The 288,358-nt window shown below is 36.4% G+C and overlaps 1 protein-coding gene and 2 long non-coding RNA genes across 7 annotated transcripts in view; 1 reads left to right on the top strand and 2 right to left on the bottom strand.

Annotated features, from left to right (window-relative positions):
- Positions 1 to 134,716: 134,716 nt before the first annotated feature.
- On the bottom strand, positions 134,717 to 156,480 carry LOC139705786 (uncharacterized). Its single transcript, XR_011707613.1, has 3 exons — positions 156,395 to 156,480; positions 152,367 to 152,499; positions 134,717 to 136,293 (listed from the first exon to the last, which is right to left on the bottom strand). It is a non-coding gene; the product is annotated as an uncharacterized lncRNA (long non-coding RNA).
- A 5,636-nt stretch (positions 156,481 to 162,116) lies between these two features.
- Positions 162,117 to 282,651, bottom strand: LOC139705785 (uncharacterized). 5 transcript variants are annotated; one of them, XR_011707611.1, is made up of 9 exons: positions 282,313 to 282,651; positions 271,076 to 271,189; positions 265,445 to 265,516; positions 259,642 to 259,704; positions 255,669 to 255,768; positions 245,801 to 245,858; positions 215,211 to 215,347; positions 209,523 to 209,626; positions 162,117 to 164,795 (listed from the first exon to the last, which is right to left on the bottom strand). It is a non-coding gene; the product is annotated as an uncharacterized lncRNA (long non-coding RNA). The 5 variants fall into 5 exon arrangements; XR_011707608.1 differs by lacking the exon at positions 259,642 to 259,704; XR_011707612.1 differs by lacking the exon at positions 271,076 to 271,189.
- A 2,880-nt stretch (positions 282,652 to 285,531) lies between these two features.
- The window catches only part of Nr2f1 (nuclear receptor subfamily 2 group F member 1), a 9,866-nt gene continuing 7,039 nt past the window's right edge, over positions 285,532 to 288,358 (top strand). Inside the window, exon 1 of the mRNA XM_027927850.2 lies at positions 285,532 to 286,294. Coding sequence (XP_027783651.1) covers positions 285,829 to 286,294 — 466 coding nt within the window. The 5' untranslated portion in view covers positions 285,532 to 285,828. The remainder of the gene's footprint in view (positions 286,295 to 288,358) is intronic.

Genomic DNA, 288,358 nt, shown 5'->3' with positions numbered 1-288,358 from the left:
CAGGAAGCCCTGAATAAATGGTACTGTACTGGATGGATTGGATATTCATTTTAGTTGAGTTAAATTAAAGTTTTAAAATTCTTTTTCATGTTCTACATGCTTTAAAACAGCTGATAGAGGCATATTTTAAGAATATCAAGACCTTGTTGACACGGTATTGCTAAAAGTATCTCATAATTGTTCTGATAATATCAGACAGCCAAACCCAGAAATATTTAGAAACTATTAATCTATGAATGACAAGCCTGACTAAAACACTTAGAAGCAAGCTTTTTGATATACTATTTTAAAAATTCTCCTAGGGAAAACATTGTGAGGTTAAAACAGAACAAGGAATAGATTGTGACATATTCTTATGGACCTATAAATAATACTTATAAAAGTAGGTTTAATCTCCAAATATTTTCAGAACATTGTGAACTGTTCTTCACTGTGAACTTTTTTCTTGCACTCAAAGTTTATAGTATATCTTCTATTAATAACTTGATTCTTAAATTTTGTATTAAATATACTCATTAAATTCATTTTTAAGAATACTAAAAATAGCTAGAAAAAACTGTCAAATGTGTCTATACTCTGAACACTGAATTTCCTTAAAATATTGTCCAGTCAAGTTTGAGTGAACTAGTACCAGCATGGGCATCTGGGCCATTTCTTTGCTACATTTTCAGGGCTATCTTGGTGGAGACGAGGCCAGTTTCCTAAATGGGGCAGAGGTAGAGAGCTGTGAGAATGCCACACTATCATCCCGGGCTGCTTAAACACAATTATTCCTCAATCCTGTTTATTATTCTTGTTTGCTTCCCAAGGAGATAGAGGAAATAGGGTATGACAGAAAAAAAAGAACCTCTTTAGAAAACATTTTAATATTTAAATTTTAATTATGGAAAAAATAATATAGATGTTTCAGTTTTCTAAAGATAAACTTATAGAATTTCTTTATTGTCTCACTGGGGTAAACCAGTTAATGAGACACACAGGATGTTTTTCTATACCTGTTAGATTATAGTCATGTGGGCTTGCAAATAATTCTAATTTTATTCAAACTGGCACCCCATATTTGGCAATGAGACTGATCAGATTATGAGATCTTCTGATGGGAACTAAGGAATTTGGGGGGTAATAAGTAACAGTGCATGTTTGAGAATTACTGGGGACAAACCTTTCTCCTGAAATTAAAAGTTTACCCTCCAACATGGATCAGCAAGCCTTTGTTATATTACAAATATTTAACGAAATTGATATTTTTAAAAAATGGCCCTTTCTCTGTGCTATCATTTCACTTTTATTTTGTAGGTAGGGAAAGCTATTTATTGAATCTTTAGAATTCAAACTCATTTTGGAGGAAAAAAAGAAAGTATTCTTTACCATATTAGTGAATTATTCTTAGCTGAAGGCGGCCTTTGTTCTCAGCCACCAGTTAGACTGCACTTTCATAGCCCTGTGCTCCTACCAGAGCCTCTTGATATATTCACATAAATGATGGAGGATGCATGAGACGTGAAGGTGACATGTGCAGTCTCCAGGAGGAAGCTGATGCCCTGGTTGCTCGCTAAGGAGCCATCCTGGCGTTAGCTGCATATGCAGCCATCCGGCTGCCCTCCCAGCTGGAAGGAAGGTGTTAAGCAGCAGCTGTCAGCAGAAAGCAACAGGAAAGGGGGTGATGTCTCTGCAATTCACAGAAATAAAAATTGTTAATGAAAATCCCCAGTAACCTATGCCAATAGCTGCATTCTTTCCGAGACTTCTGACTTAACTACTTGAAACTTCTTTCGCCTCCTGGCTTATCAGTTTCGGGGCAATGTATTACTCAGCCACCGCCTGTGAAGTGAACCAGAACAATTTGAGGTTAATTCACCTCTCCCAGCAATCATAAAAGTTTGTTCGTTCATAGATTCAACAATGAAATTTTTACTGATTAGTCCAAGTCAAGAATCTGCACTTTCGTCATTTCAAAACGATTTAATTACCTTTTTCTAATGCAGTATATATGCCCCATTTGCCAAGACAAAAGAGCTATTATTCAAAGGAAAAAAATATTGCTGTAGCAAGCACAGTAACTTTTAATGTTTTCACTGCTGATCTGTCAAAATGTGAACATTCCCACCCCCTGGAAAAAAAAAAGAAAGTATGGAACTATAGTATAACCTTCACTTTTATAGTAAGAGGTTTCTAGAATATGACAAAGAAAACATAGCAATTTCAGCCAGGTCATAATTTAGTATAAAATAAAACAAGACATTTAAACCCGAGGAAGAAAAAAATTCTGAGAGTGGTAGAACTATCAAACTATGTGTGCAATTTCCTTGTGCTCAAATTGCATTTTCTCCCTTCAGTGTTATACGGAGCAGGGTCTTGCCCTCTAGATTAGAGACTTTTGCATTAGAGGAAACTAGGTTATGTCTTCCACTGTCAGAGACAGAAATTATGAGCTGGAGTGCATTTTAGCCAGTCACTCTGAAAAATGTTAGCCCAAGGGGGTAATAATTAGAACTGTTTTTGTCAGGTGACTGCATTTTAAGCAGTGATGCGTCTGAGAATCTAGCTGAGGGGTTTAATATAAATATAAGTATTTTTTTCAGTCAGCATTGTGGCTTGATTTTTTTTTTGGCTTTGCTTTTTATTTCAAAAGTAAGCACTTTTCAGGAATTATCAGCTAAAATGTTCTATAGTTTAGCATGATGGTGACCTGATAATATAATAGCCAGCAGAAAATGATACTCAAGCAGTCTGAGAAGTTAATGCATAAAACTATAAACTAGCTCATTATGAGATCATTGTGCATTTATGGATACAAATAACTAATCTGTTTAGATTGCTTATAGGATTCTAAGCACAAACACAAAATAATTTTACTTCCAAATTATTATTTTGCTTATTTAAGTAGTTATTTAATGTAATTTAATATCATTGTTCACATAAACATAAGTAAAATAGTTAATAATGTAATATATGGGCTTTTGGGTTGCTTCAAGGTAGTTTAGCATCTCTGGGGTTCAGATTCCTACAGTCAGATAGGTAACCTAAGAGTCCTGTTATTATTTATTAAGTTGTCCAAATCTGAAAATATCCTTTTTGACAAAAATGGATCATTTTAATATTTGTACCCATTACAATAGCAATATGGAAAGATGGGGATGAATAGAAATAATCTCATTTCCTTTGGCTTATAAAATTTAATAAAAACTATTCTTTTGTTCCTACAATAATCCTATCTTTACAAATAAATGAATCACTTTGGATTATGAGCTCTTGGAACAAAAGACCATGTTTTCTGTAGGTTCTTAAGAATAACACAAGAACTTCCCATCAGAGTGTAAATAATGAATAACTACAAAATTAAAACTTTTCCTGAAAATTACCTGTGTTATTTTATATCACATGAAGCAATAAATATAGATGACCCAAAAGTAACTAATTTGGTGAGACTATTCTATTTTATATAACATGGATAGTTAGAATTTTAAACACTATTCTAAAAAGAGATCAATTATAGATCATTATTGGGATTCATTATAACCAATTATAAGCATTACATCTTATCAGAAACATGATAGTCCAAAGAATAAGCTTATGTAGTATGAATGCATTTCTCTACTGTGGAATCTTGCTCTGCATATCCATACTGTTATCTCCCAGTTGAAACTTCAAATTGCTAAAACTGTCTACTTTAAACTCTCTATCAAGGCTTATTCTCCCTTCTCAATGGATCTTGCCATCCTCTCCACTTTCCCAAGAAGTCGTGTGGGTATAAGAGGATGAGGTTAGGTCATCATGGTAACAGGAGAAAGGTCTCTGGCTTGTGTACAGAGGTTCTTCTATTCTGGAGCCTTGTTCTAATCCCAGGTTTCTGGCATTCTACTGATTCTTTTAATTGTAGGAAACTCAAGAATTTATAGAATCCTTAAATATGGGCCATAGGCATCCAGAGGCATTATTTAGCCTGTCTAGGAAACTAGACATTTCTTTTAATTATTTTTAATTTATCAATCTGTGTTTCCATATTAGTGTTATACCTACCATGAAAAACACAAGACTTCTTCAAGGAATTAGAAATTTTCCTATAACAAGGAGCAACTTTAACCTAATCCTCTCTCCAGGAACCCCATACTTTTAATTGGATTTTCTACTACCCTTCACTTAACTCCAACCCAAAGGATTTGAATCTCTGAAGTACAAACATAAGGACAGTATCACTTGACCTCTTGCCATTCACATCTTTTCTGTCTTCCCCTTTCTCAGACTCAACTAATTTCCTTTCCCTTCAGTCATTAGCTATCACCATGTTATGTCTTCCTCCTCCTCTTCACTGGATTAACTGTGGTGCGGTTCAAGAAGGGGCTGAGGTTGTGGCTCAGTGGTAGAGCGCTTGCCTAGAAGTTTGATCCTCAGCACCACATAAAAATAAATAAATAAAATAAAGGTATAAAAAAATTATTTTAAAAAAAGAGTTTCAAGGAAGTCAACCAGATTATCAAGGAGAGAAAGGCAATGGGATGTGCATTGGCTCTCAGCTTCTCCTGGCTAAGTTATCTACTCTTTTTTGTACCTCAGGGGCAGGAAGCCAGCAAAGCTATATTTCCCAGACTCACTTGATTTTCTGCTAAATTTCTCCACTGGAAGGCACTAGCAAGAAACTGAAGAAACAAAGATTCCATTCCCCACCCAACCTGCTAATAGTAGTTGCAGTAGCAACAATAGTGACTCTAAAGTCTACTATTTACTCGAGTTCAGCCTCAGCAGTCTCAGTTGCACATGAACTCTAGACAACACCGTTTTTTCCTTTGACCTCCAGGTCTAGAGCTTATAGTTGTTTAATATAGGTACTGCTTTCTGGATAATCCTACCTAATTAGTGTCCCCAGCCCTTTCAATACTTTGAATTAACTCTTTGTATTAACTCTTCAAGTGGGTTCTGTTTGATTAAAATACTGATTGATATAGGAAATATATCAATCATTTGATCTCTATTATACTTAAACAGAGTGTACCTATTAAAATATTCTTTGTTTTTGCTTCTTTTTGAACTCTGCTTGAAAAGAATTTGAGGTAGGCTTCTAAGGTAATATTTATTAACTGCCTAAAGAGAAGTTTATAGCTGTGCACAGTGGTGCATGCCTGTAATCTCAGTAACTTGGGAGACTAAGGCAGAAGGATCCCAAATTCAAAGCCAGTTTCAGCAATTAGCAAGGTCCTAAGCTGCTTAGTGAGACCTTGTCTCAAAATAGTAAATAAAAAAAGTCTAGGAATGTGTCTCAGTGGCAAAGTGCTCCTGGGTTCAATCCCCTTTATGAAAATAAACAAATAGAAATGTTACTTTTTTGAGGTATTCCACCAGGGCCTAAATAGTGTCTAGAGCACAAAACAAGAAAGAGTAATCATAATGCATTTTTTGCCATATATTTCTGCAAATCATGACTGCCTACACTCTTTATAAATTGTCTTTGGGTTTAGACAGGACTGTCAAGTACATTCCTAGAGTCTGGTTGCTTTCTCACCTCTCTCTGGTACCTCACCATTCTGCATCATATATAGAAATGAGAATTAAAAGTTTTATCTTTCTTTTCCTACTTTATCTAATATCACATGTGCTGCAATTCTCTTCTAGATTCCTAAAAATTTGACAACTAAACAAGTGTGGTCCACAGTGCCAGGATTCCATTAGTCACCTACAGTAGTAGAGGAACGCTGTCATCCAAGGACTCCAATGACACAAATGCATGTGTGCACACACACAAGTGCACACGTTCAATTACTCATTTGTTTTCCTTTTGAACCCGTGGCCTTTTAGTGGAGGAAACAGGTTACTTTTTTAAAATCTTTATATCTGTAGGCTTGTTTTATCCCAACATCAGAGGGTATGTGAATAACCTTTGGTATTTTCATACACTTGAAACCATAGAATTGTAGAGATTTTTAAAAGCATTAGAAATAATATTATTCTACCTCCTCATTTACAGATCATTATCTCTTCCATAGGACATCATTCCTATCATGTTTTTTCTTATCTTCCCAAATGGTCTATAAACTCATTGAAGGAAGTGTCTGTGATTTTTTTTTTCTTTCTGAACATCCTCAGTGCCTAGCACAGTGCCTAAAAACACAGGAATCATTCAACAAATGCTGATGAAAGAAGTAGCTGGGTTAGTGAATGAGTTAACAGGTTAGTAAATTAATGAATCATTAAGAAACTAAATATCTTATTCAAGAATACACAGCTATAAAAGTAGGCTAACAAAGTGGAGGGAGGACATAAAATCTTACATATTCTGATTCCAAGTTCATTTTTCTTTTACTTACTGTGTTCTGAGTGAATATTTTTAATGCTTCCCCATGAAACATATAGGTTTAGTTTTTTCACCTTTAGAGCAATGTAGAGGTGTGGATGAAAGAAGGAGAGATGCCATTCTCTTCTGTCAGAGGAAAAAGAAAAAAGAAAAGACTCAGTACCTAGATTCAGGGCTCAGCTTCTAGATTCAGAAGCAACTGTAAAGCCCTCCAAACCAACTGCAGAATAGAAAACCTAGACACACACAGTAGGGAAGCACCCCTGAGCACTGCACTTCACAAGCTCAATTTCCACTGTGGCCACTCTGTGCCCATTTTTGGAAAGGATAGCACTTATAAATAACCGAATGCTCTGAATTTTTCCAAGGTAAAAATAAATTTAGTGTGTGTCTACACTATCATTGTCTTTCTCCAGGAACAGTTCATCTCACTTATACAAATTGTGAATAAGAACAAAACACCATAAGATGTGAAACTGCTCTTTCAGACCTAAATGCTATAGAAACATTACTGATTTTGATGTATAATATTTCAGAACAATATATCAAAGAGTTTCTCAACTTGTATCATTTTTAAGCCTAAAGATGAAAAATGTAAAATTATGAGAGCAAACAAATGCCTTTAAAAGATATATACAACTGAAATTCTGTTACCAAAAACAACACCTTGGTTTTTATTTTAAATCCAATCACAAATAACAAACCACCTTGTCTAAAACCCAAAGCAAAACTGTATACACGTATTTAACACAGAAATTTTGGTAGAAAATTAGCACATCATAATGCTTACGGGAAGAGCCTGATATGCCACCATTTGGTTACATATTTCAGTTTCTCCAGATATGTGATGAAGTAGAAATGTGACATTTGATATTATCACTGACGGTTAATTCTGTGAACATTTTAATATTTTTTAGACATCCCAAGATTTATATTTTTCCCTCTTCAAGTGAAAGTGAGAATTTAAATACCAAGTCTTTCCTTTCTTTTGAAAAAAATAAATGCTATAATACACCTCCCAAGGTTAATCTGTGTCCTTGCACCTCCATGGCAAGAATGTTTTTTATTGCTTGCCATATCTAAAATTGCTTAGTCCCTACTCTCTTGGGCACATCATTTTTCAAACAAACTCCCAAGTTTCATCAGAAGAGAACTCATTTCCCTAGAAGCAAAGTGAATGACTACTAACTTATGATCCAGGAATATGATACATGTCATTCTTCACCAGACAAGTAGATCTTATGTTTTAGGTTGAAGAGATAATCTTGCAGCAAGCAAGCATTGTTGATATACTATAACTTTGGATGATTCTTTGACAAACTTAAAATAGTCTGTTCTGGAAGTTGTATCATTCATGAAGTCTCAGCCCTTACCACTTGAGTTGCAATGGATTGACTTCCAAATAGTCTACATTCACAGCCTCAGTTTTCTTGGCAGCTGTTAATTCTCAGCCTATTGATGTCTATTCTAGAGGAGAGCAAAACCTTGTTCTGTAACCCCTCTTCACTCAGGACAGGTTTTCCCTGGAATTCCATCCCTGACACTCTCCTCCCTGGAAATCTCAGCTATCCCAAGTTTCACAGGCATCTTATGGCTAAACATTTGCAAACCTCCATATTTAGCCCTAGCCTCCTTTTTCTGACCCAAGGATGTATTTTTCACTGCTTAGTCAGTATCTCCAAATGTTTATTCTGAAAAGACCACAATCAAACTTACCCTCAAACCTGCTATTCCTCCTGAGTAAATGTTATCTTATCACCTAATAGCATCCCTATCCACCCAGTCAAACAAGCTACAAGTGTAAATTGTATCTAAGTCTTCCTTGCCTTCAGACACAATATCAAATAGCTGTCATCAAATCTACCTGTGAAAAATCTCTTGCATCCCTTTCACCCTTTCTGTCCTGTGTGAGTCAAACCTTCATCACTGCTTGATCCAACTGCTCCAAGGGTTTCATTACTTCCAACCTTTCCTACACGCTTTTTACCAAAATTATTTTTCAACATGTTATCTATCATATCTTTTTCTATTCAAAATCTTGTCTTTCCACTACATTTAAAAAAAAAAAAAGATGAAACCTGATATAAAGCCTTTCAGAATCTGATTTAATTGTGACCTTTCTACCACATCTCCTACCACATAGCACCTATAGCCAACTCTAGCCTGGACATGTAAGGAAATACACATACACCACTTCCAGGCAGGAGCATTTATTCAACAAAATGAATTCACCAGTGCTCTCTTCTTAGCACAACAATCACAGAGGAGACTCCTAGTCAATACAGTAGAGGAGGTCTCTGAGACACTACACAACAAACACTTGCTAAAGAGCATACTTGTAGCCAACTTTGGGTAAGTAAAAAATTAAATTATATGAGACATGAGGATCGTGAGTTCAAACCCAGCCTCACCAATGGCAAGGCACTAAGCAACTCAGTGAGAACCTGTCTCTAAATTAAAGTTACATAATAGGGCTGGAGATGTGGCTCAGTGGTGGAGTGCCCCTGAGTTCAATCTCTGGTACCCAAGATAAATAAATAAGAAATAGATAAACTATAATTATGTTGAGCAGCTGACATGGGGGAATTGTTTTGCTGGTACATAACACTTACCTTACACTAAGTGTCACTTATCCATCAATGAGACTTATGCTGTTAGGCTTTGCATGATTTCCATGTGAAGTTGGGTTGGTTGCCATTTGAAACTGTGTTTTTTGTGTTATTTTCAGCTCAGTGAAATAGTGTACACCCGAGAAGTTTTAATTTTTAACAATCAAAGAACATGGTGCCTACCATTATGTTCAGTTCAATTGCTTCTTCTCCTTGAAAGGCATTGTAAATGCTGCCTGTTCCTAAATTCTCACTTTTTCCTGACTCCTCATAGCAGTTTCTTTTCATTTTTGCTGCCCCTCCTCTCCTATAACTATTTGTTCATTTCCTTTTGCATTAGCCACATATTCGAACTAAATTGTAAGCTTCTTCAGGTCAGGATACATACCTGACTCACTTTTCAAATCCTCCTCAGCACCTTACACAAAATACAAGACCCTTGTCTATGTTCAATAAATGTGAATTGAATGAACTCAGTCATAGAAAATAATAAATGGATTTTTAAAAATGCACCATCTCTCTGGAAATACACAGTGCTCACATTTTGCGTTATGGGCTCATTTTAGAGTGATTGGATGCCTTTTATTGGCTAATGTCTGCCATGTGGTAATGTCTTCATTTGCTGAGTTGATGTTCCAAATCTTACAATTCTTAGTCATAATTATTAGTTTTTCCCCTGAATTTTGTGCTTCATTGAGGTTTTAAAGGATAAAATTAACCTCCCAGCTTTTCCTCCATAAATTTATAATTTCATTGTGATTTCATTGCTATATTGGCTTTCATTTCAGAGGTTTGTCCAAAGTTGAGGTGATTATTGTGTCTGTTGTTTTTCCCTTCTCACAAATGCAGTTATTTCCTTACACTCCAACTTGGTCAACTGAATAGCAATATAGTGAGAACACAATGAGGAATTATGAATATTATTTACTTAGAAAAGATAAGTTTTAAGGGACATGGAACACTTTTTTACCTATGTTAAAATTATGTCAGAATTTATAAAAAATAAAGACTCATTCCCATAATATTCTTCCCTGCTTTGGCATCTGTTTACCTGGACATAAGTCAATGTTTTCTGCAGAACACAACACTGTAAAATGTGCTTTAACAAGTTCTTAAGGGATATCTTAAGCATAAAATTTGTTTAGCTATTCAACAATATGGAAATTTGATTATTTAAACATGGATTAGAAACACATCGTTCAAATTTCACTGAAATTATACATGATTACATAGATTAAAAATACATTTGGGAATTTATCACTTCTCCATATTTGGTAAAGCTATCACAAACATTAAATTCACAAACTATTCCACATAATTACTTATAAATAGGCACTTGTAAGTACTTTATAGGTGGAGAAAACCACTCACCTAGAGAGTCAGAATACAATGTCTGACTACAAAAGTAAACTTGAATGAGTCACAAAACATCTTGAGATCCTTCAGGGGAAAAAATAGAATTTTAATTTTTTACCTCACCTCAGTTTATTCTTTGTAAACTTACTTCATAAAAGCTTTCTTTTCTATTTGCCTTTGAATTTTTCCAATTCTAATACCGGAACCATTCAACATGTATCCCTTCTTAAAATTGTGAAATCAGTCAGGCTTACGTGAGAAGTAAAAGGCCCTGAGCCAGTACCCCAGTAGTTCAGTGTCAAGCAGGCTTTCGTCAGGTATGGTGATAACTGGATTTGCCCCTCTGCCTTTAATAAAGTCCATGCCTCATATTTGGCTTTAGTAATACCACCCCATTGTTCTCAAGTCTCTGCTGTCCATTCGGCTACCTGGGTGATTAGTTTTCTTTTCTTTCCTTTTCTTTACTTAGTACTTTAAAATATTTATTGGTACAATTTTTCATTGGTTCTTTTTAGTTATACATAGCATTAGAATTCATTTTGACAGGGGCTGTGGCTGTAGCTCAATGGTAGAGAACTTGCCTAGTAGCATGGGTGAGGCACTGGGTTTGATCCTCAGCACCACATAAAAAAATAAATAAGTAAAATAAAGTTACAAATTTTTTAAAAGAATTCATTTTGACATTATTATAAAAACATGGAATATAATTTGCTCTAATTCAGTTCTGTTTCCCTCTCCTTTTCCCTCCCCCATGCCCTTCTCTCTAGACTACTGATTTTTCTGTTATTTACTTATAGCTATGTTTTTTAATTAGTGTCTTGTGGATATACATAATGGTGAGAGTCACTGCAGCATATTCATATATGTACATAGGAAAGTTAGGTCAGATTAATTCCACTGTTCTTCCCTTATACCGTACTTCCTCCCTACTCTTAATCCCCTTCCTCTGCTTCACTGATCTTTCTTCTGGTTTGATGGAATCTCCCCCCATTTTTTTTTTTTTTTGATTCCTTCTCCCTATTTTCAACTGGCTTCCAAAAATCAGAGAAAACATTTCAATTTTAACTTTCTGGGTCTGGCTTATTTCTCCTAGAATGATAGTCTCCAGTTCTATCCTTTTACTGGCAAATGCCACAATTTTATTCTTCTTTATGGCCAAATAAGATTCCATTCATCTGTTGAAAGGCTCCTAGGTTGCTTCCATAGCTGGGCTATTATGAATTATGCTACTAGAAACATTGATGTGGTTACATACTTACAGTATACTGATCTTTGGATACATACCAAGGAGCAGCGGTCAAATGGTTGTACCATTCCTAGTTTGGGGGTTTTTTGTTTGTTTGGTTGGTTGGGTGTTTTTTGTTTTGTTTTGTTTTGTTTTTAGAGAGAGAGAGAGAGAGAATTTTAATATTTATTTATTTATTTATTATTAGCTTTCGGCAGACACAACATCTTTATTTGTATGTGGTGCTGAGGATCGAACCCCGGGCCGCACGCATGCCAGGCGAGTGAGCTACCGCTTGAGCCACATCCCCAGCCCCCCATTCCTAGTTTTTTGAGGAATCTCCATTCTTTTTTCTAGGGTGGTTGTATGACTTTGCAGTAACAATGTATGATTATCTTTTCCCCCCACACCCTTTCCAACATATATTATTATTTTTATTTTTTATTATTGCCATTCTGATTGGAGTCAGATAAAATCTTGATGTAGTTTTGTATTTCCTTAATTGCTAGAAATATTAAAGATTTTTTAAATGTTATTATATTTTTATACCTTTATTTATTCATTTATATGCAGTGCTGAGGATCAAACCCAGTACCTCACACATGCTAGACAAGACAACTGAGCTACAACCCCAGCCCTGAACAATTTTTCATATATTTTTTGGCCATTTGTTTAAGAAGTATCTGTTTAGTTCTATCCCCCATCTATTGATTGTGGGTTTTTTAAGTTTTTTTTTGAGTTCTTTACATATTCTGGATAATAATGCCCTATCTGAGTAGCAGGTAGCAAAGATTTTCTCCCATTCTGCCGGATCTCTCTTCATAGTCTTAATTGTTTTTGTTATTGTTCAGAAGCTGGGCAAGTGGTTTTCAAAGTGTGTTCCACAAACCAGAAGGAACAGCATCTCCTGGGAACTTATAAGAGATGCAAATTCCTGTGTTTCACCACAGACCTACTAAATCTGAAGCTCTAGAGGTGCAGTTCATCACTCAGGGATCACAGTGTACAGGTGTTTTTGATGTGTGGTAAAATTTTAGGACTATGGGTTAGTTCTTAGCTGTAGTTCCTTCTATTTCTTAGGTATTCCCTGCTCTCTGCTACCCTATCACCAAGATTTTTTTCTAATTGTCACTTGGGAAGTAGAGAGGTTATAGGAAAGTTTTTTTTTCTTTCCTTTTAATAAATTTTATTGTGTATATTTGAGGTTTTCAACATGATATTATGGGACATATAAAGAGAGTAAAACGTTTACTAGAGTGAAGCAAATTAACATATCCATCATCTCACAGTTATTGTGTGTGTGTGACAAGAGTAGCTAAAATCTACTTATTTAACAAAATAAGTATTTCCTAATACAATGCAATTCTATAGTCTTCACGTTGTGCTAGTCTCAGAAGTGCATGACATTCAGGAGAATGAAAAAGGTTGAAAAGGTAATTGTAGTCTGCTTTGCAATGCAATATGCTGTGGTAGTTTTTAGTAAATGCAGCTGTAAGTGAAAAAAAAGGGGAGAGATTTGTCAAAAGAAAAATTTAAGAAATTTTGCTTAAAGTGATGACTGTACTTGCCCTACTCCAGACATTTTTAGAGGGACACCAATTAAAACAAACAAAAAAATAGATAACTTTTTTGGTAGCTAAACTGTTCCATTGAATTTGACACCACAGAGGCTAGGTCAAACCGAGATGAAATATTCACATTTTACAAGGAAATACCCTGCCTGGTTCAGTGTGTCTTAGGACAGGAACATGATGGGACAGACAGAGAAGAATCACCTCCATCCCCTCTGCCTCTCCAAGCTATTGTTCTCTCAGTAACTCCCACTCAGTTCACCTTTTACCCTCCCCTCACCCCTGGTTCCTTCTCCTTGATATGTAAACCTATGACCATCATCATGCAGCTACCCAATATGTACTACATCTTAAATGGACTCTTCCATTCACATACAAGGTTTTATGGAAGGGAATCTATTTTAAAAATCTCAACTTCTCCCCTTTGCTTATTCCTCAGTGCAGGTTCACACCCTTTCCCTTCATGGAAAGGAAGTTCTTTCACCATCTGCATCAATTAACCACTTGAAAAATCCAATAGACAGTTTTTAGTCTTCACCTTACTTGATCTTTCTGGAGTGTAGAATTAGTACCCAATCCTTCTTTGAAACCCTTTCCTCTGGCAATTTCCATGACATGGAAATCTCTGTTTCTCCCTTCCCTCTCTCTATAGCTATTTCTTCCCAACGTCCTTTCTCCACCATTCTTTTTAAGTTCTGAAACTTCCCAAAGTCTATCCTTCTCTCTTTTGTTTTCACCCTGGGTACATTCCTCAAATGAAGTTACCATCTTCTACCATCGGTCCTCTGTCTCCCCAACCTAAATTGCCTGTAGTGCCATTGTGATCTTCAGACTCTAAAGTCTAATTTCCCAGTAAATTATATTCATCTGAAAATGCCAAAGGATGCAGACTTATCAGCTTTCCTCTAAAACTATATTGAGTCTACAACATCCATCTCCTATTCACTGTGAAACATGGCCTTTATTTATGTTTATCCTTTTTATCCTTCTCCTTTAACCCAACACCAAATTGGTTAATAAAGAATTTTATTCTCTCCATCCCTACTGTTTCTGCCAATCCTGGTGTGCATGACCTCTGGCCTGAATTATTATAATAGCCTCATAACTTGTTTCTGCCCCTTCACATGCTGGAACTGATACAACGTATAGAAGAGAGCAAATCAAACTACGTAAAATTTCTCAATAGTTTCCCATCAAAGACAAGATAGATTCTACTGTCTCTTAAGTGCATTTAGATTTCTCATAATTTGGTATTTGCATACCCGACTAAGCTGATTTTTATCTACATTTGCTCCTTCTTGAAGTTTTCAATCATCTTTCTAATTCTCTGAACATACAATGTTTTTTCAACATCTTATGTTGGTTATCATGAACCACTGTGCATAAGTCCATCACTTCATTCAAAATCTTATAATTATCTGTTTGTGTCTTTCTCCTCAAGCAACTCCTTGATATCTCGGGGCTATCTCTTCATTTTTGTATCTCCAGCATCTACCACATTGTCCAGCAGGTAGAGGTGGTCAGTAAATGATTCTTCAACAGGTGAGGGACTGAACCAATGCCACTCATTCTGTTTAAAATGACTGTTCACTGTGAATATAAAAAAACACCTGCTCATTCTCAACTCTCAACTTAAAGTTTGCCTCAAGAGAAATTTCTCTGGTTTCCTCAGGCCAAATAAGGATCCCTTCCCTGTGACTCCATATACACCTCAATTGTAGAAGTTAACACATTTTATTGAAATGTGGTTTGGTTTTTTATTGTTTTTGTTTTGCTTTTTGCACATTTGATTCTTTAAGCAATTCTAATTAATATAGCTAGGCAAAGAAACTTCAAATACTGTAAGAAAAATTTTATCTAAACTATCTTACTAAAGAGTTTCTTGATTCTTGGTGGAGAACAATTAAAAGTTATCCTCAAAATTTCAGTATATGTACACAAGCATGTGGACGCACATACACAACACACACACATATACATATACATATATATACATACATACACATATATATGTATTCTTGTATGGGATCTTTATTCAACTAAGCATTTCAACTTTTTTTATAAGTGTGAAACTTAATAGCCATTCAATTGTTGTTATAAATAGGTATCTGAGTTACTGGACACAAATGACTATTAAACTAGCAAGAGAAAAAAAATTAAAAATGAACCATAAAGAATTGACTAGTCAGAATGGTCATTTCTTAATCCTTACTACATATGTTATATGTTTCACAAGCATAGTTGCTTTTCTGTATTTGTTTCCAATGAATGGGTGTAAAGGGAAATAAAACTGTAACAACCTACCTCTCCAACCTGTTCCTACTTCCATCTTCTTATGAAAATGGGCAGAAATAGCATCACAGAAAATTACATTATTATCTATTTTTAGAGAAAAATTGTGTAAGTTTATTTAACATGAGGCTGAACATATTTCCTTTTGCCTAGTAAATGATAAAAACATCTATAAATTGAATAAATTAAATCATTTTACAATGCCAACTGCATATTACCATTGTTTGATAAAAAGCTTTTTTTCCCATTACCTCATTACTCTGGCTACTAGCATTCTGAAAATATGACCATACAATTTGCCCTTGATTGGAATTTAACCATTAGCCTATGCATGTAGCTAACTGTAAAGTTCTGTAAGAACATGTGGAAGGCATCTTACCGAACTAGGAAAGAAAACAGGATATACAATAAATCACATACAGATTGTTGTGCTGGTGGATGCTAATATGTCATCCATTCATGGCAATGCCCGTCCACCCTAAAGGAGCTTACAATTTAGAGTGGGAGCAACTCTTTTGGGCTGTTATACAAGACAGGTGGATAAAGCAGTCAAGTCACCTAAGTAGCTCAACCAGAGGACCAGGGAAGACTTCACAGCATTACAGCCAGACCATGTAAACAAAAGTGACTTCCTCATGTAGGGAAGCTGGTGGGATGTGAATAAGTCAAGCACAAGGGCATTTCAGGCTGAGTCAATCACTTAAACAAATGCAAAGAGGCTGGAATTCCCTGATTCTGGCTTAAGGAAAGTCAAGGTTCCTTTCTGACCCTTTGTTCACTGACCACAATATTACTTCTGCATAGGTGCCAGATGATTAGCAGTTGGGCATGTGGGGAGGAGAGGAGGAAAGAAATCTGAGTGAATATCAGTGAAAGTTAGGACTAGAAGCCAAGGCCTTGGGACTTTGTTTCAACTCTGACACTCACCAAGCATGTGTAACCAGGTCATTTAGCACCTCCAAGCCCCAGGTTTCTTAAACTCTTGCAGTGAGGGAACTAGACCAGAGGAGCCTCAAAGGTCCCTTCCAGCTCTAAACATACACAACAGACTAATTACCTGGGTTCTCTGCCTTTCCATGTCTATTATTCATTAGCATCTCCACAGGAGCAATAAAAGGAAGTGAAATTTAAACCAGCTAATTTTGTAGCTTATCAGCTCTGGGAAAAGATTTGATGGACCGGGAAACTGAGGGCTATCTGTTGACTTCAATTACTAACATATTACCACCACACATAGTCATGACTTTTTGTGTTGAAATTTCTTTTGTAGCATCTATGAAGTTTGTTTTTATAATCCCCTTTTTATAAATCCAGAGACTCAGAGGTCAACCCACCATATTTGAATATTGAATGCTAAGTACTTCAAGATTTATTAGAATTTATTAGAATTATCTTGGTTTAAAATTTATGTTCTGTTCACATTAGATCAACTGTTGTTTCCCATCAAAGCTATTAAAATTTGGCTGTTAAAATGGATGGAAAATAGTATTTGAAACATCAGAGTCACAGATAATAACCACCATCTTTTCAAGATCAATAATCATACCAACAACCAATATTCATATCTCACATAGCATGACACTATGCTAAGTGCTTTTATGCTTGGTTCTTTTTATGTTGCTGTAACAGAATATCTGAGACTCTGTAACTTGTAAAGGACAGAAAGGTATTTCTCTCAGTTCTGGAATCTGGGAAGTCTAAGATCAAGGCACCGTTATCTGATGAGGACTATCTTGCTGTCAAAAAGAGAATGGACAAGAGGGTGCCAAACTGCCCATTAATAACAGCATCAATCACCCCCATGTGGGTAGAGCTTCCACAGTCTAAGTATCTCTCAAAGTTCCCTTCTCTTAATACTATTTCAATACCAATTAAATTTCAAAATGCATTTTGTAGAGGGCGAAAATTCAAACCATAGGAAATATTAAGAATTATATCTTATTGCCCCCTGTACACTAGAAAGAAGTTCGATGAAGACAGGGATTTCTACCCATTTTTTTTTCATTGACAATCCTACCCTACTCCCAGATTCTAAGAGCAGTGTTTGCATTGTTTGACAGTCAAATTCCAGTGCCCACACTATTTGCCATCATACTTTGATTCATGACTAATAGCTTGTGTTGCACCCTCTGTGGGAAGGTATGTAAGGGAGGCTCTAGAATCTGCCCACAAAATTTATCACCTGACATTTATCACTTGTCAGGTGGTAAATGACAAGTTACCCAACCATTGGGAGCTTCTATTTCCTTCTCTATAAAATGGCCATAATACTAGCACTACGGCATAAAGTGGTGGGAATTCATATTTTTTTGCAATATAACAAACCACAAAAAACAATAATTTGAATAACAGCCATTTGTTTTTGCTCACGAATCTGAAATTTGAAGAGGACTTGGCAGAATAGGCTCATTTCTGCTCCACCCAGCATTAGGAGGGACGGGCCAAGAAAGGGCAGGATAACCCACATACAAGACAGCCCATTCTTGTGGCAGCGATTTGGTGCCAGTTGTTGGCTGGGAGTGGCCTAAGTTCTTCCCTACATATCCTTGACTTCCTCACAGCATTCAGGCTGGGTTCTAACAGAGAGCATCGTGGAAGGAAAACCAGGCTGAAACTGTCTCTCTCCTTTTGACTTAGCTTTAGTCAAAAGTGTAACTTTAGTCTCAGTGTAACTTTGCCAGTCTCCATTAGTCAAAACAATTATAAAAACCCACTCGGCTTCAAGCGGAAGAGAGACTCACCCTCTTGTTCAGGGAGTCACAAAGTTGTATAAGAGCATATCAAAAGGGAATATCCTTGTGATCATTTCTGAACCACACAAGCTGCTACAACTTCAGCCCCTGAATCTGGTTTTCCTCAAAGGAAATTTGTATCTAACTAAAGAATGATTGGAATGTCCAGCTATTCTGTGATTAGGTTAAACTGCCCTCTCTAGTGATGTGGGATAGAAGGATATTGTTCTCCCTTTGGTCACATAATGTGTGAAGGTTGATATTGGGATTTCCTGTGCCCCTTGATAGATACATAGGGAATTCCGAGGCACCGGGCCATGGAAACTGGAAGGAAACCAATCCACATATCAAATTGGAAGGGGGGGAACATAACCAGAAAATGAACATTGATCAGCAAAGGAAAATGAAGAATTTATTGAGGGCCTGTTGCAATAGGTTCTTTGCTAGAGTTATAAAATCTTCCTATAACCTGTCTTCCTCAGTTGCCTATTCACTGAACAAAAACCCAAATGTTAACCCATTTAAAGTTTGGAAATTTCACAAAGTACCATCCCCTTATTTAATCCTCCCAGAAAGGCTATCAGTATCATTCTTCAAATAGTATCCTATAATCTGTTTTAAAACTGGCTTCCCTTGGGGTGATAGGATGACTTCGGCTACAAATGAGATAAAAATGTTCTCAGAGAAAGTGTTTCTGGTCTAGTATTCAAAATAGTCTGGTTGGGCTGGCTCAGATCACAAACTCCCCACACACCAATGATTGTGTGCAAGGAATATGACATTGATCCAAAAACATGGCAGCATACACTTTGGATATTTGTATCATTTATACTTCTCTAGTTTGTAGTGAAGTTAAACACAATAAGCTCTATGTCACCTCTCATTTACTCTTTTTTGCTCCAGGAAATAGTTATTTGTTTCTAATATTTTTTCTTCTCCAAATCAATTCCTTATCTGTAACAAAGTATCTTTCCTCATTCACCTCTGTGAAATTCTGAAGCATCAGAAAGAAGGATGTTTTTACAAAATGGTTCCATTTACAAGTAATTCTATAGCAAAGCCCCCGAGGATCATGATGCAATGAAGTTTTAGTATAATATTCTCATGGACACAATAATTCAGGCATTGTAGCCCCTATCATGGGATCCTTGGTTTAATGAGAGTTTTGCTGCAAGGCATCCAATATCCATTCAGTGCACTTAAGAAAATCAGGTAAAACAGGTGTTTCCTCAATTAACAATTTAGATTTGTGCTATACAAAAAATAAGTGAACCAAAATAGAAGATAATATTTCTAGCAAAACATACCACTACTCTACATTTCCTGTTTTCCCAAAGACCTTGAATGTATCATTCCATGTACACATTTTTAAGTAATTAATTTAATGCATGCTTTGCAAAGAAAAATACAAAAAAAAATAAAATCTTTATTCATAGCAATCTCACATTAACCAGCATGTATTTAATCATAAAAATCTGTCAAGCAATAAAGTACAATTTTTAGCTTCTAATTTAACATAAGTAATATAATTAACTGAAGTTTCCGGAAAATCTTGCTTAAATATTTTAAAGTAAGTAGTGTCCATGTTTACAAATATTTTTAATTATTTTAGTTCTTAAGTTAGCTCACTGGAAGCTTTCTTTAACTTTAGATGTGTACATAAATGGAATCTACTGGTCCTTATCCTACTTATAATTCATTGTGTGTTGCTCTCAGAAGACTAGCATCTATTCTAATGCACTATCCAAGATATTGTCATTGTGAAGTAAAATTTAATTCCATTCCCAACTGCCTCATTTAAACAAATTATGGGAAAAACAGTTCCTTGGGGTTCTTTTTTCCCTACATATCACAACTTTAAAAGAAAATCTGAATTGTATCTGTAGTTCATAATAGTTTATCTAACAACATTTCAAAACATCTTCCTAGAAGTTCTAGGGAAAAAAGACAAAAAAAATCACAGTAGCTGGAGGAGACATAGAGCTGGCACATTATCACCTGGGCATGATTTGCTCTGGTTTCCATGCACTATACCAGCTCTCTCCATGACTTTAGTAAACCAAATCTGGGACCTCAATCAAAATGTACCAGCTTTCCTTACTTATATAAATCTATGAAACTTCAAAGGTAGATTTGTTTATGATTTAGGAGACTTAATTTATCTCCCAAACCAGGCTACTTTTGATAATAAAATGGAATATTTTTGAAAATTAAGCCTGTGGAACAGATACAAAGCTGGAACATTCCTGAGTCAACTGGGACCTAGGGTCACCCTATTTATACACAACAATGTCTTCTTCTAAGAGAATTTAAGATCAGAATGGCAGTTGTTCACTGAAAACTTCACAAAATTATACATTAACTTGATTTTTTTCCTTTTATTAAAAAATTCTGCAATCTTATTGGCATAAGGTCCCAGTCTTTGCACTTGACTTATTTAGCTTCCTCACAAAGCTATGGTAGATTCTCCCCAATTTCTGATATACTTACCAGAGCACTGGTAAAATAGTTGACAAATATAATCAGATAAACTCAAACTCTGGAGAGACAATAATCACAACCAAACCCTTTCTGAGTGCATTGTAATATAATGTAGTAATATAATGTCCTAAGCATGTGGGAATCTCAATGAATCTGTCTATGATGGGGTGCTTGGCATATAAATGGCATTTCCCTGAGCTAAATTCTCTCCCCCAGTTCTGCTCAGAGTTACCTACTTCCACCTGAGCCCCAGTGGGCTCAGAGTTCCCTCATCTACCAGGCTTATAGTTGGTTATATACTTACACTGGAGTTCTCTGATGACTGGGTTGTTGTTGTTAAATTACATGAACCACTCCAAAGGAAATCAGATCTTGGGATAGCTCCAAAGGCAGGTTATTTTCCTTTCATTCCCAATTGAGTCAGAAAAATTTATTCATTTACTACTCAGAAAATAAACTTGATGCATGTTCCTCAGGAGATCCATGTGCTGTACCTTTTTATGGCAAAATGCCACATGTACATCAGAAAGGAATACTGTGTCACGTGGCCACGCCACAGCTGCTTGAGCCACAATTCACTCAGAGCTTGTAAGGAAGGCAAGGCTGAGTCCAGAAACCACCACAGAAAACAGGCCCAGAGGGAAATGCTTCCATGTTCCAGGTTGTGCCTCTCCTTCTGGTTTCACTGACACGCTGGGGGCCTTGGGCTGCAGAAACTGACATTCCGTAGCAAGAGTTGGAGGGGGCTGGAGACATAGACACAGTGTTCATGGCATTCTGCCTGCCTTTAAGCTCCCAGACCACAATCCTAGGTCCTCTGCCACTTCCAGTACCAGCTCATCTCCATTTTCTCCCCATTCTTCCTGATGGTTTTTAACTGTAGGCAATATAGTCTCCATCCTGACTAAAACTGGGTGAGAAGCCGCTATTCCTTGTTCAACCATAATCATTTCCACTGAAGAAATGATTGGATTGCTTGATGACCAGCCTTCTGTGGTCCAAAACACAAATAACTGCTTTAGCAGATGGGAAATTCCCCTCCGAGTAAATGGTTATCAAAATCAAGCCTGGTCCTAATATATATCTTTTAGTTTCAAACTATCTGAATATCTGATGTCTCCAATAACATATATGCTTTGAATCATTGACGGTTCAGGAATTAGTTAAATGACACTAAAGGAAAATGTTGGCAATTAAAGTATGAGGGGAATTAAGATTTCATTCCTCTTACTGGAAAAAAATCACCATTATTCGAAGCTTACCAAAAAAAAAAAGACTTTTATGGGCATATTTTAGCCTACCATGCTGTAATCAAGCATTTTTATGGATCCCATTTATATTAATAAGGCAGTAAAGGAAGAAGCTTCAGATAAAAAGCCTAAGTCTCAGAAGCCTGAGAACCAATGACAAGACGAAAGAGGAGCCAGTGACTCCTGATTTTGCCACCTAGATTGTATTTATCCTGCTGCCATATTCTGTTTGCTGTTGTCTTGGGTCAATGTGGGGACACTGACCAGTCTCAAAAAATAGGAGTCCATGGCCCACTATTCGAAAGCTATTAACATATCCACACTTGGCTCTGAAATGTGCTTTCAAAAATTTAGATCTGCCAAACCCCATCTAAGTTATTCTTTAGAAAAGTGCTCTTTTATTAACACCTTCCTCCCTATTGTGGCTAAAAATGTTCACATATTCTCCAGGGTCTCTGTAGATGGAGATATTGAGTTTCTGGCCAAGAACAGAAATGGGGAAGTCTGAAATGTTTGGAACTTCTGATTCAACCTTCAGTGGTGTATTTCTTTTAGACAAAGCCTTTGTCATAAGTAGCTTGTCTGGTTAAGTATGATGTATGTGGCTGGACTGAAATTGGATGAATAAGGTATGCCATTTGTTGCTCTGGAAAGTTTCTTTTCTTAATAAATAAATAAATAATGTCATGTAAGAGAAGGTGGAAATCATGGCAAGTATCAGTCGAATGAAGAGGGGGAAAGTTATTTTTCCATGTTGGAAGCTAATAAAGTGTATCTAAGAGGAATGGTTTTCACATAGAAGGGCAGGACTCAAATAGGTGAATATTGTCAGCATTTTCAATGAAACCAATTGGCTAAGAGAAGCTGTCAAATAGGTGTGAAATGAGCTAAAATTACGAGTGATACACTTTCTTTTAAGGTACTTTGCTTTGTTCCTTACAGTGCCTTGCAGCAAAAAAATTTAATTTAAATACTGAAAATGGAATGCAGCTATATTGATTTAAATTCACTAAGCAAGTCTTAGAATCTATTTCCTGTTTCCTGCATAAGCATAGAAGTGTGTGCGAGTGTATGTATGTGCTCGCGTGAGTGCCGTCAGCTTTTCTACTATTTATGAGTGAGTCACAGTTTATTAGAACCCACCACAATGTATATTAGCATAAAACACATAACTTGAATTGTCAGTTTATAAAATTTTCAGAATGTATGATTATAGTTCTGTTCTTACTGTAAATTTTTACATAGCTCTGATGATTTATCCTACCTGGTGAAACACTGGGCTCCTATTAGACCTTGGCTGTTTTTTATTGGGGTTTTTCTTGTGTATGTGTGTGGTTTGTATGGTTAGGTTGTAATTTTTTTTTCTTTTCTGGTTACCATTTTATCACATAAATTTTATTCCTGAAACCTATGCCAAAGGCAGGGCTATAGACAAAAGAATGGATGGAAGAGTGTGCAAAAATGCACGTGGTTCAATTCAGCGGATACCAATACATAGATAATTCACCATAATCTATGACTAAAAATATTTGAAATGTTTACGGGCTACATAATATATATGTTTGACATATTAAAGGAGACTTCTATCAGCTGCTCAGTAACCATTCCAGAAAAATGCCTTAAAAGAACTCAAGCAAAATCACAGCCCCTCATCTGCAGTGCTGTTTCTAATTTGAAGGCAAATTCATCTCTGACATACAGCAGATTCTGTGCAGGTGGAAGCAAGCCCCTCTCTGCTCCTCTCTCTGCCAGTCAAATTATGTCATCAGTGAAGGATCACTGGTTTTTAATGATACGGTGGCCTCCATACTGAGAAGCAGTCCTAGCAGAGCAGTATGCATAGCCAATAAAATGGCTGTCACCAAATTACAATTGACACTTAACATCACTAAATCTGCAGTGTAATTCCTTGTGACAGTTGTGTAGGTATATTAGAAGAAAATAATTTACTTCAAACCCAGCATGTTAGACACATTTTCCTGAGCGTAATTCATGTCACATTTACAGTAGCCAAAGCAAGCAGTCTCGAGGCAACCTTAATCGGGGAAGAGATCATAGATACTAACATGTTCATTGAAGTATGATTATTTATGCATGCAATAAACAAAGCTAGAGCAGTTGTTCATTGTAGGTTTTAATTGTTATTGGGGGTTTTAATTGTTATTGGGTTTTAAATGAATATTAGCCTCTTTTGCTGTAGGGAATTTTAAAAAACTATTTTTTAAAAGCCACATTTTATACAGAAAACAGGCATCAGCTAAACTCTTTTTTTATTTATTTATTTATTTTTTTTTTTAGGATTAAATGGACATTTGTGTAGCCTCACCCCTACTCCAGCTCCGTGTTATGTTTGGACTTAAAATTCTATGTCAGTCTATTGCCACATGACAAATGCAGGGACATCCAACTTCCAAAATGCAAGTAAACTAAAAAGCCAGCCCTAGTATTTCTGTTCTCTCTGAGTAATAACATTGGGGAACAAAGGTTTGAAAGGCAGACTGTTTCTTCTGGAATACTATTTGGATACATTCACCCACAGCAGATCTGCAGAAAGATCCTTCCCTGGCCTTATAAGCATATATAAATATGTGACAGAGTTAAAGGTCTCTGCTCTTCAGAATGAAGTGGTTTGAATGTCTGGTGAAATGGGACTGCAAAAAATTCATTCCAACTTTTTCTCTAGGCAATTCACCTTTGGCCCAGTGATGATATGAGTCTTTCTGCTGATGGGGGAGATATAATAAGTCAGCTCAGGCAGACTTGAGAAGGCAGGGGCCTATTTGTTAGCAGAATGAGGCAGGTGTACTCTTCTATGGGAGATTAGCTCATCCCAGCATGATAATTACCTCACAGGAAGCCCTCAAGGTTACACATCAAGTGCAGGAGCTGCAGATCCAGTCCTGGAAATGGGCATGCCTGTATCGTTAAGTAGTCTTAATTTAGAAACTCCAAATTTAAAAACACAAATCAGTGAGTGATAATTTCCCTGTCCTTTCATTAAGACATTAAAACGTCTCCAGCAAGTGCAAGCTCACTAAAGAACACAGGCTCGATTACAGCTCAGCTGCCAGGCCAGGGAATTAACCTTTGTCTACGTTTCCTAGTTGATTTTCTTATCAAAGCGGGAAACTGCAAACAAAAAGTAAGAGAACCCACATTTGTCTGACTGAGGTCCTTTAGGCTGTATGTGCCATTTGCTTGATCTGATAGCTCGTAGAATAATTTTGGAGTGAATTGCAGGTTTTCCAAACCTGAATCACAGCATTTGAGCTATGTCAACAAAGAGCAAAAGGGGGAAATGGCCATTGGGAATTATTCAGGTCATTTCTATAAAGTTTAGGAACACAGATGGCTCTTCCTACACCATCATGACATTGAGGTGGCCACATCTCGAGCTACTATGTGCTTTTGCCCAGCTTAACAGAGCTGTGACACCGCTGCAAGCTGTGGGCAAAAGCTAGAACCTCTTTGGTTTTCTAGGTCAGTGAGGATGACCTGTGGAATTCTTCAGTGTCACTGGTCCCCAGAGCACACTCCTGACAGCACAAGCAGGAGAGGCAGCAGCTGTCTGACTGCCTGGCCAGGGTTGCCGGCCAGGGTTTATCATTTAGGCACCAGGTTGTGGGGATGCACCCAGACTAAACAAAAATAGAAGCAAGAGAGAGGCAGGGGTAATACAATTAGGAGTCAAGTAGTTTCAGCAATTCCTCAATTAGAAGTATATCGAGCAAAGCTGTTTCTAAGAATTTCTTAAGCAAGAGCACAAATATATCAGAGCTTTACTGGAAATAAACATTGAATTCTTAAGATACATAAATAAAAAGTATTTCACACACAAATACTAGAGCTTTCTGGAAATATGAATATTAGTATAATAATCCTGAAAAAGACAAATATGAAAAGATTTAATTTTTCTTATTAATAAATTATTTTAGTTTTGAATGTAGTATCTTTCCATAGGAAATACCAGTTGCATACTCTGAAATGACATTAAATTGATTGTGCATTGAGGCCAAAACAAATCCTATTGCTTCTTATATGATAATGACAAGAACAAGCAGTGTGGCAACCTCTAGAACAAAGTCTCATGGACTGAATTTGGACTCCCTAAATGGTGGATCCTTGTAAAAACAAAATATCCTTTTTCCTAGGACCTATCCTATTTAAGGACACTCTGCCAGGACAGTTAGGATTTTTCAATTGGGAGGTTCCTACCTCCTTGTCAAGACCCTGTACCAACCCCCTATTCTCTACCTCACCACACCAGCACGCCTCACAACAGCCAGTACAAGAAATTACTTTTAAAAAATAAATGCAAAAACTCCTTCTGCAGCAGAAGCCATCTACAGAAATTCCCCCAAAACTATTCACTAACTGCTGATGTCAGGAAGCAGCATGAAATCCTGAACACACTTATCAGAAAGTAATTTAATCTCTATTTTCAAAATATGCAGTTGTATTATTCTTACATGGACTTAACATAGAAAAATACCTCTACCCAGAGGGGTAGGTTAAGTGAGGGCAGGAGGCATTGAATCTCTTAGTGTTCAGATAGTTCCAAACCAGGTCAAATAATTCCCATTGCCAAAACAAGTCTGATTTGTCACAGAACATATGGCTTGTTGCCTCTTTATTAGGAACAGCTGATTAGAAGAAATTATTTTCCAAATTACCAAATTTAGAATAATTCTGTTAGAAGAGACTTGTAAGATTTCTCTTAGAAATAATCTCTGCTTTTTTAAAGAATGTTTTTTATCTGCTATAGGGAAGAGACTTTAATGTACACACATATACTACAATCACACATTCACACACAAAAACACCCTGGTTTATTTTAGTATTTACTCTACCTACCCTCACCCAATCTTCGCCCTTAGAAAATGTGGTTCCATTCCCAGGCCTTGTTAAGACTCCTCTATCACAGTAACATTCAGTCTCAATTTTTAAAATGAACACGTCTTTCTGAAATTACATGTTGAATATCAAACAAAGGCCATTTTAATGTTTTCAAGGCCAGAGCAATATCATGGATAAGTCTGAAAAGGATGAAAGTCAAATCATGAACTGTGTATGGCTTTGATAACCAAATAATTTCAGTGATTAAGACAGAGAAGTGTGCTCTGGAATCACATTTGCACGATAAGAAGCACCACTTATTTGGGGGGGGGGAGTTCTTTTCCATTGACATAAGACATCAGAAAAAGAAAAAAGAAAACGCTCATTATAAAAACAGCCCTTCTTGATGCTTAAGAATAATTTTTCAAATGAAGAATACGGGAAATTCCAATTCCACATGAAAAAGCTATCCTATATTTTATAAAGGCACAATTATATTATAAACTAAATTTTAATTTACAACCACTGATGGAAACATATGACATCAATTGATCTTTAATACATTATTTTTCTGTTCCAAGAGGAAGATCTGGGGAGAATTACTTTCACTACATGTCTGGATATTTTAACTTTATGAAATGATCATACAAAATGAACAACTTATCCCCTTGAGTTCAAAGTATTATCAGTAAAAGAGGCAACAATGTTTTTATTATCTATATTCTCCTTTTTAGTCCTATGTCATATATTATATAATCTATATTCAACCAAATTATGGGATTCAAGCATCTATATTTGTAGTATTTTTGCATTCAATTTTACAGAAAATGCAACATAATACTATAATATTTAAAATATTTAGTTTATTTTCTGAAAGAGATTAAAGAATGCTTTTTAAAGTAAATAATTATACTTGATGTAAACAAAGAAATGCATTTTATTGAATAGCTTAAAATACTTAAACAGAATATTTAATTTACCAGTCACTCAAGCTATAAAGTTATAAATTTTTCCATAAATTAACTTCACCTACTTATAAATAAGCAATTTCAAGGCAGTTGACCTCCTTCTTATAAGAGCCCTTAAGATTAAGGTTCCAATTGTCTGTTGCTATAAAACAAACTAGTACCAAAACCTTGTAACTCAAGATTTTATCATTTTTCATGATTTTGTGGATCAGAATTAGAACAGGACTCATGTTGGTCTTCTGCTTCAGGTGTCAACTGGAGTCACTTGGTGATATTCGGCTTGAAATTGAGCTGGTCTGATTCCTCTTCCACAGACACAGAGCCTGGGAAGGGATGGCCAATGTAGATGAGGATTGCCCAACACTGGCCTCTCTCCTTATTGTCTCTCCACAAGGCTAGCTTGGGCCCCCTCGCTGCAGGGCAGTGTTGAGGTAGTCAGATTTCTCACATAGTAGAGCAGAGCTCCAAGAGTGAGTATTTCAAGAGGCAGGAAGTACACTCTTCAAATCTTTAAGGCCTAGACCCAGAAACTGGCACCTCACTTTCATTGTGTTTTTCTGGTCAAAGCAATCACAGAGCTCACCCAAATTAAAGATGAGGAGACACAGACCTACCACTTAATAGAAAGAATGTCAAAGATGTTATGACCATCTTCAATGGACTATAAAATATTTTATTTTGAAATTGTCTGTTTATAAAATTTCCCAAAGAGTATAGTCTTCACCCATATTCTTATTGGAAATTAACAATTCTCAGGACCAGTTTTAGCATATTCAATAGAGAATAACAAATGAAGTCTGACAAAAGTCTTAAAATAGAAAAAAATCATGTGTCACATGGATATATAGTCTACAATGACCAAATTTAAGGTAAGCCAAATAGAAAACAAGTGAAACTGAATTCAGAAATTCAAAAATTCAAGAGAAACTACTTCTACTCCAAGGATGAGAAAAAAAGCTCACCAGAAAGCTGAAGTGGAAAGGTCACCTATTTATTAACTGACTTACATACCACCACAAAACCCTTAGGGATAAAAACAGGACCCTTTGGTAGGACATGAGAAAAAGAAATAGCAACCATCAAAGTGGGTAAGAAGAAACCAGCTGAAATTATGAAAACAATTTTAAAGGTCTACTGTGAGCTGACATGAAAGTCTAGAATGTCTGGGAGCCCAAGATAGAAGGGGAGTCTACACATGTGAGGAAGCTCTTTTTCATACCAAATGCACATAAAAATGACTGGAGCAAGGCAGGAGACCATTCTTGGTGAAGTCGAGGCACAAAACCCATCACCTTCTCCAATAGAAAGTAAAAGTAACAAGCATTTAAAAGAGAGGCAAAAAAACTCTTCCCTCTCTCTGGGCCCCAGCAAAAATCAGCTGTCTACCTTTAGAAGAGGTGTCCAAAATTCCCAGATCTCAGATAAAAGTCAAACATGCCACTATTGGAGATGTGTAAGCAAATGCTGTCTGCCCCTAAGGACTATACAGGAACCCTACCACCACCACCAGATGCCATCATCACAAGTCTTTAACCAAGTTAACAAAACCCTTAGGGAAGGGCACTTCCTTGCCTATGGCTTCAAACAGAAGTACACTAGTGCTGAAGTAGAAGCAAAAGCTATGTGACCTTGACAGGGAAGCACAAATTATTCTCAGGTTCAGATTCCATAATTATACAAAGGCGAAATCTGCTATCACCAGAAGAAGGGTAGAAAACTCTTTCCCAAGGTGGGTGATATGACTCCCTGCCCACACAAGGCACAGCACACCAGGCCATGCTTGAGAATGAGCATTGATCAGAAGAACAAGAACTCCCTGCCCCTGCCACAGCCTCATTAAATAACAAATTAATCTGGGCAAGGTCCTGCACATCTGTAATCCCTGCTATTCAAGAGCCTGAGGCAGGAGGGTCACAAGCTTAACCCCAGTCTCAGCAACTTAGCAAGGCCCAAAGCAACTTAGCAAGACTCTGTTAAAAAATAAAAAGGGCTGGGAATGTAGCTCAATGGTAAAACACCCCTGGCTTCAATTCCCAGTTCCAGTAAAGAAATAAATAACAAACAATTGCAGTTTACCTTCAGGGATCAGGGAAGAAAGTAAGAAAAGATGTTCACTATATGTGTGCAGGGCCTGTTGAAAGGTGAGGATGATATAGTATAATTAAAACTCTTTAAACTCTGGGCCTCACAACACAACAAGAGGCGGAAGGAATTCAATGCCAGTTTGCTCTGAAGATGACTACAGCAGCAACAAAAACCTAATGTAACCTCACTGCTGGTTAATTAAACTTCCCATAGTAATGTTCTGATTGAAGAAGAGACATGTCCACCTGTTAAGTATAAAATACTGTTTACCTCGCTATATGCTTTGTTACACACAATATTCAGCATTCAATTTTTTTTAAAGACACACACAAAAAATAAAAAAGACAAAAGCAAAGAAAACTCACTGTCAAACGGTAAAGTTGTCAACTGAACCAGACCTAGAGATGACCTAAATGTTGGAACTACTGGAAAAGAACTTTAAAACAACATTATTATTATTATGTTAAAGAATCTAATGGAAAAGATGGGCAGTATCTATGAATAAATGGCAAATTTCAGCAGAGATAAAATTATCTTTATAAAAAGCCAATTAGAAAAAGGTGTCAAAAACATTTATTGAAGAAAAGACAGCCTTTTTCAGAAATGATGCTGAGAAAACTGTATAGCCATATGTAGAAGAATGGAACTAGGTCCCTATCTCCCACCCTGCATAAAAGTTAAACTAAAATGTACCAAAGACCTAGAAATTAGAGCAGAAATATTGCAACTGCTAGCAGAAAACAGGATCAACACTCCAACATATAGGTTCAGGTACCAACTTCCTCAACAAGACCCCTAAAGCTCAAGGGAAAAAAAAAATAGGAATTGATATTTTTTTCCTAAAAATTTTTTTTTAAAAAAACTAGGAATGTATATTTAGAATATACCACTCAAAAATAAAACCAAGGATCAATAAATGGGATGCCGTCAAATTAAAAGCTTCTGCAAAGAAAAGGAAAAAATTAAGAGTGTGAAAAGAGAATCTGAATAGTGGGAGAAAATCTTTGCCAGTTTATCCTTTCACAGGAGATTAATATCCAGAATATATAAAAACTAAAAAACTTAACCCAATCAATAAATTTGCAAAAGAACTAAACAGACTTTTCTCAAAAGAAGAAACACCAATGGCCAACAAATATATGAATAAAAGAAAAAGTTCAACATCTCTAGCAATCAGGGAAGTGCAAATCAAAACTACACTAAGATTTCATCTTACTCCAGTTATAATGGCAATTATCAAGAACACAAATAATAATGAATGCAGGCCAGGATGTGAGGAAAAGGTACACTGATACACTTTTGGTGAGACTGCAAATTAGTACAACTACTCTGGAAACCAGTGTGGAGATTCCTAAAAAAAACTAGGAATGGAACCAACATATGACCCAGATATTCCACTCTTTGGTATTTATCCAAAAGAACTAAAATCAGCATACTATAGTGATACAGCCACATCAATATTTATAGAAGCACAATTCACAATAGCCAAATTATGGAATCAGTCCAGATGCCCATCAATAGATGAATGGATCAAGAAAATGTGGTTTGTGAATATAATAGAGTTTTACTCAACCATAAAGAAGAATAAAAAATGGAATTTGATGGTAAATGAATGAAAATGGAGAACATCATGCTAAGTGAAATAATCCATACTCAGAAAATCAGGGGTCAAATGTTTTCCTTCATATGTAGAAGTTAGAGCAAAATGAGGGAAAGAAGGTGGTGGGGGAGTATTGAGTCATAATTCCAAAATTAATCATAACTATGTAGGGAGGATCAGTGGAGCAGAAGGTAGAGAACAATAGGGAGGTAGGGAGGACCGGAAAGAGGAGGAAATATGGAATGAATTTGGATCTTGTTGTTATATTCATATATAAATGTACCAATGGGAATTTCACCTTTATGTGTATTTAGAAAATACCACTCAAAATGAAGCAGTATAAGGGGGCTGGCTGGGGCTGTAGTTCAGTGGTCGAGCACTTGCCTCACATGTGTGAGGCACTGCGTTCGATCCTCAGCACCACATAAAAAAAAATAAATAAGTAAAACAAAAATATTTGTCCATCTACAACTAAAAATTTAAAAAATAAAATAAAGCAGTAAAAGGAAAATCAGTAGACTAGAGGAAGGGGAATTGGGAAAGGAAGGAGGGAAGAGAAGGGAGAATGGGGACTGAATTCAAATTCTTTACATGTATGATTCTGTGAAAATGAAACCAGCCACTATGTATAACTAAGTGCTCTGATTTTAAAAATGAGGGCAGGGATAAATTTAAAAGCCTTCAGGGGAAAAATATGGAAACAGAGAATATGCTTGATAGATGTATCTGCAAACTAGACACAGGAAAAAAATCAGTGAACCTGAAGGCAGATCAGTATGAATGACCCAAACTCAAACACAATGAGAAAAAGGAGAGTGAAAAGTGTAACAGAACATCCAAGATCTGTGAGAAAATATCAGAGTATAATATCCATGTCATTGGAGTTGCATAAGGAAAAGGAAGATAACAGGACAGGAAGTGCTTGAGGAGGTAACAGGTAAGAATTTTCCAAAATTAATGAATTACAACAAATTTCAGATCCAAGAATATTAGAGACCACCTAGCAGGATGAAAAAGAAAAAAGAAAAAGAAAGGAAGAAATAAAAAAGATAGAAAGAGAAAAGAAGGTGGTAGAGGAGAGACCTGGAGAAAAATCATAGGTCAAACTGTTGAAAATCAAAGATAAATTCTTAAAGATATTCAGAGGAAGAAAAGAAATTATATACTAGGTAACAATATTAATACACTTTTCTTTTACCAGGGGGAAATGAAAATAGTTTGCATTACCCAAGTATTTAAAAAGAAATTTTAAAGTCAGTCCAGAATTCTATAGCTAGGGAAAATATCTTTCAAAAGTGAAAGCAATAGGCCCTGACTTCCTTAACAAGACTCCTAAAATACAAGAAATAAAATCAAGAATCAATAAGTGGGATGGAATCAAACTAAAAAGCTTCTTCACAGCAAAGGAAACGATCAACAAGGTGAAGAGAAAGTCTACAGAATGGGAGAAAATCTTTACCACATGTACCTCAGATAGAACATTAATCTCCAGAATATATAAAGAACTCAAAATACTTAACACCCCCCCAAAAAAAAACCCAATCAATAAATGAGCTAAGGGACTGAACAAACACTTCCAGAAGAAGAAATATAATCAATCAACAAATATATGAAAAAATGTTCAACATCACTAGCAATTAGAGAATTGCAAATCTAAAGATTTGCTGAGATTTTATCTCACTCCAGTCAAAATGGCAATTATCAAGAATACAAGCAACAATAAATGTTGGAGAGGATGTGGGGGGAAAGGCACACTCATATTGCTGGTGGAACTGCAAATTGGTACAACCACTATGGAAAGCAGTATGAAGATTCCTCAGAAAACCTGGAATGGAACCACCATTTGACCCAGCTATCCCAACTCCTCCGTCTCTACCCAAAGAACTTAAAATCAGCATATACAGTGACACAGCTACATTAGTGTTTATAGGAGCTCAACTCACAATAGCTAAATTGTGGAACTAACCTAGATGCCCTTCAACAGATGAATGGACAAAAGAAACTGTGATATGTATACACAATACAATATTACTTAAAGAAGTATGAAATTATGGTATTTTCCATAAATGGATGGAACTGGAGAATATCATGCTAAGTGAAATAAGCCAGACCCAAAGAACCAAAGGCCAAATGTCTTCTCTGATATGTGGATGCTAATCCACAATAAGGAGATGGTGCTAGGGAAGAATAAAGGTACTTTGGATTAGACGGAGGGGAGTAAAGGGGGCGGGGTCTGGGAGGTAGGGATGATATTAGGATGAATTGGACATTATTCCCCTATGTGCATAATATGATTACATTACCAGGGTAACTCTACATCATATACAACCAGAAAAATGAGAAGTTATACTCCATTTGTGTAAGATGTGTCAAAATGCATTCTACTGTCATGTATAACTAATTAAAATAAATTTTTTAAATGCAGAATAATATTAAAAAGAAAAAGCAAAAAAAGTGAAAACAAAACTGTACTTCAATAAATGTTAAAGGAAGTTCTGCAAATAAAATTTCTAAGCTATGAATTTAAATAAGGATTTATACATAGGAATGAAGAGTGCTAAAAAAATATTAAATATGTGGGTAAAGATACAATACTTTTTAAAAACTTTTTAAATCACTTTAAATAACTTACTATTTAAAGAAGAAACAGTAACATTATTGTGGATTTCACAATATGTGTAGAAGTAAAACATATGATAATGATTGTGGGAAGAAAGGAGGAGAAGAAGACTAAGTTCTTTCACTATTATGAAATGGTACAACATTATTTTAAATAACTTGTTACAAATTAATGATCCTACTACTTTGGGTAAACTATTCATTCATAAGATGCTGTTAACACTCTGCATCAGTCTAATTTATCCTATTTCTATTTATGGATATTTATGCCTTAACCCTAAGAATTTTTCCAAACCTAAGATTTCTTTAATTTCACTCTCACTATAATATGTTGGGGAAATTTTTTTTAAATTTGGATAGACTTCTCATTCTCTGAACTTAGTTCAAATTTAAATGAGAAGATGGACTGAAAAACAAATATACCAAAGAAAAACGATCAGAGAGACTCTGGCAAGCAAGAACAGGAGAAAATGTAGACAGGTGGGAAGTCCCAACCACCTCCTCCTGAGTGCAACGAGTGTGCATCCTAGCAGATCACTGAATTTTATCAAGGGCAGTGCATTAGTTTGCAAGGGATGTCATAACTAAGTTCCAAGACTCAATGGCTTCAATAACAGAAATTAAACAAATATGATCTCTTTCTGAGTTATTGGGATTAGAATATCAGTGTATAAATTCTAAATAACAGTTTGGTCCATAACAAGCAGTATATAAAAATTTACTAGTGTAGGAATTATCTCACAGCAGGGACCCAGCCATGAGAGGGCTCAGTGTGGCTTCTGAGGCTGAACTGCAGGCATAGGACTCAGGACCTGGCAAAGATCCTGGCACAAAAGCAAAGCACCAAAACCTCTTAACCAGGGGTGAATATCTAGACTGGGAGAATGGGTGACTTAAATGGGTGACTACCATATAAAGGTAGTGAACTCAGTGGCCAACAATGCACAGGGAGTACACAGTGCTTCTGCAAAAGGCCTTGCGCACAACTCTGGAGAGAAAGGAGAGCCCTAATCTGGAACTGAACTCCTATATCAAGCCCTTAAGAAGGCATAGGAATAGACTGTGGTTGACTCAAAAAAAATAAGATATGTGATGTTTCTTCTCCATCTAGGGTTGTGGCCAGATAAGCATAACTTCTGCTATGTTTATCAACAGCCACTACATCAGAATTACACAGATTTTATGAAGTTAAGGAGAGCAAAGAGATTTCCATGTGTGGAAGAATGGGAGGTTGTCAGCCTTTCCCTCCATCTTCAGGAAGGATGGTGAAGTGTGCTGAGCCTCAAAGGCTACCATTGGCTCATACAGTAAGATTCATCAACATAATGCATTGAATAGTAAAGCTCCAGTTGAGTCTACGTTTGTAGATTTTGGTGCTTTGAAATCCTCCTTACAATTGGAATTATTTCTATTTTCTTATAAAAATTCTTCACATACAAAAAAAAGGCTCATTGAGCAAGATTCTGTCACAAATATATGATGTGACTTCAAAGATCAATAAGAATTATTCCGCAATCAGCAAAAGTGATGTAAACAAGGAGAAAAGTATGAAAACATAAGAGACTCAAAAGAAGCACTGCAGGTTGTTGCTGAGAGGATAGGATTGTGGGCACCACCTGCCTGCCCCTGTCTTCCTAACTATATAACTCTGGACATGTTGCTCAGCTCTCAATGTATTAGTTTTCTAATCAATAAAAATTCATAACATACTATCTACCTCATGGTTCTGGTTATCATTTTCATTACTGTGACCAAAATATTCAACAAGAACAACTTAGAAAAGGAAAAGTTTATCTGGGGCTCTAAATATATAGCCAGTTGACTCCATTGCTATGGGCCCAAGTTGAGACAGAACATCATGTCAGAAGCACCAAGCAAAGGAAAGCTGTTCACCACATGGTGGGGTCAGAGCAGGGAACACCTGGTTGCGGGTGGGGAACACCTGGGAAAAACAACCCTTCCAGGGTATGCCCCAGTAACCTCCTCTAGCCACACACCACCTGCCTATAGTCACCACCCAGTCAGTCCATCAAACTAGGATGAACTGATTAGATTACAGCTCTCATAATTTGATCATTTCAATGCTGAATAGTCCTGCATTAACAGGAGCCTTGGGGGGGACAGCTGGTATCCAAATCGTAACATTCTCAGAGTATTGAGAGAATAAAATGAGTTAATACTTGTAAAGTGCTAGAATAATACCTGTACTTAATATACAGTTCATGTATGTATACATATAAATGTATACATACATATACATGTATACCTACATATATATCAATATGACTGATAACTAAATAAAAAGAAATAACAATGTGAAGGAATAGCCAATATTTACTAGAAACTACTGGGTAGAGTTGAGGTAGGATATTTTCAAATTTTTATTTTTTTATAACCAATATATTTAGTCTATAAGAAAATTGGGATGAAGTATCCAGTAAATGACATATTTATGCCAGGGTCTAAGAGTACACATGAAGTTGCGACATTGTATCCAAAGAATTTAGTGTGAATGGGATTTTTCCATACAATACTTAACTCTTAGATGGTTTTTGTTCATTTATTTCTACTCCTGGTATTTTCCAAGTCTGAGATCGAACTAGCTTTAACATGTATTGTTGGAAAACTTTAGGTCAAGTTTCCACAATGGCAGTTTCATTCCAGATTTGTTTATTGGCCACAGATTTTTATATAACAATATCCAAGGCTTTTGGAGGGTGAGAAAAATGTAACTCAGTACTTGCTCTCCAGAAGCCAAATTCAGAAGAAAAACAGAGATACAATTTGAAAGAATACAATTCAACTAAAACTTAGGATATTCTTACATACCATTCCTATAACAGTTTCTATTCCTTTAACCAAGGCTCAGAGAAGTAAGATGACTTGCTCCAGCTCAAGCATTGATAGATCATTGAAATCTGTTTTGGAACCAAGTTTATTTGACTCCAATCCAGGGCTCTTCCCATTCTTCTAAAGCTGCCACAATGATCATGAAACCTAAAGACAAGATTTAACTTAACTGAGAAGTTCAAAGAAAAAGGGATAAAAGTGGATGAAAACAAGTAGAAATATCTCATGGAGAAGTGGCTGAAAAGTGGTTAGGTTTTGGGGAGGTAAACAGGAAGAAAAAGGGCCACTTTTGAAAGTTGAGAATGAAGACAACTAGAAAGATTGCAAAGACAGGCCTGCAGCAGTAACACTCAAGAGTGATGGTAAAGATGATTCCATAATTGAGATGCAGTGAGAAACTCAGGCACCAAAATTTAGGCATGATGTTGGGACGTTTGGAGCCATTACAGACTTTGAGCAGGGAGGTGGTATATTGCAATTGTTTCATGGTAGAATTTCAGAGAGGGGAGAGACAACTGCTGCAAAGCTCCTGCCCTAATTCAGGAAAGATGTGCCAAGTATCTGGTGTTGACTGATGGCTGTGGAACAGAAAGGAAATAGCATCACAACATTCACTCTGAAGGTAAAATTCTAGAACTGATGATTATGGAGCATGAAAGGTAAGTTAGAAATGCCTTTAGGACTTTGAATCTGAGATCTTGGGCAGCAATAGAAGACTGTTGATAATAACAGGAATGCTGAGCCACAAAGAGATACATCCAGATCTGGGAAAGATGTGGACAAAGCCTTTGAGCAATAAGGAAATAAACAGCACAAACAGGAGGCAGTTGAGAAACCAAATGAGTTTAATTCTAAGTCCATTCAGCTCTGTACGACAAGGGAACTCAAAAATACCAATGGGTTGTATAAAGTTGTGTGATAGAACCAAAACTTCAGTAGGCAGTCAGGAATGAAAACCCAAATGTGAGAGTCACCAACATAAAGAAAAGTGTGGAAAGTGAATTATTTGGTTAAATAGCCTACATGACCTGAGAAATTCTTCTCTGTTCATTAGTCAACAAAGAGGAGGTTCATTTTGTTCATCTCTTGTTCTGTTTCTTAGTTAATATGACAAAATCAGTTCATAAAACTGATTTTGAAATCAGTTTAGCATCTGTGTTCTGAGGAGCAGTCAGGATGTGAGGAGCATTCTCATAACCTATGTACTTGCTTTCCACTTTTGGAAAGGAGTCACCACTATTTCCTTATTGAAACCCCTGAAAAAGAAACATGAGAGAATTAAAATGTGCTAAGTAATTTGAAATGCTAAAAATGGCATGCTAGCACTGGCGGTATAAGGATTTCAATATTTCTGCCAACTCAGATACAGGCAAAGTTATATGTAGTTTCTAAAATAAATGTAATTAAAAAAAAATTTTTTTTGCACACCTAAAGTCAGAAAATAAAGTGCTCTCTTAAGTATAATAAAAAGTCTTGATCTAAACTGAACAAATCACAATATCACTAATATTATGCCTTGGAGGGAGCATCGAAATATCTAGTCCAATCTCTCAGTGGTAGAATCTTATGGACTTACCTAGGATGTTCCCCAGGCCACTAGCTGGGCTGTATAATCACTTACACATAAATCTTATCAATAGTCCACAAATATCATCCAAATACATTATTCAATCTGGAAAGTGGCCAGATTCTGTGTCTTAGATTGTCATAGACTCACTATGTCCAATTCTAACATCAACCTATAACTTATGATGAAAACAGAACTCTTGTCACTGAGAAAGTTTGCTATAGAAAATATCAAAGTGTTCTCCCAAGCCCACAGAAGAATCATCAGGGATAGTCAGAGCAACTGTTTGCAAGGAGTTAGGTTCCTCTTTCCTTAACATCTGGTATAGATTTATGATGATGCAAAAAAAAAAAAAAAAAAGGCAGAAAAGCATCATTTAAATTAGGCATGTGAATTTGTGCCCTGACCTTGTTAAGTGAAAAGTAGGTGTTACTCCTATGAATTTCTATGAAAATGGTAGTAAATGTGTAAAAGTCAGGGCCCCCTACAGCATACTAAGAAGCCATGTGTTTGAAAAGGTAGAAGCACCAAGTGTTAGTATATTCCCTACAGAAAATAAAGATACAACTTAGATGATTTATTTCAGCTCTGATTTTAGGGCCTTGGTATTTTCTTCTTTTTAATATAACAAAAACATAAGAAACATATTTAAAAAAAAAAACTAAGTGAGAATAACATTAAGGGAGACCTTAATTGTCAAATATTATATTCAATGACCAGATCCACTAGCTATAGATTTCTAAGACTAGCCCTTATGAAATATGAATGTAGCATAAAGGAGATGAGATGTTAAGAATAAATGCTTTTCTTAAGAAGAATTTGCCATAAAATTTAAGAAATTCTATGATTACTTTTTTTATCCCAGAAAAGATTACTTTATTTCACTCGAGCTTTAAAAATTTAAATTAAACCGCTAGGCTTTTAAAATCGAGTTTATTGTTATCCTCTTTAGCTCTATAATTTAATATTTTCCCCCTTCCCACTTCTGGTCAATCCAGCCCTTCATTTCCATGTTGGATCAAGACTCTGTGATATAGAGAGTGCCAGCAATGTTTGCTCTTTGACCTCCACTTCCAGATAGTTTTATGCAGAAAAGCCACATGCTTATTGTCTTTGCTTTCTGCAGCCTCCTGTTTCACCTTGAAGTGTAAAGGTTCACAGCCAGGGTCTGGCTCTTATTACAGGTTTTAAGATGAAGTCTACACAATAAAAGGAACTCTGTTTTTATTTCTTTGGAATTATTGGCTTTCAAGCCTTTGAATTCCCTGCAGATAATTACTGTTTTGGCTCATGATTTCTCTGATATTTGATGCCTCTGAGTAGAATAAATTACCTATCTAACAAGGAGGGTTAATTGGTAGTTGTGAACCGATGTATGTGCTCCTTATATTATTTTTAAGTACACTGTAAATTTTGACCATCTGAAACATCTTCTTGTTTTCAACCATAGCCTTCAAAACAGCTTGTGGTTTGGGTTCTTAACCATTGAAAATTAAATAGGGAAGAATTCTGGTAGCTTTATGTGCTGTTGATGTTGGGGTTTCTTGTGTTTTGGGGACATTTGTACCACCTCCAGGTGACCACATTTCTTTCTAATATCTTGAATAAGAATTCTGCAAACCTAAGACACAGACCAGATCCAATCTATAAAACTGGAATTCAAACTCAGAGTTGAAGTTTCATGAAGTCAACTCAGCATTCAGCTTCCCTTAGCTGTTTCAGAAATTCATCTTCAGAAACTATGCTTTTTTTGTGTTAATATTTGTCTTATTAAGTCCATGAAACTAAAAATGCCTCAGCGAAGGCAAACATTAGCACCAGCTTTCACAGTAAATTGTTTTGTGTGAATGAAAGCTTTTTAAGAGTGTAACTCTCGGCAAAATTACCCAAAAGTAGTTTAGTAAATGCCATGAAACATAACATCTGTGTATCAAAAATGCATTCTGTATGCTGCAGGAAAATTGTAGTACTGAAGCAATTTTCTAATATTTACATATTTATAACAAGTGCCTGTCATGGGAAGGCTAAGCTCACCTACAATACTTTCATGTTACATAAAATGAAGAATGTCTCATGCTTGGGTGTTCTAATAACCATGATATTATTTTAACAATTACACTATTTAATTCCTTGGATTAGTTCCTCTGATAGTGCTATTAGCTGTCACTATACTCTATAATAGGTGACTTCATCTTTGTTATGACATGATCTTTCCTACTGTTTGTTGACCTTTCAATACAAGGGGGAGGGGACGCTCCCAGCCCCCCAAACCTTTAAGCAGCTACTGTAAAGCTGCGGTTTAATTCTCAGCTGGAATGTTTAGAAACCCTTGGTGCTAAATACCTCAGTGGACTGCTTAAACACCAACAACAGCCTTATGGGGCCTTACCCGACCTTAAACACATCTTTTTTTGTTGAGAATATTGCATTCTGCCACAATTCTGTGGGCTAACCCTGGGCTCACATTAAATATACCAGCCTCATTGAAGCTTACTGAATTGAGTTGAGTTGTTCTTTGTTTTATTCTCTCACTGCTTCACCCCCAACTGGGACTGGGCAGCCTTTCTTCCAGTGGAGCGTGTTTTAAAGTAACCCAGAGAAGAGAAGGAGGGGTAGGAGGGGAGAAAAACCAAAAGGTGCAGCTAAGGCCCATAATTAGTCTTGATCCTCCAAGTCTAAAATATTTTAACGCCAGGTTTCTGATTGCAGTCCGGGCAAAGTGGATTTGGGAATGCAGAAAAGTAATTAGGTCTGTGCATTGAAGTGTGGAGAGCATTTAAAAGTGAATGGGTGGTTACTACATTCTTGGCAGGCTGTTTTTTATCTTTTCATGCTCTGCTGTTGTTAGAGGTGATGGGTTTATTGCAGTTTTTGCACTCTGGAGGTAGCTGTGTTTTTCTTAACCTAGCCTTTTGCTCTCCATCTCAAAAATGAATCCTCATGGTGTGAGGAAGAATGAGGGAAATTTAAAAAATAAAAATAAAAACAGGTCACTTTGGCCAGATATTATGCAGTGAAGCAGAATAAGTTGGGAATAAACCTCAATGCCGCAACAGGTCACTTATAAAGATTCTGGGTTTAATTAATGACTCACTGAGCACAGGACTAACTGGAGACAATGGTCACCCCAAGGAGAAGGAAAACAAAACATGTTATTCTCTAACCATGTTCACAGAGCCATCCAAACTCTCCGGGGCCAGAGGAAGGGGAGCTGGCATCATTATGCCTCTTCTGTGTCCTGGCATAGAAGGTACAAACCAGAAATGTCTGAGCTATCAAAAATGCATGTTGTTGATTACTTCATCCTATAGAATTGCTACATCACATGTCCCTTTAGCCTAAGCATTCTTGGCTGTTATTATCAATGCTGGCTGAAAAGTCATAAAAATATATATTTTTTTAAATAACTGGGTGTGATGGCACAGGTTTGTAATTAAAGCAACTCGGGAGACTGAGATAGAAAGATCACAAGTTCAAGGCCAGCCTTGGAAACTTAGACCTTGTCTCAAAATAAAAACGTTTTTTTTTAAAGTGGGGAGGAGTAGGGAGGTGCTGGAAATGTAGCTCAGGGGTAGAGCACCTCCAGATTCAATCCCCAGTATCGCAAATTATATACATATATATATATATATATATATATATATATATATATATATATATATATATATATGAACAAGGGTGTAAGGTAAGACTTGGTAGAATTTAAATGGGCTCTTTTTAATGTTCACAAAATATTTTTAGCTTAAAGTGAATGATACAAAAAGATTAGTCTGTTTTTAGCAATAAAGACCTACACAAGAAAAAATTACATGAGGCAAATTGGTTTTCTGAAAAACATTTAGTGAGATCCACAAAACTTGAAAATGTAGAATCAAATGAAATAAAAGAATGAGATGTGGGGGCTCATTGTTATTATTTGGGGGATTGTAGTTTTTCTGTTTGTTTTTATTTTAAGCATGAATGTTGGAAAGGACACTTCAAGGACAACTAGACTGATATATTTATGTTCCTGAACAGGGAAATCTTAAAGTTCACAAATGAGTTTCCTGCTTTTTAACACATTTTTGTGTTGTATTCAGTATTTTAATTGTTATTCTACCATTATATGGTCTACATGAGAAATGTATTTCCCAAGCCACATGCATCTCTCCATGCACTAAGTTCACCTCCATTCCTACTGAATGAGAATGAGCACTTCACTGCTTGACGTTCTGCACTTTAGCCCTGGCTGTTCTCACAGCAGTGCTCTTGCCTCCAGTTTTCCCACTAAAAGATTAATGCAGCAGTCATGTTGCTTAGTAATCTTATGTTCTTGGTCTTTCAAAAGATACAAATAAAATATACGATTTGATGCCTTTGTAAATAAGAGTGACATCTTCATCATAGCCTTATAACAGAGAAAAGTAAAAGCAATCTAAATATCTAACAATGAGAGATTAGTTAAATAAAGGATGATGCATCCTCAGGAAGGACATTGAGGAAGACTAGTGACCAAAGAATATCTTCAAAGAGCAGGTTATAAGGCAATATGTATAGTATGATACATGGTATGATTCTTTCTCTGTGTGTGTACATAAAATAAGTAGTAAAGTATATATTTAAATACACAATCACTGGATTTTTAACTTATTTTATTTATTTATTTTTATATGGTGCTGAGGATCAAACCCAGTGCTTCACACATGCTAGGCAAACGCTCTACTACTCAGCTACAACCCCAGCCCCATAATCACTGTTATTTAAAAGACCCATTCTTAAAAATGAGAAAGATACACCGAATGTTAATAAAGGGTCACCCTGAATAGTAGAATGCAGCATGATTTCATTTTCTTGTCTTTGCTTATCTATATTTTCTAAAATTCATCTCATAAACTTATAATAACCCTGTGTTATCTTATTTTTAAAAAACTCTTTTAATAAAAGTAGTTTAAAAGGAAACAGCTTACCAAATTATGATATTTAATTATTCACAGATACTTTTTGAAATAGTCTTTAAGATCCATCCTCCTGAATACAAAAGGAGAAAAGGGGGGGATTCTCTCTTTACCCAGATCCCATATTTAGGGTTGCACCTAAAATGAGCTTCTTTACCCACAATGTTTCTTAAATATCCCTCTCCCGTTGCCTACATTCCACAGTTAAATTTTATTTTACAGTTGGAAAGATCCAAGCAGAGCAAATGTCTCCCCTGTCTTTCTTCTACAAGTGTCAAGCTCCCTGGCTCCGCTCCACTCTTACAGGGCTATACCCAGAATGCTCACTTCCAATCCTGTGCCATGGATAGGGTCAGTCTGCTCTCTGATCTTTCCTGACCATACAAGGCCAAGTCCACATTAGGACTTAGCCCTTTGTGTTAAGGAAATTGTTCTTGGATGCCTGCTGTATTCTTCATTATGTAAATGGAAAATAAGCGCTAGCGTATCCAGGTCAGATGCATAATGTGTATAAATAATTGCTGGGGGAAATATGTGGCTCAGTGAACTAATCTAAAGCCAAAAGCTTAAGAAGTATGTGTCCAGCACAGACACTGGCTTGCTGGGAGCCTATGGGCAAGTCACTTAAACTCTCTGTGTTTCATCTTAAAATAGAGACGATAGGAATGTTGACCCAGGCCCCAGGGAATAGCAAGAGATTGTGAAGTACTTCAAAAATTCTTGTATCAAAGTAATAGGCACTATTTAGGGAAAAGGTCAAAAAATAATCAAAAACCTCTTGAAACCTCAAAAATAACACTGATTTCACAAACTGTGACTTAAAATACATAGCTAAACTCACAGAAGTCCAAATTTGCAGCCATATCTAAGGCATTTGCCATAGTTAGTATCAGGACTTTATTATGATATTTCTTGCAAAAGACTCATTATTCTTCTTAAGCAGAACAAACCAGTGAGATATTTGGAAGAATTTTCTAGTCTTGTGCTGTTTAAACAAGAATCCTGCCCAAAGATGAGTTGCTGAGAAAGTTCTTGAAAGCATCACTTACTGCAAAGCAAATTGTATTCAGCAGGTAGAAATTAGCACGTGGTCTTGATATAGCCTAGGATCACAAAAATACACATGGAAGCCACAAGAGTGCTGCCCTATAATTATGTGGTTTTTCTGCAATAGTCTCTATAAGCTTCTGTGGCTTGCATTAGGAATACCACGAAGAGAACTGGCAGTGGATATATTTCAAGTCGTATTCCCATTTCCCTACCCATTCCTGCTGGATGCAACACCCTCCTGATAATTTCTGATCTGAAGCCAGACAATGCCCCAGATGTAGTTTGCTGTGGTCTTTTCTAGCTGGTTTCCCAAATTTTCTACATGGTCAGAGAAATAGGGATGGTGGTGACTTAATATGACCCATGGTTTAAGTCACAGACTTCAATCATCATCTTTTGGTCTGATCTGAACCCACATAAGAGAAACAAGAAAAACTTTGGAAAAAGCCAAAGCAGAAACTAATGCTCTCTCTATGCCTCCTGGAACTTCTAGCCTTAAAACAGTACAAAACAGAACGAAGAACAAAAGAATAATCCTTTCTTATATTTTTGGTACTGTATGTGATATCATTCAATACTTATGTCTAGTGATTTAAAAAATAGACTTCGGAGTGTAACAAAACCCATCTCTGCTTCTTAGCTAAATGGTCTAGAAAAAAAAATTTATTATTTTATTACCTCAGTCTCCTCATTCATAAAATAGGGATAATAATGCTACTGCCTAGTATTATAAAAGGTTTGAGATGAGGCACGTAAGTTCTTAGCTGAACACCCAGCATATAGTCATTGTTAATGGAAGCTATTGTTCTAATTATTGCTATAACAGTTGCTGGCTTCCTCATTTGGTAACAGAGAATACTGACACTCGGGGAGATTAAATGGCTGGAAAACCAGGATTTGAAGCCTGCAATTCTGACTCTAGAACATACATTGCTTGCAATCCTACTTACTGTTTCCCTCTTTAGGAAATAAATCAATTCAGAAGAATAATCTCAAATATCTACAGAGAGTCTAACCATCCATATACAAAGATCTTAGAACATGAATCCAGGCATATATAAATATGTTCTTTTATCCTAAGCAACATTATTATAGCTCTTTTGCTAAAGACCTTGTCTGTCTCAATCCCACAGTAATAAAGCTTGCCAGGGTACTTGCAAATGAATTTCTCAGCACCAAGGGCGGAAGAGAGAGCAAAAGTGATCATTCTTTTTATTTCCCCTTTTTCTTTCTCCCAGTGGAAAATCCATGACCTCTGTGACCCTCAACCCAAAACTATAGCCCAAGGCTTGGTGTATTTAGGGGTTGAGGGGGTGTGGGGAGAGCTGATAATGTTAGAGAAAGACAACTAGGAGCAGAAACAAAGGCCAGTAAACAGAGTGAAAGAAGCTTAGTAAGGGGGAAATGGGGTGGGGGTGTAGAGGCGTGGGGGCCCTGGAAACAGAGAACAAGGCACAGAAAAAGGACTTGGAGAAAGACTGAATAAATTGTTTGCTTGTGCTGTTTAGCAAAATCAGCTAAACTTGGCTTTCAAAAAGTTTCACACAAAATCATTTTCACTGATTATTTTTTGGCACGAGAAATTTTGTAAAATTTGGAAATTCACAAAGTGACACAATTTGCTAAAAACGCCATTCAACACAATTTGATGTAAACTACAGAAATGTTATTATAATTCATTAGAAAAACTTAAAAATGTGATAGTGTCCTGAAAACTTGAATCAGTGCCACAAGAATCACTGGCAGCTAAAAACTAGCATAAGAACCAAAATGCTCAGTCTATCTATTCACAGGCAAATGTCATGCGTCTTTTATGTGGTTAGCTTCACTTTAATATCCTAAAGAGAATTTGGAGCCATTTTTATTTTAGTCTTTCATTTTATATTTTTCCCAGGCACCAAATTCTACAGCCATACATATATGCAATTCTATATAAAAATTTGTGTGATCTATTACCAGCAAGGAAGTCATGTTTACTGGTACAAGTTTTGAAGGTCCGAGTCTACATTCTACCACATCATGGTTAAAAAAAAACCTGCGCTTTGGGGTTTTGTGTGATAAATAGGGCTACAAGTGGCTAGATTCCTAACAGAGTCCAGCACTTTTAACATAATTCTGGGAGGCATATGTTATGCAATGAAAAAAAAAATTCTGAAAGAACATCAGATAAACCAGAAGTCTACAGCCTCTTTGAAATTTTGGCTTGACCATCTAAACAAGAACCTAGTAGACAAAATATGCTCAGTAAGTTTCAAGAAAGAAGGAAGGAGAGAGAAAGAGAGAATGAAACGAAGAAAAGAAGATTCAGGTCAAGGTCTAACACACAGTAGAGTGAACCTGAATAAATTGCTAATTCTTCTAACCCTGTTTCCTTGTTTATAAATGAGAATAATAACCCTTACTGCCAGTATTATTTATAGTCAGGGCTTTATGGTTTATCAGAGGTTTTTATATACATAGTGCATAGTAGGCAATTCAATTTGAACTTCTTTTGTATAATACACATACATTCCTTCTTTGCCTATAGGAAGACTTGACCTTGCAAATAGATACATAAGTTATTTGCATGATGTTATATATACTCAAGGGGAAAAAGAGGCCTTAAAAAGAATCTATATACATGCACATACACTCTGTGCGTCCATCCCTTTTTATCTACTCATTTATCCCTATTATCTTTCTATCCTCATCCACATCTGTGTGTTTAAGCAAAATAACATGAAACACCCTTTCAATTATCCTTATTATTCAATATTTAAAACAATTATTTTATGTAAAGAGACAAATAACAAACTGGTTTAAGAAATTTGCAATTTACAGTAAAAGCAAAGAATCAACTCCCTAATATATAAAGAGACAATAGAATTCAAAGAGACAAAAAAAACTTTATTAGGAAATGAGTAATAGTTCACAGAAAAGAAATACAAATGACTCATAAATATATGAAAAAATGTTCAAATCACTTCTACATGAAAAAATGCAAATTAAAATTACATCAAGATACCATATTTCACTATCAGATTGGTAACAATCCAAAAATTTGACAACCCTTAGGGTTGGCAAGATATAGAGAAACGGGAACAGTGATTCATTGCTGGTGGGAGCGTAAATAGGTATAATCATTCTGGAAGGCAATTTGGCAATATTTATTGAAATTAAAAATGCATATACTCTTTGACTCAGCAGTTCTAGTTCTAGGAGTTTATTCTACAGATATATTCACACATGGGCAAAATTATGAATGTGCAAGGTATCTACTACTACAATTCTTGTAATAGCAAAAGATTGGAACAATCTAAAAGTTCACCAGTAAAGAATTGTTTAATAAATCATGACACATTTAAATAATAGGATATCATTTAATCACAATAAAAATAAAATTCAGAGAATAGGGCAGTTCCATGCTATTGATATAAAGATATATTGTTAAGAAGGAAAAAAAATCTGTAGAATATGCTATATTTGTCTTAAAATTGGGGAGAAGAATATGTATAGCATTTGCTGATACAAACATTTTTTTTTAAATCTCTGGAAATCTGCACCAGAAACTAATAACATACGTTATCTATTTTGGTGTAGGTGCGGAAACTAGCAGATGGGAGACTGATGAAAGAGAAACTTTTTCTGTGTTCATTTTTGACCTTGTTAACTCTTTTGAAACTTGTGAATCTACTATTCATTTAGAAAATTAAATAAACATTAGATTAACTGCTATTAAGTAAAGGAAGAGTATTTTCATCTTATTCGTCTGCATTACTCACTTCCTAGCATCTGAACACACAGTTCTTTGCCCTCACAAGAATTTTTTTTCTTGGCTTGGAAACAGAGTGCCAAGTTTTACAAGTAAAGTGATGGCTTATCGAGCACTATTGGTTATTATTATTTATTAAAAAGATATCAATGGTAGGCTTAGAATGGTGCAGGGGATTGTGGGAATGCCAAAAATCTCTACCTACTTAGAATACTCTTATATTAATTTTTATTTATTTGATTTAACAATCTGCCTTTCCACAATACAATTACAAGATGCATTTCATACAATGTGTAACTTGATACTCAGCTTTCACTGTTTAATCTGATAATCTGTTAAGGAATAGTCTATATTTGCTGAAGGGTGAATGTTTCTGACTAGAAGACAGAGAAGAGGAGGAGACATATCCAAATTTGTACAAAGGGGAAGATTTCAGGGAAATAGCAATGGACTTGCTGCCCAGCAGCCATAGGACAGGAGTCAGGAGGGGCTCAGAGAGAGGGGTGAAGAAGGGGAAAGAATGATTAAGAAGCCTGTTTCATGTCCTTTCTGGCAACTGTCAGGTGGCCACCACAGAAGATCTCTGCTCCTGCTGTCTTGGATACAGAGATTCTGGTTTGCAAATGCCCAATATTATTAAGTACTCTTAGTTTTGTTGATTCTACACAGAGTTAGCTCTTATTTATCTTCACATATTTCCAATGTATACTGTTCTGTATTTCATAATAAGATCAAATTCTTAGAAACTATTTTGTGTTTTGTTTTAACAACAGTAAAATGGACAGCAATTTAAAGAGTAGTGAATTAAGTGAGATCCTACATTGTGAAAAAAGTATGTATTTTGGATTAGGTTTGTTATCATAGAATGCATGTGTATATAAATACCATTACTGAACCAGCTGGTTTACTTGAAAGCCCAGTTCCAAACTGTTCAATATTCCCATTAATAGAAATTGCCTACATTGTGACATCTGCTAAATAAAACCATGATAGTAAATAAAATGAGTAAAATCAAATGTACTACTATCGTGTTATGAATATTCTGCCTTTCTACAGTATTCTGTAAAATTCATTGTGCCTGCATTATCCAAGCCATAGTCATGAAGAATTAAACCATTTCTTTAAATTCTTGAAGATTGAATTGTCAGCTGTGGTGAATAGCACAGGTTCTTTCATATTACTCTAGCAGGTGGGTCTTCAGCCTGAGTGATAAAGAAAAAATGATACTGGCAGAGTTGAGGCTCCACTTTCAGTGGTCGCCAAAGTTCTTCATGTATGTTTTAGCACATATTTTATCATAACTTTGAAGTGTTTAATATTATAGGAACTGCAGTGTATGTGCTATGCATATAGAAATATTTTTTCTACTTGTTAAGCGGATATGATACAGTCATGTGGAAATCTATTTATATTCTTCACGCCAGGTTCTCGTAATATTGTTGTTACACAAATATTTGTGGTCTCTACTACAGGGTGGCTGATTACTGCCTGACTGAGAAACAGGAGAGGTACATAACCAAAGGCCCTGATACACATGTTGGAGATGGAGGGAACCTGGAGATCATTGGGGTCAACACCAATTTTTGGCCAATGAGAAATTAAGTCAATAGTTATATTTACAGATGTTATTATATTTCAAATTCCAACTTTAATTAAATTACCCTACTAGGCACAGATAACAAAACAAAACAAACAAACAAAAAAAACTATGGTTGTAGTGTAGGAATGGGAAGAAAGAAAAATAAAAAATGTGTATGCCATGAGAAGGGTAAAGAGGGTTTAAACAATAGGGAGGCACCCTCCATTCTGTAGATTTAGCAGTGAGCATACTTCAACTGTTTTTACACACAGAAACAATGGTGAAAAACCACTGCACTCTTTCATGAAGACAGGCAATGAACTTGCCAAGCTTCCCATGGCTGAAGTCACTCTTTCCCACTTGGGCCAGAATTTTCATTCAGGGATATTGACACGGAACCTCTCTGTGGGTCCACCAATAACATTTGCTTCCACAGTCTTCAGTCTTCAACCAGGTGTCTTGTCCCTACTACATTCCAGAAAGGACAGTCACAACAAATGTTTACTTCCCCTGTTGATATTTGAATGGATGTGTGTGAATGTATTATCAGTCAAGGTCTTCAAAACAAAAAACTTCCTTTCTTGCAAGATGTTTCAAAAGCTTATTGTTTTAAAATATACTATCACCCAAAAATATAATGTAAATAAAGTCATATCAATGAGAGGTTTAACTAGACCTGAATATATTTTTGGCAATCCAGACCTGGATGTTGATATGATGGTCTTCCACTTAAGTATTCAGAAGGAATTTATTTTTTATTAACCATATCATAACCATATAGCTATGTTATAACATATGTTTTCTCTTTTTAGACTCATATATGTTAAAGAAAAAAATCAGTCTATATCATGTGTTGTGAAAAAGAGGGACACTATTTTGTAGGCTGAACTCTACATCTAACTTGTGACATGATAGTAAGTAAATAACTTCACCTTTCTGAACCTTAAATTTCAAAACTATAAAATGAGGAGTTAAAGTTAAATCATTTCTAATGCTGCATGTAGTTTAAAGACTCTGATAAAATTTGAAGTAAGTTCTATAAACATCCCATAAAATTATCACTGTGATTACTATTTTCATTATTTCAGGTTGAAATCTGAAACCTAGCTGTAAGGATCTCACTCAAACATTTCAATTTGGCAGTGTTCAGCCAGCCTTTAGCGGTTTATCTGGATAGGCACACATAATGGTTAAGATGTCTGAAGAAGTACACAGAGTATTCTGTGGTTGACTTCGATAAGACAAAATGCTATCTGCAGGGTGTGATTCGGATGAGCACACCAGGACACTCAGCCAAACTCATCTGAACTATCCAAACCCCTTGATTCTGCAAACTGGGTTGCAGATCTTTAGAGAACAGGCTTTCTCACAAGATTGCTGGCACTTTCTCTTCCAATCCCAGCCAGAAAAACAGTAAGAACAGCCTTTCTCATATCATTTTGGCATTTCTGGTCTTGGTCCAGGCTGGAAAATTAAAGTGCAAAAGCACTTAACTGAACATTTCACAAGGTAAAGAAATGTTCAGTTCAAGTTTAGCTCTCAAATGGACAAGGGGTTCTTCTTTTGTTCACCTCATCAAAACCGTGGATGGCAAAGAAACACCATGCTTTTACGCTCTGCTTTCAAAATCATCTACTCAAAGTTTCATGGTAGAAGTAAATTAAGCCTCTGTTAAGGACTTCAGCAGGATGTGGCTGAAGTGCTGCAATGTTGGTTGCTACCATTTGATTCAGGTGTCTCAACTTCCAGCCTTTAGTGAAGAAATCACTGAAGAATTTTAATTAAGGAAACAAAAATGACAAATATTTTAGCTTATAGTTAACTTGAGCATAAATATACAATTGTGAAACTTATAAATAATATATGCTTGTTTTTATCTATCCCTGTTACTCCCATTTGTCAGATTTGTGTCGTATCTACCTTGATTATAGTTTTGGTTAGCTTCTATTCCCATTTTGGTTTTGGACATGTACATGAGCAACCCTTACAAGTTCAGCCCCAGCAATGCCCTATATTGTTCAAGAGTAGAATCAGAATTTTATTTTGTAGAGGTGATAAGCTAATTTTGGAAATTGTTTTGTTTTTCCAATATTGAAATCACTATCTTCAATATATAATGACTAGCCATGAGTCTAGATCTAGCTATTACCTTTGCTACAGTATTTAACTAACTTTCTATTTTAAATGACCCCACTCCAGAGTAAATACCTACTATAAAATGCCTGCTACATAGTTCCTGAGATAGAAGAACAACTTTCATGACTTTGGAAAAGGCAATGATTTTTCTAATGGATTCAAAAATGAAAATCAATAGCTTTAAAATAAAAATTAGTAAGTTAGACTTTGCCAAAATTAAAACTCTTCAAAAGATCATCTAGAAAATGAAGGCAAGCCTTTCTGACTTGGCAATCATATTCACAAAACATGTCTGACAAAAGCACATATATACAGTGTATATAAATAATTCTTACAATTCAATTATAATACCAACAACTCAGTAAAAACTGGACAAAAAAATTTGGACAGACACTCTACAAAGTGAGAAATACAAATAGCCAATAAGTGTGTGAAAATGTGCCCAACATCACTGGTCATCAGAGAGATGCAAATCAAAACCACCATAAGAAACCACTATATCCCATACTAGAATGGCTAAAATTCAAAAGGTCACCAACACCAAGTGCTGGTGAGAATGTGGAGCATCTAGAACTTTTATATGTTGCTGATGGAAATGCAAAATAGTACCTCTTTGGGAAATAGTTTAACAGTTTCTTATAACAGTAAACATGCATATACAACTCAGAAATCCCACTCCTAGGTAATTCCCCAAGAGAAAGAAAAGCATATATTTATACCAACAATTATACATGAATGTTCATTAACATCTGCTTTAGTCATAATAGCCAAAAACTGGGCAAGAAAACAAATATCCTTTAATGATTGCTTGAATAAACCACTTGGTATCCCCAGGGAATAGAATACCTCTTACCAATAAAAACATAAAAAGAAATGAAATACTGATACATACACAACATGAAGGAATCTCCAAAACTACTGACTAAAAGAATCAATAACAAACCCTCCCCTTAAAAATAAATAAATAAAAACCTGCATGTTGTATAGTTTTATTTTTATAAAATCAAAGGAAGCAAATTCTTATCTACCGTAATAAAAAGCAAATTAATACTTTCCTGGAATAGAGATATTGGGGGTAGGGAATTGGAGGTGGAAGCTGACTAATGATGAGAGATATAGGGAAATTTGGAGGCTGGGATGGTTCATTTTAATTTTACTGGGCCACAGGGTAGCCAGACACTTAACCAAATATTCTGAGTGTGTCTATGAGAGTGTTTCTGGATGAGATTCACATTTGAACCAGTAGACCCAGTGCAGCAAGTTGTTCTCCCTAATGTGGTTGCATGTATCCCAATCAAGTGAGCACATGAACTGAACAAAAGGCTGATTGAGAGGAAATTCTGCCTTCCCAACTCTTTGAGCTGGAACATAGACTTTCTCTTGCAAACCTTTAGACTGGAACTTATACCATCAGCTTTTCTTTATATGCAGCTTGCTGGCTGTAGATCTTCAGCCTTCTCAGTCTCCATAATTGTGTGAACCAATTCCTTATCATAAAATATGTATTCTATTGGTTTTATTTTTCTAGAGAACACTAATACAAGATTGATGAAAAAGTTCTGCATTTTGATCCTAGTAGTGGTTTACCATATCATTTATACATCAAAAAGTTGATTTTAAAAATTTCTGTGAACAACCAGAAAACTTACTACAAGTAATTCTGTAATGCTTTAATGGATCTCCCCAGTTCCCACTTTTAATAGGAATGGAAAGACCTCCCATGTGTGTGGTATAGAAAATAGTTTCTTCCTGCTAATTAACAGCCTGTCTGTCCATTTCCTGGTGCATAACTGAATATCTGAGACTGGGTAGTTTATAAAGATGAGAGGTTTATTTGACTGATGACTGGAGACTGGGAAGTCTAAGAACATGGCAGTGGCATCTGTTCAGCACCTAGTGAGGCCTAACTGATTCACTGTACCATGGCAGAAGGGCATAAATAACATGACAGGGCAAGTGTGCTAGCTCAGGTCTCTCTCTTCACTAACGCCATCATGGGGGCTCCTCTCTCAGGACCTCATCTAATCCTAATTACCTCCAAAAGCCCTCACCTCCAAATACATTAACCTATGACTTTGGAGATTAAGTTTCCAACACATGATGTTTTGAGGAACATATTCAACCCCACATGATTGTTTCATTTTAGACATATCTCGGCTCCTGCAGAAACTGGACTAAAACTATGTATGTTTTTTCCCTGCTTGAAGTGCAGTTACCTGTGAATTACATGTGACTAGGCACTTAGTAACTTAACAACTTTAAGGCTTAATGTACTCATCTATACAATGTGAATAGTAATATTTAGTTTATAAGATAAATATCCATCCTTTTAACACTATACTAAGGACAGAGGAGTTCACTAAAACATTTAATAACTACCATGATTATTTGATACTTGTACTATTATTATGTTTCAAGAACCCACATTGCCCCCTCAAGAGCTTCCTTTTAGTGGCGTGTGGTGGCATACACATGTAATGCCAGCAACTCAGGAAGCTGAGGCAAAAGGATCATGAGTTCAAAGCCAGCCTCAATAATTTAGTGAGACCCTAAGCACCTTAGTGAGACCCTTTCCTAAAATAAACATGTAAAGGACTGAGGGTGTGACTCCGTGTTTAAGTGACCCTCGGTCAATCCCTAGTACGAAAAACAAAAACAAAAAACACTTCCTTCTAAGCAATAATCACATTAAATAAGGTAAACAGGGCCTACAAATATTTATTTTATTATCTATTGATCTCAATCAAATTCAGAAACCTATACAACAGGTCTGTTGTACTCAAGATATTATTTGAACACACGGTCTCAATTAAAACCATTTACAGAATACAATTTCTTTCTTCACTATCCAATCAATTGTTACTTCACAATCATCTCCCAAGATTTTCTTCCAATATAAAACAAGACCATTTCTTTCCACTTATTATTTAATTATGGATATATATATATATATATATATATATATATATATATATATATACACATATATGTGTGTGTATATATATATATATATATATATATATATATATATGTACATTTTCAGTAACAACTTCGTAAACAGTCCCTTTATTACACTGTCTTCAAATTCCCCTGTTTCAGTGTGTCATCTTTCTTGCCAGGACCCTGACTGGTCTTATGCTTATAATTCTCTTTATAATGATCATCTTTGAAGCTGCCTGATCAGTGCTAGAGGTGCATTATATTATCCCCTCTGCCTTTCTTTATGTTTGAAATTTTGCAAAATGAAATAATAAAAAGAGAAAGAGAATAATAACTCACTCCCAAGTAATTGGGAGTGCTGCCGGCACAGTTAATGCTTCACCCAGACCTCAACCCTTCACTTGACTCCATTCTAACCTATGTCACAAGATTACAGAAATTTTGCAGTGTTTTATTCTTTTGTGTATTTCCCTATTATATCTCATCTGCCTTTTTTATTTTTTCTAAATTTAATACCAATTTATATAAGTTCAATTAGTTCATTTTGATAAAATTCCCTCCTTCATGAAATGTGTGCTCCTTAGGATCCACTCAACAGAAATCACTAAAGATGAGTAACAAAAGGAAGGAGAATTTTATCTTCAAAATGCCCCCTCCTTTTACTCCTCTGCCAACCATAAAAAAAAAAATATCTTGGAATGGTATCATTGATTATAAATAAAAACATTTGCTCAATTTTATACAAAATAAGTTTTACATGTTCCTAGATGTGTACTTTCTATTACATTCTGAATTGGAACAAAAAAAAATTAATAAAAGATTTTAAAATGTTATTTTCAGAAATGCTATTTTACATGTTTAGAGTAGATCCACAGTAGAAACAATCTTGCAGCAATCATCTCCCAACCAAAACAACTTTTAAAATTCTCTAAGAGAACGGACATCTGTAGGAGAGTAGCAGTGGCAGGCACTGGAAGACAAATGGAAACAGAAATAAAGATTGATAGAATGACAGCGTGCAGAGATTGGTCTTGAAAAGAGAAAGAGAAGCAAGGAGAATCTGATTTATATTGGTAAGGCTTTTGCTGGTTCCTTATTCTTGCCAAATTTTAAGCCTATGGTGTTTGTGCTTCTCTCTCATTTTAGGAAATGGGTTCCTTTTTTTCCCTTTTAACATCTCGTAGGGTCAGCAACACTGGAAAGTATCGGTCATACAGCATTTTCTTCAAGCTGACTTTGGTTATACTATGAATCTAATCTAATCTAATTATCTCCATATTGTTATCTTCTTGTTGTTGTTCTAAGGAGAGAAGCCTAACTAACTGTGTGTCTTGTAGGTTCACCCTGTGAAATAAAAATACTTCCTTAAAATGCATTGTCATGACACAACACGTAAAGACAGAGTTATCTCTCATCTTTTCCCTGAGCTCTTAAAGATCTTGAAAAAGCAAAGATTTTCGATGTTGAAATTGAGTGGCCTATGGTAATTAACTACAAATGATCTGAATTTTCTTAGGAAGTATTTATTGAGCACTTACTATGAGCCAGACACAGATGTTAGAGGAGCAAAAATGTGGAGCAAAACAAAATCCCAACCTCAAGAAGTCTATAAGTGATCGGGGAAGAGCGAGTCAGTTACCATATAGTAGGATCATAGGTACACATGGAGGGTGCTATGGAAAAACACAAAACAGAATCGAATGCAAGAGCTCAGAAAAGAAGTTTCAGGAAAATAATGTATAATTAGATAAGAAATAATCATCATAGTGTCTCATATTTATTGAATGCTTACTAGCTCCCACTCATTAAATCCTTATAGTAACCCTGAAAGGCAGGAGCTTGTCTGAGATTCTCATCATAATTATCATCTCCACCATCACATCATCATCCTCACCACCAAGGGCCCAGGAGGGATAAGGACTAATAAACGGTGAGCATAGACTCTAATGCAGGCTGTCCATAATCATCATTACAATCCAAAACAGCCTCTCCATATGTGAGAAAAGGGATCCATGTAAGCAAAGATCCTCAGAGAGGAAATATGTTCCATTTGAAGACTTGAATTTGGAAAGTTCATGAGACTTAACAAAGAACACAAATATAATACAAAGGAGAAAGAAATCCAGGGAAACAGTCAGGGGTGAAATCCCAAAGGACCATGTAAACCTCGTTGAGACGACTAGATTTAATCTGAAAGCACAGGGGCATTACAGAGTCTCAACAGGAAAACAGTAAAAAGTTTTACATTCTCGACTGTTATTCCAAGGGTGCTCTGAAAAATGGATTGAAGAGAAGCAAGACTGAGGGCCATAAGATTCATTAGGACATTTTTGCACTAACCTATGAGAGAAATGACCATAGCCTAAAAGAAGGGTGGTGGTGAAGGAAGCATGGGATAGAGAAATGTTTAAGAGGGAGAAATTATGTGTTTAATTGGCTTGAGCACTGACAGAGAAGGCCAAGTTGAGACAACTCTGCTGTATCTTTGTGACCACAGGATGAATAAAAAAAGCACTATTCACAGAGAGGATAGGGCAAGGGGAAGGGAGAGGACCTCACAAGCTTTGTTGGTGGCACACTGACTCTGAGTGTCCATAAGAAAGCCAAGAAGAATGGTCCAATAGATCTTCAGATCTGAATGTCAGGACTGAGCGTGCTCTAGTGGACTGGAGAATATTCATTTAAGAATTACTCTTCTTCATAGCCAAGTTTGTGAGTGAACAGGCCAAAGAAAATGGGCAAAGCAAGATAAGAAGACCTAAAGCAGTACTCAGGTAGCACTATTTTTTAGAGTCTATAGAGAGTTGTGAGAGTACAAAATGAACTTGAGAAGCCACCATCAGAAAGGCTGCAGGAATGATCACAGAACATGTGGTCACAGAAGCCCAGGATGTGTCTTTCCTTGTGGGAACTATTGCAACAGGCTGTAATTTCCTTCCATTCCAGTAAAGAAATCTCCCCATGATCAGAACTCACAAGATCTGTAGGTGTAAACTATTTCAGTTAAATTCCACTTATTAATCTTCCATCAGATGTTTTACTGATTACATTTGTGGAGCCACTGAGGAGAATATTTGACTTTAGGGCAATGCTTTTGGAACCTTGGTTTGTGATACCTACAGCTTTTATTAATAATAGCTTTAACCCTCCTACATTGCCATTGATATTCAGTAAAACTAAAAGATCACAAATCAGTGTTCTAGTCTTTCATGGTCCCATTTAATTTCAAAAACATAAGAGAAATGATCCATTGCATATTTCAAATGAACTGATTATAATGTTATACATATAAGACTGAAGAAAAACATTAATAATGTTTTATACAGGTTTAGAGTTTTTTGTTGTTATCAATATTACCTGTTTTAGTCCCAAAGGATAACTGAATAGGTTCAGTAATGTAAATCAAATCTTTGATACTCTCAAATTTTTTTAAAAATAGAGTAACTGTGGAAACTAGATGTGGAAGGATCTGGTTGACAATTGTGCCATTAAGTTACTGAATATGAAGACATTCTGTTGAGGTGTACTCTACACAAAAATAGAAATATCAAAAGCCATCAATTATACACACCCATTTTCAACTGCTACTGAATAACCCTGATGACTATTCTATGGGGAAAAAGAGATGATAATTTTTTCTTTAACTACTAAGAAAAAAATTGTCATTATTTGAAAAAATTATTTTGTAAATTTACAGAGCATAAAAACCATCTCATTTAGATAAAGTACATTGAAAGAGTTCAGTATAAACATTAATTTTTCAAAAAATGTTGAAGACTTGGAACGAATTGTTAGAGAAACATGTTCAATAGTTTATGATGGTTTACTGGGCATTCAGAGCATTCTCACTGAAATCAGAAAGAGATGTTGGGAAAGCCGAAAGCTAGAAGATATGACTGACCTCATCTCTTCTTTTTCTTCTTTTATTTACTCCTTAGCTTACTTTTTTTTCCTACTAAAGCATATATTTTGACTGATATAACTACCATCTTTTTAAATCATGTACCATCTATGGAGATGAACAGAAAACTTATCCCCAACAGAAAAGTGGAAAAGAGTTAACATAGATCAGAAACTGGTCAACTCAGGAAAACCACAAGGATGAGAAACAGGCAGTTTGTGTGAGATAAAGGGAAAATTCTATAGGAAGGTAGAATGTTTTTGGTCTTATTATAATGAACAATCATGTTTGCTATAAATTTAAACCATTTTTAGTTGTGTATCTTTGAATTCGTGAACCTCTCTATAATAAAGCAACATATTTTTGTGCTCTATTCCCTGATCTTTCTTCATTCTGCTTTTCTCTTTCAAACTCATGCCTTCTTTTAGCCCTAATCTTCCTGTGACAGCAGCTTGTAAATTTCAAGCTCTCTCCATTCACATTTGCCACCCACCCTGCCATCAACACCTCACTCACAGATCCTTGGGTTTCCAGATCTGACCTGGCATAACCTTGAAGCAGCCTTCCGTGATTGACAGCAGTTGCATTTATAGTATTATTTCTCAGAGAGAGGAAAAGACTAGAAGATTTGCAGTGGCAACTGCCAAGGAATTTTATGTAAAGAATTATGGGTTATAGGAGCTTTTCTTACTTGTACAAGAACCAAAATTCAGGTCATTCCTAATACAGATAAGCCACACAGTGGTCTGTGACCTTTCTGGGTTTTGTGTTTTGGTATCTGGTGGTTTTTTGTTTTGTTTCTCCTTCTGCCTCTCCCAGTCTAACTGGTACTTTCTGATGTTGTTGGTGGTAAGTGGTAAGAAGGATGTTGGACAGGTATGGATAGTTCTTAAGTCTTATTCCTCCCTCTAAGGGGGTGTGGAGAGAATAGACACATATTAACACTTTGTTTCCTCTCCTCTTCTGTTTTCCTCATTTTTTTTTTTTTTTGACACAGTTTTATTTATCACCTCTCAACCCTTCCCAAACAATGAAGGGCAGAGGATGTGGTCAAAGAAGGAGGGGTGATTAGATTTGGTGAGAAAACTGTTCTATTTCCTACATAAACACACACACACACACACACACACACACACTCCTTAACTTGTAAAGTTTAAATCATAATATCATACAGGAAAAAAAATTTACCTCTTTCTGACATTTCAAGCAAAACAAAAGTCATTGAAATTCAACCTTTTTCAAATTCAACTTACCATCAGCATTACCAACAATATCAGTTCAGCTTTAAATATGGCTAAACACTGCAGCCAATCCCATGTGGGTTTGGGGTTTGAGGTTTGGTTTTTATACTGGGGACTAAATCTAGTGGCACTTTAACACTGAACTACACCCTCAATCCTTTTTATTTTTAATTTCAAGAGAGGGTCTCAGCAATTTATTACTGAGGTTAGCCTCAAACTTGCAATCCTCCTGCCTCAACCTCCCCAGTCATTGGAATTACAGGTATGTACCACCATACCCAGCTCTGGCTCCATGTGTTTTCAAAATATACTGTTGACAGAAGACTGCTGGCATTTTGGTAACACAAAAAGCAGAGACTATATCTAAGTAACTACAAATATTTTAGGTCATTCTGTTTTTAGATAAAACATTCACCAGACAGTTCTAATTCAATTGCATCAATGCCCTAAACTCTACCCTAAAGCTGCCACTTTTTAAAACTGCTATTCCACTTGAATCGTGGACTCCCATAGTGCTTGTTTGCTTTCATTTTTGTTTTGTTTTATTTGGATCGAGTTATCTTTTAGGGCCTACAAAAGATCTTTCTCTGCGTAAAATCGGGAATACCAACTATTTCATTCTTAAACTACAAGAATGGCTCCTGCTCTGTGATTAATGGGACTCTGAATTTTAAACTAGGTTCTCTGAGGGGTGCTATTTTGTAATAGTGAGGCAAAATGCCAAAGTGAGAAGTAAAACTCTTATTTCCTGAGCACCAAAATACATGACAATCAAGAAAAGGGAAATCATTTTTATTTTTCTGTTTAAGTTTTTTCATTTCAATTTCTAAGTGCTCTCTTTCACTTATATTCACTGCATTTTCTCCTTCACTGCACTTGTTTTTTTACTTACTAAGTAACCAATAAGGAGAGAGAGAGAGAATACATGGATGTGGATGTGAGAGAAAGGGAGTGTGGAGAAAATAGACACATATCAAGATAGAAAGTGTGTGTCCTGAAAGGCTCTTACAAAATGAAAACCAATTCTTAGAGTAATTTACATGTTGCTTTTATGGGTTAAGTTGTTCTTACCATCCCTGGACAATGGTTCCTTTAGAACAAGGATATTTGGAGTTCCTATGCTGGATATACTGTTTACTCTAAACCTTTTATATTTGCATTTAAGTTTTCTGTTTCTGGAATAGTAAGCAATGTAATGTTGTAATGCAGTGATTTCACCGTGCTTCAGTCACTTGCGTTTTAATGAGTGTTTGAAGAGGAGTGTGAAAACAGTTCACCTGACTTCAAAAATTTCTCCCGTTTTCTTTGTTCTTCTCATCCTCACACTAGGACGTTCAATTTTATCTATCTCACTGGCAAATCACAAGTGTGACTGGAAATGAGGGGAATGAGGTTGCCACAGTGACCCAAAGCACCAGTCATAGGCACACCTGGTTCTGCAAATGGAAGTTCTCAGTGGGACCTGCTAGCAGGAAAGATTTGCAAACTTGCTGAGGGCAAATCTGGTACAAAGTTTCTAGTAAGTGTTCATAATTAACTACTTCCTGTTATTCCTGCAGTACTTAAAAAGAATTTTCAATTTTTTTTTATCTTGCTAAGTGATCTTTCTCCTCTGAATAAGAAAAAAAATACACTCAATAGTTATAGGAAGAATAATGCTCTTTGCTTTGAGGGGCATTCTTAACAGATATCATTAATATATGCAGGATACTATGCAAATGCTTAACTGCAAGAGGGTTTAAAATTGCACATTTTAATTATTGAAGGATCAGGAAACAGCAACAAGTTAGCCTGAGGCTCAAAGAGTTGCCACTTCTCATCAGTCAGTCCAAGACTGGCTTGAGATATCTTCTATTAATATATTTTGACTGTTTCAACAACTTATGCATGGCTCCATAGAAACCATACTTTTAAGGTTCCATGGGGTCAATCTCTGTATGGCAATACTAGAGCAAAAGAAGTGAGATTACCACTACACAGTGGGCAATCTGGGGCCCACGCTGCCTTTGAAAAAAAAACATTTTGCTTCATACTTTTTCCAGATTTTATGCAGACTTGTTCTGATGCTGTACTTCACTAAATCAGAAGTGAGAAAACCAAAAAGTGTTTACTAGTGAGTATATACTGGATGAATTTCACTTTGACAAATAGTATTTCAACTTAAACTGAATGGAACTTTTGGTTTTACACAGATTAGAGTTATTTCAGAGATCCTTGGGAAAGTAGTTCTTCCATTAAAGGAAAATTTGAAACAGTCTAATCAATTTAATTGTTGCATGTTTTTAAACTCAAAGGAAGTTATAACATGTCAAGAGTTTCAAAAACTACTACACTCAATTGTTGTCTAATGTGGTAAGCATTTTACATTAAAGACAGATTATCAAGCATGGTTTGCCAAGTACTGTGAAGTATAATAACTTGCTTATTACATATATATTCACAGTGTCTACTTGGTAACTTCATGCACTATCACAACCATAAAAAAACATGAAGACAACTTACAATGTTTGGGGGGAAAATTACTATATGAAACTCCCCAATTCTAATATTTGAACAAAAAAATAATTGATTTAATGCCTATAGCTACTTCAAGAAGTCCAATGTTCCTGGTATTATATCAAGAATTTTCTTATTGACATTCAACACAACTGTCACATTGTGTTTGAAAAAAGCTAAAACACTAAAAATAGCATTAAAAGTAGAATGAAAATCATTTGGCAGATGTTTCTAGTTTTGGTTTGGACAGTTGGCATTAAAGATAAACATTCATAATCTATCTCATCTTGTTTGAAAAATATCAGGATATTTTGCTTTAAACACCAAACTCTGTTATTTAGGAATTTTGAAAAATACAACTAGATCTTTTAGTTCACATCATACTAGAAACACATTTGTTTATTCTGTTAACTTCATAGAAAAAATAATTACAGATATCAGATTTACTACCAGGTTTATCCCTATTAAAAATCAGTTCTGCAATTGTCTTCTCCACAATCCACCTTCCCATGGATTGTACTATCTCTCTACACCTGTGTATCACATTAGTAGAAACCACTGAAGCTTCGCATCCTGATAACCCCCATATTTAATGTGGCAACATCTCCCCAAGATATTCAGATCCAGAAAATACCCACATTAAATTTGGATAAATTACTTACAATGTAAGCGCCTATCAAATTAAGACTCTAGGATCACTCCAGATTTCAATATTATACATGTTTTAATATCTGTGTTTCAATGTACTGAAATTATCTTCCATTGGTGCTGTATTTACTTGGTTATGTTTCTCTTCTAAGTTGGTCACATTTTAGTCTTCCTTCTAAGTACGACTGATGCCTGCTGGACTGTAAGCCTTCAGTAGCCTATTTTCAATGCCACTAAATGCTACTAAAGCTTTCTTTATTCTTCAGAACTACACAGAACAAAGCAGTGTCAAAATACCTGCATTGATTTGATATGGGTGATATGGATAGCTTACCAGATTTGCTTAAACTGCAAGGTGATATTTATATCAAGCATCTCATTTTTCCAATCATACTGCTAGGCTTTAAGTATTTTTACTATCAAGATAATTATATCTCATGGGGTTTTCTATAAGAAAGCACTAAAAATGAAAGATCTACTCTTGGAAAACATAAAAATGGAATGTATATATTTATCAACATAGAACATAAAATTATTTTGCACCGATTTCAATTATATAGCCTCTAAAATTAATTGTTCAAAATAATTGTTGGTGTTTCTCTAAGAATAATGGCCAATTTTCTTTATCTACTACTCAGATCTATTGATTTATAATTATTGAAGTTTTAAAAATTGTTCCCTGACTCACCCACAGACATGGCTATTCTTACAACATCTCCAGTACCTCCTAAACAACTAAATTCTTATTCTTTTTCTTATTAGAGACAAAACTTGTTTGGAGAGTCAGTTTCACTCACTTTACATCCTTCATTTACAAGTGGACCTATTTTTTTCCACTGTACCTCTTTTAAATTGATATATTATAGATCCATCTTTTCCCCTGAGCCCTTTATCTAAAAGCCATTCCTATTTTTCTATGTTTTTATCTATATGTCTTAGACACATATACATTTAAATTTTTATCCTTTACATTTCTAGTATACTTTTCCCTTGGATGAAGTTATATAAGCTTTCTTTTATGAGAACATATTGAATGTTTTATTTTTATAGTATAAAAAAAGAGGTCCATAGATGGGCTTCAAGAGGTCCAGAAACCCTCTAAAAGTTTATGCAAAAAAAAACTGTCTATGTGCATATGTGGAGAAAATCCATTGGTTTCAAAAATTCTCAGAGGGATTTGGAAGACAAAAGAATCTAAACTTCGTGGACAGTCCTCAGCACCCCACGTCCACATGCATATATACACTCCCACACAGCTCTACCAGCTCTGGCTCGTCTGCTCCCTCCAGGTGGCAGCTACATTTCCTCAATAAGAACAGGGAAGAGATTGACCCAGAAAGATACCTTCTGTCATACAAATGTTGAGGTTTAACAAGTTACTAGTTCCCAAGTGGATCTAATCTTCCAACTTTTCATGGGTTGTTCATGAATCAGAACCAGCCCCACTTTTGAAGCCAGGGCAAGGGGGGATGGTTTCTGGAACTTCAAACTACAACATAAATGAGGTTTCTCATTCTAAAAATTACTGAAAGCTATATAGAGCCTTTTTCTTTCTTTTTTTTTTTTTTTAAGCTGTGCTTCATTGCATTGGGTCTAAGAGGTTTTTTCACCTGACCTGAGAATCTACCCTTGGTTATTTTTAAGGCAAATGTATGCAGATTGCAACCTGATTTTCACTTGGACCTTGTCTATACAGATCATTTTAAGAGAACATTTTATTTTATTGCTTTTTAACTTTTCCTTTAAAAAAAATCGTCATTTAGTTACTCCAGCTCTGTAACTCCAGGCCAAACCTCTTTTCTTGTTTGAAGCTTATTTCAACTTCAAATATCTAACTCTGCTGCCTTTCTCTTTCTCAATCTGGACATTCACAGGCATCCCTTCTTCTCCTCCTATCTCTATCTAACCCCACTCTACCAGGTTAAAAACCCTTTCATTCTTTTTGTTTGTTTCCCTGGATAACATTGTGCCTGTTCTTTAAATGTTTGCTGAGCACATGGATAAATGTAACAAATTTTAAAACCATTTTTTAAAATTTAGCCATTATTTAGAATCATTGTTACATATGTAGCCCAAATTGTTAATGACATACAAATGTTGTCTTAGGACACTCCGTTGTATTTCTCATTGCATTAGCTAATTTTAATACTTTTGTAACACAATTTTTACTAAATTCATACACAATGAGCAGAAAATGTGAATATGGCTATCAATTTCTTAATTGGGCCTACCTTATATACCAGAGTGTTAAAAATACATCATTTCTAACTTAACTTCTGGTATAGAGTGTAAAAGATAGAGAACATTGATGGAAGACTTTGCACAGCTAAGTGTGGTGCTACTTACACCTGATATGCAAAGAGGTAGTCAAAGACATTTTTGTGACCCTTAGCCCAAGGCCCATTGAGGGCTTTAAAAGTTTGAGATTGAAGAGGCCATTAGAGACAACAGAAAGGTGTTGAAATGCTAAGGCATTGGGGAGGGGGAGAGCTGCTTTCTCCTTGCCCCAAGTCATGTGAGAGGAGCAAGGTTCATTGCCCCTGAGGTTAGGGACCCAGTGAGCTAGCTATTGAATCACACAGAGGGGGGAAAAAAATCCACGGGAAAGAATATGAAGTTGATGGTAGTTGAAAAGGAAAGCATTATTGAAGTAAATTGTGGATGCAAACATGAGAGTAGAAGCAAGGAGATGTGTTTCTCATGACCAGATGTTACCCACACAGGAGAGAACCAGCCGGGAACTATTTTTAATTTTTCCCAAGAGAACTGCATGAAAGGGGATGGACTACTGCATGTTCTGATGCTGAAAGAAAAATTAAAATATCCAGTTGGGAAACACATAATACATTGCCTATGTCAAAGGAAATTTGACTTAAGTAGACACAATAGGATGTTTCAGAGACCACAAAAGTGCCCCCTCAAGAAAGCCAGCTTTCACCCCCAAAACCAGAGAACCCCAATGCTAGACCATAGTATTTTCTCCCTTTACCTGTTTTTCCTTCTCCTCTCAACATTGGAAGCACCAGAAGCAGTCAAAGGGGATAGGCAGAGAAGAAATGAATTATAAGAACATAGTCATTCTCTATACCTTCCTACCTCTGAAGGCTATTATGTGGGATTTGAAAGAGAAATTTGTTTTATTAGTAAAGGACTAAAAAGTCTTTGATTTTCTGAGAATAACTGAAAGAGCCATGGAATTTGCCAAATATTTCATTCAAAAGGCAGAGAAGATCTACCCCTGATCACATATATAGAGATATGCAGGCAGACAGATGGATGCACACAAACACACACACACACACACCAGAAGCAGGTTTGAATGAGGAGCAGAGGGGCAGGGGAGTGCACCTTCCAGTTTCATCATGCATTCTATGGACTCCTGTTATTTCAACAAATGATTATTATAATCCAAAAATATTGTTAAGAATTCAAATTTGATAATTGAACCTTGAAAGGTTTTCTCTGAGAAATGGTTTACTCACATTATCCAAGTCTTCAGTTTCAAACTACATATTCAGTTAGAAGGCAAAACCACTGATAATGATATTTCCATGTTCATCAACAAAACTTTTTTCTTGCTTTTAAAAACTATCTTCACAATACAAATGAATTGCACCCAAAATTTTTTCACTGAAACATTTTAATGTGGGATTAGAAAAGGTCTCATTTTTTTTAAACTTAATGGGCTGCATTAAATTTACTGTGAGCCCAAAAACGAAACTGTATTCCAAATTATCTTCCATAAACTGATCTATAACTCAGTGGGGTAAAATAGATTCTCAACATATTGTAAATTAACAATTAATAAGCATTTTAGATTATAACGATGGTTTGTCTATAAATCATTACATAGTACGTGCTGAAAATATAAAGAGTTCCTGAAGAGTTAATTCAAAAATGGCACATAGGAAGAAAGACTATTTGCTCTACAGGACTAAATTTAGTATCACCATCCACCTGGTTAGTCTTATCCTCTAAAGCAGAAAAGCAACAGCCAGATGTAAAATCTGGGAAATTTTCCAAATTCATACTAAAAAAAAATATATACAAATATAAGGGATCTGTCCATGTGCAATAGTGTCTCCAAGTAACATTACTGGAATCAAATATGTCTCATGACATAAACCAAGTAGACAAAAAAGAAGGAAATATTGATTTGATCAACTAGTAGATGGCCTTTCTAGTCAAACTACACTGATTGTTATTCTCAATTTTCCTATACCATGGCACCTTGAAGTATCAATCCTGATGGAGATTTCATAATTGCTGATTAATGGAGACAATAGAAGCTATGTCATCTCTTTAAATATTTAAGAAGATTTAAATTTTTAAAGATTAAGTGAATAAGGGTAGATTCCATGTTGAAGAAATAACTATCAGAAATGAATAGAAAATGGACTAGGTAGGGATGTACCCACACTGCTGTTCACTAAGACCTTGAGATATGTGAACTATCCCAGCACTTGTTCTAATTCTCCATTGACTTCATTTTCTCAAGTTACTTCACATGTCACTCTCCCAATTACCTTCACTCAAAGAACTGATCTTGGTGCTACAACCATCTGTCAGCTCTACTCCTCAGTTTATGTCAATACAGTTAGAAACTCTGGCCTTACACTTAAATTTCCTTCACTCCCATTGATATGATTTGGATTTCTCATAGGTTCTATAACAATCTCTTTAACAGTGACAACTTGCTCCCAACTTTTATATTTGCTCACAATCCCAGCCTATAGGCTCCTGATAAAGAATCATATTCACATATATCATGTAATTCATCATTTACAGAAACACGCATACACATTCATACATACTCTTTTTCCAGGTGTACTAGTACCAGAACCAATTTAAGTACTATTCTAAATCTGGCCTCCTTTCAGGTACCATCATTCAGCCCTGGCCTCTGCTACAACTCTTACTTTCCGCCAACAGCTGTCCTAGCAAAAGCACAGGCTGTTTCTGTGGGATGAAGCCAAGGGAACCCCATGCACATCACCAATTGACAAGGAGAGACCCCAGCATTCTATCAGCTCTCCAGAAGGTACAGATAATGCAATCCGAAAAAGTTCCCAGGAAGCAATTCCTTGGCATAGGCAAAAAAAAAAAAAAAAAAAAAACGGAAAGAACTAGAAGATAAGTAAGATAAGTACTAAAATCTCTGCAGCAAATGCAATGCTCCATCCACAGAGTCTCTCTGGAGACATTCTACCTGACCTAACAATCAGATCTCTTCTGATTATTGTAGGTCCCATCACAGTGCACCATGTTGGATTTGCTGTTTGCCTTCTCTGGCTTCTGTCCAATTTTCCCTCACTCTTACTTCTCTGAGAGTGCACCTTTTAATGAACCATTAGCAGTTATCTTTTGTTTTCTAAGAAATCTATAGACAATGGAAAATAAACCATATCATATTTTAAATTCAGGGAAATTTTGGCTTTCAAAATTCATCTGATATAACAAATCCAGTTCTTGTATGTGTTTCCTTTGTCACAGGTCATTCATTTAGACTTGGCTGAATATATCACAAAGCCTTCTTCACTCACATTTATGTTTTTTTTAAAAAAATCCCCTAGAGAAATAAAGAGTTAGTGAGCACTTTTATGCTTAATTTTGTGCTTTGGTGGGTATACTGAAAAACTAGAGTTTTTAGCCTGACTCAACATTTTTTTTTAACTGTGAGAGATTATGTGAGTGCATTGAGTCAGGTAATTCCTCTCCCTGTTGAGCCACATGTATATGCAAAGGTGAATCATGAAGTATTGCATCCTATCTTAGCCAAAAGTCCAGAAAGTAATCATGACACATTTATATAACTTAATGAAAATTACTGGCTTACCCCATTTTGCCCACATATATACAGTTCTGCTCCTTCTCATTGGTTGAGACTATGGGGGAGAAAATGGGAAAGAAATCTATGCTATGATCAAATTGTTTTTGCTATTCCAGACAGTCTTTTTCCTAACATTTAATGTCTCCATTTTAACCACTAATGAAGGGCAATTTTAACTTTTCATGTGGTTCACGTCATTTATAAATATGTGTCCTGAAGGTCTCAAGATCTCAACATCATGTTTCATCTACATAGTATATATATTTAATCATCAATAATTATTTTGCACGTCCAGTTAATATCCTTTAACCTGACTAAATTAAGAGATTGGTAGGAGGGGTCAAGAGAAGGTTCTTTTGCCATAATCAGAATCAAATTAAGATTGACTTTGCTGGAGCAAATTTACTTCACACTGTTGGATTTATATGCATAAGAATGAACTTGACTTTTCTCCTTTTTATGTTGTATTGAGTTGTTCTTTAAATTACAGAATTAAATGCTCAAAGATGAAAACTTTTGAGTTGCAATGTCCCTGAATCAAATGCTGTAAAGATGAAGTAGCTTTGCTGTTATGTCTGTCAAAGCCTTCTAGCTATACTTCACATTTGGCGCTTTTATATTTGTTCTTCTATTTCTATTTTGTTAAATAAAATGTTGGGACATATACCAAGAAACACAGATTGTCCATAGCAGCATGAGACTTGGGCTGTGGTTGGAAATAATTTAAATTAAACATTACATGAACACTGAAGAAGTTTCCAACTTCCCAATTTAACTTGTGTATAAATTATACCCCCCTTTAAAAAAACAGAAAATGTAATACAGGAATATTATACCAAGGCATCTAGGAATCTAAATATATGATTGATTGATAGATAAATCTATATTTGAGTATAAATTATACTTAAAATGAATAAAAATTAAATATATCCTCATTTTTAACAAGAAAGTCACTAAATCTCACCAGAATAAAGTACCAAACATAGAAAAGTCCCTAGAACACAAATCATGCTTGAAAAAAAATTTTACCTAAAATATAAATTATGCTTTCAAAAATAATTATCAACTGAAGCATACAACCTATGATCAGGTAAAAAGCATTCAATGATAAGGATGTCAATAATTCCGTAAATTCTTTCCTAATTGGGTGACTAGAAGTATTCCTTTCATTCCACAGTTCTGCAAAATGCTGTGTTGCTTATCAAGTTTTAAAATAACTGCTTCCGTGTCCACATTTTGGCAGCTATAAACTATGGCGTGACTAGAACTTTGCTCATGTTACTTTGGATTCACAGGCTGTGTCTAAATGCAGCCTCTGAATTGGATGGCTGCACACAGAATCTAGCCAAATTGGTTGCAGAGATCTTCATCAAATGTTAAGACATCAAAAACATCCAATTATTAAAGCCTTTTTAAATCTATAGACCCAGACATAGTCTAGGCCAAGGTCCAACATGTGCCGCAGAATGACAGAAGATATTTGGAGGCTGATGTAACTCTTGGAATTAGTGACATAATACACTGGTTGGAGGGTGGCAGGGAGTAAATGTTTTAAAAACCAGTCTTGACCTAATCATATATGGGGTTACCAGAGAAGTTTCCTAAAAAGAATTATCTTCAGCCTGGATATGATCTTCTCTACAGGGACAACATACCAGAAAAGAAAATGGTACATACACCAATATGGAAACAAAATAAATATTTTTATGCTCATTAATTTGAAGACTTTAGATGAAGTGAACAATTTTTTTTTGTTTTTTTGGTTTATTTTTTGGTTTTTGATACCAGGGATTAAACCCAGAGGTACTTAACCAGTGAGTCACATTCCCAGTCCTTTTTATATTTTATTTTGAGACAGTCTCGCTACGTTGCTTAGGGCCCTGCTAAATTGCTGAGGCTGGCTTTCAAATGCAATCCTCCCGACTCATGTCTCCTGAGTTACTGAGATTACAGGCATGGACCACCATGCTTAGCATAAACAAATTTCTTGAAGACAATAACTTACCAAAACACACTCAAAAAGATTTCAACAAGTCATTTAATACCCATAATGGACATTGAAGTAGAGTTTAAAATCTTCCCACTAACAATGTATCTAGACAATTACAGACAATTTCTACAAAGCATTCAGAAAACAAATAATTCCAATCTTAAATTATTCCAGGGTATAAAAAGAGGAAGGAAAGGAGAACAGCTAATTTTATGTGTTCATATTAAGCCTTGATACCAAAACCAAACAAGGACACTATAAGAAAGGAAAATTACTGGTCAATCTAATTCATATACATGAGTTCAAAAATCTCAATCAAAACATTAATAAACTTAACCTAGTTTGGTGTTGTGACATAAACCAGCACTATGATACATGCCCATAATCTCAGCTACTTGGGAGGGTGTGGTAGGATAATTACAAGTTCAAGGTCAGCTTCAGCAACTTAGCAAGACCCTGCCTTCAAAAAATTAAAAGAGCTGAGATGTAGCTCAATAGTAGAGTGTCCCTAAGTTCAATCCCCAGTACCACAAAAACAAACAAACAAAAAGAGTTTTGTTTGCAAAATACACTATCATGGAGTCAGTTCCTATCAACAATGCAAAGCTAAGACTCCTGGTTTCCGTCCAACACATAAAAACCTATGAAGTTGTTACTCCTTACAACAGAAAAAAAGCTGGATGAACTGAAAATCAAAGCATTTCTTGCATTTATCATATGCCTAAGGTTACAAAACAAATTACAAACACAAAACCAAGAGAAAGGCACATCTATAAAGACAAAGAAGTACCACAAAGTGCTTTTCTAGAGTAGAAATCGTTGGAGCCATAACCTACAGGGACAATTAAATGTTAATTTTGACAATTGCCCAAGACTACATGTGGATTAACATGAGAGTGAGAAACTCCTAGGCTCCCCACATTATTTTGGCTTTCCCTCCAGAGACCAACAACAGGTTCTAATGTTAGAGATCTGCAGTTTCCCTTGTGCCTCTAGCAAGGCGAAGGCAAGAGTGATACATGTAAAATATGTCCAGAGACATCTCAGATGAAGGGAAATTTAAAAAAAAAAAAAAAAAAAAAAGACTACACTCCATGGCAAAATATTTTGCCTAAACACAATTCTGAAACCTTATCACAGTTGGAGAAAGAAATTTCTCTCCATTCTTTCAGTTTCACCCAAGGGAGAAAAAGCAAAAACTAGTGAACAGGGAATGAGGCTTCAAAAAAATAGATGTGAAATATTGCAATAGGAAAAGGAGTAGATGCAGAGAAAATAAAAGCAAACCACTGGAGGACAGAAACACAGATAATCTAAGTAGTATAGAATATGCAAGCTCAATTCTCAGTTAAGGCTTGCAATTTTATTATGGAGAAAATGATAAAACTTGATTGAAAGACATCAAGGAATATATAGAAGTGTTAAGAGACATTCCATGTTCATGAATAGAATGACTTAATGTTATAAAGATGTTAGTTATTCCCAAATTGATCTATGGACTAAGTGCAGTTATTATTAAATCTTAAAGAAAAAAAAACTGATTCTAAACTTTATGTAGAAGATCAAGGATTAAGAATAGTCAAGTCTCTCTTGAAAAAAAAAAGTGAATGAATTGCCCTACTGATAACAGGAAATATTATAAACCTATATTAATTAATACAGTACAAACTAGTGCATAAAAGGAAAATAAAGGAATATATTATAGAATCTAGAGGCACAAGGAATAGATTATAGAGTCTAGAAGTCAGCCCCACATCTTCATGTTAACTTGTGTTATGAAGCAACAGCACCACAGATAAGTGAAGAAACATTTTAGTCAATGTTATCAGACAATTGCTTATCCATATGGGAACAAAGTGAAGTTGAACCCCTACAGCATGCAATACACAGAAGTGAATTGCAATTGGCTTAAGGACTTGTAGGAGAAAGACAAAATGATAAAGCTCTTAAAAGATAATCACCTCTTAGAGAATACAGGTATGAAAATAAATATTTTGGATATAATTTAATAAGTCCACTGGTGACATAAAGGGGGAAATGTCCTTGGAGATAAAAGGGAGGATATTTATTACAAACAAAAGAAATAATGACTGCCCAAGAGGGCATATTGTTTTCAAGGAATTATAAAAGTACCATGAGGATGGCTTCCACAGGTGTGGCATCACGGGTAGCAGAAATTAAGCTGGAAAAATGGAAGGAAGAAAAAATCGTAAAGATCCATGTTTACTCTGTAAAGGAATTTGGATACAGTCATATAGGCAATAGAATCTCACAGAGAAATTTTAAATTGAAGAAATGTGATTCCATTTGTATATTAGAAAGATCTGTCTGGTATCAAGGAAGATAAGAGAATTAATGAGGATTAGACTGAAACTAGATAAATAAGAAATCGAAAGAGCTGGGATCCACAGGCCTTAGGGACTGTGACTGCATGGAAGGAGGCAGGGGAGGAGGAGAATTCTTGGTGTTCCAGTATGAGTAACTGAATGGATGACGACACAAGTTAATGTAAAGAAAGAGGAACCAGTTTGGAGGTAAGGATGGAGAGCAAGATACTGATTTCAGTTTTAAAAGCTGAGTTTGTATAATAAAGTCATACATAGGGGGAGAGGCTCTACAGATATAGGGCATCAGGGATAGTAAAGGAACAAAAATAGTAGTTTCCACAGTGAAAGAACAAATGCAAAATACATTTTGATATTGTTGGGAAAAGTTTTGTGTCAATTATTATGATGGTCATAGGCATTGCCTAGAAAATGTGCTGCCTGAACAAAAAAACAAAGTCTGAAAAATAAATTACTGCTAAATTTTATACTTCATTAAAACTCAAGTTGCACTTGCTAGCATCACACTAGTGAGGTCCAAATGAGCTTAGCAAACCCGAAATTGGAAAGATGTTCTTTTAAATTTTAAATTATTGCGACTATCCTTTATGACTCCAATGATGTTCTCTACATTTGCTATTTACACATAGAATGCAGATTGTGGGTAATCCAGGGTCTCTCAGTATATAAGTTCTATCTTGGAAACTAGAATGACAGAAACAGTAGCAGCAGCAGTCCTGGGTATCAGGGAACAAGTCAGTCTAACAACCTGAAACTGATGAAAATAACCCTGTGGTGGTGGCAAGGGCACCCCAGAGCCCTCTGTAAACCCCGATGAACCATAGCAACCAAGATCAAAGAAACACTGGAAGCAATTCATGCTTTCTGCACTTCAGGGTATCATATAGGAAATCACTACATCAGTAACCTGAGAAGTTGATCTATTCCTAGAGATGTACAAAAAGATCTAGTTCAATAAATATTACAGAGAACATGAGAGAGCTACCAGAAGTTCAGAAAAAAAAATGGGTTTTTACATAAAAAAAAAAAATCATAGAATTGAGATAGTAGGATTTGGGGTTTTCTTGCTTTGGCTTTTTCTCTGCCTCTAAAAAACAAGGTGTTTTTTAATGGCATAGGTAATTTCCTTATGCCTTTAGACATTAGCCATCATTTTTTTCTAATTCCCTAAAATCTGTATTTTTTTTCAAAATTCACACCTGTCACTTATTTCTCTCATGTTTTCTCTGAGAAGTGTACAGAGGTAGAAAGACTTCAAATCCAGGAAAATATAGATGTGCCTGTATTGTTAAACACAGGGCAATGCATCCCATTTCCTTTAGTTACAGAGTATTCTACGAAAAAAATTCTCCAAACAATTATGCTTCATTTTGTTAAAAAAAAAAAAATATATATATATATATATATATATATATATATATATATATATATATATATATATATATTAGTTTTCTGTTTTAAGCTTCTTCACTATTTGGAAAGAAGGTGTTGGGTTTTACTAGTATTGTTCTTGAACACACATCTCTGACTAAAACTCTGAACTTCACTACCAAGATATCAAAAACCACTTCTTTCATTTTTCTCATTTGCTTCCCTAAACAATAGAACAAACTCAGTTAATTTCTAATTGATGGAAGGTTTGGAATTTAGGAAACCAAGTATGGCTATTTTATTTTGTATGCTTCTCTGAAAGTCTGGGGTTTAAAGACATAATAATAACCCTGGTTAATGGAAGTTGTCCTTTGACTTAAACTAACAGACATCATATTTATATACTTAGAATGTAGACTCCTAAATCAGGAATAAACTATACCCCATGATATGGGCATTCAAATTAGATATTCAAATTAGTAGTTTTATGGTTTTTCATACTTTCCCATGTATAATTTTAAATGACATAAATATGCTTAAATGATTGTGTTTGGAGGTTAAGCAACCACATAAAAATCTTGTTATTTTCCAAATTCTTATAGTAATTGAATGATTCTAATTTTATTCAGTGTATTAACCTTTGCTGGAATAATTCTACATCATGCCAATTTTTTCCTTTTCATAGTATTCTAGTAATTCTCACCCCCACAATGCTTTTTTAAATGGGTATGCATAAAGGTCACACCATTCAATGAAAGGCTGTGATTCTCTTTTAAAATAGGGAAAACTAGACAGAAAGGATAAAGAGGAAATAGCAGGGGTCAGGTGAACAATTTGTTTGCAACAATGTGGTCACATTTGCAACACTATTCCTTGAGGTCTCTACCTATCTCTACCTGTTCATTCCTACCTATCTCTACCTGTTCATCTTTTTCCAGAACTTGTTACTAGGGATTTATCTATCCCTGAGAAGACTGGACAAGAGAACTAAGACTCCAAAAGTTAATAATTACCTCTGTTAATTATTAGAACAGTGTGTTTGTTTTCCATGACTACTATAATAAATTACCACAAATGCAGCAGCTTAACACAACACAAATTTATTATCTTATGGTTCTGGAAGTCAGAAGTCCAAATGAGACTCACTGGGTTAAAATCAGTGTGCCAGTAAGGCTATGTTCAGACTGTAGAGGAAACTCTGTTTTCTTACTTTTTTCAGATCCTAGAAACCACCCCTCTTCTCCATATTCAAAGCCAAGAATACCAAGCCAACTTCTTCACATGCTGCCATCTCTCTGGTTTTCTCTTCCAATTTCCTTTTCCACTTTTAAGAATTCATGTAATTACAATGGCCCCACCTGGTAATTTCTTCATCTTAAAGTCAACTGGTTAAAGCTATTAATTCCATCTGCAATCCTAATCCCCTTTGTCAATGTCTTAGTCTGTTCGGGCTGCTATAACAAAATACCTTAGGCTAGGTCACTTATAAACAATTTTTTGCTTTATTGCTCACAGTTCCAGAGTCTGGGATGTTCAAAATCAAGGGCCAATAGCCCACATGACCTAATCAACTCCCAAACACCCCACCTTTTTTTTATATTTATTTTCTATTGTAGTTGGACACAATACCTTTATTTTATTTATTTATTTTTATGTGGTGCTGAGGATTGAACCCAGGGCCCTGCGTGTACTAGGCGAGGGCTCTACATTGAGCCTCAACCCCAGCCACACCTCTTTTTTTTATATGGGTCTTTTAAAAATAATTTTTATTAGTTCTAATTAGTTATACATGACAGTAGAATGCACTTTGATACATAATACATAAATAAAGTATAATTTCTCATTCTTCTGGTTGTACATGATAAAGAATCCTACTGGTCATGTAATCATATATGCACAAAGGGTAATAATGTCAGATTCATTCTACTATCTTTCTTACCCTCATACCCCCTCCCCTCCCTTCACTCTCTTCTACCTAAACTGAAGTAATTCTATTCTTCCCTAACTCCTCCCATTTATTGTGAATTAGCATATTAGAGAAAACATTAGTCCTCACCTCATCTTTTAATACCATCATCTTGGAGGTTAGGTCTCAATAGAAGAATTTGGAGGAGTTGGCATTGACATTGAGACCTTAGCAGTTATGTTACCTAACATATTCACAGGTTCACAGGTTCTTGACAGGACATGGTCATCTTTAGAGAGCCATTATTCTGCCTACCACAGGCAGTAAACTTCTACCTAGTGCTGTGATGCTCCTAGGAAGCAAAGTAAGTCCCAGGCGACACCCGACTCTGACACACCTCGTAAGTATTAACCATCAGCACAGGGATGTGCATCCCTTCATGGAAGGGGCCCTCTAGCTGTCATGGCAACACTTTAGCCAGGAAGCTACCTTCATGGATGCCTCAGGACCATCATCTAACACTAACTCACCTGAGAAAGTGGAGGGGTTTGTGACAGCTTGAAGGCCAGCTCAGAGGATCCTAAGGAAAAGACAAAGTACAGCACCTGGGTCTCCCAAAGGCCTATGTCCCAAATTTTTGGTTCTGGACACACACAAGGTCTGTTTTCAGCAGCCACCTATAAACTGCACAGCAACCCAAAAGAAAATGACTAAAATGCCCCCTCTATGAATCAGGGTGATAACCCCGTCTATGAATCAGGGTGATAACGAAGCCAATGTTACATCTTCTTTTAAGCAATAAGGTTTAAGTCCCTCTGACATAACAGTCTTCCTGGTCTCAGCCGGGGCAGCTCTGGTCACAGTATTACTCCTCTGCCCTGACCTCTTCCACCCTGATGTTGCTGTATCATCATCCTCATCTGCATGGTCAGAACAGGGTATGATTAATTAATTATTCCTATGTAATTAATTATTATTATTATTAATTAATTATATCCAAATCTGTCTCAATCCCATAGGAAAATAAACAACAGGGAAGTTTTCAGTGAACAATTTCTTTTTCAGCAAATGAGGCAGTGGTTGCACAAATCACTTCTCTTCACATTCAGGACTTATATGGACTTACTCGGCTGCAAGAAGAGCTGGGAAATGTATCTCTAGCTAGGCGCCCATGTGAACTGAAAGAAGGAAAGACAGGGTTTGAGGTGACAACTGGCCATTGGCCATGCCTCCTTCTTAATGTTTAGCAATATTTTCTCAAATCTGTTCTGAATTTCTTATCACTGTCAGTACTGAGTTGCCCAGAGTTTGCTGATGTTTTTATTATAGTCTATCCTACCATTCCTACAGCTATCCAAATCTCTAGCTGCTTTATTATCTTTGATTATCTACCTTTGCTCTACTCTCTACTTTCTTGATTCCACTCCCATTTGCCAAATAAATTTTATCTAAGTCTACTCATCTGTCTTTGTAGCACTCCTTGATTAATTATCTTCCTGACTCTGGGGTTGCTCCAACCTATCTGGGCTCTTCCTCCTATCTAATATAAGTGGATACTCTTCAATGTTCTCTGCCTACCTTTCTGACTCTGAGGTTTTATCCATTCTCTTCACTTCTTTCATCACCTACACAAAGGTGAGGTCAAGTGAGAATCTAATCTTCACAACAGCTCAACTGATAGGCAATATTCTCATTTTTCAAGTGAGTCCACTGAGGCTCAGAGGCAAGATTGGGTAATAATGTCACACGACTCATCAGTAAGCATCTGTAAAATAGAATGATATAGATAAAATGTGCCTCTCTACCTTCAGTCTTTTAGAGAAGATGAAGTACCCCAGAGAAAAACATACCTTAGAAAATAGGTCAAAGGAAAAGGATTCTGAGAAAAGAAGAATCAATGCCAAGTGATTACCAAGAAGTAAAAATATGGGGGAAGGGTCAAGTAGGAAAAAAAGAAAAGAAATTTGCAAGAATGATGATTTCCTCTAAATGATGACTCCAGGCCTTCTGAAAGAAAAGATAATGGTGTGTGACAGTGTGACACCGTCTTGTTGGAAGTGGGCGAGAAGCTACCTGTGCTCTCATCCCCCACCTAAGTGTGTTAAATCATGAAGGAGCAAATGATGTAGTCAAGGGAAACTGAGATTATAGGCATGCCTGATGACACTGGCATCCTTAAGAGACACCTGAAGAGACTTGGAGAAAATGGTAGATCTGTTGCTCATTTATAATCAAAACTCATGCTATTGAAGGAAAGGAATCTAGCAGAAGTGCAGAGTGGGCTTGGTAGACTCACTCAACCATGCTGGCTGTTATAGTTTGAATGTGTCCCCCAATGTTCATGTATTGGAACCTTTATCCCCAAAGTCATATGTTAATGGCCCTGGAGATGGGGCCTTTGGTAAATAATTGGGTTGAGATGAGGTCATGAGGGTGGGGCCCCCATGATGGCATTAGAAGAGACCTGAGCTGGCACACTTGTTCTGTCTTGCCAAGTGATGCCCTCTGCCATGGTATGATACAGCAGAAACCCCTCACCAGATGTCAGCATAATAATTTTGGACTTCCCAGCCTCCAGAACCTTGAGCCAAATAAACCTCTATTGCCTATTAATTACTCAGTCTCATGTATTTTGTTATAGTAATAGAAAATAATAGACACTGGCCTTATTCCCTAACTATGAAGTGAAGTCTGCATGTATACAAACTTTAAAGTTCATTCCTGTTCTAACAGTCTATAGTCTTTAGGCCAATGAAGAGTAGGACTTTTTTTCGGGCCCTTGTTTATGATGCCTCAGAGATACCTGAAAAGGGACAAAAATGAAACTCTAAAAGACTAACCTTATCAAAAAACAAGTACTGACTGTTTTTTTCCAGGACTGGGGTTTGAACCCAGACCCTAGCACGTTCTTGCTCTACCATTGAGCTATACCCCCAGCCTCAAGTACGGATTTTGAAGTGGAGAGAGGCCATCAAAGGAAGTAAAGGAATATCTAAATCTCACCACAGACCACGAAATAAGTGTGGTCTTAAATATCAGAGGAAACATGTAGAAAATACATAAAAAAGAGGAGTAAATTGAGGTGCAAAGCAGAAGAACATTATTTGACAAGAATGATGTCAAGATAGTTGAACCCAATGCTCTTTCAGTTTTAGCTACAGAAAGCACAGGGAGGCTCACCCACCTGACAAGAGTCAGCATTGGATGAAGTCTTATTACTGCCATGGACCACCTTTCCCAGTGCTGGAGGACTTAGGGTATCAACAGTAGCCTCATAGCTCTGAACAGTGGGCATTTTCCTGCTATTCATCCTTTACTGGAAACCATATCCAGAACTGAGATACTTCTGCCAACTTGGATCTCACCTTTCCTGGCTTCCTCTCCTTCTCCATCCTTTTCATGCCTACTTCACTTGATGTTAACAAGGAGGAAGTTACCTATGGCAAAAGTTATTCCAAAAAATGAAAATTGCTTCCTTTTCAGATAGTCAGCTCCTGTATAATTGGGGATGTGTAAGGACAACGGGCTCCAGGTGACCAAATAGTAGATGTTACCTCCTAAGGAGGGTCTTCTCATGCATCATCCTATACTCATCAATAACGTCAACATAGAGTTAGTGTTAGTGTTACCATCTTCACTTTACAAATGTAGTGAAAGCTAAAAATGGCAGACTAGCTTTACCAAGCTAGGAGAACAATTCAACCAGATAACATGCTCACATCAGCTCCTTGGGCCCTCACACAACCACACTCAGAGGCTTTGGGCACCCAGGAGAGGCCCTCCCCAGGTTGACAAAATTCCACTGGTCAGGAATGAGTACACAGGCCTACTTGGCCAATAAGATTATTTAAATAGAGTTGTTACCACAAGAAAGCAATCCATTCTCTGAGGATTTGTATTTTCACCCTTAACATTCCTATGGACACTGGAACTAAGCAAATGAGACTACTTTTAACATTTATTTAGGATTTGCTTTGTGCCAAAGTTTTTAATGTACATTTTTCTCATTGCTTGTACATAACCAGAGGCAGAAACTGAGGTTGAAAGTACTCAGTCACTTGCTAAAAATGACCCAGAACACCCTGGAGCTAAACACAGGTCTCTGTCCTCAGAATACATCATCTCTCCAGGTCACTGTGCGGCCCTGGAGCTACACAAACAGCCTTCTTTCACAGAACTTGGTTTTCAGGATTTTGAAAAGTGTGGGAGTTGAATCTGCCTCTTTCCTGAGATCTTCATTTCTGTATCCAAAAATTCTCTCTACAGTCTCCTTCCTTTCACAGGCCAAAACATTGTTGTAAAATTTATTCTATCATTTTTCATATATACTCAGTAAAGTGCTATGTACATTTCTAAAGTGAAGCCTTAATTATAAAAGCAGACAATAGAGCATTTCATTGTTCTATTATTTTCAAAGGCCTGAATTCAAATTCTTCTTACTTTTGTTATCCTTCAAAGAGGTTTGATTGTTTTTCCCACAACTGCCCCACTCCGCAACAAGGCATTACTCTGACAGCAGCAAGCATAGAGACAGAAGAGATGGAGGGATAATGATGAGACCCACATCCTTGTGCAAAGAAACAAAATCGAGACAAGATTATCCAGAGAGACTAAAAAAAATAACCTAAGAGGTGTCCAAAAACCTTATTTAAAAAACAACAAACAAATTTAAAAAAAAGCAAAAGGAGTTTGCTGCAGAACATCAGCCTCTTTAAAGGTCAGGGGGAAAAGACAGAAAGTGTCCTGTCCACCCCCTTCTTTGTTGAAGTATTAATTTGCCCTTTCTCTGCTATCTTATGAGCATTTATATCAACTTTCACAAGCTTTCAGCTCCAATTTAGATAATAGTTCCTCAAAGGGAGAGGAAGGATCTTCAATTTCTTCTTCACCCCACCACAGCACTCTGGTCATAGGTTGATGTTCAATACATGTTTCTGGAACTCAAATATCAGAGCTGTGACTAAAGGCTTGAATGAGATATTCACTTTCTTTTTCCTAGAGCCCAAACCTAAAAAGATCATTTGTTGGTACAAATATGAGAATAAACTCAGCGGAGGACAAGGATATGTGCTCTCTGACCACCTGGGTCCTGCAGCATGAGAGGCACACTTGTCAGGGCTTCCTTCTCAGGTGCTGAAAATCACAGCTCCTGCCACCAACCCCACCAAGACGCCAACAACAGTGCATGTCCTCCTAAGCCTAAAGTGCTTTCTCTCAAAGCTGCATATCTTGTCAAAATTGTTTGCCCACATCACTGCAATCTGTGTGCAGGGAAGCCTGAAACAAGTCCGTGTTTGGAAAGTACAAGAGGTTCTGAAATTCATAAGCCTGGGAAAGCAATGATTCAGAGAGAAGCTGCTCTTCTCGGTTCTTCCAAATTGAAAAGCACTCAAGGCAATAGAGCAGCTGCTGCTTCCCCAGGCTGGTTCATATTGACCTTACTTGACCTTTTACCTGATGTTTGAATTGGGCCTCCAGCTAGGCCTGGAAACCACAGCACCCACCCCCACCCATGGTCAAGTTTGACCTGTACATCTCTCCTCTTCCCCGAAGAAATTCACCAGAGGAGCAATGCCACAGAGAGATTGCCCAGAAGCTAGGTCGAAGGAGTTGCTTTATTAAAGGGTTAACATTAACATGAAAGCAGTTCCCACAGCCCTGCTTCCTTTCCCATTCCACTAATCTGCTCACTTCTCATCTTTTACATTTTATAGTCTTCAGTTCCAATTACAGGTGATTAATAATTAAGTGATAGTTAATTCTTTTCTGTCTCCTGGAAGTCATGATAATCTGAACAATGATGATATAATCATAGCCTGAGAGGGAAGGGGACAGACAGAACATAAGACACAGTATTTTTTCCCTATGTAAAAAACAATAACACCTGCAAAGAAAACCAGGTCGTGGTCTTAAATCCATAAACATTTTATGCTATTTTGAATTAAGTTTTTCCTTTCTTGTTTCCCAGGTAATCTCCATTCTCAAGACACAGGAAGGAGGTCAAAGGCACCATTGCTGTGAGGGTGAGGAAGCTTCTTTGACTGCAACTGTTCAACTTAAAGTATTTACTTGGCAGCTGATTCAAACCAAATAAACCTGCAGTTACTGGATACCATAAAGTATGCCCCATAACTCAAAGCACTCACGATGTGTGGAAAGTTTTCAAGAGCAACTGACCTCATTTATGTTTCCACTTTGACTCAGAGTGAGTTGAGTCACTCATTACTGGATGGCATGTGGTAAATCCAACCCAAAAGATTTGAGTCAAGGAACATGCTTCTTTCACAATTGTTCTTGCCTTCTCAGAGTTTATCAAACCAAACCCTTCCTGCAGAACAGTAAGTCTGTATCATGCTTATGTATGTACAGCAAGGCAATGAACGCCAAGCATATTTCTATTTTAAAACAACTCAAAGATGTGACAACTAGAGAACCCTACACTACTTCCACCCTGCACTCATTATTTTCTTTGTATTTCTTCAAAGTGATTTTGAACTATATTATCCTCCTCATCCAGGGGTCTCCATTTTCCTTAGCACAGATTGAATATCTGCAGCTAGATTCTAATGACTGAAGTGCAAAAGCTTATTTACAATAGATAATAAATATTTGGGAATGAGCAAATGGATGAATGAATAAATGTGTATACTTAGGACAAAGTTTTCCTCACTAATGTGTCTTACTACCTCCCAATCTCCTTTTCTCCTACTCCCAGTGTTCTTTGGAAACTCAAGCAAGGAAAAGATAAAGGTTTGTGCAGAAATTCAAGTATACTCCATAGTAAGAATCTATGCAAGGATCAAGCAAATCTGCAAGACACTTCCCTTTAAGAATATTGGTTATTGGACTGTAACAAGTGAATGCCTAGCATGTACCCACACCACAAATGCTCTTAGCACTTGTGAGAAGTTTGTAGCACTTTGGATCTGACATATGGGTGATGGTGTTTGTCTGCAAATAGACATTATTCTGTTGTTAATCATTCAACTTGGAAATAAACGCTTTCTATTAGTTCTCTCAAGTTCCTGAATCAGTTTCATTGCAAGGCAAACTACTTCTGTGTAAACCAATATTTTCTTGATACAGTATGAGGCGAGCAAAATAGAAGACAAAAATAAATTGGATTTTGAGTCTGCTGTATGGCTATGACTGTCATTCAGTGTCTTGGATTTCAAATTTTTGGTTTATTACACACAACTTTATCATTATCATTACCTTCTGGGAAAAATAAGAAAACCATTAACTAAAAATATTTTTATTTGTATATTCATTTTCTTTAGAATTTCATTTTTTAAATTTTCATTAAAAAGTTTAAAAGCTAGAGAATAAAGCATTAATAGTGAAAGCAATTAGAGGTCTCAGTAACTCACAGTGGTTTTTAAGCAATCTATACTTCATTCTAACTCATTCAACAAATACTCCCCAGCACCTGAACAACACCTGGTGCTATTCCAAGTATTGGGAAAATAACTGTGAATAAGAAAATTGAATTCCTACCTGTGTTCTATAAAACTGGCATAGATTAGATAGTATTTGCTTCTTACCTTCTTAAAATAACTGTGGTAAGGATGTTTTGTTCTATATCCCAAGCATGTTATTGAATACATGGAAAGTAAACTTTTTTAAAACTAAAATATTCCAGAAATTAATTTCTTTATTCATAAAAAGACCACATGAATTACAAATGTTACTAAAGCAGATGAAAGCATATCTTTCTGAGGTCAACACCCCCAGTTCCTTCCACTGTTTTTCACAAAACACAGCTTCCACATGCCTCACAGATCTGATTTTCACCTTCCTGGTGGTTTCTAGGTTGGTAATGCCCATGTAGATGTCTGACAATGTTGGGGAAAATAACCTTCAATACTGGCTTAAGCACTTATTGATGGAGCCACAGGCCACTACATCTCAATCTAAATAAATCTAGAATAAAGATGATTCTCCTCATCCTGTCCATTGTTACTGGCGAGATCAGCTATCTGATGACCAAATTCTTAAATTTGATGCTTTCCTACAGGCTAAGAGAGAGAGCCCTCATTAGTGCTGTATTATGGAGAAAGAAAAAAAAAAGTGGCTTTTTCAAATTCTTTCCTGAAGTGCAGAATTCACACCATCAAGTGAATTCAATCATCCAGCAAATACAAAGATAGTACCTGTTAGATATAAAACCAAACCTAGATCCTGTTCTCTAAAAACTTAACAGCACAGTTAAACAGCCTGCTGAGATGTCAGGCATGATCCTATGCAATAAATACCAGAAGAGAAGGCCAAAGGCCAGTCCAAATGCCATGGGATAGTGAGACAGAGCAGTGGTCCCCAGCAAAAACTCTAGACCAGAAATTCCAGGTTCATAGCCCCGTACCTGGGGCAAGTTCTTTAACCTTTCAGAGCTTCTGACACCAGATGTTAGAAATTCAGATGACAAAACAATACCTTCTTCCCAGGGCTTTTGTGAGAATTAAGTGAGTGAGAACATGGAAAGTTAGCCCTGGGCCTGGCACAAATCCCATGCTAAATGGTGACTGAGCCCTGGGTTATGTCAGACAACTGACTGGGCACTCCAGCTTGGAATGTTGGCCCACCACTCTTTCCTTATTTCTGTCCACATGATTTTCCCTAAACAAACATTGAGAAGCACATCAAACAGTGGGGAGGGACAGAAAAACATTTACAAATGGTACCAAACACTAGATTCATACTGAAATTTTGACATCTTATTTTTTTTTTTTTCCTCTGTCAGCAGTAGTAGTCTATCAATCAAGAGGAGAAACTCATTCAGATTATTGGACTATCTCAGGGCACTTTGTGGCCTTTGTCTGCTTTACAAATTTCCCAAAATTCTTTTTGAAAATGGATGAGACTATAATTCATTTTTAATGTGCAGTGGAATTGTAAGAAATGCAAAAGTCTCTTCGGTAATATAAAAATTGAAAATGCTCCATAAAAAGGACCCACTTAAATGTCTGACTTGTAAAAGTAAATGTCGTTTTAAAATTTTTCATTTGTCACACTCCATGAGGTATCTCCTGCTTGCCATGCCTCTGCAAGTCCCTCCTCATGATTCTTGCAGTGTGGAGAGAACATGGCTAACAGTGCTTTGACTTGTGTACTGTTGGATATGGAAACTCTGCCTCACCCCAGACCCTGTTCCTTATTTCCCAAACTGACCACTCTAAGAATCTTTTGTCCATCTGCTGCATTTTACAGCTACATGAGGAAGGAGGTAGACAGTCACATGGCCAGGTAGAAACAGAGCTAGAATCAGACTCCTGTGTCATGAGGACTCCTAATCCAATGCACACGCCATTCAGGAAGGCTTGCATACAGGGAACCAGAGACAAGGCCCCAGTTCTGATTTTTAGCCATAAAATCTTAGATCAAAATGCTGAGAAACCTCTGGGAGTTGAACATCACTTTGGTCCCAGTGCCTAGGGAACCTCTGTGAGAATATCATCCACTAACTCACAGCTCTTAGTCCATAACTCCTGAAATAATGCTAGCCCACTGGACCAGAATATCTCTGAGAGCTAGTCCTGCCCTTGTGATGCAGGACAGCATCTTGCTCAGCCAGGCAAACCAGTTCTCTTGGAATTGCAGTAACTGCCACAAGCAGGCTGCTGGCACCACACACTATTGCTGCTCTGAAGTTCATGTCACACGCTGAGCTGTGTTCACTTAAGTGCTGCCAAAGTTCTTCAAAGTATTTGAATGAAACTCTTCATAAAACAAACATGAAAATCCATTACCAGCAGTCACCAAATGCTGGCGCCTTGACGAATGGCCAACCTGCCGGCATCCGGGAAATGCACTGTGCTGACAAGTGACTTGCAAAGAAGCCCTTTACTTAAATGAGGTGCGCACCCACCATGGCACAATTCATGGGGAAGTGCAAGGATCAATGAGGCTGCTAATTAAAGCAGAACATCAATCCCTCGTGTTTAGAATGCTTTTGGAAATCCTACGCGGCAGCCCACTCAAGCTCTCTGAATCCATTATTGTGAAAGTATTTCAAGTCATGCTTTGGGTGTCAGCTGACTGGGCCCCTGAGCTACTGCTGGGAGCTATAAAGGGGACAAACCTTGACCCTGGAGGTCCTCATGGCACTACAGTTTGTCCAGCCAAGACAGTCACAGTGAATGTTCTCCTAAAATTCAAGAGGGGAACAATTTATAAAAACTAACTCTCCTGCCAAAAAATGCAGGAGATTTTAAAGTTATCACCTAAATGGATTAGAATGAGAAGCCTCCTCATAATAAAAATCTTGGGCAATATGTGCTGAAATTCTGCAAAAAAAATTCAAGAGGACTTTTATTTTTAAAAGATTTTTAATCATCATTTCTTATGAAAGCCACATCCCCCCATCCACCCCTCCACATGGCACTCAAATTAATGCCATTAGCGAGTTTTAAAATCCCTTTGTATTTCTCCTTTTCTTTACATCTTTAGTTTTCATATTTTTACTGAAGCAAAGAAGAGTCAGAGAAAACTTTTGTTTCCAGGTTACTTTATAAACAAACCTGTGCACCATTGGATTGTAAATATAAAATGGATTATCCATCTATAGATAAATGTGTATAAAATATATTTGCATATGAATTTTGTATATTTCTGTGTGTTTTCGAGTGTTTTTGTGGTACTAGCACACTTCTGTGTTTTCTATTACCTGTAAGAAAATGTCAGGAAGCCTAGAGGAATGAGATCGAGTCCCTTGTCTTTAAGTAGAAGATGGGTTTGGGTAGTTAACAGTTTGAAGACTATAAACCCACAATCCCTTCCTGGTCCTTTAGGCAAAAATGCTCTTAGCTCATGGGCGGAGGCCTTCCTCTAAGGAGAAGAAATAATTTAAACCCTGTTGATGACTAATATTTCAAACACACTTTGCAGACTCATTTTCCCAGCATTTTGTTGTTTCAGCTGGACTATTCATGCCACAATATTTTTATAGGCTGTGAGGTTGAAAAATGTTTCCCATCCAGACAGGATAAATGAACCTCTTAGTTTTCTGATGCAAAAGTAACAATCAGATTATCCTCTTGCAAAGGAATACCACGCTCCTTATGGTGGCAGGTGAATGGGAGAGTAGAGATTTGAACAAGGATATGAAATATAGGTAGTACTTCCACAGTGCCTTATGTTGCAGCATATGTGCAACAGCTGTTTTCCTGCTCTGCTAAGATTTAATCAGAGTTTCCCACCTGGACTTAGGGCAAGGGAAGGCTTCTAAGAGAATCAAAGGTAACTGATGAGGAGGCCATACCCCCATGAGATGGCCTCTGTCTTATAAGGATACATTGCATAGAAAATGCGGTGGATATGAAGAGCTGGATGTCTAGAATCAGAGACCTGGGCTTGAATCCAGCTCTGTTACTCCTGCCTGTGCAGCCAAAGGCAAGTACTTAAGCTCAAGTAGCCGTAGCGTTTTAAATTTATAGAATGGGGATAATGGTAGTTTTGAGCCCTGGCTCCACCACTTCCCAGTTGTTTAACCTTGGACAAATTTCTTATCCTTTCTTTGTCTCAATACCTTGTCAGACCAAATAGGAGTATTCACAGTTCTTATCTTATAGGTAAGGATAAATTAGATAATTAAGAGAGACAAAGCTTTTGAGATTACTGTCAAACATTAAAAAAAAAAAAAAAAAAAAAAAAAAAAAGCTCTTCCAAATGATTCAGAAAATTCAAGCTTGAGAAAGTCTTCCAGGAAAAGACAAAGAGAAAAGAAAGAAAAAAACAAAGATTTGTGACAATTAAGGGAAACCATGAACAAGCACAATTATCCTATCCTATGAAAAGGCTTGGCCATACTTTATTTCTGTGGAAACCAATCTCCAGAGCAACTGGGTTCTTAGGAGTTGACCACTGCTCTGGTTACACAGGGTTTCTTCAATTGCTTCAGCCCCTCGCTACTTGAGAGCCAAACCAAAGAACTCGTCTGTAGATGTGGATATGGAAAGGAGAGAAGACTGTCTGAGACTGAATGCTTACCAAAAAGTAGTGATAAAATTAATCAGAGGGAACAGAAATAATATTCTTATTTTCATTAGCTGTCAGAAAGTTCTCCATTCAGACAAATACATGAAATAATCATATATAAATGCCATGTTAGTATGTGACTGTCGGAGTTACTTAGGCTTAGAGTCTGAGATCTGAGACCTTCTCTCTTTTTTGTTATTGGTGCCTTATGAAAAAACGTAGTGGGATTCATTGTGACCTATTTACACATGCCAATAACAAAATTTGATCAATTTCATACCCTAGTGCTTCCCTTTCTCTCCTCTCATCCCTCCCCCTGAATCCCTTTACTCTACTGTCTCCCTTCTATTTTCATGAGGTCCTGTTTTTACCTTTTCCCTGTAGCTTCCATATATGAGAGAAAACACAGGGCCCTTAAATTTCTGGGTCTGCTTATTTCATCTAACATGATGCTTTCTGGTTCCATCCATTTTTCTTTTTTTGCAAATGGTATAATTATGTTCACCTTTATGACTAAATAAACTCCATTATGTGTGTATGTATGTATTGTTTGTGTACCCCACAGTTTCTGTATCCATTCATCTAATGTATACCTAAGTTCATTCCATAACTTGCCTATTGTGAATTGTGCTGCTATAAACAGATATGCACATATCACTATGGTGTGCTGAGTTCAATTATTTTGGATCAATTTTGAGGAGTAGTATAGCTAGGTCATATGGTGGCTCCATTCCTAATCTTTGAGACATCTTAAATGTCTGAAATTCTCTACCTTGTTAAGACTTGAAGATAAGGGAGAACCAGGGAAAACCCAGAGAACAAGCCACCCCCTCTTGTTGATGCTATCTGATCTCATCTGTGAAATAGAGGTATGCCATTTACATCTCAGTCTGATAAAGGGATGTACTATTTGGGTGATGGCAAAAAAATTCAGTCTAAAAGGGACACCAAACCTCCCTGACACCTGCAATTCTCTATAAACAGAACTACATAGAGAAAAATAGAACGTATCTCCTCCCATGAGTAGTATCTCCTTTATTTGAAATACATTTGAAAAACCTAAGACAGAGAAGAGTTGATATCTAATATCCATTTCCCTCTTTCCGTGTGGCCAGGCTGTAAATGCTATAGTTTCTTAATGTAGTCATCTGACTAGGTTTTGGCCAATGGAATGTGAACAGAAGAGATATTGGCAGCTTCTGAATAGTGTTCATGAGATTCCCCCCTTTCTCTTTCCTCCTTCCCACAAAAGGAAGCCATCTTGGACTGCATTAGGGATGGCATACCAACCTGCTCTACAGGAAACCTGGGATTCAGCTAGATAGAGGAGACAGCATCTCTAATACCATGAAGATACCACACCAGTCCTAGACTGCTTACAAACAGGACGAATACACTTCCACATTACTATTTAGGGTCTCTGTAGCATTAGACTCATCCATAGCCTACCTGACACTATTCAATTTGAGCTGGGGAGGTGAGGCAAGATCACAGGAGAAGTTGAGTGATAACTGGCCACAACCTGCCCTTTTAGTAGGAAGGATTAGATAATGCAAAGTTATGCTTTGCAGTTTGCACAAATTGTACCAACAATTAACAAGAAGCTGAGCCTGTGAAACATCTTCCTTCCCAGTTCTTCCCACAGGCAGTGCCCAGTTTATTCTTTATATAAGCATTAATTGAATATTTAGAGAATATTGACTCAATGGCAAAAGCCCTGAGTGCACATGTCAGTCTTATTTTGCCTTCTAGGCAAAGCTGTTTTGAGATGTGAGATGTTTGTGAAAGCACTTATAGGTAGGAGATAGTGTTGGCTTCCAAAGTCGGTCTCAAACTCACAGTTAGAAGATGACTAGACATTTCCTGGATGGTACTATTCAACCTGCTCTACAGGAAACCTGGGATTCAGCTAGGTTAGTTTGTTGTTATTTTTACTATGAATAAAAGTCAGCTTAAAAAGAATTTTAAAACATGAGGCTGATGCCTGCTAAAGGGTAGAGATATGAGTGCCTGCCACCCCATCTGCCCTTATCTGCTCTAGATCATGTTACATCAGTTGCTTTCTTCTGGTGTCACCATCCCTTCAGTCTGCTCTTGCCCCTGTGCTCAGCCTGAAAACTGGTTTACCTCTCCCCCCATCTTTGATTTCCTATTCCTGTGACACAACTCCCCCATCATGGTATTGCTGGGTCCCTTTCCTTCTGGCATCCCCAGTCTTGCTTTCTTGATTCTGAGTCTTCTAATCAGTTTCTCTGTCCCCAGCCCTCTTCATCGCCAGGCTGCCCTAATGCAGACTATAATTAGTTACTGTCACAATGCCTTTTTCACTTCACAAAGTCCTTCCAACTCTTCCAAACCCAGCTGTTGTCCTCTTCCCTGTCAAAGTGGCATTAACTGCCCCTCATTTGTGCCTCTACTTTATTCAGTTCCTGTTCTGGTCCAGTAGATTGAAACTCTTTCAAGGCAAAGACTTTCAAGACTCAGACAGAGTGTCCTAGGGTCTGGGCCCCTGGAAAGTGCTATGGAATGAATGTTGGATGAATCAAGGTTGTCCTGACAAGAAGATTGATGGATGAATTAATTTATTCATCACCTTAGAATTCAACACACACACACACACACACACTTTATTCTGGTGTAGTAGGTAAAACACAGAATCTGAGTTTCAATCCAAGTTTTATCAATTATGCCTTATATGATGTTATGGTTTGGATGTGAGTTATCCCCAGGAGCTCATATGTGAGACAATGCAAAAAAAAAAAAAAAAAAAATCAGAGACTAATGATTGGGTTGTAAAAGACTTAACCCAATCAGTGATTTAATTCCCGATAGGAATTAACTGAGTGGTAACTGAAGTGGTAGGGTGTGGCTGGAGGAGGTGGGAACTGGGGTGTGGCTTTGAGTATGTATTTATATCTGGTGAGTGGAGACTCTCTGCTTCCTGATGAGCTGCTTCCCTCTGCCACCCTCTCCCACCATGATGTTCAGCCTCACCTGGAGCCATGAGAAATGGAGCCTGCCTTCTATGGACTAAGACCTCTGAAACCATGATCCTTCAAATAGATTCTTCCTCCTCTATAGTTGTTCTGGTCAGATCCTTTAGTCACAGCAGCAAAAAGCTGACTAAAACATGTAACTATGGGCAAACTACGTAATCTCACAATGCCTCAATTTCCACACCTGTAGAACAGAGATGCTTCCATGCACCCAAAGCTGGATTTTCTTAGTGATGTTTATTTTAAGGTAATCTACTGATAACTATAAAAAAAAAAAAACACCTTTGCTTTCTAAATTCTTGCAGAATAAGCAACAATGTTTTTTTTTTTTTAATTTCCTCCATGTTTCAGTCAGCTTTTTCATTGCTGCTACCAAAAGACCTGACAAAAACAACTGTAGGATAAAAAGTTTATTTGGGGGCTCATGGTCTCAGAGCTCTCAGTCCATAGACAGACAGACAGCTGGGCTCCTCAGGGCTCTGTGTGGGAACATCCTGGCGGAAGAGTGTGATGGAAGAAAGTGGCTCAAGACATGATGGTCAGAAGGCAGAGAAAGAGCTCTGCTTAATAAAGACAAATATAAGCCCTAAAATCAAGTTCCCGGGGAACTACCTCCTCTAGCCACACCCTTCCAGCCTACAGCTACCATTCAGTTAATCCCTATCAGGGGATTAATTCACTAATTGTCTTAAGGCTCTCACAACCCAATCATTTAATCTCTAAACCTTTTTATCTCACCCATGAGTTTTGGAGGGATACCTAGTATCCAAACCATAACACTCCATTAAAATAATTGTTTTTAATATTGTAAATTTTCACAAAAGTGAAAAATAGTGAGAGGTTTCTACATACCCTGCCATTCTGAGAAAAGGCTGAAAGAGTGTTATGTGGGCTGAACAGGAGTCACAAATATATTCATATTCTAATCTCTGGAATCTACAAATGTTACCTCAAGAGACGAAAAAGGGACTTTGCAGATGTTATTAAATTAAGAACCTCAAGATGAGGAGATTATCCTGGATTGTGCAGGTGTGCCCAAAGTGTGATCACAGGTATCCCAGTATAAGGGGAAGGCAAAGGGAGATTCAGGTCACAGAATAAAAGAAGGTCAGGTGACCAAGCAGAGAAGAGTAGAGAAAAGCAGAATAGAGAAAAGAAATGCTATAAATCTGGTTTTAAAGATGAAGGAAGGGACCATGACCCAAAGAATGCAGCTCCAGAGGCTGTAAAAGATAAGGAAATAAATAAATAATAAGGACTCAGCAGCTTGGAAGGCTGAGGCAGGAGGATCGAGAGTTCAAAGCTAGCCTCAGCAAAGGCAAGGCACTAAACGATTCAGTGAGCCCCTGTTTCTAAATAAAATACAAAATAGAGGTAGGGATATGACTCAGTGGTCAAGTGCCCCGAGTTCAATCCCCAGTACTGGAATAAAAACTATAAAAGATAAGGAAACTGATTTGCCCCCAGAGCATCCCAAGTGAGCCTGATCTTCCTAACAACCTGACTTTAGTCCAATGAAACTGATTTCAGACTTGTGACCTCCAGAATCATAAGAGAATAAATCTGTGTTGTTTTTAGTCAATCTATTTGTGATAATTAGTTACAGCAACAATGGGAAACTAACACAATAGTTTTTCTTCTGTCTAATATTTGGAAGGTAAGTTACCAAGCTTCCTCCTGGAATAGAGGAGAAAGAAATCGGCTCTTGTTTCTCTTTAATTTATGGACCACCAAAAAATGGTCTTCTGAAAGGACTTGCCAATGATTTACTCCAACACAGGGCAGCCTCTCTTATTCTGAATTAGAAAATAGTCCATCTTTCTCCGAATGAGATTCAAAGAAGAAATTCACATCTTCTAGGAAGGACAGTTTTACATAGTTTTAATGAAATGCTGTTCAAATAATCACTTCAAATTTTACATAGGATAAAAAGTTAAGCATACTACATTAAGACTCCACTTTTTTATTTACCAAAGAAGCAGGGAAATTCAAGCTTAGTTTTAAGTACTAATAAAATCTGCAGTGTAAGGAAGTGGGTTCTGAACACAAACCATAAAATAAGGATGTATTTAAAATGCTGTTATTAGATAATTGCTGTTCCCACAAACTTCCCCTCATGTATCCTGGCAGCCCATCACACTCTGTAGCCAAAGGAAGAAATGGTTTTATGAATACTTTTTTTCTTGTGACATTTTGGTGAACAGTAAACTCATGACACCAAAAAAAAAAAGAAAAAAAAAATCTGTTCCCAGAAAGCGGTGGGGGTGAATTTTAACTTTATGAGACAGTCAGTCCCTAGGGAACAGAGGGAAAAAATGTACTTCTGGGAGAATTTCTGGATGGCTTAAAGATGAGTCTAGAACACAGCAGTCTGGCTATCTGTGTTTTTTACAGTCTACCTTTACTCCTGGCAGTAAGCCAATGGTATTTTCTGAGTTGTCATAAAGTATGGTTCATGTCCCCAGATAAATGCCTCCCTATTTGTCCCTGATCTTACTTGGAAGAAAGATACAATTCCAATGTAATGTATCCTCTCTCCAGTATCCCAGAGACTTTTAGAGGAAGACTTCATATTAAGCACAATTTTATAATAATTCTCTATAATCAAATATTTAAAAGGAGTAGGGAGATTTAACTCATAAGAAATGACTAAATCCTATTTTCAACTTGATGTATCAAATAAATATTGAGCTTTTACTTTGTGCAAGAAAATATGTTAGATGCTAAAATTTGAGGTTGAAGTACAAATATGAATGAGTCAGGACCCCTGCCTTAAGTGAGCTTGAAAGCAACCTTTTCTCAAGGAAGGGAGTGTGTAGTTAAGAATGTTCAATTCAAAGTTCAACTTCCCATGGGTGTATTATGGGGTTTGCTGTCCAACTGTTGCTTTACCTTGCTTTAGTTTCCATTTCCCCTTCTAGCAAAAGTTATGGTGATGGTTTGGGAGATTCAGTTTTTCAGGATCGTTCTAGATCAGAGGCTTCAGATATTTTTGTATTTTAATTGTTTCAGACTCAATCTGTTCTAGTACTACAAATGATTGACAACTGGGTTATATTTTTTTTCGTTTTTGAGGGGGAGGGGATTATATTTTTGAAGTGTGTTGAAAAGTTTTAAATTATTTGAAGCATTATATATAAAGAGAAATATAAATGAAGGGCATAAATATTCTCTTCAAATAAATAACCCCTAACCTATGTTCTTCATTAAAAAAAAGAAATTATAAACATCTCTTTCCAGTGGATACCAATATAAGGCAAGTCTATTCAAGTATTATCAGTCCAGACTAATGGTTGAGAATTGCATTCTCAGTTCCAAAAACCAACAACAATTCCACTAAAAGTCTTTATTTTTCTTTTACTTTATTTTTTATTATTTTTAGTTGTAGTAAAATGGAAAAATACCATTATTTTATTTACTTTCATGTGGTATTGAGAATTGAACCCAGTGCTTCACACCTGCTAGGGAAACACTCTACCACTGAGCTGCAACCCCAGTCCCCCATTGAAAGTCTGTCATGGGACTTTTCAACTCTAGTTTAAAAGTTAAGTTTCATCTAGACTATGTGCTCTGGACACTTCAACAGACAAATGCAGCTGTCTTTTCTCTGCTTGTTTTAAACTGGAGTTCAGGTTTTCTTCAGTATCCTTTTTTTCTGTTGGTTCCAAATAGCCTGTTCCTCAACTTCAAGTCTCCTCAGGGATCTTGCTCTCCTTTTTTTAATCTTATGCTCATGTCCCCAGTCTCCCTTGAAGGCAGCCTTTCATTTTCTCCCTTCTCACTTGGCTCACTCTTGTCACACAGGTAGGGTGTGACTCCAGGGCTCCAGGGCACCTGCTTCCCTAAGAGCCAAATAGACCCCTTGCCTTAAAAAGCCATTGTCCATTCAAATGTAATTTTTCTTGGTTCTTTACATTTTGAGAACACATAGATAATAATGATAAATCCTCAGGCTTCTATAGTGGAGAAAGAGCCAAGGTTAAAGTTTCTCTTTTATTTTATTTGTCACCAGTTGCTCTAGCAAAAGAGAAATATGTCAAGCTTTTATGATTTTATAAACTGCCATGACTAATGAAAATGACTAATGAAAATATTTTTAAAAGGCAAAATGAAATTAGACTTATCAAAAAGAGAAAATAAAGCAATCAAGGGTTTGGTTAGTCACATACCCTTTCTAAGACTTTATATATTGATGCACTTTTTTGGAGTGATATATACGTACAATTAAAAATCTAGATATACACAAAACAACCTTCAATAGGGTTTTATTAAGGAAAAACATTAAAGAAAAATTAGATTGGTAAATTTCATTACATAGGAAAATACATTTTCTGACTTTCTTTTATAATAAATAAAGTTATATATAAACATAATTTGGTGATAATTTAGAGAAGAGACCCCAACATTGCTTTCATTTACTAATTTAGAAGATTAAGTAAAAGACATGTACTAAAAAGTAGACGTTATTTTTATTTGTCTATGGTATTTATAACTCCCTTTTCCCTGGGGAAGATTCCAGTCTTATGAGCAATTTTATTCTAGGAAGAAGGTGTAGAATTCTGAAGAAATAAAAGAGAGCGCATCAGAGTTTGACATGAACTGCTTAGAGAACAGAATGGGGTGCTGCTGTGTGTGGTTGCTGTAATACTTAGCAATAAGCTTGGTCATCTTTTAACTTTGTTTCTCTAACACTCCATCAGTATGAAAAGAGCTCAAGGAAACCTTATATATAAAAGAGGTACATTACTTGGTTTTATAGCTTGCTAAATTACTGACATTAGTGCTGCAAAATAACACAATTCAGGAAATAAAGTGTCCTGGTGTCGTGGCCTTCTGACAAATATACAAAGCATACCAGACCCAGAGAGATAAACAATTGGGGTTATAATTCTAACCCCACCCTGTACATCCACTATACCTGAGTCAACAGAAAACTGACTGATCACTCAGATACCACAGGGTGGAATATGGGTGTGCAGAGCTGCAGAATGCCTTTCTTCCTTTTCCTGTTTATGTTGTCCATGATGAAATGCTGAGTTGGAATGTTCTTATATTTAAGACCTGTTCAGCATTTTCTCTTTTTCCTCACATTTATGTTAGCCTTTTCCTTTAATTATGTTGATGTTGTTTTTCTTGGCAAGGCTGCCCTTTCCATTATGGTGTGTTTACCTTCCAAACAGTCCCACTTCCTCCTTATCTTTGGGAGCCTATTCACATTTCTAACTCCAACTGCTCACTTCCCCTCCTTGGCATATCCTCACCTTCACAGCTCAGTTCTTTTTCTCTCTTTTCAACCCTTCTTTCAACTCTCACCCCCAACTCTCTCACCCCTTTGGAATAACAAGTTATTTCCTCTTTCATTTCCTCTTACAGAAGATGTTTTTGGACCCATTCCAGAAAGTCTTTGGCATGAAAGCGTACCCATGCGGTTCTGAGTTTCCTTTGGGCACATTTCCAGAGGTGTTTCATCGGCCTGGAGCCCTCCGCCTTCACACCAAGTTAAGCCTGGCTCTGTCAATCATGTTCGTCATCCCTCCAGCATTCCTGGTAAGCCGAGACTGTGGTAACAGCACTGGTGAAATGGGCTCCCTCCAGCCACAGGCTCTTGTTTTCAAATCTATTTCAAGAAGCCTGTTTAAGGTATAAAAACCTGATTTTTTTTTTTTTTTTAGTTGTTAGTGTAAAAGATTTTTTAAAGAGGGAGGGGGATTCTGAGTCATTGATATTTACCCAACTGCTTTTGCTTCTTAATTTATGGAATTGGTGCATTAGCCAACTATTTTTCATTCTTTCTAGGTCATCCAGAAGGAAGTTAGACAGTTGCATCTAAACTGGAAGGAAATTCGTGTCAAAATTTCTGACTAAAATTAAGTGTTTTCTACTTTTAGAATTAGGAAAGTTATGGGGCTAATCATATTAATTTGTCCTTTCATGTGTATTAGAGAGTTATTATCCTCTATGACTAATAAAACAGACTAAAAACTTTACCATTCGTTACTTTATAGTACATCGAAGTGCATAGCTTTCTAGTGTATGTTGATGATTCTTTTTAAGAAAAAAAAATTTTTAAGAAAAAAATTTTCATATCCCTAAAGTCTGGGAACCCCAAGATTAAGCTGCATACAAATTTTTTGTTTGGTGAGGACTGTTCTTCATAAGATGAGCCATCCAGGTGTCCTCATCCACAGGAAAAATGAAAAAGCAAAAAAGGGATTTGATATGGTGTTCTTAATATAAATGTCTCAGTAATAAAATATATTTAAGAGCAAATAGGACACTGTTTTGAGAGGAACATTTGGCTGGTGTACTGAGACACAAATACAAGACATCAAAACAGTGGCCCAAGTCATGGAACCCTAAGCAGTCCACTCCACGTTTGATATCTACAGCTCTAGCCACCAAGAACAAAAATATGCATAAAAGTACACATTCAAACTCAGTGGCACCCCCTCAGGGCTGGGGCTGTAGCTCAGTGGTAGAGTACCCGCCTCACATGTATGAGGCACTGGGTTCGATCCTCAGCACCACATAAAAATAAATAAAGGTATTGTGTGCAACTACAACTAAAAAAATTTTTTTAAAAATCTAGTACCCATAAACATATTCACCCAAAATAAAGTAAATAAACAAGTTACTTCCTTAGATTCAAAATACTAACGTGATCATTTTGTAGAGTTGGTTTGGTTTCATTTGGTTCAAAGAGAAAAGGGCAGAGACAGAGACAGAGAAAGGCTATGAATTTAAATCTAACTTCTAAATTTTCATATGTAAAATTAGATTTTAAATTATTCAGTAAACAAGTGTGTCGACTGGATCAAGTTATGAACCTTTCTAAATAACTCTAGCACATTGTTGTTCATGCAATTAAAAATGCAGAATCAAATTTCCAATTTAAAATGTATTTGCCTTGCAGCTCCAATCAAGCTTTCCCCCTTGATTCTGATGAAAATTCTGATGAGGGGCCAGGAAAGGGCAAACTCTACATCACATTGCATGTAAGGTGTCAGTTCAGTACACTAACAAACCGCAGGAAGAGGAGAGGACATTTGTAGAGCTGAGGCACACTAGTGAGTGTTTGTCAGAAACGAAGGGTGCCTCAGAGTCCATCAATCCAATCCACTGAATAGCTCCATATCTAGAGGGATCAGATGCCACACACATGTGTTGGAAATAGCCAAGAATAACCCACTGCATCTCTCTACTAACACTGTCCAGTCTGCAGGTCATGCTCCTTGTTTAAGGCTGAACAAAATTAAATGAAAAAATACTGCAGAACTAGGGGAAGGAAGAAGCTTAAGGAAGACCCAGGAAAGAACAAGATGGGTTTGTAGTTATCACTTGCTTCTTACTTGAATTTAGACACGGTGCCTATATTATCCAGTCTTATGTCTTAATGAGAATTAAATAATGCGTCCAAACTTTAAAAAACAAAATGTGTACCTAAGATATAGCACAATAAATGTTTATTGGTATAATTATTATGATTATCAACATTAAGATACCTACTTACGCTCTCATTTATTCATCTAGTAAATATTACCAAATGCCTATTCGACTCCTACATTTACAAAGAAGTATGTGTTGGCTGAGGATATAGCTCAGTGGTAGAACACTTGCCTAGCATGGGATCAATTGCCAGCATGTGTTAAGAAAAAAAAAATCATGTTCCCTTCCTATTATTATGCAGCTTATGTTTTAGTCTAATGATTAACAATTAAAATAATGGTGCTGCCGAAATGACAAACTCAATAGAAAATAGTACGGTAATATTATCAATTGAGTTCTGAGAGAAAGGGTCAAAAAAAACTCAAAACTGGACTCAGAACTCCTTAAACTATGTTATAAACTAGCTTTGGCATAAAGTTATATAACTTGATTTTTATACCCATTATTTAACAGCATAATTACTATTGTGTCCAAAAATATAAAAATAGGATGAAGTGTAACCATCTCTGAAAATAGACAACATATAAATTACTTAATGTAGAATACAGAAAATCAAAGAATTTGCTATAAAAAGGTAGAGCATCAGTACAATAATATTAATTCTGAATTAATGGCAATCCTGATGTGCTAGTAGTCAGATTATAATGGAATGACTTTATCTATCTTCTCCTTCATATAACTCTAATTTTACTCATAAAGGTCTTCACCATTTCATTTAGTAGAATCAAATTTGTCCTTTTACAAGAGTTCTGTATACACACATGCAGTTCTTCTTGGGACAAATCATAATAAGTACACAATTTTGAAACTGACTTTTGGCATGTGGTTTATGTTGATTGATCTTTTCATGCCCATGTCAGAGCTGAAGAAGTAAGTTACCCTACTAAGCTGACATACATTTGTCGCAAAGTGAATTGATTTTTGAGGTTGCTTAAAATATCACATCCTTCCATCCCTATCCTGACTAATTTAACAGACTAGCTTATTTTTCTTAAAAATCTTTAAATATGCTTATTTTGTCCTGTTTATACTGATTTTTTCAAACAGATAGCCATCCTGATAAAATATATTCGCATCTTAAAATCAAAGTGTATTCTTGGAAAAAAATTCTATTAAAATAAATTCAGGTTTTCACCTAGATTAGCTCATTAAACAGGGAAAACAGAAGATAGTCCCTAGAGTTGTGAACATTGAAACTTACCTGATTTTACATATCACCCGAAAAGTTCTGACTAAATAGACATCCACTGAAACATCAGAATATATAACAATTTCCAAGGCTTACATTGAGTCTGATGCTGAAACAGAAACTTCCTTTGTCTTCTAAGATGATTTGTCTATCCTTATTTAGAGGAGCCAAAAAAGAAAAATAAGTTCTTGCCCCACACTAAGTACCTTTAAAGTCATGAAACACAAGGCCCCCTTGGACCATCTCCTATCTTTCTCACTCTCTCACTGCCAGTAAAGGCTTTTAAAAAATGGAAAGGAATATCTTTATGTTCTTCCTAACTGTTCCCCACTGCCTCCTTCTTTTTGATGGGTAGGTTGGTGCAACCGTCAGCAGTCCAATTCTCTATCAGCACATTTTAAACTACACTGCAAAAAAGAAAAAGGAGAGAGTAGGTATGTCAGAATCTCGAAAGCTGACCACACTGGCTTCAAATTTGCTAATTGAAACACGACTCCCTGGAGCCATTGGTCTACAACTTTTAGTTCTGTAATCATGTCTGAAGAGTTTAGAGCAAGAAAAATAGCAGGAGAAGAAATACCAAATACACAGACACATGCAGTTGACCACAAAATGTTTCCAGAATGATACCAACCAGCATCTTTCTGACATATACAGTTATAGGCAAAAATAGTCTTTGGAAGCAAACAGTCCTGGGTTGAAATCATGGCTCTGTCCCAGGACAATTTGTTTAGCTTCTTTGAGCCTGTTTCTTCAGGCATAAAATTTAGACATTTTTGTTGCAATATAGTTTAAATTAACCACTTAGAAAGATGATTGGCCCATAATGAATGTGTTGGTCAGCTTTCTGCTCCTATGACAAATACCTGAGATAATGAATTTATAAAGAGAAAAATTTTATTTTGGCTCACAGTTTTGGAGGGTCAGTCCACCATCAGATAGGCCCCTTGCTATTGAGCACATCATGGCAGAAGTGTATGGCAGAGCAAGCCAGTCATCTCAAGGCTGGGACATAGAAGAGCAAAGAAGAGGAAGAGGCTGGATCCCTGCTACCCACTCCAAGGACACACCCTCAGTGAGTGACCAGAAGACATCCTACTAGGGCTCACCTTTCAAAGGTTCCACAAACTTTCCAGCAGTGCCATGCTGGGGACCAAGACTTTAACATATGGGCCTTTGGGAGATATTTAGGATCCAAACTATAGCAGTAACTTTCAATAAGTACTAGCTGTTAATAATATTATCTTCTTCATCATCACTTTTACTCATCTCTTTTTAAGCATTTCTCATTATTCTCTATTATTTCAGTCATTTAATAAACATATTTTCCCATATCTTCAAGCACTGTAGGAAGAATTTTTTATGGAATGAATTAAATGTGGGAAATCTGATCACAGGGGCTCACAATATAGACGATGGGCAGGTTAATAAATACATTAGCACTCTACCTACTGGTGAGCACATGCCACCCTTTTGCCCTTGTTTCTATGTCTGTCTGCATCTGATACAAGACTACACACCCCTGAAAGTCACAGTCAATGTCTTAAGTCTTCTCTATCCCTATGGCCTCCTCTGGCCCATGGTTCAATAAACATTCAATAAATGTTTGCAGAAAAACAACAAAATAAATGAGTGCTTTGCATTCTGTACAAAGACAGCTTATTTCACCTGTGAGAATGGGGTGACCTCACCAAGAAGGTCTGCTTTGAGCTGGTTCTTAGAGAATAAATTGAAGTTCAAAAGGTCAAGTGCAAAAGGATTTGCTGGGAAAGGGGAACTGCATACAAATTCAACCATAAATTTTTAAGGGTTAGGATTATAGTTTTAAGTTCCCTCTGACAGCACACAGGATCTTCAACAGTATCTGAAAAAGAAAAGTTATCCATAGATTGCTGAATACCAACAATAACTAATATTTATTGATCACTTGACCATACCAGCCATTATTCTAAATGCTTTTGGTGTTAACTCATTTAATCATTGCAGCATATGAAGCAGACACTCATTTTATTTGGCATGGAGAGGGTAGTGATTTTCTCAAGGTCATACAGCCAGGAACCAGCAGTGCTAGTTCAAACCCAGGCAATCTGGATTCAGGGCTTATAGTCTTAGTTACATCTCATTTCTGAATTTATTTTCTCCATCATTAAATAAATATTGATATCTTTTTTTGTACTACACACTATTTTAGGCACTGTAGTAGTATTTACCCTTGTGACACTTAAACTCTAGTGTGAGAAGAAAAATAATGCACAAAGTATGTAAGCAAAATAATACACAAAGTATGTAAGCAAAGAGTATAGAATATAAGAGGGTGGTAATGCTACGGAAAAAAATTTGCTAAGGAGAGGAAAAGGAATATGCAATTTTAGTGGGAGATGTTCAGTTTTAACTATAAAATCAGAGAAGGCCCTTTTAAAAGACGGCATTTAAGCAAAGACTTGAAAGAGATGAGCTCTGTGTTATCTAGAGGAGGAGAACTTGAGGCAAAGTGCATACCCAGTGCAAAGACCCTGAGGTCAGAGCAGGCCTGTTTTGTTGAAGAATCACAGTGAGGCCACTATGGCTGAAGCAGAGTGAGCAAAAGAAAGGTAAGGGATGGCCAGGTGGTGTACCATCTTCTAAGTGACAGGCTACTTGGTAGGGATAACATCTGGTGATTGATTGATTTATCTCACTCCCCACCCAGCCTTTTCCCCCAGCCTGGGCCAAGCAATGTAACAGATTTTACAATTTCTCAACATTCTCTCCTTCAACCCCAAAGCAGTGAGTCCATGCTGTGGATTCACAACAGAACTACTACTACCTTCTTTAGATTCCTTTTGGCTTATTATAACCAAGAGTCTAATTACTTACCTAGAAAACTCCCTAGATCCTTGGATAAGATTAATGGGGCAAACAAACCAAAAGTGTAGGGGTGTGCTAGGCAATACTATCAACAGTTACACATTACAGAGCCTGTAATGGTTTTTGGATGACAACTACCATGACTTTACTTCATTCCCCATACAATGCTTATGACCAGTAAAGTTCCTTGAGTTAAAATGGTTTTAATATAGTTTGCAAATGTTCCAAACAAATGCCCACTTTTTTAGCTCCAGAATTTATATCATTTTGTCTTATCTCAATTTTCAATTCACAGTTTGATATCAGAGCCTCATTTTAGGTGAAAATACTCTCCCAGGAAGAACCCCACTCACCTCAGACAAAACAACAAAGACCAAATTTGACAGGGAAATGTCAAAATAAGACAAAGGCAGATAGTAATAACTGAGAAATCAACAGTCTTTAAAGTCGATTATATTAACAACTAACTGTTGTTTACAAAAAAAAAAAAAAAAACCTGAAATCTTTGAATCAGTGAAATTATTTGTTTTATATGAATAAAATTTACATACAGTGAAATCCACAAACTTTAAGTGTGGAATTTAATAAGTACATGCAAACACTCACATAACCAACAGCAAGATAAAGACAGAAAATTTCCATCTCCCCATGAAATTTCCCATACACACTCCTGGTCAATCCCTCTCAGCTGATTACCAAGAAAACCATTGTTTTGATTTCGAAATCTTACCACAGATTAGTTTTGTCATTGCTTGAATTTCCTAACATTGGAATTATACTGTATACTCATTTGGGTCTGGCTTCTTTTGTTCAACATGTTTTTGAGTTTGTCCATACTGTTCAGTCTATCATTAGTTCACTCCTATTTATTGCCTGATAGTATTTCATTGCATGAATGTCCCATGGTTTGTTTATTCATTCTCCTGTTGATGGATCTTGGCTCATTTCCAATTCAAGGTTAGAGGAAAGCAGTTATGAACATACTTGTATGAGTCTTTTGCCAATATGTGTTTAAATTTTTCATGGGCAAAAAACAGAGAAGTGGAACTGGGCATTTATAGTGGTTATTTATGTTTTAACTTTAAAAGAAAGTACCAGTTTGCCGAGCTGACATTTTGCTCTCCTACCAATAATGGATGGAAGAGTCATTTTTACATATCTGTACAAATATTTGAAAATGTGAAGCTTTTCGTAACAAGAGCCATTCTGGTTCTTTCGAAAGCCTATCCATTGTGGTTTTACTTTGAATTTCCCTGATGACAAGTGATTTTGAACTCATTGGCCATTTGCTTGTCTTCTTTTCAAAGGACTTGAGCTAGTATTTTGCCTATTTTTATAGAGTTGTTTCTTTTTGTTATTGATATGTAGGAATTCTTTACATCTTCTTGATAAAATGGTTTGGCAGCAGACCCACTACCCATACTCTGTCAACCATGGTGAACATTCTGCCTATAGATTTGTCTATCCCTAAAAAACAAATGCCAAATGTCTTCTTTGATATAAGGAGAGTAACTAAGAACAGAGTAGGGACGAAGAGCATGAGAAGAAGATTAACATTAAACAGAGATGAGAGGTGGGAGGGAAAGGGAGAGAAAAGGGAAATTGCATGGAAATGGAAGGAGACCCTCAGGGTTATACAAAAGAACATACAAGAGGAAATGAGGGGAAAGGGAAAAATAATACAAGGGGGAGAAATGAAGGTCAGTAGAGGGGGTAGAGAGAGAAGAGGGGAGGGGAGGGGAGGGGAGGGGGGATAGTAGAGGATAGGAAAGGTAGCAGAACACGACAGTCACAGTATGGCAATATGTAAATCAATGGATGTGTAATTGATGTGATTCTGCAATCTGTATATGGGCTAAAAATGGGAGTTCATAACCCACTTGAAGCAAAGTGTGAAAGATGATATATCAAGAACTATGTAATGTTTTGAACAACCAACAATAAAAATAAATAAATAAATAATAATTAAACTGCTGTGTCAATCTTGTGTCAATTAGCTTAATGTTTTCAAGATTAATTTTGTTGTGGTATGTAAGAGATTCATTCTTATTTGTGTCATTTAAAAATACTCCGTGGTATACATATACCATACTTTATTTACACATCTAAAAAAATAAAAATAAAATGGTTTGGCAGGTACTTCTTCAAATACTTTATTCTAACCTGTTGCTTTCCTTTTCTTAATGGTGTTTTTGATTAGCAGAGGTTTTTAATTTTGATAAACTTAACATTTTTTTTTGAAAAATTGTGGTTTATGCTTTTTTTGCATTTTAAGAAACCATTGCCTATCCCAAGTTCATTGTGATATTCTGTGTCCTTCTAGAAGTTTTACATTTTTATCTTGAAATTTGTACTCCATCTCAAATTAATTTGTATATATTGTAAAAAAGAAGCCAAGATTTGCTTTTTCTTCATACATTTATCCATTTGTTCCATCATCATTTATTGAAATATTCTCCATTACCCCCATTGAATTGCAATGATCTTCATTGAAAATAAATTGACTGTATTTGGATGTATTTTTGGACTCTATTCAGTACCACTGATAAATTTTTCTATTCTACTGCTAGTAATGTATTGTCTTGATTGCTGTAGTTTTACAGTAAGTGTTGAAATCAAGTAGTTTAATTCTTTCACTTTGCTCTTTCTCAAAATTGCTTTGGTTATTCTAGGTTCTTTTCACTTCTACACAAACTCAGAATCAGCCATTTTTTCCAAAGGAGGAGTAGCTATTATAATTTTGATTAGAATTGTGTTAACTCTATTTCTTTATAGATTGATTTGGGTAGAAGTGACATCTCAACATTATTGAGCCTTCCATCTATAAATGTTCCTTTATTTTGGTTTAATTTTAGTTAAATAGTGTCAGCATAATTTTAAAGTTTTTACTATGAAGGTCTTAAACATGTTTTGCAAAATTTATTCCTATTTATTTTATGGATTTTTATGCTAAATATTACTGTTCCCACAAACTTTATTTACCAAGTTTTTGCTATAATATATAAATACAAATAATTTTATTTGTTGACTTTGTATTCTGTGATTATACTAAATCACTTATTATTGGTTTTAGTAGTTTATCATTTTCTGAAGATTTTTTACATGCACACTGCAACATCTTCAAATAAAGATGATTTTGCTTTTTTCTCTTTAATATTTAGTCTTTCATTTGATTGATGGATTGAAAAGTTGATTAATTTTAATCTTACTTCACTAGCTAGGACCTCTAATCCAATGATGAACTGAACTTGTGGAAATGGGCATCTGTAAGAATGGGTAGCCTTGCCCTATTTCTCAACTTAGGGTAAACATCACCATTTAAAATAGTTTGGGGGGGCTGGGTTTGTGGTTCAGTGGTAGAGCACTTGCCTAGCATGTGTGAGACACTGGGTTCAATCCTCAGCACCACATAAAAATAAATAAATAAAATAAAGATTTTGTGTCCATATACAACTAAAAATATTTTTTTAAAACAATGATGTTGGGGGGCGGTGGGGATATAGTTCAGTTGGTAGAGTGATTGTCTCCCATGCACAAGGCCCTGGGTTCAATCCCCAGCACCACCACCAAAAAAAAAAAAAAAAAGTGATGTTAGCTGTAAGGGTTTTAGTAAAATAGTTTATCACACAAGTGCTTCTTCCAGTCTATTTGCATTTATTGTAGAATGGGTCTGTTAATAATGAAGTCTCTCAAATTTTATTTATCTAAAATTGTCTCATTCCACTCATATTTTTTATTAGTGCCTTATAGCTACACATAATACTGAAGTTGCTTTTGACATGATCATACATACATGGAATATAATTTGCTTCATTTAAGTCCTCAGGACCTTCTCCCTCACTCTTCTCTCTACCTCCCCAGCCCATTCCCACTCCTCTACTCCACTGGCCTTTCCCCCATCTATTTATTGTTTTTATAAATTGGTATTTTATAGGTATACATGGTGGAATTTACCTTATATATTCACACATGCACTCAGCACAATTTGGTGGACCTCATATAGCAATTCATCACCTTTCCCATCCCTTCACCCCCCACTCCCCCACCAGTCCCCTCCTCACATCAGTGATATCCCTTCCATTTTCATGGTACACCCCCCTTTACCCCTGATTTTGGTCTAGCTTCTGTACATAAGAGAAAATAATCAACCCTTGACTTTCTGAGTCTGGCTTATTTCACTCAGCATGATGTTCTCCATTTCCATCCATTTACCAGTAAATGCTATGATTTCATTCTTCTTTACAGCTGAGTAAAATTCCATTGGGTATATATACCACATTTTCTTAATCCATTCATCTATTGATGGTTCCATTACCTGGCTCTTGTGATTGTGCTGCTATAAACACTAATGTGGCTGTATCATTATAGTATGCTGATTATAGTCCTTTGGGGGAAAAAATAGTAAGGAATGGGACAGATGGGTCATATGGTGGTTCCATTCCTAGTTTTTGGAGGAACTTCCACACTGCTTTCCAAAGTGGTTGTACTAATTTGCTCTCCCACCAACAATGTATGAGTATGCCTTTTCCACCATATCCTCACCAGAATTTATTACTATTTGTATTCTTGATTGCCATTCTAACTGGAGTGAGATGAAACCTCAATGTGATTTTGATTTTCATTTTCCTAATTTTTAGGGAAGTTGAAAATTTTTTCCATATATTTTTTACCATTTGTCTCATCTTTTGAGAAGTATCTGTTAAATTCTTTTGCACATTTATTGACTGGGTTATTGGGGGAAGAGGTTGGTGTTAAGGGTTTTTATGCTTTAAGTATTCTGAATATTAATCCCTTTAAAGGTCACTCACATTTTTTAAGGATATTTTGACTACCTATTGAATTCAAGGTTAATAATTTACTTTTTAATTCAGAACTTTAAAATATCATATCATTGTCTCCTGACCACCACGTTTTCCGCTGAGAAGTTAACATTTTTATTATTATTCCCCCATCATGTTGTAACTTTCTTCCTTCTTTACTTCCTTCTCTTTCTGGCTGCCTTTAAGATTTTCTCTTCGTCTTTGGTTTCCAGTGGGTTAATTATTATGTACCTAGATGTCATTTTCTATGTATTTATTCTGCTTGAATTAGATCTGTAGATGAATTTTTCCACCTACTATAGAACATTTGGGACCATTATTTTCCAATAATTTTTTCCTGCCCTATCCCCTTTCTTCTTTCTTTCTAGAATTCAAATCCACGTATCTTAGACCAGCTGATACTTTCCCTCAGATCACTAAGACTCTATTCTTGCCTTTCTACATTTCTTTTGTTCCTCTGTTTGAGTAATTTCTACTGAGTTTTCTTGAATTCACTGACTCTTCCACTGTTCAATATAATGTTAAGTCCCCTCAGTGAAGTCCTATTTTTTTCTTCAGATATTATATTTTGCAGTGCTAGAATCTTCATTTGGTTCTTTTTCATATTGTCTATTCATACTGAGATTTCCTCTCTGCTCATTTATTTTGACCACCAATTTTTTAAGTCTTTGAATATACTTATAATAGATGCTATAAAATCCTTTTCTGTTAATTATCTTGGTCATTTCAGGGTGCTTTTTAAATTTTTTGGTTGACTGCTTTTTCTTCTGTTTATGAGTCTTAATTTAAGTCTATTTCACGTTTTACAACACATAAATTTTCTTAATACTTATTTTAAGACATGTAATATTTTTCTGTTAGGTATTAAGAGTAATATATTGTAGAGAGTTTTATTACATGTCTTCCTTTAAGGGATATTAGGTATAGGTGTGGCAGTTATATAATTTACTGGTGTATCATCTTAATCCAATCAGACTCTTATTTCTTAAGTGTGGTCTTTTAGAGGTTTCAGCTGAATTGTTAGTTGTTCGGTGTTTCCACTTTGGGCTAGAACTTCCAACATCACATGACCTATAGAAGCATCATTCAGCTTTCTGACCCAAGTAGCCTATTTTTGATAGGCATTGAAGAATTATAGTCTACACAACCATAGTCAAACTCTTGGCCAACAAGACTTCTTGGCCTCAACCCCATTGGTGTTCTATCTAGAACTTTAACCATATTGAACTTTAACCATAAGATGGCTGCATATTCCAGCCATCTTAGCAGACCTGAACTCTTCTGAGCAAGACTGGTCCTTCTCCACTTGAGTCTTGTCTCCCTGAACAATAGTCTATACAGTACCACCAATTAAAAATCTGGGGAAAACATAAAGTTTGCCTTAAGTTTTCCTTCTAAGGATCACAGCTTGTTCTGCCTATTTCCAAGACCTGAAAACTATATCCTCATATAGTTTGTTAGTTTCAAGATTGTTTACAAAAGGAAACTAATACCAGTTATTCTATAAGACTGGAATAGGAGTCCAATCAATGGATAACTCAACAGCTTATAATCTCATGCCAGAATTCACACTGTTTCTTCATTTTATAAAATTATGAATTGTCTGTAAGGAAGATACCTCCTCTAAGAAGCTGAGATTCAAAGATCCCAAGGGATTACTGAGCTTCTACCTCTTAGAGGAAGCAGAAGTTAGAGAGTACCTCATGTCACATTTATAAATGAGTTTATTTAGTGCCAGTATTTGCATTGCCACCTTGACCTCTGCCAGTCAGTACAGGCATGGTATGATTTTATAAAAGCAAAAACTAAATGAGTACATCAGTTTGTACTCCTTAAAGACATCATATTTGGCAACATTCTTATAAATCTACTATATTATCATGCTAGAATAGAAATAAAAATCATTGCAATTTTTCCCATTTTAAATGAAAAGTTGGCACAAATTTAACAGAGAATTGTAAGGGATAATAACTAGAACGTTGGGAATGTGCCTGGAGTGTTTTAATGAGAAGATCCACAAATTTTAAAAAGATTTTTTCCATAGTCAAATATTATAATTTTAGGTGGGATAGGATAAAGAAAAAAGAAATGACAAAAAAAAATGGGAAAAAGTTTGGCATCATCTGGCATACATCTAAATCAATCTCTCTCTCTCTCTCTCTCTTTCTCTCTCTCTCTCTCTCTCTCTCTCTCTCTCTCTCACACACACACACACACACACACATACACACACACACACACACACAAATACCTAGTATAGGTCTTTGATGAAAGAAATGATAAAATATATTTAGCAGTCTTGCAAACTAGTAGGATTGATAAACTACCCAACAAATACCCGTTTCTCCAATTTCCTTTATTTCCTTTCTGTACAGGCACAGGTGTTTACACATAAAAGTATGCTTAAAGTGGCTTTTAAGCAAACATTCTTTGCTCCTATAAAACTCCCTATTTAAAAACTTTCACCTTTCTTTTGTCTAAGAGACTTGAAGGTTGTCTTGATAAACATTGTGTGAGGAAAGCACAACTTTTCCTTGCATTAAGCATTTTTGGTGAAATATTTTTAAACTTCATGTAGTCATTTCCGATGATCTAAAAGAACCCCAGAGACAATAAAAGAAGAGCACATCTGTTATCCTCTCTGTTAATATAAGTGTCTGATTGTTTCATGTCCCTCAAGGCACATTCCCACGTAAAACATGACAGGGAGAATGAGTAGTAATGACTGGAGTGCAATGTCTGGGTGTGTGAACATCACACACAATGACCATTGGTCCACTTATGAGATGATGTGCTAACAATACCACAAATGAGCACTGACAACCACCCAGGACTATTAAACAACAGAGAGAGGCATTAGGACACTGAAGGCTTAGGAGAGAAGGTATTTCCTAACTCTGCGCCTGATGCTCCCAGGGCCTCGGGGCATAGTTCATAGTACTTTCCTCTTTCTCTCTCTGTAGGATGAGAAACCAATTTCAGAGAAACTCTTGACCTTCAGAGAAGTATGTGAATTTCCAGGTGTGCAGATTTTTGAGATGGAAGTGTTTGGGAGTTTATTTTAAATATGCAATAAGAAAATTTCTGTATATAGCTAGTCCTCAGGTTGCAGTATGGTGGGACCAAAAACAACCCTGTATGCTGAAATCATACGAGTGCTCTTAATATTCAATGAAAAATCGTAATTGTTTTGTGACCTTTAAAATTTTTGGCAAAACAGTAAGTCATCTCTTAATGCTAATTATAAATATATTGAGAAATGAAGACAGCAGAAAATTAAGATTTATTTTTGTACTCTGTGGTTGAAAACATTGGAAATTGAAGTACTTAGTTTTAGAAAACCTTATCAAAAGTAGTTTAAGCTATGCTTGCCTTTTTCTCATTGTGTAACAGGATATGGAGCGAATACCTCTTTTATGACTTACTGAATCGTTAACTCTTTTCCAAGTTTGTGTCCTCTTCCAACATTTTATTCTTGGTGATTTAAACGTCATGTAATATTTCTAAAAACTCCCTTTAATGTGGAAAGGGTCTTGTTTCATTCTTTTTAGCTTTTCTTTCTTTCTTTCTTTTTTTTTTTTTTTTAAGGGGGCTTTTGGACACTGTCACTTTCTACGTGAGGTTTTCGTGTGTGTTGCCAGGACACTTTCAACTTTCACTTCCAGAATCCACATCATCCTTTTTTTTCTCTTTGCTCCACCTTCATTTTTGTCAGCCAATTCCCTGCTTCCGTTATCGATTGTTGTAAGATGTCACATGAGTTTATCACTGGGAGACAGAGATGACACGACCAAGCCCTTTGCTGTCTAGTCATGAACTGAAGAATAGGTGTGCAGTGTGCAGTGACCAGTCACTGACACACTGAGTGAAGTGACTAAACCGGCCACCAATGGTGGTGTGCATCTGTTTTCACAGAATGATGTGTGGCCTGAGCTAGAAGGAAGTGTACTTTACACAATTAATTGTGGTTAATATGTCTTGATAACTGAAATTTGAATCCCGTGTTGGGGAAACTGGCATTATTTAACTACATCATACTAATCGAAATGCTTGCACACTGGAACCATGCAAAGGAGGGCTGCCTGTGTTTAGAGAATTGGTTAGCCCATTGACTTGATTTGGCCTGAATTTAGACACTAGATTTTTTTTTTCCTGCTTTCTAGGATTTTATAGGACTTCTGAGCGAAGAGCTTGATGAGCCCTTTTGAATGTAGAGGATGCAGATCTCAGGCAAAATTTGGATGCATAGGAGAATAAACTCTTCTACTTTTTATTAAGCTTAATTTGTACTTCAAACTTCTATTTTACAAAGTAGAAAATCTGGTATTGGTTAATTCAGGATTTCCCTTGATATATACCTGCAAGGAGCTTGTGTCTGAATGTGAGAGACTTATAATGCCAGGGTGTGTATGAAGTAGTAGGGGTTAGGAAGGTTACCCCATCATCCATCAACTTCTCTCCAAGCACCACCATATGATGAGCCATGGCACCCTGCCTAGATTTTGTTCACCATGGAAATCATGTCTTCCCTTCTCATCTTACTTGCATAACTCTTCAGACACCTTGATTTTTTGGGACGATCTAGAAGCTTTCTGTGGCCTAGGGAAGCATTCTGTGGATCTCCATACCAGGTTGGAATGTTTAGTCTTCCTGCAGGAGTCTTAGATTCAGGCACCCCATTCAAAAGGTCCTCTGCTTTCTCCCTACCATAGCGATAATTTCCCATTGAAAATTAGAAAAGTAGTACGTTGAGACTTTTCTTAACTCTTAATGGAAAGGAGGCGCAGGCTTCTTCTTGGATGTGAGATGTCCCCAGAAAGCTCTCACATGTGAGACAATGCAAGAGGATTTGGAGGGGAAATGATTATGTTATAGCTTTAGCCTAATCAGTGGTAGGGTGTGGCTGGAGGAGGTGGGAATTGGGGTGTGGCTTTGGTGTATATATTTGTATCTGGGAAGTAAAGTGTCTCTGTTTCTTGATTACCATGTTTTCCTCCGCCACCCTCCATGCCATAATGTTCAGCCTCACCTTGAGCCCCCAGGAATGGAGCCAGCTTTCTATGGACAAAGACCTCTGAAACCATGAGCCTTCAATAAACTTTTCCTCCTTTCAGTTGTTCTGGTCAGATCTTTTAGTCAATAGCAGCAAAAATCTGACTAAAACACTCCCTAAATTTTTCTGAGAAGTCGTAGGTGTCCCCATCCCCTGTGCTAAGATGAAATCTGAAAAGCCTCTTCTCAGGAACCTAGCATCCCTCCAGCTTCAACCTGATCCCACTTCTCTATACATTGTCCCACCCTCAACAACAAACATTACAAAAATGGAGGGTGGGGGAGGGGAGTGCCAGTTCTGATAATTAAGTATCCTTGGTATCTTTCCAAATCATCTTACTCATCTGAAACTCAAAAGCCAAGAACTTTACTTCTGTCCCAGAACTACAATGACCTCCCTCTTTCCAAACAGCAGATGCTTCAAGATCCTAGCTTAAATAGGAAATGGCCCATAGGATTTAAACAACAACAACAAAAAACGGAATCCTCTTGGCTGAGGATGTAGCTCAGTGATAGAGCACTTGCCTCACATGCATGAGACCCTGGGTTCAATACTTCATACTGGAAAAATAAAAAATAAAAAAGAATTGAAGAAAACACATAAGCTAACCTGTCTCCCAAATCTTATCCTAAGAAAAAGAAACATAGGGTGGTTATGGTTATGAGTTTATGTGCTTCCTGAATTTAAATCTAAGTTCCACCCCTAATAGCTACACGGCATTGAAAATATTACTTCATCTTTTGAAGCTTAAGTATTATCATCCATAAGACTTAGACCTAGTAGGACAATGGCAATTAAATGAATTTTTCCATGAAAAGAGGCATTTAGCATAATGCCTGGCAGATAGCAACTGCTCAATAAATGTTAATTTTTGTAACTAAGGAAACAACTACCAGTAGATGGTGGAAACTCAATTGTGTGTGTGTGTGTGTGTGTGTGTGTGTGTGGTACTAGGGATTGAACCCAGGGCCTCATGAATCCCAGGGAAGTACTCTGTCACTGAGCTATGTCCCCAGCCCTTTTAAAATATTATTTTCAGACAGGGTCTTGCTAAGTTGCCCAGGTTGACCTCAAACTTCTAACCCTCCTGCCTCAGCCTCCTGAGTAGCTGGGATTATGGGTATGTACCACAAGATCTAGTTTGGAAACACAAGTTTTTGAGGTTACATGTCCCCAAATTACCTTAGAATTATACCATTTATTCTCAGCTGGATTGTGACTGCCACAAGGTTTGCAAAAGACAATTATCCTAAAATTTCATTTTTAGCTAAAAAAAAAAAAACAACAACATAAACCTTGCTTAGAATCTTCTTTACACAAAATGAAAATAAGAGGATTTACTGCTTCTTAAAAAGGATTCTATGTGATTACTCATTGCATGAATCCTGTGGTATTGGATAGGGGTATTAAAATGAACAAATAAAAAATGTAAAAAGCATTTTCCCCTTATCATTAACAACAGGGTCAAACACTTAAAGGTCTAACTGCAGGAGCCAATTGTGCTCAATCCATAAGAACTAATGGATTGAGAGTGAAGGGTCAAGAATCACAAGTCTGATTTTTTCCCTTCTACCTTTTGATGGTTAATATGCCCATGGCACCTAGCAAGCCATCATACCTGTCATTGCTTTCCAACATTTCTACCACATGTCTGGGACCACATTCTATAAGTGGTGTGTATGTGTGTGTGTGTGTGTGTGTGTGTGTGTACATGCAGATGTGTATTCACAGGAAGGAGCAAGGAGAAAAAATGGTTTCAAGATGACATAATAAAATATTATTTATAGAAGCATTAAAAGGTAGTGATAGCCTTTCTTAGTTTTCATTGCAAGAAAAAGCAAATGTCTTAGATACAAAATAAAGTCAAATAAACAAATTATCAGCATCTCCTTGACAATTTTACTCACTGTTTAAACTATTTCTGCCTCCCTCCTCCAACATTTACATTATTAATTCTCAGCCTCCAATGCGATGGAATCAGAAGGTGGAGTCTGGGGGAACGTGATTAAGTCATGAGAGTGGTGCCCTCATAAATGGAATTAGTACTTTTATAAGAAGAAATAGAACAGATTGCTTTGTTACTCTGCTCTTGCCCATGTGAGTATGGAATAAGAAGATAGCTTCTAAATACTGAATATATAAGCTTGGTAAAAACCTTGTATAAAAATCTTGGTTCCCATTATTGGAATTATGGAGAGGAGGAACCTAATGGGAGGTTTTTAAGTTACAGGGGGTGTGCTCTTGAAGGTGATTGTGAGACCTCTAGTTACTTAGTTTCTGTCTGCTTCTTGGCTAATGATGTGACCACTTGCTCAGACATGTACTCTTGCCATTGTCATCTGCCATTCTCAACAGAGGCCAAATCAATGGACCACTCAATCTTGGATTTGCACCGTCAAACCATGAGATGAATAACCCTTTTTTCTTTTTAAGTTAATTATCTCTGGTACTTTTCTTGTAGCAATGTAAAGCTGACTAATACAACAGCCACCTATAAATGAGACAAAGGACCCTTACCAGTCACCTGATCTTTTAGCACCTTAACATTGACCCTCTCAGCCTATAACTATGAAGAATATGTCTGTACTGAACATGTATGCTTTTTTCCCTGTCATTATGACTTAAACAATACAATATAACAACTATTATACAGACTATAAGTAATAATTTAAAATACATAGGATGATGTGCATAGGTAGAGGTACATACTATGTCATTTTGTGTGAAGGATCTGAGCATCTGCAGATTTTGGCACCAATTCCCCAGAGATATCAAGGGACAACTATATACATAAGTGAAAATATAGCATACTAATATTTGTTTAATAAATTTAAGTCATGACAAAATTTAAAATCAATCCTTAAAGATTGAGTTTGTCACTTTCTGGTCTTTCAGTATTACCAAACAGTAGCTGAGTGAAGTGGCACTTGCCTATAACCTCAGTAATTCAGGAGACTGAGGCAGGAGGACCATGTGAGGCCAGCCTTGGCAACTTAATGAGACCCTGTCTCAAAATAAAAAGTAAGAGGGGCTGGGGATATAGCTCATCGATAGAGTATCCGTGGGGGTTCAATCCTCATCACTGAAAAAAAAAAAAAAAAAAAAAACCCAAACAGCTTTTAATCTACCTTCATGCTGTCTTAGGAAAATCATGGGATTCTCTCCACATTTAAACAAACAAACAAAAAAGAAAAGCCACAAGGACATCACCACTCATTTGGAAATTCACAGTTTGTGGTCAACCAAGGCCAATGGCCTGGGACTAAGGAGCTGCCATTACAGTTTTATTTCAGACTGACTCATAGGAAAGAAAGGAAGCCTGAGGTACCATGAAGATTGTCTTGCATCCTAGACAGAAGTCCCTCTGTGCCTCTTTTTACACAGACACACTCCTTTCTTTCTTTCACAGGCTACCAGTAGCTCCCTTTCAACTGGCTCAAGAGCACTGTGAGACTCCCCTTCCTCGACCCCTGCAAGCAGCCCAGTGTGCTGTGACATACCAGAGCAGCCTCTTTCAAACAGCAAGAAGATTCCTGGACAGTTCGTTTTTAATCATTCATTCCAGGCTCCTTTGAAGCTGTGAAGTTTTACTACTATTTCCATAATAGTAAAGATTACTAATTAACTTTTCTAGAAACTTCTTTTAAACCATTTAAAGAGGCTATACCTTTTTTGCCCCCCTGAATTTTAAACAAAATTGAACCAAACAAAAGTTGTTGTTGAAGAGCATTATACAGTGTTTTTCTCTGGTTTTCCAAGGTTACTGCCATTGGTAACTAATTCAGAAATTTAATTACTCAGCTTGGTTTCTCTCTTCAACATCAAAGGCAGCATGAGCCAGTATTTAACTTACTTTTTAAACAACAAAACCCAAACTGTGCTGGTCAGGAAGAAGTGGGGAACCATGACAACCTACTTCATTCCCGACAGCAAAACATTATCCCTCTTAATGCACAGATTTCAGACTCTCATTCAAACTTGTAACCTGTTGCAAAGGATCATTCCTATGAATGTGAAATCCAATAAATTCTGTATAAAACACCTCTTCTATGCTTGACACTGTTTAGAACACTCTGGCACATATAAAAATAGTACAACATAATTTTTACTTGTAAGCATTGTATGGATTCCACCAAATTTCAGGGCTTATATCTATTTTTTCCTGTACAGATCACATATTTCTCTCCCTGAACTTAGAAGCTCCTTAGATCTCTAGGTTTTGCAAGACTCCATTGTCTTCCCATAGCTTATAAAAGCAACAAAAACATAGAAACATAAGGACAAAATAATAGTGAATAATGATCCATGAGAGAAAGGAACCACAGTACAGAAGAGTCAACTTGAACCCACTTATCATCTGGAAAGTCCATGCATCATAGTGTCCCAAACGCTTATTCTGAGTTCACGTGTACTTGTAAGGTCACATATTTATCGCTCCTTTTCACTGATTTTAGTTCCTCTCCACTTTTTGGATACAGAAAACCCTGTCATTTCTGAGATAGGTGGATATCACACGCAAGAAAGGAAGTATACACTGTCTTGCTCCTTAAGATGTGACCCAGAACCAGCAGTAACAGCACCACTTCAGACCAGTTAGAAATGCAGAATCCAGGCCCCACCCCACAGAGCAGAATCTGCATTCTAATAGGATACACTGAGTGATTTCTCCACACATTAAAGCTTGAAATGCTCTGGTCTAAGGAATTTGATAATTTGAAAGAGCTTTCAAAATTACTTGGAGTCCTGGTTGTAATTTCTAGAATGTGAAAGAGAATTTATAATGCATGTACATGTCTTCCCTACAGTACAGCATGAAGCTCTTCTGATTTGTGACTGAAATAAGAAGACGTCTTATAAGATCTGTCTCTACAGATATGAATTGTCCAACAGTGAAATTTTTCATGCCATATATGTATCCACGGAAAGAAAAGAATTTATGTGCTTATAAACTTTAAAATAGTTACACTTATTTTAATAACGCTTAAATGAACATGAATTATGCAACCACATTAAGAAAAGAACAAGGTAAAAAATCCAGCTCCTATAAAATAACTTTGTCCCCCAACTGTGCCCAAAACAAAATCTTGAGCCAATTTTTTCTAAGATAGTCCATTAAAGAGATTAAATTTTTTCAGGCAAACTTTCCTTGCCAAAGAATGGCTTCGTGACATGTTTGAATCCATATGGCTTATTTTGTTATAAAATAAATGGAAATGGGGGGAAAGAACAAGCAGATTTAGTCTAAATAACTTGTGGCAACAAAAAAGATTTAAATGAGACTGTTGTGTAAGGGTTAAACTTGTATCCCACCTCTTCTGAAAATCTAATAAAATTAGGGCCTTCTGGGAAGGATAGAGAACATTTTATAGAAAATAAAGACTAAGGAGATGATCTCCATGGGTAATTCAAGAGGAATGAGAACCTGTACCCTTAAGGTTTAGGTTAAAAATCAGGAAAAGTTTCCTGGCGGTTAAGATTATTAAATGCATAAATTAGCATCATAGGTAAGTTAACAGGATACAGTGTCAATAGAGCTCACTTCCTTGAAGTCATGGAGTTGATGTATACTTACTGGGGCCTTTGTTTTAACAACAATACTGATAACTGTCATTGCTATTATTATTATTGTTATAGTAAGAAAGGCAATTGATCAATAACAAGGTATCAGGCACCTTTTGGGCTTTATATACATTATAGGTATTATTATAAGTATTTTACAACTGGAAAGAACTGTATCTCTGAGAGGTTAAATGAATAACTCAAGGATGCAAAGGCAAGCTCGAGTAGGGTCAAAATTCATACCCAGGCAGCTTCCCTCCAGAATTAGCACACTGAACTTATTATACTACCTCCAAACACCTGGATATCAAGTCATACTAGGACCCCCAAATCTGGGTTAGCTTGATTTACTATAGCAAATAGACTTAAAAAGAGATTGTAATAAGGAGTATTAAGATAACAACATCCAATTACCAGGTGGCTGACACATCAAATTTACCAGGCATAGTCCTCCAACCTGACAGCTATGTTAGGGTACTTTGGAGCTCTCATATGCCATCTCCCTGAACCCCACCTTGTCAACACCCAGAAACAAGCAGTTCCAGAGACCTCTGACCCTTACTTTACAATGCACTAGCCAGCTATGAGCTGTTAACATGTAGCCTGACCAGAACAACGAAAACATCCTCTTTCTCCCAATTATGCACAAACCAGGTCACAAACATTTTCATAAGATTCCATCAGAATAGGCTGAAACAGAACTGATTCTTCTCATTACCATACTTTAACTGCGATGAATTTAATGTTTTCAGTATCTACCTAGATCATATAGTTTGGAAAGACCAGCCAGTGTACATCTCAGGAACTAAGCAAATGCTGGTTTTGGCTCAGCCATCTCCTGAATCATGTGGCTTTCACATATTTTTTTTTACTTTTGAATGGGTGAGTGGAAAGGCATGGTCCCTTTAGAAAGCGAGGTTATACCCCATTGTGACAGAAACAGACTGGAGTTAGAAACGACAGAGGAGCAAAGGAGATACTTACAAGATGTCTCCACTTTATAAAAGGCAACTCAATTCCACAAGAGAAAAGGTAGGTGAATACACATCAAGGCTTAACACAAGATTGCAGAAAAGATCTGAGGGCTAACGCAGAAATTTGATACCTGACTATTATAAAACTGTCTTGTGATGGAGGAAGCTATGAATCATTTAAAGATACTGAATGCCTGGGCTTTACTAGACCATAACCAGTAGGTTGTTATAACCAGAAAATATCAAGCTGACCAAAAGTCATGAAAATGACCCAGAAGTGTCAGTAGGAAGGTCAAAATAAACCAATAATTAAAGTGATTTGGGATGACATTTTCCCTTAGAAGATACATTACTTGTACCTAGAGGTTTAAAAATGAATTCCTTGATTACAAGAGAAATGTCTAACTTATGCATTTTTAAATTATTTTCTCTTATAAAAAGTGTTACTTTAATAAGTGAGATATCTAGTTTTCTCCATGAACCATACAAGAAACAAGTCTCACATCTGTGCCTATGTGCTCTTGTGAGTGATAAAAGGCAGAGACAGTCTAAAAGGAATGAGTAGTTCTCTCTAGCAAGGTGTTCTTCAAATTTTTAAACACATGTCTGTCTTTGATATGTATCATGATCTCATGCATTCTTTTAACATTCTATAAACTTCAGAACAAACTGAATATTGTTATTAACATAGAATCAAAGCATGCAACAAACTGATGCCTGTTTTCAAACTATACAGTCCCTGACTCCATTATGATCCTGGAGGGGACAGGAAGGGGGGCAGTATACCCCTGCACACTTCTGCTTGAAGAATCACAGCATCTGTACTTATTCTAAAGGACTGCTGGATTTTACTTGAAAGATATATTCTCATTGATCAAGCTTCAGAGTTCCAATCCGATTTAGTCTTATGGCATGCCCATGACCTTAAAAAGAAGCTGGATTAAGAGAAGAAATGTGTAACTATTTTAGGTTAAAACAAATTAAATCTTAGAAATTGCATCCACAGCTTTTGCTAGGTATCTATCAGGCCTTCTTACTCCTGTGAAGGTTTCCTAATGTCACTCATATTACAAGTTGTTGGAACATTTTGTAGGTTGTCATTTTCTGTCATCATGGGGACTTAGACTTTTTCCCCCTGGAACACACTCAATATATTAATGCCTCTTATGAGATATCATCATTTGTTTGCATGGAATGAGAAAGCAACATGAATCATGGAAGATTCCCAAGGCTTTGACAGTCAGATAGACCCATGTTCAAAACCTCAATCTGCTGTTGACTATCTGGGTGATCTTGAGTACATTCCTGTCCTCTCTGAACCTCAATTTCTACATCTGTAATAATGAATGCATTATAATTTCCTTCTTTTGGTGCTATTATGAGGGTGTAAATGATACATTTAATGTCGCTTGCATAGCACCGGGTACACAATAAGTTCTTAGTGTAATTATTGAGTATCTATCAAGCTCATGGAAAATATTCTGTTATAAATACTTTAATTATCAGTACACACAATATTGGGTATTCCTTTAAGAAAAAGAAAAGAGTTTGAGTTTTTAAAATGAAAAGAACTATGTGCCTAGATTTAATGGAATTTGATCTTTTAGTATCATAATAGTGATCATTTTGAATGAAATTGAAATATTGTTACCTAGGCAATACCCAAAAGCTAATTCCCCAAGACAGAGTGAAAGGAGATGCAAAAATTACTTTGATAATTACCAATTTGTTTCCAAATGCTAGTTTTCTTGTCACATTATATAAATTAACCATACTGTGCCTGCCACTAGTGTATCAAATCTTTGTATTTTCCAATATATCAACTAAAGTTAATTTAGAACAGTTATCTAATATTAGCAAGATACCACCAGCTTCAGGAACTCTGATTCATTTTCATTTTAGCTCCTCCATTCACACAGTTTGGTCTCTCATTGGTTGTGCGGGAGCCTAATTCTTTTAGCATGAACTCTTACCATCTCCCGCAGTCAGTCACACTCTGCTCTAGAGGAAGGCAGGGAAACACCTGCTGAAAGCACAGGATTCTGTCATTCCTCCTCACCTCTCCATAGAGCACACACAAAACATTCCAGAAGTAGAACCTAATACTTACACCCAATGAGAAAATTTTACATGATAAAAATTTTCCCATCAGCCCAAATAAACTGTCATTAGGTCCATGTTAACAAATTGCCAAAATGTCTAGAAGGAAAATGACAACTTCAATCATCTTGGTATTTTATATAATCAATTAACGATTGTATGACAAAATGCAAAAAATAAAATTATTCTAATCCATGCTGAGATAAAATCAAACAGAGTATGAAAAAAATATGCTAACAAAAAAGACAAATCGTGTATGATTCCATTAGATGAGGAAGTGAGAGTAGTCAGAATCACAGAAACAGAAAGTAAGTGATTGCCAGGACCTGAAGAAGGAGTTTATTGTTTAAAGGATATAGATTTCAGTTTTATAAGATAAATAAGAGTTCAGGAGTTGGATGGTGAAGATGGTCACCCAACAATATTAATGTACTTACATCACTGAATTGTGTACACTTAAAGACAGTTAAGATCATAAATTTTGCTATGTGCATTTTACCACAACAGAAACAAATACATGGAAAAATAAGTAATGAGAAAATTTCCATTGGAATTCAGAATTCAATGGGAATAAATGTTCCAAGCATAGTACCTAATCAATGTAATTACTTAACAGAGAATATTTGAATACCAACCTAAATTTATCTTCAAACTGCTTTCCTATGTTCAGTGTATTAATTTATTTAATATTCTACTAAGTACCTATCCATATTCTTTTAGTCTGAAAGAAAAGAATACTCAGAGCAGCAACACACTGAACTTTTTGCATTTCAGCATGAACCAGTAACAGATATAAATTTCTTATGAATATTCATGGAACTAGAAATATACCAGGTGCCTTGTGACTTTCTGTAGGAAGAGTATTCCAAGCTGAGTGAAAAGTTGGGACAGGGGTACTACTTGAAGAAATCAGTGTCGGGGAGTACCCTAAGAGGTAAGGAGAAACAGGAAAGTAAGATCAAAAGAAAAAGCATGGGATTTAAGTGTGGCCCTTAAGATTGTCAGAATGATATAGTGGGGCAGGTGACTGAAGCTACTATTGGCCACAAGTGATGGTAGAAGACAGACAGACAATAATGGCTGAGAGATCCAGTCAGGCAAGGAATAAACGAAGGTTGACAAGAGTTGCCAGGCTGACAGGGAGGCATTCCTGAGTCTCAAAACAAGCAGAGTGGGGCAGTCCAGGGCAGCAAGAGTGCAGGCAGCAGAGGACAGAACAAAGAGGAACAGGGAAGGAGAAAGAGCAAAAGCACAGAATTGTGGGACTGCTCATCAAGGCGAAGCCTTGGCTGTGGGGAAAGGAAGAATTCATTGTTCAGAGGTGGGCTTTCAGGAAGAGAAGTCAGGCAGCCTGGTGGGATATCATAGTAAGTTAGCCAAACACTAGATCTGGGATCAGTTATGCTAGCTGGGGCAGGGCCCAGGCTAGAGCAAAGTCAAGGGAGGCCAAGAATTGCAGGATCATTGCAAAACCTCCCCTTCTGTTTCTGAGTTCAAGGGTAGAATTTCCTAGCATCTTTCTGTTCTGTATAACAAAGCAGTCATATAACAGTCATAGAGTCCTAAGAGGACCAGAAAATGTACTCTGCATCTAATAAAAAATAACATTTGATACCATGAGAAGGAAACCATTGTAGTAGTGAATAGAGCAGGAAGGCTAGGTCCTTGAAAAGAGTATGCTGGTCCACAGCAATAGATGAAAACTGAAGAAAGAAAAAGATTTGCCAGCCCAGAGGAATAATGATGCTCCCCTGGTAGTTGTTAATAATAAGAAGAAAGTTACCATTACAATGATCGTTATTATTAACCTCCATTTATTGAATTATCATTATTTGTCAGACACAGTATTAGATACCTTACATGATTTTCAAAACCCATGGCCATGAAGGTATTAGAAAGGCAGATATATAGTGTTGTTTACTGATTATTTACTGGCATCCTTAGTGTGGACCCAATTAAGAAATAAGGCTCAGCCAGGTGCAATGGTGCACGCCTATAATCCCAGCAGCTCTAGAGGCTGAGGCAGGAGGATTGCAAGTTCAAAGCCAGCCTCAGCAAAAGTGAGGCACTAAGCAACTCAATGAGATCCTGTCTCTAAATAAAATACAAAAATAGGGCTGGGGATGTGGTTCAGTGATTGAGTGACCCTGAGTTCGATCTCCAGTACCAAAAAAAAAAGTTTGATTAAAAAAAAAAAAAAGAAAGAAAGAAGGCTCAAGGATATCCCAGTGCAGATTAAAATGTCAGTTTTAATCCTGAAAAACAGAATGAGAAAATGTGACTTGAATTTGCTGTCAAATGGGTTTTCTAGCATCTCTTCAAAGGAAAGGTTTCCCCTGACAAGAAAATGTCCTACTCTTAGAAGCTTAGTTCATAGCAGGAACACAATATAAAAAAATGCCTGCATTCTGCATAAGAAAGAGAGAGAGAGAGAGAAAGAGCAAGAAATCAAACTTCCCAATCTATAAATGACTCTTTGTCCCAATGTAAAAGTGAAAAATGGAGAAGATAGAAAATTTCCTTCTTTACTTTTTTTCCTACAGAGTAGAAGGCCAATCCCTCCTTTGTATGGAAGAGTCTCTGGAAGATGGCAGAAAAATAACCATTTGGGTGTTGTGATCTGTTTTCATAGAAAAGCCAACTGGCGTAGTTCCAAAGTGCAAGCAGTTATACCAAGTCATGGGCTGTGACATAAAAGAGAATTCAGGATATGAATGCAGGTCAGTCTGACTCAGGAGTCCCTAACTCCCTAACTCTTTCTACTATGTCATTTAAGAAATTAACATAAATTCTGACAAAAATAATAAATAATTGGAGAAGAAAATGTAAATAAAAGAGAGAAGAAAATCAAGAAGACCTATAGTCATTCATACCCTCTGCATTTATCCTGGCACATAGCCTTTCTGCCTTGTAACAGACATAGGCTGTAAGAAAAGGCTCCAGCCAGGTAATGACTGGGGTATTTCTGAGGTGGCTTCAGGGCATGGACTGTTAGGGAGGCAGACCTGGGAGAATAAACCTAATAGTAGTTACTGCAGAGTCCTGAGGCATCCAGTCCCCCACATCTGCCTGCCAGAAGCCAGCTCTCACATCAGCAAAGCCAGCATCCAATTCCCTCACCTGTTCCTCCTCCTGGGTGTCTGATTGAGGTCCCTCACTTCCTCTGGCACCTGAAGCAGGAAAGCTGCCTCATCCATCATAGCCCTTTTTTGTTTCCAAGCCCTCATACCTGTGCTTTTGCATGTGTGGTCATTCCTCTCCAGCTACCCAGGCATCTGGTTGCTGGCAATTGCCTGGTTTTGGACTACTTCCTCATTTGGGCATCTGGAATTTTAGACACTTTCTTACTTAAATGTCTAGCTGCCTAATATTTTGGTTTTTTTGTTTTGTTTTCTTGCACAAATCATTCTAATACCCAGATTTCAGAACTAGGCCATTTCCACTTAGCATGGCTACCTGCTCAAAACCAGATTGTCCCCAGACTGTGGCACATCCCCATTTCCACACCTAATATCTACCCAGACTCTTGTCTAGGCCTGGATTTTAATGTCCCAATGTCCACTAAACATCCACAACCAGTAACTATCTGGACTCACAAGATGACACTAGTTTTTCCCACTTCCCCCATTAATGTATTTAAGCAACAAAGCTCTAAGACATTTCCAAATGCATTCATCTTACACAGCAATCTGTTCTACTTTACCTGTTACTCCACTTAGAAATAGTATTATCTGTATCATGTCTAAAAGTGTATTAACATCCCTCTTGTACTAGCAATAGAAATCTACCTTAGTGCATAGAGTATATCTATAAGGTATGAATTTTGAGAATTTTTAAAATTTGTTTTCAACACCAACTCTCTATGATGTAGCTAACTTGCCTGAAAATTATCTGATGCCATACCTTTTCCCACTTCTAAAGAGAAACCATTGGCTTAGAATGAGACCATAACCCAAGTGCCTTAGATTGTCACTGACAAATTGTAAACACTAAGTAGAATAAATCTTACTGGACAAACTAGAATGGTTGAATCAAATCAACCAATTAAGTAAAATTTATAGATTAAAATGGAAAATTACCTATGAAAAATGTTCACATCAGTGCCTATGCTTAGAACTTGACTAAAATGACTGAAAATTTCTGCCACCGTGATAGAGAACTCCTGTTGGGCATTTCCAGGTGAAGACCAGTGCACATCAACTGCCCTCCCTTTTCTGAGACAGCCTCACTCTACTGGCAATGGAGGATGAACCACAAGGACTGAGTCAAGGTAGAGGAAGGGAAATGGGTCTTGAGTATCCAACTGTTTGGATTCAAGAGGCTTCAGAGTATATACCAAAGATCTAGAGGTACCTGGATAAAATCATGAAACCACTAGATAGCACTCTATTCTAAACAACTTTGAAATCACTTCTAGGACTGAGGAGTACCTTCAAACCTACTGTATACAAACACCTATATTTGGGTAAGTATGATTTGTTCAGACCATAGCAGAATAGATTGATAACATGATTTTTATTGAGTTAACACATGGATTGTTAAAGCCTTAGTACCTAAAACATCAACAGCAAAGTCACTATCTCCAGGGTCTAGTGTTATCAAAGAGCTTAAAAACACCTGTTTCTGAAAAGGGTGAAGGGTCAAAGATCTTTAAAAACCAGCAGGAAGTTAATTTGCCCTTGAGAACTATTGAATAAGCTGAAGAAGGACCCAAGCAGACATGTTTATCACTACTACAGTGTTCTTTTAACAGAGTCCCCCAATCCAAGAAACAACAGAATGAAGCTCCAGAGAACTGGATGGTCTTCCTGGTCAGGAAAATGGCCCTTGTTCTATCGTCCTCACCAACAGCAGCACACTCGCTCTCGTTGTAGTGACCAAACATGAAAGAGGCTTTTCTTTGTCATTAAAAAAAAAAATCCACTTTTCTTGTTCCCTGTTCAAATGTGTAGGATTTTATAGCACAGTGCTAGACCAGCTCAATACCTGATTGAAATAACCCAAGAGGAGGATACAGAGCGAAGGCTGAATTCAGAATGCTCTGTGAAAGTACATCTGTTTTATATGAGACACACAATCTGTCTCATTCCAACCTGCATTTCTGGGTCACTTGAGACATTTAAACTGCACTTATAATTAACAGCTATTTTTAAACAGTGAAAAAATAGAGCACTGGTAAGGTACAAAAGCATTAAAATTGCCCCAGTTTCGCTTTTCAATAGGACACACCACCGCAATATGCTTCAAGATCAAAGAGAGCTCAGAAAAGAGAGAGAGAGGGAGAGAGAGAGAAAGAGAGAGACAGGCCGATCAGTGGGGATAAATTGTTCCCATTATGATGGTGTAAGAATAGGGTTCTTTCAATTGAAACAATTTAATAACCACATTCATTACATTGGTGTCCACTTGGTTTTATCTGAGCAGTTTTTGCATAACTGGGGAGCAAGTTCAATTGAGCTTATTCTCTAGAAATTAAGATGTGCAGGGTTTGACATTCAGAAATTAGGCACTAATAGTCGACAAAGCAGTTGTCTTGAGATTCCCTCTGGATGTAGTGAGATCTGCCTACCACTAATTATGTCAAATGCAAATGTACTCTCTAAAAGGCCTGCCCAAAAGTTTCATTAGCTCATTTCAAGGCAGTTAAGGTTACATTAGGGTGATGATGGGATATCAGAGTCTCTTCTTTGGAATATGTTTATAGAATCACTTTGCAAAGCATCTCTTATATAGTATCAGTATAGCAATGCCATCTGTAAACTCAATTTTCCCTCAGCTATCAACAGAGAAAATGTTTCAGAGCACTCTTCTAATATTGTGTGAGATTGAGACAACCAAGGAGGATCACGACAAACCCTGGAAGTGAGGATTTGACAAAGAACAAGGGGATCATTGATTCAGAAGGAAAGAAAAAATCACTGATTTTCCAGGGTTGACTTCAGCTGTGGATATCTACATACTTGAAAAAGTGTTGGAATTTCTGCCAACCAGCTTTCCTGAGAATGGTTACATTTGCTGGTTCTCAACTGCACTATGGAGCATAATGTGTCATTTGAAGTGTAGTTTATCCTTAAGTGCTATTTTAAAAAGATATTAGGAATGGAGCTGTAGAAATGCATACAGAAGAAGAAAACCCACAGTTTACGCATGATATATTAGATCTGCACAATCCTTTCCCGTTTGCTTCCTTCACTAGGAGCTAAATCTTGTACAGGAAGATTTAAAAGACATTTCCCAGTGTACGCTGAATCCCTCTTTGTTTTCTTATTGTTGCCAAACAAGAGTAAAAGAATTGTTGGAGCATACATTGGGTGGCAACTTCATAATAGCTGCACTTCTTCTTTCCTTCTTTTTTCCAGAAGACAAAGTGTAAAAACTGAGAAGTTACCCCGCCTCTACAAAAGCTTTTAAATAATGTTTTTTCCAGGAGCGACTGACTGCACTTCTCTCACTAGACCATTTCCCCAGATGGGATTTGCAATATAAAACCACCATAGATTGGCTTATTGAGGAAAGGAGATAGACTTGTACAAATCACTGGAAAGATAAATAAGCTATAGAGATCAATAAATAAAAGCCAGGCAGAAAAAAAAATCAAACTCCAGCATTCCAGACCAATTAAGATGTTATTTACTGCCCGCATGATTGTAACTTCCATGCTTTCCTTCCTTATTCTAACACCATAGGCATTTGTTTTGCTGAGAGAAAGATATATAACTGATGTGTAAATAGAAAATGATATAGATAGATTTTATGTCCCATAAAACTGTTAATCTGTGCTCCACATTAAATATAAAGTACATTTTTTATTTAGACACTGCACTGGTATAATTAAAATAAAGTATGCTCACTTTATTTTTTCAGTAAGTCATTTCCAACCATAGAGATCAAATAACAGTGCAACAGCAGCATGAAATGTGGTTATAATAGCCTGAGACCACATTTCCCGAAACTAAAACATGGGAGATAATAGTGTGAAGGTACAAATTAAATGCAAATAAAACAGATTCCCTATTGTTGCTAATCCCTGGATTGGGTTTCAGTGAGGAAATTTAGCTGTGATGCTTAACTTCTTTATACAGTAATCATTGACATGTTATCAGTTCCATTTTGAGGTCATTGATGGAAACCATCAGCGAAGGATTTAAAAACACTACCTGTCCACCTTTCAGGAAGAGAATGGAAGTGGCCTGGGGCAAATCGAATAAAAATATACTGCCCAGACTGCCTCCGGGACACTCATGGCAGTTGGCAAACACTCAGTGACTTGTTTTGTAATTGATGTACATTTTTGTGGCAACCTACTTTTATTCACCCAGTAGAAACTCTTTTTGATTTCAGAGGTATGTCAGCATGTCTTAGCAAGCACCCATTTTGAGGGTGACTGTTCTGAAAACATCTCAAATTTTAACATGAGGAGTCTGTAAAGTTGGCTTGTGTTACAATTTCTGGTTTTCCTATGCTGTAATAAACCCACGTGCCAGGGAGATGAAGTGTGGCTGATATACTATAGATGTTTTTTTAACTTGAAATTTGTGATTTAAAGTGAAATTAGCAGAATCACCTTTTCTCTCAGCTTAGTTTTCCTTGGACCTTGCTCCTATAGTTTAAAATGGTCACTGAGCTATTTGTTTCTTGGGATTTTCAAGTGCACTGATATGAATGGTAATTCTGATCGGAGGTGGCCTTATTCAAGATAAGCAATTAACATTTGAGGGGCTTTCTGATTAAAAAAAAAAAACTCTTCCTAGTCTTTCATAAAATGGCATTTGTCGTTTAATTCTATAATTTGCAGAAACATTTTGGCCATGTTACACTCTATATCTACAAATGCCTCTAAGAGTATATATAAAGAAAAATAAATAACTTTCTTCCTCACTTCTAAAAGCTCTCAGGATCTATTAGAAAGTTTCTGCAGTCCCTTCCTCACCTTGAAGCCTTATAGATCTTAAAAAAGAATAAAGAACCATATTTAAACAAGTTAATCCAAACTCCATCCTTTCTCCTTCCTCTCCAAAATGAGGTGCACACAGCCTTAGGGGCACACAAAATGATGGGCTTAGGTTCAAAAAGAAACCATTAAAAGATCTGTTTGAATTAATTTTTATACTAAAAAGAAACTAAGGTTTGCCAGCAGTAAAAATGTGGAGATTCATGGTATCATAATTCAGAAGGAAATGTACATATGTTGGGATAAATACTCTCAAATATTAAACTATGTTTGTGCGTGATTATTGAACTGGTAGCTACTATTAATCCTCCACCTACTAGTATGGAAAAAACCTCTCAGAGCTGCGGTTGTGTCTCTGTGATAGAGCACTCTCCTGGCATATGTGAGGCACTGGGTTTGGTCCTCAGCACCACATAAAAATGAATGAATAAAAATAAAGGTGTTGTGTCCATCTACAACTAAAAATAAAATTAAAAAAAAAAAAACTCTCAAAGACTCCCTATGATAAGCTGATCAACAGTGCTCCAAGACGCCCAGCTCCAAATCTCCAAATCTGTAAATATTTCTTTCATGACAAAAGAGACTTTGCAGAAGTCATTTAGGGAATGGACCTAGAAATAAGGATATTATCCTAATCAGCTCATTGTAATCACATGAGTCCTTAAAAGTCAAGAACATTTTCCAGTTGGACTCAAAGGGAGAGGTATAATGACAGAAGAGGGTAAGATCAATGCCATGTGAGAGGGATTTCCCTGCCCTTGATGGTTTTGAATATGAAGGAAGGGGCCACAAGCCAAGAAAGGCAAGTGGCCTCTGGAAGTTAGGATATGCGAGGAATTGGATTCTCCCCTGGAGCCTCCAGAAGGAATGCAGCTCTGTTGACAAGTTAGTCCTCTGAACTTCCAACTTACAAAAATGTAAAATAATAAATTTGTGTTGTTTTAACCACTGAGTTTGTGGTAATTTGTTATGGCAGTGATAGGAAGCTAATACTGTCTGCCCTAACTAATTCCAAGCACTGGAATAGTAGGAAAGATGTAAGTGCTACACCAAATATATATTCAAGTTGCAATCATGGAAACTTTTTGATCCACATTTCCTGATTTTACATCCTAGGGGAACAAAAAGCAAAGTATAACATGATAAGCTGAGTAAATATCATTTGCAAAACCAGAAATAGAACAGAAATAAGTTCTTTGGTCAAGAAGAGAAGAGTTTTCAGAAATGACCTTTGCTCATTGTCTAAACATTGTCTGCAATGCCACTAAATATTAAAAAAATAAAAAGTTAAAAAAGCTTATCACCAAATATGTTGTATTTGCCTCAAATCTAAGGCACTTGTGGAATTTTAAAACTCCTTCCATAACATTTGAACTTCAGAAAGTAAAACTTCCAGGAATGACAGTATTGTGCTGGAAACATTAAGGTGCCAGCATGAAATAATATCATTCTGTAGGAGGTAATAAAGGCATGAATTATGTCAAATTGTATTTGGTTCATGGATGTTACTGTGCTTCTTATGGGCAGACACAACTAATGGGCACAAGAACACCTGCCCATCTGCCTCAGAAAATTAAAGTCATGTGCACAAACATCACTCTAAGAAATTAGGGGAAGATTTGTGGCAAAATGAAAATGTACAGTATTATAGATACACCTCCAAAAGATATGGAATATCTCTTGTTAAAGCAGAACATAAATTTTTTTCTGATCTTGCTTATCATAGAAAGAGCCATTAAGCTATTTACATTACAAGTGGTAGTTTCTCCTCCTGTTAGGTAATATAATATGTTAAATGAACTTGTCACTATGCTATGCTATATAGTGCTACCATTATGGACTCTATTCATTAATTGGTTTGGGGTCACTGGTCATCTCAGTTAATGTGAGAAATCTATTCTTCTTTAAGTAAAATGTTCAATAGCATCTCCTATTGAAATGGGCAAGACTTAAAAGATATGCATCATTATGCATGTGTCAACGCACATGTGTGTGAGATTTCCTGCATATATTTATTTAGAGTAAGAAAATAGAGTCCCTTTTACAAAGTTGAAAGAAAGTACTTACAGGTGCTATTGTGAACCAAAGTTGTTTAAATGTTTGAGAAAAATATAACCTAAGGAAAATGCAAAATTCCCTCAGCTTTGCTACCATTTAACCCTTTTGGAGCCAAAGCCCTGGGATGGGAGGGCTGCCTTTCTTCTTGCCCCTCTCTGCAGAGGCACATAGAAGGCACAGCAAATAGAACCGTCACTTCTGCTACCACCTCGGTAATAATGTGCTCAGTTAATCCACACAACATAGAGTCATCCTCTCAAAAAGTAATTCACTTCTTTAAAAACTGGAAGGAAAATAAATATGGCACAGTAAAATTGTTGAGGAGAGGAATCTATCTGGACATTTCACAAAACATTTCATTATGCTGACAATTCCCAGAAGTACTCTCAAGAGTGCTTTAAGCTGAGGATTACTGCGCTGGAGCTGATGGACTTTTTTTGTAGCCCCTTTAAAAGGCAGTGAACCGTTTTTCTATTTTATTTAAATAATGCCCCTTAAAATGGATTTTTAGAGGTATAATAACTCCTTAAGAGTCAGTTATGCTAAACAGTTTCTCTTGATAGAAATGTTGTAAAACTCGTTAACTGCACAATTTCAGATGCCGGCTTGGTGAACACTAACTGACATGTGAATGACCAGAGTTTGTAAAATAAATTGCAATAGTTGTTGTATCACACAGCTAGCATTGCACAAGCTGGAGGCCACGAGGGGCTCCAACCTGACAGAAAATTACTTCAAGATGAATGAAAAGTGCTTGTTTCTCTTTATTAGTTTTTAGAGAACAATGAAAATGTTGAATTGTTTACAGAGGGTTGATTAAATGTGGTCAGCGAGGCCATGTCCCTACTGCTAACTGTTGGCCTCCTCCTCCTACCGGCCCCCACACTCACACACCCCACTCCCAGCACCCAGCCCCCACCCTTTGCTCCCTGCCACATGCATCTTCTTATAGGCTATTATGGCTGCACATCTGTGTGTGAAATGTGCTCATTCTGACATTCCACTGCTGCTTGGGCGCTGCAGAGGCCTTTGTTAGGTAAAACACTGTTGTCAAGCCTAACAAGCAGGTCATGCAATTTGCTGGACACTGTGGCACAGAACAGCCCACGATGAATTGCTTTGGCCTCAAACAATGCTCAATTCCATATTGGAATACATATGTATTTCTTTCATTGTGCAGCACCACAAAAAGTCATGACATTTTTAAGGCTTTGATTTAAAAGGGGGGGGAAAAACATAGGTTGCCAGGGTTAGACAATCACAGAATAGCTTTTTTTGTTGTATTTACTTAGGATAACTCCTATCTTATGGCTAAAGGAAAAGGCATAAAGTGCTTTAATTTGTGGCTTCATTTCCACTTAAGTTTACCAGAAAGTACAGTAGGAGAAAAGACTACCACCTTGGCTGGCTGGTTGGTGTACTTGATGGGTAGTCAAATCAGGGCATTTGGGAAGATGTTGTGGAGAAGGATTCTCACCATATATTTCCAAAAAGTAAACCATCATTAATGGAAGGAAATATAAGAACTCATTAATAAGCATATGCCAAGCAGAGAGAAATTAGTGTTCTTACCAGATCAAGCTAAATGAATCAGATCCAGAAGATGTTTTTGAGAAATGGAAAAATTAAGGAAAAGCAAAGAACTGCCATTTTAGCTCAACAAACATCCTTCATGGCCCATCCCCTTCCTCACTCCTAACCTCCCCCCCCACCATAATACAGAGAGAGAGAGAGAGAGAGAGAGAGAGAGAGAGAGAGAGAGAGAGGAAGAAGAAGAAGAAGAAGAAGAAGAAGAAGAAGAAGAAGAAGAAGAAGAAGAAGAAGAAGAAGAAGAAGAAGAAGAAGAAATAATCAGCAGCAATAGGGAGAAGTTCAAATGCTATTTGTGGCATTCTGACACAATCCATAATGCACACTCCTGATATGCAAGCAGGATATTCCTCCCTTTTGTGCAGAACATGCATTCTGAGCCTATTATGTGTATAAACAATGGCATATGTAATTACCTTTCTAGGGTGGCAATTATTCCTCAGAATCAACCACCAGAGTTAAAGCATGTTCCCCCCAAAGACATTTGGAGATCAATTCTGGGTCAATTACGTCAGGCTTTGATTTATCACATGATGTCAGGCCATGTTTAAATAAAAAAGAAAGTATTTTTTTTAAAACATTATGAGGTAAAGGGTAAAGGTTTGACTCAGATTGGTTTGCTTCCAACTTTGCTTTTTCCCAATTGCTCAGCCCTTCCCCCATTCTTCAAACAACTGTGATTTGTTGGGGTTTTATCTGTTAGACAGTGTGTCATTCAAGAATATTAAATGCAGTGAATCTGGACTTTATCCAGATTTGATCTGCCCCTACACATATATTAAGCACACACATGCTTGCGTTCACCAGGCACCAAAATTTCTCCTGGGATGCAACAGAGGGTAGGGGTTAACAGATCAGTCTTTGGAGTATAAGAGATCTGGATTTTGATATCCATGCCTTAAGCAAGACATACCTCTGTGATAGGTGGTGCCTATTTCACTTGGATGTTGTGAAGTTTAAATGAGATAATTGAGAGAATACATATAAAGCACTTAGTGCCTAGCATATCATGAGTACCCCATGGATGAGTGCTTTTTATTCTAGTGATAGAGAAGCTGGAGGAAAAAAAAAAAGTGGAGCAGCCTCTTTAAAGGCCCCACCCTATGTGGAGAATGGAGCAAGGGCCAGTGGCAGCAGAGTGGACCTGGGTACAAATAGGGCTGAACTAGTGACCCCATGGCACCATTTAAGAGGCCCAGGGGACTAGACTGTATGAAAATGTTCTTTACTTAAGTTCATCCTCAGAAGATTGACTGTAAACTACAAACCAACAAAGGTAATATTCCATTAGCAAGACCCTCCCCCATCTTTTATAGAGCCTTAAGATCCACAGTGAAAGAGCTACTTTACATTCCATAATCACCAAACTGAATGTACACCTACTATACACCAGGTACTATGTTAGGTAGGCATCAGGAATGAAGAGATTATGCTCCAAAAAAATCTCCCAGTATGGGGAATAGGATATAAAGTTAGGTATAACACAAGCTGATAACCAAGAATTCCTGGAAGCTACATCATGCAAACTAAAAGTGACATAAATATACACTATCATAATGAACAGTTTGGTATGGGGCAATTCATCCTACTAAGGAGGAATCATATAAGCAGTTACTGGTCAAATTAGAGCTATTCCTCACTGAAGAACAAAATAGTAATTTTTGGAAATTAAAAGAGAGGGTATGAGAATTCTCATCAAATTATAGAGGGAGCAATATAGTACCCCACTCAAAGAGCACTTTAAATCCATTATATGTGCAGCAGCATTGTTTAATAAGATGGAAGCAGCACTTTCATCATTCATTTATCAGACAGCACACAGTGCTATTGGCAGTATGTATTGGCAGTTTAATTAAGAAGTCTGTTGATGATGTTAAAAAAAAGCTGGCACATTTTCAATTCAGATGGACACTACTCAAGACAAAAGACATGTCTATTGTTGGCTCATACATACTAAAATGTGTCACAGACACTACATAAAATGTCTAGTGTCTACAGTCATGTCAAAGCCTTAACACTGGAAAAATCACAAGTTACACTTAGTCTCAAATCAGAAATAAATTTTTAGAAAAATTGTAGTCATTCAAGTTAGGGAACACAGAGGACAACACAATGAACAATGAAATAACTACTTAGTCAAATTTTCACAGACAGCCATTGCCCAGGTGGGTTTTGCTCCTTCCCTGTCCAATCTGGGGTCCAGGAGTACCACCCCAAGTTTCACATCCTCCTTTTCTCCATGCTAGTGACACACAGAATATAAGACCTGAGGACATGGAGGGTTGATACCTGTAGAGACAACAGGTGTGATTCACCTTCTCACTCACTAAGAAATGTACAAACAATACACTTTGCCAACAGATGATCTACACCTAAAGGAAAAAAATATAGAACTTAATTCAAATTAACTCTAGCCGGGCGCAGTGGCACACACCTGTAATCCCAATGGCTCAAGAGGCTGAGGCAGGCGGATGGAGAGTTCACAGCCAGCCTCAGAAAAAGCGAGGTGTTAACTAAAATACAAAATAGGGCTGGGGATGTGGCTCCGTGGCTCAGAGTGATCCTGAGTTCAATCCCTGTTACCACCCTTCAAAAAATATTAACTCAAACTACATATTAATGTCTCTAACATCCACTGAATACCACAAAATAAGATAAATAAGTAAAATAAAATGGAACTTATCCATCAAAAGTCGAACCAAAAAAAATGAAATTAAAATGTCCTGAGTTGCCCACATGAGTTTGTTGTGTTGTTATAATTTGTTTAATTTTGTTTTTCATTAATGGGACTTTAAATACTTACAGAACACACTTTTCCACTCATTTGTTTCTTGTCTTGGGGACACACCTAATTAAGAGCAGAAGAAAAAAAATAAGCAACATGAAACTAATTGTAAATTCATTGAAGGCAGGCTCCACATCTTATTTGTCTCCCTCTATTTCTCTCCCCTATTTTGTGCAGTGATTCACACATAGTAAGTACTCAATTAAGTTGAAAGGCAATGCATGTTTCAATTCACATTAATTTGAAGGGGTTGCGTTAATTTAAGGAGCAGCTGAAACGAAAAGGATGGGTTCAGTCTTTGCTGGTTTCTGGCTCGTGAGCTGCACTGTCTTGAAAACTTCCTCTGCAAAGCTGGTGTGGCTGCCCACCACTGTGGCATTCTCAATGCCTTGATTTGTTTCCTTCACTGAAGGTAACAAGATGATTCTCCAATGGTTCTATTTCCAGTGAGAGGTGATTTGAAGCAGAAATTCAGTGGCTGTCCCCCAAGTTCTGGAAGCAGTACATCTGTGAACAAAATGGAAACTGATGATTAATCCAGGCCTTTCAAAGAACAAATTTTCAAAAGTGCCAAAGTTGGCCTTTCACTGATCACTAAAATATATATATTTAGCTCAACATTTCAAAAATACAACCAGGGTCATTTATAGTGATACTGCTGTTTAAATTTTTTTTCCCTACTTTGTGTAATGATTCCGAAATCCATTTCACCCCCATATGCAGACTTAAACCTAATAAAAAGAGAAATATCACATACCTATAAAAAGAAATTTTCCCAACCCAAGTAAGGATTCTGTATTTGCCCTGACAAAGAGAAATAGTGTCCCCCTTGAGGTCTCAGCCATCCTCCTTTGTGAATAGTGAAGTCCCTGCGTGCTTCCTTTTGTGTGACACCACATGAATAGCTGGGAAAAAACAGCTGCAGATAGAGAAGCCGGTTGTGAAGCTGCCACCAGGCAGGAGCACATGTTCTTCAGCAAAGGCTGATCCAGCCAGGTGGGTCAAAGAGGCACAGAACAACACCTCAAACAGCTACAGCAGCAAAGGCCCCATGAGAGCAGCATGGCAGGATCCACATGGGTCCCACCTTGGGCTTTTCAATCATGCCTGTGTACATGAACGTCAGTGTACCATCTTGGGCCAGGAAGGACACATCTTTACAAGGACACTTTCTAATTATTCCCATGCTCTGGGTGACTATTGCTCTGAAATGGCCCTATGCAGACCCGCAGGAATGAGATGTAAAGCCAACAAACCCACAAGTAAGCCTAGCATTGATTCGCTTACTACTTTACTTTATTTGGGTTTTTAAAAATAGGCCAAAATAATTGCATTTGTACATGAAAACCCCTTCAGCTCATGAGAGAAAATGTCATATTACTCAAGCATTTAAAATCCACCTGAAATCATTTCAGGTTCTGCCTTCTCTGTCCATGATAGCAAACTTGTCACTGAAGCCTACTGACTTCTTCATTGGAAATGTCCTTCGCCATCCCTTTTCTCCTGCATTTCTACCACCTCTCCTCAGTCAGGCACTGTTCTCTTCAGCCTGGACTATGCCAGCCTCCTTACTGTGACTAGGTGTCCTCTGCATCATCTCAACTCTTATCAAGTAATACAGCCTCCCCTGGCCTTCCACCTCAGCCATTCCTGAAGTCTCTAGAAGGCTCAGCATTGCTATCACCTTCAACCCATCTTCATTGGCTCAGACTAGAAGGAAGCAATTTCAGCCTACCAAATAGGCCAGAATTCTTTCATTGGCCGCAATGCATAGAATTGTGCTGAGTTTACAGTAATTTATCATCTCTTGCTCTGGTTCTAATTCCTGATACGTTGGCTCAGTCCTCAGACCTGGCTTCTACCTTCACTAGCTTTCCTATTGGCAACAATGCCCTATGCTTTGCCCTGAATCTAAATCTTCTTGACTAGAATTCTAATACAACCCTTCCCTAGATTCCTTTCCAGAACCCTGGCTGCTGGCTGGCATACAGCTGCAATGAGGTTGCCCACTACCATACCACCATGCCTGACTCTGAACCTCACCTGTTTTCTGTAGTTCAGCTAGTCACATCTCATGCTGAACTCTTCAGATACCAATCCTTGAACCAGTCACCTCACACCTAAACTTGCCTTCGTCCTGTTCTGTTCCCTAGAACAGAGATCTAGGGAACATATATTTTGAGATCTTTCACAAGAATGCCCTCTGCCCTCCATGGATAAATTATAACACTACAATGTTTTCTAATTTCTGTGTATATATAATATATATCATTTTATACATTGCATTCTATGTATTGTAAAAATATAGTGCATATATATATATACACACACATATATATATATATATATATATCATCCAATTAGTCAGTCATTAATTAATTTACTCTTATTTCATTCCATGAAAAATTTAAAAAGCTAACATTAACTTTGTTTTTTTAAAAAAAAAAATCTTATATGGGTTCTTATGTGCTAGTCACACTTGGTTTTTGAAGTCTTTCACTTTCCTATTCTACTTTATTACATGAAGTCTCTGCTTCAAGTGCATAGGTCTGCTGACCTGAAAACCATTCTGAATCTTTGTTCACATCCTCTCTTCTGCATTCTTCACCTTTTTCTTACATACCTTTATATTTTTAATTTATTTTCTTTATGTGATGCTGAGGATCCAACCCAGGGCCTTGCACGTGCTAGGCAAATGCTCTACTGCTGAGCCACAACCTCAGCCCCTGCATTCTTCTTAATTAGCTTTTTTTCATCCTTTAGCACTCCACTTGTGACACAATCTAAGAAGCCTTCCCCAAGACAAAAATTCACACTGATTTATCGTCTGTATTCCTTTGGAATAATCAATATCACACTGTTCAGTACTTGATTTTCACTAAATGGTTCATATACACTAGATCCCCAGATAGACTGGCAGTTATTTGAGAACTGGAACAAAGACCACGTCTTACACTTACGATGGTACCCTCCACAGTACCCAGTGCTGACCTGCAGAGGCACAAGGACAGTAAATTCCACTCTCCTCCTGGCCTCTCTGCCTGCCCAGCCAGCCCCACCCCCAAGGAAAAAAAGACACAAGGTCACTGAATCAAGTCACCGACTCAGCTAAACCTCTTATAAGCAGGTGGAGCTCTAGCTATATTGAGAGAAAATATTAAAGCTTTAATTTCTGCAGGCTTGGTCTCTTTAGGGTTTTGACTCTTAGACTCTCACTCTCTTTAGATTGCTTCTTTCTACTTCTTGGAGCCAGGGTCATAAAACTGCTTTGGAACTGCCTCCTACTTAGGAGTCCCCTCTACAGACACACAAATATCACTCTGCCTCCCAAGATAAGGCCTAGGGCAGACTAATTAGACGAGCTGTATATTAAGCCTTTATCCTTTTCTTCTCCTACTTCATGTTGACAACAGGGAAATAAGATCTAAAAAGTAGACCCAGAGGAAAAGAAGGAGAACCAAGGAGGCCTGTACATATGTAAGGCTCCATGTGTCCCAGAAGCAACTGAGTAAGATCTAGGGGCAGGAGCCAGGGTCCAGATAGTGTGAGAAGACATGAGTGTGTACCTGAGGTCTATCCAGTACTTATCTCCTCCAATTACCTGTGGGCCTATATGCCACCTAGGCAAGCATCTGTGGATCCACCTCAATAAACTAATATCTACGTATTATCTCAATAAATATATATTAATTGCTTTTTCAATAGTCAATGGTAAATGTCTAAACATCAGAATAGATCAAGAATTCTGAGAAACAAGTTCTGGATCAGAGTTGTTTGTGATTGATGTACTGAGTATATAGCTTACTAAAAAACCTTAGAATAATTTCATTTCTATGAAGGCATTTCTCTGAGAACACATTTCTTACAACATAGATCTTTGAGACCTTTTTGAGAGTGAGGATGCAAGCAAGACAAATCCTGGGGATTTTGCAAGCCTTTCTGCCAAAGAGTAAAGCCAGTGGACTTCTAGTGTGAAATTCTGCATCAGCACTTGCAGATGGCCAGAATTTACTGAGGAATCATGTAAAATGCATGATATCTCACATATTTTGAATATTTAAATATATCATACACACACTGCATACATATATACATAACCTTGATATGATATTACTTGAAAAAATGGATAATGGATTTAAGCATACCCAAAGTCACAAGACCACTGTTATTTGGACAATTCTATAGCCAAAATTACACTTTGAAACAACACTTTCATTAGCAGGTAACACAGACTTCCAATTATCCCCCTCTTCCTTAATAAAGACCCTGAATTTTAAGGGGTGCATGTCTTCAAAGATTATTTTCAGGCCCTCCTGGCAACTAGGTATGGCCTGTTCACAAACAGAAGTTAGGAATACCCACTTCCAGGAATGCCCTTAGAACACTTAAGTACCTTCAGATATATTAATGAGGCCAATATCCAGGGACAGCAGAGGACTAAAATAGAAGTTTTATTTTTCCATTAACCAAAGTCTATACATAATGACTTCAGAGCTGATTCAGCAGCCCCATTGTGCCAAAGAGCTCCTTCTATTTTGTTTAAGCCATTATATTATGTGATCTCTTAACCAGGATATAGGTTAGACTGCTGTTACAAATACAGCACTGTAATTCCAGTTCTGCCATTTTACAGGTGTCCAACCTTGGACAAATCACTTAAACTCCATAAACTTATTTTTTTGTCTATTTCCATGTCAAAGGGCTATTGTTAGCTACAGGAGACCAGGCCATTTTATTGTTGCTATTCTTATTGTATCCCCAGTTTCTAGCACAGTGCCTGCATGTAGTAAGCATTCGATATCCCTGATATTGCTGACATACCAGATTTAGATACATAATGCCATACCTTACCAGTTAACAATTCAGTACTTCCAACAAAAAACTGATATAAAACAGCTAATTCGCATGGTGTGCATCAGACTGATGACATTTTCTACCAAAGTCTTCGACAACATGGTCTGACAAAAGTTTTTTTCTGACTTGTGAATTTATGCATATAAAAACTCATATGTTGAACCACTGATTGTCATCTTAATAAATTGACAACTTTTTTAATGACATACTTAACTTGGGCAGTCTTGGAAAGCCAAAGGCACATGGCCCAATAAAACTGGTCTGCCCCACTAATATTGGTCTGTCCCCACTAGTATTATCACAAAGTCACACTGTTCATGCATAATACAAAAAAAAAAAAAACCCCTTGGTTTTATAACATATCTATGATTGTAAATTTGTATTGTTATAGTAAAGAATCTCAAGAAATGTAATTCTTCTGTTTTTACAAAGGAAAATGGGTACTTCACACTTCTACAAAATAGCATGGAAGAGAATATGTTTCTCCTGATGATGAGCACTTAATAAACACTTGTACCTGGCTGCTTTCATTTCACCACCAGTGGCACCCATTTGCCAGTCCTTGAAGTAATTCAGTCTGACCCATTGAGTTGAGGAGTCTACACACTGTGCAAGCCTGTCATTAAGGGGAGGATATATCATAGTCTCAATGCAGTACATTATGTTGTTTACATTTCTCCTCATATAGCCAGTGCAACGTAAGAGAAAAGCAGGAAGATGAAAATAAAGTCTGGCTAGGACTTACTGTTTTTCTCTCTCAATGAATGCTATGAGCTGGCCAATGCTCTGTTCTTGTTACTACTTATGTATAAAGTTCCATTTATTTCTAACTAATATAAAGACTTCTAATAAAGGACACAAAGATTATCTACCAAATTCACCATGCAGTAATTTAGGTCTAACTTTTAGTTCTTCATGCCCCCACTTTAAAAATTCTATTCTTTCTCTTTTCACCCCTATTTATAAAGGCATTTTCACATGCTTAAAATTCTCACCCAGAAGAGAAATTATAGCTAGAGTCAAATTCATGAATGTGGGTGAACTGAAGAAGACAAGTCTAAATGAATGAAAAGTGTAATGTGTGGACAATCATCAAAAGATAGCAACAACAGCTGACATTTGATAATTTACTACATGAAAAGCACTGAGCTGAACACTTTACATGCATTATTTCATTTAGTCTTGAAGACAGTCCTGGAGCAGATATTGCTATGGTTTGAATTTTCTGCCCCCTCCAAAACTCATCTTGAAATTTAATTGCCATTGTAACAGTATTAAATGGTGGAAATTTAAAAGATGATAGTGGTGGAAACTCCAAACTCACAGGTAGGATTGGTGCTATTTTAAAGAAGAATTTCACTCCCTTCTCTCCCTCCCTCCCTCTATTTTCCCTCTCCCCACCCCCTCCTCTTCTACCAAGTGAGGATGCAGCAAGTAGACACCCTTGCCAGATGCTGGATCCTGGACTTTCCAATCTCTACAACTGTGAGATAGATATTTCTATTCTTCATATATTATCTAATTTAAGGTAGTTTGTTACAGCAGCATAAATGCACTAAAACAGTACTAAGCTCTCATTATTACAAATTAGAACACAAAACTGGAGAGACATTCAGTAATCTGCCCAGGGCCACATAGCTAATAAGCAGTAGTACTGCTTCCAAACCTGAGTTTATCTGACTCCCAAACTCCTGCTCTTTACAACCACCAAATGCCAGGGTTTTCCTTCAATCAAGTAACAAGAATAATAATAAAGCAATATCTCAGGTGATGTTAACAAACTGTGAAGTTCCAAGCTACCTTGCTTTAGAGAAAAAATGAAAAGTATTTGAAATCAGCTTACCATGTATTTTAGGTTGGCAATAATTACCTGCCATTTATGAAGTAACTACTTCACACTAGTCACTTTCTATACATTAATCCTAACCCTCACAGCAACCCTATAAAGTAGATAACTATCTCCATTTTATGGATGAAGGAAATATTCAAGAGAAATCAAGGTCACATGGCTAGTAAGTGGCCCAGGATTTGCACTGTGTCATTCTGCACACTATTTCATTACTTCTCTTACAAGGCTTTTTCTCTGACAAGCTTCAAAAGTCCACTTTTTAAATCAATAGTGCCATCCCCCTATAATCTTATTTATACTCTTTATTAGCTCAGCAAAGCTTTAGTTCGGAGACAATGCAAAAGTAAACTTTAACCCAGGCCCTGCCCTCATTTTCATAAATTCCAAATTTAGTGAGGTCCATGTTAATGGCTTTTACTGTATATGGAAAAGAGTTTAATAGTCACTTAGCCCTGCTCTATCTCCATTAGTCTAAAAAGCCACACAAAGGTGAAGGAAGGAAGAACAGTGACCTCAAAACTAAAACAGACAAGGAGTGCCTGTAATTTGTACTCCAGCACAAGTCAGAACATAAAATTGCCAGTATGTAACAACAAACTCAAGCCTACAAGTTTAAGTGCTTTATTCATCAATTAAAGAAAATTAACCTAATCAGATATTCACATTAAAGAATATACTCACAGCAAATCAGCAATTATAATTAAAAGTCCATTTCAAACTTCTCTGGTGAGCAGCGGATGACCTAACACAGCCAGGCTGCCTGGTCATTTCCAGCATTATATAAATATACACATTATGTGATAATTCCTGGCCATTTAACATGGCCAGATTTTCTACTCATGCTGCACTTGTTTCTAATAGAAATATGCTTCCATGTGCCCTGAGTGGGAAAATGTTCAAAAATGTGACAGTCAACCAAGCACATATCTGCAGTACCAATCCCACTGATGCTACGGCCAGTAACTGCAAATGCTCCAAATAAATTCTATATGCTTTGGAGGGGGCCACCTGAAGAAATCAGGATGCCACAGCTATACCAAATTGCTTCTGTTTCTTTTTCTTTTCTTTAGGCCAGCCTATAAAAGAGCTGACTTACACATCTCGGCAAGGAAACCAGCCTTGGGACACAAGCAGGACAATCCAGGTGAAGAGCAGCTCAACTCTTCTTTCAGACCTGATTCATTGTGATGTAGGGAGTAAAGCCAGACTGAAGATCATCTCTAATCTGACTAGATTCCCAACAGATCACCCACTTCTACAAGACAGAAAACCAAGATGTAAAAACAGATTGCTGAGGACCATTCTGAGGGATAGGTTTACAGTCTTGGACACCAGAGTGAACTAATCTCCCACATCTATTCTCCATGCAGTATAAAAAAAATGCAAATTCCCTATTCTACAGTATATACTAATACAACTATCTGGCACTTCCATAACTTGACAATCCCTTATTTTGTGTTGCCTGATCAGTTTGTCAACCTGACTCACTGTAGGACTTAGTCTTCTGCCTCCAAGGGCCAGAAGAGTAGGACTCCCATCATGTCTTTTATGGTGCCATTTTGATAGAAGCAACTTGGTATAGCTGTGGCATCCTGATTTCTTCAGGTGGTCCCCTCCAGAGCATATAGAATTTATTTGGAGCATTTGCAGTTACTGGCCGGTAGCATCAGTGGGATTGGTACTGCAGATATGTGCTTGGTTGACTGTCACATTTTTGAACATTTTCCCACTCAGGGCACATGGAAGCATATTTCTATTAGAAACAAGTGCAGCATGAGTAGAAAATCTGGCCATGTTAAATGACCAGGAATTATCACATAATGTGTATATTTATATAATGCTGGAAGGCATTATGAATAGAACATAGAGTCTTGTTCTCTGTACTTTTCAAAGTCACAGCAAGAAGAAAATATCCTTTCTGGGAGTGTGGGATAAACTCTGGGCTCTCTGAGAATCCTGAGTGTCTGCTTATTATTAATCAATTAAATCTTATGATATATCCACTTCTAGGAATCTATGCTATAGGAACAGTAGCACAAGTTCACAAAAAATAATAACACCACCATGTTCACTGTAACAGTGTTTGTAATAGCAAAAATGTTAAGTGATCTAAACATCCAGAGTTGAGAGATTATATATAGTTATGTACATTTCTGTTATGTGATATAAATAAAATACATAAACACACAAAATAGTTCTAAATTTTAAGAAACCATATGAAAATAAAACAGATGGGAGACTAGAATGTGAGCTTTATTACTGATTGAAGCCACGGAGGAGGCAGTTGTGTGAAGAGCAACACACACCTGGCTATCTGAACTATGGAATTCACCATCCAGGTAAATCAGGACAGCAACAGCTGGGGTGGGCCCTTGCCTCAGGAATAATGTGAGCACTTGCTAGGCAGGCTCTTTTCCACATAGAAATATGACATTAAGCTAAGGTGGCCCAGATATTCTCCCAAAATTTACCAATTAGATAAGTCACTCTCCCTCTATGGCAGGGTGAGAAAAAGTGGTCTGTTAAGTAGTCTTTGCCTCAGAAAGCAGTCTAAATACATCAGAGGCTGCTGAATCCAAATTGCAAAAAGTTTAATAGTGAATGGCAAGAAGCATTGGCAAGAAAGTAGACGAGTCAAGGAGAATCGAAAGAAAGAAGACAAAATAGGAAATTTAAGTAAGGATTTTTTTTTTTAATTTTTAAGGGAGAGGTTAAGAAAAGGTTAACAATAAAAATAATGAAAGAAAACAAATAATTTACAGCAAGAGTCTAAACACAGGGATGGAATCATGGGCATAAGTGAATGTGGATGCATGCTTCTTACTGAGTCATGAACAAAGAGAAGGAAGTTTCAGAAATTAAGCTCATATCACAGAGTAATATGTAATTGTAAAAAGTGGATTGATCCTAAGGATAAATACAGAAAACAAAAAATAAATAAAACTCCAAACTGCTGAAGGGCTGGTTATACTAAAGTCAGGACAAAAACTTAGCAGAAGTAAGACTTATTTATAAATGTTCTATCAAACTGTGAAATTTTTGAGAAATAATGTGATTTGTTGCTTATAAGACATCGCTTAGAATGGTATTAATAGATATATATATTGTATCATTCAATGTCATACATCATGATAATAGTTGATTCCCAAGCTTATTTGTCCCCAGGAACTCTAAGGAATAAAGTTTTTCATAAATAACAGTGGTTTAAGCTTGACTGGCCCTGTATAACTTTTCATGGCAGTTCTGGCTACCATTATACCATATTCCCCAAATCACAGTGCAATGTAAAGTAAAATCAAACAGACCAAATAAATTGGTGGAAAGAGTCATAGTCTAAAAATTTGGCTCCATATTCTTATCTGACAGAGACTAACATTTCAACACTGGAAATGTTTCTGTGGAAAGTTTCCACAGATGTATTTTCATGCCATAATTTCAGTGGCCACAGAAGTCCTAATAAGACAAGGTTCCTTCTGGTAAACAGATTTCTTTGAGTTAAAAGAAGAGAGGAGACACTACATATCTTTCAACAGTGCCCAGTGTTATATCATGGATCAGGTTTACAAGTTATGTTCCAAGTCTCCACTCCCCTGCGTGGTTCAGCTTTACAACTGCAGCCTCCTCATAACTAGCAGGTTTTGACGTCATTCAGGCTTTGCAAAATGTGTGCTAGGGCCCCTTCTCGGGCTTCTCAGCTGCTCTTAAAGTTATACTGCATTTGGTTAAGTGTGGAGGCTGGCACCAGAGAGGATCCATAATGGTGATTATCATGCAAATCAGACTCCCGAAAGTGAGCTTCCTCCATGGAGACCTTCCAGCTTGGCTTCCCCCCACCCAGTGCCGCTCCATTGTCCCTAGGATAAAGCTTCGGTCTTCGCTGCCTACACTGGACGCTACCGAGATTGGTTCTCCTGACAGAGATTAGTGGGCAGCAATGAATCTTTCACTTGGGTGAGAAATATGATTTTATTTAAGAAAATAACCATACATAATTGGGCTTCTGTCACTTTAAATTTTAATGGTGAGAGTAATATGGAGGCTTCTGGAACTTTAAATTACGGCTTTCAGAAGCTTCACACTGAATCTTTCAATTATTCTCTGTAAGTACTTTCTCAAAGCATGTGCCACCATGACATTGATATCACAATTCAAATCTAAATTCAAAACTGACTGCAAGGCTATGAGCTATGTGCTGGCGTGCACACGGCTGCCTCATTTTATCTTTGAACATCTGACGAGGCGAATCGAGAGGCGTTCTCCCAGAGCCCAGCCAGCTGTTTGCCAAATATTCAAATACCCTGGCATGCAGAAGAGCTTTTCAGATATCCCCACATCAAAATTAGTGACAACCCCCTATTTTTCCCATTAGTTTCTGGCTCACCTACATCCTTCCACACGGCCCGCCTGTCTCACTCAGCTAAATGCTTGCTCGCGGGCTCTTGGTTCCCCACTCCAGCAACTGGACCCAGCGTGTGATGCAAAACTGCGGTCAGTTCAGACAAACGGTGGGGGGGGGGGGGATGGGGGGGGATAGTTTTCATGCCTATGTTTCCTTGAAGTGGATCTGAAAGAGTGGCTGAACTGGTATTTGCAGGAGTTGGAAGACAGGGAGCAAAAAGAGCACTCAGGTTTTACTTAAAATGCACTCATTATCCTGGAGCAGAAAATGGAATTAGAAAGACTGTAGCAAGGGAAAAGCAAAAAAGACTTTCCTTTTCCTTTTATTTTTATGTCTTAACTTCCTTGTTATGCACCCATTTTCTTTTAGCATTTCAATATCTTTGTTTAAAACAAGTCCAAATGAATACAATAATCTGTAGGTCTAGCTTTGGACTGCTTCGTTTTTCTAAAATGTGTCATTCTCCTGCCTCAGTCAACACAGTACCACATTTAATTGTAGATAATTAAATCCAGCTGCCCTGATGAATCTACAGTGAAAGACACCGCTTCTTTCATTTATAAAAGGTCCTGGAGCAATTTCCCTTCTCTGGGAAAACTTAGAATGCAGCATGAAGAGGGCACTGGGGAGTTTAGAGGAGAAAAGGAGGAAGGTGCCAAGTGAGCAGGACAACAGTCTCTATTCCACGGGTGGTCAAATTTCCTGAAGCGGACATCAGTGCCCAGGTGGAGCTGGGTGAGGCAAGATTTTCTTGATTCTTTCCAGGAAAGCTGGGTCTCCACTTGTTCACTTCCCATGATGTGTTTGAACTTGTACGGAAGGGGCACAGCAGGAATGCTTTCAGGGCACATTTAGGGTGAAGCCACCATCACATGTCAAATGAATTGCAGAGACTTCCCTGAGTAGGATGGGTGGTACAAAATCATGTCTAAGGAAATTCTGCTGCCCTGATCTGGGACCTTTGCTCCAGACAAAGCCAGATAAAAATTCATTCATTTTAAAAATAGTATTAATATCAAAAGAAATTATTAATATGAGTATAGAACTTATCTGAGAACCAAGTAAGCTAATGGATTTCCAATTCTGCCAATAAAGAATGTTGTTTCCATAAACCCAAAACAACATAAAGCAGGTAACTTGCTTCTGGAAACCAAGGGTGCCAGAGGCAGGAGGTCCACATGTGGAGTGATCATATAAAAGATGTTCGTCAGCATCCTTATCTCTAGCATTATTTCCTAAGTACAGGCTCAAACATTACTTTTCACTATGATCAGGAAAATGGTGCTTACCAAATCTTTCCAAGACAATGTCTTTTCTAAGACATTGACTATGGACAGAGAAAGAAGATTTTTTAAAACCACATTGATTTTCAAGCCTGATAGAGTACAATAACAAATTCTGTTGGACTTGAATATTTAAGGCTTATGGAGTATTTCAAACACACAACAGTCCTACATAAATCACTCACCCAAACCTTTTCTCTGTTCCAATATATCCTTGCTATTGTACTTTGAGGAACCAGCTCTTATTAAAGAACAATCTTCATACTACTGGATTTCTCTGCAGCGTTTGGCACTGAGGGTTGCCCTTTCATCCTAAAGTTCCTTCATTTCTATAACAGTTCTCTCCCTCTTAGACAAGCCAGCCTCTCAGTCTACTTTTTTCTCTTCACTAATTCCTCATCCTTGGTCCTACCTTCAATTCACTCTAAATCAACAAAGAGTGGAGGCAGTCCATCAAAATCAAACAGTCTACATTTTCCATGTACAGAGGTACCCTCCATCATCACCCATACAAACGGCTCACTATCTCTAGCTGGAGTACAATGTGTTTCTTAAGAGTCTGGGTGAGGGTAAGACAGCTGAACACCTCTCTACTAATTACTTCCTCTAGATGACATCATCAACTCCTATAACTTCAACTACCTACCACCTAAATATATTGATGACTTCAAAAATAATATCTTAAGACCATATCTACATATCCAAATGCCTAGTACACCTGTTTTCAAATGACCTACTATCTCAAGCTCAACAAGTATTTCAAATCAATTGTGTTTGTTTATTTATTTATTTTTGGTATTGGGGATTAAATCCAGAGGTGCTTTATTACAAGTCACATTCCCAGCCCTTTTTTTTTTTTATTTTGAAACAGTCTCACTAACTTGCTTAGGGCCTCACTAAATTGCTGAGGTTAGCCTTGAACTTGCAATCTTCCTGCCTCAGCCTCCTGAGTCACTGGGATTACAGGTGTGTAACACTGCATCTGGTGACTGTTTATTTTTTTTTCCTCCTTTCCCTTTCTTAATAGTTTCAGTATCCACTCAATGGCCAAACTATTGAACTAGTTGCCTCAGCTGTATTTGCACTTCTTCCTCTCCTTCACACTCCCTATTTCTACCCCACATGCCTCAAGTCTGTCACCAGATCCATTCTCTTCTTCCGGAACAAACCTGAAGTCTCTGAGTCTACCACCCACCATATCCCACCTGGACCTCTTCAGTAGCTTCTCTGTCTCCAATTATTCTCCTCACTATTCTTGATTCCTACTGATTAAAGCAGAAAATCATAAAAAGCACCATTTATAATATCTAAGATGATATTTGATAGCAAACATATCAACAGATTAAATATTTACACATTTAATAGGTTAATAAAAACAGAACTAACACATCAGACTGGGATGTCATGTTAATAGTAAGTTTACTTTCAAAATAATTTTCAGCACAAAAATTGAGTAATTTAAAGAAAAACCTTTCAGGTAGCTTGAAGACATTTCAAAAAGATGAAAGTGTTATATGAATTAATGAAGTTTGAAAAACTTGGTATTAGAAAAATTCTGAACTCCAAAGCATGATACCATAAATGCTACTCCTCTTCATCATCTCCACCTCCTCTTCCGGTATTCCCTGTACTCTACATATACCCTCTGTGTACCAGCTTTGCTGGACAACAAAAGACCCAATTATTTAGCTCGGAAGTCTGGAGTCATCTGGATCATTCTGTCTGGGCTAACAACCTAGACGGATCAGAAGAAATGTGAACTAACAACTGATTCTCCCTGGACTCTCCCATTGTTTATGAGCCAACGGTGGATCAGCCGGTAACTAGATGATCTAAGATGATCTCATCACAAGTCTAGTGTTTCAAACACTGTCAGCCAGACCCTCGGTTCTCCTGTATGTGGCCATTCATCCTCCTGGCTCATTCACAATGCAGCCTCAGGGTTCCAGAAACCCTAGGGCATAAGAACTCTTCAGGGCTCTGCTTGTTTCATGTTTGCTGATATACATAGACCATGATCAACTCAAGAGAATCCACTTATTATTGGAAGAACCTATAGAAGTCTTATTGTGGGTGGTTATATGCACGAAGGGGAAGAATCTGTGACTGGTTTTACAATCTGCCATTATTTCGGTCCCCTAAACATCCCAGGCATATTCATACACATCCTCATGCTGTTCCATCACCTGAAACGAACTCTCAGCCTCTTCTGGAAATTTCTGATCTCTTGTCTTTTGAGGTTCTGATTCAATATAGCACTGCCTGACATCTTCCCTCAGGACAGAATTAATTGTTTCCTCATATGTTCCCTCAGTCCCTTGCATATGCCTCTATTATATCATTCAGTGAATTGTATTATAATTATTAGGTCTTGTAATATCTCTCTCCCTAAATGGACTATCTTTGTACCCACCAGCATCTAGTACAGTGCCTGGCAAAGAACAGGCATTCAATAAATGTTTGCTAAATTGAATTTAATTGAATATGTTCAAAACAAAGATTGAAGTCTCTGAAATAAGCCTACATTAAAAAGACTTAAGGTACAGCTATACAAAACCAGTTAGCAGAACTAATTAAATCCACCTCATGTAATCTGAAGGGCAGTAGGTAGAGTAATGCTTCCAGCCTAATGTGTTTTTCCTGTGGGACTGGCACAAAGCCTGAACTTCCAGCACAGATGATTCAAACCTTAAAATGTTTTAATACAAAGAACATAGGCTCTCAAGTCACTAAACCTGCAAACCTAGCTACCTGTGTGAGCCTGACAATTCACTTAATCCATTTCTCAGCACCATTCCTATTCATCCACACAGAGTAAGCCACATAACAATCACATATGGAAGGCAGCCAGCATCATGTCTGCCATGTCCCTGACATACCTCAAATCCCAAGGTCTCCTATTCAAAAAGCAAGGACCCTCCCTGGGAAGGAATAACCTCAAGCTTTGTTGTACTACCTGAGGAGAGCTGGAAAACTATTATCATGAAGAGTGGAAAAGTAAAGTAAATGTGTGAGGCACTGGGTTCAATTATCAGCACCACATATAAATAAAGGTCTATCAACATCTAAAAAAATAAAACTAAAAAATTCTTTTAAACAACTTCATACTTTTACTGAGAGCCAGGCATGTGGTTAGTAATTAAACAATTATATCAGTTTTCAGGAACCTATCAAGGAAAAAAGGTTTCCCCTCTTCTGGGTACACAATGACTATTTTCTCCAACACAGGACTTAGGAATCTTGCATAATTTTGCTGGGCATCAATCAACATGGAATCAACATTTGTGCATATATTCAGGCAAGACTACTGAAGAGTTAGTTCAGGGAAAAAAGAAGCTGTTATGGTTAGAATCTAGAATGTTCCCCAAAAGTCCATGTGTTGAAAGCATGATCTCCAATGCAGCAAGGTGCAGAGATGAGGCTTTTATGCAATGGTTGGATCATGAGGGCTCTGACCTCATCAGCAGATTAATCCACGGAGAACTGAATACACTACAGGGAGGTGGAACTTAGTTGAAGAAAAGTAGGTCACTGAGGTGTGCCCTGGCCCCTTCTTTCCTTCCTCTCCACTACCCTCTCTGCTTCCTGGTTACCATGATCTGAGCAGCTTTCCTCCACCATACCTTTCCATGCTGTTTCTATCTTAAAGACAGCCTCCCATGGGGTGAAGTCTTAGAGACTGAGAGCCAAAATAAATCTTTCTTTCTCTAAGTTGTTCTTGTCAGGTAGTCTGGTAATGGCAACAAAAAACTAACAATTATTAAAAATGCTAATCTTGGGGCTGGGGCTGGGGCTCAGCCATAGTATACTTGCCTGGCATGTGTGAGGCACTGGGTTCAATTCTCAGCACCACATATAAATAAAGACCTATCACAACTAAAAAAATAAAAATAAAAAATTCTTTAAAAAATGCTAGTCTTTTTGATGTATATTCTCTCACTCTTGTCTCTTATTTTAAAGTGGCAATTGTGGGAAATAATGGGGTTTCTTTTCCTCCCTATCTAAGGATATAATTTTTAAGTGAGAAAAATGAAAAGGAAAATCCAAACACCAATTCTAAACTTCAAATTATATCAGTTTGGAAGGAAATGTTAACATTGAAATAAAGTGAGTTTTAGACACACTGAAGTCCTGTTCAAAGTAAAGACAAGTTTTAATGAAATATTTAAGATCCAAAATCCAAGTAGGAACTTGCCTGCTGGTCTCCATAGCACAGGAACTGATGGTGAGCACAGCTGGAGCAGGGTCCTGCCAGCTTCCACTACAGGAAGCAGGTTGCTCATCAGTGACTGAGCAAAGAGTGGTCTGAGAGGATCTTAGGCTGGTGACTAGAAGTGTCAGGAGATATCCAAAAGAACAAATGAGTGCACAGTTACTATTCTCATTGAAGTTTCCCTAAAATTTCAGGAAACTTAATTTTAAGAGTAATCATTCTTATACTTTTATGTTAATACATATAACTCTTGTGCTTTAACATTAAGTATGATCTTTGTGTTGTTTCAAGTTAAGTTGTATTTCTTACGTAAGGAAATGATCCATTCTGTACCACTGATTATCAGAATTCTGAGTATTCTTTCTTGTCTTCAAAGAAAGGAAAGTCTGTATCTTTGTCCCTACTGAGGCTTTTCTTAAATCTCACTGGCAACCTTGAAACAATCCTGTACTCACAGTGCACCAAATTAATCTATATTTGTTGGTAAGTATCTCTGTAAATGAGTCTCCATGTTCCCCTGTGATCTTTCACCTCAGCCACCTTGTAAACTTCCTGGTACTCAAGATTCTGCCTTCTGTATTTTCCTAGCCCATCTCTCCCCACCCCCAACACCTAAGTTGTACTCAATAAATGTTAGTTTATGGTTGACAAGGAAATATATTGAGTAGCACTTGCTGATGGTAAATTCCTTGGCACATTCAAGTGCAGATCAAGACCTCTTGAGATCCTAAAAACTGAAAAGATTATGCTGTTTCCAAATCAATATGTAAATCCAAATGAAAACAATATTAAGCCATAAAGGACAAAATTTATATATGCTCAAATTAAAATACCCTCTACTGCCAAAATTTTAGGTAAGCTCATCAAAGGCTGAACTCCTCTTCATTCTCTCCCCTCCCCATTGTGAATGCACACATGTGTGCAAGAGGAGAAAAAACACATCTGATTTCTAGTACATGGTCTGCCATAGAATACTCCAATTCTGATCCACTTCATAAGACTGTATCAAAACACTATATTATAGGTGTGTATGCTATAGAGTATACAAAGGAGAATCAAATAATTGCCTAAATCTATGTGTATGTTTGCTATTTTCTTGCAATTGTCCAGATTCTATCTCAATAAATGGTAAAACAACATGAGTAGTAGCAATATAACATACTGTTTCCCTAGTGTTAGAATCATATTGTGGTTGTGTATAGGAAAGGAGCTGTAGGAAATGATTGTTGATGAACCACTCAGAAAAATGTGTCCTTTGCATTTTATTTCATTAGACACCAGTGTCTGACAAAAACAAAAACACCAAATTATATCTGGATAAAACTTTCATAAATAATGTTTACAGCAGTCACAAAGTCGAGAATGTAGATGTTAATTATAGAGCCAAGTCAAAACCACCACAGTGGCAATTAAGCCTAAAATATTTTCACTTATAATGTAATTTGCATATTCATAGTAGCAGATATTGACTAATATTTCCATTAAATTTAAGTAGTTTATGCTTAGATATCATTGTTGCAGCTGATCTATCTCCACTTGTATATTTTAAAATCTGAGTGTCTTCCATAAGAGTTGCATACTTTATTTTGATGTACCTGGGTAGACCTTTGTCATATAATGGAAAATGTTTGTATATCTAGAAAGACAGTATTGAGAAATCATAAAATTCTTGTGACTCTATAGGGACTTTATTTCTGATTAAATAAGTACTTAATTAAAACAGTAAAATTTTTTAAACCCTACACTGACAGCAAGATGCTGTGAGAATGCAAATTTATGAATTAACTGAATAATTTAGTAGCTTGTTTTGTGACCAGATCTTATTAGTCCTCTGGAAGATGTGTCCAATTTTAAAAAAGAAAAAGATTTCCTTTGTGAATTTAGTCTAGGGGTGGAGGGAGTATTAAGTCCATTAACTAGGAAGCGAAGGATTACTTGAACAAATAACATTATGGCTCTGCAGAATGACTGATGGTCTTTGCAAAGGCCCAGACGGTTTCATCTTTCTTGAAATTTTATCACTGATTTGTTCTTAGTTATGTGCAGTCACTAAGGCCAGCAGAGGTAACAAGTGTTTGATGTATGATACTTGAGCCACTTTTGTCAGAACTGCATTTATTTTAAGCTGTACTCATTCTTGGTACTCTTACATGTATATGTTCTTGGGCTTATTTTTTTTCTTGTTTCCAGTGATTGGTCAAACTGATAGGGCAATTACAGAAACACTACCCTCTAAAGCTTCACAAAATAGCATATATCTGTCTCCTTACAAGAGATAACTTTTCACTGCAGATTAAATAAATGACTGTAGAAGCAAACATCCTAATATAAGGACTTGCTCTTTGTTCACTGCCAAATTTGCACAGCTTACAGCATATCCCCTAACTTTTAGCATGTAACATCAATTTCTATTCAGTCCATCCTTTACAATCTGCAGCAAGCCACAGAAGTTCTCTTCAAGTTGAAAGGAAATGTCAAGGGAGGAGGGGTGTAGAAAAACACATTTAATTTATCCTATTGAAGTGGGACCACTCTAAATGGTTTCTGAGCACTTTTGAATATTTTTTTACACTGCAAATCAGTTCAGATATCTTAATCAGTGGCTACAAACATATCCTTATCAGTGACATATTCATGAAAGATGGTATTTGTATGAGCTGCAAAGTGTTTGGCAGAGACCCAGGAATAAAAAAGAAAGAATACAGTAAAGAATTGATGGAATAGTTTTCTGTTTCAACCCTATTCATTTTGGGAATTTTCTATCATCTCTGTTTGTTCCATTTGGAAGGATATGTCAGGTTTCTATGACTTGATTTCATCTATATATAGAAACACATACTGTACAATGATCCAGGATGGAAGCATATCTATACACAGTGATGAATATAGTACATATATGCATTCTTGTGCCTCTTTCTAAATTTTCCTATTCATGATATTATCTTATGCAAAGTTTAGTGCTTTTCTGTTTTGACAAACTAAGCACTGCCTAAACATTGTTTCACAGAATCAAGAGTCGTTCTTGACAATTAATTTCTGCAGTCAATGGTAGTCTCAAAATGGGCAACTCCCCTTGGAACTTAGGAGCCACAACAGCAGACCCTGTGAGTAAGCGAGCAAGACAATTCATTAGCCGATTCTACAGCAACTCAAAGTGGCGAGGGATGTCAGCCCTTGCTTTCTTTGGCTCTTCAATACTAATGAGAGTCATTGCATATTCATAACCCCAAATACAGTCAGCTTCTTGTAAAAACTTTTGTCACCCAGGCTTCATGGCAAGAGCAAAGCACTGCGCTGCTCGTGTCGTGGCACTTCCGCCAAGTGAGTGTGAGAGCAAGATTGATTGTTTTGCAACGTAGCCTGACGGGGAACTAAAAGATGCTGCCCCAAGGGTCCTAAAACTGCTTAGTTTGATTGCAAAACTCCATATAATCAAAGAAACAAAAAAAGGAGGCAGTGGTGGTGAGTGTGTATGTCATATATACAGCTATACCACACATAAAAAAAATACACAAAAATACTCCAAACAAGGGATTTGGCTTATAGAGTGTTCAGGGTAATTATTTGTTAGGAATGTAAAACTATTTACAAAAATTCTCATCAAGTTCAAAGAAGAACAATGTGCCCCAGTAAATTTGTTCTTGTGTTGTGGAAATGCCGCAGCACATCTTAATACAAACAGATTTCTAAAACTTACTTGAAGTTTCCCATTATTATCAATACCAAAGCTTTGTGAGCTGAACCTGTCAGCCCTGCGGAATCCATACTTAACTGGGATCCAATCCCTCAGGCACCTTTGCGTGTCATTTTCCCTGTCTCCCTTTCTTCATTATCACCATCACCTTAATCACCATCATCATGATTAAGTTTCTAGAAGTGAGCTATTCCATGGGCCTGCCAGGAAATCCTAAGGGGCCAGCACTACACCATTTGACCCAAAAATACCTGTTCGGGGTAGCTATCAGCATCCCCTGAAGTCAAAGAAGAGAAATGTGTGTTTAAGCACCCACCTTGAAAAAGCCTTGAGCATTTTTTCACTCATAATGATGTCTTCAGCAGGAATGCCAGCACACTGCCATATTTTTCTGACAGGCAAACAGGCTATAAACTATCCATAAAAATTAAACAAAACAGGACAGTGAAAGAAAACTTTCTAAATTTGATCATACTTTAATCGTTAAAAGTTATTTCCAGATGCATAATGTGTAAAAATATCTGCATAGCTAAAGACAAATCAGGAATATTGAGATGAGGGTGGGGGTAGTTGGTGAGGTGTTGTGGAGAGAGAGTCTCGCCAAACTGTTTTACATCTTAGTCACAGACACACAGGCTTTGAAAATAGAAGGATTTGTGTTTATGATTGATTGAGGTAACTGATTATCCACAGATATTTTAAGTGTTGAGACATTAAATTGTCAGCTCTATCAGTTTGATTGCAGTAAAACATGAAAACATTGACTTTTGTCTAGTTAGAAAAATTTATTTTTCCCAGAATGACAATCCTTTAAGTAGAAGCCAGGCAGCTTGCCAGATTTCCATGTCATACACTGAAGTTTGCAAATGCAACCCATATTTTCAAGTGTTTTTCAAGGTTCAATGAATGGTGTATAGGTCTTTTACAAATAGTCTTGTAATAACCAGAATGCTGCAGTATACTTCATTCTGTAAGTCTGAGAAAAGTATTTACTCATTTTGGAGGGGAAAAAAACACCATAGCTTTGTACTTATATATGTTAACAGTATTCTTAACTTATTTAAAGTATCTCTCAAATATAAATTAACACTCTTTGGACCATCATGCTGTGAACAAGTTTGATTAATATGTTTTATAAGCCTGAAATAAATGTTCATCATAACTGTCAGTAAGCTGACAGCTTTCAAAAGTCTTTGTTCCCAGAATGAGTAATTTGTCTGATCTTCTTTAAGATACCATATTCCAGTCTAAAAGGAAGATGTTAAAATAAAAGAAATTCTACTAAAATTTGATTGCCATTAAATCATCCTTGTGTTCTGGACCCTAGATTGCACTATATGCATGCATACTATTTGACAAAATAAAAATACTACTTCTTATTTGCTATTACTTCTTGTCAGAACACCTGTGCCTTTTACCGGGCAAAACTATAGTTCAGTGTTTAAAACCTAGTCCATTATAACAATTTAAAATGTCAGATGTTATATATGATCAATCTTTTAATAATATTAGAAATTAAAACACCAGTCAAAATACAGATATGATCATTAATTCAACTGAAACACCAACATGTTTATATTTACTGGCTATTTTTTCAAAGCATTTATGAAGATAATTTAAACATGGAATGTTCCAAAGAGCAGTGGAACATTGAGCTGTCCAACTCTGAGTTCTGCTGAGAGCCATAGATAAGACTAGTGCTATGGAAGGAGCACAAAGTGGGAACTTGTGCAACTAAATGAAGCTATGCCAACTAGTTTGACACCTCTTCCTGACTCCATTAACCAATCACCTCTGTCCTGCAGCATTGGATTTGGTTGCTCTTCTTTATCATATCTTGGAGAGTAATAACTGTTACAAGTAGTCATTAATTATCCATTCCTCCCATTTCTTTATTCCATCTACCACTGTGCTTTATTGCTATTCTGTGGCAGAACTTTATAAAGCATGCTGCCAGTACACTGCCTAAAATTATAGTTCCTTTTGTCAACATGCTTTCATCCTTTATTTGGTACTACCTACTTTTATACCATGCCCACAAAGTTTAAAATTATAGATCATTTCCACATATATTTTTCTGGAATTTTATAATTCTCTAAACTCTAAGGAAGGGTCATATTAAAAATAATGGTACTTTTTTTCAATATCACCTTTGTATATGAGTCATTTTAAATTTTATTATTTTCTAATTGCCAAGAAACCACAGATTTTGTATGTGCTATCATGGGTACATTGTGAGCATTATTGCCTTTCTTGTTCATTGAGATATATGTATTATTCAACTTTCAAAGAAGTTTATTTTCATTCTTCCTTTATGCCATGACTACCATATATATGTAAAATATGTATATATATATATGTATATATGAGATGGATATATGTATATATATATAAGAGATAGAGATCCATTTCATATATAAAGAAAAAAGAAAGGAAGGAATTTAGTATATAAGATATGAAAAAAATTGTTTGCAAAACTGCCCCAGAGTATTTGCAATAATAAGAGATGGTCAGGGCATTAAAGAAAAATGAAAATAAACTTTATTAAAAGTTATACATTGGGGCTGGAGCTGGGGCTCAGCAGTAGAGCACTCCCTGGCATGTGTGAGGCACTGGGTTTGATTCTCAGCACCACATATAAATAAATAAAATAAAGATATATCAACAACTATAAAATTTTTTTAAAGTTATATGTTTTCATATATATCTATTAATTATTTATTTCCATCTCTTACAAGAGTTTAGCAATTAGCTCACAAATCAGATTCCAAAGATGACTTTATTTTGTTCTCTTTTGTTAGGTGTTGTTTTTTGTTTGGTTGGTTTCTGTTTTTTTGTTTTCCTTTAAGAAAACTAGAATTCCCTGAAACAACTAGGATTCTAGTTTCCCTTAAAAAAAACTAAAATTCTCTAAAACAACTTATGTGCTATTTATAGGCTTATAGTAATTCCATAATTTTCATAATCCCACACTGTTTTCTAGGCCTTCAGAGTTGCTCTTGAAATACTAAATGGACTAGTGATTATGCTGTCAACCCTAAAAAATACAGGGAAATGATATCTGGCTCAAATAGGGGTCCTCTCTTTTTAACATCATAGGTCCTATTCCCCAGTACCTAGACAATACAATTATTAAAGTGGCCTGAAATATAATGATTTTAACATCGCTCCTTTGCTGTCTTGTCTATTCCAAATCATTTTTTTAATTATGTATCCTCTAATTTTGTTTTTGTAGTGCTACCGACAAAATCCAGGGTCTCACACACACTTGGTAAAGTGATTTACCACTGACCTACATCCCAGCCCTGTCCTCCTACCTTTAAAGATCTCTATAACCTTGTCATTCCAATGATAGCATCCATCCCTACCGGGGTTATACACTTAAATAATTATACTGATCATAATTTCCACACTTCACTCCCTTTATGCCTCATCTCAGTCATACATATTTACTTTGACCTAAAATAGAAGTAAAACTTATTGCTTCTTCCTATATAAGTTTCTTTCTAACTACAGAAAGGCAGCCTTCCTCACAATTCACTGAGCCCGTGGGCCAAAGACAGACTTGGCCCTAATGCCCCATATTTTTCCAGATACTCTTTTTAAAAAAAAAAAAAAAAATGATTATCAATATTTATCAACAAAATCTACACATTAGCAATACTTAAAAGGACAACAGTTCCTTCTTATAGCTAGTGAAATAATAGATATCCCCTTCCTTATATAAAATCACTATTACAGGTAAACCTATTTGCTTCCTCCTTTTTTCATTGCTGGAAGGAATGATTACTAGGTGCAGTGATTTTCAAACACTATTCAGGATACCTAAGTACCTTTCTTTGAAGAAAATAGACAAAGGCAGGGTGAGGGGTGTCAAAAAAATTTAAAACACAATAGTTCTCAATGCGCAATTCATCCAGCATACTATCACTTCTTGTTTTCCACTTTTTGTTTTTAAATAATTTTAAGCTTACAGAGAATTGTTATGCATACCATAAAAAAAAATGAATGGACTTGACCCAGACAATTAACATTTTGCCACAGCTGTTTTATCATTCTTTCCTACCATTCCTCTTCTTCCTTACTTCTTTTTCTTCTATGTATAATTTTTTTAATTGTTTTAGAGTTAAGTCTCAGATACCATGTTCCATTACCTCTAAATACCCAATGTGCATTCCCCCCAAAACAGAGACATTCACTTATATCACCAAAGTACCATAATCAAAATTGGGAAATTTAAAATTAACATAATGCTATTATCTAATGTAACAGTAGAACATATTTTAACTTAGTTACTTGTTCACAAAATGTCCTTATAGTAATTTTTGTTTGCCTCGTCTAGATTCAGCCTTTGCTTGTCTTTCACCATACTGACCTTTGAAAATTGTACATGCAATTTCCTTTGTAAAAATCCCTCAATATGGGGGCTGTCTAATATTTCCTCATAATTAGATTTAGATTATACGTTTTGGACAGTAATGCTAGATAAATGATGTTGTGTTCTTCTCGGTGTATTACGTCAGAAAGCACATGATCCTGGCTGGTCCAATTACTGGTGATCTCTGATTACTTGAGTAGTTAAGGCAGCATCTATCAGGTCACTCCATTGTAAAGTTCTTTGTAGTTAAAAAGTGCTTTATCCTTTGTAATTTCTAAACAATGTATGAGGAGATGTTTTCCAAGGCTCTGTAAATATTCTGGTCTTCACCAAATTTTCACCTATTGGTTCCAGCATCTAATGATGATTCTTGTTATCTTGTGATTGCAAAATGGTGATTTTCCAACCCTAATTCATCCTTCATTTTTAGTTGGTATCTGCTATTGTTTGCATGTTCAATGTCCCCCAAAGTATATGTGTTAAAGGCTTAGACTCCAGGGTGGAGCTACTGGGAGGAGCAGTAAACCATTAGGTGGCAGGGCATTATGGGAGTTCCTTAGGTCACCGTGGGTGTGCCTTTAAATGGATTTGTGGGACACTGACCTCTTCCTTTTTTTTTTACTTCCTAGCAGAAGAGGTTATCAGTTTCGCTCTACCATGATATGTTGCCTTGTTGCTGACCCAAAGCAACAGGATTTATCAATCATGGATGGGAACCTCAAGAACTTTAAACCAAAATATACCTTTTCTCTTTATAAGTGAATTATCTCAGGTACTATGTTGTAGTAACAGACTGAATAACACATAGAGTATACTACTCTGTTATTAGTTTGCATGTTTTTTATAAGTATGGACTCATAAATCTTTCTAAATATTATTTTCATTATTTTGAAGCACAAATTGTCCCACACATGGCCAGTAGAAACTCCTTTAATCTGATCTCCAGGTTTTCTAACATGCCCATAATTTGGCCTGTAGTATCGCTTTTGACCTAGTATCACCTTTTATATTTAGGGATTTATTTCCAAACAAGGCTCTAAATTTTTTGAAACCCTTCATTGTATTATGAAACTTCTCCCTACTTAGAAAAATAGAGAAATCAATAAATGATAATAATTCTTTTGTTTCTGTGGCCACATTGGCCACTATGACACCCGTCCAACCTACTAGCTGTGCTTCTGTGTCCACCCTCCCCTCTGCTAGAACCCCTCTCCCTATCTCCTTCAAATCATCTCAAACATCCTCTTCACAGGCAATTCTTGTGTGTGTGTGTGTGTGTGTGTGTGTGTGTGTGTGTGTGTTCACATGTGTGCTTGTGGTGCTGAGGATTCAACCCAGGGCCTCACACAGGCAAGGCACATATTCTATCACTGAGCTATATCCCCATTCTAAGCCTTTTTAAACATAGTTTCAAAACTCCTTTTACAGAAGTCTCTTCATTCACAAAGTTTTATCCAAAAACAAGATATTAAATAGCAATGGATTTATTGAGGAATGATTAAGTCAGAAATAAGACACTAAACCTTACTAGGTTGTTTTATTGTAGTTGATTGACAAACTTCCTAATGTAATAATGTATATAGTGTACTTCTGGATTATAGAAATGAAGTAGATGATACACACTCTGCTGCTTTCTGACTTCTTTATTGTATTATCACCCACATCACATCCATTTCCATCACTTTGCTATAGAATTCATCTATTATTTAAAGCTAATTGCTCCTAAATAAAAACATTAATAAATAAGGATAAAGCAGAATCATTTAGTTTTTCATATGGAACACTCTTAAAGAAAAGTTTCTTTATTTTAAACTAGCAACACTCCATTTGTTTTTCCCAAGCCTTAAAAAATATATATAGAAGAAGAAACTTAAAAAAAAATCATGGATAATAATCATTAACAAAGAGAGAGCCACAGGCTTTACAAGTAGTCAAATTATTTCACACATTCAGCTCAGAAACTCACTTTTCCGTGAGTACTTTGCCTCAATATCCACTTCAATGTGACTGCATTTCATCAATTAGGGTTAAAGTTCTCCTCACTGAAATATAGGCCAATTCTAGGATTTAATACAAACTCAGTAAATTATCACCATGTACCTTAGAAATTCCTAAGTCTCTCAAATTGTGTAACTAGCCTTTTTCTAAGACCACTAGCGTACTTCAGACCTTCAAAGTCATATTATGTCTACTTTCTGTATTGAAGACGCATAGAGCAACTTTTTCCTTCAATGCCTATTTTTCATTAAATTACTTAATAGAAATCTTAAAAGTTTTTGAGGTGCTTCTGTGTTACAGAGTCAATGCATTTGTAAATAAGTAAATGTTCACCAGTCATAAATGGTGCGACACCTCATCATATAAAGTAATGGGACAAATTCTATTAAAATATAATTTATTCTTTAAGGGTAAATGATGAACTACTAAACAATAACTCTTCTGGCTACCTGCTCTGCTGAGTGAAATCTTAGAGTAGTTAGTTTACAGTGATATGCCCTTTAGCCTAATTTACCTTCCAAGATAACTATTTTAGGCACTGCAATATCTAGCTAATTTTCAGTAAAACTCATAATCTCCCTTTTTAAAAATGCCATGTATATTCGGTGGACATCTGTTTTCTTCATTATAGTTAGTTGTTCTTAGTGCCCAACTACTTAAGACAAAAAATATATACCATAGAATTTTAAATTCTAACATACAAAGAAGATATTCACCAGATAGAGGAAATAAAATGTACTGTTCTTGAGGTTCTAGACCTACACTATTGGATATAGCAGCCAGTAACCATATATAGCTATTGAGCACCTGTATTATATCTAATCCAAATTGAGACATGCCATAATCATATGATACACATCAGATTTCAAAGATTTAGTATGAAAAAAAGTAAACTATCTCTCTGATAATTTTATGTGCTTATAAGTTGAAATAATATTTTTATATTTTGGGATAAATAAAACACATTATTAACATTAAATTCACCTGTTTCTACTATTTTTTTAACATGGCTAATAGAAAAATTTAAATTATATATTTGGCTCACATTTGTGCTAGCATTTTATGTATTCTGGGGAGGGCTACTCTAGAGTAAAGCAGGTAAAAGTCACAGTTGTAAAGCTGTGTAAATATCCTGCCACTACTCTTCTTTCTTGTTTGAGGTTATTATCAGATCATCAGACTTCACAAGCAACAGAAGACTTAAGCCTAGGTGAATTCAGTTTGGAATGAATAAAATAATAAATCTTATGTAAGTATCATAGAGATTAGGCACCACAGTAAACACTTGCTATAACTATATTACAAAGACTATCACGTTATCATTTTAACATAGTCAAAGTTAATAGATTTTATTTCTCATCTCAATTCTATAAACACACTGAATAGTTCTATAAAAAGTTTACTTCTGCTGGTATCTTTATGTAGATATCATGGATATTCCAAATTGACTATGTCCAAAGCTGATATTGGAAGGTAATTGTCCATGATGTTTGAATGTCTCAAACCAGAGATTCTGGGTCAGAGGACATGCTTATTTCCTGACTGGATAACAACAACTAGGTAACCCTCCATGACAAAGGTTGGGCAAACTTGCTCTTAACCTAATAAGACTGGGAGGTCACAGATACACTGTATGCCCAACATCTACCTGAGTCTCATTCTGAATCATGAGACTTGGGGAAACTACACAAATAGGAAGATCCTGGTGCCTACTTTGCTTTGAATAATAAATTATACCCCATTTGATTCAAATGTATGAATTGTCAAGATCATTGTACTGTCATGTGTAACTAATAAAAAAAAAAGAAAGTGAATAATAAACTATCTATCTGAGCTCATTGTTTCCTAGTACATGAATCTATAGAATGTAGCAAGCAGGCCTAGAAGCTTGACTGCTAGACACTCACGGCCCCTTTTATATTCTCAACCTTTGTATACATACCACTACACACCCCTTTGCCCAAGTCAGACCTGACCGTCAACCCCAACTTCCCCTCCTCATTCACCAGGCTCACCCCATCCAGTCAGTCACCAAGTCCTATTAATTCTCTTGATATTCTCTTAATTTGTTCCTCTAACTTTCTCTCCAATAATCTAATTCTTTCTATTCTCTCTTCCTCTACCCTAGTTCAAGCCATTTCTTCTCACCTCCATGTCTCAATAGTACCACTGCCTCCAGTGTTATCCTACTCACTCTGGTCTTCACATTGCAGCTGGCATGATCTCATTTGTCATTTCTTTGCCCTCAGGGTAAAGTCCAAACTTCTTAGGCTGACAAAAATATTTCAAGATCAGGATTTATATAGAATCTTCCTTGAAATTTCATTTGTGATTTTTTCACCTAGGGGTGGAAAAGTAAGAAACAAGAGATTAGCTCCAGTTCTAACACAAAAGATGGGAGCAAAGATAATATTGGGAACTATGACCTAAAAATATAAAAAATTAAAAATAAAAATTTGTTGTAATTTAAGAGGTTATACTAGAGCTGTTACAATTTCTATCTTCCTCGTGTTTATGAAGATTTGGAATTATTATATGAGGTGATAGATATGTAAATTATGTGGTAATCAATCCATAATGTAGATGCATATTAAAGTATCACTTTATGCAGCCACATCAATGTTTATAACAGCTAAATTCACAATAGTTCATCCATGGAACCAACCTAGATGTCCTTCAACAGATGAATAAAGGAAATGTGGTATATATACACAATGGAATATTACTCAGCCTTAAAGAATGAAATGATAGCATTTTCAGATAAATGGATGGAGCTAGACAATATCATGCTAAGCAAAATAAGCCAAACCCAAAAATACAAAGGCCGAATATTTTCTCTGATAAGTGGATGCTGATCCATAAGTGGGAGGGGCAGGTAGGGAAGAATGAAGAAACTTTGGATTAGACATAGGGAGTGAGGGGAGGAGAGGGTGTGGAAAGGGGTATATATCCCCCAAAGATAAACTTAAAATAACCCTTTTTACTCTAAACTTTTTAAATTTGGATTCATCAGGGCTTAGTGCTGTGGAAAGACATTTGTATCCAAAAAATGTACATACGCCTAAGGTACTTTGGAAGGATATTCTAACAGGACAATGGAAAGGTCCTGACCCAGTGATTGTCTGGAGTCAGGGTTCTGTTTGTGTGTTTCCACGGGGAGAACGCCGCGTGTCTTGGTCGGCATATTTCCCGGGAGCGTACGGGGCATTGGCGGCAGTTTCAAAAATCAAGTTTGTTCCTGCTTGAGTGGCTCGTGATTTTGTGCCAGCCAGACTGCGGCAAGGGTGAGTGGGGGTGGGAAGGATGGGGGAACCAGATGGACATTATTACCCTATATACATGTATGATTGCATGACCAGTGTCACTCTGCATCATGTACAGCCAGAGGAATGAGAAGTTGTGTTCCATTTGTGTACAATGTGCCAAAATGCATTCTGCTGTAATGTAAAACTAATTAGAGCAAATAGAAATTAAAATTTAAAAAAGTGTCACTTTGGCAGTGGCACATACTTATAATCTCAGAGACTTGGGAAGCTGAGGCAGAAGGATTGCAAGTTTGAGGCCAGTGTGGGTAACTTAAATGAGACCCTGTCTCAAAATAAACAATGAAAAGGAGGAATGTAGCTCAGCAGTACAGCTCCTCAAGGTTCAATCCCCAGTACCACAAAGCAAACACAAAAACACCATACACTTTTTCTGATGAAGAATCCATCAGAATCATAATCTTATTCATATACTTACTCTGGTAAAGAGAATGCTCTTGTGAACAGACATCACCTTCTATGACTAGATATTAGAAAGTTGATTAATGCCACATCCTTTCATTTTGGTTCATGGCACCTAATAAAGAGGCCTCTTTTCTTTTAAAGGGCTTGATGTCAAGCATAATTAATTCCATTGAATCATGGAGGTGAGCTCAAGGAAATTCCAGATGAGCTTCCAGCATTATTCCTCTTCCATGCTTCCTCTGCTTTCAACAATTTTTACCAGCTTTTTGCTTGCTTATCTAATTAAACTCCTCTTCTTCATTATTTTGTATAGATTTCATCACCCTCAAGAAGCCTTCTATGCCTCCCAAAGTAGGATTAGATGTCTCTCTCATGTGTTCCCTTAGCATTTAATGATTACTCATATTTTAGCATTTAACATACTGTATTAAAATTATCTATACACTTATTTTTATTATTGAATCCTCAATGGTAGCATCATACCTCACACATAGTAGATAATAAATAAATAATCATTCATATATAAATAAATAGTCAAATCAGTCTGTGAAAAATTAGAAAGGAATTATAATCTTAAAAGAAAAGGAGGAAGAGAAAGATTTAGGTATGGAACTTTTCTTATTGCTATCAGATATTCCTTCCTCCAACCACCCCATACACACTTGTGATGGTTCATTTTATTTACCAACTTGACTGGGGCAGAGAGTGTTCACCTATCTGTTTAAACATTGTTTCTGGATGTGTCTCTGAGAATATGGCCTGATGAGATTAACATTTGAATTGATAGATTAGATAAAACAGACTACTCCTACACATACAATGTGGGTGGGCCTCATTCAATTCATTAAAAGCCTGAATTGAATAAAAGATTGTGTGAGAAAGAATTCTTTCTCTCTGGCGGACAGTCTTCAAACTGGGATATTGGACTTCTTCTGCCTTCAAATTTGGGTTGACACTTAAGCTTAAACCATCGACTCTCCTGTTTCTCAGGCCTTCAGTGTCAGACCAGAAATATACCATCAACCCACCTGAGTCTGGATTTCTGAACTTCCCAGACTCACTAGTCAAGCAAGACAACTCCTTACAACAAATGTCTCCTCTCCCCTTCTCTTCTCTTCCCTTTCTCCCTCTCCCCCCACCTCAATATTTTATTTATCTCTTTTCTGTTGGATATTTCTCTGAAAAACCCTGAATAACACTCACTTATAAAAAAATATGTTCTAATTAGTTATACATGACAGCAGAATGCATTGTACACAAATGAAGCACAATTTCTCATTCCTCTAGCTGTATATGATACAGAGTGACACTGATCATATAGGGTAATAATGTCCATCTCATTCCACCATCCTTCCTACCCCCTCACACCCTCCCCTCCCCTCACTCTCTTTGTCTAATCCAAAGTTCATTCATTCTTCCCTCCCCTCCCCTTATGGATCAGCATCCACTTATCAGAGAAAACGTTCAGTATTTGGAATTTGGGGTTTGGCTTATTTTGCTTGGCATGATATTCTCTAGCTCTATTCATTTATCTGAAAATGGCATCATGCCATTCTTTAATGCTGAGTAATATTCCATTGTGAATATATACCACATTTTCTTTATCCATTCATCTGTTGAAGGACATCTAGGTTGGTTCCATAGTTTAGCTATTGTGAATTGAGCTGCTATAAACATTGATGTGGTTGCATCACCACAGTATGCTGATTTTAAGTCCTTTGGGTATTAACTGAGGAGTGGGATAGCTGGGTCAAATAGTGGTTCCATTCCAAATTTTCTGAGGAATCTCCATACTGTTTTTCATAGTGATTTCACAAATTTGCAGTTTCACCTGCAATGTATGAGTGTACTTTTTCCCCTACATTCTTGCCAACATTTATTGATGCTTATGTTCTTAATAATTGCCACTGTGACTGGAGTGAGATGAAATCTTAGAGCATTTTTATTTGACATGTGTTTTGAATCACATGCCATATTACTGATATTTTCCTTAATTTTAATAGCCCTCCAGTTCCTAGATTTGCTGCATCAGGACTACCAGAGGCTTTCATGAGAAAAGAGAAAATATTTTTTTCAAAGACTAATTTACATAATGCAGAGTTGAATGCAATGTCTACATAAATCAGGAGTGTTTCCAAGCCAGAAATACTAATAAAGATAATATGACAACAGAAATGGACAACTTCTTCATCAACTTTCAATTTTTTTAGGGTCAAAGTTCTTTATCTTTTCCCATTACCCTCTCCAGAGACCTGAAGTATTTATGGCCTGTGGTTCCGAACTTTGGGAACAGAAGCTTAGGAAAATGCTAAATTTTCTTCTAAGATCTAATGCAGAATGGTCAACATAACCTCTCTAAAAGGTCATATTTGACAAATCATTTCTGAAAGATCCTTATAATGAAGGTTAGTGGCCTACAGCCTGCAAGTCAAATCTACCCATCACATATTTTTGTAAATAAAGTTTTATTGGAAAACAGCCACAATCATTTTCTTATGTATTGTTTCTGACTGTTCAACAATGACAGCTAATTAGCAGAAAGAGTAATGACAGATTCATAAGAGACACTATCTGACCCACAAAACTAAAAATATTGATTATCTAGCACTTAACAGAAGAAGTTTAATGACCCCTACTTATTAAAATACCATGATCTCATTTTAGACCATTAATAAGCCCAATAAATTTTTCTCTTTCTGTTCATAGTGTCCAAAATCACCTAACATAATAAACCAAAATTCTCTTGATAGTGTGAAAAGAAATGGAGAGACATTGTAATAGTCTTTCAGAAGTCAACATTTATGAAATGCACATAAAAGCCATGACTAGTCTTAGGCCTCTTTTATCCTTGTCTAGCCTCAATAGTGATGGGATGTGGCTGAAGCAGTCTGATAAGGATAGCTGTGCAAAGTAATATGCAAAATCCAATCCTTTATAACAACAGCTTAAATATAGTGCTTGACTAGTTTTATTATGGGCTTAATGGAAAAGACAGGAAGGCAGGTATAGTAATCAAGATTCTCAAGAGAAACAGAACCAATAGGAGAGAGTCATTAAAAAGAAATAGTTCACATGAGCATGGCAGCTGACAAGGCCAGCTGGAGACCCAGGAAAGCCAACTGTAGTTATGGTACAAATCCAAAGGCCTGAGAAACAGAAGAGCCAATGGAGCAAGTTTCTCTCCAAAAGTGCTCAGGCTTTAGATCTAATAACTGATATTTCAGTTCAAATCCAAATGCAGAAAAAAATCTGCTAAAGCAGTCTTGTCCCAGGTCAAGCAATCAGGCATGAGGAGTTCCCAATTGCTTAGCCTTTTTCTTCTACTCAGGTCTTCAACTAACTAGATGGTGCCCACTACATAAGAAAGGGTGATCTGCTTTACTCAGTTCACCAATTCAGATGTTAAGATGTCTGGATACTCAGAAGCCCAATCAAGGTGACACATAAAATTAATAAATACAGCAGATAGGCAGGTAAAAATCAAACTTTCAATTAAGTAGAAAGTTTAGGGCCCTTATATACTCACATGATATTCTATAAGTATTTTTATTACTATTGAATACATGAATATAAGAATTAGGAGTTTTAAAATTATTTATACAAAATTTTTAAGGGAACAATTCTATATACTAAAAAACTAGAATTCAAAGTTAGAATTAGTATATCTAATTAGAATTAGTATATATTAGTATAGTATAGTATATATATATATATATATATATATATATATATATATATATATATACATAAACTAGTATGTATAAGACAAAGAGTAAAAATTATAGACAACTACCTGAAAATAATGGTTTGTATGTTAGATTATACTCTTTCCTTGGAGGTGTCATAAAGTAAAACATGCCAAAAACTCTCATTAGGATGAACAAAGTTTATATTTAACAATATATTTCTCTCTTTCAACTAACATTTCAAACATTTCTTATAATTGTAAAGGCTTGGATGCAGCTATATATTTTACTCTTTATTCTAAAAACATCACAGGAAAAACACATTTTAATCTTATAAAATACCAATACCAAACCACTCATTAACTATAGGCTCCTTGTGTTCACTTTCTAGTTTAACCAAATCTGATATTACTGTCTTTCAGTACTTTAGAAAAAAATGGTAAGATACTATGATTATAAAAACTAATCAACTACAGACAGTTTGCTGTAAGTATTAGTACTTCATTAAATTTGTTTTATAAATCTCTTTCTTTGTAAAGATGAGAACAATCATTCAACCAGTTCTATAGAATTACAATGTGTTCTGCTCTGCTGCCCTGAGTCTAGCACAATATACACAAGCTAAGAAATTCTAGATCCCATCTCAAAAGATGGCAGAGAGGATCTAGGCAGCAACTCTTAACTCCATCACAGTCTAGAAATCAAACAAGGAAAGAACAGCTGACCAGAGAGGTGGATGACAGAGCAAAAACTCTGAAATTCAATAACGGGTGGCTTGAAACTTAGAGGGACTTGGAATTTGGTTACTGGAACAGAAAATAAAGAAAGAATTCTTTGAACCCAAACCCTGACCTGGGTGAAGTCAGGGCAACAAAAAGAGAATGAGGGAGAGGAAAAGTTCACAAGCTGACTTCCCTAGCAATAGTTGGAAAGAAAAGCAGACCATGTTAAAATGGGATAGGATCAACAAAGACAGTGAAGTCAAGATCACAGAATTCAGCCCAAATTGTGGGCAGAAAGCTGTCCTGGTCAAGGCAGCCATTTTGTAGAATCCATAGCTACCCAGCCTCCCTGGAAGAAATTAAATCAATCTAGCTTTTCCCCACCTACAGATAGCAACAAATAAAGTTATAGGGAACCCCTCTGAAACAGGTTGTCTAGTTAATCCATCTAGAAAGAACTGGTAGATGGATCCCAAATAGTTGAAGTTTACCAAAACACTCTCCTCTCACCTCAGACAAAGGGAATGGGCTGGAGCTGACCTGAGAACATTTCACTCACAGGCGGTACTAACACAAATTCTGCATTCCCCACAACATCCACAGGAGCTTAGGTGAAGAAGGTCAACTGACATCCTATGCCCATCAATAGATAAAACCCCAGTAAGCTGCACCTGCAGGGTAGAGGCTTCTATGCCACAGACTACCGCCTGCACCCAGAGGTCCCACAGTTGTAAGCAGCCACCAAGAGCTCAGACAGCACAGCTACAAAGAAGCCTCATCAGAGGAAGCTGGTGTTCAATGATTCACAGCCACCAGCAGTAGGAGCTTAGATGAAAGCAAGCCAGCTGACACTCTATCCCAAACATAGAATACCCTGATGATCTCCAGCACTGAGGGTAGAGGCTTCTATGACATAGACCTCCCAGAGAGAGCCTGCATTCACAGGCCCCAGGGTTGCAGACAGCCACCAAGACCTTAGATAGGGCCACTACAAACAAGCCCCAGCAGAGGGGAGCTGGTGATCAGCATTCCACAGCATTCCACAGTGAAAGCCCTGAGCCCAGCACCCTAAGGGGGGGGTGGGGGGGACAGCCAGCAGGATCTCTGGGCTGACTAACAATTCTGCCTGGCAAGAAAACCACAGCAATCATGAAAGCAGCACCTGTGCCCCAGCACTTCCAGAACGGTCCACAACTGTGACTCCACAATGGCAGGTTAATTCAATTCTCAGACACATGGACCCACAGAAAGAAATTTCTGAGAATAACTCCAAGCAGAGAATTTCAAGTGGAGAACCTCATGCATATACAACAGCATGCATCCCACAAAGAGCTTGAGTGGGGCCAGGGTTGTGGCACAGTGGTAGAGCGCTTGCCTAGCATGCGTGAGGCACTGGGTTCTATCCTTGGCACCGCATAAAAATAAAAACAAATAAAATAAAATCCACCTACAACTAAATAAACATAAATATAAATATATATAAAAGGGGGAGGCTTAGAAAGGTGTAGCCCAGTGCCCAGATACAAGTCCACCAACCTGTGACCTATATACTCCAGAAGGGGCAGCAGCCTCATACCCTTCCACAGGCTTCCCAGTGCTACATAAACCAGAATACAATACCTCTACCTTAGATCACCACACACTGCACACTCAGAAATATACGTGGAAGAATCCACACTGGATTTTACAGTGCTGGCTACACAGAGCTTTTCTTCAGGAGGGCACACAAGACTGCTCTCCTTAACAGTGGGGGAGTAACTTGGTTGCTAAGTTATAGACTATAAGGGACCATCACCTCTGATCCACCAGAAAGCTAGTGGGTACCTAGACACACCGAAGATCATAGGGGGATCCTAGAACTGTATCAGATTTATTTATTCATGGCTTTTCTCTAAAGTGATTACAGTTAACAGGGCTTAGTATCTTCTCTCAAAGTGGTACTGGAGATACCAGGCACAGCAGAGGATACACATTGAGTGGGAGTCTCAATACTTAGATATTCACCTAACATGGGGCACTTAAGAGAGAGAAGCTCATTGAATAGTCCCTTGCATAAAAGTTGAAGAGATATCCTGGCAGATGGGCAGACATACAAACAATATGCAAAAGCAAGGGAAACAGCCCTCAACTCTTCAACCATTGATCCCATTGACACCACAGTGGAGGAAATATTAGATATAGAATTTGTAAAGTTCACAGTTACCATGAACTAAAAGAAGATATAAGAAATGAATCAAGAGAAAAAAAATATAAGAAAGTTCATTTTAATAAAGAGGTAGATTCTGAAAAAAAAAACAAACATAAATCCCAGAAATGATACTCAATAAATCAAATTTAAAATTCAGTTGAAAATATCATCACATAGAAGACAGATTCTCAGGCTTTGAAGACAAAGTATATAACCTTGAAAAAAAAGTCAATAATAATGAAAAGAAGTTAAGAGACAATGAACAGGATATTCAAGAAATGTGAGATAACATTAAGAAAACAAATCTAAGAATCATTGGCACAGAAGGCACTGAGATATAAACTAAAGGAGTGCACAACCTTTTCAATGAAATAATATCAGAAAATTTTCCAAATCTTAGGAATGAGATGAAAATCCAAACACTGGAGGCATTTAGAACCCCAAATAGACAAGATCAAAGAAGAGGCCCCCAAGACAATTATAATAAAAATGCCTAATGTACAAAACAAGAATAGAATTTTAAAACTCACAAGAGAAAACAGCAGATCACATTTAGAAGTGAGCCAATTAGACTTCTGATTTCTCAGCTCAGACCCTAAATGCTAGGGGGACCTAGAATAATATATACTAAGCCCTGAGAGATACTGGGTGCCAACCAAGATTGCTTTATCCAGTGAAACTATCCTTCAGAATTGAAGATGAGATAAAAACTTTCTACAATAAGCAAAAACTAAAAGAATTCATAATCACTAAGCCAGACTATAAAACACTTAATTAAATATTTCACACAGAAGAAATGGAAAATAAATATCAGAGCCAGAGTATGAATGAATCTTACTAGAAGAATATTCAATTAAAGTAGAATTAAGTCTGAATTAAGCATTAGAAATAAATAAAAATGGCAGAAATAAAAATCATCTCTTCATAATAATACTATATGTAAATGGTCTAAACTCTCCGATCAAAAAGACTAGCAGAATGGATTGAAAAACAAGAGCCAACCATATATTGTATTTAGAGAGATTCACCTTACAGGCGAAAGCATCCACAGACTTAAGGTGAAAGGATGGAAGAAGATATACCATGCAAATGGTAGCCAAAAAAAAAAAAAAAAAAAAAACCGGGTAGCTACTCTCATACATGACAAAGTAGACTTCAAGCCAAAATTAATCAGAAGAGACAAAGGAAGTCACTTCAAATTGGTAGTGGAATCATTCAACATCAAGATACAAGGATTGTATTTTTGCACAAATGATGGTACAACTATGTACATAAAACAAACCCTACTCAATATAAAATAATCAGTAATACTAGGTGATTTCAACACACCAATACAATAATACTAGGTAATTTCAATGCACTTCTCCTCTCACCAATAATGAGATCATCCAGACATAAACTAAGTAGAAACTTATTAGAAAAAATACTATTAATCAAATGGACCTAACAGAGAGCTCTAAAATATTTCATTCATTAACAACTGAATCCATTTTCTTCTCACCTACACATAGAAACTTCTTTAAAATAGACCACATTTTAGAACACAAAGCAAGTTTTAGCAAATACAAAAAAATATATAAATAATTCTTTACATCCTATCAGATCATAGTGGAATGAAATTAGAAATAAATAATAAGATAAAAAACAGAAACCATTTTAATACATGAAAATTAAATAATACACTTTTGAATGGGTCATAGAAGAAATCAGGGGAGAAATAAAAAAAATTTTAGAAACAAAAGAGAACAGAGATATACCATATCAAAATCTCTGGCACAGTATGAAGGCAGTTCTAAAAGGAAAGTTTAAAGCATTGGGCATCTATATTTAAACACACACACACACATACACACACACACAGAAATCCCAAATGATCTTGTGTTATACCTCAAAGCCCTATAAAAGCAAGAACAAACTAATTCCAAAATCAGTAGAAGATAGTACACTATGAAAGTGGGTTTCATCCTAGGGATGCAAGGTTTATTAAGCATATGCAAATAAATAAATGTAATTCACCACACAAATAGAATTAAGGACAAGAATCATATGATCATCTCAATAGACACAGAAAACAAGAGCAACATGCAAAAATCAGTAGCTTTCCTATACTCAAATAATGAATCTCCTGAGAAAAAAAAATTTAGGAAAATTATCCCACTCACAATAACCTCAAAAAATTAAATAAAATATTTTGGAATAAATCAGCAAGGCAGTGAAAAACCTGTACAATGAAAACTATAGAACATTGAAGAAAGAAATTGAAGAAGGCCTTAGAAGATAGAAAGACCTCTCATATTCCTGGAAAGGAGTATTAATATTATCAAAATGGCCATATTACCAAAAGTGTTACACAGATTAAATGAAATCTCCAACAAAATACCAATAATATTCTTCACAGACCTAGAAAAACAGTTATAAAATTCATATGGAAGAATAAATGATCCAAAATAGCCAAAGCACTACTGAGCAAGAAGATCAATACTGGGAGTATCACAATACTTGATCTCACAAAAATCAAAGAGAGATTAGTAAAGTGGAGAAAAGGAACCTGGGGGAGGGAGGAGAGAAAGGAAAGGGAAAATACTGGAGAATTATACTGGCAAAATTATATTGCTATATTGTGTACATGGACACATATGTAAATTCCCACCACTATGTACAATTATAATGCCCTAACTAAAAATGAGGGAACTCAGGGTTCTTTACTGTAAGATTTCTCAGAACTTTTATGTTTATAATGGAACTCTTTTTTAAAGAAACACTTAACTTATTGCAGGACATTAATATTCTTAAAACAATTTGAAAATCTGATCTATATAGTTTCAAAGCACTAAGAAGTTATCATCCAACAGTGTCTGTCACTTTGCTGTGACTACCTAGCAAGCATTTCAGGAAGATGATAGACCAAGTCTTCTAAAATTACTTTGAGTTAAGAAAGAATTACTAATAATTCTATTTTAATAAACAAGATATGAACAAATTGGAAATCTGAGTTTTGATTAATGCAGCACTGACAACCTGGCAACCATATTAAAAGGACTAAGTCTAGTTAACAGTTTCCGAGAGGAAAGTTTTTGATGAAAACTTCCTACTATTAAATTTTTGGTGAATACAAAATATGGGAGTTATTTCTTTATTATGACTACAACATATTTTAATTCTAAATTGGATTTTCCCAACCATTGAGTGCATTTCAGAATAATCTCTCCAAACATATGATATGTACTGAGCAAATACAAAGTCATTTAAATATTAACTTAAGAAATGATTTTGACATTCTTATACAATGCATCCATCTCTTGCCTTCAGTTACAAAGTGAGCTGAATAGTCTCTATTAAGAAATACACTATATTTTAAAACAATAAATTCTACCATGTAGAGGATATAAATTTGTTGATTCATAGGTGTTTTCAGCAAAAATACAAAAAAATTAAAGAACATTAACAAAAATTTGTTAATATGTAAAGCACATTAACAAAAAGAACATTAACAAAAATCTTAAGTGATTTGACAAGGACTTGTACCTATGAAGGATTAATTTCTATGAGAATTGCCTTTCAGTCATAAATAATTGAAAATTGGATAAAATAGATGAAATAAAAATTTTCAGACATTGAATAACAGGCAGCATAAGACTGTCATTCCTGAAAGAAAGAAAACAAACTAGCTGAGCCCTCTGATCGCTCCAGCTTATCACCTGGAAGCATTTTCAAGGCTACATAGTAAATATGGGGTGTCTAAATAGATCCCAAAGTCATTGTGAGCTCAGAAGACAGAGACAAGCCTCTGGAAAAGCTGATACAAATGGGATTTGTGGAAGAAATTGCCAGACAGGAATCAGTTGAACAGAACGAGAGCTTTGAAGAACTTCAGAGGATCTCCTCTAATCTTTGGCTAAAGATAAATTTGTATGTGCATGAAGTAAAACTCCTCAAGACTGAGGGAAAAAATATTAGAAAACAATATACTAAACAATGCCCATAGTTCATACAGAACTAAGAATAATTCCAACTTACCAGAGTGGAACGAATATATAATGTGTGATTTATCAGAAAAGTTTACATGAGGCTAACTTAGCTTTAGATTAAAGGCTGCTCTGGAACTCTTGCCAAAGCTTACAAGCAACCATGAGGAATGAATCCAATTACAACTAATTTAACTATATATTGAAGTTCAACAATCTTTAAAGATATATAATCAAATCCATCACCAAACAACATAAAATACAGACATTATAATGTCTGCATTTCATAAAAAGAATTTCAAAGTAGCAGGAAAATATTACCTATAATCCAGAGAAACAACAATCAGTAGAATCTTGAAGAAATATGAAAGAGATGGTAGAATTAGCAGAAAGGGATATTAAAACAACTGCCATAAATATGTTCAAGTGTACACTGGGAAATATGAAAACACTAAATTTAAAAAAGTAAGATATTTTTAAACACCTCAAGAAGTGAGAAGATGGAGAAGGAAGATGGAGGCGAATAGAGTACATCACCCCCGTGTACCGCATCACTGCGCCGGTGAATAACGAGTTAGAACGGCCAAAAGCTATCTTGTTAGGAATTTCCAGCAAAATTGGGGTGCACCGAATCCTAGAGGAAGGATTTCCATCGCCCGAGGATCGGTTACTGGGGCTCAACCGCGAGTGAACCGTGTGCCCTGAGATTCAGGCTGTTTGATCGGTGGCCCACCCTGCTGCTAGAGACTGCAGCGTGCCGGGAAACGACGTGCCAGCAACGCAGAGGAACGGTGCTGCAGATTCTGTGGGGTCCTGCCGGCTGTGTCCTCACTGTGCTCCGGGCCCAGTTCTGGGTTTGAGACGGGGAAGGAAGCGGTCCAGTTCTGTCCTCCACACCGGACAGCCCACGGAGGAAGCCAGCAGCCACCATCTTGGAGAGCTGACATCACCATCACCAGTTTTCGACAGATTGCAGCATGCTCAGCGATAGAACAGGTGTGTGTCATTTAGACCATCTCCCATACAGCAGGGAAATCGCATAAAATCTCTCCCCGGCTTTCCGGAGGCGTGATTCACAGAGTGAGCGTGAATAGAGGTGTGGGGAAAGCTAAAGGCACCTGACCTCCAACTCCCCACTCCCACCAGCAGCGAAAACGAAACCTGTCTTGCCAGCTCTCGGAGGAGGGGCTAGCGGAGGGAATCAAAACAATAGGGGCCAGTTCCCAATAGCCGCGCTACACATCCAGGAAACTGCAGGCCCAGAGTGTAGCTTGAACTGCCGAGAGGTATCACCCTGGGAAAGGCCTGGCTGGCAGGAGAAGCGAGATGACTAGAGACCAGGAATAAACCTAAGCTAACAGGTTTTGAGAGACACTGGGGGGGGGGGGGGGGGAGGAGAGAGGGGCCTCACACGGATTGTTTCCTAAAGCCGGAGGGCAAAAACTTGGCCCGGAAGGCACAGCACCACCTACTGGAAGCGAAGAAAATAGAAGCCTAACAGTGCCCTTTTTTTTTTCTTTCTTTCTTTTTTTAATTTTTAATTTTTTTAATTTTTTAATTTTAATTTTTTTAAATTATTTTTTAATTGTAATTTTTATTTTACTGCATTTTATTATTTTTTATCATTTCTTTTTCTTCTCTATTCTTTTCTCTTTCTTTCCTCTCTCCCTCTTTCTTTCTTGGTTTGCTTCCTTACATTTTCCCCATCTTTCCTCTTAAGCATGACCACCGAGATTACGAACAACTTACTAAATGCAAATAGATGAATACTACGAATCAGTCTATAGTCTGTCTAAGCCCTTAACTACCCCCAAGTACTCCTGTCTATTCTCTTGTTAATATCCGCCTGTATTTGAGCAACCCCCCAAAGAAGTTAACATATACTAACCTCCATACCATCAAATCGCCCGACCTCAACATAAAATCCTAAGTTCAAACCTCAATTCTCTATATGCCATCAAAATCTGTAGGCCTTTAATGAAACTAATGAATTTACCTTAAATCACAATTAAATCCAACATCTCTAAACATTGTCTCCCAACACAAAGGAGAGATATTGGAACTATAAAAACCAAAACAAATTTAAAGGAGAAAACAGAAACACAGCAGTCAAACAGAGTTGGAAAGTAACGTGAGCACCATGAAAATACAAGGGAAAAAAGGATTACAAACAATGCAGGACAACTTAAATTCACAGGAGAACCTAGAGGCATCAGAAAAATGGACAGAGAAAGAACTCAAGGCATACCTAACTCAGATGGAACGGAATCTTAGAGAAGACTTTAGACAGCAAGTCCAAACAATGAAAGTATACTTTGAGAACAAATTACATAAGCAAATTCAAATGGCAAAGAATGAGCTCTACCAGGAGATAGAGATTTAAAAAATAATCAAACAGTAATCCTAGAAATGCAGGAAACCATAAACCAAATTAAAAACTCAAACAAGAATATTACAAATAGACTAGATCAAATAGAAGTCAGAACATCAGATAATGAAGACAAAGTTTATCAACTTGAAAAGAATATAGTCAACACAGAAAGGATCCTAAGAAATCACGAGCAATCCATCCAAGAGATATGGGATGTCATTCAAAAAAAACAAACTTGAGAGTCATTGGGATAGAATAAGGTGTAGAGGTTCAAACCAAAGGAATGAACAATCTATTCAATGAAATAATCTTAGAAAACTTCCCAATATGAAAGATGGAATGGATTGCCAAATCCTGGAAGCCTACAGGACCCCAAACATACAAAACTGTAATAGACCAACTCCAAGACACATAATTATGAAGATATCCAACATACAGAATGGGAGAGAATATTAAAAGCTATGAGAGAAAGGAGGCAGATTACATTCAGGGGTAAACCAATTAGGTTAATGGCTGATTTTTCATCACAGACGTTGAAAGCGAGAAGATCCTGGAATAACGTATTTCAAACGCTGAAAAATAATGGATTCCAACCAAGAATACTGTATCCAGCAAAATTAAGCTTCAGGTTTGACAATGAAATTAAAATATTTCATGATAAACAAAAGTTAAAAGAATTCGCAGCCAGAAAAACAGTACTGCAAGGCATTTTGAGCAAGACACTACAAGAAGAGGAATGAAAAACAGCACCCAAACCTAACAGTGGGAGGTAACTCAGTAAAGGGAAGAAAAAAAATAACCAAAAAGGAAAAACTAGCAAACTCTTCTCAAGTTCAAGAGTCAAATAGACCACATGATCATCTCGATAGATGCAGAAAAAGCATTCGACAAAGTACAGCATCCCTTTATGTTCAAAACTCTAGAAAAACTAGGAATAACAGGAATTTACCTCAACATTGTAAAAGCTATATATGCTAAGCCTCGGGCTAGCATCATCCTGAAGGGAGAAAAACGGAAGGCATTCCCTCTAAAAACTGGAACAAGATAGGGATGCCCTCTCTCACCACTTCTATTCAATTTAGTTCTCGAAATACTAGCCAGAGCAATTAGACAGACAAAAGAAATTAAAGGCATAAAAATAGGAAAAGAAGAACTTAAATTATCACTACTTATGGATGATATGATACTATATCTAACAGACCCAAAAGGGTCTACAAAGAAACTACTAGAGCTAATAAGTGAATTCAGCAAAGTGGCAGGATATAAAATCAACACGCATAAATCAAAGGCATTTCTGTATATCACCGACAAAACTTCTGAAACGGAAATGAGGACAACCACCCCATTCACAATATCCTCAAAAAAAATAAAATACTTGGGAATCAACCTAACAAAAGAGGTGAAACATTTATACAATAAAAACTACAGAACCCTAAAGAGACAAATAGAAGAAGATCTTAGAAGATGGAAAAATATACCCTGTTCATGGATAGGAAGAACTAACATCATCAAAATGGCGATATTACCAAAAGTTCTCTATAGGTTTAATGCAATGCCAATCAAAATCCCAACGGCATTTCTTGTAGAAATAGAGAAAGCAATCATGAAATTCATATGGAAAAACAAAAGACCCAGAATAGCAAAAGCAATTCTAAGCAGGAAGTGTGAATCAGGCGGTATAGCGATACCAGATTTCAAACTATATTACAGAGCAATAGTAACAAAAACAGCATGGTACTGGTACCAAAACAGGCAGGTGGACCAATGATACAGAATAGAGGACACAGAGACCAATCCACACAACTACAACTTTCTTATATTTGATAAAGGGGCTAAAAGCATGCAATGGAAGAAGGATAGCATCTTCAACAAATGGTGCTGGGAAAACTGGAAATCCATATGCAACAAAATGAAACTGAATCCCTTTCTCTCACCATGCACAAAAGTTAACTCAAAATGGATCAAAGAGCTTGATATCAAATCAGAGACTCTGCGCCTGAAAGAAGAAAAATTTGGCTCCGATCTACATATTGTGGGGTCGGGCTCCAAATTCCTTAATAGGACGCCTATAGCACAAGACTTAATAACTAGAATCAAAAATGGGACTTACTCAAACTAAAAAGTTTTTTCTCAGCAAAAGAAACAATAAGAGAGGTAAACAGAGAGCCTACAACCTGGGAACAAATTTTTACTCCTCACACTTCAGATAGAGCCCTAATATCCAGAGTATACAAAGAACTCAAAAAAATTAAACAATAAGATAACAAATAACCCAATCAACAAATGGGCAAAAGACCTGAACAGACACTTCTCAGAGGAGGACATACAATCAATCAACAAGTACATGAAAAAATGCTCACCATCTCTAGCAGTCAGAGAAATGCAAATCAAAACCACCCTAAGATACCATCTCACTCCAGTAATATTAGCAGCCATTATGAACTCAAACAACAACAAGTGCTGGCGAGGATGTGGGGAAAGGGGTACACTTGTACATTTCTGGTGGGACTGCAAAATGGTGAGGCTAATTTGGAAAGCAGTATGGAGATTCCTGGGAAAGCTGGGAATGGAACCACCATTTGACCCAGCTATTGCACTTCTCGGACTGTTCTCTGAAGACCTTAAAAGAGTGTACTACAGGGATACTGCCACATTGATGTTCATAGCAGCACAATTCACAATAGCTAGACTGTGGAACCAACCCAGATGCCCTTCAATAGATGAATGGATAAAAAAAATGTGGCATTTATACATAATGGAGTATTACGCAGCACTAAAAAATGACAAATCATGGAATTTGCAGGGAAATGGATGGCATTAGAGCAGATTATGCTAAGTGAAGCTAGCCAATCCCTATAAAACAAATGCCAAATGTCTTCTTTGATATAATGAGAGCAACTAAGAACAGAGCAGGGAGGAAGAGCAAGAGGAAAAGATTAACATTAAACATAGACATGAGGTGGGAGGGAAAGGGAGAGAAAAGGGAAATTGCATGGAAATGGAAGGAGACCCTCATTGTTATACAAAATTACATATAAGAGGTTGTGAGGGGAAAGGGAAAATATATATATATAAAAAAAAAAGGGGGAGAGAATTAAATTACAGAAGATGGGATAGAAAGAGAAGATGGGAGGGGAGGGGAGGGGGGATAGTAGATAGGAAAGGTAGCAGAATACAACAGTTACTAATATGGCATAATGTAAAAATGTGGATGTGTAACCAATGTGATTCTGCAATCTGTATACAGGGTAAAAATGGGAGTTCATAACCCACTTGAATCTAAAGTATGAAATATGATATGTCAAGAGCTTTGTAATGTTTTGAACAACCAATTTAAAAAAATGAAAAAAATAAAAATTAAAAAATTAAAAAAATAAATAAAAATAAGATAAATTTACTAACCTATTTTTCCCAGCAAATATAGCCTCTAATTACAATGTGTAACATTAGGAATTTTGGAACAATACCACATTGATCATCCTCCTTCAGTCTCCCCTCAACCCTGTTATGTATGTATCCAGTAAGCAAATACTTCAGGGAAAATAAACACAGGATTTGTTAAACCATAAAAAAAAGAAGTGAGAAGATTAAAATCTGAAATAAAAATTACATTGGATAAGATAAACAATAGGGAAAAGAACACCGTCAGGAGAAACGATCAATGAATTCAAATTTGTTGCAATAGAAACTATACAAATGGAAGCATAATTAGAGAAAAGATCTAAAGGGCGAGGATGTGACTTAGTGGTAGAATAACTGTCTGGCATGCATGAGGCCTGGGGTCCAATCCTAGTACTGAAAAATAAAACAAAAGAAAAAAAAGATCTAAAAAATTTTAAGAAAGTCTCAGTTACCTGTATGACCACACCATCCAGACTAATAGCACATGTAATTGCTTTCCCAGAAAGAAGAGGGAAAACAGAAAAATATTCACCATAAAATTTCTAAATTTGACCCCAAATAATATCAGGTATTCAAGAAGCTCAAGAAATCTAAAGCAGAGAGACGCCGCCCGTGCCTGCAAGGTACGCAGACCTGCGACCGACCGGCAGAACAGGCCCAGCGGCCCACTGGCATGGTAGACACGTCACCCCAATTGGAGGAGGGGCAGAGCAGAGCCGCTGCCCGCGCCTGCAAGGTAGGCAGACCTGCCACCGACCGGCAGAACAGGCCCAGCGGCCTGCCAGTGTGGTAGACACATCACCCCAATTGGAGGAGGGGCCCAGCTGCCGCCCGCAAGGTAGGCAGACCGCGCGTCCCGGAGAAGGGGCCCAGCGGCCACCCGGCCAGGTTGAAAGATCACCCCAATTGGAGGAGGGGCATAGTCGACGCCCACGCCTGCAAGGTAGGCAGACCTGCAACCTGGAGAACAGGCCCAGCGGCCCGCCAGTGTGGTAGACAGATCACCCCTATTTGAGGAGGGGCCCAGCCGTTGCCCACAAGGTAGGCAGACCACGCGACCTGGAGATGGGGCCCAGTGGCCTGCCGGCGGGATAGACAGATCACCCCAATTGGAGGAGGAGCACAGCCGCCACCGGCCCCTGCAAGGGAGACTTTGCAACTATACAAGAGCAATATAAATATATAGGGGGAAAATTCAATAACACAACAGTTTCACCAAGCAGAAAGAAACGCGAGCAGTATGAAAAGACAAGGAAAGAAAGGACCACAAGCAATGCAGGTCAACTCAACTTTAGAAGAAGTAATAGCTGCAGCAGATGGAATGTCAGAAAAAGAATTCAGGATTTACATGCTTCAGATGATCTGGAGTCTCAAAGAAGACAATAGACAGCAAAATCAGACAATGAAAGATCACTTCGACAATGAATTACATAAACAAATCCAAGAAGCAAAAGATCAACTATACAGGGAGATAGAGGTTATAAAAAACAAACAAACAGAAATCCTAGAAATGCAGGAAGCAATAAACCAACTTAAAAACTCAAATGAGAATACTACCAGCAGAGTAGAACACTTAGAAGACAGAACATCAGACGATGAAGACAAAGTATTTCAACTTGAAAAGAACATAGACAGCTCAGCGAGACTCTTAAGAAACCATGAGCAGAACATCCAAGAAATATGGGACAACATAAAGAGACCAAACTTAAGAGTCATTGGGATATAGGAAGGTATAGAGGTCCAAACCAAAGGAATGAGCAATCTGTTCAACGAAATAATACGAGAAAATTTCCCAGACTTGAAGAATGAGACAGAATCCCAAATCCTAGAAGCCTACAGGACGCCGAATGTGCAAAATCATAGGAGATCCACACCTAGACACATTATAATGAAGATTCCCAACATACAGAATAAGGAGAGAATTTTAAAAGCTTCAAGAGAAAGGAAGCAGATTACATTTAGGGGTAAACCAATCAGCATAACAGCTGATCCTTCAACACAGACTCTGAAAGCTAGAAGATCCTGGAACAACATATTTCAAACGCTGAAAGAAAATGGGTTCCAACCAAGAATTGTGTATCCAGCGAAATTAAGCTTCAGGATGGAAGATGAAATTAAAACCTTCCACGATAAGCAAAAGTTAAAAGAATTTACAGCTAGAAAACCATCTCTTCAAAACATTCTCGGCAAAACACTACAGGAAGAGGAAATGGAAAATAACAATGAAAACCAACAGTGGGAGGTAGTACAGTAAAGGGGAAAAAATAATCAAAGAGGAATAACAAACCATGTTAAGTAACATAAATAAACAAATATGGCTGGAAGAACAATCCATATCTCAATAATAACCCTAAATGTTAATGGCTTAAACTCACCAATTAAGAGACACAGGCTAGTAGAATGGATCAAAAAAAAAGATCCAACAATATGCTGCCTACAGGCTACGCATTTGATAGGAAAAGACATACATAGACTGAAGGTGAAAGGTTGGGAAAAATCATATCACTCATATGGACTTCGGAAACAAGCAGGAGTGTCCATACTCATATCAAATAAAACAGATTTCAAGCCAAAGTTAACCAAAAGGGATAAAGAGGGACACTACATACTGCTCAAGGGAACCATACACCAACAAGACATAACAATCATAAATATATATGCCCCAAACAATGGTGCAGCTATGTTCATCAAACAAACTCTTCTCAAGTTCAAGAGTCTAATAGACCACCATACAATAATCATGGGAGACTTCAACACAACTTTCTCACCACTGGACAGATCTTCCAAACAAAAGTTGAATAAAGAAACTATAGAACTCAATAATACAATTAATAACCTAGACTTAATTGACATATATAGAATATACCACCCAACATCAAGCAGTTACACTTTTTTCTCAGCAGCACATGGATCCTTCTCAAAAATCGATCATATATTATGTCACAGGGCAACTCTTAGACATTATAAAGGAGTAGAGATAATACCATGCATCTTATCTGATCATAATGGAATGAAACTGGAAATCAACGATAAAAGGAGGAAGGAAAAATCATGCATCACTTGGAGAATGAACAATAGGTTACTGAATGATCAATGGGTTATAGAAGACATCAAGGAGGAAATTGAAAAATTCTTAGAGATACATTAAAACACAGACAAAACATATCGGAATCTATGGGACACAATGAAAGCAATTCTAAGAGGAAAATTCATTGCCTGGAGTTCATTCCTTAAAAAAGGAAAAACCAACAAATAAATTATCTCACACTTCATCTCAAAATCCTAGAAAAAGAAGAGCAAAACAACAGCAAAAGAAGTAGAAGGCAAGAAATAATTAAAATCAGAGCTGAAATTAATGAAATCAAAACAAAAGAAACAATTGAAAAAATTGACAAAACTAAAAGTTGGTTCTTTGAAAAAATAAATAAGATCGACAGACCATTAGCCATGCTAACAAAGAGAAGAAGAGAGAGAACTCAAATTACTAGCATACGGGATGAAAAAGGCAATATCACAACAGACACTTCAGAAATACAGAAGATAATTAGAAATTATTTTGAATCTTTATACTCCAATAAAATAGAAGACAGTGAAGGCATCGATAAATTTCTTAAGTCATATGATCTACCCAGATTGAGTCAGGAGGTTATAGACAACCTAAACAGACCAATATCAATTGAGGAAATAGAAGAAACCATCAAAAGACTACCAACTAAGAAAAGCCCAGGACTGGATGGGTATACAACAGAGTTTTACAAAACCTTTAAAGAAGAACTAATACCAATACTTTTCAGGAAATAGGAAAAGAGGGAGAACTTCCAAATTCATTCTACAAGGCCAACATCACCCTGATTCCTAAACCAGACAAAGACAATTCAAAGAAAGAAAACTACAGAACAATATATCTAATGAACCTAGATGCAAAAATCCTCAATAAAATTCTGGCGAATCGGATACAAAAACATATCAAAAAAATTGTGCACCATGATCAAGTAGGATTCATCCCTGGGATGCAAGGCTGGTTCAATATACAGAAATCAATAAATGTTATTGACCACATCAACAGACTTAAAGATAAGAACCATATGATCATATCGATAGATGCGGAAAAAGCATTCGACAAAGTACAGCATCCCTTTATGTTCAAAACTCTAGAAAAACTAGGGATAACAGGAACATACCTCAATATTGTAAAAGCTATCTATGCTAAGCCTCAGGCTAGCATCATTCTGAATGGAGAAAAAATGAAGGCATTCCCTCTAAAATCTGGAACAAGACAGGGATGCCCTCTCTCACCACTTCTGTTCAACATAGTTCTCGAAACACTGGCCAGAGCAATTAGACAGATGAAAGAAATTAAAATAGGAATTAAAATTTAAATTAAAATTATTTTTATTAAAATAAAAATAGGAAAAGAAGAACTTAAATTATCACTATTTGCAGTTGACATGATTCTATACCTAGCAGACCCAAAAGGGTCTACAAAGAAACTATTAGAGCTAATAAATGAATTCAGCAAAGTGGCAGGATATAAAATCAACACGCATAAATCAAAGGCATTTCTGTATATCAGCCATAAATCCTCTGAAATGGAAATGAGGACAACCACCCCATTCACAATATCCTCAAAAAAAAAAAAAATACTTGGGAATCAACCTAACAAAAGAGGTGAAAGACTTATACAATGAAAACTACAGAACCCTAAAGAGAGAAATAGAAGATCTTAGAAGATGGAAAAATATACCCTGTTCATGGATAGGAAGAACTAACATCATCAAAATGGCGATATTACCAAAAGTTCTCTATAGGTTTAATGCAATGCCAATCAAAATCCCAATGGCATTTCTTGTAGAAATAGATAAAGCAATCATGAAATTCATATGGAAAAATAAAAGACCCAGAATAGCAAAAATAACTCTAAGCAGGAAGTATGAATCAGGCAGTATAGCGATACCAGACTTCAAACTATACTACAGAGCAATAGTAACAAAAACAGCATGGTACTGGTACCAAAACAGGCGGGTGGACCAATGGTACAGAATAGAGGACACAGAAACCAATCCACAATATTACAACTATCTTATATTTGATAAAGGGGCTAAAAGCGTGCAATGGAGGAAGGATAGCATCTTCAACAAATGGTTCTGGGAAAACTGGAAATCCACATGCAACAAAATGAAACTGAATCCCTTTCTCTCGCCATGCACAAAAGTTAACTCAAAATGGATCAAGGAGCTTGATATTAAATCAGAGACACGCCGTCTGATAGAAGAAAAAGTTGGCTACGATCTGGATACTGTGGGGTCGGGCTCCAAATTCCTTAATAGGACACCCATAGCACAAGAGTTAATAACAAGAATCAACAAATGGGACTTACTCAAACTAAAAAGTTTTTTCTCAGCAAAAGAAACAATAAGAGAGGTAAATAGGGAGCCTACATCCTGGGAACAAATTTTTACTCCTCACACTTCAGATAGAGCCCTAATATCCAGAGTATACAAAGAACTCAAAAAATTAAACAATAAGAAAACAAATAACCCAATCAACAAATGGGCCAAGGACCTGAACAGACACTTCTCAGAGGAGGACATACAATCAATCAATAAGTACATGAAAAAATGCTCACCATCACTAGCAGTCAGAGAAATGCAAATCAAAACCACCCTAAGATACCATCTCACTCCAGTAAGATTGGCAGCCATTATGAAGTCAAACAACAACAAGTGCTGGTGAGGATGTGGGGAAAAGGGTACACTTGTACATTGCTGGTGGGACTGCAAATTGGTGCGGCCAATTTGGAAAGAAGTATGGAGATTTCTTGGAAAGCTGGGAATGGAACCACCATTTGACCCAGCTATTCCCCTTCTCGGTCTATTCCCTAAAGACCTAAAAAGAGCATACTACAGGGACACTGCTACATCGATGTTCATAGCAGCACAATTCACAATAGAAAGACTGTGGAACCAACCTAGATGCCCTCCAATAGACGAATGGATAAAAAAAATGTGGCATTTATACACAATGGAGTATTACTCTGCATTAAAAAATGACAAAATCATAGAATTTGCAGGGAAATGGATAGCATTAGAGCAGATTATGCTAAGTGAAGCTAGCCAATCCCTAAAAAACAAATGCCAAATGTCTTCTTTGATATAAGGAGAGTAACTAAGAACAGAGTAGGGAGGAAGAGCATGAGAAGAAGATTAACATTAAACAGGGATGAGAGGTGGAAGGAAAAGGGAGAGAGATGGGAAATTGCATGGAAATGGAAGGAGACCCTCAGGGTTATACAAAATTACATACAAGAGGAAGTGAGGGGTAAGGGGAAAAAAAGGGGGGGGAGAAATGAATGACAGTAGATGGGGTAGAGAGAGAAGAGGGGAGGAGAGGGGAGGGGGGATAGCAGAGGATAGGAAAGGCAGCAGAATACAACACACACTAGTATGGCAATATGTAAATCAGTGGATGTGTAACCGATGTGATTCTGCAATCTGTATACGGGGTAAAAATGGGAGTTCATAACCCACTTGAATCAAAGTGTGAAATATGATATATCAAGAACTATGTAATGTTTTGAACATCCAACAATAAAAATTAAAAAAAAATAAAACATTGTTATAAAAAAAAGAAATCTAAAGCAGAATAAATCTAAAGAAAATATCCCAAATAATAGCATCATAATGTAATGAAAATATATAATAACATCAAAGCAAACCACAATGTAATCAAACTTCTGGAAACAAGAAATAGAAAGTTTTAAAAACAAAAGAGAGAGGCCAGGCCTAGTTGCACACGTCTATAATCCCAGAAATTTGGGAGGTTAAGGCAGAAGGATCCAAAGTTCAAGACTAGCCTTAGCAACTTTGAAAGACTTTGTCTCAAAATAAAAAATAAAAAAGGGACAAGGGATGTAGTTCAACAGTAAAGTGCCTTTGGACTCAATCTCCAGTACCAAAAACATTAAAAAAAAAAACAGAAAGAGAAAAAGACATTTTATGCAGGAGAATAAAACTAAGGACAGAGTTCTAACAAAGAGCCAGATGATGAGCTGGAGGTGTAGCTCAGTGGTAGAACCCTTGCCTAGCATGCACAAAGCTCTAAGTTTGATCTCAAACATGACAATAGAACATTTTCTTTAAAGCACTAAAAGAAAAAACAAACCAAAACACACTTTTACACCCACAAAAATATCTTTAAAAATGAAAGCCAAATACTCTTTCCAGATACATAAATACTGAGAGAACTAATGTTATCAGACTGTTTCTACAGTCATTCCTTGATATCCTTGGGGATTGACTCCAGGATCCCAGTGTATTCTGAAATCCTCAGATGTTCAAGTGCCTTTTATAAAATTGCACAAGATAACCTGCACATATCATCCAGCATAGTTTAAATCAGCTCTAGGTTACTTATGAAACTAATACAATGTAAATGCTATGTAAATAATTGTTACACTATATTGTTTCAGGAATAATGACAGGGATAAAGACCTGTACATGTTCAACACTGACATGATTCTTTTCCAAAAAATTTTTTAATCACATGGTTTGCTTAACCTATGCATGTAGAACCCCCAGCTATGGAGAGTTGACTATATAAGAAATGTTAAGGTTAACTTCTTCATGCAGAAAGATAAAAATTATATCAGAGGGAAATGTAATTCTTCAAAGCAGTGAAGAATACAAGAAATGTAAATATGTGAGTAAAAATAATACATTTTTTCTTATTTTTTAGTCTTATTAAAATATACTTGATTATTTAAGGCAAAACAATTATGATATATTGTAGGGTTTTGTGATATAATATGAAATACGTATATCTGATCTCTGTTTCTGGTTCTAATTTGTTCTAATATTTGCTCCTTGACCTGGTTCCTGATGGAGCTTCTAAATCTCTTTGAGTTTCCTGGATGATATTCTATGAGGTGACTCTCAAGTTCCTAAATACCCTCAGGATCAGGAATGTCGGCAAGTGCTCCTATTTGGTCTAAAACATCCTCCAAAGGTCACATGTTGAAGGGTTGGTTGCTAGCCTGTAGTAGTACTACTGGGAGATGGTGGAACCTTTAAGAGGTAAGGCCTACTAGGAGAATGTCTCAGGCCTAGGCACTGAGGGCATGCCCTTGGCAGCAATGCAGTTTCCTCCACCAAAACAAATTCTTTCTCCATGATATTCTACTTTACCACACCAAAGGCAACAGGGCCAAGCAACCATGGACTGAAGCCTCTGAAACCATGAGCCAAAATAAATCTTTCATCCTTTTAATCTGATTTTCACAGTATGGAGAACCGACCATGTGATTAGAGGGTTAGAACTTTCAGTTCCAATACCCCCACCCCAAACCTCCAGGAGGGGAGAGGGGCTGAAAGTTGAATTTTTTACCAATGACCAATGATTTAACCAATCATGTCTACATAATAAAGCCTCCACAAAAATCCCTGAAATATGGATTTCCAAGAGCTCCCAGACATGCTAAAGTTTCAGAAAGCTGGTGAACCCTGAAGGGCATGAAAACTCCATGATTCTTCCCAGATACCTTGCCCCATGCATCTTCCATCTGGCTTTTAATATGTATTCTTTGTAATTTCATTTATAATGAATGGGTAAACATAAGTAAAGTGATTTCTGGGTTCAGTGAGCCACATTAGCAAATTAATCACATCCAAGGATGGGATCAGGGGAACCCCTATATTTATATCTTGTAAGTTACAACCTGGAACTTGTAACTGACATCTGAAGTTAGGGATAAGTTTTTTGAAATGAGCCCTTAATCTGTGGGATTTGATGTTATCTCCAGGAATACACTGCCAGAATTGAGTTAAATTATAGGACACCCAGGTGTCCATTAGAGAATTGCTTGATAGTGAATACCCACACACATTTTGATGACTAGAGGTGAAGTTCTTAGTATTGTGTTGAGTATGCAAGAGAAGGGAAAAATGTATCTTTTTTCTTTTTTGAGCTTATAAAACATTTAGAAGTAAAATGTATAACAATAGCTCTGTTAAAAGATTCTCACTGTGCTGTAAAGTCATATGGTTTATTTAAAAGTAGACAGCAATAAGCTTAAGATGTATATTTTATCTTTATTTATTTTTGGTACCAGGGATTAAACCAAGGGATCCTTAACCACTGAGCCACATTCCCAGCCTGTTTTATTTATTTATTCATTTATTTATTTTTATTTTGAGACAGGGTTTCACAAAATTGCTTCAAGTCTCACTAAGTTGCTGAGGCTGGCTTTGAACTTGCAATCCTCTTGCTTCAGCCTCCTGAGCCGCTAATATTACGTGCATGCACCACCATTCCCAGCTGAAATATATATTTTAAACCCCAGAGCAATCACTGGGACTAAAACAAAGGTATATAAGCTAATAAATTGACAGAAGAGAAAATAGGACATATAAGAAAAAGAAAGAGCAAGCTCATATACTTAAACTTAACCATATCAATATTTACATTGGTGATGGCTAGACTGAGTTTAAAATAGAGAGAAAACAAAAAACAGTGGGAAAATATATTTTAAATAAAAGACACAAATATATATAAGTAAAAAAAGTACAAACATATATACCATGTAAACATTAACTAAAAGAAAGCTGGAGAGTCTATATTGCTATCAGATGAGGTAGACTTCAGACCAAGGAATATTACCAGGGATCAAAATGAATACTTCATTGTGATAAAGGAGTTAACACATCAAGACTAAGAAAGAGGGGGTTGGGGTTGTGGCTCAGCAGTAGAGCACTTACCTAGCATAGGTGAGGCCCTGGGTTCGATCCTCAGCACCTCATAAAAATAAGTAAGTAAAACAAAGGTAGTGTGTCTAACTACAACCAAAAAATAAATATTTTTTTTTAAAATCACTGGGCCAAAGAAAGGGCACATATTTAAAAAAAAAAAGAATATGCAAGAATATTAAATGTGTATGTGCCTAATAACAGAGCTTCTAAATACAATAAAATCAAAAGACTGGAAGTAAAATCAGATACAGTGATAGCTAGATTACAATACTTTTGTCATCATCAGGTAGAACAAATAAACAGAAAATCACTAAAATTATCACCACTGTCAGCCAACTTGATCTGACATTGTAAAAACTACAACCAGCAATAGGGGGATACACTTTTTTTCAAGTATACAGGAACTACTCACCAAAACAAATTATATACTAGCCATAAAAAAAGTCTCAATAAATTTTAAAAACCTGAGATGTAATGTAAATTTGCTGGTGACAACAGAGTAAAAACTAGAAATCAAAAACAATAAAATTATTTTCAAATTAAGCAACATACATCTAAATAACCTTAAAAAAGAATTCACAAGAAAAATTGGAAAACACTTTTGACTAAATGAAAATGAAACACATTATATCAACACAGTTGGGGTACAGCTAAAGCAGTGCTTATAGACTGATCTGGGGAAAACCGATATCCTAAAAAGGTATCATATCACTTAACAAACATGTTATAGCTTTAAGTGCTTATATTAGAAAAATTACTCAATGATCTAAACATCTGCCTTGAGAAAAAAAAAATAAATTGAATCAAAGAGTTGCAGAAAAAGGAAATAATAAGGATAAATGTAGAAAGAAATAAAATAATAGAAGGGATAACAATGAGAAAAATCTGGGTCACTGGAAAGATTTTTAAAATTAGTGAACTACCTAGACCTTTTAAGAAAAAAGAGAAAATATAAATTTCTAATTATAGAAATTAAATATAGAATATCAACATAGATTAAAGCAATATTGAGAAAAATTAAGACTCATTTTATACCAATAGGTATAGTAACTTACATAAAATGGACAAAATCACTAAAAGATTTACATTACCAAAGCTGAATAGCCTTATGTCTTTTAAAACCTTGTCACAATGAAAACCTCAAGTCCAAATGGCTTTACTAAAACTTGGAATGGAAATAACAGGTATCCCACTCCTCAGCTTATACCCAAAGGACTTAAAATCAGCATGCTTCAGTGACACAGCCACATCAATGTTTATAGCAGCTCAATACACAATAGCCAAGCTATGAGACCAACCTAGGTGCCCTTCAACCGTTGAATGGGTAAAGAAAATGTGGTATATATACACAATGGAATATTACTCAGCTGTAAAGAAGAATGAAATGATGGCATTTGCCAGTAAATGTATGAACTAGAGAATATCATGGTAAGTGAAATAAGCCAGTCCCCAAAAAAACAAATATTGAATGTTCTCTCTGACATGTGGATGCTAACCCATAACAAGGAAGGGATAGGTAGGGGAAGTATAGAAGTTCCTTGGATTAGACAAAGGGGAATGAAAGGAAGGGAGAGGAAGGGAAAAGTAAAGCCAGTAAAATGAATCCGATATAATATATAAGTAAATACATGAATACATGACCAGTGTAACTCCATATCATGTTCAACCACAAAAATGGGATCAAAAGTGTAATGGGTTGCATCCCGTGTATATATACTGTGTCCAAATACACCCCATTTTCATGTATATCTAAAAACAAGAAACACATTTTTTAAAAAAAACATTTAAGGGAGGAAATAATATCAACTCTACACAAACTCTCCCAGAACATGGAGCAGAAAAAACACTTCTAAACTCATTCTATAAAGCAAAACAAAACTATTGCTAACCACAAATCAATATCTATCATAAATAAAACAGTTTATCCCACAAATATAAGGTTAGTTTTACATTCAAATATCAATGTAATTCATCATATTAAGTACTACACACACACACACACACAGAGAGAGAGAGAGAGAGAGAGAGAGAGAGAGAGAGAGAATTATCTCAAAAGATAAAGAAAAAGCATTTTTTCCAGAAATGTAAGACTTAACTTCTGAAAATTGATGTAATTAACCATGTGTATAAACACACATAAAGTGATATTATATCTTTTTAAGACATCAGTTCTCCCCAAATTAATCTACAGATTCAATATAGTTAAAATAAAAATCCTACTAATCCATTTTGTAGAAATTATTAGTATACTCTCAAGTTCCTATGAAAATACAAAATACTGTGTATAGATAGAAGAATTTAAATTTTTTAATTTCAAAATAAAATTTTTAAATCTCAAAAGAACAACTAGTATTCACATGTTTAAAAAATGAAAGTCTACTCTTACACCTTAAATAAAAATTAACTCAAAATGAATTGTAGACTTAAGTGTGTTAAAGGAAAACATATAAGAAAACTGTGATCTGAATAGGACACAAAAGACATGAACCATAAAAAAAACAAAAAAAAAATTTAAAAATCAGGAAACTGGTCTTCATCAAAGTAAAAACTTTCACTTTTCAAAAAACTGTTAAGAAGAGACTAGCATGCACAAGGTCTTGGGTTCAATCCCTGTACTGAAAAAGAAAATTGCTAAGAAAATAAAAAGGTAAGTCACAGAATGGGAGAAAATATTTTTCAAAGATGCATCTGATAAAGGACTTGTATCTATAATACATAAGAGTACTTACACCTACATGGGACCAAACCCAGGGTAGGTCTTAAATAATTTATTCCATATTTATTAAATTTATTCCATTATTTTAGTAACTGTGCTTAAATTAGTTTCAATTTCACACATAAATTCAAGATAGAAGAAACAGGTAAGTTAATTCTACATATTAAAAATCAAAAACCTTGGGCAGATGATCAAATGCATCTCAAGAATGATCCCTTGGACTGCGGTTGTGGCTCAGCAGTGGAGCACTTGTCTAGCATGTGTGAGGCACAGGGTTCGACCCTCAGCACCACATAAAAATAAATGAATAAAATAAATATTGTGTCCATTTACAATTTAAAAAAAAAAAATTTAAAGAATAATCCCTCATTTGGATCATGCAACTCATATAACTCAAGGATTTGCCTCACCAATCTTTCCAGATCTTATAAACATTCCCAGCCCAGAGAGACTTAGTTGAACTCTGCCATCCACATTTCATTCTACCAAGGCCCCCTCTCCTCTTTTTCAGCATCCATTTCCCAGGGCATTGTCTTCTACCAAGCTCCCCAGGGACCATCCCAGGCCTAAACTCACCTGTCTGAGGCTTGTCTTCATTAGCCAGTGCTCCATTCCATTGACTTACCTCTAAGCTCCATTCACCTGCCACCAAAATGGTATGTTTTATATTCTACTCTTTTGATTTTCTCATCACAAATAACTATTTCTGATAAACAAATTTGATATTTTGGCACAGTATTTTGTTATACCGCCTAGATGATAATTTTTATTATTTATTTATTTATTTTTAGTTGTCTGTGGGCACAATACCTCTATTTTATTTATTTTTATGTAGTGCTGAGGATCAAACCCAGTGCCTCACACATGCAAAGCAAGTGCTCTACAATTGAGTCACACCCCCACCCCAGTAATTTGTGTTTTACTACCCAATGGAACATTTTTAACCGAGACATTTTGGCTCATTGGTGGAAATATTTGTGGGAAACCTCATTTTTTGTACTCCCTAAACTATTTCATGGAAGAAAATTATTCTCTATATAGACATACAGCCCAGTCATAGGTTAAAGAACTGGATCTCAATAAATAACCACAGCACTCAAGACTCTCAGTGTAGGAAAAGGTCTTGGAGTTGATCTAGTTTGTAAGTTCTCTTAGAGCAGAACCCATAACTCATTCATCTTCCATGGAAACTAGCACAATGGCTTGAGTGCAGTAAATACTCAAGAAATAGGTGCAGAATCCATGAATATTTGAACCTCTATCTGATGCATTAATCTCCTTCCAATCTTTCCCTACTGCATCTTTCCAACTCCCCACATTCATACATCCTGTTTCTGTTATTGCTTGTAGAGTTAGTAGTAGTGGTTCTAAGAATGAAGACTGCTAATTCAATGCAAAAGGGTGACTATATGTATTTATCTCTTGCCAACCAAAAGCCCTGCCTTCCCTAACAAACATTTAATAGAATATGTGACAAGTGTACAATATATAACAATGGTTTATATTCATCTTTTTTAGTATCACAGCGCATTTACCAACAGATAGGTCCAAATTTTACTTAACAGACTAATCTGGCTTAAAACAAACTGTGTCTCCCTAAAGCATTTCTATTCTGAAAGAACTCACAGCCATTAAAGTTAAATATTTTCAAAACAAAAATCAAGAACAATAGAAAGAGCAGCAAAGCATTCTACTTTACATATGTACTAAATTGGTGTTAATATAATAAAATGCAAAATCACTATGTAATACAATAAACATGGAAAGGTACCCAAGATATGAAGAAAAATGAAAATGATGAACAAATGATGAATACATATATATATATATATATATATATATATATATATATATATATATAGTTTCCCTTTCCTTTCATGTGCCCTTTGTGTTCAAGCTTGAAACCATGACCTTATTATCTACATACTATAATAAAAATAAAACTGTTTGCCAGTGTGCCTAGATGGAGGCTTGAAAAATAACTAAATAAAATTCTATTTCTCTGTGACTCATAAAAGACCCATTACACAGGACCCAGTTCTCATTTCTCTAAGTTAGAAACTGAACTAAATTCAGCTAACCAAGAGAAAAATATCTAAATAACTCTCAAAAGTAGCATACACAGATATTACATCTTTGTTGAAATCTCAAATCTTACATTATCTAAAGATTTAAATCACCTTTAAAACAGAATTTATTAAAATTCTAAACTCATATTATGTTTATCTTTTCTGTGAGTGGATATATTATTCCTAGTAACATGTTTGTATCTGATATTACTCATATAAATAAAAGTATACAGCCATTTTAGGGATTAATAGAAAAACAGACATCTTCATGGAACATTTCCCTCATTAGATATTATCATGTTAGCATATTTTTCCTATTTCTGATTTTACTACAAAATAAAATGAGCTGATTTTTACCCCTAAGTTTTTCTAGAATGTATATTGCCAATAACACAAATACTTTAATTGCACATTAGAAGAATCTCATTTTCCTCTAAAAATTGTCATAGAAATTAGTCCCAGAGACCTCATCACACAAACAAAAATCAAGATAAGACTGTCAAACTGACATACAAGTTACCACCTATACCAAATATTACTTTAAATATTATTTTAAAATTAAAAGCTTTTTGAAATTCCCAGGTGAGATCACATGGGTCATTAGAACCTTATTTTGGCCTTTTCATAAATTAATGTGAAAATGAATTAGACAAAAATAAATTAAAAAATAAAAAGTACACTAATCAGCGCTGAGGCTGGGGCTCAGTGGCAGAGTGTTTGCCTAGTATGTGCGAGGCACTGGGTTCAATCCTTAGCACCTTTATTTTATACAAATAAAATAAAGGCATTCTGTCCATCTACAACTACAAAAAAAATTTAATTTTAAAAAAAGTACACTAATTAACTGACTTAACTAACCAAACTATATACAAAAAAACAATCCATTTTTTTAATTATATTTGGGGCTGGTTAAAGTATAAATGGGCACTTTTCTAGAAGTGTGCAGTACAACATGTATCATTGTTGTTGACCAGTAATTCCACTCTTAAGAATTATCCTATGAAATAATCAGAAATACAAACAAAATGTTTTAATATGTAAAGATGTATGTTCCAAAAATTTTATTATGACAGAAACTGGGAAAATACAAACATCAAAAAAACTTAGTTTTTTTAAATAAAATATATGTAGTCTGTGGTACATATACACAATGGATTATTATTCAGCATTAAAAGAGAATAAAATTATGGCATTTGCAGGTAAATGGATGGAGTTGTAGAATATCATGCTAAGTGAAGTAAGTCAATCCCAAAAAACAAAAGGTCAAATGTTCTCTCTGATAAGTGGATGTTGACCCATAATGGGGGGGGGGGGGCACGTGGGGAAAATGGAAGAACTTTGATTGGGTAAAGGAAGGGGAGGGGGCATGGAAGTAGGAAAGATGGTGGAATGAAAGAACATCATTACCCTAGGTACATGTATGTCTGCACATGTGATATAACTCTACATCATGTACAACCAAAGAAATGAAAAGTTGCGCTCCATTTGTGTACAATGAATAGAAACACATTCTGCTATCATGTATAACTAATTAGAACAAATTAAAAATTTTTCATTATTTCAAAAAAAAACAAATATATGAAGTCATTTAAATCAATAAAAATAGAATATAATGACCTAATAAAATTCTCAGCATGTATCATGTAAAATACACAGCAGCTGGGAAGTAGAAGTAGAATGTTTGCCTAGCTTGCACAAGACTCTGGGTTCAATCCCCAGTACTGCAAAATAAAATATTTTTTAAAAACCACAAAAATATTTAGTGATTATACTTGCCTACAGGTGATATTTATATATTTTCCATATTTTAAGGAGTTAATAGTGCTGTTCAAGAATCTTCCACATCAAACCATTACAATCAAAGTTTTTTGTTAGAGGCCTTTCATTGATGATAGTCATATAATTCAACCCACACATAGTGAAGAAGGGACTGCTTGTCATGAATAGATGACTGCCATCAGCTAACTCCTCCTGAAGGACCATAGACAGTGTACAGTTCTCCTGCTAATATCCATCAAATTGGTAAAGCATTTATATCAACAATTTGTATTTCCATCTAAGGATGAATTTACTTAACAAAAGCTGAATATCTAATTGGGGACAGTTAGTACTTGAAAAAGTAATTTGAATCAATACTTATTTTAGTATGTGACAGGCATGATTCTAAACCCTTTTCATTTAATCCTTGCAACACTGTAAGGTAGGCATTATTATCCCCATTTTTCAGAGAAAGGAACTGAATGGCAGAGAGTTTTAAGTAACTTATCTAAGTTCACAAAGCTAGTAATTAGTAAAGCTGGAATTTGAGTACAGTATTTCCATATTCAAAACCCCAAATTATATCAATAAAGAAAATTAATAACTCTAACAAGATTGTTCAGGTTACATAAAATAAAATAAAGGATTTGCAAATATTCATCTATAAAACATTAAATAAGTAATTTCTTAAAAGCAATTACTAATCCTTTGATTATTATTAGTTTTTAACAGGTTCCTCATGATGAAGTCAAGAGAAAGGCAGATAAACATTTTAACTATTACTTAACAAGATAATGCCTATATGAACCATGCTTAGAAATAATAGGTGTTCAGTAAATGACTGTGTTATTGAACCAAATTAATCTGATGTTGACTGATGAAAATAAAAATAGAAACAAATGTCTCCCTATCATTTCTCCAAAAGTTATGTAACATACTCCCATTTAAGATATAAAAAAATAAATTTACTAAATGATAATAAAATATATAATAAACATTTTAAACAACTGTTTATCATTTAAGTAGAAAATGTGTGGTTTGGGGAGTGATAATTACATATATACAGAGCAAACAAAAATTACAGGGCAATAAATTTAGTCCCTAAGCAAATAAAAGACTATATTGATTAGAAATCTAAATAATCAAGAAACTTTCCACTTTAACTTAAAATCCAACAATTAAAAAGAATTGTGTATTGTGCCTGGAACTAAACCCAGAGCTTTAAAAATATTAGGTAAGTGCTCCACCATTGAACTACACCTCAAACCCCAACAATTAAAGATTTTTATTGAATATTACTTCCTTCTAAATGAAGCATTCCAATTATCAAGAATACAAGTAACAATAAATGTTGGTGAGGATGTCGGGGGAAAAGGTACACTCCTACATTGCTGGTGGGGCTGCAAATTGGTATAGAAAGCAGTATGGAGATTCCTCAGAAAACATGGAATAGAATCACCATTTGACCTAGTTATCCCACTCCTCAGTCTGTACCCAAAGGACTTAAAATCAGCATACTACAATGATGCAGCCACATCAATGTTTATAGCAGCTCAATTCACAATAGCCAAGCTATAGAATCAACTTAGGTGTCCTTCAACAGATGAATGGGTAAATAAACTGTGATATATATAATGGAATATTACTCAACCACAAAGAAGAATGAAATGATGGCATTTACTGGTAAATGGATGGATCTGAAGACTTCATCCTAAGTGAAATATGCCAAACCCAAAATACCAAAGGACAAATGTTCTCTCTGATATGCAGATGCTAACACACAATAAGTGGAGAGGAAAGAATAGAAGTTTATTGGATTAGACAGAGGGGAATGAAGGGAAGGGAGGGGAGATGGGAAAAAGGAAAGACAGTAGAATAAATTGGACATAGCTTTCCTATGTTCATATATGAATACACAACCAGTTTACCTTCACATCATGTACAACCAGAAGAATGGGATCTTAATTAGAATAAGTTATACTCCATGTATGTATATCAAAATACACTCTACTGTAATGTATATCTATAAAGAACAAATAAGTTCTTTAAATGCCCTTTGAAATAAATAAATAAAGCATTCCAGTTGTTTCTAGAAATTTCCTGTTTCATATCACTTGAATAGCTCTAATTATTTAAGTAATCTATTAAAATGCTGCTGAAATTCCTATGGTTTTGATTCACAAATATATATGAATAATTTTTGTTTAATTTTACCAATATGTAAAACCTACATCACCTGTACCATTAAGAAAATTAAATCAAGTCTCATGAATCTTGTATATTTCCAAAGGTCAAAAGATTTTTGTTGCTAACAAATGCACCAGGGGGTCAACTTTCCATAAATTAATACAGACAAGAGAATTTAAACTGCTACAGATAATTAAGAAGCAAACTGGGGCAAAAAAAAATAATAATACATTTTTGACCTACCAACCAAAATGCAGAAATACTGTATTATCAGAAAAATGCTATAAAATTTGCCATATGTAAAGTAAACCAAAGCTTCTTTCTCTCTCTCTCTCTCTCTCTCTCTCTCTCTCTATATATATATATATATATATATATATTCTTTTCTGCCAACATACTGTCAATCTTTAACAGAATAAATTCTCAAAATATTTATCTAAAAATTCTTATAGCTCAATCTTACCTATTTTATAGGTAGTGCCTACCCAAATAAAAATATTAATATATGAGGTTTTTGGGGGAAGCTTCTATTACTATTACCCAGTATTTCTTTAATTATGTATCCACACATATTTTCCTATTCCAAGTTATAAAACCTGGTTTCAATTATTACTAATAATTAAGTTAATTTAAGGTACCCTTTTCTATCACTGAACTGAGATTTTAAGGTTTATGGCATACTGTTAAACACACACATTACTCACATGCATATATATGTGTATGTATATATATGTATGTATATATATGTATATATATGTATATATATACATACACATATATAAACTCAGTATATATGTATGCTTAAATAAATATTTAACATTGCTACAGCATATTCTTAAAGACCAAAACAAAATATATACAAAACTTTAAAAAAAATACTTTGAGGTACAAAGGTGAGAATATCAGGTGGAATAGCAGACATTAGAAATTGACATATCTAATGTCAATATTGCTAGAAAGTAGACCTTATCTAGCCATTTATTCAAATTTAAAACCTAGCACTGCTTGGATAACATAGTCACAAATAATTGAAAAATCAATTAGAACCCCTCTGAAGATTATTTGCACATTTCTTTGAGTTTAAATAAGACAATTTTGTACAAATTATTTCAGTATCCCCCTATGTATTTTTATAAATAATTATAAATTATAGAACTAAAATTTTAAAAAACATAAAAATACATGAAATTTATATTAATGTTACCTGAGATTATTAACCAAAATAAAATTATAAATAAGATGGAAAAGATTGATAAAATATGGTGAGTTAAACTTCTAACACAAATTTATCTCCTCTAATTTTTCCATAATTATATTTTCACTCAACTTTTATGCAAAACTGTTGACCTTATCACATTTATAACTTTAGATGATTTATTAAAAAAATACATCAAATTTTAACCAATTCAGTAAGTTGAAAAAATTGCTTTTAAAAAAAGAAAAAGAGGGACTGGGGATATAGCTCAGTTGGTAGAGTGATTGCCTCACAAGCACAAGGCCCTGGGTTCAGTCCCCAGCACACAAAAAAAAAGAAAAAGAGACTCACAGTAGTTCTGAAAATATGTCAATAACTTGGTACAATTACTTGCTCAGGTTCCTCACCTTACTCATTGTTATATTCAGAAAGAAGTATAATGCCTAAAACACCAAAAGACCTGAATAATATCAAACTGAAGTTATATCCTGCAGCAGGCTATACCCAAATCACTTTCAAAGACTGTCTTAGTCCATTCTGGCCATTATAACAAAATAACCTTCACTGGAAGGCTTATAAATTGAAGGTGCCAGCAGCGATTTTGTGGCTGGTGATGACCTCCTTCCTGATTCACCATGGCCATCTTCTCACTGTGTCCTCACCTGGCAGAAAGTCAGAGCAGCTCTCCAGGGTCTCTTTTATAAGGGCACCATGCTCATTACCTAATCATATCCTAAAAGCCAAATACCAATACACTGTGGATTAAGTCTCAGCATATAAATTTTAGAGACACACAAATATTCACTCTATAGCAAAGATGACTCCCATCTCGAAAACTTTAGTGGGTGTAAGCCTAGGTGGATTTTTCAGGGATGAATATTAGTATCTTTTCATGTCACAAACCTCAATTATACACAATAAAATTTCTTTTAACAAAATATATACAAAGTTTTGAAAAATACAAAACTTGTGTGTACATACACACAAAAATATATATATACATATGGACTCAAGGGACTATATGACACCAGTAAAGTTAAAAGTCACATATCTAGACAAAATAAGGATGTGCTAAATGTAGGCCATGTCTTTTAAACACAGACAGCTTAGGTTTCACTAGAAATAGTTCAAAAGAAGGAGGGGTCAACCCTGGAAAACCAAAAAGGGAGATTTTTTGTAATTCTTTTTCATCTGTTTGTTGCCTTTATTGTTTTATCTATGTTAACCAAAAGTAGCAGAGTACTAAATTTCTTTGCTTAATCTGAATGACACAAATGCAGTCACTGATAGAATGACAGTACATACAGCACACTTCCTAAAGGAACACAACTGCTATCATTAAGTCAAATATACTGATAGCAGAATGAACAAGTATCTTACTAGATAATTCCCTTTGGAATACAAAGTTTAGCCTATTAAATATTCCTGTCATTAATATCTGTAATCCTTACTTGTGGTAAAATAGTTGCTAAACCTCACGTGATAAAGAAAGGTAGATTTTACATTAATTCCCCCCTTTCAGTATCACTTAATTCACCTCTTTTAATTTTAAGCACACTTATTTTGTAGGTGAACACCATACAGCCCTGTCCATCAAGCTCACTGGATGTGCCTCATGCCAACTGTAACAAAATGCTATAATTCCACATCATTACATTATGCAATAGCCAAGTTTTAGATTTTACACTGTCTGATTACTATGATCACATTATCTCACCACTAGTGGTTTAGTTACTGTATCAACTATTGGTATTAAATCTTTGGATGCAATGAAAGTTAACAATGCTATTTTTATGTTGTGCCAAAAAATATCATTCAATCTGTTTTCCCTTTTTGATTACAGTTCATTTAAGGGAAAAATGTTGCTGCATGGTTTGACAATGTTTTATGTGTCTTCGGCTGATAGAACACACAAAACGTTTGAATAGGCCCATTTATTTGAGCAGACGTATTAAATAATACTTTAAATGTGAACATGCATGTCATAAATTTTGTAGTCTCTTTAAAGTAGGATAAATCTGGTATTTAAAGTAGTCTTTGTTCAAAGCCATTTTTTTTCTAACAGTCATAAAGGGACTCTGATTTGTGCTGCATGAACAATGCCAGCATCATCATTTTAATGTTATCCATATGGGCTTCTAATAATAGATAAGAGTCTACATTTGTATTATATGTCTTAGAGACATTTAAAATCTAGATAAGGAAAGGCTGATTTCATTGGCCCCATAGTTAAAGGAAAGCAGACCCTAATTAAAAGAATTCTGTTCTGAATTAACTAGTTTGACATGTGCTAATTGACAGTTCCTGTGAAATGGTTCTAATTAAAGTCAATATGTCTTTTTCAATTAAAAGGAAATTAAGAATATACTAATATACATTAACAACTTAATCTGCCTTCAATATCCCATACATCAGCTGCTTTCCTCCTAACATTATTGGAGAACCATCTGACATGAATCATCTACTGTTTGCTTATGGTATCTCATTATTACTTCACACAAGCACAGCAGTAGTAGATATCCCCTTGAGGAAGAAGATAACCTGCACATGCTTTGATTTTCAGAGCTCTTTCTCTTAGTTCATTAAATATAAACCCACCTTTTTGAATTTAAAAAATGGACATTTCTTAATAAGAATCTTTGCTAACTGAAAACAAAGACAAGTGTTTTCAATTAGTTGGTCTTTTTACTGTAGGCCTTAGAGGTAATTGCATTCTGCTGGAAAAAAGGCTGGACTATGTTTTCATCATTTGACTTGATTCAAAGCAAAGCTTGACTTGAGCAACATATAACACAAACATCACTCAAATAATGTTCCGTTTCCCCCGTTTCCCAAGTGAAACTTTGGGGAAATCCCAGGTGGGAATACTTTGCATTGTATATACAACAGGAAAACAGAAAATAAGATTGCATAAATGTCAGCACTAACAGAAGGCCCATCATATTCAATGAAAACATAGCATTAGTGCTATTTATAGCAACATAATTAAATATTCAAATGTGCATTACCAAAGCTATGGTGTTAGCAATTTTAGTACTAGAGAAAGTAATATTAAACTGAAGCATCAATACTAATGTATGCAGCATTAACGTCACATGGAGAACTGCAAAAATGATTAAAACTATTTGTTTGTTAGGGAATGCTTATAATTTAGATATTTTAATTATAATAAGATTTTTAAAGAAAGTTTTTATAAGATACTATATGTGGTCTTTTCATCTGATATAGCTAATATTTTGATAGGCACTTTATCATGATCTTTTTCCAGAGTTTAAAATTCAACCATAAAATATAATTACTTGTATAAATAGGAAATTATTTTACTTTCACCACCAAAACATGTATCATTCATGTTTAATAGAGATCAAGATAAAAGGCTAACAAGCCACTTTCACTATTCCACTTTTATTCGTTTATATTTTTTAAAAATGAAATTTGCTATCACCTGTAGCTTCTTGTGTGTGGAAGAGAGAAGGCAGCCTCCCAACCAACCAACCCAACATCTCATTGAAAGCAATTTTTTCTCAAATGAACTTTATTGTTCTTTTCTGAGTACTTACCAAAAACTTGAATGAAAATCATCTTAAGTGGAACTCTAAAAGTAGCTGAAGTCTAGCAAATTTCCAGAATGAGTAAAAACATATTAATTCACTTTCAGTAAAGTACCTCCTTAAAATTACAAATATAATCAGACTCAATAGTCAAAATGTAATGTTATTTACCAACATTTGGAGCCCCTAGTTTGATTTTCAACCCTAGGATCTTGCTCCTCGAGCTGGCATAGACTGGAAATGCTGCAGTAACAGCATGTACTCAGCTTTTTGAGTTGGGAAAGAAGCCAGTGCCGCAACTTTTCTGTCCAATTAAAGAGCATTGTCTATAGCAGGCCTACACAACATAAGGCCTGCAGACTGCACACAGCCATGAAGCAATTGTTCATGACCCACCCACAGATTTGAGAAGAGGAAACAAGTAGAAAGACAGACAATATGGCACCCATGTCAGCAACAAGAGAGGAGGCTGTTCCACAGACTACACCTCTGAGTCTACATGTTAACAATGACAATACCACATATCTAAATGCAGGATGGCAATCAAAATGAGCTATCAATCCTTCTAACAAAAATATTCACAACTACAGTGCTGCACTAGGATAAAAATGTCCTAAAGAGCAGGAATATTACTGAACTGAAACTAGATGAACCCTGTAGCATTTGCCTGAGCTCTTTTACTCTTTAAGCAAACAGTTAATAAATATTTATTAATTATTCTCATAGCTTATATTTTCTAATAAAAACTTGTTTTCATCACATTTTCTTGCTCCTGTCATTCAATTACCAGTAGGTGATTAAATAATTTATTGTTCAAACTGGGACACTTTTAAGAATGAACATGGAGGAGAATGATATCATGAAAGATGGTGAAGTAGGAAGCTCCAGGATTAGTCTCTCCAACAAACAACTATTGAGTTGGCAAGAACTGTCAGAATCAACTATTTCAGAACCCTGGCTTTTAGCTGAACATAGTGTCCAAGGGGGTGCCTGATTTTTATCAAGAAAGAGACTGTAAATTGTGTAGAATTTCAATGTTACACATAGCAACTACTATCCTTAAGCCCTGTTGAATGCAGCCATGGAACAACACCCTGTAGTCCAAGTATGGCTTGTTTGTGCCAGGGTGGACTACAGAGGCTTTATCCTCCAAAATATGTAGTTCTGTATTTTGATCTATCTGGCAGTTGGCTGAAGGACTGAAACAGAGGCTGGCCATTGATTCAACATTGATGGGTAAAAGCAGATCCCCCGGCATCAGTTAAAGGAAGTTAAAGAAACAGAACATAATTTATTTTTCTTCTCTCATTAGATCCAGACATTTAAGGAAATCCCTGTTGGTTCACTGACTAACTATAGAATAATGGAATATAGATTTCAGCAATCAAACATGAAAAGGAATACACTCTTTGCAAAACAATTAGGAATAGTTACTAAACAAATGAACAACTACAATCTTTATTAAGCACTAACAGCAACTTCGGGTAAGAGGTGAAAACTGATTTCCAGCATTACTACATTACAATGTTCAAAATTTCCAATTCTCAACAAAACATTACAAAGTACACCAAAAAGTCGGAAAGTGTGACCCATTCCTAGGGAGTGGGGGTAAGAAACTTACACCATTCCCAAGGAAGCCTAGATATTAAACTTACTAGACAAAGACTTTAAATCAAATGCCTTCATCAAATTCAAAGAGTTGAAAGAAATGGTAAATAACTATGAACAAATAAGAATCAGCTCCAAAGGAATAGAAATTTTAAAAAGCAAATTATAACAGCTGAAAATTATAAGGTCTGACAAAACCTTCACAAGGTATAGTCAACAGCCAATTTGAACAGGCAAAAGAATCTTCAAACTTGTAAACAGAGGGAACAGAGAGAAAATTAGTAAAGAAAAATGAACAGTCTAAGAGACCTATGGGTCACCATCAAGCATATCAATATTCACATTATGGAAATTACAGAAGAAGAAAATCAGAAATGAGCAGAAAAAAATATTTGAAGAAACATTATCCAAACACTTTTCTGAATGTGATGGAAGACATGAATCTATACATCAACAATCTCAATAAACTCCAAACTTAAATAGAGAGCCACATCAAGATACATTGTTATCAAACTGCCAGAGAAAATCTTGAAAGCTACAAGAGAGAAGGGATTCATCATATTCAAGTCAGCCTCAATAAGATCAACAGACTACTTCTCATCAGAAACTATGGAAGCCAAAAGAAAATAGGATGAAATATTTAAATTATGAAATGAAAAAAAGATGCCAACCAGGAATTTTTGTCTTTAAAAAAAAACCTCAAAAATGAAAAACCTGAGACATTCCCAGATAAACAAACTTAAGAGAGTTCATTGCTAGTAGACCTGCTCTATAAACCCAAATATATATAATTTTGGTGCACTAGTTAAAATAATAATAGAAGACAGATCAGTAGAGTAGGGCAAGCATATTAGAGAGAGGGAGGAAGTGTGGAAAAGGAAGGTACTGAGAAATGGGATTGATAAAATTACCTTATGTGCATGTTTGAATATGGCATAATGAATTCCACAATTATGTATAATTATAATACACTAATGGAAAAAACGAATGAACATTCTATGTTGCAGTGCAAAGGCTTTTATGGTACATTTATTAATATACTTATATCCTCACCAATTTTTTTAAATATTTTTTAGTTGTTGATGGACACATACCTTTTTATTTACTTATTTATATGTGATGCTGAGAATTGAACCCAGTGCCTCACAAATGCTAGGCAAGTACTCTACCACTGAGCAACAACCCCAGGTCCCTTACCAATTTTTTTTAAACTTATAAAAAGTACACTTTGATGGTGAACATCTACTACTTATAGTTATTTTATTTTTATTTTACATAGATTAAGATTAAGATATATACTCTAGTTATTTAGAGTCATTATATATAGTTGGCTAATTGTTTATACCATTGCATAGAGATTTTCTTCATCCCTATCAATATTTTCCCCTTGAAACCTAATTTGTCTAACACAAACTGTCCAATTCAGTTGTTACTGCTGTTAGCAACTTCCAGAAACAATTAATTCAATTGTTTTACCTTTGCTTATAGGTCCTCAGTTTTGAGCTATCTCTGACAAATAGGATACACTTACAATTTCTTGTAATCTGTAGTAATTTATTAGTTATTTAAATGTCATATCTATTCATTTATACTTAATGTAATTACCAACATATTTTTACCATTGTACTTTCTCTTTGTCTCTTTAAAAATATAACAGTATTTTTATAATTGTTTATCCATTCACATCCAAAGTGAAAACAAACTAAGACTATAAATTTTTAAAAATACTAAACAGAGTCCTTTAGGCTAAAATGAAAGGACGCTAAACTTAAAATCATACAAAGGAATAAAAAACACTGTTAAAGGTTATGATATAGGTAAGTATAAAACCAAGTACTAATGTATTTTCAACATATGAACTCCTCTTTTTAGTTTCTGTATGATTTAAGAGATGAACACACAAAACAATAAATACAAATCTATGAAAATGGACACATAAAGCATAAAGATTTAATTTGTGATAACAACAACATGAAGGGGAGGATGGAGTTAGGAGTAAAATCAATGTACCTTACTGGAGCTCAGCTGGTATCACTTCAAACTAGATTGCTATAAATTTAGGATGTTAATTTTAATCCCTACAGTAAGCTCTAACTAAATAACTATTTATAAGGTTTGGTGCATTTTCTTTGATCCTTTCAAACATCATGTATTTTGCAAATAGTGATATTGGACTTACATGGATTTAATCTATACTCCCCACTGGATTTGCAGGTTTTAGCTCTTCTTTTCAATACATTATTCTCTATTATTTCAGTCTCTTCTCTGATGATTGATTTCTATCTGTCCTCATTAAAAAAAAGAAAAAGAAAGAAAGAAAATTGGATGTCTAACTTTAACATTAGATTACAATTCTCTCAAAGTGAGAAAATAAGATGAAGTACATGAGCAAAATACAAATATAGATCCTCTCCAAAATTCTCATCAAACTGTAAGTCATCAAAGTGCACATTTTTCATAATTAAATTTAAATGTTTACAGAGTTTTCATCAAAAGACAGAAGATCAACATTTATCTTGACCATATAATGCAAGTAAGAATCTGAGATAGGGCTGGGGGTTTAGCTCAGTAGTACAGTATTTGCTAACAGGTGAAAGTTTGATACTCAACACAAAAAAAAAAAAAAGATAAACAATACAAAGATAGATAATACTTATTGTTTTATTTGGGGGAAAAGTTTTTCCTCAAGTTTTTATCTTTAACCAATAAGTGTATATATTCTATGCAATTTTGTAGGAAGGTACCATTTATATATACAAATAAGGCTATTAGTGAATATCTAATATTTAAGAAAAAAATTCATTTCTCTTAAAAATGAGAAGTCCACTAAAAACATCACTAGTTATGGGTAAGTTTTGGAAATGAACTCCTTAAATAAATCTTCTGAATTTATTTTAAAACCAGGAAAAGAATGTTTTATGTATTCTATAAAGTAAATATAGAATTATTTCTCAAATTTTTGTACAAGATAGATGGCACATAGAAGATACTGCCATCCATCATGAAACTATGTTCGTAACATGAAGAAGATACTGAATTCCACCATGATGAAAGCTTAGAAGGGAAAAAAATGAGTAGATTGCCTCTCCAACACTAAATATCCAACTGTTTCAAATATTATTGCTAGCTATCCCTTGAAGTAAATAAAATCAAAATGAAACAAGAAGAAACTCTCAATTCCTTTATTCATTCATGGGCTATATTTGTCTATTAAATAATAAACAATGCATTCTGTTTAGGTCTTACTTTGCTCAAGCAGACTTGTCTATTAAGGAAAGAAAATGCTATGTTAATATTAGCAAAGCACATCTTATAAATTCTAGAGTCCAGGGAAAATAGACTTGGCAAGAAGTCTATTGAAGAAATCAGCATATGGCATAAGGCAAAGCTTAGCCTGTGGGAGGATCACCCTCCCCACTTTGTCAGAATTGCTTTTATTAAGGACTTTATTATTGTAATTTATAATTTATAATTGTTATTATTCCTTTTCTTTCTACCATATCTCCTTACCTTGAACATTATGAAATAGTTAGACATCCTCTTTGGTATATGCATTATGGAAACTTTATTTTTACTGTTCAATAGATAAACATATTATCTACATTTATTGGTTCATGAGTTGAACACAAAGAAATACAGGTGTTTGTAATCTCTTTCTGGCTTTGCCATACAAAGAATTTCTACCAAACTATTCTTAATTCACCTACTATCACTTTTGTGATATTTTTCTTTTGTTCTTGCTAATTGAATATCATATTTGGTATCTCAAAGTATGACAACTTTTCTCCTAAAACTTATCTCTTTAGAGAATTCAAAGATCCTTGTGTGTATAATAAAAAGAGACAATCACAATATGTAGCTACATGGGTCACTTTCTAAGTGTTTAGTCAGCCTCCTCTTTACTGTGAATACAGAAAACATCTGCATCAAATGGTGCCAATTTTCAATAAGAAAATGACTACATACAGAGAAAACAGCATGAGAAGAAAGCCAATGACTGTGAAATATTCTGTTCAAATGAGTGTAATGTGACCCTTTTAAAATTTTTTATATTTGGTAAAGACTCATTTTTTTTAAAATATAATTCTTCAAATCTTTCAGTAGTAGCTTTATCTTGTCATTCCCATACACTGATGATAGAAAAAAAGTTAAGTAAAAGCCTAGCTTTCTGGTTGAGTTTTTATTCAAGAAATGTGAAGGATGTGCATGAAGAATGCTGAAGCAGGAAGTGACTTGGATAGCAATGGAGATATTGTGCTGCATTTGTTTAACTTGCTGTGTGGAAGGCAAAACCTCCCACTCTCCTCCTTACCATCACAGCTGTGAATAAAACTCTTGCTTGCCTGAAACCAAATATAAGGTTGTGTACTCTTCAACCAGCTGTCAATCTTTCAACTGGCTGGTTTATAGGTTCTGAGAAGACATGCTCCTGTTTAATATGTTGCCGCAGTCTGGCTGGGCACAAATGCCGCAGTCTGGCTGGGCACAAAATCACGAGCCACCACACAGCTTGTAGATTCAAACAGCAACTCTTTATTCCCGAACTCACACCAGCCGTCTACAATCACGTTCTGGGGAAATCCACGTTCTCTGCCCAAATCCACCTCCACTGGGCTTCTATCTCCAAAATATACTGTCTGAATCCCTGAGAACTCAAGGGGAACTCAGGCAGCAGGATACGCCCTATTCCCAGCAGGAATAATCTTAAACCTTAAACCTGGAACCTAAACTGGGAACGCCCTAAACACGATTATCTTAAAACCGGGAACACCCTAATCTGCCTTGGTCCTTGAGCAAGGTCACCTACATTCAATGTCGCTGCAACATGTCAGCAACATGGGGTACGCTGGCAAGGAAATTGTCATACCTACTTGGCTAATGGCTCCCAGCAATATGTGACTCAAAACTCCTACTTTGGAAAATTCAATGAGATGAAAATTAAGAGTTCTCTAATTCCTCCTCACCGTGGAACAGTGACAACTATAGGACCTGGGAGCATTATCTTGAAGAACCCTGGTTTTGCTTATTAATTGATTATATTGTATTGTCTTTACATAAAAATTCATATTTAAATGTATATACTATACTCAGAGTACATTTAATGTAATATATGCATAACTCCAGGTTGATATAACTTTGCTACAGATAACATAATGAATGTGTGAGGAAAAATGATGTAAAATGTCATATCCTGAAATATCAGGAAAAGTCAGTTAAGATTCTCCCTAGCTTTCTCACATTCCCCACATTTCTCATGTTTTCCTTAAACATGTCAGTAAATGCCTTCAATGTGTGGTTTCTTATAATTTGAATCAAGGGTCAATTACAGAACATCTTCCTTTGAAATTTGCTAATCAATACACAGCTTTAAATAGCATGTATGCTATTTTTTGCTCTGAATTTTCTAAATGCTCTTTTTTAAAAAATAACTGAAGTAGTGTTGCTATAGTTTGGATCTTAACTGTCCCACAAAGGCTTATATGTTAAAGATTTGATCTCTCACCCTTGGCATTACTGGGAGGTGGTAGAACCTTTAGGAAATGGGGCAAAGTAGAAAGAATTTAAATCACTGAGGGAGTTCCCTTGAAGAGAATGTAGGAACTGTAGTCTCTTCCTATCTCTCTTTGCTCCCCTGCTGCCATATGCTAAACAGGCTTTATCTGCCTTGTGATTTTGCCAGGATGTACTGCCTTAGTGAAAGTCAGAAAACAAAAGGCCCAAGTGAGTATGGACTGAAACCTCCGAAACCATGAGCCAGAATAAAACTTTCCTCCTTGTTGGTCTCAGATTTTTTTTTTTTTTTTTTGTACTGGGTATTGAACCCAGGGGTTCTTAACCACTAAGCAACATCCCAGTCCTTTTTATATTTCATTTTGAGACAGGGCCTCAATAAGTTACTTAGGGCCTTGCTAAATTGCTGAGGCTAACTTTGAAATTGAGATCCTCCTGCCTCAAGCTCCAGAGCCACTGGGATTACAGATGTACAGCACCGCACCTGGCAATCTCAAGTATTTTTCACAGGGATAGAAAGCTAACCCAAGTATTATGCTTCAAATATTCTTAAAGTCTTATTACCAAAAAATACATGTTTATAAATATATATTTTTATATATAGGACATGAGAATGCATGAATGAGTGTGTGTGTGTGTATGTGTGTGCGCACGTGCAGGCTCTCGCATGCATGTGCGTGTATGCTAATGTGTGTTAGTAATAATATCTTTTGAGAAATCCTGAATTTTCTTGGAACCAATTAACATAGTCTAAAGAAAAATTTAATAGTCTTTCCTCTATTGTTTTTCCTCTGGATAAAACATTTTATATAATATGAATGCTAATAAAAGCAAGTAGAAATGAAATTACTATTATGTTTATAACTTAACCTCAAAAGTAGTTGAAACAATTTTCTTTCACTTTTGCAAAATTCTTGCCTCTGTTCAAAGTTCCAAGTAAATGTTGCATGTCTAAAGGAGAATTTTCTTGAAAGCTGCAGATCTCTTAAAGAAATCTAATGATTTAAATATGACTTGTATACTTCCAAGCTATTTTATTCTATATCAATATTGCCCCTATATTTAAAATTACACAGAGAAAAAGATCCAGTTGAAATTTATTAAATACAAAAGCTCCTCTAAGTGTCATGCCAATATCAGATGCAGTTGTAATGAAACACCTACAGTACAAATAAAAGACAAGTTGGAGGAGGGTACAAGTGAAACAAAGACATAAAACGAATCAGAAATAAATGTAATTGAATAAAGGCTCTTCAAAGATTCAACAATACTCTGAACTAAGAATCTTCACTAGTATCCACAAATTATACTTAGGTAATTTTTTCTATTTTATTAAAAAGAATGTACATTCTCTATAATGTTGTCTAAAGGGCTTGTGACTTAATTTATTGCCCTTTTAAAAGAAGCAGTGATGAGCCAAGAATGTAGTTCAGTGGTAATTTGCCTAGCCTCTGTGAGACCCTGAGTTTGCAGGGCCCTAGTTCAATCCCCACTACCACAATAAAATGAAAAAAGAAAGGAAAGATGGAAGCACTAAGATTGGTTGGCCTAAGTCCCTTGCATAAATTTTTCTTTGATTGAGAGACAAAAGAGGAATATAAGCAACACAGGAGAAAAAAGATGAGAATAGGCTAGAAAACACCTTAAAATAATTACAACAGGATATTAATAATCTGTTCAAATGAATAAAAAGGGGGAAAGATTTGGTAGAAAAATCATAATTTTAGCTTTAAGATGCATCTTGTAAAATTATTTAATATATGTGATTTGTGTGTGTCTTCCTTCAGCTAATTAATTACAGAAAAAAAAAAAAAAAAGACAAATGGGTGACAGAAGTAAATACAGTTGATCTACTTCTGATAGCATGACAAAGCAAATTGCTCCTGCTCCAAATGCACAGAAATTCTGGATAAAATACAACCAAAAAAAAAAAAAAATTCATATGTAGTTTTAAAGTACCCAAGCACCAGAAACAGAGAGAACTCAAGCCAGCACTGCAAGTGTGTAAGCTGACAGTCTGACAACTTAGGGAAGGAAAAAGAAGAAACTGAGCACACAGGTCAGTAACTAAGGGTTTAAGGTCCATATGTAGGGACATGATTTGTGTTTGGGGCCTACACAAGCAGAGAATTAGAATGAAATAACTGAGATACCAGAATACAAAGTTCAAATGATCAAAAGAGGCTTATTCCATAAAGTCGTGGGGAGGGAGGTAGTTACAAACAAACACAATATCTCTGCTCACCAGTCCCAGAGAGCAGCAAGGAAGATGATTCACTGCCAAAGCTCTGGATAGGAAAGTTTCCTGTGAAAGAGCAAAACCTGAAGATAACTTTGGGGTCCAAATTTATATTACCTGTATGGTATGATAATTCCATGCTCCATAAAAAATAGATCCTGGTAAGGAGTTTTTATTGACTGTGATGATAGGATCTCCAGGAAATATTACCAAAAACCAGGTGCCAAACGTGTGAATGGTGTGCTTGCATATACCTAAAGAAAAAAAAAAAATACAAATTTGGTTCCATAAAAAAAAGAAAAGAAAAGAAAAATAAATTAAAAACTAATTAAATTATTTACCATGGGAAATGAGAGATGGAGATAAAAAAAAATAAAAACTACACCTCTTCAAATTTAGCTTAATGTCTAGTTTTGACTTTGAAACTATATAAATTTCTGGGCTGGGGGTGCTCAGTGATAGAGTGCTGGCCTAGCATGTGTGAGGCACTGGGTTTGATTCTCAGCACCACATATAAATAAATAAAATAAAGGTATTGTGTCCATCTACAATAAAAAATATTTTTTAAAAAAGAAACTATGGGCTGGGGATGTGGCTCAAGTGGTAAAGCACTCGCCTGGCATGCGCAGGGCTCTGGGTTCGATCCTCAGCACCACATAAAAATAAAATAAAGATGTTGTGTCCACCGAAAAACTAAAAAATAAATATTAAAAAATTCTCTCTCTCTCTGTTTCTCTCTTTAAAAAAAAGAAATTAGATAAATTTCTAACAAAATAATAAAACAAAATTGAATAAATAACTTCAAAAGCTATCCCCAAAATTTGAAAGTAAAATGAAATAAAGTGACCTATGTATCAAGTTACTAAGCTTAAACTCAGCAATTATTACAAATGACTTCAGAGTTAGTTTGATTATAAATTCTTAGCAAGGACCAAAACAACTGCAAAGATATTTTGAACTGTTTCCAGTTAATTAGTAATGGCATTGTTAGTAATGGCACTGGTATTGTTACACTGATATCAATATAGAAAGCTTAAATTACTTATTAAGTTTACTAGGAACCAACATTTTCAACATATGAACACACACACACACACACACACACACATACACACACACACACATAAATCAAGTGAAACATCTATGATCCCACATTGAAATTAGACACTTTTTTAAAAAAATTTATTTGCAAGCCTACTCTGTGAATTTGGATTTGAGGAGGGTTCCCACCATTCCCAGAACTGCAGTATTCACTGTGCCTAAACTGTTCGTACAATGTGGTTTAAGCTGAACACCTACTCTCCTGAGAATCTGGAAATTACCTATATGACCAGCCTCCAATAAACATCATAAGCAAGGAACCTTGTAGTGAACACTCCTGACAGACATTTCACATGTATTCCTGAGGAAATAAAGTTTGTCCTGTGTGACTCCATGAGAAGCTTCTTAGAGGCTCTGAATGGTTTCCTCCAGACATAGTTCTGTTTGGCTTTTCTAACTGCTACTGCTTTATATCCTTTGCTATAATAAGTCTTGGCTGTGAGTATGACTGTATGTGAGTCCATTTAGTGAATTAATACTCAATCTAAGGGTGGTCTTAGGAACTTCAAACATAGTAGGAAACTTTATAGACTAGAAGCTAGTTTCCTTGACAAATTTTTAAAAAAAGGAAAATCTACAAAGAAAGTCAGTAAATAAATGTCTGATATTTTCAATCTAATTTTTTAATTTAAATTAAATGTTAATTTTTTGTCTCCTCTGAATACAGATGACAAATACTGAAATAAAAATAAAAATTGTTATTTCAAAACCATAAAGCTAAAAATATATTAATTAATAATTAAACTTTCAAATCATTGTATAAGTTTGTACATTTAAATTTTTAAAATCATTTAAACTTAAACTTAAAATAACACTAATACTGTGGGGACATCCTATATAAGCAACGTAACTTGACTCAAGAAGAACACAGAAAACCTGAATACACTCATGACCATCAAAGAAATTAAATCAACAGTCAAAAATCTATCCACAAGAAAACAGCAAGCTGTGGTTGTTTTGTTTGTTTATGTAGTTGTTTATAGACAAATATTACCTACTCAAAGAAATAGATAACTCCTATTTTGATAACCTCAGGCACTGACCTCTTAAAAAAGAAATAACCCCTATTTTAAGGAAGACATTCCAGATAATAAAAGATTGGGAAAGCTATCCAACTCATTTTTTAAGGCTAGTATAATGTTAATATTCAAAATGACCAACAATTATATAAAACGATAGACCAGTCTTGTTTATAAACATACATGAAGGAAAAAATTCTACATGAAATATGAGCAAACTTAATGAGTCAAAGTATGGGTCTATAACATTACTTGTCTATATATTTGCACATATTTAAATGTATCTATTTAACCACATCATGATCCAGTAAGGTTTCTCCCAGGAACTCAATGAGAGATTAACATTTTAAAATCTACTAATGTTCTTAGGGAAATGGCTCAGTAGAAGAGCACTCGCCTAGCATGCATAAGGCCCACAAGGCCCAATAAAAAAAAAAACCCTACAACTGTATACACAATGTATACATGTATTAATTACATGGTACCCTACTAATAGGTATAACTTTAATAATGTACCAGTTAAAAAGAAAATAAAATCTATTAATATATTTTGCCACAATAACATATAAGGGAGAAAAACTTTAAGATCTTTTCATGGGTACAGAAAAAAAATCAACATTCATATATTATCTGTTATAAAGAACCTCACAGCAAGTAAAGAATATAAGAAAACTTCCTTAATTTGATATTTAATGGTAAAACTTTAAAGCATTCTTTTTAAAGTCAGAAACAAAGTAAGAACATTTGTTATTACTGCTTCTATTCAACCCACTAAAGGAAATCTTAACCAATTATAAAAAGTATTATAAGGATTGAAAAAATGTCATTTTTTATAGATAATGTAATCACACAGAAGATCAAGAATAATCTACAAGTTGTCAAAATGACAACTCAACAATATTATTGGATATGAGAATGATATGCAAACTGGGTGTAGTGATATATTCCTATAATCCCAGCAACTCAGGAAGCTAAATCAGGAAGATTGCAAGTTCGAGGTCAACTTTAGCAACTTAGTGAGGTCCTAAGCAAATTAGTGAGACCCTGTCTCAAAATAAAAAATATAAAAGGGCTGGAGATGTAGTTTGGTAGTAAAATGCTTCTGTATTCAATCCCCAGTACCAATAATAATAATATACAAGAAAAATCAATAGCATTATTATTCATAAGCAACATCCAAGTAGAAATGTAATAAAAGATCTCATTCACAATTTTAAAAAAATCATAATGTACCTAAGAATATATTTCACAAAATCTGAGTAACACCAATATGGAAGAAATTATAAAAGTTTACCATCAGGCATAAACAGAAACTTAAATGAATAGGAAGATATACCATGTTGGTGGATGAGAAGACTGTTTCATAAAATTGTACATTCTCAACCAGCCTAGGTGTCCATCAGTGGATTAATGGGTAAAATTAATGTGGCATATATATGCAATGGAGTTTTATTCAGCCATAAAGAAAAAGGAAATTATGTCATTTGCAGGAAAATATATGAAACTGGAGACAATTACATGAAGCAAAATAAGCCAAATTCATAAAGTCAAGTATCATATGTTTTCTCTCATATGTGGAAGATAGAGAGGAAAAAGGAAAAGAAAGGTGGAGGATGGGATCTCATGAAAATAAAAGGGAGAACAGCACAAGAAAGGGACCAAGGGCTAGGAGAAGAGGAAGAAGGGAGAAGTGCTAGGGACTGATACTGGCCAAATTACATTGTTACATTGTGTGCATGTACAAATACGAAACAGCAAATCCCATCATCATGTACAACTAAAATGGACCCAATAAAAAATGTGGAAAGAAGAAAAATATAAAAATGCCTATTCTCACAAAATTACTCTACAAATTCAATTCCAAAAGAAATCCCATGATGGCTAATAGAACTTAATAAAATGTCTTTTTAATTCACATTAAAACCAATAAATTAAAAATTGGAAACTTTTGAAGAAGATGAACAATGTAGGAAGACTTATCCTAATATCCATCATCTCATTATGAGTGTTGTTAATTTAGATGATATAATATGGGCACAAAAATGAACAAATCAGCCATGCAGAATACCAAAACATACCCATGTATGTATGTATGGCAATTTGGTATATGAGAAAGTTGATAATACAAACCATTGAGGAAAAGATGAGTTATTTGAAAATTAAATGGAGAAAATCAGGTACACATAAAGGAAAAAAAAAAAAAAAAGACCATTAAATTATCTTAAAAAAAAGACAATTTTAAACAACAACAACAAAAAAACTCACTCAATGTAAGTAGCCAAGTCACAGAAAAGGAAATCCAAATGTCCAATAACGCATGCAAGGTTGCTCTGCTCATTCTCACTAAATAATAGTAAAATGCAAATTGAAACAAAATAACATTTTTACACTATAGTCTAATAATATTAAGAACCAGCAAATATATAAGGAAGGAAATATATGACTACTAACTGAAGCATTTGTTTCAGTTAATTAAATTGGCATTGTTACTTTGGGAATGATTTGGCTTTGTCCTTCAAGGTTGATTATGATCATAACCAACAAACACATACCTAAATAAACTTTTGGTACAAAGGAACAACATAAAAATGCATTAAAAATACAGCATTATTTTAACATTTAAAAACTTTATTAATTAATAAATAATAAATAAATATATTTATTCGTTGATTTATGGACAGAAACTAAATTACAGTATATGTCATTGTAACTAAATCTCACAAGTATAATGCTGAGTGAAAAAAACAAGCTCCAGAATACATTCAGTATGATAAAATATATATGAAGTTGAAGAAACTACAAACAACTTTCTACAACGATAAAAATGTTCAGTATCTGCACTGTCCATTACAGTAGCCTCTAGCTCTGTGGGATGTTGAACACTTGCAGTGTAGCTAGTGTACCTAAGAAACTGAATTGTTTTATTTTAATTAATTTAAATATAAATAGCTACATTTGGCTAGCAGATATCATATTGGCAGAGCAGGAGACAACTGTAAGTCTATCTTATAGATAAAATCAGAATAATCAAATAAAAATACTGAAAGTAGAGGGTTGGGAAGATAGTTCAGTGGTAGAGCACTTGCCTAGCATGCACAAGGCCCTGGGTTCAATCCTCAGGATTGCCCACCCCCCCCCAAAAAAAAAAACAAAAAAAAAAACTGAAAATAGCACTGGACAAGTCAGAGAAGTTTTTACTAACTTTATAGTACCAGTTTATATTAACTTTCTGTGTTCTATTTATCTAAGTTTCCTTGTATGTATAGGCTAAACTAGAGAATCTCTGAGTTCACTGACAATTTAAGTTCAGAACTTTCAATCAAATTTCATTTCTTCCTTCAAATATATACTTAATAATTTATAATAATCATTCCTTTGCATAAAATCTTCACACTGGAAATCCAAATTCCCTTACTGCTGTCTGGAGCCTCTAGTTGTCCACAGACAAAACAGGAAAAGAGAGAAGAGAGTAAATCATATGATCAGTCAGTAAATGATCCATGGCTCTCAGAGAAGCTCATTTTTCAAAGAGAGGCATTTTTACTAGGTAGCTGTGACTTTTAGTGGGTCTTATCATCAACATTTAAAATCCTAAAGCTATTTTCTTGTGAATATCCCCAAACCCTCAATAGAAAATTGATTATATAAATTGCATACTTATTCACATGAATGTTTTTGACTCACAAAAACCCAAAGCTTATGCATAGTTCCGATGTATATTTATGAATTTTTAAAATATTGAAGATCTTAATAAGAAAGAAAGACAAACTCAACTGTTCCAAATTATAACACTTGCCAGATAGCTCAGTTCATTCAGTATTCTGTCCAAGTTATCATGTAGCCAAAGAATACAAAAGAATTGGGTCTCTGTGTGCTACTCAATCACACAACTTTTAATTACATCACTTAGTGTGTGACAGAAATATCCAGATCAGAGGAGAGAAGACTGATTATTTATGATCTTTTCTGACTCACCTGCATACTGTTACTAAATGGGGAAACTTTAGGGTTATTTTGAATGGTGGTAAATGGCAGGAAATGACAAATAATTATCTCTTACTCTTTAATGTATGGCAAAATTATTGAGACATTCCTGACCTTTATCACCTTTCATAAAGTATACATAGAATTTAAATTAGCAATAATTTTCTGTGTCACCTTGAGTAGGCCACAGGGTGCTTAGATTAAACATTGTTTCTAAGTGTATCCTGAGGGTGTGTCTAGATGAGATAAGCATTTGAATCAGTAGACTCAGTAAAGTACATGGTCCTCCCCAGTGATTGGGCATCATTCAATCCACTGAGGGCCTGAATAGATCAAGAGGGAAAAGAAGAAGGAATTTGTCACATTTGCTTCCTCCCTGACTATCTGACCTCCTAGGACACATATTTTGTGCCATTTGACTGGGATTTATACCTTCACCACCATATTTCTCAAGCCTTCTGACTAGGAGTAGAATTACACCACCAGCTTTCCTAGTTCCCCATGTTGCAGGCAGCAGATCATGGGACTTCTCAGTCAAATCCTCAGAATAAATATCTTCATAGATAAATAGATATTAAGTACATGGATGCATAGGTAGATGACAGAAGGACAGACAGACAGATCCTGTGTTTCTCTGGAGAATGCTGACAAATACAATGAACAAATGTTTCCTGTCGATAGCTAATTTCCCAATTTAGATGGGGCACTATTCTTCTTGAACATCTGTATAGAAATATGGGAGGAAATTCAGCTTGGAAAGTACAAGGAAATAGAATACCCTTTATTCAAAAGGGAGGAAAATTTTTATGCTTCCTATTTACAAGAGTTGACCCTCATGGAAACCTAATGGAGACCATCATTAGGAATTGATAGATAGTTGTTCACTGTATTTGTCAGCATTCTCCAGAGAAACAGAACCAATAGGATCTGTCTGTCTGTCCTTCTATCTGTCATCTACGTATGCATCTATGTACTTAATATCTATTTATCTATGAAGACATTTATTCTGAGGATTTGACTGAGAAGTCCCACAATTTGCTGCCTGCAACATGGGGAAGTAGGAAAGTTGGTGGCATAATTCTACTCCTAGTCAGAAGGCTTGAGAAATATGGTGGTGAAGTTATAAATCCCAGTTAATGGATAGGATTACAGTGTATTTCAGAATATAATTACAATGTAGTTTAAAACACTCTTATCTTTCATGGTCTATTATTAAATACTCAAAGTCAGCATAACAAGATCAGATGTGAAATGCAGGGCTACTTAAAGGAACACTTGTTTTAAGTCCAGTGATTGAAAGGGGAAAGAGAAAAAACATAGATGTTAAATATAGAAGTTAAGTTTCCCTAATCTAAAAACCCAAAATCTAAAATATTCCCAAATCCAAAACATTTTTAGTACAAATAAGATGCCACAAGTGGAAAATTCCACACGTGGCCTCATGTGACAGGTTAATAAAAAACACAGGCACACCAAAAATGTATGAAATTGCTTCACACTATCTGCATAAAGTAAATAAAAACATACATGAATTTCAGGTTTAGACTTGAGTCCCATTATCAAGATATTTCATTAGGTATATGTAAATATTCCAAATATTTTTTTAAATATTTATTTAAAATATTTAAAAATGAAAATCCCAAACATTTCTTGTTCCAAGCATTTTATTCAAGGAATACTCAATGTGTATTTTCAGCTAGTATTTCTAGTAACACCCAGCACTGAATATTCCATACCAAATACTAACCAGGCAATAAACTGTTACTCTTTCACAAATCTAAATTGAAAACACCTAAGCAGAAAGGAGAGCTACACCATCCTAGTTACTAGTTAGTTATAAAATTTCAGAATATCATTTAAAATTTTCTAAAATTTTTAAAGGGAAAAAAAAGGTACATACCAAGTATCAAGATTTAGAATAGCCTTAATAGAAACCCTGAAATACAAATAAATTAGAGTACAATGCCTCCAAAATCCTATTTAAAATTTTAAAATGCATATTTTCCATACAAAAATAAATTACAAATCAAGTTGAATTTGAAAAAATAAAAATATATAACTCAACAACATACATTTTTCTTCCTCCAGTTTCCAATGCACAAAGGATTTTTTACCTCCAGCATCCATTTAAAATTGAAATTAATTTAGGGAGATCTACAGTGATAAAGTCAGTCTGACAAGCTTCCTCTGTAAACCTAGAAAAGCTGAATGTGTATAACCTTTGACATTATTTGTAATTTACTTGTCTTTCAGAAATCAATAAGAACTTTATAAAGTAATCAAAATATATTTGGGGGGAGATACAAGGGAATTGAACTCAGAGGTGCTTAATCACTGAGCCACATCCCCAGCCCTTTTAAAAAATATTTTATTTAAAGACAGGGTCTTGCTGAGATGCTTAGGGCCTCACTAAATTGCTGAGACTGGCTTTGAATTCACAATCCTCCTGCCTTTGCCTCCCAATCTGCTTGGATTGCAGGCATGCACCAGCACACCCAGCTAAAATATCTTTTTTGTTTAGTTGTCAAGGGACTTCTATTTTATTTATTTTGGTTATATGTGGTACTGATGCTGAGAATTAAACTCAGTGCCTTATACATGCTAACCAAATGCTCCACCCCAGCCCTAAAATATCATTTTGATTCCACTTAAGATAAACATTTTAGTTGTGGCAATTCTTGCTGATGTATTGAATTAAATACTCTGGAAAGCAGATATAATATGCAACAGAGTAATTAGGAATAAAAAATGCCAAGCAATTAATGTTGAAGAACTTTAAGGTTAGATTTGGGCTTTGCTTATGAAAAAATAAAAAAGGAAATATGGTTATGTCATGACACTAAAAATTCTTGTTTTGAAATTTTTGTTTTGTTTTGTTTTTCATTTCTTGGCAGGGCATGATGGTACACACTTATAATCCCAGCAACTTGGGAGGCTGAGGCAGAAGGATCAAAGATTTGAAGCCAGCTTCAGCAACGTAGTGAGGCCCTAAGCAAACTAGCGAGACCCTGTCTCAAAATAAAAACTAAAAGGGGCTAGGGAGGTGGATCAGTGGGTAAGTGTCCCTGGATTCAATCCCTAGTACCAAACAAAAAGAAGATTTTTTTTTCATTTTTTACAATCTATGCAGTTCAAACAACTGTTATGAATGGTTCATGTAACAAAGTAAAACCGATAAATTTAAAGTGAAACTAGTGGATACCCTTCATAAAGCTAAATTTCAACAAAAATAAATCCATGAAAAATAATATAAATTATAATGCTTCCATTTTTAATATCTTAGATAAAGATTTTATTTTGGCCAGTTCCCAAGGTAACATTTTCCTACTTTTCAAGGTGAAGAATCACCATTATAAGAAAATGACATGTAAAGAGATAGTAATTTTTCATATGGATTTATTCCACTGATTTTGATCACATAAAACTATGGGGATTTTCTCCAGTAGTCCAATTCTTTATATTTAACATTTATTATTTAATCTATTTCAAAGGATTTTTTATTACAAAAGTATTAAGTCCCTAAACCAATGGAAAATTATTCTCACCCACAATTTTATCAAAACTGTCACCACTAAAACTCTGATATACAACATACATGTAATAATGTTATTATTGATTACAAAGAGTAGTTTTCCATTTCTTTTTAAAGAAATTTAAAGATGTACCTACTGCTTTTTCTAGTTCTCTTAAATTTTTTGTTCTCATAAGACCACAAACCCTTCCTTACTATTTGGCTGTTTTAGTTTTAGACCAAATTCTGAAATTATTTGATTAATACCTATCTTCTCTACTAAATTATAAGGACAAAAAACATATCTCTTTTTACTCCCACTTTATTTTTTACATCTAGTATAGTATCTTGCTTAGGGTAGATGATAAATATATGCTAAGCAACAGATGATATTAACAACAAATAGTGATTGTTTCCTTTACCTTTAGAAAATCTCTCCTGTCTGCTAGATATGAATTGGACCCCAGTAAATAGGTGATTGAACAGAAATAATGCCAAAAGGTCATTGTCAACAAGCAGCTATGTATACAAGAAATACACCATTTTTATCTCTTTTTGTGTTCCATTTTTAACATCTTTAATCTGTGCTTAAATTTAGATAATGAACTGAAAACATCTCTATCAACATCCAATAAAAATGTCAAGGATATATTGAAAGACATGTAATATGAACAGAAATTAATAATCATCGATCCAACAAGTTGGTGGCCACGTTTGCATACTTAATGTGGTCAAATACAGTATTGGAATAAAGACAATTAACTTGTTCCTGGCACAAATAACTGCACAAAAACTAACGAATAAAATTTTCTCCTCAAAAGGATCTCTTATTAAGACAATTACAGTATTTTTCTATAGACAAAATGTATATAGGCATTACATGTATATATACTGCACATATACACATATTAAGAGTATTTTCACAAGAAGTAAACAAGTTAAAAAGTAAGATAACAAAATTCTAACAATGAAAGAAATTCGAAATAAAAGGATATGCAAGACTTGAAATCCACATCCAATGTTAAGCTTCTCTCTAATCCTTTACTGATGATAGACAAAACAGTTGATCTCTCTGGAGTATTCTGACCTTACCTAATAAAGATTTTGGTTGGTACCTCTCATATTAAGTAAAGAGAAATATAATAAACAACTTACATTTATCATTTTTTCTTTATATCACTAACCATTCTAAAGGAAGTATTTGAGATGGCATATTTAACAGTATTTTATAATTCATAAGGTTTTTTCACATAAATTTTCATTTAAGCTATACAGCAATCCTTTGAGTTATAAGAGTAAATACTATTAGCCCTACTTTACAAATGAAGACATTAAGAGCATGAGAATCCAAGTGACTCATTCACAGCCACAAAACTAATAAGCAGAAAAGCCAAATCATGCCCAAAGTGTTCTGATTCTTCATCTTTTCATTGTATCACAAACAGTAAAGTTAGATACTTAAAATGTATAATAGCAATAGTAAGTATTAAACTTGGAGTATACCTTTGGGAAGTTTAGAAACTGGGATGATAATATTTGAGTCTTTTACATCATCAGAACAGATCTCACTATTTGATTTGGATTATTATATTTCTTCTATCTTACAAAGCACTAGACAACAATAAATTCATTCAATTACACAGTTAATCCAAACCATTATGTAGTTTGTTAATAGAAGAACATAATGGGGATATTTTCCTAAACCTTTCACTGATCAAATACAATCTCTTTAATCAATTTACACTATTGTTTTATAAATGTTTTCATAAAGTCCATTATTCTTGGGGCTGGGGATGTGGCTCAAGCTGTAGCGCGCTTGCCTGCCATGCGTGCGGCCAGGGTTCGATCCTCAGCACCACATACAAACAAAGATGTTGTGTCCGCCGAAAACTAAAAAATAAATATTAAAAAAATTAAAAAAAAAAACTTTTTTTAAAAAAATAAAGTCCATTATTCTTATTCTTTTTCTAAAACTCCACAAGTTTTTCTTTAAAAAAAAAAAAAAGGCATGGTGGGTTCTAAACTGGAATAAGTCATTGCTTGACACCCTCTTGCCGATTCTTTAAAGAGCTGTACAGCTACGGAAGTATGTTTGTGCTGGTATTGCAGAGTGGAGCTTTGGGAATACAAAATCTGATTTCAGAGAAATCAGAGCTTAGTTCAAAGAAATGAGAAGCTTTCTCCAGTTGATAAGACTTTCCCTGAAAGAAAACTACAACCAAGTAAAAAATACACCTGTGATATTTTCTGCTAGCCCTTTATGATTCTAACAAAAACTTGTTTTAATTTATTTGATTAGATACTTCACTTTCACACTTTCTCTGGTGTTGGTTTAATTTTTGTATGTTTCTTTGCTTGTTTCAGGTTTGATTGTGCAAATCCCAATATTTCAATGTACATTCGTATTAGATATTTAAGAGCAAAAAATTAACTATATAATTGCAGAATATTCTCAAAGATCTCATCAGAAGGTGAAACAAATTTGAAAAAGATGGAATAAGTATTTTCTTACAGATTTAGAATGTTACTGGTAATAATAATCAGAAACTTATCAGCCATACGCTCAAGCCATAAAATTTAAATGTCATGACTAATCAAGTTTATTTAGATTCTTCTTTTCAGAAGAAATGAGTGAAATAAGAAAACCCATCTTAATAAGCCTTTTATTCCATATTCTGGGGGGAAATCCAAGGTAAAGCAGGAAGAATGAGACTGTGAGTCAACTCATAATTTAAAATCTTGAGGGAATTTCAGTGGGTGGAGGTGGGTAGGAAACACTCATAATATGGTATTTTTTAAATTATTATCAAAGGACTTCCACAATATATCACAGGCATAAAATAAGCTTTGATATTTGAGCTTTTTTTACTCAGCTTTTTCACTACTGTGACCAAAAAGATGTGACAAGAACAATCTTAAGGAGGAAAAGTTTATTTGGGGGCTCATGGTTTCAGAGGTCTCAGTTCACAGACAGCCAGCTCCATTCCTCCAGGCTCCAGGAGAGGCAGAACACATGGCAGAAGTGTGTGGCAGAGGAAAGCAGATGGTAACATGACACCAAGATGCAGAGATAGAGCTCTGTTTAACAAGGACAAAATAAAAACCTCAAATGCATGCCCCAAGGGACCCTCCTCCTCCAGTCACATTCTACCTGTGTACACTTACCACCAATCAGGTTAATGCTTTCATAATCCAACCATTCATGAACCTTCTTGCATTGTCTCACATGTGAGAATACCTCCCATCTGAACCATAGAAGGGCTCATGAGAAAAAGAGTTTTAAAAAACTGCTTTTATGATAAATATTAGACCTAGTGGTAAGTGAACCTAGTATATCTAAATCTGAGGTTGTATGTAAACAGCAACCAACAGCACTAAAGTGTTCTTACCCAATGTCGTTAAATTGATGGTCTTAAATTGGATAGTGTATTGGAATACTATGATCCCAGTTTTATATTTGTAAGTACCCTTACAGTTTCAAAGCATTTTCACATTGATGATTTCATTAAATCCTGTCAATAACTCTTAGAGAATAAGATACCTATTTTAATTATAAAAAAGCAGAATCTTAAGGAAACTAAGGGATTTTCCAAAGATCATGTAACTTCAAATATGGAATATGAACCCAGATTTTCTAGCTCTAAGACAATATATTTGTCTTCATCCATACTTGGTTATCTTTAGAATGAGAAGAATTATGTCTATGTGAAATCTTTGCTCACTCTTCAAATATTTAATGAGTAACAATTACATTATAGACAAGATTAAATGACATGCATTTGGAAAGTACTTTGGACAGTATAAAGAAACAAAATTATTGTTCACAAATAGAGGGTGAGAGCAGTAAATAAACTTGAGTTTAAAGAAGATTGCTTCAAAGTTGATGGTTTTACCCTCAGGATTATGCTTCTTCAAACTCTATAAAATATATATCTGAGAGGTCATTATGGTACAAACTGATGTTGAAATCTACTAGCATAGATTTCACATAGATTAACATAGTCTGTCAGACTATTAAAAATGTTTAGTTAAACAAAAAGTCACTAAAGATAAATGACTTTTATTCCAGGAATTAAGATCTAAAGTTAGCACAATGGGACTGAGGATGTAGCTCAGTAGTAAAGGGTTTATCTACCTTGTATGGAGGCCCTAGACTTGATCCCAGCACTCCAAAAAATAAAAGTAAAAATTAAAGTCCATACATAAGATATATTTGCATAGAGTCAAAAAAATCTTAAGGCAATGGTATATTAAAGAAGGACACACTCTCATAAACAGTTATCATTTTTCTTTGATTGAGAACCAGATTAATTTATTATTGGCTTATACTTCATATTGTATTTTAAAAAGCTACATATCTTTAAGCACTAGAAACACACTCAGCCGAGGACCCAAAAAGGACCTGAGACTGATAGGAATCCCAGATTCATATCTCACAATCATTCCAGAGCACACACTCATTGAGTATAATATTTTAATTTCTTTTTGGCCAAATATATATATTTAAAGAAATGTATGATGATGATGTGACTCCATTCTGTTTATCATGCAAATAGGAAATATGAAATATATATCCCCAATAATATTCACACATGCGAGGAAATAAAGACATACTCAAAAAACTGCCCAAACCTTCCTAATGCTAAGAAGCCACTTAATACTAATTATGCACTGTACACTTGGGTAATAACTTGTAGATATATATATATATTCCATTAAAAAGTACTGTATGGTTTCGATGTGATATGTCCCCCAAAAGCTCACTTTTAAGACAATTCAAGAAGGTTCAGAGGATAAATGATTGGGTTATAAGAGTCTTAACCCAATCAGTGAATTAATCCCCTGCTAGGGATTCATTGAATGGTAACTGAAGTGATAGGGTGTGGCTGGAGGAGGTGGGACTTGGGTTGTGGCTTTGGGATATATATTTGTATCTGGCAAGCAGAGGCTTCTCTCTGCTTTCTGATTGTCATGTGAGCTGCCTCCCTCCACCACACTCTTCCACCACGGTGTTCTGCCTCACCTCCACCCTGAGGAATGGAGCAGACCTTCTATGGACTAAGACCACTAAAAAACGTGAGCCCTCAAATAAACTTTTCCTCCTCTACAATTGTTCTGGTTAGGTCTTTAAGTCACCGCAGTGAAAAAGCTGACTAAAACAGGTTCTTTAGAGGAAGTACCTCAAAAACAATGCTATCTATTTGGAATACATATGAAAATCCTCATCTCTGTTGCTATTGCCCAGTATTTCTTAGTCTTTAACATGAAGCAAAGTGTGCAATACATATACAATATCCATTTCCTAATTGTCATGAATGTGTGATCTTTTATAGGAAGGGACTCTGCAACAACTGCTACTATACATTTTGTTCATTATAACACTTAAAACATAATATGCTGTGTTTGAAAAATTAGACAAAATAACACTTAAGTCTAAACTACTAGGAAGAATTTCTGGAATATTACTCATCTATGATGGCTCAGTATAAACTGAAATTTCTCCTAGTAAAGGTTTTTTAAAATCCTTTCTATTTGTGGAAAGACAAATTGAGCATTACTCTATCTAGAGTCTCAACGTTAAGTATCATAGATTTTTTTTTTGAGAGAGAGAATTTTTTAGTATTTATTTTTTAGTTTTCAGCGGACACAACATCTTTGTATGTGGTGCTGAGGATCGAACCCGGGCCGCACGCATGCAAGGCGAGCGCGCTACCGCTTGAGCCACATCCCCAGCCCAGTATCATAGATTTTTAAAGAAACAATTATATCTTCACTATTATTAATTATCTCAAATATACATAACCTGGTAAATATCATATAAATCATAAAAATTAGATAGAAAATATAGTCTACCCATTAAAAACTGGAAAAAAAAAGTATATATATATATATATATATATATATATATATATATATCATTATAGTTTCCACATGCTCAAAACTTACTAAGGATTGTTTAATATTTTAGCTTTTAATAGTCAAGCAGAATTGCTTACTTTTGTATCTTTTAAGCTTGGAAATAGAATTATTTTGGTTACTTTCCACTTTTCTGTTCATGAACACTTTCATCTTTGCCTCTTTCTAAAGAATATCAAACTCTTGAAAATGCTAAGAATTCCATAGTCCCATTTCACATACTGATGGCACCACTCAATTATTCAAAGAAATGTTCTGTAAAAGTACACTAATTGTTGATATTTTAATAAGATTCAAACAGAAGAAAATTTTTGTATTGATTTTATTGGATTAATATTCTCCTTATTTATTCAATAAGAAATATATAGGTTATACTGAATGAAGAGTGCCTTAACCTAGATTAGAAAGTATTTAATCTAGCACCAGATTCTCAGACTATAAACTTCAAGGAAATTTCAAGAATGATACCAGATGTGATGAAAATTCTAATGAATTCAAATGAATTATCATCTCCTGCCCAAAACAAAGAAAATGGCTCATGAGAGAAAATGGTGAATGATGGTCATAGTTGAAACACCAGAATAACATAGTACTTCACTTCTGTAGCAATATAAAATAAAGCTTCTACGTATTCCAAAGTGGGGCGGGGGGAGCTGTGATTTTCACATTTATTTGACCAAAAGAAATTAAGCATTTGTAAATATTTTTCAAGTTTTTCTTTAAGAACTTTTAAATGGGAAAAAGAAGCAAATATCTGCCCAAATGTTTTAAATACATTATTCAAAAGTCACCATCTTCAAACTGTCTAACATAGCTTAAATGGAAGTCAGTAAATAAAGGAAATGGAACTTACTCTGTTTAATGAAAAAACAAACAGAAAAGAACTCTATTTTGCCAACAGGTATAATACCTCATATTGCAGCAGTATTCACGATATCAAGAAATTCAAGAAAAAGAAATTAAGGCAAATGCCCAAATTTCAAGGATTTTTTGTCTTTTAGGGTTTACTGGAGAAAGTAAATAAATACCACCTGTGAAGTAAGATATTCTCAGAAATTTTTGTTTGCAATACAAAGTGAGTTTGATTGTTCTAGAAGGAAGAGAGAAATCAGACTTCATGAAGCACATTGGAAAGTCCCATCCTTCCCATGCCTACCCTCATTAGTATAGACAAAATAATGAAAGCCAAGATCTCACTGGTTATAATCCAAACTGCATGCCTTGGTTCCACTTCTAGGAAGTAAACAAAATTTCCTAATGTAATATTTTTATGTTTCTATTTAACTGGGTGCTTTTTTTTTGAGAATTTTAATATTTATTTTTTAGTTTTCAGCAGACACAACATCTTTGTTTGTATGTGGTGCTGAGGATCGAACCTGGGCTGCATGCATGCCAGGCAAGCACACTACCGCTTGAGCCACATCCCCAGCCCCTAACTGGGTGCTTTCTTTGTAATTTCTACCATCCCAAAGAAGTGTATTTATAGTTAAAGGGCTAATGACTTCTACTTTGTGTTTGGGAATAATTCTTTTTCCATCTTTCATCATCCCTCACCTCACCTTTTTCTATTCTAAGAATTTCTTGTACCTATTATTAACAATATATTACAAATCCAGAGAGGAAAAATATACCAAACTTGACCAAAATAGAAGTTGCAACTGTAATTGTACACCACAAAAAAGAGAAAACAAACTAGTAAACTGATGAATTTAACAGTCAAGTAACTAAAGCGGGCCCTTCAAGCCAAGTTTTAATGTAGAGAAGGTAAATATATCATTTACTTTGTTTTTTCTCCTCATAAAATGAATTCCTACTGTAAGCAAGAATAACAGCAGTAAGTCTAAAGAAAGATAAGAAATCTTGAATAAGCCGTGTGCAGTGGCACGTGCCTGTAATCCCAGCAACTCCAGAGGCTGAGGCAGGAGGATTGCAAGTTCAAAGTCAGTCTCAGCAACTTAGTGAACCCCTAAGGAACTTAGCAAGACTCTAACTCAAAAAATAAAAAGGGCTGGGAATATGGCTCAGTGGTTAAGTATCCCAGGGTTCAATCAATCCCCAGGACTGCTCCCCCCAAAAAAAAGAAATCTTCAACAAGCCTAATTTTACCTTTTTTCTCCATAATGCACTGCAAATCTTAACAGACAATACCATAACAAATCCTACTAAATAAGCTCCTTAATGAAAATACCTCAGGAGACTGTTTAAAGACTATCTCTGGTGACTTAGGTAGAACAAGGACATGTTGCTTCTTTAGAAAGCTAACATTGGATACAAAACTTTGCCAATTTTTAATCTTCTTTGTTATTTTAACATTCTTATTCTTTTTCTAAAAATGTATTTTGCAATCAATTTTGCAAGAATTTATTATAACAAATTTAATTTTGGGACCTCTGTCCCTAAAAAGAAAAGTTGTTCTATATTCATTGTATATACATGAATTTATTTGATTCTTTCCCTTACATCCTTAGTTTTTATATAAAAATCCTTGCATTTTTATAAGTTTCAGACACTAACACAGAGAGAAAGAGAAGAAGAGGATTTTGTAACAGAACTCTGCCTGAGCCAATTCTCAGTAGTCTGTTGGCAGAAGGCCTTTGTATGAACTATTTCCAAGACCTTGGTCTGAAAGGCAGCCAAAGGCTCCACAAAAGAACAGGCCCACAATGGCTTATTACCTTTCACCTTTGACCCTTGCCCAGCTGTCTCATACTTTGTGAACTCGAAATCTTGAGAGAGAATGCTTAGCCATCCTGTTTGCCAACAGCCTATTTATTCCACAGGAACAGCTTGGCAAGACATATCCAGGTCACCTGACCTTGAGTTGTCACAGAAACCAAGAGCTTCAGACTCTTCTTGTGGTTGAGCCAGAACTGTAACATTTTGACTGGTTGAAATCAATGTTGGATTATACAGCAAGCATCAGTCATTTAATTCACTTTCACATTGTGCACTTCACCAAAGCATTAACACACAAAAGTGAAAGCAATTATGCTTAAACTAGGAGTGGTATAAGTCAAGGCTTGCATATAAACCCCCCCCCCCCCAAAAAAGCATCAGTTTTTGACCTGAATATTAAAAGTTAATTTAAATTGTCACAATGCTTTATATCTTGCTAAGTATATCAGTATACAAAAGAAAGCCCAGGAATCTTTTAGTTATTCATATGTTTTTAAAACTGTAATCTTTTGTTTAGTCAGACTTTACATTAAGCATTTATCTGAAGAAATTACTTTATTAAATCCATTATGTTTCAACTAATCCTTCAAGGCTGCTGCTTTGATCATTTTGGTGAATCTTTTAAAATAGATTAATTAATTGATTTTCACACATTAGTAATGAGAACAAATATAGACAGGTTTCTTTTTTAAATGGTGAAAATTTACCTTAAGAGTGAATAAAATAATGTCATTTATTATTTAAAGGATTTGTTTTCAGGAGTTATTTTCTGAATTTCTTTACAGTACCTAAAACATAACAATATTTACCAAAATTATGTATGCAGACAATCTATCAAGAATATCTATTTTTTGAAACAAGTATTACATAAATGAGTTTTAAGTAAAAAAAAAAAAAAAAAAAACTGTATCACTGTGTTTATATACACATTCACCACTAAGGAAAAATTAATTACCTTGAAACTTCATAGCCAGGAAACCATTTGATAAATGATAAATACAAATTTTAAGTTGGGAAAGAGTTTCCTTTCTAATCTAAGAATAAAAATAGTCATTATGGATAGTGATGATGATAGGTAACATCTGTTGAATATGCTAGACACTATTGGAAGTGCTTCCCATGGATTAGCAGATTTAATCTTCACAATCACCTGAAGAGATATAGTCTCATTTTACAGAAGAGAGAAGTAAGGCTAAGAGAGTTTAGGTCACACCTCTAATAAGACAAAAATGGAGTCTGACTTTAAGTATTGTATCTTTATTGGCTCTCAAAACATACCCTAAGAAAACAACTTACCAAGTATACAAGTGAAATATACAAGGATATCACTTAGAATAATGCACCCTTTATAGTTTATAAAGCACACTTAAAAACACTAACTTAAGTTTTACAGTTAACTCCGTGAGATAATTTTGTCATGCCTCTTATACAGACAAAAAAGCTAAATTTAAGTAAAGGTTACCTGATTTATCCAAGGTCACTTGGCTAATAAGTAATACTACAAAGATGCTCATTCAGGTCTTCTAACAAAATGCCTTCTGTTTTTCCTACTATGAGTCTCTTTATTTTATACTCAGATCTTTCTTGAGATGAAATATTACTCAACAACTTGAATAAAGAATTTCAAATAAGATTGATAAATAACAAAAATAAAGACTTCTTTTAATTTAACATTAAAAGAAGACAATATAGTAGTGAATTAATTTAGTGAAAATAAATCCCATATTCCATATTTTAAAATCATGTAATTCTTAGTATCAATATTTCCATTTTTGAGGGAAAAGTAGAAGGAATAGGATAAGGGAAGAGCAATGAAATGAATCTAACCAAAGTTTCCTTTATACATATATGAATATACCACAGTGAATCTTACCATCATGTATATCCGCAAGACATTAACCAAAAATAATAAATAAATAAAATATCAGAAAGATCAGTAGAGTAGAAGTAGGGGAAGGGAACAGAGGGAGGAAGTAGGGGAGAGAAAAGGAAAATACTATGGACTGAACTTGAGCAAAATATATTCTATGTTTTTTCTTTTCTTTTTTTTTTTACTTCTAAATGGACTTTTATTTTATTTATTTATGTGGTTCTGAGAATTGAACCTAGTGCTTCATACATGCTAGGCAAGTGCTCTACGACTACAACCTCAGCCCCTCTATGTTTTTTGACTATGTAAAAATAAATCCTAATGTTATATATAACTAAAAAGAAACAAAAATTAAAATAAAACTTACTGATTAAAAAATTTCCATTTTCAGAGAGATTCTTAGAGAAGAGGAAAGAGACCAGGGAGAGGGAAAAAGAGGGATAAGAAAGAATAATGGGAGGATGGATATGTTCAAACTATCTTATATGCATTTCCCACTATGCCACAATGAAACCTATTTTTCTGCATAATTAATATGCAGTAATAAAAAGAAACTTTTATTTTCCTTAGTGTTCATAAATACATTCTTAATTCCAATAATGAAAAAAAAAAAAAAAAAGAGCTGAGGACCTTACACCCAAAGGATTCTCCTATGGCCCTGCAAGGCTGAGAAGTGGATTATCTAGGAAATAATAGGATCCAACTGGTATAAAAGTTATATCAAGACTGACTTAAAAACTTTTCTATTGGCCTACCTCCTCTGAGCACTTTTTTTAATAAAGAGAGAGTGAGAGAGAGAGAGAGAATTTTTTTAATATTTATTTTTTAGTTCTCGGCGGACACAACATCTTTTATTTTGTAAGTGGTGCTGAGGATCGAACCCGCACGCATGCCAGGCGAGTGCATTATCGCTTGAGCCACATCCCCAGCCCTCTGAGCATTTTTTTAATAATTATTTTTTAGTTGTAGTTGGACACAATACTTTTATTTATTTATTTTTATGTGGTGCTGAGGATCGAACCCAAGACCTCTCACGTGCTAGGCCAGCCCTCTACTGCTGAGCCACAACCCCAACCCCTCCTCTGAGAATTTTTAAGGTGGCTTCATCACCACTTTGATTATCAGCAAGATGAAGCTAGGCATCTTACATGAAAGATCATCTCCCAAGTGGGATGCTCCAAATTCTTGGTTCTCTGTTTTCACTATTCATCCAAAACCCAATAACTATCTGTTTCAGAAAACACAGATTTTAAAACAGACATCTATAGGAGTTGGATGGTATACAATTTCAGGAAGCAATATCTTTTCCAAAAGGCTGAATATGACATCTGCAGAGCAAAACATATGTTAAGGAAAGTTAACTCATGTGTTCCTAGAGCAAGAGATTTTAGAAAGCCATCCTGAAACTGAGAGACCCAACAGAAAGAAAATGAAGGAATAAGTTCTTATATTTGTTCATCTGTAAGAGAGATTCTCTCTTTGGCCATTTCTGTGGTATGACTTTAGCCATTATAAAAGCATAACTAAAGAAAAATACCAAAGAGAAGAGGAGGGGAAAATCAAATTAAAAATGTGAAAATAGGGTTGGAGATTTAGCTCAGTTGAAAAAGTACTTGCCTGGCATGCATAAGGCCATGGGTTCAATTCCCAGCACCACCAAAAAAAAAAGAAAAAGAAAATAAATGATAGGAAAAAATTTAATGCTTGTTCTTTAAAAATAATGTAAAAGAAAAATTAAAATAGAAACAGAATTCCTAAATGAATTTCCCATAATAAATTAACGGCGAAATTTAAACAATTACCATACAACATGACAACATGAAACTCTAAAATGGTGTTAAAATACATTGCATAAATGTTTTGTTGTTGTTGTTATTTATTCTAATTTATTATATATGATAGCAGAATGCATTACAATTCATATTATATAGAGCACAATTTTTCATATCTCTAGTTGCACACAAAAGAGAGTTACAACATTTGTATCTTCATACATGTACTTAGGGTAGTGATGTCTATCTCATTCCACTGTCTTTCCTACCCCTGTGCCCTTCCCCCCATCTTCTTTGCCTTTTCTAGAGTTCATCTATTCCTCTCATGCTGGCCCCAACAACCTCAATATGAATCAGCATCCTTATATCAGAGAAAACATTCAACATTTGGTTTTTTGGGATTGACTAACTTCAATTAGTATTATATTCCCCAACTCCACCCATTTACCTGCAAATGCCATCATTTTATTCTCTTTTAATGCTGAATAGTTTTCCATTGTGTATATATACCACATTTTCTTTATGCATTCATCTACTAAGGGCATCTAGGTTGGTTCCACAGTTTAGCTATTGTGAATTGTGCTTCTATAAACATTGATGTGGCTGTGTCCCTGTAGTATGCTGTTTTTAAGTCCTTTGGGTATAGGCAAGGAGTGGGATAGCTGGGTCAAATGGTGGTTCCATTCCCAGTTTTCCAAGGAATCTTCATACTGCTTTCCATATTGGCTGTATCAATTTGCAGTCCCACCAGCAATCTATGAGTATGCCTTTTCCCCACACCCTCGCCAACACTTATTGTTGTTTGTATTCGTAATAGCCATCATTCTGACTGGAGTGAGATTAAATGATTTGCATTTCTCTAATTGCTAGAGAAGTTGAACATTTTTCATACATTTGTTGATTGATTGTATATCATTTTCAAGAAGTGTCTATTCAGTTCCTTGGGCCATTTATTGATTGGGTAATTTGTTTTTTTGTTTTTTTTTTGGTGTTAACATTTTTGAGTTCTTCGTATTTCCTAGAGATTAGTGCTCTGATGTGTGTGTGGTAAAAACTTGCTCCCAAAATGTAGGTTCTCTATTCACCTGATTGTTTCTTTTGCTGAGGTTTGAATCCATCCCATTTATTGATTCTTGATTTTAATTCTTGCACTATAAGAGTCTTATTAAAGAAGTCAAGGCCTAATCTGACACGATGAAGATTTGGACCTACTTTTTCTTCTATTAGGCATAGGGTATCTGGTTTAGTTCCTAGGTCCTGGATCCACTTTGAGTTTTGTGCATGGTGAGAGATAGGAGTTCAATTTCATTTTGTTATATATGAATTTCTAGTTTACCCAGCAGCATTTGTTGAAGAGGCTATCCTTTCTCCAATATATGTTTTTGGTGCCTTTGTCCAATATGAGATAACTCTATCTATGTGGGTTTGTCTCTGTGTCCTCTATTCTGTACCATTGGTCTATCAGTCTATTTTGGTGTCAATACCATGCTGTTTTTGTTACTATTGCTCTGTAGTATAGTTTAAGGTCTGGTATAATGATACAACCTGCTCCACTCTTCTTGCTAAGGATTGTTTTAGTTATTCTGGGTCTCTATTTTTCCAGATGAATTTTATGACTGCTTTTTCTATATCTATGAGGACAGTCATTGGGATTTTTATTGGAATTTCATCAGATATGTATAGTGCTTTTGGTAGAGACAGAGGAAAAATAAAGCAACTTCTTTACAGGCAGGTCAGTAGTACATTATCCCCAGTAGACCTATGGAAATTAGCCCATGAGTTTTTTTTGATACACCTGCGATGTGTAATTAAAAAGCAGATCTGGTGGTGCATGCCTGTAATCTCAGCTACTTCAGAAGTTGAGGTGGTAGAATCACAAGTTCAAGGCTAGCCTGGACAAGAAGACAAGACCCTCAAAAAAAATTTTTTTAAATCCAATCTCTAAGTTCCTAGGATATACTTGACTATAAATACTTTCAGGAATGTCAATTAACTTAATAAATTTCTAAGCCATCAGTTTATTCTGAATGTTTTAAAATTATCACTGATATCATTCCAATAATTATATATTAAAGTTGTCACTGTTTTATAAATATACAACAATGTCTGTTTGGTGATCAGAAGGTATATGTGTCATAGAGAAAATGAAGAATTATCATTGTTGGATACCCTCTTGGAACAAAAAAAAAATGATAAGATCTTGCAAAAGAGTGCTAAGGTCAATTCTCCATAAAGATATTTCTGGATTCTTTTTTTTTTCCCTTTGTATTTCAAGGTCTGTAGCTCATCCTGAAAATACTACTTGGAAAGCCCATCATTCTTATGTTTAAATAAACAGGCTCAAGAGGCTGTCATGAAATCTTGATTGCCAGAATCTATTTACTTTTCTGACATTCCAACACTAAAATTGCTTTGAATTCTTCAGTGTTTCCTCCATGATGCAAATAGATAGAGGTAGTTTTAACATTACTCTTGACACTTAACTCAAAAGTGACCATTTATGGTTTTAGTAGAGTTGTGCTAAAATGTAAAACAAGAACATATTCTAGAAATGTGCATGCTGAAATGAAGAAGTACTTTTGCTTTCAAAAGAACTTAGATACACACACAAAGCAGACATTTTTTGCCCTCTGGAAAATACAATAAAATTGTTGTAATACAATTGGAATTGAGAGATTTAGGGATAAAAAGCTTGGGAATACCAACAAGGAGGACAGTACTCTTTTATTGTGCAAGTACGAGAGTGCTTATGATGACACGCATATTGCAGGCTTAATAGAAGAAAATGGATTTTCACTTTAACAGCTTACAAATGAATGCTTCAAAACACTTGCTAATATTAGCTCTCACTGCCTTTCTTCAGCTTGTTTCTCCAGCCCCTGATATAGTGTCCACCAATGTCCCCACCCTCCACCTGCAGGATCTGTCCTACCTTTGCATCTGAGTTCATTTTGACTGAGGTAAGAAATACCTAAACTACTTCAGTGCACACTGGTGCTCTTACTATTTAGTCAATCACCACACTGAGGTTGGGGAGCATGGGAGCTGAGATGATAAGTGCTGATCAGATGGATTCTATACTATTTTCTGAGCCTCACCCCTCTCGTGTGCTAAACAGGGCTACCATAAAGCTTCTGAGGTTTCCTTACCTGTTATATATCCCAATCAGGATAAATAAGGTCTCATTACCTTTTTTCCCCTCATGTTAACCCATGATCTTTTAGTCTCCTTCAATATAAATTATTACCCTAATCCTAATAATTCTGGCTTTAAACCTGGTAGTTATGCCTCCTCCTTAAAGACATTAATTGACTGCTTCCTATATGACTGCTCTCTTAAACTGGAATCACCAACTCAGTTTTTTATTGCTATGACTAGTACACCTATAGGATCCTTGCTACTTTAACTTATGCTATGATTTGGATACAAAATATCCCTTAGAATCTCCTGTGCAGAAATATTCAGAGGTAAATCATTAGATTATAAGAGTCATGACCTGTTTGGTCCATCCTAATTTGAATGGACTGACTGGTTGGTAACTATAGGAAGATGGGCCATGGCTGGAGGAGGTGGGTCATTAGGAGTGTGCCCCAGAAAGGTATATCTTCTCTATGGTCCCTTCTCCCCAAGATGTGCTATCTCACCTTGACTAGAGCAATGGACAGGTAATCCATAGATGAAGAATTCTGAACCATGAGCAAAATTGAGCATCAAATAAACTTTTTCTCTTCTAGGTGTTCTCACCAGGCATTTTTATCATAGTGATTCAAAGCAGACTAAAACATCTTGAATCCACTGTACAAAAATTTTTACTGTAAGTATAATTAAATACAATTAAAAACATGAACAACAACATTTTCCTTCAAACCTTCCTCTACTCTTATATTAAAACAGCAAGGCAAACATCTGTACCCTAGAAATAAAATCCCTGTGTCATCCTTGTGTGAGCTACCTAGTCAGAAAGGCTCACCACAAGCAGGGCCAAGACTATGACAGAGAGGGCAAGATACTCCTTCTGTGCACATTTAAAAGGGTCCCCCCCAAAAAACACATATTACAATAAATATTTTAATACACAACTGTGAACAATCAAAATTAATGCAGAAAAATCTAAGATGAATAAAATGTTAAAATTCGAAGTAGTAAGTATTACTAATTTTTCCTTTTGCTTCAGGTTCCAGCAAGGCAAAGCAATGTTAGTGATTCTTTCTTTACATAAAATTTTGGTATTTTGTTTATTGTGGCTTTTGTGCCTGAAGCCATCACTTTGCTCACCTCACCCTAGTTTTTTCCCTGCTAACAAGTATGAGGAAAAAACATACTATATAGTAATGCTCATGAATACAAAAAAAGTGATTTAAGAAAATTTCTGCAGTTGGAACATAAAATTCAGTATAAATTAGTTAGTATAGAATAAAATTTGTGAAAGTATGTTATTATTTGTTAGTACTTCCAAATTTTGAAATTGTAAACTATTTTCTTGGGTTTCTATTTTCTGTAATAGAAGTTTAGGTTATTTAGACTTTTACTTTATTAACATTTGGGTCTAGATAATTCTTTGGGGAGCTGACCTATACATCTACCCACTAGATACTAGTATTTCCCGATCTAACAAATGAAAAATGCCTCTAGAAATTACCAGTGTCTCCTGGTAGGAAAATTTACCCCACCCCACTCCACCCCCCAGTGATTAAAGCCATCCCTTTTACTAAAAACTGAAAATTCAGGCATTTTTTAAAATTTATTTTAATTTAGTCATTGATAGACCTTTATTTTATTATTTTTTAATTTATATGTGGTGCTGAGAATAAAACCCAGTGCCACATGCTAGCCAAGTACACTACCACAGAGCCCCAGCCCCAGCCCCAATGCAGGCATTTTTAAATATAATTACTAAAAGTGGTGAGCTCACAAGATAATGAGGAACTGTTAGTCAAATTCTGGGTAGGGGCTGGAGATATAGCTCAAATGGTAGAGTGCTTTCTTTGCATATACAGGGCCTTGGGTTCAATCCCCAGCACCACTAAATAAATAGATCGATTGATTGATTGATAGATCGATCGATCGAGCGATCGATTGATAGATCGATCTGGGCAAAGTAAAAAAAACTAAAAATAAAAATAAAAAATAAAAACAGTGTTTACCTCTCTGATGAGCCAATTTTGCTTTCAGGACATTTTCCAGTAAGCATATATAAACTTTAATTCTGAAACACTAAAGGCAAGGGATTTAGAAATTGAGACTCACCTAACATGAGGTGTCTAATAAAAAAAAAAAAAAACCCTCTCCACATTAAGTTAGACCCCAAAATGGAACTAAGATGAAACATATCCTCCCTGTTCCTCACCACACCCCCAGGACTTTAGCAAAGATTGCTTAGACACTAAGAGAAACAGGAGAGGAAAGGAAAAGAAAAAAAAGAAGGGAAAAACTTCTGTCTTGAAAAATCTTCAGCTACAGGCTGGCCTTCCTGGGGATTTGCTCTCATCACTTTGATTTTTAATTTGCATTTTAAAATAACTAAGGAACAAGCTAGACAAATAATAAAACAATGTAAAAATTGTGTGACCTTTTTACCACAAGTTAATCTTGGAATCAATCCTAGAGGACTGATACCTAACCATATTTGGCAGATGGACATCACACACTTGCCAGAATTTGGAAAATTAAAATATTTGCATGTTACAGTTGATACTTCTTCTGGATTTTTGATGGGCTCCCTTCATGCCAGAGAAAAAACTAAAGATATTGTAGCTCATTGCTTACAAAATTTTGCCACTGTGGGCATTCCAAAACAGTTAAAAACAGATAATGCCCCTGGTTATACTTCTACCTCTTTTAAACAATTTTGCTCATCATTTGGCATTACTCATATAACAGGAATCCCATACAATCCCCAGGGACAAGGCATAGTTGAAAGAGCTCATCAAACTATTAAAATGTACTTATTAAAGCAAAAAGAGGGAATTGGGAAGGGATATATATTCCCCAAAGATAAACTTAAAATAACACTTTTTACTCTAAACTTTTTAAATTTGGATACATCAGGGCTTAGTGCTGCGGAAAGGCATATGTGTCCAAAAAATGTACATAAGCCCAAGGTACTTTGGAAGGATATTCTAACAGGACAATGGAAAGGTCTTGACCCAGTAATTGTCTGGAGTCGGAGGTCTGTTGGTATGTTTCCACAGGGAGAACAGCAGCTGATTTGGATTCTGGAGAGATTAACTAAAGCGATTTCTATAGACCAAAAAGAAGATGATTTGGCTCAAATCCATAACAGCTGATATCCAAAACTCCAATTTGGCTATCCTTACATCTGCGACAGAACCAGGATGCTTTTTTCAATATCTATTGTATTATTACCCTTTCCCACATCACGAAGTTCTATTTTGGTTTTTGAGCTCATACAGACCTAGGTTAATGTTTTGCTGATCACTTCTATTTTTTGACTATAGAGTTTTTAAACATTGCAATGGAGATTTCACCTGTAAAAAGTTATAAGGCCTTTACTATTATGTTATGTGTTGTATGTATTATATTATGTGTGCACACTTGTGTTTTATGTTGTATGTTTGTATGTATGTATGTCCATATATCATATATGATGAGCGCTCATGAAAAAATGGATCCAAATATTTTTTTTTTATTCATGTGATTTAAATGGTTTAATTTAAATTGGGTAAACAGCTGTTGAGGATTGTTTTAAAATGTGAAAAAAAGGAGGTTAACAGATCTGTTTGTTTACTTTCACCTTTCCTTTTCATTATATTTAATAATTCTGTTCAAGATAATGTAAATTGTTAAGAAAATTGTTCTCTTTTAGCGCCTTCTGGAATGTTACATAATTTTTTCTTTAGCCATTATTGCCAGAATTCCTATCTTCATCCCAGTGCCGGTGAAGACAAAGATAAAACCAATCTACAGCTTCTGCAATAGCCATCACTGAACTGCTTGCAGAACTTCCCTGGACTATGTATCACTTGTATGCATTGTGAGCTCACTTGTATGCATTGTGAACTATCTGTTGGTGCAGCGACTTGTGGTAGTGTTGGGGTATTTTTGCTGATGGTGTCATCGGTGGTACAATTTTTCCAAAAGGAGCTATCACTGAACTGCTTGCAGAACTTCCCTGGACTATGTATCACTTGTATGCATTGTGAACTCACTTCTATGCATTGTGAACTATCTATTGATGCAGCGACTTGTGGTAGTGTTGGGGTATTTTTGCTGATGGTGTCATCAGTGGTACAATTTTTCCAAAAGGAGCTGTCAATTGGCTTGGTGTATCTTCCTCCCTTCTGCTTGTCATGGTCGTTCAGCTAAAATTTGGGGGCCAACAGAGGTGAGGCAAAGAACCTCACCCCCCCGCTGGTACAAAGACCTATCCACAGGTGTGGCTGTATGCTGAACTGGTAGTCAATAACGGGTAAGATCCAATTGCAATGGTACCAACCTAAGACAGGAGGCTGACGCCTTGAGGTCAGCTCATCCGATTACGGGTAAGAACCATATGTACTATTGGACAACCTAAGGCAGGCACGGTTCCTAAGCCACATGCTTGTTGTTTAAACAGAGAGGGGGAGATGTTGAGAGCCACAGCTGAAGGGACCCCAGCAAACTTCCAGCTGCCAGCAAACTTCCAGCTGCCAGCTGATGATTGGCTCACAGCGCCCCGGCAACTTCTAGCTGATTGGCTCCTCTGCGGTGATGCTCATTGGGCTGTTTCCCCGCCCTTTCAGTCTATGGAGCTGCTCATTGGGGGACTTTTTTTGGCTCCGCCCACACGACCCAGCCAATCGGCCTCAAGAGCAGGAGGAGTGGGGGAGGTTGAGAGGCTTGTGAGAAGCCGGTGGTGGCAGTTGGGCTCTGAGGGTTTTTCCTGAAGACCTGTGTGGTGCAGTGTGTGGTTCTAAAAATAAAGTTCGTTTCTTTTGACAAGTGGCTCCTGAATTGTGCCCAGCCAGACTGCGGCATTATTGATAAGGGACTTAAAGCTATGATTTTGATAAATGATCCTACGTTCCTTAGCAAAAGCAAATTCAAATTCTTACAAAAAGAAAGTATCTTCATTCTAAGCCTCCAAGACTCTTCAATAAGTTTTCAAGAGGAATGAGAAAGATAACCATGCAGACAAGGAAACAAAGCACCATGGGCAAAAACCTGCAAAAAGATAGGACAATTGACAGCAACCTAATAAGACTTCAGATATTAGAATTACCAGATACAGAATATAAAATAATGCTTACTATACTTTTAAATGGCATGCTTGAAAATATCTGCAGGGATAGAAAACTATAAAAATTATAAAAGTAATTTGAAAAAGAAGCCTAATTAAATTTCTAAAGTTGAAAAATTCAGTTACTGAAATTTAAAATTCAATGCATTGTTTTAGCAGCATATCAAAGCCAGAAAAGTAGAGGATTGGAAGATAGATAAGAAGAACTATTCAAAAAACTATCTAGGAATTAGTATGCAGAGAAGGCTGAGAAAATCTCATATGTGTTTACTCTCAGTTCCAGAATGACCAAAGAAAAAATATAGGCAGAAGCAATCCCATATTCATTAATGGCAACTAACAAACTTTAAATATCTTGAAAATCAAGATACATCTCAAAATTGGTGGTTTGTTTAGGACTACTATTCTCCAGGCAGCAATAATCATGTGTTGTGCTATTCATATTGTCCTTACTTCACCTTTGTGCACTGTCAACAATAAATAATTTTTTAATTACTAATTAAATATCATTAAAAATTCTACATTAGCATTGAGAAGCTATAGTTTTAGTCCATTTAGTGTTGGTACAACAGAATACCACAGATTTGGTCATTTATAAAGAAGGAAATTTATTTCTTACAGTTCTGGAGACTGGGAAGTCCAAGGTCAAGGAGCCTGCATCTGGTTAGAACTTCTTGCTATGTCACCCCATGGCAAAAGTGGAAGGGGAAGAGAGGCAGGAGAGAAAGCAAGAAGGGGTTAAACTTGATTTTTATAATAAGTCTTAGTTTCTCAATAACTAACCTACTCCAAGGTAACAACATTAATACTTTCATGAGTGCAGAACTGTGATGCCCTACTATCTCTTAATGCAGTTGCCTTGGGGATTAAGTTTCCAACATGAACTTTGGGTGCACACTCAAACCACAGTAGTTTTTGGGATATGTATTGTACTTCAGAAAAGTTTTTTAAAAGTGTATATAAAAGGGCACACAGTTTGATATTCGTGAGGCAAATGCTCACAATTGAAATTATAACAATAATTAAGTAGTTATTAGATTCTTATAAAACAACAACAAAATATTTACAGGAAAAGAGAAAACTATAAGCATATTATATTGTGCATTATTTCTTATAGAGATAAAAAATATAAAAGATTATGTTCAAGCAATGCCATTGAGAAAACATTTATCATTTCCTTTGGGAAAATGACAAATATCAAAGCAACCAAAGTCAGTGTGATCATTTCATATATCACATAGTACTATTATTGAGCTGGGGTATAGCTCAGTGGTAGCTCAAGGTCGTGAGTTTGATTCCCAGCACTGGAGGGGAAAAAAATAACACAGTACTATTAATAAGACTTTTATGCTATTTTTTAGTGGTATATAACAGTGCATCTTACAATTCAAATTTGAAGAAAAAAAATGGTATTTAAAGAGAAAATTTCCAGAACTGATTAAAGACACCAATCCACATATTTAAGAAGCTCCAAACTCCCAAGCACTATAAATTAAAGAAAATCCCTGCCCAACTATCATTATAAGCCTATTTTAAAACAAAAATAAAATTGTTAAAAGCAAGCAGAGGAGTCTGGGATTGTGGCTTAGTGGCAGAGGTACTGGATTTGATCCTCAGCACCACATAAAAAAATAAATTTAAGTTATTTGCAATTAAAAATCAACAATTAAAATTAAAAATCTACAAGGCTGAAATTAATTTTTCTTAAAGCAAACAGGGGGCTGGGGTTGTAGCTCAGTGGTAGACAGCTCGCCTGGCTTGTGTGAGGTCACTGGGTTCAATCCTCAACACCACATAAAAATAAATAAATAAAATAAAGTTATTGTGCCCATCTACGACTAAAAGAAAAAAAAATTAAAAGCAAACAGCACACACACACACAAAAAAAAAAAAGCAAGTAGAGAGGTTATATTTTTTTAAAAAAAGACAAATTACGTTCAAAAGAATGGAGTAGAAACTTCTTTGTGTTGGGGGGACAGGGAGGGAGTGGAATGGGTTGAGGGTGGGGTGCTGGGGATTGAACCCAGTGCCCTGTGCATGCAAGGCAAGCACTCTACCAACTGAACTATATCCCCAACACCAAAAGTTCAATTATTGCTGAGATGGGTATTCTCCCCTGATTGGCTCATATTCAACATAATCCTTATCAAAATTTAGAAGGTTTTGGCAGAAATTGACAAGATGATACTAAAATCTATACAGCATTGTGAAATACCTATAATGCCAAAACAATTTTGAAAAAAAATAACAAAGCTGAAAACTTACATTTTCCAATTTCAAAACTTTACATAAAGCAATAGTTATCAAAACAATGTACTAGCAAAAAGATAAACAGATCACTGAAATAAAACTGAGAGCCCAGAAATATTCCTTACATTAAGAAATAAATGCTTATGTGAAAGGTCAACAAAGGTGCCAAAGAAATTCAATGGGGAAGGGACAGGCATTTACACACACACACACACACACACACACACATGTGTGTATATATATATTTTTTTAGTTGTAGATAAAAATAAATAAAGATAATATGTGTCTATGTTTTGCTGACAATCAAACCCAGTGCCTCACACATGCAAGTCAAGCACTTTACCACTGAGCTACAGCCCCAGCCCAGGATGTTTTTTTAACAAATTATTCAAGGAAAATTGGATATCAACATGCCAGAAGATGAATTGAGATCTTTATCTCACACAACAGACAAAAATTAACATAGAATGAATCACAGACTTAAGTGTATGAAGCAATTAAAATTTTAAAACAAAACAAAGTTGAAAAAAATTTCTTAAATGTGACACTGAAAACATGATTCATTTATGTGTGTGTGTATGTATATGTGGGTGGTATTGGATATTTGAACCCAGTACTTCACACATGCTAGGCAAGAGCCTTGCCACTGAGGTACATCTTCCACATTAGAAATTTTTTGATAAATTATAAAGACTGTACATTCATTTTACTTTCAATTGCTTGAATAGACAGAATTAAAGAAAATGTAATTGTTCTAAAGGAATTTTTCTGCCATTCAGTTGCATGAAGAATTCCTATTAAGACAAAACAGAACAGGACACATTTGAAAGTAGAGTTGACCCCTTGATTCAGTTTTACAAATGAAAAGATTCAAGATTATGGTTACTATGGATCCTTTTCCCTACTCAAAAAGAGATTCACCCTATTAATTGTTAGAATGTCCCACATTTTTAAGTTTACATCATCATGGCCTCGTAACAAATTAGGCATTTAAGAAAAACTACATTTTTTTCCTTTAGAAAAAACATTTTTAAATGTGCAGTTTCTCAATAATGTTTTTTTAAATACTAAAAAAAGAAAGCAACTGTTTTTACAGCCTAGACTCAGGCAACTGCTAAAGCAATCTATAGAACCAGTATCAAGAGAAGTTTTATGCCCGTTGGAAAATCATTCTAAAGATTTTTTTAATCTGAAAAATAACATCATCACTGTGTATTCCATTCTGAATTTCAAAGGCAGGAATCACAATGTGTTGTTAAAACAATAGCAACATTTCGCTTTTTGAAAAGACATTTTTGTTTGTCTGAAATACAGAGTTGATTGTATCTTATTACTGTTCAAGAATCTGATACTCACAAAATGTAAGAGTTACAGCAATGTGCCAAATGTCAACCAGGAAAAATGAACCTGATTCATAATTCTCATCAATAAAGTCTAGTCAGTCAAACAAGTGATTTGTAAACATAAATGTTGCCAGAAATTGAATGAAGAATGGGCCACAGTAAAATCCTTAGTTTATTTATTTTGATATTCTTATTTCATTATTTGACTTTTATTGCCATTTTTGATCACTGTTTCTGAGCAGCACAAATTAAATCACATGTATTTATTTAAAAGTTTTCAACTATTAAATAGGCTAAAGAATGTATACATTGGATGACCAGCATATGTAATGTCTTCCTACAAAATTAAGTCTTAAGTATTTTTAGCTTGAAAAAAACGAAACGAAAATGTCATTAAAATGTCATTCCTTCTAATCCCAAAACTCTCTCCCTATTTTACTTATTTAGTGAATATGCTGTTCAGCATAGTTCATTCTATTTCAGTATGTTGTGTGAAGTTCTTTCTATATCTCCTCAAACAAGACATTTAATAGAAACCAATTGATATCAGAAAACTTAAGCTTCCTTTAAATATCTTCATTGTATAGTATTTCCTCAGTTAAAATTATAATCTGAGCCTTCACTATCTTCTAATTTATTGGAGTATAAGGATTCAAAATAATTTTTGATTATCTTCTGTATTTCTGAAGTGTCTGTTGTGATATTGCCTCTTTCATCCCGTATGTTAGTGATTTGAGTTCTCTCTCTTCTTCTCTTCGCTAGCATGGCTAAGGGTCTGTCGATAGAAGAAAAAGTTGGCTACGATCTACAGTCGGTGGGGTCGGGCTCCAAATTCCTCAATAGGACACCCATAGCACAAAAGTTAATAACTAGAATCAACAAATGGGACTTACTCAAACTAAAAAGTTTTTTCTCAGCAAAAGATACAATAAGAGAGGTAAATAGAGAGCCTACAACCTGGGAACAAATCTTTACTCCTCACACTTCAGATAGAGCCCTAATATCCAGAGTATACAAAGAGCTCAAAAAATTAGACAATAAGAGAACAAACAACCCAATCAACAAATGGGCCAAGGACCTGAACAGACACTTCTCAGAGGAGGACATACAGTCAATCAACAAGTACATGAAAAAATGCTCACCATCTCTAGCAGTCAGAGAAATGCAAATCAAAACCACCCTAAGATACCATCTCACTCCAGTTAGATTGGCAGCCATTATGAAGTCAAACAACAACAAGTGCTGGCGAGGATGTGGGGAAAAGGGTACACTTGTACATTGCTGGTGGGACTGCAAATTGGTGCAGCCAATTTGGAAAGCAGTATGGAGATTTCTTGGAAAGCTGGGAATGGAGCCACCATTTGACCCAGCTATTCCCCTTCTCGGTCTATTCCCTAAAGACCTAAAAAGAGCATGCTACAGGGACACTGCTACATCGATGTTCATAGCAGCACAATTCACAATAGCTAGACTGTGGAACCAACCTAGATGCCCTTCAATGGATGAATGGATAAAAAAAATGTGGCATTTATACACAATGGAGTATTACTCTGCATTAAAAAATGACAAAATCATAGAATTTACAGGGAAATGGATGGCATTAGAGCAGATTATGCTAAGTGAAGCTAGCCAATCCCTAAAAAACAAATGTCAAATGTCTTCTTTGATATAAGGAGAGTAGCTAAGAACAGAGTAGGGTCGAAGAGCATGAGAAGAAGATTAACATTAAACAGGGATGAGAGGTGGGAGGGAAAGGGAGAGAGAAGGGAAAATGCATGGAAATGGAAGGAGACCCTCAGAGGTATACAAAAGTACATACAAGAGGAAGTGAGGGGAAGGGGAAAAATAATACAAGGGGGACAAACGAATGTCAGTAAAGGGGGCAGAGAGAGAAGAGGGGAGGGGAGGGGAGGGGAGGGGAGGGGAGGGGGGATAGTAGAGGATAGGAAAGACAGCAGAATACAACAGACACTAGTATGGCAATATGTAAATCAATGGATGTGTAACTGATGTGATTCTGCAATCTGTATATGGGGTAAAAATGGGAGCTCATAACCCACTTGAATCAAATTGTGAAATATGATATATCAAGAACTATGTAATGTTTTGAACAGCCAACAATAAAAAAAAAAAAATTATAATCTGATAGTGAAAGAACATACAACCTCTAATTAATATAAATTAATTATTTATAAAAATTAAATCATAAACAGACAAAATATAACACCAACTTAAATCTTAGCATATTACTAAAGGGGTAATATGAGTGTTTTTCAAATGTAAAACTACTGAACCATGTCAGAATTTATCATTATAGTAATACTAGCCATAATATAACACTTTGACTGGGATTACAGAGCATAAAAATTACAAATTTAGAGTAAATGAAACTTTAAATGTGATAACAAAAGGACCCTCTTTAGTTTTCCTCTGCATAATTTTTAAACAGAAATATTCATTTCCAACTTTAGACTGATTATAACACCAGAGCACATATGGATCTCCTTCAGAAAAATAACAGAGTTAAAATTTATTGGACTCATTATTGAAATCTAATATTTGTTTTAAAAAATCAGCTTTCTAAATTTTATAAGTAAATTTCCAATAACAAATTTTTGATGGTTCATGATAACAAAATTTTGGATATACACTATACATTTTGATAAACTAATATGATTATGGTGAAACTTTGAAAAAGATCCCCTTTTATACACTGAATGCTCCCTGCAAAGCACAGTAGCACTCCACCTTGGAATTCACTTTACCACCATTATCACATTAATGGCCAGTATCACCTTTTCCTATGCAACAAGTTCTTATCAAGCATCAACTCTACACCATGCATTATGTTAAAAATTTGGAATATAAATATGCATTATATATGTAGCATTTGTACTTGCCCTTAAGAAGTCCACAATCTAGTAGGAAAGATGCACACAAATAAGAGCAATAAAATACAGGTTCTAGAGTAGAATCATAGACTGGAAAGGCTCAGACACAAAGGATGATCACTAAGAAAGATTTCAAGAAGTTAAAAAAGCTGAATCTAGAATAAAAAGTTGGTACTTGCCAATGAAGCAAAGAAGAAAGACCATAATGGTCAGAAAGAAAATATGCTGAGGACAAAATACAAAAAAAAAAAAAAAGCTTACCATGATAACATGACTACAAGCTCATTCCATTTAATTGAGATTTTAACATGTAAGGAGTACCTATGATGTCTGGGTGGGTAACAGGAAAAGTTGTTGGAGCTGCCTGAAGCAGTATTCAATTATCCAATAACAGGAGACCTTGTATATACACTAAAAATAATAATACTTATATTTTAAAAACAAAGAAACCACTGAAGGATTTTAAATATAAAAATCATAGAACCATAAGTTTCCATAATGTCTAAACAATTTATGGATTTGATTTTCCTCAACAATGGTCAAACTATCATTTCACATTTCATGATGTATCCATTAGACAACTAATACCACCATTTTAGAAGACCTGTTTTATATTTATATGTAAATAATGTTCCAGAACCAAGGTCTCGACTTCTAGCAAACGTATGAATTAAACGGTAATTCCACTACCTGAAAAGTAGAGCCAACACTCAAGATGCACTACCTGAAAAGTAAAGCCGACACTCAAGATGTACCACATAAATTCTTCAAGGAATACCACCAATATTCTACTTAAAGAATACATGTGACATATGCATATATATATATATATATATATATATATATACACACACACATAACAATAAGTTTAGTACCTAATATACTAAAGGATTGTCAAAAGTTATATCTATGTAAAATCACAAAAGCAAATGTGTTGGCCAGATACATTTTGGTGTACCACAATCAAAACTTTTATACATTATCATTATGAACTAGCCAGACTAGACTTTGAGAATGAAGCAGCCCCATCTATAGTTTTATACATGAAAGCTTTGTGCAGTTTAGTGGGCTGTAGGTATAGCTAAATGGTAGAGAACTTGCTGAGCAAGTTCTCTACCATTGGTGCAGAGTTTGATCCCCTGCACCAGGAGGAAAAGGTTCTTGAAGCATTATACAGCGCTTGGAATTTAAAGTAGAAGTTCAGAGGTTAGTAGTCCAGAATCCTGGGTTAGCCACCGACCTTATGTAATCAAACTCTTAAGTTTCCTCATATAGAATCCTGGGATTATTATTTCTCCCTAATATGACTACTATGAAGACAGAATGAGATTTGGAAAGTACAAACACGAAGCTGAGCAGATTTTATTCAATAATAGCATTTTATTGTCATAACTACAAAAGAATTATTCTATCTATTTATGAACTTAAACTTATACATTAATTTTTTATTTGCTTGCATTGTAATACTAAAGACATTTCCAAAGCCTAGCTCTACTGAAAAGGTTTGGAATAGATGCTGTGAAAATAATAATAACAGTACTGAGAAATATCATCTGAAACTAATGTTTTCAAGGAATAAGATTATGAAAAATGCATCAAGTTATATTTAATAGTTATCTGTAAAGCATAGAAAAGGAGAGTTCTATTTTACTACAGAGATACTGGGAGTCTTTTTGAGGAAAAGAAAGTTGTACAATAACAACCTTTTCTCCAAATTAAAAAAAAAATTCAAATCTCTTCTCCATGCTACTCTTTTTTCACTCCATGGCCTATTCATAACATTTCATATAGATGCTTGGGCTGGCAATATTCATGTAAGCTTATGTATGGTTACAAGAAAGCAGGAATGGAAGAATAGAAGTCCATATCTAGTAGTTTTTTACTTTAGTGAGCATCTGTTTTACCAGTCTTTAACCTTGATATTTATTTATACTCTTAAATAAAGTTAAAGGATAATAACAATAAAAAAGAAGAAACAATCATTAGGGAAAATAGCACAGAGGTTCCTAAAGAACTACTGTATACTCAGGAATCCCTCTTCTGGGTATATTCACAAAGAATATGAAATCACCACCTTATGAATATATCTTCACTCCCCATTCCCATATGCATTATATAGACAAGATCCAGAAATAAGGGTCCATCAACAGACAAATGGACAATGTGTGATATATAAAGATATAGATACACATACACTCACATATACACACACATAAATATATACACACATGTGTATACATATATATGTACACACATTTACATATGGCTATACATGTGTGTGCATAGGCACATGTATGTATGTGTGTATATGTACATATATGTATATATGTGCATATATATGTGTGTATATATATACATATATACACACACACACATAAAGAGAGACTATCATTCAGCCTTAAAAAGGAGATTTTGCCATTTGTCACAAAATGAATGAATGGATCTGAAACATATTATACTAACAAAATAAGTCAGACATAGGAAAACAATAATGCATGATCTCATTTATATGTAGAATCTTTTATAGAAAGCTCAAATATACAGAGAATAAAACTATGGTTATAGGGAGGAATGGGAAGATGTAAGTCAAAGGATACAATGTAGCAGGATGAAAAATTCCAGATATCTAATACACAACATGAGACTACAGTTAATAAAAGTACATTGTATTTAGGATTTTTAAATAAGGAGATTTTAGCTGCTCTTACAACAAAAAGTAATTATGTGAGATGATAGATATACTAATTTGCCTCCCTGTAGTAACTATTTTGCTACCTGTATGATATTCCTTAATAATATTCCTTAATATCATGGCGTGATATTAAATATACACAATAAAATTTATTCTCTGAAAAAAACAAGAGAACACTAGTAAAGCAAGACTATTAAAAAAAATTATTTTGATGATCTGACAATGAAGATGAATTAAGTGAAAACAGGTAGAATAAAAAGGGCCAAAGCAACATTAATACCTGTATCAAGTTAGTTAAATATACTTATTTACATAATTATATACATACATTCACATTCACATATATACATATTTCATGGTTAGGTAAGATTGTGTCAAATCACAAATGTGATTAGTACAGCAAAATGAAATTATGATTATTAAATATGCATTAAATTATATTGGCCTAAACTGAAGACTGCTATGTAAATATACTACTGATTCTTGTAATAATAGTAAACATATGTGGTCATTCACTATACCTCTGGCATAGCAGTCTGAGACAAGCATAAACAATGACTGCCAGTTGAAAGACCAAATAATCTACTTGAAAATGGAAGAGGGTTAGGGTTGTGGCTCAGCAGTAGAGCACTCGCCTAGCACATGTGAGGCCCTGGGTTCAATCCTCAGCACCATATAATTATAAATAAAATAAAGGTATTGTGTCCAACTGAAACAAAAAAATAAAATATTTTTTAAAAAGAAAATAGAAGAGAACTTTTACATTGGTATTGCACTTATCCAGGAATTTCAGAAATAAATAATACATTTTAAAATAAATATACCATATATGTATTTTAATGTATATATTAAACATTCATTCAAATAACAGTTATGGATTATTAGTTAGCTAGCATGTCATATGGAAATAAGAACAGAAGTGAGAGGAACTAATCAAACTGCTCTTAGCTTGGTGTGGTGGCACATGCCTATAGTCCCAGCTACCTGGGAGGCTGAAGCAGGAAGATAGTTGGAGCCTAAGAGTTTGAAGCCAGCCTGGACAACACAGCCAGATCCAGACTCAGGGGATAAAAAAAAAAAAAAAAACTGCTTTTAAGTACATTCAGAAACAACAATGATTACTTCCATTCTTTTTCTGTGTCTGGGTTATTTCTGTGCTATCCTTTAGATTCAAGTAATGAAGCATCGTAGTACAACATTCCGATAATATCTCATAAAACAAAGTTTAACTTAAATTATTGTCTTATAACACTACAAACACAAAATAACATTAATCTGGATCTTTCATATATGAAGATGATACTGACTCACCATAAATAGGTATGAGCTTCAAGTTGTTTCTCCTTAGTGAAGACAGACTTGCTCATCTAGCCGATTTTGCCAAAGCTCCCTGGTGAACAATAGCTTATATCTGCAAGATGAGTATTCACAATGGTCACAGAAAATTACAAAATAAAATAATCAATATAAAAATAAAACTGTCTTCCTTGAAAAACCACTATATTCTGATAGAGCAAAAAAACTGACAAATGTATAAATACTTTTAAATATTTATATGAAATTATATATGTATTTACTCTGACATGTTTATTTTATTCTATATATCACTACTATACAAATAATAAGAGCCTAACCTCTACCCCTAACTAAAAATATTCTCAGCAGTCTTAACAAAAATATTGCTTCTGACATGTAAAATCAGAAGTGCGTAATGATAATGCTCAAAACATGAAAGCATGCCAACTTTACATCCCTCATCACCAGTAGCAATATCTGAGGAAATTACAGAATATTTTTGTTAATGCTAGCAATATTCTCAATAGCATTAAATGCAGCATGACTAGAGCCAAAATTACTTTGACATTTCCCAGAATTCTGAAAAATACTCCCACTTTTTATGAAGAAAAAATACTTTGGTTACTAACTACAGTGTTCATTCTTATTAATACAGAAGTTTTATAATACAATATTTCTACTGCTTCTTGATGTGGAATTTTATCAATTTCTACTTGAATTTCTTCCTTAAGAGTGAGGAGCTTATTACATATTACTGGAGCATATTTTAAATAAGTAAAATTAATGTTATATGCCTTTTTATTATTTAAGAGAATAAGAAATTAGACTAAAAACTTAAAAATCAATAAGAAGCCATTAACAACTAGATACAACTAAACAACATCACAATGCTAAATGCCCAAAATGAGTAAAGCATTCTTTAAGGATTCTATAAACCAATATAAAAATAATAAGGCATAATACAAAAAGTATTGATATTATTAAAACATTTTTTCTTTCAGTTCTCTGTGGCTATTTACAAAACAAACAACTAAATTCTCACCCATCTCCCCTATTAGAGCAGAAAAGATGAAGTGGGAAAGTAACAGCCTCATATAAGGGCAAGGCTGCACCCACAGAGCTGAAGCTCTGGGGCTCCTCTTGCAGGTAGAGATCAGGAAATTTCAACACAACTACTGAAAACATATGCTACAGGGACTGGGGTTGTGGCTCCGTGGTAGAGTGCTTGCCTAGCACATGTGAGGCACTGGGTTCGATCCTCAGCACCCATAAAACCAAATAAACAAAATAAAGGCATTGTGACCATCTACAACCTAAAAAAAAAATTTAAAAAAAGAAAACATATGCTACCTGCAATGCAGGTTCACTGCCACCTGTAACAATAAACTCTGTTAACTTTAAAGCACTGTACACAATGCCCTTTTAAGGGGCCATTCAGGTATATTTTCTTTAACAATTCTCCATTATATTCCTTACCACTATCCTGCACAAACTCACTAAAACTGGGAATCCTCCACTAGGCCACAAACTCCGAAAGTTCCTCTTCATTTTGGTTTCCAATTTCTACAATACCTAGCACAGCATTTAAATAATAGTTTGGTGTCCAGCATAATGGTGCCTGCCTGTAAAATTAAAACAAGAATGGGGGCTGAGGATGAAGCTCAGTGGGAGAACACTCCCAGGTTCAATCCCAAGTATCACATATAATAATAACAACAAAAACACCAAGAGTTTAGTAACAGAGGAAAAGGTGAAAACTGACCACAATAAAACCCTGTTATCAATTCTATGACAAGTTTTATAGAAAGTGCTACGACTAAGAAGAAGGAAAACTAGGCTTAGAATAAAAACTTCAGAGAGGAAATGTCATTTGCAATGAGTACTAAAGAATGAATAGCTGCTAGAAAGAGGGACACATAGATAAAGGACATTCTTAGTGGAGAGAAGAGGTGAAAATTATGGAGGTGCAAAAAGGTATACAATATTCTGAGATTGTCAAGTAGCTTTGGGAACACTAAAGATGAGAAGACAAAGGCATGAGGAAGATCACAGAAATGATAAAAAGCTGGACTTCTACCCTTACTAAAGGAGTTAAGCCAAGAGAGTGATATAATTATTTAAAAGACCTTGGCAGCAGTACAAAAGGAGGTGGGTAGGGGACAAGGCAAAGGACTCAATCATATAAGACCAAGCTGGCTTGACTAGATGGTAAAGGGAAATATGGTGATTCAACGCATCACTAGACTCTCAGGGGTGTTAACCATTGAGTCTTGAACTCAGATATAGACTCAAAGAACAATACAGAATTTAACTTATTTTAGAAAACTATATGACATAATCTGAATGAAAAAGATGGCAGGAACTTGACTGGGATTTTATCAAATGCCAAAATGTTAATAATAACTAACTCTGAGTATTAGAGTTATGGGTCATGTTTTTCTTGTTATTGATATATTCCAAATACTCTACACAATAAAATTAAAATAAACCTTTCTTGAAGTTTAATAGCTAAAATCAGCACTAAATATTTAAAATGGTCTAACAACACTTTCTCTCTTCATAACCACAACTCACCATACATAAAATAACTATTCCTGCATCAGGACTTTAACTCATATTGCCCTCCTCTGCAACATTCTCTTGCCCAAAATGTCTATGGAAATCCAAACTTCATCATACCATTAGCTACTGTTAACTTTAAATTCTGTTATCTTATACAGTCCTATATATTTTGATATCTAATCATATTTAATTTATCCAAAACTATCCCCAATAGTTCTACAAATTGTTCTTCCTACAATTTTTTTATAAAAACAAAGCAAGCCCCAAAGCAATCCTATTCCAAAACAAATAGTCACACATGACTCATTTATGGACATATGTTCATACCAATGTTTTGATAAACTTCAAACTTATGTGTATAACCACTACTAAAGAGTTTTCAAATATACTATATCAGAAAAATTGCCTGTAGGTATGCACTAAATTGTATCCCCTAAAGAGAACGTGCAGTCCTAATCTCTAGTTCCTGTGAATGTGACCCTATTTGGAAATAGGGTCTTTGCAAATGATCAAATTAAGATGAAATCATTAGGGTGGGCCTTAATCCAATGTTACTGGTGTCCTTATAAACAGGGAAATTTGGACACAAAGACAAACATGCATACAAAAAGGACACCAAGTAAACATGAAGACAGAGATCAGTATGGCACATCTCCAAGCCAAGAAACAAGAAAGAGGGGCTGGGGTTGTAGCTCAGGGGTAGAGAACTTGCCTCACATATGTGAGGCCCTGGGTTCAATCCCCAGCACCACATAAAAATAAATGAGCAAATAAAATAAAGATTAAAAAAAAAAAAAAAAGAAACAGGAAAGACTTCCAGCAAATATCCAGAAGATAGAAGAAAGGCATGGAATACATCCTACCCTACAGCCCTCAAAAGGAAGCAACCAGATCACACCTTAATATTAGACTTCCATTCCCCAGAACTTGACAACAAACCATTCTGTTTTTTTAAGCCACCCAGTTTTGTGATACTTTGTTATAGCTGCCCAAGCAAAATAATACACCTACTAAGGGAAACCATGATTTTTACCCCTTGAGAGTCACTAAAAGAAAAAATATTCTAAAGGTTACAAATCATAAATTTAAAAATTTCTTGCTATTTACTTTTCACTCTGGTAGCAAATACACTTTTTAATAGCCAAGTCAACCTAATGCCAAAATAAATTTACGTTTTAAACATAAGTCTTTCTTCATTCAATGTAGCACAATTGGAACAGATATCATCATTTAAATTAATATTGGAGAATGTAATCATCCTATTGACTGGTATATAATAATACCAGGAGGGCTGGGGTTGTGGCTCAGTGGTAGAGCATATGCCTACACTCATGAGGCACTGGGTTCAATCCTCACCACCACACAAAAATGAAAAATAAATAAAATAAAGCTATTTTAAAAAGAGTTTAGTTTGAAAAACGAATACCTGGAGGTTATTTAATTTTTCCTTTTTGTTTCTTAACAGAGTTGCTTCATGTGTTTTATATACCTGTAAGAATATAATTTGAACCATAATCAAAAGATAGCATAATGAATTACTTGACAAGAAACAATGGCATTGGCATATAACAGGAAAGGGCTACAGAGTAACACATATTTCAATGAAATCCTTGATCTGTCATTTACTAACTATATGACTCTAGCAAATTAAACATGTTTAAGCCTTGAACTCTTTATCAGTAAAATAGGAATTTTACATTTTACATGAATGGATTAAATTAAATAATATATGAAATTTACTTAGCATATAATGATGATAATAGAATTTTGCTGTTTACAGAACAGAAAAATTTATAACTTAAGGGGTTTTATATACTTCTCTTGGATAGGAAAAATAATTAGGCAAGGTTATGTAAGAGCAAAAGTCTTGAACATACATACTATACATAAAAATATTGCCTTCAGCTAATTCCTTATTATAAAATTCAGGACTTTTCAAATTTTAAAATTATTTGTCACAACTTGCTGTGGTTTGAAACTGGAATGTCCCTCAAAAAGCTCATGTGCTTAAATCTTTGTCCCCGGTGCAGAAGGTTCAGAGTTGGGGCTTCCTGAGCTAAGCAGCCTTCCTCCACCATGTCTTTCTGCCATGATGTTTTTCTACTTTGGAGCCAGACAATCATGGACTGAAAGCTTTAAAACCATGAGCCAAAATAAACTTTTCCTCCTCTAGGTTATTCCTAGTTATTTTGGTCACAGCAACACAAAGCTGACCAACATACAACTCAAAACACATTTGAACTTAATTTCTGAACTGCAATACAAATAGGATCTTGGTGATTTGGGGCTCTGTCAATAGACATCAGTTGGCTTTCAAAGTTCCACAATATCACTCTCTTCTTCCCTCTGATCACTAAGCATTAACCAGTTCAAAAAACTACCCGGATAACCCTAGTAGTATGGTTAAATCCACTGTAACCATCTTCCAAGTATCACTAAATGTGTGTGCCTCTTTATAAATATAAATCTTTTAAAATATATATCTCCAAAGTTAACTAGAACTAGGGGAATAGCTCAATGGTACAGTACACAAGTCCCAGGTTTCTATCCCTTGCACTGCAGATAACAACAACAAGTTGAAAAAGAGCTTATTTTGGAATTCAAATACTTATTTTGAGAAATATGTAAGTAATGCAAAACTCAATATATCACTAAAATCCAAAGGACCTGGTACCTCATGCAAACACTCTACACCACATACAAATTTTACTTCTACTGCTAATTATCATACATACAAACTGAAACTTATATCTATATCTTCATATTTTAAAACAGAAGAGGTTATTGCACAATTAATCCCAGAAAGACCGCAACTATTATAGAGAAAAAATAGTAATTTTGTCAACCTTTTCATCCAAAACAGTTATCTGCATTGGTCAAATTTGCCAGAAAATGAATATCAGCAACCCACTTCTTGTGAGACAGCTAAATGGTAATTATTCTTAGCATCATTTAATAAATCATTGGTCAACAAAATGAAACTGAATCCCTTTCTCTCGCCATGCACAAAAGTTAATTCAAAATGGATCAAGGAGCTCGATATCAAATCAGAGACACGCCGTCTGATAGAAGAAAAAGTTGGCTACGATCTACATACTGTGGGGTCGGGCTCCAAATTCCTCAATAGGACACCCATAGCACAAAAGTTAATAACTAGAATCAACAAATGGGACTTACTCAAACTAAAAAGTTTTTTCTCAGCAAAAGAAACAATAATAGAGGTAAATAGGGAGCCTACATCCTGGGAACAAATCTTTACTCCTCACACTTCAGATAGAGCCCTAATATCCAGAGTATACAAAGAGCTCAAAAAATTAGACAATAAGAGAACAAACAACCCAATCAACAAATGGGCCAAGGACCTGAACAGACACTTCTCAGAGGAGGACATACAGTCAATCAACAAGTACATGAAAAAATGCTCACCATCTCTAGCAGTCAGAGAAATGCAAATCAAAACCACCCTAAGATACCATCTCACTCCAGTTAGATTGGCAGCCATTATGAAGTCAAACAACAAGTGCTGGCGAGGATGTGGGGAAAAGGGTACACTTGTACATTGCTGGTGGGACTGCAAATTGGTGCAGCCAATTTGGAAAGCAGTATGGAGATTTCTTGGAAAGCTGGGAATGGAGCCACCATTTGACCCAGCTATTCCCCTTCTCGGTCTATTCCCTAAAGACCTAAAAAGAGCATGCTACAGGGACACTGCGACATCGATGTTCATAGCAGCACAATTCACAATAGCTAGACTGTGGAACCAACCTAGATGCCCTTCAATGGATGAATGGATAAAAAAAAATGTGGCATTTATACACAATGGAGTATTACTCTGCATTAAAAAATGACAAAATCATAGAATTTACAGGGAAATGGATGGCATTAGAGCAGATTATGCTAAGTGAAGCTAGCCAATCCCTAAAAAACAAATGCCAAATGTCTTCTTTGATATAAGGAGAGTAACTAAGAACAGAGTAGGGTCAAAGAGCATGAGAAGAAGATTAACATTAAACAGGGATGAGAGGTGGGAGGGAAAGGGAGAGAGAAGGGAAAATGCATGGAAATGGAAGGAGACCCTCAGAGTTATTCAAAAGTACATACAAGAGGAAGTGAGGGGAAGGGGAAAAATAATACAAGGGGGACAAACGAATGTCAGTAGAGGGGGCAGAGAGAGAAGAGGGGAGGGGAGGGGAGGGGAGGGGGGATAGTAGGGGATAGGAAAGGCAGCAGAATACAACAGACACTAGTATGGCAATATGTAAATCAATGGATGTGTAACTGATGTGATTCTGCAATCTGTATATGGGGTAAAAATGGGAGCTCATAACCCACTTGAATCAAATTGTGAAATATGATATATCAAGAACTATGTAATGTTTTGAACAGCCAACAATAAAAAATTAAAAAAAAAAAAGATAATCCCTCAAAAGAAGTTTGTAGCTCCTATTCCCAAAACATCCCTGAGCCAGCTAAGGTGTGGGATAATTTCATTTTATAGTGTAAAGGCATGTTTCATGAACATTGTTTCTGAAGATGCGTATCATGTCTTGAAGTAAACTTTTACTGTGCATGACTGTTTAAAGTGGTTTGAAAACACTATGCTGTTTTTCAGAGCTGATATCTGTTCAAGGCCTCAGAAATTCCAAGGGTACCAGTTTCTATTTTTTGGGAAACTGCTCCATCTTTGCAGGCATCTGGGTGTTCCTCTGGATACCCTCACAAACTTATCTGTATTCCTGGTAGACTCAAATCCACCCCAGTTCTGTTCTTTCCTCATAAGAACTTCCTCATAAGGCTTCATTTCATTTGTTAAAGGGTCCCAATGCTAAAATAAAATATTTGAAAACCATCAAAAAATAAATAAATAAATAAATCATTGGTGAGCTATAAAAATATGTTCAATGCTATAATAAATTCAATAGCAGCATCCAAACTAATGTGTGATCAAGATCAAATATAGGGGCTTTGAAAAATCTTTATAAAAACATGTTTTACCTTTATATTTAGTGTGGTTGTAACTTGAACTCAGCTAGGCTTTGTTAGTTGAGTTTTAGAAAAAGGAACTAGGTATGATGGTACAGGACTATAATCCCAGCTACTTGGGAAGCTAAGGCAGGAAGATCAAAAGGCAGAGGCCAGCCTTGGCAAACTAGTGAAACCCTGTCTCAAGATAAAAAAATTAAATAAAAAGGGCTGGAGATGTAGTGATAGAGCACCCCTGGATTTAATCCTTACTACGAAAAAAGAAAAAGAAGAAAATTGAACTTGCTTCTTAGTAAATTAAGTAAAATAAATGTCTCTTTTCAGAGAATTGTTACTATTATGTAACAATTTTTTGTTTGCTGAATAAATAAAATAAAGGATCCATTTACAACTAAAAAATATATTTTTAAAAAAGAAGGCACAGTTAAAAAATAAATTAACATATTTAATTTAAACAAAATAGAGTATTGAGAAAAAAAATCTTAAGATCTTATTTTAAAGAATTGATCTGAAATTTTAAAATGCCATACTCTATTTATTCAAGATCAATATTAAGAAAACTTTAATTTTGGCAACCCCAAACTATAATTCCAAGATTTCTTTCAAAAGGTGAATAGCAAGAGAAAGTAAAATATATTTTCTTTTTTTTTAAAGTCCCATTATAGTAATATTAATGTAAAATCACATGAGGTATTATATTAAGAAAATATAACCTGTTACATTTTTGGTAAAAGATCATATCAATTATTATCTTCCTGAGGGCAAGGACTATATCTTTAACTATGCCATATGCCTGAAGTATGAAAAAAACTCAATAAGTATGTGTTGACTATATCTTAAAAACACTAGACAAAATTTACATAATATTCCTAAGAATAAAATACTGGGAAAATCCTAAATATCTGAGAATTCAAGATAGGACACAAAGAAATTTTTACAACATGCAAATCTATAGTTGGCTGAAAAAAATTCCACCCTTTTTTGCCCACAGACAACTTTGAAATTAAGCTACAAATTGTATACTGGCTATATCAATGGAAAATATACAGCCAATGCTGCTAGCTTTGAAATAATTTCAACTTGTACTAAAATGAAGACATTGAGAACAGTACCGTATTTAAGCTGCTATATGAAAAAAAGTCCATATTATTCAGTTTTATCTACCTAGTAGAGTAGAATAATATGGGGTAATTAAACCAGTATAGAAAATTATTTACATTACAGATGTTCTCCATAAATTACAATTAGACTAAAAACAGTCTTTTAAAATATTCTCATACATGTGCTTCCCCAGAAAGAAAGCCTTCTTAGACAGAAATTAAATAAATCATATTTTGTAAGGGTGACTAAAGTAATGCCTAAATAAAAGGGGTACTGAATACTTGTATCTGATTACAGATCTCTCCTTACGCTAATATGATGGTGAAATTTTCCTACTAGAAGATGCTAAACCCATAAGATAATTTGACCTAAAATAGTCAAAGACATATGTGCTATCTGGTTTACTTATTAAATCTTGGGAATATTTATAGCATTGACAAAATTGCTATTAGTAGCTTCATTCACCCTAAAGAATATGATTATTGGTATTATAAGTTTCCAGTATGTATTTACAGAAGAAAGCAAATAATTTCCTCAACCAACTATTTGATTTTGAAGCAACAAATTTTGGGAAAAAATGATTTTACAATAGGATATATAACTCCAACCTCCAGTTTTACAACTATTTTTTCATAGATGCGTGGCACTGTGTAAATGTTGATTCAAGCTTAATCATCTCAACTAAGAATGAATTAAATTTGTTAGAATAAAAACCTGAAAAAGAAAGCACATGCATATAATTCTAAGTTTTAGAATGGGTTTTTTCTCCAAAGGGATTTTTAAAATGTGTTTCCACATTATTCTATTTGTGCTATTTTCACTTTAGGACTGGCAAGTTGGTCACGAAACAGAAACAAGAAACAAATTCATTTTCACATAAAAAGCCATTTGTGATGTGAACATAGCATAAACTACACCAAAGAGGAGAAAATAATTCCTTAAAGTCCTTACTGCAAAATATATTGAAAATAGGTACATGTACATGAAAAGAGACAATTATGTTTGTGCCTGTCTCTATTTTCCTGCTCTAGTTAGATTGAAGAGGGCAAAAAATTAACTGTAGGGTAAAGAGCTTAGTGAACGTCTCATTATATCCAAACTATCACTGTTTCCAGGAAAGTCCAAAAAATATAGAAGGGACTCACAGGCTCTAGAAGACACACTGTCTTATCGATGTATGAGGAGCTTCCAGGCTAACGTGGCTTCACTGTTTTTCCCTATAAGGAAGAAAAAAAAAAAAAAAGTCAGAGGGGAAAGTGTCTCTCTCTCTCTCTCTCTCTCTCTCTCTCTCTCTCTCTCTCTCTCTCTCTCTCCTCTTGCTCTTCTTCCTAACCTCTCTCTCTCCCTCTCCTTTCACTTAAGAACAACCCCCCAAAATGATAGGCAAAGTGAAGAGAGGATGCCTGAATTGATGTCAGGAGAACTGGGTTTTATTCCCTGCTCCCTGACTTACTATATGGTCTTTTGACATTATTTAAACTCTCTAGACCTCTCTTTCAGATTATTTTCATTTTTTCACACATGGAAAACAAGACATAATATAATATTTTTTTAATGATGGTTAGAAAGACATCAGAGACCAGTAGGGGAGAACAAAGACAGTACAATATAAAGCATGCCCAGTTACAGGTAATTAGACTAAAAGGGTTCTAACAACAGTTACAGCTCAAACATTTTAAAATTCTCTTATTTAAAAGTGGAGGCCACTTAGGTCAAATTTTTAGATCATGTAAAAAAAAAAAAAGTACCTAAAAGGATAATTACCATCAAATTTAAGAAGCCATAAGGGAATATATTCCAAAAAGTATATTCAATGACACATTCAATTGCACTGGTAATACTGGTAATACTGTATTTCTCAAACTGGATTTATGATACATAAGTGCTTATATTTCTTTATTTATAATTATTTTTCATCTGAAATACTTTTAATCATTTTTTAATATAACCACCAAAACATCTTTAACCAAAAACTGAAATAAATGAAAATATTCCTGTGGAATTTGAAAGGTAAATGGAAAGAGTTTTGTGTGGTTTCAAACATTTTCCTGCTAAACTTTAAAGGTAAATATGGGGGCTGAGAATATAACTCAGCAATAAAATATGTGCTTAGAATATGCAAGACCCTGGGTTCAATCCTCGCACCAAATATTTTAAAAGGTAACTATAACTATGTGCCCTAAATATAAGAAGGAAAGTGTATGCTGTAGCTATTTTCAATTTTCCAACTTAGTAAAATAAAAACTACACAAATGGCACAAAAAAAATGACCTGTATGATTAGTAGCATGATATACCCATCCAAGAGCATTAAGAGAGATACCAAATAATTTGTACTCTAAACATACGCTTAAGAAAAATATATTGAAGAGTGACATCTGAAAATCCTGTGTACAAACATGAATTTGGTTGGTTGATTTTATTGAGACAATAATAACTGTAATAACTTACCTAAAGTAAGCAAAGACCTTTCTCAACCCCTACATGGACCTTACATGTAAAAACAGTGACTCTGGTATCTCTGAAATTTTCCAAAAAGGAAGTATAGGTCATTCAACAAAATATATTTACTGTATACTACCATAATAGCTATTTAATTGTTATCATTATGATGCAGATATATAATGGAAACAGATGTTCCTTTTTTCCATTCAGCAAAGCACAGGAAAAGCACAAACTTGCTGATAATGCATGGACTACTACCATAGCACAATAGAGGCAAAAAAAAGACATTAGCACATGACAATATTAGTTTTTACTACACAACTAATTGCATAAAAAGTATAACTTGAGATCATTAAATCAATATAATTTTCAGCACTACAGAAGGGAAACAAATAGATTTGTATAACCAGCCTATTTCACATCTGCAGTTGGGGAAATACTTCTAAAAGACTAAGTACATGCAAAATTCTACCACTGCTTTCAGAACACAAGGAAAAGACTGTTGTTCTGTTTTCTTTGCTTGGGTAACATAAATTAGAAGGCAGCCTCTACAGAAAAAAAAAATTAAGTATCAGTATAAATTGGTAGACTCTTTCTGGACAATAATTTGGCAATTGTTATAAAGAATCTTCAGAAACAATCTATTCCGGGGCTGAGGCTTTAGCTCGGTGGTAAAGTGCTTGCTTGTATGTGTGAGGCACTGGGTTCAATCCTCAGCACCACATAAAAATAAATAAAGATACTGTGTGTTCATCTACAACTAAATAATTTTTTTAAATCTATTCCTTCAATCCAAGCAATTCCTTTTCTAGTAACACATTGTAAGGAAATAACCATAGGAATAGGAATGATCAAAGATTTAAAATGTTCTTCATCACAGCTTTATTTATACTAGTGGAAAATTAGAAATCTAATTTCTTCAAAAGTAGAGCAATGATTCATTAAAGTATATATTTTAAAACATTATACAGTTGGGGCTCGAGATATGGCTTAGTGGTAGAGTGCTTGCTAGTTGTGCATGAGGTCCTGAGTTTGAGCCCCAGCACTGAAAAAAAAAAAAAAAGGAAGGAAAGAAAGAAAACACTATACAGACTATATAAATTACTTTAATGATAATTAAAATCATATTACATTAAATGCTCAGAGGAAAGATTTAGGAAAATACTCAAAATGTCATTTGTAAGTTTTACAAATTCTCTATTAAGAGCAGATACTCTTTTTTAATTAGAAAAAGTTATTTTTTCAGACAATTATATTTCTATGCTTTGATAGTCATTGTCCAAAGTTTCAAAAAATTCAAATAACATTATAAAAACATATACGTAAACTTACATAAAGTTGTTTTGACACATTATTTGATTCTGAAATCTGGCATAGAAAGGAAAAACAGGTTTTTTTTCCTTTGTCAAGCAGGATCCTTACAAATTGGGAAACATTTTTATGGACTAAACATTATAAATTCTTACCTATATCTATTGACATGTTTAATTATATGTTATTAATTCCAGAAATTTTTTAAATTAAAAATATTTCTAAAACAAATTGCTCTCCCCAGCATATCAATTAAAAAAAAAGTTTGCCATAGCTTTCCTGGGACTCTTTCTGATTCTATTTTTACAAGAAGGAGCTGATTTGTCTTAGGCTATTACTGTCTATTACTTGTAGAAGTCTTGAGGAAAGGTGGGAAGCAGCAAATTCTGGCAATCTGCCTAAAGAGAAATCAATGAAACAAATTAATCCTTTGCTAGCTGCAATGACACAGTAATCCATCATTCAGGGCTGCTTTTATATACCAAATCAGAGAGCAGAGGAAAGAGCCCTAGGGGACATCACAGACAACAACCTACAACAACCTACACCAACACTGGGAAAATACTGAAGAATCAGTTTATTTAAAGAGGATAGATTTCAGTTGATTGCCTATTTCGTCAAATAAAGATTTTTCTTCCACAGTGCAGTGAACCCAAGGGCCAATGACTATATCTTCAGAATTCAGTAGCATACATGCCAGCTGACACAAATAGGGGGTATTTTTAAATAATTAGCATCACTAATTAATACAGTAAAATATCTGAATAGAGTAATGTTACTTTTTCCATCTCACTTTCTGGTACTTTAAATGTTCCCTGTTTTCAGTAGCAACTAACTATAAATTTACCCACTAATATCTACAATATAACTAGACAGTTCCTGGCAAACCACAATTCAGGTATTTCTTCACCCACAAAATATAACACTTGAGATATTTGTAATCCCTAAGTGCTGTGTTAAGTTTTAAGACTTGAAATATTTAATTTCACCTTTTGTAGTGCAAATTTCAACAAGCAAATAAGATTATAAATAACTTGTTTTAAAATTATAAGTAATTATTTAGTTTGTAATATAGTAGATAGTGTTGAAAGATATGTGTGGTTTCCTTTTTAAAACACACTGTTCTAACTGGGCACGGTGGTACATGCCTGTGATCCCAGCAACTCAAGAGGCCAAGGTAGAAGGATTGCAAAATCAAGGCCAGCCTTATCAACTGAGACTCTGTATCAAAATAAAAAATAAAAAGGGCTGAGCATGTAGCTTAACAGTAAGGCATCCCTAGGTTCAATCCCTAATACCAAAAAGAAGAAAAAGACTGTAATAATCAATGTACAGCAATATATTCACACAAAGTATATTTACTTATACAAAAACATACACATCTAAATTTACTTATGCTTATGTAGAAATTTATTCACCTTGAATGTGTTTTACCAAAATAATGTATTCTGAGTAGAAGTATATTCCCTGGATGAAAATTAATGACAAGAACTATATACCAGTATATTACTATTGTTAAAAATTCATGTATCATTTTCATGGTGGAATATAAGGAATTAGTAGAAGGTTTTTCAAGAATATACAAACTCAAAAAAAATTAAACTATCAAAAATTGTCCCTGAAATGTTTTAAAAAAAAAAGAACATCTACTCACAGATCCAAATTAGAAAAAGAAACTAAATACATGTTAAACAACCAATTTTTGAGTGGCATCTTCAATCCAAACGTCTGTGCCATATGATCTCAATTCCTGGCCATACTGATGCATTTTGAATTCAATGCATGGAATCTAGTATTTATTGATTTAATAAGGTTAGGAGAATTACATTGTTACTGTTACTGATAAATTGTCAGCAATTTAATCTACTGAAAATTTACAGAGGAATATATATCTGAGGGAAGAGAGAGAGGGACAATAGCCATGCAAATTTAATCCCTTCACTACCAATGACAAGTGACAAGAGCAAAACCTCTTCTTTCCCAGACTGCTTTAGGCTCCTGAGATTTTTATTTTACTAAAGATGTTGGCCACCAGCTGATTGAGTTTACAGTGAAAGGATTGTAATACAGTCTTGCAGGTACACCTTCAAATTAAGAAAAATAATGTATTACCCCATATTCACCCTCTGCCTCTGATTTTGAGACACAGGTGGGTAGGCACATGCATGCATGCATGACCATAGACATGGACATGGACACACACACACACACACACACACACACACACACACAATCCCGAGCTCTTATTACCTAAAAGGGTATTAAGGAGCCCTTCAGTGACTCCTGCTCAATGGACCTTAAGGTTTTCCACATCCATAGCATCATTAGAACACAGGAGGACAGAAGGGAGAAAATTTACTTTCTTAAAAGCAATTCTGCCAAAATATAACCAAAGGGGAGAGGTTTTCAATGCTATGTCAAAGTAAGGTGGTATAATAGGATCCAGGATCAGAATGGGGCCAAAACAAAACAAAAACAAAAAACATCAGAGTTACTGAAACAAACATTTGTAGGACTTTAGAAAGTTTTTTGTACTGCTGTGCTGCCCTGCTCGTGGGCTTATTTCCCCAACACGGACACCTGGGAAGCATGTTGTGCTCCAGCTTTTCCCTGACTTTAAAGAAATGGATAATCTAAGGATCGGTGTTGCTGCTGGGGTCAGTAAAAGTATGCTAATTGGTGAACCTAATTGCTTCAAGCAGTCCTTCCTCTAAACAGGGAGAGCACAGTTGATGGAGTCAGTCTGTTCCTAATAAAATGAAGAAGCACTGAATTAAACTCCCAAGGAAGGCACTATAAAAGTTTCCACAGTGTAACCAAATGACTTCACCTAAGCTATTACCTCTAAGATGACATCTTTGAAAGAAAGCAGACCCCAGTAGGGCTCCATATTCATAAATTGGCCAAGGTTAGTCCAGTGAATCTGGATTGATTTAAAAAGCCTTCTTCATCCTTCCAATCAAATGAAGTCATTGTTAATTAGATGCTTTCTGTTAACAATGTCATTCTTCTCCACATTACCTGCTCACACTTGCAGCGACTCTGGTGCAACATCTGGAGCCCCAATTCCCCTGCAATCGGTCCTCACAACAGTTTGGCTGGAAGGTGATGGTATTTCCGTTTCTCAATCTCTGCCTGAAGGAAGATACTATTCAGTGTATTGGTGGCACAGTACATACCAACTCTCTAATTTGAGAGATTATAAAGCAGTCTCTGCAAAAAACTCTTTTGAGATATGGTCTCCCAGTATCTTTTTAATGAATCACACAAGAGTTTTTCCTGGGATGTTTCTGCCTTGTATATGGATGTTTTCAAAAACATCGAAGGCCACAAAGTTACTCTCACTGGCTTCCCAGCTTCTTAAAACCAAGTTCTTCCTTAACAGAAAATCGGGGCTTGGTTCCTACCTCTCCCAGACCAACACTTGAAGAAGACTGACTGCCTCAAACAGGGCAAATTGTCAGGCAGCCCGCGAGAGCGTCAAGGCTCAGCGACCCAAGCAGCGTCTGCAAAGAAGAGTACTGAAGATTCGCAAAAGCTGCCTCATTCGATGTTGGATCTCTAAACAGTACAAGGTTGGGCGGGGGCGGCTCACATTCCCTCGAGGCCCATTCCTAAGAGGTTTGCCGGGCTGACCCGAGGGGACGCTACCTGCCAGCTTTGACCTGGGGTTTGGAAAACGTGCGCCACCCCCCGGCCGGGCCTGGCTTTCTTCTTGAATCCCCATGCGCAGGTTCCGGGCTTTGTCACTACTCCCGTTCTCGGGGTGGTGGCCCGAGAACGCAGGCAAGATTGTGGCCAGTCACTGTCAGGGCGACATCCCAATGTATTGATCCCGTGTCTCGGGCTCCCCTGCTGGGGGAGACGCTTGTACTTGCGTCGAAGGACCCGCCACCAACTCTGAGAGCGAGGCTCGGTGCCCGGATGTGGGCCTCGCTTCCGGGAGCTGTTCCCGTCGTTGTTGAGATCGGGTTTGAAGTTCAGGAACCCCTGGGAGAAGGGTGGAAAGGGCTCCCCTACCAGGGAGCGTCGTTTGCAGAATGAAGAATTTGTTCTCTGGTAGCTAGCGCCTTTGTGGTGTGAGGAATGTGAGACAAACCGGAATTAAAGGCCCTTGAATGAGGTGGGAATGCTGCTGGACTTGGGGCAAGTGCGACCCTAAGGATCTACAGCGCCGAGGGCCATGGTGATCAAGGGCTCAGGCAGACCGCTAGAGGCAACTCAGGACCTCCGGCGGCCCAATCCGGAAAGCCTGGGTTACCTCTTCAGAGTGGACCTGAAGCCAGATCCTGAATTCCATCCAAGGCGGAGAGCTTCTCAGGAGTCACAAGCCAGGGCTAGCATTTAGACCTGGGACCTTGTCCCTGATTCTTAGGCGCCAAAAGATCAATACTATGGCCTGGGAGCCCAGTTCGCCATCCTTCCTGGCTTGGGGCCATGGAGGAATCAGGAGCTAGACAGTGAATGTTGATTTCCTAAAGATACACAGAGGGCAGAACCGCACTGGTGAGATTAGACAGTGATGGAATGGACAGAACCACACCAAGACAAGAACACTCTTCTAGTTCAGAATCGTAATTGCATATTTTCAAACTCTTGACCTTGACGCTTTCTCACCCGGAGATACATACTTCTCATCATGAAGATTTGGGGAAATTAAGTTTCTTGGGATACTTTCATTCCTGTTATGTTGGCTTAGGAGGGAAGATGGTCAATCGCTGCAGTCTAAAACAACTACAGTCTCTCAATGCAATAAAACATAGATGATGATTAGAAAGTCATTTCTCCTTCCCCTTCCAAAGAAAGCTAAAACCTGAAGCGTTAAGGTTATCTTTCTCCAAAATGTAAAACCTTCAAGAACATCACCGTCCCTCCCTGAGGGGGTTCAGAGAGAGAAGAAAAACGCGAACGCGAATAGATTTTTGTTCTTTTCATTTTAGTGCTTGCTTAAACCTAAATTCTGGGCTTGAGTAGAGTAAAACACTCCATTCATACTCTAAAGACTCAACTAGAACTGAGCTAAGGGAAACCAAGCAAGAGAAAGGGAAGGTGCTGAAGAAAGAGCAGTGAACAGAGGTGTGAATGGATGCTGCACAAAGGTTGCTATGACCCGACAGCCAGGACCCAGCTCTAGAGCAGGTAATCCCAGGACTCTCCGCCCCAGGGTTCTGGGCAGACCCGGCCTAAATACCACCACGTGCTCAGGACTGCTGTGTTCCAACTCTGCTTTGGGTGGGTGGGGGTGGGGGACGGTCTTCGCGCGCATGCACACGGATGCGTGCTTCTCTGTGGTGGCGCTGGAACCCCTCAGAGGTTGTCCAGATAGCCTAACTCCCGGAGTTCCTACAAAGCACGGTCACTCACACTGGAAGAGGGGTCGCTTTAGCCCCCGAAAGCTGGCAGGCGAAGGCACCGGGAGTATAGCCTCCAATCCCATGCAGGGAGAAGACTAATAGAGTGGTGGAAACCAGGATCGGGCAACATCTTTCCGGGTTAGGGGCTCCACCCCGCCAGTCGGCTGGGTCACTTGTCAACCCAAGTTCTCCAGACTCTCAGTCCCTTCCAGCATCCTGGCAAAACTCCCTGCCAATCCGACCTGCGCTCCCTGGTGGCTTTCAGGTGCTCACCCTTGAAGGCACTGACGCCTCTTGAAAACAGCACCAGCGCCGCTTTTGCAGCCTCCAGATCCCTGCCTTGCTCCAGTCACGGAGCAATGACTCGCCAGTGTTTGGGGTGGTTGTTGTTCTTTTAGAAGTATATTAAAGGATCATTGGCGTCTCCCAGTCAAGTCATTACGCCTTTATCCCCATCAATTAACCACACCTCAGAGGATTGCTATTAAGAGCTAAATTGAGCTGCAAAAGTAGGTATCCCGTTTCAGGCAGATGTTGTTATCTCCCGCTGAGAGGCGCGGCCGCCGGGGCCCAACCATCAACTTCCCGCGTCCGGAGCCGCTCAGGACCTGGCTGACCACCTGACAATACTGGTGTAGAGGAGCTAGATGGAATGGAGAGGGTCCTTGCCCCCGCTATGCATATCAGTGGGAACTGTTTCCAGAGCTGTGCCAGGAAGAACGCAAAAAAAAAAAAAAAAAAAAAAAAAAAAGCCGTGCGTTTTTGCGCAGAAAATTGGAGTGTCCTTAGGGCCCCAACTCCCGGCAGAAAACCCAGAAGGAGGGATGAGGGGGAGAGGGCAAACTAGCGAGTTTGGCTGGCAGTCCTCCTCCATCCCACCCTACTTCCTCTTCCAGTTCCTCCAGCCTCTTTCCCTGGCAGCTGACCCTCAAAACCCCAGAATTTCTTGTGGATAAAGGCGCGGTGCTGTGGAACTAAAGAATCCGGGATAGAAACGTGACATTTAGGACAAAGGAGGTTCACTTGAGATCTCCGGGGCCTTCCGACCAGATGTGTCTTTCCACGTTTTCTCACTTCAGTCACTCTTGAGGACTTGAGGCACCACTGTCACACGCAGTTGGGAGACCCTGGAGAGCTGAGGAAAGGGAGTAACGGGACATAGCCCTTACTGCGGTTACAGAGCTTTCCTCCCGATAGTGGCCACAATAAATTTAGCCAAGGCTAAAGGAGGTTAATTTCCCAGTATAATCCAATTAAAAGATTTCTAAAGTAATCTTTTTGCGAAAAAAAAAATTAAGTGCGCGGCTAAAGAGAGGACCGATTTTGATGACAGTGATTTATCGCCTCAGCACAGCACGCACCGGACGCTTGCTCTCCTGCACGCAATTGACCAGAGCATCCGGTCCGCATCTCCAATCCAAACCTTCGCTTTCCTGAAAGACAGCCATCTATCACGAGAACCTGAGCAGGAGAGAATGTGTAAGGGACTGGGATTGCTTACAAGCACCATAGACTTTTTTAAGTGCTATTAGATTTATGGTCTCCTTTTCCGACGCCCATCCAGAGTAATTAGCACATATGTTCTAAATAGATGATAGTTTTGTGAGCAATAAAGCAATTACCCATCGTTGGAGCTGACAGTTCTTCCAACTAAACTCCAACCAGCAGCTAATTGGAAAAGTCATTTCAACTACATTGTCTGCAATTAGTCCTGCTAAACTACTACACCCCAACTAGCTGGTTTGAGGTTAATTTATTCGGTGTTGTATTTGCATGGACAAGTCTTTGCCACGAAGGGACTTGCCTTTTGCCCCTCCGGACTGCGCCCAGGGATTAGAGGAGCAGGTGGAGTTAACAACTGATATTTTGGAGCCATCCGGGGGCGCCCTACCCCGCCTCAGGTTCAAGTTCAGTGTCCAGCTTGCTGAACACCAAGAGAGAAAACTATTGTTTCTCCTATTAAGTGGTAAGCAGAGGAAACTGCTCAGTTTATGCTACCAAACCTTTATTTAAAAAAAAAAAAAATTACCACAGAGGAAGCGACTGAATTCTGAACATGCCCTTCACCTGCATACCCCATTATGATCCGGCCACTCCACTATTCCTAAAAGATAAATGTTAATCAGGCCTGCCAAAGCAGAAGTTCTGAGCCCTCCGCGAAAGAGGGAGCCTCCAATGCTCAGAGTAGTTCCGGGAAAGAAAAGATTAGAAAGGTCAGGAAGCCCTATTTCTGCCTTCAGTCGCTCTAAGCATAAATCCACTTCCCCTTGAAACTGGGTTTTCTCCATGACTTTTTTCCTACCTCCCTTCTTCTTTTTCTTTTCCTTTCTTCCTAAAATTAAGCCAACAGATCCAGGATTTGTGCACAATGAGTGGAAAAAATGTGTTTAACGTTGGTTTGACGCCCCACCGGAGCTTCCAAATATCCAGCGGCTGGGATTCTTCTACTTAATTTAATCTTTATTGGGCAGGACAGTTCTATGCTCCTATTCATCAGGAAACCCAAGGAAATGTATCAGTTGGGGTTCAGAATTGAGGGCAGAAAAAAGAGGAATTAAAGAGGGATTAATCCTCTCCCACTCAACCTCTAACTTTGGAACTGCGATCTCTAACAGGTTGGTGTCAGGAGAAGGCAAAATCAAGGTCCTAACCCTGACAACCAAGTGTCCCTGGTATATGGATACAGGGGAAGAGGTGCTGGCAGGTTGAGATGAGAACTTGTAGCCCTGGTAACTTAGTATTCCCTTAAAGGAATTTACAGCAAAGTGTCCCATGCTCTGGAAGCAATGTGAATTTGCTTAAAATATGACTTTTGGGGAGGTAAAGCCTGATGCTTTCTTCTAGAAATTAAATATCCTTTTCTGGGTAACCATTCATATTAAACACCCATATTTATTTTTGAAATTAATGTACCACTATCTAAGGGAGACAACTTGAATGATTTTTTAGTCAATATAAGACTAAATAAAATTAAGTTAAATGGAAGTTGTAATGAATTGCTCAGCTTTAAGTATTTGCAGATATGTATGTATAGAAGAAAAAAACTTTTTAACTGCCTCATGCTGGGCTCTTATTTTCCACTTATTTATTGTGATTTAAACAATTTAATTTCAAGCAAGACCAAAAAGAAAAAAAAAATCTTGGGTAGAAATTGAAAGTAAAGGTCTTGTCTTACCCCCATTACCTCCCACCTGTCACATCATCTCCACCCTCATAAGAGAAATCCTACTGTCACTTCCGGTCAAAAATTGGAAAGGAAATAAAATGACTTAACTAAAAGGCTGTCTGTTTGTATTCTCAATTATTTCTTTTTTTTCCTAAGCTCAACTATGTCCAGAAAGTGAGAACAAGGAAAAAACTAAAGGAAGAATCAGCCAAAAATATAACCTGGACTTTGTAGAGAAACTAAATGTAGATTATATGCCTACTTTGCATAAAGAGCAAAATAAGTCATCCAATACCCCCAACAGAATGTATGAGAAATATTTACATAAACACCCGTGTGCCCGGAAAAATATCTAAGCACATGTGTACCGAGATGCAGTTCAATGTGAGCCCAGCTAGCTGTCCGCATGCATGTATTCAATTCTGAAGTAAAAGGCATTTTTGTTGCTCCCATAGTTTCTTTGCATTAAGAGCGATTAGATGATGTCTATTCAAAGTTGCTGATCCAGAGAGAAAATAAGAGTAGATAAAAGGAGATTTCAAGTGACCTCCTCATCCCTTTCACACCAACCTGAGCCCTAGAATAGCCAAGGATCAACTAGCACAAAAGCCCTTTCCTTTCTCTTTTCAGCTTCAGAAGATTTCATGCAAGGGGTTAACAATAAAACACAGAACTATCCCTGAGTTTTGTTAGATCATGCATTTGGAATACTTTATTAACTCCTCCCATAGATGAGCTACATTTATTTTTTCACCTCTGACATGGGCAAATAAAATATACATAGAATAGCACAGGTTATAATTATGTACTGCTGCATGTGGTTTGTATCAGTGGTATACTATGCTCATTCTTTTTCATCTAAACTTTACCTAAACCTTCTCTCTCCTCAGTGATGGAGGACACTGTAATAAACATATCCTTTCAATGACAGTTTAGAAGGAAATGTTAGGCTTACTATTTAGATCAACCTTTTGATAGGTAAATACAATTGCAGTTTGACTACAGTTACCAGCAGATCTGCTGGTTTTTCCAGACAATATTTTTCCACTAGTTTATGTCATAGGCAGTGGAGAAAGTGACATTAAAGACTTAAACATATTCAAGTAGTCTTTAGTCAGTGAAATGTCCAACTCAGATATTCTTCTGATGGGCTAATCCTGTAGTAAAAGAAATAGGTGCTCTGACAGGTAACTATTAAGGGAAATGATTATATAGTGCAGTTGATTGTATTGTCAGGGTACTCTAACAACCTTCAAACTCATTTCAAAACTTCAACTTTTCATCCAAACCCAACCCATTTTCCCTGGGAAGAATAGCCATGCAGTTATTCTTCACTCAAATTGGGCATTTAAAATAAAGAAATGTGTTTTATAACATAAAGTCTCTAGTTCGTTCTTTCTTTTTGCATAAATGCATTTAGAGAGCCAAGACTTTGTATTTTTACAAAAAAGTAAATATTTGGCTCTGGCTTCACTGATGTGCTAGAAATGACTGTCACTTTTCCTCCTCTAAAAAAGCTTGATTTGCATCCAAAGGTCAGCACTTGTTCTCCAGCCATCCTCCCACAACTGCTACTCCTGGGCCCTATGACTGGGAACCCAGGCATAAAAGTGAGAGTGCTCCCTTATCTCTCTTTTCCAAAACACGTGCTTTAAATGGCCAGTTTGAGATAGAAAACTAAACTGCTTACTAAGGTAAAGCACTTATCTCTGAGCTTTTCAACCCAAAGGTGACAAAGAAGAAATGCCTGGGCTACCAGAGTGATAGTGAGCACTCAAGCTTGCTGAGTCCATGCTTCATTCAACTATATGGGAGGCTAAGAATACACAGACCAGAAGAAGTAGCATGGCTTTTAACCTGGCCTTTCTACCCTGGGTTTCATATTGACAAAGGCAGAACTGTTTTACAGATGGGCAGCTACAACAGTATAGACTGATTTCAGTCTTAGGACTAGGGAGAGATTTTTGAGCTAGGATTGATCTTTTTGTTCTTGTTTCATTTTTTAGTAATCAAAAAAACATTAGATGAGCATCCCTGTGACTCTCTCCACCCTTTCCTCCAAAAAAACATGTGCAAGACTATTTTAAATACATCTTCAGCTGCATACTTCCTACCCTTAATCTCATGCCAAGGGAGACTAATTGATTTAGTATCCTTAAAATAAGCTCTTTGGCAAAGGTCTGCATCAAGACCAGAGAAACTGATCTTTCTCTCAAAGATGTTCATCATTTCAGATAAGCCTGATAAAACAGGGTTTTTTTGTCCTGTTGGTATCTTTAAACAGAATAATACTGTTTGTTTGTTTGTTTGTTTGTTTAATGACTTAGGGGTAAGAAGGAGGTATCCAGGATAGTGTTCTATACATATGGGGTCATTTGTAGGAATATGGGGCTCTTGAACTAGATTTAGAAAAAGGGTTTTACAAAGTCACCTTTGGCAGGGAGAGTGTAGGCCTGTAATCCCAGCAATCTCCAAGGCTGAAGCAGAAGGACTAAAAGTTCTAGGCCAGCCTGAGCAAATTAGGGAAACACTGTCTTGAAATAAGAAGTAAAAAGGGCTGGGGATGTAGCCCCTAGGTTCAATCCCCAGTATCACCCCAAAACAGGAGAAAAAACAAACAAAACAAAAGAAAACAACAACAAAAAAAACTTTGTTCAGTGTGACTTATCAAAAAGCCAAAGTAAACCATCCAGTGGCTTTTGGGAGAACAAAATACCAATATCAAAAAGGCCACAGGATTAGTGAAGAATGGTTTAGCCCTCACGGTAAGAAAGATATGGGGGTGGGGTGTTAATAGGCTAGAAAGACCCTTTAGATCTAGATTCTGGAGCCTGGGACTCAAGTCACCGCTGTATATGCTGCCACAGATCTCTGCTTCTGTCTCCCACCAGATCACGTTTACTGGCTGTCAGACTGGGAGACATCAAGTGCTATGTGATAGGTCTTTTAAAAGTGATTAACAACCAACCCATGATGCTAGCAGCCCACAAGACTGTGCATTGAACAGGTCTGTGAGGACCAGCAAGTCAGAGGAAGAGTCCAGAAAGGAGGTCGTGGAGCTCTGCCGGTACCTAGCCCCGTCTAACCCCAAGAGAGACCAGAGGGCCTCTGGCAGGCCTGGTTGACAGCCTCAGGTAGAGTGCTGAGGCAAAAACCACAAAGGGTCTGAGTCCAAGAACCACAGTACAGACTCAATTTATGTTTCAGGAAGAGGAAGGGAGTGGGTAAGAAGAGAGGGAGAGAATCTGGGGAAAAGAAGGTGGGTGAAGGAAGGGTGGAAAATGCAACTGCGTTTTCTGCTTCTACAGCTGAGCGTGCCTGGACACGTCTGTGGAATTTCACAGTTTGGGGACCCAGGTGCCTTCCGAAACTACGATCATTTTTTATTAGGTGTCCTACACAACAACAGAAATCGTTATCTCCTGGTTGGGTGTGGGGTGCATTAGGCCTAGGACTAGCGTGCTAAGTTGGAACATTATCAAATCACAATCTTGAAGAAAGAAAGTCAAGGCTTCCTGGGACCTGGGCTGACCCCTCAGTCCCTCCACGGAAGCCATTTTGCTGGAGGCGGGGCTGTGAACACAAGTGGAGCATTTGCGGTTGGGGAGCACAGGGTCAGGAAGAAAAAGTGAGCCCTGAGTGCTGCTCAAGCCGAACGAGTCCCAGAGAAGGTTCAAGGCCCTCCTGGAAAAGCTTCGGTTTCTCTCTGACCCTTCTCAAAGGGGTCACTTTTGCCCCGAAGTAGCTCTAGTGGCTCCTCTCCTCCGAAAACCAAGGGCTTCCGCTGCTCTGCTCACCGCTACCAGCAGCCACCCACCCCCATTCCTTGAACTACGTGTGGCTGGGAACTGCACCCTCCCCCTTCTTTCCAGAGGAGTCCGCAGCTTCGCCTGAGGCCTCCAGGACCCGACTTACCCCGCCCCCGGGGTCATGCCATGTCCCAGGGGCCTTTGCAAGTTTGGAAGCTTGGTGGGAGCGGGTAAAGTCCACACCGAGGATGGGTGGGCGTCACTGCACTCCCCACCCACCCCCCCCCCCCCCCACACACACACACACGGCTCAGCTGGTTCTCCCGCCGCCTAGCCTTAACCCTCGCCTGCAAGGCCTGACCCCGACCCAGCCCTGACAGGCTAGGCTGGCTCATCCCAGAGCCCACCCGGACCCCGGGTGGGGTCCCAGTGGCAGCTCCCCGCCCCCCACCCCCGCCCGCAGCCCTGCGCGCCCGCCCTGCACGCCCTCTGACGCAAACGGCTCTCCCCTGCCCAGCGCCTGGGAAAGCGCTCTTGTTGGCTTTAATTGAGGCTCTTCCTTTCACATACACACCCTTGGTCCCCACCCGGGGAGGCGACCCCCTCCCCGCCACCAGACCGCTAGCCGCGGCACGAGGAATCTGGCTGGGCTGCAAGGCTGCAGATCCTGGTGCTCTGCCGCCGCCGCAGCAGCAGCAGCAGCAGCTTCTCCACTTGGGAGAACGGTTTGATGTCCCTTTTAATCCGCTGACACTATCGCCCACATCAAACAGGCAGCCATCGATTGCGTTACATTAAGGGATCACATTACAAACGGCGCCCGCAGGTGGGCGGCAAGAGCCGAGCTCGCCAGGTCCTGGCCTCAGCCAGACAAGATGCGAGCACCAGAGCCAGCCCGCTGCACCGCAGCGAAGGCTCTGCACTGGCTAGGACGGCCAAGCGAATGCTAAGCTGGAGGGTCCACCGTCCCGCTTCCCCAGCGCCGGCAGCCGTTTCCCGCCGTAGCGGGGGCGGGGTAGTTTGGGAATAGTTGATCCAAATGGGAGAAACCTGTTTCGAATTTGAACTGATGATGGACTGGCAGGATTCTTACCTCCTAGGAGGCGACGCGGCGGGATAGAGGCCAGGCAAGGGCAACTCCGAACAGGCCCGGAGGAAAGTTCTCCTTTACCAGCCCTGGCTGCCTCGACTCGTGTCCCCCGCCTGCGTGAGAACCAAGACTGCCTCCCTGCCTGACCGTGTTACCAATCCCAAGTTCAAAAGAAATGATAATCATTGCGTTACTTGCCTGATGGGGTAGGACTTGGCCGAATCTCGCTTCTGGTGCCCACGACGCACAGTCCAGGGTTCCAGCGCGACTGGGCCTGCGGACCCGGCGTCCAGCAGGCCTCCGCTTCCCTGGCGCTGACTCCCGCTTCCTCTCCCACTTTCTCCTTTTCTCCGCGTTCTCTTTCCCTCTTACAGTCTCCCTCTCTATGCCTGCTCTCTCTGCTCTCGAACTCCCTGCCTCTAACTGGATGGGGATTTAATTTAAATTTCTACATATTTTTCTTTCTTTTTTTCACTCTTCCTTTATTTCCTCCTTTTTTTCCTTCTTTCTTTCATTTTTCTGTCTATTTGAATCAGGTTCGTTTCATCTTTTAACTGGCCAAGAACAGGAACACATTTATTTGGGCAAAGGGGCTAGGGCAAGGAGCCCCTGCCACCCCCGGTCGCCTCCTCTTCCTCAGCTTCGTACAATGGGCTGCCGCAAGCGGAGTGCCTTGGCAGTCTTTCCATTATTCGAGCTGGAGGGGCTGCAGGGCAGACAGGAGAAAGCCTTTATTCTGCTCTTTAAAATCATCACTCGTCACTAAACGGTCTACGACTCGCGACTTCACAGACTAGAGAGACCGAGAAGCGCAAAACGTACCCCAAACGCGCAGTGCTTCCCAAACCCCTCCCTGGTGAAATTTAAAGTGAGAACGAGTATTAAAAAACAAACCCTACCTCTGTCAACACAGCGTGGTCATTTACTTCCACCTTTACCTGAGGGCCTGTTGGAACTCGGAACGCTCGAGCTGAGTCAAACTTTTACGCTCTCCCCAGTCGAGGGGTGGGCGGGAAAGCGCGGCTCCCACCCCTGGCGGCAGCAACGCCGGCTTTGTCACTCCGCTCCGCTCCGCGCCCGCCTGAGCCTGTCTAGGGGAGAGATCTCAAAACGAGGGGGGTGCGAGTGTGGGATTGGAGAATATGTAACTAATAGAAGTATCATTTTCTCCCAGTACGATCTTTCAAGGAAAAAAAATCCATTGAAAGAATTTTCAAAGTGCTGTCTTCGTTTGGAGAAAAGGCACAGGCTGTCTGTGGGGAGGGGAGGAGGGACTCGGCTATGTGCCGCCCGGGAACGGCTCCCGTCCGCTAGGTGGCAGCCGGAGCCAGCGATTCCTGCAGGCCCCGCGGCGGGACCCGCTCCTCCCGCCTGCCCCTCCTTTTGCGACCAATCACCTTCGGGAATCAGGGTCTTAGATACTGCCCCCCCACACACCCCCACCCCTGCCTCCCTCTCCTTCTTGCTCTCCCTTCTCCTCCCCCTCTCCTCGTTCGTTTGCTCTTTTCCTGGGACTCCTGGCCGCTCTAACACCACCCCCCCCAACAATATGATGACTTACTACTGTTTTATTAATAATTATTGACGCATTGTTTGGAGTTTGAAACAGCCTGGGATTTAAAAAAAAAAAAAAGGATGAAGATGGAAACAACGGTTTGATTGGAAAGTTTATTTTAAAATCATCTTTGGGATGAATAGGAACCGTTGATTCGGATCGAATTTGTGGCCATAGCTGTAAATTTCACGAGTGTGCTTGGTCATAATTAAATCTTTAAAACCAAGATATACTTTGGATCAAAAAGTAGGATGACCCTACCTTTTTTCTTAAAAAAAAAAAAAAAAAAAAAGTGCATAAAATGAGCAAAACCCAGACTAGGATTTTGGTTATATGTAAAAGAAGAAAACAAACTAAATCCAGTATATTTCAGAAATTATTAAAATGATGAAGTTTTATTCCCATTAAATTTTTTCCTAACACTTTGAATGATTTTTATCTTCACCTTCATGAAATCTAATTCTAAAAACTTTTCAGAAGAAATAAAAATAATATCCTCATTCTCGTTTTTTCCCATCATAAGACATTCTCCCCCTTCATCCCTTCCCCCTCTGTGTGTGTGTGTGTGTGTGTGTGTGTGTGTGTGTGACCATAGACGACCCATACTAATCAGGTCTCAGAGTAAATAGCAGCGCAGGGTGATCTCAATGTAAATTGCGCTTGTCAGAAGCACACCCCCTCCCTCACTTTCTCTCCTCCTCCCCTCGCTATCCCAGACTGTAGGTAGCTAAGAGGGAGGGGAGAGAAAGAGAAAAAAAAAAAAAAAAGAAAGAAAGAAAAAAGAGGAGGGGGAGGGGCTCTCTAGCCAATGGCGTGCAGGAGGCTTGGCTAACCTTAGCCTCCCATTTTCTCTCCCCCCCGATTCAGGGCTCTGACCAGTCAGTCGCCTTTGATTATCAGTTGCCAGCAGCCCTTCTCTTGGCTCCTTGACACGAGCTCCATATAAGGCAGCGATCTCCATAGAAACGTGTCAGTTTCAATAGTAGTGTCAAAGTTCACTATATACAGACATTCGCGCAGATCCCCCTTTCGGAAACATTGCTCTGCGAGTCCTCCCGTTTAAACGCATTCAATTTTTGGGTTCTCTCTCTCTCTCTCTCTCTCTCTCTCTCTCTCTCTCTCTCTCTCTCTCCCTCTCTCTCTCTCTCTCCCCCCTCTCCCTCTTCTCTCTTGCTCTCTCTCTGTCTCTTTCTGTCTCTCCTATCGCCCTCTTTTTTCTCCTCTCTCCTCTCTCCCCTTTCTCTTTTCTTACATATTCTACTAGTTGTTTCCCCCTTCTTCTCCTTCTTTCTCTCATTTTTCTCCCTCCTCCTTGTCTCTTTTACTCCATTCCTGCAGAAGAGAGAGGGCTAAACTTAAAAAAAAAAAAAAAAAAAAGAAGGAAGAGGAGGAGGAGGCACCCCCATTCGTATTCTTCTTATCTTTATTTTATACATATATGATTTTTTTTGGAGGGAGGGTGTTGGTTCCCGGCTGAAGAGCACTTATTTAAAATACTAAAAAAAGAACATTTTTGGGCGATCTCCAGGGTTTTTTTAACTAGCTCTGTGTGTTATAGCAGAAGAAGCAGAAGAAGGAGCAAGAAAGAGGAAAAGAAGATTATTTATTCGACCTACTTTGGATGTCTCTCTTGCTTTTTCTTTTTCCTTTTTTTGCAATTATTTTCTTCTGATTTTTATTTTTTTCTATTTCGCTGTGAATTCGTCGCCGGCGTGAATTATCTTGTATTTTTCTCCCCCTTCCGTCACCTCTTGAAAGAAGAAGGCAGCGAGAGCCCGGCGCCACCGGCACAACAAAAAGAGCAAAGTGTGTGATCTTCCTCGCCGGCTGCCTCCCGCTCTCCAGCGCTGCCTTCCTGAATGGCTGGCTGCGTCCGGCCCTGGACCTGGCCCCCCGACACCCGCGCTCCCTGATCGCCACCGGCAGCCTCGCCCGGCGTCCTGCTCGGCTCAGCCCGTTCCCAGCACTCCCGAGCCCCACGAGGGCTCCCACTGGGACAGCAGCGGCGGCGAGGGCGGTCCCGGCCTCGGCTCCCGCTCGGGCTACGGCCCCGACTCCAGCTCGGACTCCCGCCCGGGCCCGGGCTTCTCCAGCGGCGATCGCCGCAGCAGCTGAGGCGGTAGCTCCAGCGGCGCCTGCAGCCGCGACCTCCTCCTTTGCCGCCGCCGCCTCCGCCCTCGCCGGCTTCCTCTATGTCGGCTCAGCCCGCGCGCTGCGCGTAGCCCGAGCGGACAGCGGGCGGGCGGGCGCCCGGCGCGGGTGAGCGAGTGTGTGTGCGAGTGTGTGTGTGCGCGGGGGTGCGGGCAAGGCGGAGGGCGAGTGTGTGCGCGCGCCGTGGCCCATGCCCGCCGCCCCCGGCGCTGCGCCCCGCGCCGCTCCCGGCTGCCGCCTGTGCCATTTCTGATTTTGCAACTTGGGGAAGAAGAAAAAAGCGAGAGAAGGGAGCTTGCTCGCCGGGGGGTGGGGAGGGGGGAAGGAGAGCACGGCCCCCCCAGGAACGGAGCGCGGGGGGAGCGGGCGAGGGGAGCAGGGGTGTTGGGGGGGGAGCCTGAGAGCCTGGGGGGGCTGCAAAAAGAGAGAAAGAAAACAGCAGGAACCACAACAAAACGCCAGCAGGGCGGGCGGGCGCGCAGCAGCAGCGGGGCGGCCGAGGCAGTAACGGCGGCAGCGGCGGCAGCGGCGGAGGCAGCGGCCGGTGCCCGGCTCGGGCTCGGCTCCCGCGACCCCGGGGCGCCCGGTGGGCCCCCCGCCCCCTCCCCCTCCCCCCTTCCCCTTCCCCTTCCCCTCCCAGCGCGCCCGCGCGCCCCTCGGCCCTCGGCGAGCAGCTCGGCTCCCCCCAGCGCTCCCAGGGCCCAAAGATATGGCAATGGTAGTTAGCAGCTGGCGAGATCCGCAGGACGACGTGGCCGGGGGCAACCCCGGCGGCCCCAACCCCGCAGCGCAGGCGGCCCGCGGCGGCGGCGGCGGCGGCGCCGGCGAGCAGCAGCAGCAGGCGGGCTCGGGCGCTCCGCACACGCCGCAGACCCCGGGCCAGCCTGGAGCGCCCGCCACCCCCGGCACGGCGGGGGACAAGGGCCAGGGCCCGCCCGGTTCGGGCCAGAGCCAGCAGCATATCGAGTGCGTGGTGTGCGGGGACAAGTCGAGCGGCAAGCACTACGGCCAATTCACCTGCGAGGGCTGCAAAAGTTTCTTCAAGAGGAGCGTCCGCAGGAACTTAACTTACACATGCCGTGCCAACAGGAACTGTCCCATCGACCAGCACCACCGCAACCAGTGCCAATACTGCCGCCTCAAGAAGTGCCTCAAAGTGGGCATGAGGCGGGAAGGTGAATATTTCTTCTCTGCTTCTCTCCCCGCGCTTAGCCCGCTTTCCTGGCTCTCTCTTTCTGTCTCACCGGGGTGGCTGCTGTGTGGGGCTGGGGTTCCTGGGGTTCCTGTGGTCCCGGCCCGTCCCAGCTTCCGTGGTCCCCGCTGCATTCCTCCCCCAGCGTCCCCCCCTCCCCGCGCTCAGCTCGCTGCCGCTGCCTCCCCCTCCCAGCCTGCGCTCCTCTCCCCGGCTCCCCCACCCCGCCCGCTGCCTGCTCAGGATTGTGTCCCTGGGATCATGAGCTGTGGCTTAAAATCCCCTCCCTTCCTCTGTTGGATGTGCTTGGTGTGTGTCTCTTTCCCGCGTGTGCGTGAGGATGCTTGGGGATGTGCTGGCATGAACTTGGGCAGGGGTGCCTATTTTCCCCCAGGAAACAGTTTCTGTGTTTTTTCATTCCACTTTCCCCTCCACCTCTTCATACCCTTTATTTTAAAAGGGAGAGGGCTGGGGGCTGGAGTACCGTGAGCAGTAGATTCATTGCTTCCATCATCCTTTTGGAAGCTTAGCTTGGAAAAAGAGGAGTGAGATTTATTGCACTTGTAGGTCTAATTAGGGGGGAAGGGGGGCTTCTGGCCTGTTCACTGGTTCCCTCTCCTCTTCACGGAGCTGGGGCCGCCTCCTCCAGAGCTATGGCCTTGTTTTCACCCCTCTACTTTGAAAGGAAAGTTTGTGACTGAACTGTGCTTTCATAGTAGTGTCATTTTTTTAAAAGCATGATACTCATTTTATTTCTTCATCAAACTCCACCCTCTGCTTAAATACTGCATACAAATTACAATTTACAACGGCATTTACCCATCCTTCTGATTTGGCCATAATGCATAGACTGCAGCTGGCATGAGCTTCCACATCATTTAATCCCTGTTGTATGGTTTTTTTAAAAAAACACACACACACACACACACAACTTTTGATGTTGTATTTGGATATGCTTCATGTTCATGTGGCAAGAGATGCAGCACTTTTCTTATAAATATATTTAGCTGTTTATAGTTAAAGTTTATCTCCTGACAATCATTAAAGATGTCTTATAGTCAAATTAGCGAACCAGTCAATTTTGCAGAATGCAGATTACTCCTTCTTGTAATTGACTTTAAAATTATATTTTATATGCCACAAGAAAAGAAATTGAATTCCTTCAGATTTCAAGGAGCAGGCAAATATGACGACTTCATTTCTAGCTCCAGGGAGATTTTGTAGGCATTTGGAGGGGAAAAAAAAAAAAAAAACTTTGAATTGTGCTCTCATTTAATTGAAAAATAACTGCCAAGTTCAAAACTATAATTAGAAAAAAAGTATTCCAGCCATTATGTTTCAAGTCTTAAATTGCACTGGAACTTGCATTGAAATTAGAATCAAAGCAAACTTAAGAAAATAGTGCACAACCTGAAATAAGGCAGCTACGTGTACATGGACATATCTATATTAATTTGTTGGGGGGAGAGTTCAGTAGCCCTAACTTTTCCTAAAGTTGTCTTTGTTTACTTGGCAATTTAAAACGTTGGCACTGTTGAAGTAAAACATACACATTTAAAAAAAAAAAAAACTTTGGTCAGCTTTAAGAACTCAAAGCATGCTTACGTTTTGCATTCAGATGGTTAATGAATCCAGTGTTTTTGCAGTTGCAAGCTCGTGCATTCACTGGGCAAAAGCTGGCTGCAGGTTGCAGTGGCACGGAGCAGAACAGACATTAATTATATTTCCCACTTTTTTCAATAATGTTTGGCTACTGTAAGTTCAACTTTTTCTTGAAAATTTTCAATTTTCTGTTGCTTTTAATAGTGAGAACTTTGTATGGGGCGATCGGGAGGAGGGGAGAAGGGAGGTTTACAGGATACTTGTTCTCTACTCAAAAGTTGTAAGTGGTTAGTAAGATATGTAACTTGTATCTATTTTAAGGATAATACTATAGCATTTTAAGAGAATATGGAAACATTTTATGAGCAAAACGCTGCTTGTTTGCAAATGAGGAGGCCGCTAGGCATTTGCCTCCAACCACAGCCTTTCTCAGGTTTCGCCTTTT

Source organism: Marmota flaviventris, chromosome 5 (assembly GCF_047511675.1).
Source record: "Marmota flaviventris isolate mMarFla1 chromosome 5, mMarFla1.hap1, whole genome shotgun sequence".
Lineage (NCBI taxonomy): Eukaryota > Metazoa > Chordata > Mammalia > Rodentia > Sciuridae > Marmota > Marmota flaviventris.
This window is presented reverse-complemented; position numbering and strand designations above follow the sequence as displayed.